The sequence below is a fragment of the Xiphophorus couchianus genome, chromosome 9 (genome assembly GCF_001444195.1).
Source record: "Xiphophorus couchianus chromosome 9, X_couchianus-1.0, whole genome shotgun sequence".
NCBI classification, from domain to species: Eukaryota; Metazoa; Chordata; class Actinopteri; order Cyprinodontiformes; family Poeciliidae; genus Xiphophorus; species Xiphophorus couchianus.
Window position 1 is genome coordinate 2,223,476 of NC_040236.1, and position 216,899 is coordinate 2,440,374.

General features: G+C 39.6%; 5 protein-coding genes and 3 long non-coding RNA genes across 18 annotated transcripts; 2 read left to right on the top strand and 6 right to left on the bottom strand.

Annotated features, from left to right (window-relative positions):
* Positions 1–1,592: 1,592 nt before the first annotated feature.
* Positions 1,593–7,694, bottom strand: acbd4 (acyl-CoA binding domain containing 4). 2 transcript variants are annotated; one of them, XM_028027132.1, is made up of 11 exons: positions 7,444–7,694; positions 7,189–7,303; positions 6,305–6,425; positions 5,865–5,949; positions 5,365–5,485; positions 4,905–5,060; positions 3,699–3,796; positions 3,384–3,582; positions 2,857–3,068; positions 2,676–2,726; positions 1,593–2,253 (listed from the first exon to the last, which is right to left on the bottom strand). In XM_028027132.1, the coding sequence occupies exons 2-11, from the start codon at positions 7,277–7,279 to the stop codon at positions 2,125–2,127; spliced, it is 1,263 nt and encodes a 420-aa protein (XP_027882933.1). In that variant the 5' UTR covers positions 7,280–7,303; positions 7,444–7,694; the 3' UTR covers positions 1,593–2,124. The 2 variants fall into 2 exon arrangements, with proteins under 2 accessions (XP_027882933.1, XP_027882931.1); XM_028027130.1 differs by having other exon boundaries at positions 7,419–7,694.
* Positions 7,695–9,939: 2,245 nt separating this feature from the next.
* Positions 9,940–28,311, top strand: plcd3b (phospholipase C, delta 3b). Its single transcript, XM_028027120.1, has 15 exons — positions 9,940–10,174; positions 13,203–13,370; positions 16,524–16,752; positions 16,887–17,016; positions 17,087–17,312; positions 17,968–18,169; positions 20,047–20,191; positions 20,650–20,802; positions 21,007–21,141; positions 21,299–21,452; positions 21,554–21,670; positions 23,537–23,715; positions 25,134–25,269; positions 25,342–25,491; positions 26,291–28,311. Exons 1-15 carry the CDS (start codon positions 10,099–10,101, stop codon positions 26,377–26,379), a joined length of 2,289 nt encoding a protein of 762 aa, XP_027882921.1. The 5' UTR covers positions 9,940–10,098; the 3' UTR covers positions 26,380–28,311.
* chrm3b (cholinergic receptor, muscarinic 3b) lies at positions 22,291–34,947 on the bottom strand. 2 transcript variants are annotated; one of them, XM_028027123.1, is made up of 4 exons: positions 34,828–34,947; positions 31,393–31,688; positions 25,551–31,045; positions 22,291–22,911 (listed from the first exon to the last, which is right to left on the bottom strand). In XM_028027123.1, exons 1-3 carry the CDS (start codon positions 34,885–34,887, stop codon positions 29,890–29,892), a joined length of 1,512 nt encoding a protein of 503 aa, XP_027882924.1. In that variant the 5' UTR covers positions 34,888–34,947; the 3' UTR covers positions 22,291–22,911; positions 25,551–29,889. The 2 variants fall into 2 exon arrangements, with proteins under 2 accessions (XP_027882924.1, XP_027882922.1); XM_028027121.1 differs by having other exon boundaries at positions 22,291–22,899; positions 25,539–31,045.
* Positions 34,948–35,128: 181 nt separating this feature from the next.
* On the bottom strand, positions 35,129–37,128 carry LOC114150614 (uncharacterized). Its single transcript, XR_003596790.1, has 3 exons — positions 37,042–37,128; positions 36,495–36,672; positions 35,129–35,194 (listed from the first exon to the last, which is right to left on the bottom strand). It is a non-coding gene; the product is annotated as an uncharacterized LOC114150614 (long non-coding RNA).
* A 3,068-nt stretch (positions 37,129–40,196) lies between these two features.
* ryr2a (ryanodine receptor 2a (cardiac)) lies at positions 40,197–188,791 on the bottom strand. Of its 8 annotated transcripts, none has more exons than XM_028027112.1 (115): positions 188,613–188,791; positions 161,866–161,985; positions 161,288–161,392; positions 158,848–158,922; positions 156,976–157,054; positions 153,239–153,351; positions 152,501–152,600; positions 149,276–149,372; positions 148,576–148,650; positions 146,481–146,637; positions 146,233–146,397; positions 144,794–144,915; positions 142,646–142,829; positions 140,814–140,949; positions 140,626–140,721; positions 139,785–139,903; positions 139,403–139,536; positions 138,891–139,132; positions 137,225–137,417; positions 136,696–136,900; positions 136,488–136,592; positions 136,108–136,211; positions 135,491–135,574; positions 134,610–134,769; positions 131,988–132,135; positions 129,603–129,706; positions 127,511–127,615; positions 125,769–125,943; positions 121,294–121,502; positions 118,343–118,513; positions 117,862–118,007; positions 117,599–117,713; positions 116,980–117,140; positions 115,315–115,474; positions 114,736–114,822; positions 113,789–113,920; positions 112,794–112,888; positions 112,526–112,701; positions 109,201–109,853; positions 108,084–108,284; positions 107,524–107,629; positions 107,301–107,438; positions 106,698–106,825; positions 105,164–105,309; positions 103,150–103,264; positions 102,912–103,044; positions 102,122–102,225; positions 99,850–99,985; positions 99,579–99,765; positions 99,181–99,289; positions 98,969–99,089; positions 98,621–98,790; positions 97,316–97,536; positions 97,081–97,171; positions 96,646–96,786; positions 94,988–95,151; positions 94,775–94,853; positions 93,784–93,873; positions 93,455–93,592; positions 92,873–92,950; positions 92,629–92,704; positions 92,120–92,243; positions 91,313–91,428; positions 90,767–90,831; positions 90,065–90,186; positions 89,829–89,878; positions 87,686–87,746; positions 86,727–86,965; positions 86,562–86,643; positions 85,755–85,885; positions 84,845–84,972; positions 83,169–83,361; positions 82,826–82,908; positions 80,591–80,748; positions 80,334–80,421; positions 79,693–79,785; positions 79,353–79,523; positions 78,369–78,428; positions 78,061–78,195; positions 77,844–77,956; positions 76,787–76,883; positions 76,536–76,642; positions 74,518–74,569; positions 74,349–74,396; positions 74,144–74,243; positions 73,189–73,268; positions 71,418–71,494; positions 69,964–70,037; positions 67,021–67,038; positions 61,385–61,465; positions 60,510–60,598; positions 59,978–60,106; positions 59,571–59,675; positions 59,257–59,338; positions 58,748–58,906; positions 58,452–58,606; positions 56,888–57,103; positions 56,521–56,793; positions 55,499–55,705; positions 55,100–55,405; positions 52,986–53,050; positions 52,720–52,870; positions 52,406–52,492; positions 51,468–51,737; positions 51,004–51,134; positions 50,841–50,883; positions 50,624–50,757; positions 49,945–50,005; positions 48,458–48,604; positions 47,927–48,061; positions 45,860–46,016; positions 44,503–44,567; positions 44,214–44,314; positions 43,507–43,558; positions 40,197–43,301 (listed from the first exon to the last, which is right to left on the bottom strand). In XM_028027112.1, the coding sequence occupies exons 1-115, from the start codon at positions 188,658–188,660 to the stop codon at positions 43,206–43,208; spliced, it is 14,889 nt and encodes a 4,962-aa protein (XP_027882913.1). In that variant the 5' UTR covers positions 188,661–188,791; the 3' UTR covers positions 40,197–43,205. The 8 variants fall into 8 exon arrangements, with proteins under 8 accessions (XP_027882913.1, XP_027882908.1, XP_027882907.1 ...); XM_028027107.1 differs by having other exon boundaries at positions 76,757–76,883; XM_028027106.1 differs by having other exon boundaries at positions 76,757–76,883; positions 99,181–99,292.
* LOC114150613 (uncharacterized) lies at positions 122,420–122,810 on the bottom strand. The gene is made up of 3 exons (XR_003596789.1): positions 122,784–122,810; positions 122,585–122,727; positions 122,420–122,530 (listed from the first exon to the last, which is right to left on the bottom strand). It is a non-coding gene; the product is annotated as an uncharacterized LOC114150613 (long non-coding RNA).
* Positions 179,586–180,199, top strand: LOC114150611 (uncharacterized). Its single transcript, XR_003596787.1, has 2 exons — positions 179,586–179,744; positions 179,823–180,199. It is a non-coding gene; the product is annotated as an uncharacterized LOC114150611 (long non-coding RNA).
* Positions 188,792–191,503: 2,712 nt separating the features above from the next.
* mtr (5-methyltetrahydrofolate-homocysteine methyltransferase) lies at positions 191,504–216,522 on the bottom strand. Of its 2 annotated transcripts, XM_028027116.1 has the most exons (33): positions 216,346–216,521; positions 214,950–215,161; positions 214,756–214,845; positions 213,370–213,439; positions 213,188–213,280; positions 212,866–212,972; positions 212,619–212,678; positions 211,994–212,088; positions 211,808–211,908; positions 211,482–211,543; positions 210,204–210,271; positions 210,042–210,121; positions 209,068–209,180; positions 208,823–208,963; positions 208,084–208,269; positions 206,758–206,937; positions 206,134–206,250; positions 204,996–205,136; positions 204,800–204,889; positions 204,501–204,653; positions 202,267–202,374; positions 200,966–201,066; positions 200,060–200,127; positions 198,874–198,994; positions 198,688–198,769; positions 197,646–197,744; positions 197,428–197,503; positions 197,151–197,306; positions 196,340–196,539; positions 196,009–196,209; positions 195,627–195,819; positions 194,119–194,231; positions 191,504–192,280 (listed from the first exon to the last, which is right to left on the bottom strand). In XM_028027116.1, exons 1-33 carry the CDS (start codon positions 216,392–216,394, stop codon positions 192,191–192,193), a joined length of 3,816 nt encoding a protein of 1,271 aa, XP_027882917.1. In that variant the 5' UTR covers positions 216,395–216,521; the 3' UTR covers positions 191,504–192,190. The 2 variants fall into 2 exon arrangements, with proteins under 2 accessions (XP_027882917.1, XP_027882918.1); XM_028027117.1 differs by lacking the exons at positions 191,504–192,280; positions 194,119–194,231 and having other exon boundaries at positions 195,794–195,902; positions 195,949–196,209; positions 216,346–216,522.
* Between the last annotated feature and the right edge of the window lie 377 nt (positions 216,523–216,899).

Genomic DNA, 216,899 nt, shown 5'->3' on the forward strand with positions numbered 1-216,899 from the left:
GTCTTCGATGGCTTGTCTTTGCTTGCACTCTGCTCCCACAAAGTTGGTACCAGTATTGGACTGCAGCTCTTGTACTTGGCCTCGCATGGCAATGAAACGTCGTAAGGTGTTAATGAAAGAGTCGGTGTCACGAGATGAAGCGACCTCTATATGTACAACTCTGATTGCCAAACATGAAGATAATATATCTCTTTACAAGACTTCTCCCATGCTTCACTTCAAATGGACCAAAGTAGCCCAACACCAACAAAAATAAAGGGGATTTTCTCAGGGATTGCTCTGCTTTCAGGCAAGTCAGCCATTTGGAGCCATGAAGCCGTCTGCAGATCACACACTTCACCATGATCTTTCTAATCAATGCATCAGCACCAGGAATCCAATATTTCTGATGCAACTTTGAGAGTATGTGGTTCCTACCACCATGACCCACTCCCTTATGGACGTATTGAAGAATAACACCAGCAAAGTAAAGATCTTTAGCAACAATGATAGGATGTTTAGAATCTTCAGACATGACAGCCCTGCTGAGACGCCCTCCAACACATCATCCATCAGAACAGGATTTAACTTGTATATGTGACTGCTTCATTTCACATTCTCTCACTTTTGGAGGCAGGTGATTTTGTCAGCATATCTCTCCCTCTGACAGAACTTGATTATCTGCATCTCAGCATCCTCAATCTCTCCCACTGGAAGAAAGCCAGTTGGGAGCTCAACCCTTTGATGAGCACCTTCAGACTGGGTTGTTTTACATGCAGACTGAAAATGTGTCTTCTTTCTTTTGTGATGCAAGAGCAATGTTTTGAATCTCAAATCCAACCCATCATCCTGACTAGTCCAGGATGAAGCATGATGAATTAAAAGAGCCAAAGGATGATCATCATCTTGTGCAAGCGAAACACAAACAGAAGCAGACACTTTGACTTCAGGGTTTTCATGTGGAAGTTCCTGTAAGTTCTCTGGGTTTACAGGCCAATCTGTCTCTGGCTGTGTCAGGAATGCAGGACCAGATAACCCTGTTGTGTCATGTAGAAAAGGCTCTGCCTTCATACCTCTGGAGGCAAGGTCTGCGGGGTTATGTGTTGTATTCACGTATCTCCACTGGGAGGTGCCAGAAGCCCTGAGACACTGTTCACCACAAAAACACGGAGCCTGTTTAGACAGTAAATAAGTTTGAACCTACAATGCAGACCTCATAATCTTCAAATTTTCCTTTTTGCACTTCTGTCACTGAGATAAAGCTGTTTGGACCCTCTCAGTTGCAATTCTCATTAAATACAATATTTTGACGTGATTTTAATTTCAAACCACTAGAACTGTTCCTTCCACCCTCAGCATGGTTTGGTCTCCCTGCTGTCCTCTGGGGAAAAAAAATCCAGCAGCTTCAAATGCAGAACAACCAGATTCCACAACAGTTTCATCCCTCATGCCATAACAATTCTAAACTCCCATTAATTCAATCTTTTATTATATATATTTACATTGATAATTTTCTTATTTCTTATTTATTTATTTTTATTGGAGTCTTGGAACAAAACTTGTTTCAATTTGTACATTTATAAATGTACAACTGAATGACAATAAACTCCATCTATATCTTTAAGCATTCAAAGGTGTTTAGACAGTAAATAAGGTTGAACATAGAGAATATGAGAATCTTCAAATTTTCCTTTTTGCACGACTGTCCCTGAGATAAAGCCGTTTTGATCTTCTCAGTTGCAACTCTCATTTAATACAATATTTTCCACATCATTCTAGTTTCACATCATTACAGTTGTTCTTTTTCAGCATTCTGAGGTGAGATTTAGACAATAAATAAGGTTGAATAAAGAATACAGATAAAAAAAACAACTAAATGTATGTCTGCACTCACTCAAACTTTGTACAGAGGCATGAAAGAATTGTTCATCATGCTGAATAATAATGGGAAAGTTATTTATTTAAAACTTTCCTAACCAATTAATCGACTTCAATTAAAGCTAGTAATTTGTTACACCAGGACTAAAAGTCTGTAGATTAGCTTAGGTCGAACTTCCTCCTTAGAGTTATTGACAGGAACTTTAATCACACACCCCACCGGTGAACATGGGGAGCATGTCCATCCGGTGGCGCTGTCAGTGCTCCTCATGAAGATGTGCGACTTCTCTGGTGGGCCTTCCTGAGCAGGTAGACCAGACCTTGTGTAACAAACGGCCACAGCATGAACAGTAGAACTGTCTGACACGACACATCAAATGGCCACCATGTCTCCTCCTGGGAAAAGCATAAACAACAAATCACTGCAGATCACCAAACAGTGTTTTCTATCGGACACAGGTAGCAGCAACTGTAAATGCAGCTAACACAAACCAGAATGATATTCAACAGAACTTACATTTTCATTTGTTGTGCCAGAAGGAGCAACTATATATTTTTTTGATTTTTGTGGGCTATGAATAACTGTAATAATTGCTAGCAGCAACCATTAGTAAAACACAAGTTTTACTAATGGTTTACCTGAGTGTTTATTGATTGTAACAGATTTGTTTGCATTTTTACGTTTGTTTCTCTGCAGGCAGCAGAGCTGCTCACCTGGCTTTCTGACTCAGTTAAATCAAGACAAAAGCAAACCTTCAAAACTAGGCTTTATGGACCAGTACCATCCAACATCACCTATCAGAACATTAGCTCCTCACCTGCTGTGAAGCTGCATCTGCACACTGCAGGCATGGTCTCCAGTCTGAGCCCTTAGTGGGTCACACACACAAACCAGCAATCACTTCAGAACATTGAAGAAGCATTTGTCAAAAGGCACGCAACATCAAACGGAATGAAATGAAGCCTTAGACATGATTCTGCATCAGCACACAAACTTACATGGGTGGCAGCGAGCCTCTCCACCACCTCCAGTCTGTCCATCACACTCCTCATGTCCTCTCTGAGCCTGCGTAGAGCCAGGATTATCTGTTGCTGCAGGTGTGTCTCGTGCATCCTCTCTGCTCCACCCTCTGAGCCGTCCCCACCTCCGCGTCCTGCCCCCCCACCACCACCAGGGGCCATCCGCCTTGGGCTTCCCTGTGGAACACCACCTGTGGATCATACAGAGTTAGATGAATGCTGAAATAACTACCAGACAACAATATAACCTTGTCATTAAGCTACACTGCTGGTTTGTAAACTGAGCCCCAGACAACCTCATTAGGTATTCATGTTTTGGGGAGTCCAGCAGAAAAGACTGGAGTGTGTAACAAAATATTTGGCAACATGATGAAAGATGATGAAATATTTGCAAATATTGAAGCAACATCTCAAGACATCAACCATGAAGGGGAAGTTAAGGCTTAAGTGGTTTAAATAAGTTTAAATCAGATAATAATTAGTATTATCAAACAGTAACAGCCTACGTTCTCTCCAGCCGTGGTGGGAACCTTCCCGCCCGTTGTGCCAACCTCTCCGGGGCTGACCCGCACATTTCTCATCCTCTGCTCCTTCTCCGCCTTGACCGGCGCCGACCTGCCTTCCCTCCAGGTGAGTTCCCTGGCCAGGAGAGGACTGTGGGTAAATGCTGCTGTTGTGAAAGCCGTTTGACTTGACAAGTGGAATCTGTAATAAATAGGAAACTTTTACATTTTACTTCATGAATATCATATCTTTATGTGCATTTTAATTGTTGGGACATGTCTCGCTGTGCTGTGGAGCTGATGATGGTACCACCATACCTTGATGTTGCTCAGTTGTTCCACTGAATCCACAGAGTCACAGAAGATTTCACTCTCTGAGTCGCTGGTCAAGACCAAACCCTCAGATGTCCCAGAGTCTGCAACAGTTCAACTCAGTTCATTTAGATGAACTAATGTCCTTTCAAGGCACCTTGAAAGACAAACAGATCTGTTGTGTAGGTAGAAATATATAATCAAATAAATTCAGTCAAATCCTCCTGAGCATACATGTGGTGACAATGGAAAGGAATAACTTTCTTTTAAAGGTACTGCGCAGAAGTCTTCAACTCCAGGTGTCCTGCAGCTTTTAGATGAGTCATGTAATCAGGTCATCAGCAGGACTCTGGACAACTTGACTGAACACTGACAAGGTCACTGACATGATGCCACCTGCCAGTCCACCCAGTGGGTTTGTCAGCAATTTGTCAATGTATTTATAAAGCACTTTAAAAACACCCATCAACTTGTCCCAAAGTAAACATCCCTCACCTGGAGGAATTGAATCTCTGACAAAGTTGTCAGGGTTTATCATTACAAATATGCTGCAGTCATAGAGGTGAGGTAAAAATAATCAGAAAAAATTATTAAAAGTTGTCAGTGAGGAACATCTAGTTAAGACACGCTTTACCAGAGAATTTAGAGCACAGAATAAAGTTTATACTATTAACAAAACTCTTAACAGTCTGGGAAAATGTCAAAGATAAATAAATGCCTGCAGCCAACCTCATGATCATCTGAATACAACAGTGATCAACAGTATAATGACAACATGTTCGTCTGTATGAAGGTTTTTGTCATCATTACATCGTATGTTTAGTGGTTAACTCAAAGATTAATGTGTCAAGCAGAGACCAAAACAATAAATATGAGTTGTGGCTACATAATGGTGGTTTCTGTGTAAAGCAGTAAAATGGTCCTGCTACCAACAGAGTTTAGCTTCCACGGTTTGGCTTAGTTTTTAACGTGTGTCCTGTGTTGTTCATGTGAGATTTGCTGAACTTACAGCTTTTGATGAAACATTTCTTCTATTGATGATGTCGTAATGTGAACAAGGATGTTTCCACAAAAACACAAGCTGTCTTTAAAAGACATCTAACATTTGTTCACTCGGAAGCTTGTGTGACAATTAATTCAACATCAAAATCCCACAGACAGAAACATGACAGCTGGAGACGACCTTCCCATCATGCCTTAGTCCTGCTGTACCTTTAGGAACGCTGTTGGTAAGCAGGTGGGCTTCGTCAGCCATGTTCAGCTCCGGCTCTGGATCAGAGTTCTCTAAACACTCCTGAGGTGGCTCCTGCTCCTCACCTTGAAGCTTCACGTCTGCTGAACCGTCAACCTGCTGCCTGCCTTTAGGACCTGAATGAGATGCAAACATGTAGAAAACAACGGCAGAAGATATGTGGTCATATACAGCTGGCTAGAGTTCTCAGACTTTTAACTAACAGTATACATGTCAGAGAGCTATGATCAGTCACCTTATTGTTCCAATAATCTCTATTCATCTCTAACAATTAGAGACACAGCTGGAACATAAAACCAACAACTGTTCATTAGAGAGAATTCGTTCTTCCTGTGCTCCCTTCAGGTCTGGAAGATAAGAATCCCACCAAAATTCTTCTCAAAACCCACACCCCAGCTGATGAAGTGTATACCAACCCACCTTCAACAAGTGTGAGCAGTGAAGCTGGAGGCAGCGGCATGTCGTCAATGACCCTGTAGAGAGGCTCGAAGTGGTGGAAGAATGACGCTGTTCTCTCATCCATGGGCATGGTGTGGATGACCTGCACACATCCAGGACACACTCTGCTCAGGGTCTCCTGCTCTCCTCAAAACACATCAAGTTATCCATTTCAAAACAAATAGAACAAATTCACAATGGTTGTGACAGCAACTATAAAAAGAATGATAGAAAATGTGAACATTTGTTTCTTTGTAGAAAGCAGTGTAAAATATCAGTAAGATGGAATCTGGAGGAATTTTGCTTAAAAGGACAAAAGAGCCTATCTAAGGCAACAACATGTGTCATCACTAACAGCTGATAGAACATCATAGAAGAGGCGTCCAGTAATGCAACTCTAGAGAAGGACCAGCTTCAGAGAGGTGGACAGGAAATTACAGCAGAGATCAGTGGAACCTGACATGGAAAAATGCTGACTGTACCTCTCGTGCCACTTTCTTCATCTCTTCCACATATGCTGCCATGGCGGTCTCCTGACTCATCGCCCCCAGGCGGCTCCACGCATCCCTGAAACGAGCCCACAGGAGGAAGTGTTTAAAAATACTGGTGCTGAACTCTTCATTACCAGAATCCCACAGCCAAAATATTGGACAAATTCTGTTGGGTGAACTGGAGTTGAAGAACCTAAAGGACCCAAGAAAAGCCGTCTGTTGAAAAGCTGCCACCTCCAGCAATGCATTGATAATTATGAGCAAGACTTTATGTGCTTGTACGATAAGATAAGATAAATAGATAAACCATGATACTATACTACCATGTATTGGACCCAAGCAGTTGTTTGGTATTGTTCCTTGATTTAATTCAAACACCAGAGATGCTAATGGAATTTGCCTAAATATTCTGGATAAAATGGCACACTGACCACTTGTAGCGACCCACTGGGTCCCAGAAGCCAGGCCGAGGCATTGTACATGGTCCACACACTGCCTGCTTGTACAGACTGTAGAAACGCAGCATCACCTCATAAGAAGGTCTGTAGGAACCTGCAGATCAACAGATTTGTCATACATAATAACATAATGGAAATGCATAAAGGAAAACAATTAAAATGTATTTCCATTGTTTAATTAATTCCCCATCTAAAGCAACAATTTTAATTCAGTTCATTTACACAGCAGTAATTCTTCCAATGTCATAGTTCTTAGTCATATCAGGGTTTCCATTGGTGTATTATAAGCCTGGCAGGCCACCAGGCTTTACTTGTGCCCCCATCAGGCTAAGCATTGCTTATTTATTTAAGTCTTTTTAAAATGTTTGCATTTAAAAAAATAATAATATAGTTTGTGTTCAGGTATTAATCTTCCAATAACACATAATTATCAAGTGATATTTTCAAACTTCCTGTCAACTTTAAACATTTTTTTAACTCAAAAACATGGCAGGCTTCTGGAGTGCCCAAGCACCCAACCACCGGGCTTAGCAAGTTTTCTGGGGGAAAAATTGCATATACAGAAAACTATAATCCAGCCAACCAAATAATATTAGATTTTTTGTTTGACAGGTTCAAACATTCCAATTTCACAATTCGGGCCATGTAATGTCATACCATGGATATTCTTACCTATTTAGTTTGATTTCTGGTGTTATGCTCAACCCAAAAATGTGCTTTTGTTTCTCTCCCAAAGTTTGTAAATTGATACTATATTCAACTGGTGTTTCATAATTACAAATGATCAATTCAGGACTGTATTATCTGATAAGATTGCACTATTGAAACTAAAACTCCAGGAGGGGAACCGTTTTTACTGTTTTTGGGGAGTTTGTGGATGACATCCACGGCAGCTTGAAAGCGCCTCTGATGATCCACTGCAGGCTCTGCCATGGCCAAGACAGGCATGATCCCAGCTCAGGCTAACAGGAGCTGGTGGGGGAGGACAGACAGACAGGACAACAGCATCTCACACTGATACCTGGACACAGCACAGAGAGCTCACTGTGGGCAGTATCATGTTACTGAATATCTGAGCAACACTGACCGCATACACTACACTCAGCTGGGACCTTTCAGCCGGGACTCTCCCTGTCCGGTGTGGTGCAGCTTAGCGTCGTTAGCTTGCACTTCGTCTTATCTCTGGAACTCTCCTTCTGGTCTCATTTCCTCCGCCAGCAGCCACCCGGCCTCCGCAGAGACACACAGATGTCTTCAGCTTAGAAAAGTGTCAGAGTTTCAATGTTCGTCCTGGAGACAGACTTGCTGAGATCAGGTTAACGTCAACGTCACACAATACTTCCGTGTCAGATCACGTGACAAGCGTACCACCGGCACAACCACGGTCACGTTGATTTTTAAAGCTACAGTAGGCAGAAATGATGTCTGGAGTTCTGCCTTGATTCTTTCATGTAAGACTTGCTGGGATTGACAGTCCAACGCTCATGAGAAAGGTTAAGGTTGTTAAAGGCATAATGGAGAAGCATTGTTGGGTTGATGTGCTCAAGGTGCAGTATCGGAACGAGCAGGAGCTTCTTAGAGACAGAGGTCTAGTTTCAAGGCGTCACAATACAAAATGAAATTAATTTTCAGATGATTGATAAACACCAATTTTGTGAGACAGAATGGACGTTAGAAAGAAGTACACCCCTCCCTTTTCTTTCTTTAATTGAAAACTTCTGTTTTCAATTAAAGCAGAATTAAAGCAATTCTGCTTTTAAAATTTAAATTTGATTTTTTAAAAATTATTGTAAAAACTATTTTAAAAATAGAAATTATTTTTAAGCTGCGCTTCTATACAGACTGAGGGAGGATTAAACTGTAGTCACAGCAGTTCGCCACTAGTGGGCGTATGAACAGTGAGCACTCCTGACTGAAATTCCGCACAGTAACGGCGCTCACTGGCGTTCTTGTCTGTTAACAGTTGTCAGCAATAAAAGAACCTACGAAATTACACAGATTAATTAATTTGTAACAACTGAAGATAACATTGTTGCTTAGCTGCTATAAAACAGCACCATGTGCCTGGAAAATACCCAATACTGCCCTTTAAATCCAAAGGTAGAAAATAGAAATTCCTTTCAGTTCTTGACCCGTAAACCTAAATGGGAACAACTGGAAACAAAAGAATTTTCTAAAGGAAAGACCCATTCTCAAGAAAATGTTTTGAATTTTTAAATGAATGACCAATGAGGATTCAGCCAAACATCTAGTTGTTCTCTATTGCCAGTGTACCATAACATGCATCCACGTAAATCTCTAACAATAATGACTCTCCCATTTATTTCAGTAATTCCATTTATTCCTAATAGTGTATCAGTATGTTTCTGTATGTATTTTGTACATACAGCATTTGCTGTATTGTAATGACAATAGGATCCACCCACACACCAAGTGGCTGAGCAGAATGTGAGTGGTGGGGAACCAATACCAATCAGGCTTAATCATAACATATATTTAATCATAACAACAACATATTTATGAGCGGCATGTTTATAGATATAACAAATACTAAAGTAAGAAATTTGCTCCAAAAATGAATCAATCTTCTCCAGTCTCCCCCATAGTGTTTTCATGTAATCAGAACGCAACAGACATAAAATATTGGAAATTAATGTCCTATTACATATACGCATAATATTTTGTGTTGCTTTTTATTTATAAATGTGCTCCTTTAAATAACAACAGTTTGAGACCAATGTGTTCTCATTTGTGATGAGCAGAAATTTGCTCATCAAAAAGTAAGTAAAGTAAAATTGTAATGAGGTACTTGTTACTTTTAATATTAGTAGCTGTATTTGTATTTTTTATAAATTAATTTAGCATCACTGTTATTTCTTTGGAACAAATTAGTTATTGTTTTCTGCACTTTCGCTTGAATTAAAAATTCACTGTCCCGCGGTGTTTTCCCGTTTTTTATTTTAAAGTCTATGAATGATAAGCGATTTATTACTCATCCTGTGCAAACCACCTGTGTAAAATGCCCCAGTCCATAAATCAAACACACCAATCCGATCAGGATTCACCGTTTTCTAGAGAAAAACGCGCGTACTATAATAATTTAACACCAGTGAAATCTCCGGTTATAAGTTAATAAGCAGATGTTTTGGAGTTGTGCTGTGTTGTTTTAATTGAGCAAAATAACATAAAGCACAACTAGATACTCTCCTTTTGCTTTTAATTTTAATTGTCTAATTTTGTAATAATCAGACAGGCGCTAAACATAGCGGAGAGCAGTCTGAAGGCTGCTGATGAAAACTACGAGCTCCGGGAGGAGAGAGAGAGAGAGAGAGGCTCCAGCAGCATGGACAGTTCAGAAACAATTGGGAATAAGACAAAAAGCTATTTCTAAACAAATTAAGTCGTGTTTGAAATTCCCTACAGAACTGTTGTGACTCGAAGTGCAGCCGTTCTGAATGAGGCTTTATTGCAGCCGTTCTCCCGGTGCTGCGTACCGGCTCAAAATCTTTTATCGGTTTGCTCAGAAAAAGAAAACTGGGCAACGTTCAACAGCGTACTATAGTTCCCCCCGTTTTATTTTGAAAATCTGCTGAGGAGGACTTAGTCGGCTCTGACGTCAGATGGATGCCAGTGACATCATTCTGAAGAAGTGGGGCTCTCAGACCCCTGAGCAGGTTAAAATGCTGAGGAGCGGCCAGCGGAGCGCCGACTCGCCGTCTTCCACCCTGCGGCTCACATAGACGGAGCGGCCGGAGCTTCTGCGCATCATGCTGGGCGCCAAACACAAGAAGAACCGGGCCGGGACGTCCGAACCAAAGGCCATCGATCCCCTGAGGAATCTGGGTGAGTGTTTTCCTCTTTTGGCCCAGACAATCTCAGAGCGCTTGGCAGAACCTGGAACCGTCATGTCGTCTCTTTCGTTTGAGACTCAAAGGATCAATCACAGCGCTGTGCTGTAGTCATCCTGAAGGCTGCAGATTCTCAGCAGGGAAACCGTCCAGGACCGACCAATGTTCCGTTCAACTGGAGCAGAAGGGATTACTGCTGGGCTGAGGCGCTCTGAATCCAGAAACACTGGTAGGAGAGGAGGCAGCTGGAGCTTTCAAACAACAGCAGCATGTTTTTAGTCATTTCATATTAATTACTACATATTTCCAAAATGTTGCACATGAACATTAACTTAGTTGCTGTTTTTAACTACAGCTTAGTACAAATATATTAGTATTGAAAAAACGTATATACAATTATGTCTTTATGGCCAAGTTTGGCCATTTCAGTTAAATTCAATTCAGTTTATTTATATAGCGCTAATTCACAACAATGTCCTCTGAAGGCATTTTATAAAAATATTTCAATTCAATAATACATTCATTCCAACTGACCCTTTATTAAACTGTACATTACACTTGATTAATTATTGAAAGTAGATTAAAACGTTTCTTTCTAAGCTAACCCAGCAGATTGCATGGAGTCATTCACTCCTCCAGGACCAGCATGTGAGTTATTGCAGCACTAAAACTGTCAGAGACTCACTTTGTTCCCAAATGTGGAAAACGCTACACAATGAAGTTTCTCTAATCTCCTGTCAGATCTTTGCATATTTTTCCTTTTGACAAATTTTTCCTATTTGAAGTATGACTCCTCTGTTGTTGTCCACTCTGCTGGATCGTTGCTTCTTTGAACGCGTTCTACTGCTGTGAGCAAAAAGGTTTGTTGGCAGAATTTGTACTGCCAGGTTTGAAGAGGTCATTAAATGAAGCACACAGTGTTTAATAATGTGATGGTACACTGCGGGCTTAATGCCTGCATTTTATGGGTTATTTTTAAATTTCCTACTTCCACCGACCATTTAAATATATTCAGAGGAGCTTCACCTGCATGCGAAGCGAGATTAATTTTCCAGTGTTCATGAACTGCACTGATTATTACCATGTGTGTCTGAGTCTGATATTACTGGGCTGTTGCTGAAGGTTCAGCAAACTTCATGCAGTCTTCAGCATCAGAGGAAGCATTGATCTTCAGCTCTGTTCAGTGAAGTGATGATTCATCTACTTATTTGTTTGAACACTTTCAGACTAAACCACTGACACTCTATGTGTAATTGGAGTGAGTGCACATTACATCTCATGCATGCCTAACTACAGTCTGTGTGGGTAGTGCACAGGATCTTTTAACATGTTGCTGTTTGTGTGTTCAGACATCTGAGTTCTTTCCTGCTAATCTGTTCCAAGATAGTCAGAGTAGTAATAATCCTTCGGACTGGCAGCAGAGAATTAGGTCCTGGATCAGTCCTCATCTGAATCCTGGCACCAGAATTAGAGCTGTATTTACTCAGAGGCTGGAACGATGGGACCCTGACACTGACCAGGGAATTAAGACTTAAATCCCATTGTCTGCTGTTGCACCCTCTCTTCTGTTCTTACTATTATCCATTTTTCCTAGGATAATCAATAGTATTACATTGAAAAATACAGAGTAAGATCTGCACAATATTGTATTAGAATCATTATTGCAAGTGGCATATGTCTTCTCACTCTGCTTATTGATAATATTGGGGATGCTCTGATTGCAGTTTTCTGGCCAATCGCTGATCACTGATCTTTTAAAAAGCCTGACATGCCAATTCAGATTTTGGAGAACACTGATTTTCTTTTCTGAAATGTTGCTAACGAAGTCCCTGGGTTACCAACAGTGTAATGACTATTGTGAACTGCAAACATGCAGACATGACCTGGTGGGTCTGTAATTCAGACTCTCAAAGCAGAGCACTAGAGGACTGTGGCTGACTTTTAGATCTTTACTGAGGATGATAAGATCGGTGTAAGTAAGATCATAGATCTCCCAAAATTAAGAAAATCTGCATTGATTTATCATCTGTCCAATGTATCGATGCACCTCTATATCAAGCAGTGAGAGGTGATGGTGGAGGGAGGTCTGTGTGTCTTTCTTGACGCCGAGTAGGACCAGAATACATATATATTATAATGACTTGTGATGGTAAAATATTTAAAAATAGAAAATATAGCATTATTTTATCATGCTGATGCCCCCAAATGAAGTAAGGCAGAGGTGCCGAGTAAATTTGTAGATTTTTTTTTCACAATACGTTATATTGGATATTTTTAATACCAAAAATTACAATTACTAACTGGCACAGGATCGAGAACAATATCAATTAAGTAGACATACTTTAAATAAAATACTTTTACAGTGACATAACACAACAAGAAAAAGACAAAAAGCATGGGGTACGAGTAATCATTAAGGGTTAAATACAATTATATAGGAATCAGAGATACAGTGAGGGACAGATTGTATCACTATTGTTCATAAATACTGTCAAGCCCAGTTCAAGTACAGGAAGGTTAGTCAATCCAGTGTGCAGGTAAGTTTTGCATATATCTTAAAAATTGTTGCCGTATTTTATAAAAGGTTTTCTGCCCTGCATCCAATAGCTTATTTACTCTAAGATCACACAGCTATTGATTTCACAAAGCCATATTTTAATTAGAAGTGGGGCATCAGATTTCCATTTTGTTGTAATAGATTTCTTAGCAACTGCCAAAATATGGTTGTTACAACCTTCTTTAACAGCTTTGGTAAAATTTTACTTTACAGTTTGTTGTTAGAGGTTGTTAAAGTTACAGTGTTCAGTACTGTTAATTGCTTGCTGTCTGTTTTGCATGGTCAGATCAGATGTAGGAAGTGCCTTGCTAAGTAACAGAGGATAGCAGTCTGCAGCTATCAACAGGATCTCTACACTGATTCTCATGAGATTCACTACCATACACTCTCTGGCAATAACCAGATGTCCACACCAAACTCAGGTTGGGATCATATGTCTTTCTTCCTGTGTCCTTGTTCTTCCCAGGGATTCAGGATGATGAAGATGTGAAGCAGATGTTGCAGGGTTCCAGCATGGTGAAGGTTCGATCAGCTCGCTGGCAAAAACAACGAACCTTGAAGCTTCTGGATGATGGTGTGACTGTCTGGTGTCAATCCCAGAAGACATCCAGCCGGGCCAAGGAGCAACAATCCTGTGAGTTCGTTTCTCTCTTGCACATCTAGACAAAGTTCTTACAGGAAGGTACATGACATACTGTAGCAAAGACACAGAAAACCCCGAGCTATTTTCATGATCTGAAGAATATTTTTTCAGTACAGTCAGTATTTTCTTGGTCTTATTTTTTCAGTTCTTCCTTGGTGGAATCCAGGCTAGATCCATTATGACAGTACACACAGTGTTTCACTGTTAACTCTGCAGCAGGGTTGATTCATTTCATTCAACAACAGTGTAGAAAAAAAAGCTCTAATTTTCAGCATTAAATCTACAACTGATGAGTTTGTTACAGCAGCTACATTTTAGAACTCATACAGTCTCTACAAAGGAACCAGGGATGTCTAACATGGAAATATCAATGTTCCTTCTTTTGACCAGGGCAACAGAAGGCAGCAGAGAGAAAGGAAAGTTTTGGTTGGGTTTAAAATAAGGATGCACAATAAATCAGCATCTACATCGGTATCGTCCATTGTTAGTCAGCTTTTCATATTTGTATCGGTCCAATTAATAAGACTGGACTGTTTGTGTGTTGGGAGTCGGGGGGGGAGCCATTGTTGAGGTGTTTAACCAAAGCAGAAAATCAATGTGTGTGGTTGCTTTAACACTGTGTCCAAAGTGTAGGGAAATATATATAATATTGGTAAATATTAGTTAACAAAAGAAATAATATTGTTTATCGATAGGGCTGCACAGTTGCTACAGTTGGTAACTCTGTTGCCTTGCAGCAAGAAGGTTCCCGACCCGGGGTCTTTCTGCATGGAGTTAGCATGTTCTCCTTGTGCATGGTGGGTTCTCTCCAGGTACTCCGGCTTCCTTCCACAGTCCAAAACTATAACTGTTAGGTTAACTGGTCTTTCTAAATTCTCCTTAGGGGTATGTGTGCGTGTGGGTGTGTGTGTGTGTGTGTGTGTGCATGATTGTTCGTCCTGTCTGTCTCTGTGTTGTCCTGAGATGGACTGGTGACCTGTCCAGGGTGACCCCGCCTCTTGGCTGTTGACCACTGATAGTCACCAGCACCCCTGCTGACCCCACTAGGCAGAAGGTGTAAGATAAAAGATGGATGTCAGCCCACATCCCTAGTTTAACACTCGCTGTTCCAGTCAAACAGTTTCACAGCATTTGCAGAGTGCAGGTCCAGTCTGGGATGAAGGAGACACCTGGACCTTCAGGTTCTCTGGTGACAGCTAAAAACATGTATTTTTAAATTTGTTCTATATCAAAGTCTCTTGTTTTCTATGCCTTGTTGGCTCTTGTGAACCGCTAATTGATTTTATACCTTTAACAAAGGTTTACTGACTTGTTTTTGTTTTTCTTGAAAATCATGAAACAGCATATGCTGAGTCGTGTTTTGCTGCAGTTGTAGACATTTTCTAGCTCCAGTTCTTGTTGAGACCTTGTTTAAGTTTCGGGAGCCATGCCTGTAGGACATAGCACTTGCTGCTGGGTGTGTTCTGTAAAACATCAGTACAGTGTGTCTATTTTGGTTGGTCTTAAATGCTAGTTGCTGCATTCGGAGTACCCAGTCCCTGCTGCACCATCTAAGGGGAGCCTACCTTGATTACAGAGTTGGAGCTTATTTTAAGATGCTCGCCTATCCTGTTGCAGTTCAAACATTTAGATTATAGAACACTGGAAGCTGGGAGGGTCTGTGGTTTGATGCCATATCATTACCAGAAGATTTTACCCTTTTTTAACTTGACAAGTAAAGCAGGTCTTCTGAGATGTGACCTCTGAGCTCTGGGACCCCCAGGGCCTATGGGGTTTTCTTGAATGTTGTAGATTGTCCAATTTTAAGTCAGAACCTTTCGATTGATCCTAATTGATTTAATCACACAAAAACCACTCAGATTGTCGCTTATGTTTGTGAAAAAAAAAGTTTGCAGATGCCAGTGATCAACATGTGGACAACACACAGTGAGAACCTATCATTCATGTTCTGTATGTAATTAGTGCCACTTAGTTTAGATCCCAGGGGCTGGCTGTAGCGCAGCTGGGTGGCCCAACTCCTTAGCTCCTCGCCCCTCTGGCTTTCAGTCAAGTAGAATCAAAGGTTGAAATTAGAAACCCCAGCTCAGTTGGAGACCGCCTGAGCACATTTAAGGAGCATGGTTGTCTTCTTGTTTAATTTGGAAGAGTTTAAAGGACAAGTTTGGCTTTTATAGGAGACTTTACCGGAGTTCTCACAGCAGTCTGACAGTGAAGCTGTGTCAGTTTGGAAGAATAGAAGACGAATTTTACTAAAGAGCCGAACTGACGGCTACTCACAACCGGACCTGTTTAGAGGAAAGCTTTGTCATCTAAAAAACTCTGTCAGCTCTGATTCAGAGTATAAACCTTTTATTCATGATCAGAAAGTGTAGCTTTAAAGGCCTATTTTGATGAGAAGTGACCTTTGACCCTTTGATTAGGCATCTGTTGATTGTTGCTGCAGAGGTTACAGGGCATCTGGTTATCCATGCTTACTGGACACCACTTTTCTGTTTGTCAGAGCTGAAGGTGTTTTCTGAACAGTCTGGTATGTTTGCAACTGAAGTTACTGATACACTGCAGAAACACAAAATCTTACCAAGTATTTTTATAGTTTCTAGTGCAAATATCTTAGTAGAAGGAAATAAGACAAAACTAACTTACAAGCTAGTTTTAAGTCAATCGTTTCTTAATATTAATGAAAAGGTACTAGTTACATTGGCATATTATTTCACTTATAACATGCTAAAATGTTTAAAAGCAAAATTAAGAGCTAATGTGCCAGTGTGATGTTGTATCTATTTTATTTGCAATCAAGGATTTTTTACTGTGCATATACATCTATAACAGAGCTATGTACCTAGAATAGATTGACAGTGGTGCAGTGCAATCAGAAAGTTGTAGATTTGATTCCGCCTCCTCCCTGCCACACGCCTCTGGGCAAGGAACTTAACGGCAAGTTGTGTGCATGTATGTGAGTTAGACTAGGTAAACTTGCTCTGCTGTAAAGCACTTCCATAGGTCCCACTTTGTTTCAAAAATCTGTTTTTACTTCTTCTCCTGAAGCAAGCCACAGATTTTCTGCTCTTGGACTAAATATCTCCTGATAAAAGATTCTCCATTCTCCTTATTCTTGTTCCTCCACTCTGCCTTTCCATCCCATAGTCTCTGTCATGGAAGTAGAGTGTGTTCGTGAAGGCTGCCAGTCAGAAACCCTGCGGCGGATGGCAGACTCAGTGCCAGAGGGTCGATGTTTGACGGTGGTCTTCAAAGGACCTCGGAAGAGCCTGGATCTCCTGTGCAGCAGTCAGGAGGAGGCCCAGCATTGGGTCCGAGGCATCCGCACTCTGCAGGAGAGAGTGGACAACATGACCCACAAAGAGAAACTTGACCAATATCCTTCAACTGCTCAGCTCAAAACTTCCAACACAAACATCAGAGCTAAGCTGTTTTCCATGTTTCTTGTCTATATTAAATCAAGTATAAGTGGAAATGCAGCAGCTGCCTCCTTAACCATGTTTGTGTCACTTGGATCCATGCTTATCTCAGTCGAGCTGATCAGAACCGTGATGACAAGATGAGCTATGAGGAGGTGCAGACGCTGCTGCGGATGATCAATGTTGACCTTAGTGATCAGTACGCTCGCAGCCTCTTCCAGGTAGAGCCGCCACAGCTGTGACCGTCTGTTGGTCCACAACACTTACAGCCTGGCTCTGTCTGACCCACAGAAATGTGATCGGTCTGCTGATGGACGTCTAGACCATGAGGAGATCGAAGTGTTCTGCAAGGAGTTGCTACGGCGACCAGAGCTGGATGCTGTCTTCATTCGTTACTCTGCCAACAGCTGTGTCCTTTCCACTGTGGACCTGAGGGACTTCCTGAGGGAGCAGGGGGAGGATGCCTCCCTGACACACTCTCAGAGCCTCATCCTCACCTACGAACTCAATGAGTGGGGTGTGCAAACTTATTAATTAGGAACTACTATGTTCAAACATTTACAGTTGAAACCAGAGTCAAAAACAGTTAATTCTTTCTGCCTGACATAAACATTTTCTGTTTTTATTTAGGCTAAGATGACATTGCCTTCAGGCTAAATGTGAAAATGACATGTTAAGACTAAAGCATGGAAGTTGAAGCTTGAGTCAGCCCGGTGGACAATGATACAAAGCATAGCATCAATTATTGACACTTAGCTTAAGATAACCAAAGTCCATGCTAAGGAGTGATCATAACGAAACCACAATCCTCAGTTGTGGTTTTGTTCTATTACTTGTGCTTTCAGAGCTGAAAGCACAACTCATACCAGTCACACTCAGGAAATACTAGTAAGTCAACCTTTAAGCTGGAAAAAATATTATTGTATTTAAGAAGCTTAAATAATTTACTTCATCTTTATTGACCCAAAACAGGAAATGTTTAGTCGGATTTTGTCTTTTTAGACAGAGCATCTTTATATCTGGGTTCAGCTGTGATTAAACTACCCTCCTAATGAACATCTTACTGACAGTATTTACCCTCAGGAAGAGACAGGGGTACTATGATTGTTTATGTCTGATTGTTTACTGAATTTATTTAATCATATCTTATTTGTACCATTTACCTTCTGCAGCTCAGAGAAACCAGTTCATGACCCCTAATGGTTTCACCATTTACATGCTGTCTAAGGAGAACTGTGTGTTTAACCCCGAACACCTAAGAGTTTACCAAGATATGAACCAGCCGCTGTCACATTACTTCATCTCCTCATCACACAACACCTACCTCACCAAGGACCAGCTGACCGGGGACAGCAGCACAGAGTCGTACATACGGTGAGCAGCATCCTGTAAGACATCACCACAGTTAAAAGGAGAACTGAAAACCTGGACAATGAGTCTAATTTGCTCATGTTCTGTCTCATCGACGTCTCATAATCCTTCATGCCAGGTGGCAGAGCAGTTTATAAATGATGTTGGGACTTGAAAAAACTACTCCAGTGAAGTTTTGTGAGAAGGAATAAAAAACATTTCAGAGAGGTAACAGGATGAACGGGCTTCAGCCAGTGAGAGGACGGAATTGGGCAAATCACTAATAATAAATGCATACAATGCTTTTCTAGTACTAGTACCCAATCACTCTCACTTATTGACACATGCATGTGCAGATTGGTTGGCAATTTTGGGTTAGGTGTCTTACCCAGGGGCATTTTAACATGAAAAGCTAGAATTGATTTTGTTGGCTTTACACAGTTTGTGTTAGTTACTTTTAGGCTGTAAATTTTGGTACTTGCTGCCCAAAGAGAAAAGATGGGATTTATAGCTCTTTGAAGTGAGCCGGTTCTAGTGGATTCGTTTCATTTAAAAGAACCCATTTTAATGATTATTTGTTTGCAAGAATCCAGCATTAAGTAAGATAAAGATCCACTAACTATTACAAACAATTTGGAGAGAGTAGTAAACCTATATGCTAGTTTTAGAGACATGGTTTGTTCTCAGGAAACCAGAGTATCCTGAGAACAAACCAATGCAGACTAGAGCAACCCCAGGTTTGAAACAGGAACCTTTGGGCTACAGGATGACAATCAGTCAAGTTTATTTGTATAGCACATTTCAGCAACAAGGCAGTTCAAAGTGCTTTACATCATAAAAACACAAAAATGAAATAATAAAAAACACCATGGAGTCAATAATTGAGAAACCAGAAACAAACATTAAATGTTGATGAGTTCAGTCGTCAAACTCCTCAATACACAGTAAATGTTGGTTAATGTTCCAGTGACCGTGAATCAAAGGAAACTCGAGACAAGTGAGATTTCAGTCTGGATTTAAAGGAACTCTGTGTTTCAGCTGTTTTGCAGTTTTCTGGAAGCTGTTCCAGATTTGTGGTGCATAGAAGCTGAATGCTGCTTCTCATGTTTGGCTCTTGTTCTGGATGCAGAGCAGAACCAGAACCAGAAGACCTGAGAGTTGACCTGGAAGGTTGATACAACAACAGTAGATGTTTATTGCATTGTGGTGCTAAGCCATTCAGTGATTTATAAACTAACAAATACATTTCAAAGTGCATTTTCTGATCTACAGGGAGCCAGTGGAAGGACTTTAGAACTGGGTGATGTGATCGATCTTCCTGGTTTTAGTGAGAACGTGAGCAGCAGCGTTCTGGATCATCTGCAGCTGGAGGATTGATTTTTTAGGCAGACTTATGAAGACATTGTTGCAGTGTTCAATTTCAAATCTTAACTTAAGCTATTAACATATTGGTATAAAGATCAGTCTTTTGTGTTGTTGCAACATTTAAGCATTTCCTTAAATAAAATTATTTAACTTAAAACATTTTTACAAATGGGTGAATACATTTGTGAATACAAAACCAGAAATAGATATGGCTTTGTAATCTGGCATGATATTTTTGTTTTTGTTTTGTTTTTTAAACAAAAATACAATGGATTTAAATGTTAGCCAGAGGATTTAATTGTTAATATCATAATTTGACCCTTCATCCCCTGTTAGTTTTCTTATATCAAAACTTTAAAACAGAATAGATTTCATGTACAAGATCCACGTCTGATAGTCTTTCTCTAAGAATATTAGTGAAGTTGCAGTTGAAAATAAAAACACTCTTTGTTGTCTCAATATCTCAGTATTAAGATTCACAGGAATTGGTATTTATATAAAATTTCTGAATGTGCCCTCTGTGATGTGTCTGTCAGAGCTCTGAGTCATGGCTGTCGCTGTGTGGAGCTGGACTGTTGGGATGGAGACGGAGGAGAACCCGTCATCTATCACGGTCACACGCTCACATCCAAAGTGCCCTTTGTGGAGGTGATCAAGACCATCAACGAGTACGCCTTTAAGGTGAGGACCTCGACATCCATCCATATCTCAAGCCCCTGCTCTCCATCCATTACACTACTGCCATGTATTCTCCATAGATACACAGAATCTATAGGCAAAATAAATAGAGTAGATGGACAAAAACAGTTTCTGTCCAAGAGCTGTTGTTGCCCTGAACACTGCTAATTCATCCTGATCATCATGTTCTGAATGTCTCTGTTGTTTCTCTGTGTTTTTACTGTATATTTTTAGATTTATTTAAATGTAATTATTTATTTATTTGCACTGCCTTCAAGAGTTGCTATTCTTTACATTTTGTTGTGCTTTCAAAGACAATAAAATAATTCTGATTGTAAAATAAAGCAGTCTTTATTTAACTTATTTAAAAGATAAGTTTCTAAAATATTTATTTAATATACAAATAAATATTTGCTGACCTTTGACCTGTTGAGGCAGTTCTGACTGTTGGGCTCCCCCAGGCATCTCCCTACCCTCTGATCCTGTCTCTGGAGAATCACTGCTCCGTGGAGCAGCAGGCTGTGATGGCTCGACACCTCAAAGCCATCCTGGGGGACAAGCTGCTCCTGAAGCCCCTCCCTGGGCTGAAATCAACTTCTTTGCCAAGTCCAGAGGTAGATAATGTAACTGAACAGAAGCTTATTTCATTTGTGTTAAAGGTCAGAAGTTGTACAGAGTGACATTTGTACTTTCTTGAAGTCCAAAAAGATTGAAAATTAATTTGTTGACTTCTAATAGCAAAGTTAAAGGGAAGAATATTTCTTTTCTGAAGGCCACTGCTGTTGAAAGTTGATGTGGAATGTTGGTTGGATGTGCAGGATCTGAAGGGTAAAATCCTGGTGAAGGGTAAGAAGGAGAAGGTGGTGGAAGAATATCCGTCCAGTTCTTCAGACTTGGACTCATCAGAAGAGGAAGGCAGCTATGGCAAGTCCTCTGGAAAGAAAGACAAGAAGGTGGTATAGCACCAGCGGTTCCCCTTCAGTAGACTTTGACTCTGATTTGGTCACAGACTTTGGCATTTTACTTATTAAATGACTTATTTATTTACTTATTAAAAGATAAATTAAGAGTGAGCATTTTTAATAATGTGATAAATGTTTGTGGCCCCAGCCAGGAGTATCCAAGTTGAGTCCGGAGCTGTCAGAGCTGGTGGTGTACACTCGCAGTGTTCCCTTTAAAAGTTTTGAACATGCTGCCAAAAATCCGCCAACTGACATGTGTTCATTCTCTGAGAGTGAAGCCCTCAGGCTCAGCAAGGACTCAGGTAGGATTTCTGTTCAAAACCTCCAGTCCTTGAGGACAAGAGTTTTGAGACCACTGAGCAAAGAGTGTCAACTAAGAGTGTTCCTTGTCCTGCTGCTGCAGGGATGCATTTTGTACGTCTCAACTGTCACCAGATCAGCAGGATCTACCCATCAGGCCAGCGCTTTCAGTCGTCCAACTACAACCCTCAGGAGATGTGGAACACTGGCTGTCAAATTGGTAAGAGCAGCACACCAGGAATCCTGGAGCAAACATCTGGCCAGATGGTTTAGTTTCCACTGGCCCAATATGATTGGTCAGAAAAGATCTCTGCAAACAATCTTCATAGATATGTGCTCCTAGATTGCAATTAGGATGGTAAGCAATTTAGCAAAAATGAAAGAAAGTTGTCAAACGTTTTATGTAAGAAACACAATATATAATATATATTTGTTAAAACATGACCAGAAAAATTTGCATTTCTGGTGAAGATGAGGTGTGAATGCTGCAAGTTGAACAATATGAGGTGTTGTTTAATTTATATTTAACATTGTATTTTCATACATTTATGCTAGGGTTGCCCAAGTCTAGTTTTCCAGACCTATCACTCTGCAACTTTAGATGCGTTCCTTCTCTAACACACCTGGATCATTGACTCATTCATAGGCCTCTACAGAACTGAGTTGCTGCTAATGAGGGAAGTCAACTCTTTGTCTGGGGTATGTTTTAGCAGGGACACATCTAAAAGTTGCAGTCTGGAGGACTGCACTTGGGCATTCCTGATTTATACCGTCAATGTGGCCCATTGAGGGTGGCCAATATGCTGAAGTGGCCCTTGGTGAAATTGAGTTTGACACCCCTGCACTAGCATGTAAGCCAACAATAGACATAATTTAGTATGATGTCTAACAATAGCACATTAGGTGTCAGGTATCAATAACTGGATGATTCATAGAAACAAGTTCAACTGGAAATAAAATATCACCTGTACAACACAAATGATATTAGGTATTGTAGTTCTCAATTGTGCCACAGGACGGAGCTAAAAGAACGCCTACTCCATGTATTATACTTACAACATCCTATATAAAGAAGTCTATGAAACTACCCTTTAAAACTGATCACTATTGTCCAATTGTTGGAACAGCAGTAGAAGTGCTAGACAAAAAAATGACTGCTGTTTCTTTTAAAAAATCTGCCTAATTTTCCATTAGTCGTAAGAAATTCTCCAAACAATCTGATGAAGTATACAACTGTAACAATGGTTACATTAACTGTCATTCTTACCTTTAAAGACCTGCCTGCTGATCATGGATTTCACTATTCTCACAAGAGCTATAAATAAACAGACGTGTGTGTGAGAGAGAGTCCAGCTGCATGAGGGGCAGACACTATCAGAGGTTTTTCGTAGGGGTTTAAAGCAGCAATTGATGCCTATGAACGAGTCTCAATACACTATATCACCAAACCTATTTGCTCATCTGCCTTGACTCACATATGAGCTTAAGTCACATCCCTTTCCTAATCCATAGCGTTCAATATGACGTTGGTCCACCTTTGCAGCTAGAACAGTTTCAGCTCTTCTGGGAAGGCTGTCCAGAAGCTTTAGGAGTGTGTTTAAGGGGATTTTTTGCCATTCTTCCAGAAGCACATTTGTGAGGTCACATACTGATAACTGATTGATTGACAACACTTGAACTCTATCAAGTGGTCCCCGAACTTGATAGAGTTCCCAATGCGCTTCACACTACATTCAGTCATTCCACCCACCCATTCACACACTGACGGTGGTCCTCTAATCGTTATGCTGGACCATTATGCAGCGGCAAGGCGGGGGAAGTGGCTTCCCAAGGACACAACAACAGAAATGGACAGAGTGGAGATTGACGTGCTAAATTTTCTCTCTCTCCCTCTCTCACTCACTTTCTCTCCCACTTTTTCTTTCTCTCTCTCTCTGACTTAAAGAAATGCACCTGCCCATTGGGAAAATGCCTGGTAGTTCAATCTAATCTAGCAGAGTAATGAATGTGTTCCTCAATAATCATGTTGTCTCACAACTCACCCCCTAGTGGACAACTCTTGACTCTGCTGTGATGTGTCCTCTAGTTGCTCTGAATTTCCAGACGTCCGGTGAGCCGATGGATCTAAATCAAGGCCGGTTTTTGCAGAATGGTCTTTGTGGGTTTGTCCTAAAGCCCCCTTTCATGAGACAGCCTAGCACCTCCTTCAATCCGGAGAATGTTGGAGGTGGTCCGGCCCACAGACCCCTGCTGCTCACTGTTCGGGTAAGATGGACCATTATTATTTCATGAACAAATGTAAAAACAGAACTGTAAGCTTTAGCATTTTTATTCTGCTGATGATAATGTGATACACCATAAAGTGGGAGAATTCAATTATCACTTGGTGATAGTCCAGAAAATCTGTTTAAGAAAATATACGCCACCACACAGAAATTAATAGTATTGCAACTAATTACATATATGGGTTTTAAAAAAAAAAAAAGAGAAAAAAAAAAAGGGTAACGAAGGTTCGGGCAACGTCTCACCAGGAGACCGGAATTGAGGAGCCCCGCCCCTCGCTCTTCAGACAGAGTTTGGGGAAGAAGACGGTGGTTGTCCTTTTTTTCTCTCACTGACTGTTCGTCATTACAGGTCAGTAGTGTGAAGCTGGTGAGGGCTGCCCCCCGTTAAAAATGTGGAGTAACAATGTATATTTGGATATGATTTGTAATTTGATTGATAGATGTGCTGAAACATTGAAAATAAATAAAGAAAAAAAAGGATTTGTTAGGATCGCAGTTAGCTACATTTTAGCTACAACGGTCGCATAACGGCCGTTCTGAAGATCGCTACATGTATCTTTTTTAGCTCCGTTCCACTCCCCGATTAAACATTGGTACCCTGAGATACATTGTGTTGTTTTATCTGTTAAAAAGGAGTTATTATTATTATTATTATGATTATTGTTATTATTATTATTATTACTATAGACTTTACTTTTTCTCCCTTGCGATGTAATCAATTAAACTGTAGTTTATTCAGTCGGACAGTAGTTATTGAAAACACATTAGAGTGAGCTTAAGGTTTTGTCCATTATTACATCTCCCTCTTGCAGTATTCAACATAATTAATCCTCTTATTTGAGAAATGGGTTTTTTAATGTATATCGCTGCACTCTGGATTGATTGGTGAGAGTTGATACCTTTTTTTACACAGGTGAAGGCTGTGTGTGTTTTTTGTAGCAGAAGAAAGGACACAGGAATGTGATTGTTCTAGGAAATGTTAATAATTTCATAATTTCAATAATTTGTAATAAAGACAGAGTTTGGGGAAGAAAAAAAAAACGGAAAAACAAAACATCATTTGTTATATTCGTCACTATAAGTAGAGACGAGTAACAATAAGTTTATTTAAATGCAGCAGCTTTCTGTGGTGTACTTTGTTTTTCTACTCAGATTTTCCATTTTGAATGCAGAACCTGACTAGATAATTTTTTTTCTGTCCTGATTCATAAAGCTCTAGCTTTGGATGAGGAATAACTTTCTTTTTACCATCATTGCAAATATTTATGTTGGCTAGGACACTTGTAATTCAGAGGAGTTTTCTGATTTAATAAATATAAAATTATTTTAAAAGTAATGAGGTCTAGATGACCAATTCCATTCTTCACTAGTATCTTCTCTGTTGTTTTGGTGCTGAAGGTTATTTCAGCTCAGCAGCTACCTAAACCGGAGTGGGACAAACCCAGCTCCATAGTGGACCCTCAGGTGTTGGTGGAGATCCATGGAGTTCCCATTGACAACATTAAGAAGAAAACTCATCATGTGGACAACAATGGTATCAACAGTGAATGAGAGTGTCCAACTGCAGGGACACGCTACATGTTTGACTGACTGTTGTTGGTTTTAGGCTTCAACCCACGCTGGGACTGTACGTTTAACTTCACCGTTCACGTACCTGACCTGGCTCTGGTCCGCTTCGTAGTGGAGGATCATGACTATACCTCTAGTAATGACTTCTTGGGGCAGTTTACACTACCTTTCACCAGTCTTCGCACAGGTGTGTGTGTGTGTGTGTGTGTGCACATGTACACTATATCGCCAAACCTATTTGCTCACCTGCCTTGACTCACATATGAGCTTAAGTCACATCCCGTTCCTAATCCATAGAGTTCAATATGACGTTGGTCCAACTTTGTAGCTAGAACAGTTTCAACTCTTCTGTCAAGGCTGTTGTCAAGCTGAGTGTGTTTAGGGGGATCTTTGACCATTCTTCCAGAAGCACATTTGTGAGGTCAGATACTGATGTTGGATGAGAAGGTCTGACTTTTCACTCTCTGCTCTAATTCATCCCACAGGTGTTCTGTAGGGTTGAGGTCAGGACTCTGTGCAGTCCAGTCAGGTTCATCCACACCAGACTCTCCATCCATGTCTTCATGGACCTTACTTTGTGCTCTGGTTCACAGTCATGTTGGAAGAGAAAGGGGCCACCTCCAAACTTTACCACTGCATACAACACTTTGTGTTGCACATGGTGATGTATGGCTTAGATGCAGATGCTCCACCATGGAAACCCATGGTGGAGCATCCTGTCAGTTCCACACTGGAATTCACTGAGCTCCTGAGAGCAAGCCATTCTTTCACATGTTTGTAAAAACAGTCTGCATGCCGAGGTGCTTCAGTTTATACACCTGTGGCCATGAAAGTGATTGGAACACCTGATCCTAATAATTTTGATGGGTGAGCAAATAATTTTGGCAATACAATGTAGTTTAAAATGGAGGCTTGAAGCAAAGACGTGCTAAGGGTTCGTAGGTTTGTGAGCTTAGCTGTATCTTGACTGTGTCTCTTGTCTGCAGGTTATCGCCATGTGCGCCTGCTGAAGCTGGACGGCTCCAGCCTCTCTCCTGCCTCTCTCTTCATCCATGTTAAAATCACTCCTGCCTAATCATCAACTGAACCTTCAACTCAATCATAGGTCAAGCCATTAGCTGAGCACGACCTCTTCACCCTATTGGAAGTGGGAGACTTGATATTTGTGCCTGGATATAATTACAGGATCAGGATCCTGACTGTCTCTTGTGAATAATCCAGGTGGATCCTGTTTATGGGCATTTCTGTTGGGTCAGTTGATTTCTGTTGACACTACGTTGGAAGGTTTTAAAGAAGCACGTGTTCAAATGAATGCCTGTAAAGATCACATTCACTGTGGTTGGTGGATACTTGAAGGCAGATATATCTCATATGATTTTTGTTTACACTGTTTTATTCCATAAGACATTGATCCAGTCTACATGTTTTGAAATATGAAGTATTTTTATCTAATCTCAATAAGACTTGAAAATTGTTTACTGTGTTAATTTAATAACACCAACTTTTCTGGAGTAGATATTTATCTAAAACTATAAGTTATCTTTTTTCTAATGGCTCTAGATGAGTTTTATTTGGCTGACTTGTTTGGCTGTGAAGGTTGCAGACCTCTGATCTAAATGAACCTAGGATCAATGTCAGGTTTTCTTCTTTCTAACCTTGTGTCCAATCATATTTTATTCACTCATTCTTGAAGTTGATTAACTTGATTTATTTTCTTCAGGTTTGTTTTCTGCCTAAAATATTTTCATTTAGCCCTAAAGTGGTTATGCTTTATTTATTTGCAGTTAATCCTGTTTGATTTTCCCTTGAAATTCTTCTTGTAGAAATGAGCAGCATGCCACTTGGCTGCTAGCACTTTATCCTGGCGAACTAGTGTTTTTTTCTATCAGACATGGAAGTTATCACAGGCTATTGTGCTAATGTTATGTGTATTTTGTGCTTATTCATGTTTTATACATAAGACGTACTATGAATATATCTGTTCTTTAAGTCATGTGATTTAAAGAAGGTGATGGAAGAAACATCGTTTGGTCTGCTGTAAACGTGCGTGTGAATGTTTCAACAAACTTTCTGTCTTATGAATCCTGTCCTTCGTTGTCAATAATTTTGTTTGACCATTTCTGTGTTTGATTACACAGAATGAAAGACATTCACACATAATGAATGAGTTGATCAGATCTTTGCCCTTGTTTTTTTTGGCAGATTTTTCCTTTGAGAACAAGACTTTCCATTCATGTTGGAGATTGGTCACATTTGGTATTTTTTTGGGTTTTCTTAAGATCCTTTAAAATATTTTCATTGGCTACTTTCTCACTTGTTTTGAAGCGAAGACCTTACCAAGTTTTAGAGGAACAATTTATATTTTTGATTGTTTTAAACTTTGCAACTCTGACAGAAATGGTCAAGAGGAAAGGCTCCTAAAGCATCACCTGCATGTCTTTTGGAACGTTTTAGAAAAACTGTTTTTATCAGTATCTAGTGTTTTACCAGTAGACTTCCAGAAATACATTTCCCATTTCTGTCAGAAGTTACTCTGTTGGATGAAGAAAACTTGTATTTTAGCACCAGCAAGGTTATACCAAAAATGACAATAGCTAAGTTTTAACTGGTAATCTGAAGAAAAACAAATTAACTTTCTGAAAACCTAAAGACTTACTGAACACTGTTTTATAGCACATTACAAGAAATATTGACTCATTGTAAGTAAATAGGAGAACTACTTGGATCACTGTAAACAGGAACACTGTAATCTATAAAAGACAAAAGTAAGATGGAATAAAACAAGCTGTAATTTATTGCTGTGTGTAATATTTGATATTAGATCAGTTACTTCTGTTCCTCCACAGACCTTTGTCCACAAAGATCAGTAAGTCATCGCTGCTACAGCTTACACTTTTAAGCAGCTGTTTGTTTATACCCTCTAGAATGTCAGAATTTACACAGTTAATGTAGATAACAACAAATAAGCATGAGTACAAATAAAGCAAGATCATGAACCTTTGTTAACCCCTAAGAAATCTTTAATCACAGCAAAGCTCTGATCTGATCACACACATTACAGGGTCTACAAGCAACTTGTCTATGGTGAAACACGAAACCAAAAACCAAACCGTCTGAGCTGCTGGTTGGCAGCTTATGAACATTGCCTTATGATGCAACATGAAACAAATCTGATGTCATTTCCTGTAAATGTAAGAAAAATGTTTTCACTGTTAAAATTATAGTTTGACTAAAAATTAAATTATTGCATTGCTTTCTGCATAGCAATAACTAGCAAATAGCAAAAGTCAATAGCAAATGGTCCCATTATAAGTAACTGAGAAACAACTGTATAATGAGTTAAAAAAAGAATTTAGAAGTTTAAAAAAAATATTCTGATTGATTTTTAAATAAAGAAATTACTACATTTCAGTACAAGTGTGACTACTGATATTCATGATATCTTACGGATGTTTTCCTCAGCATTCATGGACTTCAGGTTCTTGGTGTGTATATGTGGTGTGTGTGTGACAGAGCTGTGCTGGATCTGATAACAGATGATGAGGCAGCTCTGGCTCTAGTTTTTAAAGCTCTCTGCGGTGCAGCCAGCTCTCCAGATGCAGTCTTCAGTCATTCTGCCCTGATTCACCTGGTGAGGAGGCACAGACAGGATCCTCACTCTTCTGTCAAATCTCATTTTTCTCTCTTCATCTGTCCTCCAATGTGTGATGTCATCTCCTGTAGGTCATTCTGTCCCAAATCATCTTATTTGTTTATTAAGGTAAATTAGGAAAGGTTGTTACTGTTTAAAATCTTAAAAACAAACAAAATGATTTTAAAATGAACTCTAAAATACACGGGCAGCCAGTGGAGAGAAGCCTGGACCAGGGTAATGTGTTCTCTCTTACATGCTCCTGTTAAAAGACAGGCAGCAGCATTTTGCCTCAGCTGCAGACATGTACTGTAAGTGAGGACTGGCTGACTTTGTGGTGGAGGGCTTACAGTAATCCAGTCATGATGAAATGAAGGTATGGATTACTGTTTATTTGAAAGAAGAGATTTTGTCTTTGCTATTTTCTGTAAATAATAAAAACTAGACTTGACTGTGGCTTTTATGTGATTATTGAGTGCAAAATCACTGTCCATCTTAAAACCTCCACAATGTTGCCAAATATAGAAATTATTTTGACTAAATCTTAATATGTTTATAAAAATGAAAACAAAAAATATGAATACAAGTGTAAGCAAGGTCTATCCTGTCAAGTTCAAATATAATTTACTAAATCTATATTTAAAAGGTATTATTTCCCACTGATATTTGAACACACATGTATATTATTTATTTGCACTGCTTTTGAGAGTTGCTATTTTTAAAATGTTGTGCTGTCTTGTACAGTGATAATAAAGGAATTGTGATTCTGATGCAGGGCTACAGTCAATACATCGAGCATATCCTTCCCAACAAGGTGTGGTAAAACCCATAAACTAAACAAGTTTAGGTAGTAAATAAAGAAACAGGTGAGTGTTCTTTCCACAGAGGGATAATTAATGACACCTAAACCTAAAGAAAATATCTCCACCCAATGGATCAATCTGGTATTACAATCTATCTAGGCTCCTTTCGGGAGCCAACAGCCTGCCTTTGATTAAAATTGGGCTTTTTCCTGTTTTGATTCCACTGGCATATTAATATATCCCTAAAGGTTGTCCGGAAGGTCTTGTTACACAGAGCGTAGCACATGGGGTTCACTGTGCTGTTAACATAACACAGCCAGTACCCCAGAGCCCACAGAGATTCTGGAATACAGTCCTGACAGAAAGTGTTGACCAACACCATGATGTTGTACGGCAGCCACGTGGTTATGAATGCAAACAGAATAGCGCTCAGAGTTCTTGCTGCTTTCTTTTCATTTGCTTTCTTTTCATTTGCCTTTTTTTCATTTTTGCGCTTATTGATCTCTATTTTTGCTTTAGTGGCAAAGCGTTTGGCAAGCACAGCATCTCTGGTTGCCTTAGCAACTGACTGGTCAAGAGAAGATGAGGGAGTAAGTCCATCTGAACCTTTCTGAACTTTGACGCTTTCATAATGTTGGCTGTTCTTGTTCATCTCTGAAGCAGCAGCCATGTCCCCGTTAACGCTGCTGCGCTCGGCCTCCTCTACTGTACTTGTTGTTGTGTTGCAAGATCTGTTTGATGCAGGAAAACGAGTCCAGAAGGCTGAGAATTGAAAACATAGCGTTCTACAGCACTTTTGGTTTTCCACTCCTGGTGAGGTGGAATTATTGTTCCTGTTTCTCTCTGGAGAAGACAAACAGATTTCACTACTGCTGGCGCTTTGGGAGCTGATCTGGCGCAGCATGATTGATGACATCCTCTGGCTGCCAACTGCATCTTTTCCACCGCCATTGTCCAGGTTCTGAGCCTGGCTCGGGTTGGTGCCTGACCCAGATCCCTTGAGACCTTGTATATCTTTAGCTCTCTTCTCTGTCTCCTGGTAGATCTTCCAAAACAAAATGGCCATGATACTCACTGGTAAGTAGAACGCAGCAATAGCAGTGCAGAAGGTAATTATGGGCTCGGACAAGAACTGGATATAGCACTCATTTGGCTGGACCGTGCGCTCACCCACAATGTACTGCCAGAACAGTATGGCTGGGGCCCAGAGAATGAAAGAGATGGACCAGGCTAGTCCAATCATGGTCATGGCTCGCTTGGTTGTTCGTTTGGCCCGATAGGTCAAAGGTCTGGTCACAGAAAAATACCTGGGGAGACAGAAAGTAATAAACAGAGACTGTAACTTGTTTGTTCTTTGCAGTACGATATATAACAAACCACAAAGTTCCAGTGGTGCTTTTTTGTCACAGGCAACTGGAGTGTTGCTGCCTCCACTTGGTATTTAGAATATTTATATTTCTGTGTGCGTCTTTCTTTTGATTTCTTGCATTTTTATTGGTTTGAGAATGACAAGAGAGTCTTGCCCAAACAGCAATAATAGCAGAACTGTCACATTGTTCATATTTACATAGAAGTATATAAAAAAATTAAATGCAAAAGACAAAACCATACAGTCATTTAGAAGAAAATTGTAAGTTAAAATACTTTCAGCTACCTGTCAAAGCTGATGACGAGCAGGTTCATGACGGAGGCGTTACTGGCCACATAGTCTATCGCAAGCCACAAGTCACAAACCACCGGCCCAAGAGCCCACTGGCCCATGATGATGTAGGTAGTATAGAGATTCATTGACAAAGTGCCGATAGTCAGGTCAGCGAAGGCCAGACTGAGCAGGTAGTAGTTGTTAACCGTCTTCAGACTCTTATTTACCTTGAAGGACACTAAAACCAGGATGTTGCCAACAACAGTGACGAAAGAAAGGGATCCGGTGAGGAAGACGATGATGATGACCTGGGAATGAAGAGGAGATGTAACCGAATAAAGTAATAAGTAGTCAGATTTAGGTGCACTCCCAAAATATACGCTATATTTAAAATTGTTATGCAAATTGGATTTAAGTGTCATAAAGATGACATTTTTTGTTGTGCTATTAAATTTATAGATGGTATTGTGTGTCAGGGCTCTTTGAATCACTATAATTAATTTCAGAGAGCTCAGTTGATTAGTTTGTCTGGTGAGCTCAATTAAAGGAAATCTACTTAAGAAGGATGTTCCACATTATTACCAGGCCACAGGTTTCAAGCAATATGGGAAACAGAAAGGATCTCTCTGCTGGAAAATCATCAGATAGTGTAGTGGCGTATGACAAGGTATGAAAACATTAGATATTTAACAACTGAAGTGTTATCGTACTGTGAAGAGATTTGTGGCTGATTCAAAACAAAGATGGGTTTGTACAGATAAAGGCAGAATAAGGAAGGTTTCTGTTAGACAAATTCATCGGATTAAGAGAGCAGCTGTTAAAATGCCATTACAAAGCAGCAAACAGTTATTTGAAGCTGCTGATGCCTCTAGAACCTCAAGGTGGAGGATCCTCCAGAGGCTTGTGGTGTATGAACCTACTATTCGGCCACCCCTAAACAGAGCTCACAAGCAGAAACGGTCTCAGTGGACCCAGCTGTACATGAAGATTCATTTTTAGACAGACTTGTTCACTGATGACTGCTGTGCAACCCTGGATGGTCCAGATGGACGCAGTAGTGGATTGGTGATGGATGGCCACCACATCCCAACACGTCTGTGACATCAGCAAGGAGGTGGTGGAGTCATTGTTTGGGCCGAAATCATGGGGAGAGAGAGAGAGAGCTGGTTGACCCCTTCAGAGTCCCTGAGGGTGTGAAAATGACCTCAGCAAAGTATATGGACTTTCTGATTGATCACCTTCTTTTATGGTTCAAAAAGAAGAGCTGTACCTTCCTTAGCAAAATCATCTTCATGCATGACAATGCACCATCTCATGCTGCAAGGAATACCACTGCTATGGGCATAAAAGGGGAGAAACTCATGTGTGGTCACCATCCTCCTCTGACCTCAACCATATTGAGAACCTTTGGAGTTTCCTCAAGCTTCAGAAGATCTGAGTGTGGGATGTAGTTCATATCAAAACAGCAGCTCTGGGAAGGTATTCTGACATCCTGCCAAGAAATTCTAGCAGAAACTTTCCACAAACTCACAAGTTCAATAGATGCAAAAATTGTGCTGTGATATCAAAAAGGGCTCCTATGTTAACATGGAACTTGGTCTGTTAAGATGTTTGTGATTGAAATAGCTTTCGTAGTACATGTGACCACTTAATGCTGCACATTCAAAGAATGACCGTTTTGCAGTTTTTTATAATCCATAAAATGTTTAGAAAATCTGCTGTGCATAATAATTTGGAACAGTACATTTTGAATTTTTTATTTTTGAAAAAAATACTGTTCTCATGGGGAGCTTTGTTCAGTAAAATTTGATTTATACTGTAATAGTTCATGACTTGAAAATTATACTGACCATCATTTGCATTGACCATTTAAGAAAATCTGAGAAAATATCACTTGCATAATAATTTGGAACACGGTGTAGTCCGGTGGCCCTGACTCCTGTAATTAGGAAGTGCTTTGAGAGACTAGTTCTGCAGCACATCACAGACCATACGCTCCAACACTACGACTCTCACCAGTTCATATCATGCTAAGAGATCCACAGAGGACGTTGCTTTTTATTGACTACAGTTCAGCCTTCAACACAATAACCCCGGACAGACTCATCACTGAACCGGTCACTCTGGGTGTTCTTCCTCTCACATGTGTGGATAAAGGACTTCCTCACCAACTGACCCCAGACTGAGACTTGGCTCCTCACAGGGCTGTGTACTGCCACCTACTCTATTGCCTCCATCCCCAAGATGTCAGTCCAGCCCACAACAACAACAACCACTGCATCGTCAGTTTTGCTGATAACACCACAGTGGTCAGACTCATCTCACAAGGTGATGAGGCAGCCTACAGGAAGTCCTGAAGCTGGCAGCCTTATGTTCAGAGAACAACCTCACTCTGAACACTAAGAAAACCAATGAGGTCATCATGGACTTCAGGAAGCTGAATACCGACCCAGCTCCTCTCTACATTAACAGCAAGTGTGGAGAGGATCCACACCTACAGGTTTCTTGGGGTCCTCATCTGTGCAGATTACTGCAAACATCACAGCAGTTATCAAGAAGGCTCAGAAGTGGCGACACCTTATCAGAGTCTCAGGAAGCACAAGCTAAACTCCAAGCTGCTGTTGACCTTCTGTTGAGCCTGCTGACAAACAGCATATGGAACAGCAGCTGTACTGTTACAAACAGGGTGAGGCTGTAGAGTAACATTGACTGACCTCCTGCTGCCTCAGCAGAGCTGAGACCATCACCAAGGATAGCCCCCACCCTGGCTTCATCCTGTTTGACCTGCTGCCCTCTGGGAGGCGCTACAGAGGCATTCAATAAAAAACAAACAGACTCAAAACCAGCTTCTTCCCAAAAGCATTTAACACCCTGAAGCCCAACACACTAATTATATAGTGGTCATATGTATATTTGTGTATATGTGTATCCATATATATGTGTATATATTGTTGTAACTATGTATTTCTTTCTTTGCACTGTTTTTGGAGTTGACTTTAATCTTATTGTACATGTGTACAGATACAAACAATAAATTCTAATTAAAAACAAAATCCTGCTATTTCTCTTTTGCTTTATAAAAAAGGTCAAAATCCCAGAGTTTCAAAGGACTGTCAGCAGTGTTAGTGTGTCTCACTCCCATCATGTTTAATTGGAAACAAATCAAATCTTGAATGTTTTCTGCAGATAAACATAAGAATTTTCTCTTGACTTTGTAGTTTCTCATTTATGGAAAAAGAAGAAGCTTCTGTCAAAGTCATGTTGGTATTATGTTTAAAAGAATGATGGAATTATTACAAATTTGTAGATATCAAGTTAAAAGAATCCATTTTCATGTCATTTTATTGATCCTTTACCAATGACGAATTAAACTGTTATTATGGAAAATATGTTGAATAAAAGTGTCAAAAAACCGAGTTGAAAGTAAAGTTTTTATCCATGTGTTACCTGCCACACAGTGTGACCTCCCAGTGGATCAAATTCCTCTTCAGGCAGCTGGAAGGTCATGTTAAGAGCGGACTCAGAATTGTTTCCTCCTTTTCTTGACAAAATACTAATGTTATGCAAATTCCAGTATCTGGACCATTGCTGGAAAGAGCCACCTGAAAATGTACAGTTATAAAGCATTTTAAACATCTGTTATATCCTAATTCAATCTGCAGAGTAAATGTGCACAAACTAAAGGTTATGTGCATTTCTACTTGTGGCTCTTTGTTAGATTGAGGTGTAATTTGGTCTCATACCAGAAGGTTTATCAGGAAAGAAGTGGGCCGGATCAGACCCAGAAGTCAGATTCATTGTGGTTAATGACCATCTGGAAAAACAAAAGCACAACAAAAGACAAAATGTAGTTTAAATGGTGACAGTTGACTGTCAGAGTTCTTGCTTTACTTCTGTCCAGCATGGCAAGATTTCAAGTATTTCTAATTGTTTTCTTGGAATTGATTCATGATTTTGATATATTTTCAAGGTTAGACAGGCTAGATACATATTTAATATATACAGTAAGGTTATATGGTTGAAGTAGCCTTAGATAGTAGATTTATGCAGGAAAAGTTTAAACTTTTGGCACCTACTAGAGCACAGAGGATACTGGAATAAAATATTTATATTTTTAGCAAGCAGTGACAGAACTATGCTGAATATTTGCAGGGAGCCTTAATCAGGTGGAAGTGACTGCTGAAATAGAAAACAACTGGACTTCCTTTCTTGTTTCTTGGAAACATTTGAAGGAATCTTGATGCATCAGCATCAGAACGAAAGGAATGATGGAAAACATTACCTTAGAGAGCCTTTTGTTAATCCGTTTTAAATATGCTTATACTTATTATTTATCTAATTTGTCTCCAAGAGAACCTTTACAGGTGAAACTGATTCAGATTTGGCCAGTGTTTAACCCAAACGATTTTGGATCCAAGCAGGTAAAACATGCAGAATCTGAAGACAAAGACAGCAAGAGATCTACACAACACAAACAATATATTTCAGTTTGTTTTCTATCCTTGTGATCCAATGTTTTGCTGATTCTGGCATAGATTAGCATAGCCTGTAAAGAATACGTGACATTACTAATACAGGCTGTACTAATTAAAGCCAAAATCATCACATATTCCCAGAGCCTTTCTTCAGTCAATGACTTTAGGTGTATGTACAGTACTAAAAAAGAGGGAAAAAAATATTTTTTAATTATTACACTGGTCCACTGACATAAAAGAGCACACCTTTAACTGCAGTCATATTCTACAGTCATCTCTGAAAACAGCTGCTGAAATAAATGAGTGAATTTTGTGTCATTTCCATGCATGGAGCTTTATGAAATGTTGGTGTTAGTGACCAGCCTGAACAAACCTGAAGTGATCCAAAAAATGACAGTTTCTCAATGAAATGTTGCTTTTTATAAGAAACCTGGCAAATGTGTTAATTTATCAAAACCTCATTCATATACTGTGAAGATGAAAATCAACACCTTAAGAGATAAATCATATTTCATGTTTTCACTTTAAAATGAAGATAATCTCTATCCACGTAAACTATATGAAATATTTACCTTTATAAACAGGTTAAAAGAAAACGCTTTAGTGCAAAGTTGAAAGTCTTTAAAAGTGCAATCTTACTTGCCAGTCAGCTGTAGCTCCAAGTGTTCAGTGGAACATCCTGCAGAGAAGCTTTGCTCCACCAGAGCAGCATTCAGCTTTCAGACAGTCCATTGGCTGTATAGTGCAGGAACTCTGAGCTCCGCCTCTGACAAAAACTCTAGTGTGTCTGCAGAGGAGCGTCTCTGGCACAAGATCACTGTAGTTAACACAAGTATAGAATAGAAAGGGTTAATGCCGTGGATAGGTTAAGTACATAGCAAAAAGTATGTATACAGCTTGATTTTATATACATAATAAAGTATATACATGCTTTATTTTATATATTTTATTATGTTACAAGCACAGACTTTAATGTAGTTTATTAGGATTTAACATGATAAAAACAGAATGTGGGGCATGACTCTGAAGTGGAAGGCAAATGATGTATGGTTAAAGAACTTTCACTAATAATTTGAAAAGTGTGGCATGCATTAATATTCAGCCCCCTTTACTCTGATACTAAATTCCAGTTCAAGTAGGAAGTAACTTTGGACATCTTTGGACTGCGCTCCGTCTGATCCCTCACCTAGGAATCTTCAGCGATAGATAACCTTCCCAGGTGCCTGGGACTCCTGAAAATGAAAATGTAGCTCCATCACTCAAAGTAAAAGATAAAAATATAATAATAATAAACAAAGCTGCGAGGTTTCTCTATATATATACACTGCTCAAAAAAAATAAAGGGAACACTCAAATAACACATCCTAGATCTGAATGAAAGAAATATTCTCATTGAATACTTTGTTCTGTACAAAGTTGAATGTGCTGACAACAAAATCACACAAAAATCATCAATGAAAATCAAATTTATTAACCAATGGAGGCCTGGATTTGGAGCCACACACAAAATTAAAGTGAAATAACACTACACGCTGATCCAACTTTAATGTAATGTCCTTAAAACAAGTCAAAATGAGGCTCAGTATTGTGTGTGGCCTCCACGTGCCTGTATGACCTCCTTACAACGCCTGGGCATGCTCCTGATGAGGTGGCGGATGGTCCCCTGAGGGATCTCCTCCCAGACCTGGACTAAAGCATCCGTCAACTCCTGGACAGTTTGTGGTGCAACGTGACGTTGGTGGATGGAGCGAGACATGATGTCCCAGATGTGCTCAATCGGATTCAGGTCTGGGGAACGGGCTGGCCAGTCCATAGCTTCAATGCCTTCATCTTGCAGGAACTGCTGACACTCCAGCCACATGAGGTCTAGCATTGTCCTGCATTAGGAGGAACCCAGGGCCAACCGCACCAGCATATGGTCTCACAAGGGGTCTGAGGATCTCATCTCGGTACCTAATGGCAGTCAGGCTACCTCTGGTGAGCACATGGAGGGCTGTGCGGCCCTCCAAAGAAATGCCACCCCACACCATTACTGACCCACTGCCAAACCGGTCATGCTGAAGGATGTTGCAGGCAGCAGACCGCTCTCCACGGCGTCTCCAGACTCTGTCACGTCTGTCACATGTGCTCAGTGTGAACCTGCTTTCATCTGTGAAGAGCACAAGGCGCCAGTGGCGAATTTGCCAATCCTGGTGTTCTCTGGCAAATGCCAAGCGTCCTGCACGGTGTTGGGCTGTGAACACAACCCCCATCTGTGGACGTCGGGCCCTCATACCATCCTCATGGAGTCGGTTTCTAACCGTTTGTGCAGACACATGCACATTTGTGGCCTGCTGGAGGTCATTTTGCAGGGCTCTGGCAGTGCTCCTCCTGTTCCTTCTTGCACAAAGGCGGAGGTAGCGGTCCTGCTGCTGGGTTGTTGCCCTCCTACGGCCTCCTCCACGTCTCCTGGTGTACTGGCCTGTCTCCTGGTAGCGCCTCCAGCCTCTGGACACTACGCTGACAGACACAGCAAACCTTCTTGCCACAGCTCGCATTGATGTGCCATCCTGGATGAGCTGCCCTACCTGAGCCACTTGTGTGGTTTGTGGAGTCCGTCTCATGCTACCACGAGTGTGAAAGCACCACCAACATTCAAAACTGACCAAAACATCAGCCAGACAGCATAGGTACTGAGAAGTGGTCTGTGGTCCCAACTGCAGAACCACTCCTTTATTGAGTGTGTCTTGCTAATTGCCAATAATTTCCACCTGTTGTCTATTCCATTTGCACAACAGCAGGTGAAATTAATTGTCAATCAGTGTTGCTTCCTAAGTGGACAGTTTGATTTCACAGAAGTTTGATTTACTTGGAGTTATATTGTGTTGTTTAAGTGTTCCCTTTATTTTTTTGAGCAGTGTATATGCCACCAGCTGTGGAACTGAAAGGTTGGTGCATCAAACAATTAAATGAATGTATTTTAGTTGATGTCTCCTTTTTGGCAGTGAACCAAGACGGTTAATATGAGAAGTGTACAACATCAATCATCATGTCTTTGGTCATAACTGAAAAGTCCATGAATAAAAACATATTTTTTTTGCCAGCAACTTCTCTGACACGGAGGGGAAGCTTTCCTTCCTCATCAAGCATCAGTTGATCGACTGGAATTTTACTGCTTTGAGAAATACCTGTTTTGTTTGTTTGCTCGCTCATGGAAACACAAAGACTTTTTTACAGTTTTTTCTTTTTTTTTTACATTTCACCCTCCTACTGGGGATTATTTCAATTTTGTCTTCAATGTCATTATGGAATTTATGCCAGCTCTACTCTTTTGGCTGATTATGTCTGAGTGCAAACAAAACATCTGACAACCGAGACATCTGTTCCTCAGAGAAAGAGACAAGTCAGAGCCTTTGTGTTTTCTTAGATAGCATCACATAGTTATAGTCTTTGTGTTTGTTTTGTTAGCTAACTCAGCAGGTTGGTGGCATTGTTTCTTTGCTTTCAGATAACATTGAGTTTTGTTTGGATCTTTAAATTTAACCCTTATTAATTTTATTTTCTTTCAGGGTGTATAAGGTTTCTGGATATCTCATATATTGTTTGTGATATCTCTGGTGTACATTATATAATTGAAAAAGTACATGCTTACTAAGGAGGGACACTATTATATGAATTTACATCTGAAGATGCTGATGTTTGCTCATTTTTAGTAAAAAGATTCCATACATATAGGCTTATTAACAAGACATTTATTTCCATCGTGGTTATGTGGTATTTGTTCGGTCATGTGACAGTGATGATGATGATGAAGGATTCTGCAGTGTTTCGTTGAAGCAGAGAAGAAGTATCAGCTGTGTGGTCGTTTTCTCTCTAATGCCTCAGTGATTCTTAGGCTGCCATTTTACTCACCTTTACATTCACTGAGGGTCTGAAGCTCAACGGGATCCTTTTCCTCAAGCAAACACTTTCACTGATACAGCACCAAGTTTTCTTTTGTTGAATTCAGGATTAAAGTCCTGAATTCCTCTGTCAAGATTAAACAAAGCCCAGTTTAAATATGTGTAGTAATAAGTAAAGAAAAAATAGGTAAGGATATAAAGTTGCTACTGATCAGCAGTAAGTTCTCAAGGTTTTATAGTCACCATCAAAGTTGTTTTATCGTGAAAAGCATTTCAAACTGCCTTGTTGCTGCAATACTACATATAAATAAACTCGATGTGACTGGTGGCAGGGAGTCTTTAAGAATCTATGCTTTACAAAATGTCTAGAAGTGTGGAAGTAAAAACAAGTTAGCTTCTGTAGTTACTCTGATTGTGTGTGTAAGAGTTTTTCAGTAGTTTCATTGAAAGCTGTCAATAGTGCATGTGGGAGCATTTTATTACAAAGTTTTCCCATTTAATGTGAGGACCATTGTTTTCACACTCAGCTTAGTTTCACTTTGTAAATGTCCCAATCTGCAGACAGAATGGAAAGTACAATCCATCAGCAAATGCATGAATTATAAATATGCAACAGCTCACAAATGTATAAATAAAGATTTATTTTCCAGACCATGCAATTTCATTTACCCAATCCCTCTTTTACATTTCCCTTGGTCAAAAGTAGCAATAATTTATTCAAAAGGTCTACATAATGCACTACTGAAAGGCAAACTAAACATGCCTCCTCATGGTAAATATTGAAAATGTTTACGTTCACATGATCCAAATACTACAAACTGTATTCATGGCATCATTCAGTCTGAGGCGGTACTGCAGGAGTAGAAAAAAAGGCATGACATCAGCGTGGCATGACAACATGGAAACACACACACACACAGGTTGGCTGCCAATGTGACTGCCACTTTCACCCTTTTTGCTGGTCAGTTAGCAAGGCTAACTATGCATGCAATGTCACTAACCTAAATGTAACCAGTAAACATGGCTCTTCATGGAACAACTCCATCTCCAGTCCTCTAGTGGGCTGTACAATGAAGCAACTTCAACATATGAACCAAAAGACTAAAAATGATTCCATTATCATTTTGAGATCAGACAGAGCTTATAGAAAGACAGATCTAGCAGAAGCTAGCAAACACTACTTCAAAGCTGAAGTTACTTCACTGGATCCATCCTTGATTGTTGGAAACCCGGCCCCTGAGGATTCCCATCTTCTCTTTAATACCTAAACATTTTTCACCCTAAACGTAAACATGGTAGGTGTTCAGACAGCGCACTGTTCCTGACAGGGGCAGACCATAGTGCATTTGGTTTGATGAGGAGAAGAAAACCACCATGACCTGTTCAGTGCAAAGTTACCAGCTTGATTGTTTTCAGTCAAGACAGAAAAAGGACCAATTACTTCCTTCTATGTGCTTCATCTTTAAGGCAAAGTAACATTCAAACAAATTAACATAGAATAAATGAATAAATACATGCATTTATTTAACTGAAATAAACTTTCGCAACAACGTATTGTCCTATCTTTGTTTGCCATTAACAATATACAGTACAGACCCTCCAGTACATTCAATGAAGAGGTATTGCTTGAACCAAATCATCATTAAAGATTTCTCTTATAAATTGCATATAGTATGGAAAAGATACACGGTGAAATAAGATGCTGTCTCTTTAAGGGATGCAATGTGACAAAATACTTGACATCTAGATGTACAGAAAACCTAAAACTAAACTTCTTAAATAATCCTAATGAAAAGTTTTATGCAATTTATAGTTGACCTTAAATTGTCTCGGGTTCATTAGACTGCCAAAGTTTCCATGCAATGACTTTATTTCTAAACATTTTTTGAAAAGAATAACATATTTTGCTGTATTTTATAAGAGCATTTCTAAGCATAAAAACAGAAGAATAATTGCTGGATGGGTTTTGTTTCTTTGGAGCGACCTCTGAAACAACACAGCTCAGATCTAAAACTCATTTGATATTCTATTGCTGTTATTCTATTCTGATTTGAATGAAGGTCCAGATCTTAAAACAGAGGGACATATGGAAGGTGTTCCTGTTAGTAGCTAAAGGGACTGCTTTGTTTGGAGGGATGCATCGCTGGATGCTTGAACAGTGAAGATGGTCGGCCCCGGCTCCTGAGCTTCCTGTTACACGGCCTTTCAGGAGACGCTGTCCTGCTGTGACGCCTTTACTACAACAAACCATCAATATTGTCAGTAACATCAATTCTTTCTCAGAAAACCAGATAATCATTAGCATCAGGTCTGCTCTTAGGTTATCAACCAGATAGGCCAAAAATAAACTGTATTTATAAAGGTGACCAAAAGGAATTCATTTGGTTGTTTGCGTGAAAATATATAAATACCGAAACCAGCATCAGCTGAATTTTAAAAACTGATTGATCCTTGATCCTCTGTCAAAAAGCAAAATAAACATTCCTTATCATGGTATTGTGATGCATTCAGTAACACTAGACTGCACTCTGACTTTAATCCAACACAACAATCATGTCCTCTGACATGAATTTTTCTCCACTGCGTAACAAAAAGAACTGAAGTTTAGAAGCCTCCCAATAAAATCAAATCTGAATGCTGCCCCAGCAGCAGGTGGCACCTGTTTGTTATAGGCTGGATGAATGAATATACAGTATATATATATACATGTATATATGTATGTATATATGTATATATGTATGTGGGACTCTCAAATCAGATCAACATTTATAAGTACTGTCCCATTGGGACAGCTTATTGTGTGAATGAGGAGAAGTCAGCATTTAAGCACAGGCTGAGAATGAACAAACATCTGCAAACTTCATCAACCAGAAAGCTCTGCTTTCATCAGCAGCACCCAGTTTCTCCTCAGACTGCACTGTGCTTCAATGAAGCGTTCACTCTCTCAGATGTGCAACACAGTCATCACATCAACATGGCGGCTGCTGCTTTGTTCTGCTGGACATGAATGAATGAGAAAGTGAATTGTGTTGTGTTTTTACCTCCTGGATCTACAGCTAACATGAACATGTGGAACAGTTTTTTGCCCCGAATGGCTTTCAGGCTTTTTCGCGTCCTTTTAGTTTTCTTTGCTCTATTTTTTGCATGTTACCGTGTCCTGTATGTAGAATAAAGTGAAACAAACAACAACAACAACAAAAAAAGATCACTTGAGATAGAAATCTTGACATGCCATCAGTCACATATGGTACATATTATAATCTTATATTGTTTATGTACAAGAAGCATTCAAACAAAGTGGGCTGAAGGTTAAGTCAGAGTTAACAGGCTGACTGTCTAAATAAGGATGGCTTGAGGAAGGGAAGAACATCTGGATCCGCTTGGACTGACAAGTGGAACAGAGAGGACAGAGTTGTTAGGCTGCTTCTCGGAGAGCAAACAGAGGGCCACGATGAAGGACAGGCTGAGCTCAGTTGAGTTGATCCTCATACTGTTTCCGGAAACAGTCACCAGCAGGAAAAAACTCCCAGCAGCGCTCCTGGTACATCTTCCATACATAAGACTCCTTCAAGAGAAGCAGACAGCATGAGAAGGATTGCATCTAATTTTAGGACTTTAAAAGGGCAAGATGTAAGAAAAAAAGAATGTTATTAGAAAATATCCACCATGAAACATGTCGGTGCCTACGTGGAATGAACTGCATCGTAAATACTGAGAACAAAATGTCCCTCAGAATGAAAGAAAAGCTGAGTGGAGAGGAGTTGCTTTACCTGGCCTGTGTGCTCAGTTTCATCTTTGTTTATCAGATACATCAAAAAGAATCTGAAACACACATTTATTACATGTAAGTACAGATGATGGAACGAACTGTGTACAGAAATAATGAAGTTCATGAGAAAAACCATCACTTCAAACTTAAGGGGGGATGTTACGAAAAACCAATTTCCATCATGTTATGATGTTATTCCTTCATCAAAAACGTACCTGAATTAATACTTTGATTCTTTCATGCATGATTGAGAAATCCTCAAATCAAACCTCACTAGCAAAAGCCTGTTTAGCTAGTGAGGTATTTTTTATATTTTGATTCCAAATTCAGCTTACTGATTGGAGGACCAGCCATATAAAAACTCTACAGAGTTTAACATCAACCACTGTCTCTGAACATAATGAGATTTACAGATTTTAAATTCCACAGGAAGAAAGAACATGTAGGAGTCACTATCTGACCTTGCTAAAGGTCACCATCACAATAGAATGAGAACATGTTGGTTTTCACATTTCTTTACTAAATGTAAAACCTTTTGACATATTAGCACTCATATAAAAATAATCCTAGTAATAACTGCTACAGTGCCTTGCCCACTGAAACTTTGGCAAAGTGCAAGGCATCAGTTCAGCTGAAGGTTCCCAAGTAGCAGCTGCTACAACCAACTGGAACAACCAACAATAGCACAGAGGAACCTCTTATACTCACAAGTAGTTGGCTAAGTTGTGCTCTTGTAGTGTGTGAGTTTCAAACCCATGTGGTACTGTGTCAAAATACTCATTTCCTATTCCACAGATAAAACATTTGGTCTGCAAGAAAACAAAGACAAAGGTAATAAGTTCTCTCCAACAATTTCTGATCTTCATCTCTGACATCTGCTAGCTGTTAAACTAAAATTTGCTTCTGAATATCAAATAAATAATGAAGCTGGTAGAATGGTGGAAAATGTGCTGGTGGCGCAGAGACAAATGTGTTTCTGGTGACTGTGTGTCTTCACCTCCATGTCTTCTTTGACTTGTTCCTGCTGGTCTCTCAGTTCACCAAAAGCATCAATGATCAAGCCTAGAGTTGGAAAAGAAAAATCAGAATTACCCAGGCCAGTCAGCTATGCAGCACAATTGCAGCAGCACATTTTGACTTGCTCCTCAATACCTCTGCAGCATTACAAGTTGCAAAGTCCTGTACCATATCAGGTTAAGAAGACATCGCACATGCTCAGAAGCTTACTCAGTGAAGTAACTTAAGTAGTACGGCCATTTTTATGAAGGTATTTTTGGTGCAATATGATGAATCCTTTTCTCAACAGTGACTGCTGGCTGAGGTTTGTGGGGGACAGAATGGTGAATTCCACTTCCTCACCATTTGCATTCGGCCCAGTCAGCAGACCTGGGTGGACCCCATATAGGTCTGCCTATGTACTGCAAACCCATGTAGGGGTTTCCCCAAATCTATCTGGTTTGCCCAGTTAGAATTTGGAAACCCATGTGGGACCCATATCGTTGCCCACCTAGGTATGCTGGATGGGTATTGGCTCTAAATAACACATGCGTCATCTGAATTGCACCAAACTCGATGTCACTGACCTCTGTTGACCTCTAAAGAGGCAAATATTGGAATTTTACTCCAGTGCGCCCCCTAGATGATTCAGACAGTTATATTTCTCTGATACATCATCTGATCTGTACCAGATTTTTTGTGCATTATCACAGAGCACTGTTGCACACATTGATGTGGACATCCCTGTTGCCCCGCCCACTCAGAGAAGTCCCTGAACATTATTGGGCGACTCCTCCTGTTTCACCCATGTATGACAGCACTGAAACCATATCCACTAGCTGCTGATCTCCACACATGATGTGTATCAAACCTTACAGAAAGTCCTCACCAATCCACCACATACAGGATAACAATACTAGAACTCCTGTCTGGAAGGTTGGATTTTGGCCAAACTTTTAAGACTTGCTGATGGACTCGTACTGAACTGGACAGAAGGCTATTTGGAAGATTCGCCAAATGTGCCGACTAGTGGACAGGCATGGGATTGGTGAGAAAATGATGACAGAGGCGTTTTCTCGCCGCCATGACGTGGCGCTGAGCTGGAAGGGCCATGTGAGGCTACTTGTAGGTTTAATTTGGAGTCACGTTCCACAAAAAAAATCTGCAAATTGGACAGTGAAAGTTTTCGTGCTTTCTTATCTTTGTCAGTATGTGTTGAGCTTTCTTTCACCAAATTATAAGTTATTATGTTCATGTTCAGTTTTTCTCTTACTTTTGACCTCAGAGGAGACAGTGCAGTGGTACCATCATTCTGAGGCATTTTATCCATAGGAGCATATATTTGCTGCGTCCCTCACCCTGTATGATGGCCAGCAGGATTACAATGACAAAGAAGAAGAATGTGATGTCAAAGATGATCCGGTAGATCTCGTACTCATCGCCTGCAGGATCCTCAATTTGGTCGCCAATCCCTCCGCCTGCTCGAACGCCCACATACATGTGAAACATGTAACACTGGGCAAGAAATGGAGAGGAAGAAAGTGAAAGAAATGTGCTTTTTTTCTAAAATTGTTTTAGCTGTTTTGATCTGTTTTGATATTTAATCTGTAATATTAACTCTCTTCTGACTTTCAAAGCACAATTGAAAACTCCTCTGTTGAAGTTAGCCTTCTCACTTTACTTTTATAGTGGTTTTGTGTTTTATTGCTATCTTTTACTGTTTAGTTTGTGTTTTCAATGTTGTAAACTGTCCTTGGGTATTTGATCAAGAAGCGCCACATATTGGTTTTCATTCTTTAAAGGCAAAATGTACATTAATTAGCAGTATTTCAATTCATCACTGTAGTTAGGTGCAGACATACAATAAACAAAAGAAACAAGTTTTTGATTTTAATAAAAGGCCAACATTAGTAACTGGCTGACAAAAATGGGACAGAAACAATTATTTGTCAGTCACTTCTGATAAATATTTAAAAGGAAAAACATGTAATAAAATAGGAATTTAAGTGACAACATCTTTGCAAAGTAAGCTAGGAAACACAGGCTTTATTTAGGAATGTCGTACCAAAAGTTAAACTAACAGAACACAAAAAGTATAGTAAAATGAGTAAATATGAAGTATAGTGGTGCATAAGTAGATGCCAAAAATGTACAGATGACTTGTGAAAGGGTCTTAATTAAAGAGTTATATGTCATAGTACAGGAAAGAAACTGAAAATATCTTCGAACCACAATGAAGAGATGAAATGGAAAATAGGGAAGAAGAAGAAAACAGAGCCATTTTCCTCCAAGCACACGGGAAAAAGAAACAGAACAGGAAGAAAATGATCACTTCACTCCACTAAATAAACTCTGAAACCTGAGGCAAGTGACTCATGACTACATATAGACTTCCTCTTGTTCATCCCTCTAAGCTCCACAGCTCTTGTCACGTTATTGCGGTTTAATGCCGGCAGAGCTGCCACTATTGGCTCCTTAATAGGAGACCAGTTGCTTCATCAACTGCTATGGGTGGGTGACTAAAACGGATTAGTGTGTGTGTCCCAAAACGTCTGGGTGACACAAGGTTCTTCCTAACTGCAGAAACACAAACAGGCAGATTCCTTTTTATAGTGATCTCTTAAACATGGCAGAGAACAGACAGTTACTGTCTATATGTTCATAGATACTCATTAAAATACATAATTCTTGGGCTTTTATAATCAGAGGACACAATAGCGTAGCAGATTACCAGCTGCAGAACCAAGCATGCCTGGTTCCAGGCCTGAACGCTCTGACCCCTGCTTCTCCCACCATAAATGGAGGCCAATGATCCTGTTAAGACAGGCGGTAAGATACTGACTGGTTTCAGTTCCACAGCGGTTCATTGATGAATCAGGCAGAAAGCCAGACATCATTAAACTTTGTTCCACCAGCTTGATTTTCTACAAGATTACATTAACATATTTGACTTTCAGCACAAGTTCAGACATGACTTAAGGCCATTGGTGCATTCAATCAAAACCTACGTTTTATTGAAATACGTTCAGACCTACTTCATATTTCATTATGCATTTGTAGTTTGGAGAAGTAGTAACTGAAGTGTTTTTAGATACACTGTATCATGCCAAACATTTTTGTATTTGCATTATTACTGTATATTTGCACCATTATCCTGCAAATCTATTACATGTTCACTAAGGTTATAGTAGCCTACACACTTTTTCCTCTTTTAGACTAAGTCATGGTCACAACCATCTTTTGACATTATGTTCTTAAAAAGAAAACTTCCATTACTTTAGATTTTCTAACTGATTCACTCCAGCATGAAATACAGGAATTCACTTAGATGTCAAAGCAAATGTAAAAATGACTGCAGTTGCTTGTTTTTATTCAAACTCATAACAAATACAACCAATGAAAGTGGAGATATTTATCATACTCACTGTCAACATGTCATCACACTTCATGTCTGGAAGTTCTCCATCTTCACTTTTGTTGTAAAACTTTCTAAAGAAGTTGAAGGCAACCACTGTGTAAAGGTAAACCACCACAGCTAACAGACCGACAGTAAGCACAAGCTGGAAGACAAGAAGGATGAAAACACTACTAAATGACCCTGATGGCCATCAGGATCAGAACATTTATAATTCCATGATATGGAGATTTTCATTACTGATCAACTCTAACTGAGCTGGAACGTCTGTGCTGAATTCCTGCATCCGTTTGCAAACATATTCATCAGCACCCTGGTATAATGTAGAAAAATTCAATTTCATTGTGCTCAATCCTTCACACTTTTTAAAGAGGCTAATATAAGTCGACTTTTATTTTAAGTAATAAAAGTCGAAGTCGAAGGTCATTATCCATAGCTGTGTGGATACTGACTGCAGGGACTCCTAGAATGACTTCTAGGGGCCTTTTAGCCTTTATATTAACAAACGTGTTACACACACAAAAACACGCAACCTGCTTACCTGTTTGCCATTATGTGTGACTGAAGAGAGGATGGTCCGCAGGGTCTTGAAGCCCATAGCAATGTCCAGCAGATGGGCAGCAAAGAAGAAGTTGTTATAGTGACCCAGGATGGACATGGTCATGTACCAGGCCAGATACAGGAAGGACTGCAACGAGGGGACAACACCAAGATTACGGACCGATGCAGGAACCACACTTATGTCATGATATAGTATTTATAAACAATATGAAAGGGGTTTTGGATAAAAAGTTTTGGAATTAAAGTTATGCTTATTCTTGCACTTTCCTATGGGTTTCAAACATTAGAACTAACCTCAGTTAAAATGTTTAATATATATGTGAAAATAGATTAATTTCTTCTTCAGGCATGTCCTGTGTTACAAAACGTTTTGCTTAGTAATGCTAAGCAAAATGGAAATGAAAAAGGCCAATTTCTGTCAAAAATGTAGTGCTTAAATTAAGTATAATTATTCTTAAACCTTGATAAGTGTGTGGATAATGTCTGAAAATATCTGATTGCATTGAACTAACTATATACTTAACAAAAATATACAAAAATATGTTATGTCAAATATTGTTGCCATATGGAGTTCACAACTGTAACTCATTTAACTGTAACTGCATTTGCTGACATTTTATTGTACAAAAGTAACATTTCTCTTGATTTATGTATAATTTTTAATCCAACTTGCTGCCAGTGAGCATTTCTCAGTGAGTTGTTTTTTTACGCTGTACATGGGTGATGCATGTCCAGTGGGTGATCAGACGAAATGAGCAACAGTTGGATAATCCTTGGACTGGGGACAATAAAAGGCCACCCAAAAATGTCAAATTTTGTCACAAGTCATAATTCCTCAGATGTCGCAAGTTATGCCAGAGCATGCCATTGGCAGGTTGGATGCAGGGATGTCCACCAGAGCAGTAGCTGCACTGCTCAATGTCCATTACTGGTCCACAGGCTGTTTAAGAGTTGGTTTCCAACAGACTGGCACTAGTGTAAATCGACCTCATCCTCGTCGGCCACATGTGACCATTCCAGCACAAGATTGCCACATCCGGCTCGTCCATCTGTGAGATTGGCTAAGACCAGCGACACACATAGCTTATGAGACTGTTGATCTGCACAACAGTCACATCACTCTTCAGACTGTCCTTAACCGCCTACGGGAAGCCAACTGGGTCAAAATCAAATTCCTCAGCCTGACCCCTATCATGTTCAAAAGACTGTCAATCCGCTACAAATGAATGTTATCAATGCTGATATGAAGATCAGCAATTACTGAAAATATAGTTTGAGTTTCTCTATATATTGCGTAACCTAAATGTTCATAAAACTCATATTTTACATGGGGCGTTTATATTTTTGTTCAGTGTATTCCTGGATATTAAAACACATCTAATATTGTGAAAAGCATCTGAAAACCCACACTGGGTTTTAAATGTTTAGACGCTGTCTCTTTGTGCACATGGCTGCTGGAATACTTACATTATCAGTAAAAACAACCCCAAGCTTCCAGATCTGATACTTCACATCGATGGAGTTGAGCCTGTTAGGAGGCAAGACAAGGTTGGCTGTTCTTCATATCCATAAGCAATAATCAAACATTTAATGTATTAAAATGTGAAATCTATGGGTGATACTGTGCTTGAATCTCTCACTAGTGGCTTCAGTATGTACCATTTTGAGGAAGATAGTGAGGGAATGTGTTTCTTCTGTTTTTTTTTTCTGTAACATTCAAAAGTTCAATAAAGAAATTGATGGAAACAAATGTAAATCAATGGACTGATGCCAATAACCTTTTTGACCTTTTTCCTTAAAGTGTCTGTAAAGCCACTGAGTTTTCAAACATGGCTTCTAGTTTATTCAAAACTCCAAATCAAGACATCCCAGGTTATTATGTAATATTAGAATGACCTTGACATGCCACCATTTTACATGAGTAGGAATTTTAAAAAATCAATTATATTACAATCAGTCCAAATGACAGAAAGTACATCTCCCTGTTTAAAGAATGTTGAATTGTAGAGTAATTGGTTTGCTGTAAGCAAAAAAAACTTGAAGCCTCCAGACTACATCATGTTAATTATTCATCAATATTTAGCTTTCATTCTCTTGCTCTTAAAATGACACACACACCCACACACAGTTGGAGTAACACACTTACACAGCGGCCAGTGAACTGTCTTTCCTGGGTTTTCTTTTCTTGTGAGCATCACTGAAATCCAGAGCAGCCTTGTCCAACCCCAGCAGCTCACTGATGCGGTCATGGCCATAAAACTCCCCGTACTTATCCATCACCTGCACAAGGTAAAAGACTGTATGAAAAAATGTCCAAAATTAATTCAGTTAAACTTCCCATCTTCGTGAACTCCTTTGCCTACCTTCCTCTTGACAAACTTATCCCAGTAGTTGTTGGGGAAGGATCTGAAAGGACAAAGTTTTTATGGAAGTGAAGAGAAGTGTAAGTGGTAAAAAATAGAAAAAGATGGGTGCATATTAACAGATATTTTCTGGTTCCTTTTGGTCCTGTTCTGATCCACTCACTGTGTGTTGATCACAAGTCTGTCCCACTGTCCTTTAATGTCGTCCTCAGATGGTTGCTCGGTGATGTAAAGACCATCAAATTCAAGCTTCCTGGCCACTTCCTTTTCACGTTTGAAGATTACCAGTGGAACCTACATGAGTCGCACACAGCAATACAGGACGGCCATGTTCAAATTACTGAAATATCACTAAATGACTCGATGCAATCTGCTGGGTTTCCTTACATAGAAACATTTTAAACTACTTTGAGTAATTAACTGAGCATACTGTATTGTTTGATAACTAGGATCAGTTAGAATCTGTGTGATTGAGTTGGAATGATGTTTTTGTAAATTGCCTGGAGATGACATTGCTTGTGAACTGGTGCTATAGAAATAAACTGACTTGAAATATACTGTTAACATGAGGAAACCCAAACCAAACAAGGCTTTTTTTTGCTTTGTTTTGTAATTTGTCAATCTTACCTTCAGACAGTAGTATCCGATGATGCAGAAGAAAGAAATGACAGTATGGAGAACAGCCAGGATCCGCAACATGGGCTCCATGTATCCGCTGCTTTCCTCCAGAACAAAACGCACTGAGACCGGCTTCAGAGGCTCGCCCGTCTCATCCGATACCCGCTCGTTCGATTCCAGCCTTTCTCCAAGCAGTGGATCCCACTGGACACTGCTGTCTGCATGGCTGCTGGTGTGAACAGCTTCCTTCTCTTCCACCAGGGATGAAGAAGTAGAAACCTGGCAGGAACAAGTTAACCAGCTTTTCTCAAAACAAAGCAACAACAAAAAAAGACAAAAAAGAGAAAGAGAATACTGTTTCCTTTTCAGGAGCGCTCTACAAGAAAACCATATGTTTTTTAATTGCTCTATGCAATTAAAGAACATATGGTTTTCAATCTAATAACTGCTTCAAACAACAGTCTACTTAGATAGTTTACATGTGGATAACAAAGTACTAAACCTAACCCAACAGTTTTGTGTAGTAATGCTGCCTTTTAAAGCATTCTGTAACACTGATACTCTTTAGTTTTGGCCTGATTTTCTGACCTCTGACCCATGACCCAGGCTTCTATCCATGTCAGATGTTTGCAGATCATTTATTATAACCCTCAACTATTCAAAGCCTTTTTAACATAAACAATTGTTTCCAGTATTCCAGTTGCCACAATCTGATGTGGCAACTGGAATAGAGGGCTAAAAGCCTGACGGTGTGTGTGTGTGAGGGTGTGTGTGTGCATGGTCCCCAGTGTTATTTTTGGGTTAGGTTTATAACTGAGGTGTGAACTGAGTTAGCGTTAGACTGGAGAAATCAATGATAAATGAATGGAAGTCAATGCAAAGTCATTGTGAAGATACATGTTGGTGTGTGTGTGTGTGTGTTCCTCCCATACCCAGTTCCCTGTTACCTTATAGAATAGAAGTATAAAATTAATTGCAAATGCAACAAACAGGGCCAGCATCCTCATGTTGTAGAAGTTTCTGGCAAAGTAGTTCTGTAGGAACGACAGGAAGACAACGGCAGATTGTTGATTCTGGAACAGATTTCTAACAAGCTTCACATCAACTCATCTACTAACTGAATGAAAACATTCTAGTCCCTACACGAAAGTATTTCTGCTTTCATCAGAAGACCAGGACGGGATGGGACGGGACAGAACAGGATGGGACAGGATGGGACAGAACAGAACAGAACAGGATGGGACAGAAGTGTTGGTGATACCAGCAGTTTCCTCTGGTAGGCCAGGATTTTCTTCAGGACGGCCGACTCCTGCAGGTCTGGTTCATCAGACTTTGAGTTGTGATGCTTTCTCACTTTTGATTTCATCTTCTCATTCTTCACTTGTTTCTCTTGTTTCACCACATGTTCCTCTCTAAAATCATGAAACAGTGCTTAAGGCTTTATGCTGTGTCTCCATATTGATCTATTTCTCTCGTTTTTGCCCTCCCTAAAGTTATTCTTATGATGGAATAAAGACTTTTACTTACTCTGACATTTTTTCAGGTTCAGCTTCTGGTATTTCTTCCTTCTTTTCAGAGGGACCACTCTTTGACTAAAGCAGAAAACATGATTAGAAAATATGCATAGTAGTTGTTATTCTGCATGAGTCTAGACCATAGGTGGGCAACTCCAGGCCCCAGGGCCGGCCTCCTGCAACTTTTAGATGCGTCTCTACTTCAACACACCTGAGTCAAATAATGAGGTCATTAGCAGGACTCTGGAGAACTTGACTGCACTTAGGAGGTGATTCAGTTGTTGGATTCAAGTGTGTTGGACCAGGGAGACATCTAAGAGTTGCAGGACACCGGCACTCGAGGACCAGGATTTCCCACTCCTGGTCTGGACCTACATAACTCAATCATACAAGGTCTTACAAAAGTGTTCACACCCCTTTATATTTTCCTACATTTGTCATGTTGAATCCACAGCATGTTATTTGTTCTTTATTAGCACAACAACATATCTCAGTGAATAAATGTATGGTTTTAATTTTATTAAACAAAAATTGGAAATGCGTGATTAAGTTCTAGAAGAACATCCCAAACTTTGAATGTCTCTCAGAGCTCTGTTCTGATGGACCTCTCTCCATGGTGAGAGGCCCACAGCGGCTCTGGAGGAGCTGCAGTGAACCACGGCTCAGGTGGCACAATCACACAAATCAGGCTTTTATGAAATAGTGGAACAAAGAAACAATGAAACGTAAAGTCCGGTTTGCCTGTTACCTTCAGAAAATAAGGTCAGACAAGAACAAAATTAAACTTTTTAGCATACGTACAAAATGATACAGTTGAACCTGAAATTATTCATACCCCAGGCAGATTTAGATATGAAGTTATCTTTTAATTTGACCAACATGTTTCCTCTGACCAGAGGGGATATTAACGTTTCAGAGTGACCCAAACTCTGAGACATGTGAATTTCAGAGTGTGAACCTGATAGAAGAGGTTCCCTGTTACCTACTCTATAAGGTAATAGGGAACCTTATAGAACCCCCAGAATCTGCCAAAGAATCTATGGAAAGAGTGAAAGATTAGGGTGATGAGCAGGAGGCCATCACTCTAAACTGTCTGGTCAAAATACCAGAGGAAAAATGGGAAAAGCTGGTCAGAAAGAGTAAGGAGGGTTTGATCATTGCAAGTCCAACAATTATTTTGAAGGATTTTAGTAGATCATTTTGAGAATAAAAGAGAATGAAAACAGACAAATTAACTTAATTTCTCAGGACATTAACTCTGAACGCTCAGATCCAACCATTCCTAGATTCGAATGATTTAGACAGAATATTCTCTGGATGCCTCCCCAAAAGTCTTACAACTGAAACTACAGTGAGAACTGATTCTAGAAAGTCTGCTGAATACAGGTGCCTGCCACACTTTTCAGATAAAAATTTAAAAAACAAGATGCATAATTTTTCTTTTCTGATTACACTTCTACCTCAGCACAAATATTTTCTTTATTTTACATGATCGCAGGCTTTGTCAGATGCTTCAACGCAATCAGGATTTTATAACAGAGGAGTGTCAGCCTCATTGTTTTCACTCTGTCACTACTAAAGTAAGGCATAAGGTTCCTGGAGCACCATTTTGATTTTATGGATGCTGAATAAAGAAGTGCAGTGAGTTTTACACAAAAAAAGAATACTTTGAAGGGGAAACTAAAAAAAACCACACACACATTGAGATGATAATGACATGGTTAAGTGATTGTAGTTTCACACGTAGGCTAAACGAATCATTTCTAGCCCGTATTTCAGACTCTTTTAGCTTTAGGGTGACAAATACATTAAAATATGGGAAAGACAGCAGTGGTTCTAGCAATTCAGCCATTATAAAATACAGTTTATAAGAGTGAAGACAGCAAGAGATAATAAGTCAGCTATAAATGACATAATGAATATATCTTTTAAATTAATCTAGACAAAGAGTGATAAATGAACAAGAAGTAGTTGATGTTTGGAGTATTGAATTTAGTTCAGAAGGTTTAGATGCTGAACTATAAACATGAACCGATTGATACCTGAGCTTAGAACAAGTTCATGGTGATCCCTGCACAGATGAATATACATAATGAATAAACCCAAAGTAGAAAATGTTTCATTCACCTGGTGTCTTTGTCTTAGTTCTGGCTGTGGAGCAGGAGGAGGAGCTGAGGGGGGCACTGGGGAGCTGAGGAGCTCTGTGAGGGTAGCGTTGGGGTTATGGGGGGTGATTTTGTACTGTCCCCCCTCTCTTCTCAAGTCAAGACCAAAAATGTCTGACAGCAGCTCAGTTTCACTGGTATTAACTGCTAGGTCAGCCAGGTCCTCCTTCGGGGAGCTACGCTCAGACAGCCTCTTCTCCCTCTCATCTCCTTCACCGCGGACCTCGTCCTGGGTGGGGTCAGGCATGGTGGCCAGCAGTTCTGACACCTGTGGATGGAGACATTTCTTTATGAATAGCTGATGCAGAATCTAAATAGTTCTTTCTTCAACCATTTTTACATCTATTTTTAAATAAATAACCTTGACAGCTTTGGCTCCCTCTACTAAATTCCCTCCCATGAAGGTATTGTAGAAGATTCTGCAAAATCCTCGAGCCACACTGAAGGTCACATGAAGGAGACCCAGCAGCACTGACCAGTAGAAAGACACCAGAGTGGTCACCAGGTCTTTCAGTGTCATGTTCTTGATCTTCTTCATTTGTTTCTTTAGACTCTTCATTGACAACACCTGAAGCAAAGAACAAAGCCAAAGCTCAGGTCACCGAACACTCTGCTGCACATCACTGTGCCCTTCGAGGTGGACTCTGATCTGAACCTTCAGAGCCACATGAAGACTGTTACAAAGCCAGGCTTCTATCACCAGAAGAATATTTCATTAGAGAAACAAAACCAAACATGGAGAAGCAGCCTTCAGCTTCTATATACCAAACTTCCAGAAAACTGCAGCAGAAACACCGAGTTCCTCTAGAACAGTGCTTCTCAGTTCCAGTCCTCAGGCCTCCCTGCTCTGTATGTTTTAGATGTGACTCTATTCCAGAAAAGCCCATTTAAATGATTGCATGGCCTCTTCTGCAGCCATTAAGCAGGACCAGAATTGAGAAATAGACTAAAATTCAACCTGGGTAGGATTGCTTTTGAACCATAATAAATGAAACATTGACCAACATTTGATGTGTATTGATAATTTTGATGATGACACCCAACAAAATACTGTTTATTAATTGCTTCATAATTCATTATCATATTATGTTTTTGTGATATAAAGCATTTGGAACGGTCCTGTAGCAAGTTGCGTTGCATCTTCCAGCAGACAGACAACACTGCTTTCACCGTCTCAGGTTTAGTTTACATGTTTTGTCCAGGTAAAGATTAGAATCATTTTTTAAATTGGTCATGCATAAAAATAATATTTACCGTACATAAGACTGCATTTTTTCCATTACGAAGACTTCATATATGCAAAGTTTGGGAGAATCAATATATATTTGTATACAAGTATGTACATGTTAATAAATTGGCAGTGAAGGAAATGTGTGCTCCCACCTTTATGAGCAACATGACGTTATAACGAAGGGCGATTAAAGCCAAGCGCACAGTAGACACAGAGAAGAAGCCCATGTCAGGGTTTTCCTCGTCACATTTCTCTCGCTCACTCTCTTCTTTCACAGCTGAGCGCTCGCCAGCATCGGACATCTGCGCTGCTAGCTGCATTTCAAAGATGGTGTCCTCACAGAAATTCACAAACAGCTCCATCTTCTCTTTCTCTCCACCTTCATTCACCACATCGAAAATGAACTGGCGTTTTGATTCTTTAACCTGCACACACAGGAGGGATGTTTGGAGAAGGTTTCAGGGTTAACAGACAGATCTCTGATCATCTGAAGTGATGGACTGCTAAAAGTATTTTCACCTGAGGTTTCTCCCATTGTGTCCGACTGGACTCACTGATTTCAAAGTAAACCCGCTCAATGCGCTTGGCGCTGCCCATGATCTCAATCCGGCCCAGATATGGCTGGAAGTAGTTGAGGACGCTCTCGGCCAGCTCCAGGAAGGTCTGCAGGCGGGTGTCATGAGGCATGTGCTCGGACAGATTTGTCAACAAAACTGCCACATTGAAGCCAATGTCCTGAGTAACAAAGTGAAGAGTAAATAGGAAATCAAACCTTTATTGCTTTTAAGGATGTTAGGCATAATGGATAATGATGGAACCAAAAACATTAACTTAACTTAAAAGTTTGAGAAAACTAAATGATCCAACCCTTGTTATTTAAATAATCCTTGGGTGTGTGACGTCTGCCTGAAATCCAGACACACACCATTCTGGTGAAAACCAGCTCCTTGTTCTACGCTATTTGTTTCACCTAGAGGGTCTGAGCTCTCAGATGTTGAGAAACGATTGCTTCCTGCAGTCCTAGACTCTGCTGAAGTTTGAAATTTTACCCAGTAGCTAACGTTTGTCCATGACATATGTAATGCACCAGTTCTGTGGAGTTTACTGAACATTACCTGCACTGTGATCAATCATCACGGACTGAACAGCTTCTTCCTCCGCTGCCATTGTTGAAACTACAGGCAGACTGCAATTCTAAAACGGAGGAGAAACTCAACATCATCGTTCACAACTTCTCCTTCTGTCCACTGATTGACCTGGCAGAAAGTTTAGCTCCAGAAATCCAAGTCAAAGGGAGAAATCCCAGATGGAACACTGAGGCAAGATCGAGTGGAATGTGTAGGCAATTGCCAGATTAGGCAAAAACGGTTAAGTTGTTTTTTTTTTTGCCCTTGGGGTTATTATGGACAGTTTGATAAGTTATTTCAATAGCTGATTGATTTGCACAATGTTTCTCCAAATATAGCTTCCTTCTCTTTGAATTGAATTCAGTTCCATCCATCCATCTCTCTGGAAGCTAGTGGTCATTGGGTTAGGGGTGGAGTACACCCTGACAGGTCGTTACTCCATCACAGGGCAACACAGAGTTCATGGGTGCATGAACAAGTCCACTATTTAGACAGAATAATCAACAGTCAATTTTTAGACTGTGGGAAAGAGCTGGAGCACCCAGAGAGAACCAACATGGAGGACATGCTAAGTCCATGCAGAAAGACATGGAATTCAGACCCAGGACGTCTGCAACACTCCAACCTTCAATTCAGTTCAGTTTATTTGTATAGCAGCAATTTACATCATATCAAGGCACTTTACAAAAAAAAAAGAAAGAAAAAATCAATGTTTTGTTTGTTTCTTGAGGTTACAATAATTCTGTCAACTGTAAATGTGTTGGAAAAAATGTTTCTTTGAACCAACTTAAAAAACACCAATTATTATTCTAATTTGTTACAGCTAATTTTAATAGTTTTGCTCAAGCTATAATTCTGATATGATTTTCAGTCAAATCATATCAGAGTACGTTTTTTAAGTTGGTTCAAAGAAAAAAATTTTCAATGTACATCCACTGCTCTGTGTTCTGACTCACCTTGGCTGGTTCATGAAAACGCATCACAAACTCCTCATAGTCCAGAAGTTCATTCTCATCAGTCTCAGCACAGGAGAGGAGGAAGTCTGTTTCAGACTGGGTGTAGTGTTTGTGGCTCTCCATGGCTTTATGGAAATCCCTTTTGGAGATGACACCTGTAGGTTCATACATTTGTTAATCACAAACTATTTCCACCATGCAAAATACCCTATATGCAAAAAATGTCAAACCAGCACATTTCTCATTAGGGCTCATTAATAACTTGTTCAACACAAAAAGTATTCAGAGCGTTTTGCCTTTTCCATCGGGGTCGTATTCCTTGAAACCATCAGAGGAGGTCAGGTCTTTCAGTTTCAGGAACATGTCAAAGAACTTGAGGATCATCTCCACGTTGTTGGACGATTCCACCAACATATCAACCATTTGTTTGCCAATTGTGCCATTTACTACATTACCTGTGGGGGTGACAGTGAATATTTTTAGACAGGATTTAACAACCATTAGTAGACACAGCTTACCTCAACACAACTAATGTATGCTTCTGCTGTTTCTATCTATAACATAGATCTAGACTAAAAACCCACCTGTTTAGCTTTTGAAACATCAGACATGAAACATTAACCAACATTCTGACGATGGTACTTGACAAAATGTAATGCTTCAATTGTTGACTGTGTGTTCTATGACTTTGTATTTTTGTGTTTTTACTTTGACCTGCCTTGCTACTGAAATGTGCTATACAAATAAACTTAATTAATTGATCAATCTACAATAAATCATACATTTGCTATGAACATAACTATACCTTCTAGCATAGAGAGCAACATAACCACCATGTCTTTCTGCAGATCCATCAGCTCTTTCAGTAACTCAATCTGACTGGAGTCCTGAGAGGAAAGAGAAGGAACCATGTTTGATCAGTCTGGAACCAGTATTTACCCACTTATACTAGTCTAATTAAAAGAAGGTACAAATTGTTATTTAAATGCTTAATCTCACACATGCACAGCAAAGAAATGCAGACTTTCAATCTACTCAATTAACTAATAACTAACCAAAACATGAAATGGGTGACTTTGTGAGACCTGTCAGTTTCTACCCAAGTTGTTTTCCACAAACCTGAGATAATTTCATCTGCATGTGAGCAAAGACATGCAGGAAGCCAACCACAGCATCCCACAAGCGACTGTGTGCCAAACTCTGTTGGTTGCCTGTGCACGGTCCCTACAAAAACAAACTCAGTCAGTTTCACTGTACAGGGCGATGTGTCACCCTGCACAAACAATGATGCAAAACTATTTTTTCAAACAAGAAAACAATAAATGACACTGCATGACGTGAGGGGAAGATAAGAAGCTTTTCATTAGGAATACATGTACCGCAACATACAGGAGAAGTTCATTTTTGGATCTGATTAAGGGAAGACTGGTTATCCGCCTCGTGGAACTTGTTAGTAGCTATTTTTAAAATAAAGGGATTTTTAGTAGAAATGAAGAACTTTCTTTCTATCTGCTGAATTCTCTTACCTGGATATACTCTGTAAGCGTGTTGAACACCTGTTTGGCCACATTGATTGCCTTGGAGAAATTCCTCTGGCCCTGCTCGTCAATAACATCCTTCCCAGAATAATACCAGTAAAAGTCACTGATAGACTCCTGAGGAGGAAGAATGGGAAATTAAAGTTTTTCAGTAAAATTACAAGCTTGGAATTTTACTGAATAAACAAACAACCAAATGCAAATTATAGATTAGGATAATTCCTTCTATGCCATGTCTGCATTATTCAGCAGTTTACTTTTGGAGTCTTCAGCCAAAAAATCATTTATTTTTGTCATTCTGTTACTAACTGATCAACTTGTTCCAAAAGATTTTTTTTCAATCAAATTAACTGCTTTGTATGAAACTGGTTACTTAGGATTGTTTGTTGGCAAAATATGGAGGATGTCACAGTGTCCATATAACCAACAGGGTTTTTTTTTCTTTCAAGCTTCTATGAGGAAATCTGCTTCAGAGTAAAATTGGATTTTTGTCATTTTGCTGTGAAGAGAAAAAACTAACCTGGACTCTGAGTAAGTAGTCAACAGTAGAGATGATGATGTTGACGGTTGTATTGTTCCCAGTTTGTGTCCTCAAGTAGTTCTGGAAATCTGAAACAAGATGAAGCAAAAGCAAGAATATATAAAGTTGAAAGAGAAAAAGCAGAACAAGATGTTTCAGATGCTTCATACAGAGTCTTTTAAATGTTTTCACCCCCCTGGATGTTTTAAACGTTATTGCTTTTACCAATCACCGGCTTCAGAGACCATTTATTCTCCAACTGGACGATGAGCCGACACGTCCAGCTGAAGATGCACACAAATGGTCTAAAGACACCAAGGTGGATGTTCAGAAGTGGCCCTGTCAAAGACCAGACCACCTGAGAGAGCTGGAACAGTTTAGCAGGAATAATGGAGGAAAACTGCAACATTCAGAAGAGCAGCCTGACTGAGACCAAAACACACACACTCCCTGCGAAGGGAACCGGAGGTGAAAATACCAAATACTGACTTGAAGGGGGTGAATAGTTATGCATTCACTTTATTTATTTAAATAATTTTTATTTAATTGTCATTATTTTGTAGAAACATAGCTTTCACTTTAAATTTTTTTTGTAAATTGTTCCAAAAAAAGCCAAGTGATTGTGATTGATTTATAAAAGCAAAAAAAAAAAAAAAGAGTGAAACATCCAAGAGGGTGAATACTTTTCATATAAGAATCAATTGATTGATAGATCAGATTTATCTTCCTCCCTTCTAAGCTAGAAAAAAAAACCTAATTTTAACAAAACAGAACCACTTTATATTATTTGTATTGTAAGTCAGAGCCATGGAGCTTAATTCACAGCCTGCTTCACGTTTCTCTATAAATTAATAACCAATAAGAGAGCTTAGTACCTGAGTTGTGTCCTTCGCAAAGCAGCTGAAGGAAGCGGAAAAGGTCACAGGTGAACTCATCATCCTGCATGACCTTCTCACCTGGCCAAAGAGAAGAAACAAACACACGCACACACGCACCCACACACCCAGGCACGCACACATGCAGGCACACATAAGCACAATCACAGACAAGTGTATGCACAAACATTTCAACAACACAAGCAGGAGCAAACATAAAAGCACACACACATTCATATACACAGACACACACAGAAATCAGAGAAAGGACAACAGGAGCAGACAACGTGAGAAACAACAGGACAGACAGGAAGATGGAGAGTGAGGATATGTTAAAAGAGAGATGCTAATGTAAGGATATCACCAGTGCTTTCTTTACTAGTGTCAATGATACTCCATTCTTATCTAACACAAACACACAGACACACTGTTGGATTAAAGGTGGGCAGCCAAGCACTTGGCACAAAACTCAAGTGTAGTCTATATAGTGCAGCATTTTACAGTCAGATTGGGACTTTGACTGGTTTTTATCATTTGGTTGAAAGAGTTTGAAGTTCACTGCTTGTAGATTCTATAAACCACTGAGGAAAATGAAGCTGGCTACTCTGACTGTGTAAAAATACTGCTCTAAGCCATGAAATGGGCAAAGAAAGGGTGAAAGACCAGAGACCATGTGATAAAACAAAACATGAACAGAAACATTAACAGAACACATTCATACAAAGTGACCAGAAACAGAACTGGCCTAGAGGAGAGAATCAGTCTGGAACAGGACTGAAAGTGTTCTCTGGCAAACGAGCAGATTCCACTTTTTTATGCATAGAGCAGTCCTACCAGGATGTCACATGCTGTATGTTGGGACTGGAAGGGGGAGGGCTGTGGATGGAGGCTATAGATTACACCTTGAAATCCTTAAGACTGAAAAAAAGTGTTATCAAATATGAGCCTATTGAAAAACATGGGTAGCTGTTTCAGATGAACAACATAGAGAAATGTTTACTCACATTTTTCTAGCACATTTCTCCTTCTGGCACTAGACAAGCACATTTGTTAAGGTTGTATTTACCCAGAATGCCCTGCACTGTAGTCCACTTCCTGCTTTTGGGGTGGTCTCTGGTCTGCTTAGCGTTTACATAAGCATTCCAACTGAACTCAAGTTTATTTCAACTGAACTGAGTCCTAGGTTTGTAGGCGAAACAGAGTTCAGTTCTTTGGTCTGCATCAAAGTTTGAATACATTCACACCTCCCAAACAAACTGGACCTTCTGGACAGACAGACTGGTGTTGGACGAAAGCGGTGGTGGACTAAAGTGGACCAAACAGGACTGGTCTGAATGCACCCTCAGTCAGAGTCCATAGTTTCAGACAGAACATTTGTCTGAACAGAACCTACAATACTCAGTTAGGTGAAACACTGTGTGGACTACAATACTCACCACAACAATATGAGAGTGATGAGGTCACACAAAGGACGATGCAGGTATTACTGCAGCAGCTGCTTCTATAGGTTCATTCATCTCATATATAATGGTGGTTTACAGACATAATGGGGTCTTTACTGGAGAATGTGCGGTCTCTGACTTATACCTATACTGGTTTTGGAGACGGGAAAAATGGCAATGCAGAATTGAGGTCACACTGCATAATGATACCTATAAGATTATGATAAATTTCTCACCATCACATTCTTGTCCCTGGATGATCACCAGGGAGACATGGACCAGAGATCAACACAATGTGATGAGTTGTGAGGATGCCAGGCTGCTTGCTGCAAGTGGTGACAAGTACTCTGCATTGACCAATTATGGTTGAATGTGGGAATGTAGAGGCAGGACCTTATGCATGTCCATATTCCAACTGTTATATATATTATTAATCGGGGGGCGGAGCATCCTGGACAGACTGGGAGGTGCAGTGGGTCAAATTTAAGCCTCTTCATAGTCAGATTATTACAGATATTTACTTTGAATTGACTGGTATTCAACCTGGGTAAATTATATGGACTTAAAGAAGATTTAAGTCATTTCAATTTGTGTGTTATTCTTTAAATTGGCCTGAAGCACTTAGTGAGAATATTTTGTACTTTCGGTCTTATTCCAAACAATATTAAACCAGATGGAGAGTTTGCATTGTTCAGAGTAAAATTGTTTACTTTATTCTTTAAAAAAAGGTCTTATTTCACAGGTGCTTTAAAAATGTTTCATACACCAACAACTAAAAAAAAAAAGTTCTTTAAACAATAACTTAAGCAATCTAAACATATACACAACATATTACATTAACCTTTTTTTAAATCAGCCGTTATCTAATCAGGAAAAATCTTGAGCAAGGCTTGAAAAGAAATGGAAAAGAAATGCATGTGGTCAGAATAGGTTATTTTTTTGCAGAAAAACTTTCAAATGAATCATTTCACAAACAAACAGCAAATACAGACTACAGCAAACAGCTTAGCCATCAAAAACAACAAAGTAGAAAAGCCAGAGTCCAATCTCCTCTTGGAAACAGTGTGGCCACAATCAGCCGATCTGAGGTCGCCATTAGAGATGGGGAGGAAGAAACATTTGACTTCTTAAAATGGATGAAAGGTGGCAGATGATAGATGAGAAGGGCTGCAACTACTGACTTTGGTTTAGAGTTGATAAAATAAAATGTAAACATTTTACAGCCCCTAAATTAGATATAACACATTTTATTGTGTAGACCATTTTGGGCTGTCCTAACCCATTTCAGTCTGGAATGGCTCATTTTGTCAGCCTATTAACAACAATGGTTAGAAGACATGCAGGTTCCTGTGGAGCACAAAGCTGCAAAGCTCAACAGTAGCAAAATCTACAACCTCTAAAAAGCCTTTGAGTGGACATCAACTCATCCATCTACTGTACTAAGGCAAAGTATTTACTTACATATACTATATTCCCAAAACTATTTGCTCACCCATCCAAATGCTCACAATCAGGTGTTCCAATCTCTTCCATGGCCACAGGTGTATAAACTGAAGCACCTCAGCATGCAGACTGTTTATACAAACATGTGAAAGAATGGCTCGCTCTCAGGAGCTCAGTGAATTCCAGTGTGGGACTGACAGGATGCCACCTGTGCAACAAATCCAGTGGTGACATTTCCTCGCTCCTAAATGTTCCACAGTCAACTGTGAGACTCATATTCTAAGAAAATGGAAGTGTTTGGGAACGACAGCAACTCAGCCACGAAGTGGTGGGGAACATAAACTGATGGAGCAATACAAAACGTCGAATGAAGTGGTGCAAAGAACGTCGCCTCTGGACTCTAGAGCAGTGGAGGCGTGTCCATCAGATTGCCAGAGGGAGAACAAGTCTGGGTTTGTAGGTTGCCAAGACAACGGTACTTGTCTGACTGCATTGTGCCAAGTGTAAAGTTTGGTGGAGGGAAGATTATGGTGTGGGATTATTTTTCAGCAACTGGGCTTGGCTCCTTAGTTCCAGTGAAAGGAACTCTGAGTGCTTCAACATACCAAGACATTTTGGACATTTCCATGATCCCAACTTTGTGGGAACAGTTTGGAGCTGACCCCTTTATCTTCCAACATGACTGTGAACCAGAGCACAAAGTAAGGTCCATGAAGACATGGATGGAGAGTCTGGTGTGGATGAACCTGACTGGACTGCACAGAGTCCTGACCTCTGTCAGGTCGAGGTCTATTGGGTTGATCTCAACCTGATAGAACACCTTTGGGATGAATTAGACTGAAGACTGAGAGTCAGACCTTTTCGTCCAACATCAGTATCTGACCTTACAAATGCGCTTCTGGAAGAATGGTCAAAAATCCCCCTAAACATACCCCTAAAGCTTGAGAACAGCCTTGACAGAAGAGTTGAAACTGTTCTAGCTACAAAGTTGGACCAACGTCATATTGAACCCTATGGATTAGGAACGGGATGTGACTTAAGCTCATATGCGAGTCAAGGCAGGTGAGCAAATAGGTTTGGCGATATAGTGCATTTCTGCCTTTTTTGTATCTTCTATGTTTGAGATAAATTCCAGTTTTTAAGTAATGATTTCATTCATCAAAAGAAAAAAAGCTATCCAAAGCAACCTTGACCTATGGAAAAAAATAATTGCTCCAACTGCAAACAGTTTTCTGCAACTCCAATTTGAGAAAAACTTGCTTATTCACAGATTTTGTCATAGAGCATTTCTAACATATTGTAAAGAAAATACGACTCCAGAAGCTGAAATATCTAGGCTAAATTTAAGTCCGGATTTGACCATGACACTACAAAACATGCACTTTATTTATTTGAGCCAGTAAAAGGTGAACTTGATGCTGTGCTTTGCTTCATCCTTCTGCTGTGTAACCAAAGTGTACTTTAGGTGAAGGTCAAGAACTGATCAGTAGACATTCTCTTTCACATTTTTGGATGACTTTCCCAAAGCAGCTCTCCATCACTCACTCTCTGATGGAGGCCATATTTGCCACATCTCAATCATCAACACTGGCATCACCTGAGGCCTGCAGAGCTTTAGATGTTTTGTTCTGTGTTACCTCATGAAAAGGCCGTTGTTGTACTCTAGAAGTTTTAGTGACTGGCCAAATCATCCCAAAGCTTTGGAAATGGGTAGTTCTTCTTTCCAGCCCAATATAATATCAATGAGTCTGTTTCCGACAGAGACACCATGTGTTCCTTTTTACATTTTTTAGTCCAACTCGTGTTGCTTGACAGGTTCTGTTGAGGTGATTTCTGCATTGTGCAGGTCTGGCAGTAATCAGGTCTGAAATATCTCAGTGCAACAAAACAAGCAATCTGTACAGGGGCAAATACTTTTTACTGCACTGTAGTTTGCAAATCTAAATTGTTTTTAAAACCCTATAAAAAACAGAAAAGAGTTTTGCACTGTTTTTTAAAAATGTTTGTTTGCTCTTATTTATGCTATCTAACACTAAGGGTATGTTGTTGCTATGAGAGATTTTTTTGATAAAAAATGTTTTTAACATTCAGAGTGATGCATTCACCAAAAGAGAAACATCCCTCAAACACTCATGTAGCTGAATATTGTGGCACGGTAAACTGCAGCTTTAACTAATCTGTGATGGATGTTTAAACTCGCTCAGATGTGTTTCATTGCAGCCCAAGTGAGTGAGTCAGAAAATGACTGAGAGGCTGAGAACACAAAAGGGACTGTTCACTTCACAACAAACAACAGCACAATAACCATCTTCCTTACTAAGACAAAACAACCAACTGATTCAAGGTTGACTGGAGGACTGAGAGGAAGTAGGTGGTAAATGTGGGTAGGACAGGTTCAGTACTTGTATTAGTTGTTTTCAAAATGTGCCAGATACTGTGCAGATCCTGAGGGGGCTATGGCGAGATGCCAACGCTTCCACCACTTGTTCCATGTCCAGATTTGAAAATTTTATTGAAGAATTTGGTGTTTATTTGCCGTTTTAAAAAAAGCAAGAGTAAAACCAGCCCAGGAGTAAACTGTGAGGAACTAACAACAGAGGGATTGGGATGGTGACAGTCAGGCAAAAAGTAACTGGAAACACAGATGTCTGCACTCAGGACCTGGACAGAACTGACACAACCAAACCAGCCAGGGTGAAGGAGAGAGAAAGACCAACCAACACACAAGAAAATGGCAGAAGGCATAATTACCACGCTCATGAGTGATGACTGAGGTAGGGAGGAAAGTGCAGTAAACAAAAATGAGAAAAGGAAAACAGAGGGAAAAAAGAGAGAGAAAGAAAGTAAGACACAAATAAAGAAACAAAGCTTACATATAGGGAAAAGAACTTTGAAAAGTTGCGTGTTTTTGTTTGGTCAATTAAAATGTGCAAAGCATGAGAGTTCAAATAAAAAAACATGGTTCCTGTTTTATTTAGGATCTCTTGGAAAGCATCCTTGATTACACCCTTGGTTAATGGTAGATTATTAATTTGAAATCTTTTGAGAGTTGAATTTATAACTATCAACAGTGGATATCTGTCTGCTCTTACTGTGTAATTTGGCAGCAATGTTAAAGCAAAGTTAGTTCCAGTAAACTGTGGGTTCTTTGTCTAAAAAGATAAAACTGCAAGGACATTTCAAAAATTCTTTAAACAGTGCAAAATCCACCTTTAAAAAGTTAGAAACATCAAGGATTGTCTTATGGCATCTAACAGTATAAATTAGTAAATTAAGAACAAATACAGAATATTGCATAAAGGCAGCAAGATAGATAATAAAACTTTGTGATCTTCCCCTACAGACCAAAAATTCAGAAAAATCAATTTTTATTTTATTCTAAAACTGAATAAATATTTCACTATTAATTCTCCTACTGCTAATAATTTTATTAAACTTGTTTTAAAAAACACACCCAACAACAATGTTTACAACACACACATATATATCAATACATGTGACAGGACTTGATTACAAAATGTTTAGAAGAAGTGCTTTTAAAAAGGCCAACATGGTGTCGGCATCATTCCTGCTCATCATTTGAAGGACTGACCGACATGTTTCTTCTGACTGGTAGTAATATAATAAACCTCATAGGAGCTAAAAATGAGGGTGAGAGCAACAATGCCTTCCAACCAAAAGACTTTGATCTCATCACACAAGATGGATGGTTGAGATGTTAAAAAGTTGCTAGCAAATATAAAAAAGAAAACCTCTTGGTTAAATGGAAATAATCCCAAATCTAAATCTGCCAGGGGAATGAAGAATCATTGTGACAGCAGCTGCTGAGTCCTTGATTTTTTTAGTAAAGAAGGAATCCAGGCTGTTTTGGATGGAAACACATCAAACAGTGGGCAGTAAGATTTCTGTCATGTTAAAACTTTGGTCTCACATATCGTCATAGAAACAGTCTTAGAAAACCTTCAGCCAGTGCTGCATTTGCATTACAGGGTTAGTTCCATAAAAGTCTGATTGTCTACTGGCCAAAGTGGGAAATGGTCCAAAACAATCATCATCCCATTCGAAACACCTGCTGCAAAATAAAAAAATATAAAAAATATCCAGAAAATTTAATTAAAAAAAACTTGAATTGAAACTATTTTTATATTGCATTTTTCACACTGCTTTATCTTTTTGTTGGATACCTCCTCTGTCCTAATGTGGCCAAAATGTTCTGTGTTTTAGGGTCACGGAAACCTAAACCTCTGTACCTAACCATCATTCAAATAACAATTAGAGATGTTAGAAGATGTTGTGTTGGCCCCACTCTGCCCAGCTTGAACAAGACAGCTGACTTTCAAGGTGAAGATGCTTTAAGGTATTCACTGCAGGTCGGAAACTTCCTGGTCAAAACTTTGTTATACAAACCTGCTTCCTTAAAAATAGAAGTATTGCAAAAACTGTAAAGGATCTGGACTCATAAAATTAAAGTAAAAAAAAAAAAAAAAAAATTAAATAAAGATCAATTGAATTGCCACACAATAATGAGTATGCACTGAATTTAATTCACTTTAAAGTCATTTCCAATCTTTGCTTCCTGCTCAAGTTATACAACCCACAGCCTGAAAGCAGATGAAAGGGGGAACAGGAACATTAAAACAGGAATTAAAACATGAGAAAATTATTTGGGATTGGCAAAGCACTGATGCAGATAGAGTTCTACATTCTGTGGAAATGTCAGTCAGTAACACTCTATGTAAAGGCAAGTTCCATCCTGATGTAGAAAGAATCTTAAAACACAGAGAAATAAATGGAAAACTTACAGCTGAATGCATAAAACATAAATGTATGTTAGGAATTCAGATTAATTCTTACAAACAAAATTGAAAGAACTGTTCTGAATGTTTCTGCTGTAGATTCTTTACTGAAATGATTCATTTTAATTCAAAATAATCTGATGAGCACAATGACAAAATGAACATATGAACAATTAATCTTGTTCATGCTATTAGAATAGAAAACATTTGTCCTTTTTCTAGGAACTTCTATCTGAAAACACCATGTAGAAGTAAAACTATAATTGCTTCACTTTTATAATGTGACTAAAACTGGAAAATCATAAAAATAGATTCTTGTTGCTTGTTCATGTAAGGGGGAAAGATGTTGCTGTGCTTCATAAAGCAGTGTTACAAATTCTTAGTACAACATCCATGATGTTGTTCACATGCTTAAAATGATTAGAATTTTGATATTTAAATTTGATAATTTCTTGATACAATAGGCAATTCTTAAGGTTTATCCAGACAATTCTACATGATAAAGATATTAACATATTCATTCATTTGTCCAAAAGCAGCAGAAGGCTTGAAAGAAAAATGATGTGATAAATTCATCACAATTATCAAATTCAAAAATAAGGTGGTTTGACAAGGAAAATAAATTTTATGAACTGCATAGGAAAGTGATAATGAGTATGTTCATCTGCATCACGGCATCAAGGTGGTGGAAACAGGAAAACAAGCCAGGCTGTGTCATATGGGAAGAGCTAAATGGACATTTTCCTGTCTGTCCCTGGAACGGACAGGGCATTTTATATCAGAATTCAAAAATCATTCAATTTATTACCAGATGGGGAAAAGGAAAAGTCTGTAAAGATGACTTCTGTTGGTTTATAACCCCAAACAGTCATTGTTGTGTAAACACAGGAGTGCTTACCTGATCCCTCCTCTGTCACCATGCCCAGCCCCTCTGCTTTGTTCTGCCTCTCAAATGCATTCAGATCCAGAACACTAAAAGAACGGAACAGACCTGTGAGTCTTCCAGCGCTGATAAATCACAGAGCTTTTGGACAACAGAAACTTCTTTACATTCATTTTCCAGTCATGATGCAAGACAAACACCAGTAAAAACCACAGAAGTGATACTGCTTGTAAACTCTGAACAAAGAAACACCATGGTGTTTATGAAATTAGTGTCTCCATCCAGCTGGTCAGCAGAGGAAGCGTGAAGAGCTCTAGATTCTCCTGGTTGACGCTGCATCGACTTTGGAAACCCAGTGGACCAGAACCAGCAAAGCACGACTGACTGAAAACTTCAGCTGCATTCTGGTCCCCTCCCTTGATTTCCAAGTTCAATGGCCAAGAAAAGGCTTTTGGACTGCGGAGCAATTGATTTTTATTTCTCCTTCGCCCAGATAAGATGCTTCTAATGTTGTCTCTGGTTCAGGAGTGTCTTGACACGGGGACTGAAACATGTAGCTCATGTGTAAAGGACATACAGTGGAGTGGAAACGTGTCTGCACCCTTTTTGATTTCTTTTTTTTTTGCATGTTTGACTCACTTCAGTGTTTTAGAACAGTAAACCAATTTAAGTATTAGTCAGATAACACAAGAAAACACAAAGTACAATTTTTAAATGAAGGTTTTTAAAATTAAGGGAAAAAATCCAAACCTACATGACCCTGTGTAAAACAAGTGATTGACCCTCTGTTCCAACATTGTTTGTTTCTCTTTTACTGACCAAAGGCAGAGGAGGCGACCAAAAACTGCCCACTATGGGAACTATGCTAACAGTATCAGATTGTTCAGCTCTCATAACAATAGAATCAGAGGACTAATTGGATTGTAGACATGTAGCTAGAGAAATATGGGATTAATAAAGAATTTTATTCAAGTGCTTCCAGAGCTATTACTATTGTTTTAGTTAATAATTATAAAAGACAAACTCTTGTAAAGTTCAAAATGACTTGATGGACATCTGCCCAGAAAAAAAACCCTGATATGACAGAACTTACTAACTTACGTGCATGGAGACTTTAAGCCTTTTTTATATCAGAGAGTGATCTTTCTGCAAGAGAACATGCATTCTCTTCAGGTTTGGACTAGACCAGACCAGTCATGTCAGGTGATTCTGGAAAATTACTGGGGAAAGACTGATTGATCACTTCAAAACTGAAAAACTCCCAATGTGACCCAAGTCACTGACGTGCACCTAAACTAATGAACTTAATTCACTCAAACTGCCAAAATATTTGACTCTATTAAAGGTAAACCCCATTCCCAGCCAAAAAAACATGTTTTTAAAACATTTGGGTCTATTACCAGAGCAGTGTTGCCATAAAAACATGATAAATCATCAAATCTTCAATGAGAAAGAAGTTGCACACTTGCCTGCAGGACTGCATTAGACCAGCCAGACTTTGGAAGAAGCCCACATCCTTCTTTTCCTTTAGATAATCCAACATTTTCTGTCAAAGAAAAGCTCTGTTAGATCTCAGAAAATCTTATAACTAAAACAGACAGATGATGGACACAGTCACAAAAATGTGGAACAGACCCACTCTTACTGGCCCTTTTCAGATACATTATAATCAATTTATACTATTGATTTGGATATAAATTTTACACATTCCAAGTTTCTGTTTGTGTTGTACAGACATGAATAGAGGCAGATATGTCTCTCCTATAGTTGGTTCTTATAAGCATGAGCTTCCCACTGTAGTTAATTAACTCTTAATTAACTAGTTAATTAACTGTCGCAGTGGCAGTGGCCAAATTATTTCCTGAACACAGACAAAGGAGAAGACTGAAAATCGATTCAAATCGTGATGTTGGGTTTCCTTTGGCGGTGCTCTGACAATTTTAAAATTAATAACATTTTTACAATTCCCAAATTACATATGGCTAAATTAATCCAGTAATTTACATCTCAAAAGGACAAAAAGTCAAAGATGAATACTTTTTTATTGACTGTACTAAAAAAAACCCAAAAAACCCAGACAACCCTCTTCTTGAGTCCGCATCTGGATCTCACAATTATCTCGAACTAAACCATATTGTAGTTTCATGCAGCATCAGTGGGATTTATCCATTTCTGTACACACTGACCAGATTACTATTAACAAGACAAGCTCATAGCAATGTAAGTCTACTAATTGGTGCTAACCTAGCCTCTATGGAAAGCAAGCACTTTCCTGACAGTATAGAGTTTTTGTTTAGTGAGGCGATACTTGCTGAAAAAAATGTTGACAACCAGCCTCCCTAATCCTGGAGAGGGTTGGAAAAAATGACTCTTCATAATAAGTCAGACAATATTTAGTAACAGGAAGGAAACAAATGGGAAGATTTCAGTGCTGTATCTGTCATGCTATTGGAGAATCTGATTCTAGGTAAGGGACAGATGGGGATACATAACATGTTTATCTTTCTGACTTGTTTACAGTGGATCGTCACCTATTTGTTGTTCAATATTTTCAGAATCAGCTATTAATAGATTCTGTGAAGCCTAACTCCAAATTATTTGCAGATACCTGGTGCAACACTACTTAGTTGACAATCTAGGTGCACCATTCATTTTCCTTGGTGCTGATTTGCTGCATCACCAAAAGAAGAGATATGGCTGACTTTGGATGTTAGCTTCCATGGTTGTGAAGAGACTGTTTCCAGGGTATTTATGGTGTTTGAACTAATAAAATGGCAGGTATAAGTGTTTTAGATGGGGCCTTAAGATTCTTGTCAAGTATTTCAGCTATTTGAAGGCAGTTGGGGACTTCAACCCCCACAAAAACCAGGAGTCATTTTGTATATATTTTATCTCAGTCTTCTTAAACCTCCAGTTGGTCGTGGCAGATGACCGCTTGTACTGAGCCAGGTTCTGGTTCTGCTGGGGTTTACTTCTTGTTAAAGGGGAGTTTTTCCTGCCCACTGTCTCTACATGCATGCATGGTATTGCTGTAAAGTCAGCCATGCAAAGCAAGTGATTGTCTCTACATGCTGGTCCAGGAGGAGTGAGTGCTGCAAGTCAATGACTCAATTCAATCTGTTGGGTTTCCTCAGATAGAAACTTTTTAAACTTTGAATAATTAATTCAGCATACTGTATTGATTGGTAATTAGGATCAAATGGAATGTATGTATGCATAGGTCTACACATTAGTAGTTACCTGTTGTACAGTTGAGTTTCCTCCATTGAGAATGGCTATACCCAGTTTCAGAGTGGATGCAACCATAGGGCCCATAACACCTAGATCCCATACAAAACATGCCCATTAGTTTGCATACACTTATTTTCCATTAGGAATTATTCAACTATAGTAAATGAGTAGAGTAAAAGCCACGTGGTTGTCACAAAGTCAATTATGACTAAATATTTCTATATACCATATGTAAGAAATATGCAGAAAAGGATGAAAGGGGAAAAACAAGGGTTTTCTGCCCCCTTTTATATGAGTATTTCTTATTCAGGGCCCAAACATACAGACATATTTAAATCCATCCATTTCCCAAAATGCTTATCACCATGTCATGACAGTTTATGAGACAGATAATCAGTGAAAAGATTGCTCTCCTCCATCTTCTCCCTGTGTTGCCTGCCATCGCTGTCTTAAGAATCTTAGCGCTCTGTCTTAGTGCCATCAGTCAAACTTGTTGCGCAATGTATATCCTATTGGCAGTTGTAGCACAGATCAAGAGGGAAGAGGAAGGATGAGCAGCGCCACATGATATTGTGACTGATGGTGCTAAGACCCGCCTCCTGGCTCTGATTGGTTGTTTCTAAATAACACTGGGTTAAGGCAGAGAGCTCAATGTTTTTCACAGATTACCATGTCATATCATCCTGTCATGACATGGTGACAGCTTCATCATATCATGACATGTATGTATATATATATATATATATATATTTTAGAAAAGGTAACACACTGCAGTTTTAAGGTTGGGATGAGAACTACAAAAAGTTTGTTTACAGAATAATCACAATCTTTTATGATTTTTTCAGTATTCAGACAGTTCCATATCATGAGTGTTTTAATCACTGATAGTCTGGAAAGGGCAGCTTGTCTTTCTTATGGTTATTCTCACTCACCGTTATTTGGGGACCTTCTATGTGAAGCTCACCTTTGCTGGCACTGATGGTTTGAAGGACCATCTCTGCAGCTCCACGGTCGTGCAGTCGGGCCTGCTGATACAGCAGCTTTTGCTTCTCCATCTCCTTCTCCTATTTCAATCAAGCAGGACAGTTTTCTGGTGAGAGCTAGGATATTCAAATGTTCCTGAATTACCCAAGGACAGCGAAGGGCACAATTAGTGAGTGATCACCTACTTCAAAGCTTTTAACTTCTCCTTCTTCATCCTCTTCATCGTGACAACTCTGGGAGAAGGGAGTGTTATAGAGACAGGTGACAAAGGCCAAGTTAAATTACCAATATAAAATTTCTCATAAAAGAACCGAAATTAAGTGTGGATTCAGGATTACAGCTTCTGTCAGATACCTTAGCCATGATGTCAGCATACGCCATGTAAAGGTTATCTTCATCCAGCTTACTGCAACATATAACACACACACACACACACACACACACACACGCACACACACACGCACACACGCACACACACACACACGTGCAGAGAGAACAGAATGATGTCACTGAGAAAACAGACCAGTGAACAGTTTTTATTTGCCAAACAGGTCAGGGTTTCTTTTTGAGAAAACCTTGTGTGTAAGAGGTTGAAAGTTGCTTAACTGACCTTATAAACATTAAATAATTTTTTGTGTAACAATTTTTTTATTTATTTTCAAAATCAGAATGAAAACAACACAGAGTTGGTGTGGATAGAATACAAACTGATGTGTGATTAGCTTAAAAGAAAAACACTTACTGAACACTTACTTGTAAGACATTGTAGAATCTCAAACTAAAACCTTTAGTTATGGTAAACTTGATAAGAATTTTTTCTATTAGCCCTGGAAGTGTGCAGGGGTCCTGCAACACCCTAATATCAGATGTTACAAAGTGATAAATTTGAAGGTAGTCATAGAAATCCTTGGATCGGAGGCCAAATTTATTTTGAAGCTGGGCAAAGGTCATCAATATGTTATTATTACCAAATACATCTTCTATTGTTTTGATACCTTTTTTGTGCCAGTTTCCAAATACTGCTGAATTCACCCCTGGGAGGAAGTCTTTACTGTTGATAATTGGTGTATCATAGGTAAGAGAATCCTTCCTACCAATATAATTGTTCATATCTTGCCAACTTTTCACTGTATTTTGCAGAATCGGATTATCCTCCCTCTTCAAATGGGATTTCTTCATGCTTCTAAGTTCTCCTAATAAATTACAGGGACTACATGCCCACTTCTCGAAAGGTGCTTCCTGGCCTTTAAAATAATTGTGAAGCCACTCATTAATGATTTTGCCATGACAAGTATAGTTATAATGTCTAATGTTAGCGAAGGACTTTTCAGCTGCAAAGTTCTCATACAGAATCCCCTTCAATCTCTTTAGCTATCTTCTTAGAAATACAGAGTGGTAGCAACTGCATTGGGTAAAGTAATCTTGGCAGGATGTTCATCTTTGAGACTTATTCTCTCCCTCTCCATGAAACTGGCAGATTCATCCATCTTGTAAAATCTCTTTTAGTTTCTTTTTGTACTTTAGCCATTTTAGTTCTCAGCAGTCCCCAGACATTAGGCTTAATATCAATCCCTAGATATTCAAATCCTGAATCAGATCAAGAAAAAGGGGAGACAGATGGATAGGAGGTTTCATCAGTAAAGCCAATTGACATTGCTCACAATTTATCCAAGTTAATTTTTCAGCCTGACAGTGAACCAAAATTCTTTATAATAGACATTAACACTGGTAAGGATGTTTCTGGGTTTAAGATGAAGAGAAGTACATCATAAGCATATAAAACAAAGGGTCTCTTTCTCAGGTAGATCTTTACAATTATAATTCTAAAGAGCTAGAGGCGTTAATTAGCACACAGGCCTTAAGAGAAAGGTATATAATAAGTTTAACAAAGTTTATAAAGGCCTCTCCTAATCCAAATTTCTCCAAGACCTCAAATAAACAAGGTCACTCTACACAATAGAGTCTCTGTGTCTAATAATAAGCCCTTGTGTCTTCTTTACTGTAGAATACTGAATGATGTTAAGTAATTTTCTCATGTTTGTAAGATGTTCTATTTTTAACAAAGCCTTTTCTGTTCTGTAGAGTGTTTATTACCTTTAGAATTTCTTCTGTCCCAATGTGGCCCCGATAAGGATGGAAGATGAATTTTATCAAGAAAATCTGGTATGGCTTCATTAGGAGAGACAAACTCTGAGGTGTAAAGTTTTTTGAAGAAGTTTGTCAGACTAAACCACCAAAACAAACCATTTTTTAATGAATTCTAAAACCTAATATTTTTTTTCAAGCAGCACAGTTGGATTGGTTTAAAACAAAAACAAAAATATCTAATAATGTTTGATTTAGTAAAAAGGCTATATGAATTTTAAACCCACCATTTCTCGGTGAGGGCTGTTCTGCTGAAGAGCTGGATAAGTTGATGGAGCGGATCGATGTGTTTTATGCCCTCCTCTTCTTCAGATGGCTCTCGTTCACCTGCTTTCTGTAATCAGACAATTTTACACACATTGGACAAACTACTGAGTAAAGTCTAGATTTATGATTCAAAACAGTTTTTTCAAGTGTGACTTTTTTGTTGGGATAAAAATATTCCTACTTGCTTAACTTTGAATGCACAATATCTTACAGCAAGGTCCTCGATGAGTTTGTCTTCAAAATAATGCTCTTCTGCCTCGATCCAAGACTTCTCATAGCCTTGCAAGAACAAGTTCACAGCTCTGTGCCTAGTTTAAAGACAAAAAAGTACTTTTATTCTGAGAACAAGTTAATGTTTCTAAAATATGTGTCATGTGTACAATAAATTCCATCCATTTGTCCATCTATTTCTATCTAAAAAGAAGCAATAATAAGAAGCGTCCATCAGGATCTTGAGTTGTTTCGGGTTTGTTTCTTATTTCTGTGTTTCTTAGTTTATATTCTTTGATTAGATCAGCAGTGTTTCTGTTTTTCTTTGCTTCAGTCCTTTCATCAGGTTATTCTAGTATTATTATGTTTGTTATGTTTAGTGTTTCATTTGTGTTAGATTCATTTTCTAGTCTGCAGTGCAGATCAGCTTTGTTTCTGTTTTACCCTTGTTCAGTCCTTTAGTTACTTTAGTTTTATTAGGTTCTTCATGTCTAGTTCTTTGTTAGCGTTAGATTCATATCCTATCCTAGATACCCAGATTATGCACTCTCCCTCGCCCCCTGTCCCATTCTCTCTCTCTCTCTCTCTCTTCAGCCTGCCTTCTGCTCTCTCCCCTCAGACCTGCAACCTGTTTCTAATCAGCCATCTGGCTCCTGTTCAGTAATCAACCTCCCCAGTATATACAACTCATTCTGTTTCTCCTTGCTGGTTCCTCCTGTTATATCCCGTTTACTTCCCTGTTGTTACCCTGTTTGCTTTTGTTCCTGTTTTTGACCTGCTCTGGCTCCCTGCATTCCCTGTGATTTTTGTAAATACTGTTCATCATCTTCATTAAGCTTTTATCATCTACTTGCTCCCTCTGCATCTCTGCATTTGGGTCCGACTCAGCCACAACACACTGTGACAGCATCATGCCTTTATTTTAGTAAGAATAGTTAAATCTTGTTCAGTTAATGCTGAACGTATCCAGGGTGTGCAGGAAGGTTATTTTCTGCAGTGGTGGGCTTTTGTTTCTTCCAATTGTCCCCATTTGATGAGTGGGACAGTGCAGATCATACCTCGGCAGGTTATAGAGGGGTGCCATCCTGAAACAAGCAACTACAGCTCGCTTCCTTTGCTTGGACAGCAGTTTGTGCCATACAGCTTTCTTGCTGCGCTGAGGATGCTCTACCTGAAACACAAAGAGGCGGACTCAGTATCAAACAACCACCAATACTTATTGTTATACAGAAGGGTTAGAATGTGTTTAGAAGCATGTAGTCCTATTATTAAGACCTGGTCTAGGTGGAAGAGGACATGAGCAATGTCCAGGACTCTTTTCACAGTCTTTTCTGGGTCAGATGTGTCCTCATAGTGGTAGGGCAGGTCTCTGTACAAAGCCATCTGCCAGCGAATTGCTGGATCCTCCAGCTGCACAAGTTACACATAGAAAGAGCACTTCCATTGGAAAATCACTCAAATTGTAAAATACACATGCACACACTTGATACCATATAGGAAAAGACAAAATGTTAATTTCAACAGATTTTCTTTTAACAATCTAATGACAATTTGTTACAATGGCAAAAGAAAATCATTTTTACCTTCCCTTGTAAATGGAGATTGTTCCTGATGATCTCTCGAACCTCATCCTCTGTGTCTTTCTGTTGACAAACAAACATTTTTTCCATTTTTATCCAAAACTAGCCTTGTACACAGTCTCTCAGACTAACCACACAGCTATGACGGGAAACTAGCAGCATTTTGGATCCCCCAAAATATAGAAGCAAGATATAAGGAATGTGAATGGAAACTCTTCATATTGTATTTTAAGGTAGATTTTTCCTATGAAAGAGAAGTGTGTTTGTTTAAATGTATTGGGACTTTAGCAAAAGAAATGCAACAATATAAAGAGACATTTCAGTTTCTAACTGTTAACTACAAACATGGATTTTTGTCTCATTTTGGTACAATTAAGGGTGCACCGATTGCAGCTTTCTGGCTGATTGCCAATTACAGATTATCAATCTTTTAAAAAGCTTACACCAATTTTTTTGTCTGAAATGCTGCTCAATATAGCAAGAAAGTTGTTGAGTTGGCAACAGTGGGGTCACTATTGTTAATTGTAAACATGCAGACATAACTTGAATCCCCGGCCTGTCAGTCAAACCTTTCTTTTTTCTGAGCAAAAGAGGACAGTGGTTGATTCTTAGACATTTGCCAAGCTAGATAAGATCGGTGGATAAGATCGGCTTCATATGTAAAAATCGGCCGATCACCGATCCCCCAAAATTGAGAAAATTGGCACTGATAAATCGGTTCACCCCTAGGTACAATCCATGTAGTCTGTTTGAAGTGAAAATGCAGCAGTTGAAAAGAAATCCCAAATCACAGGTGCGTGGGAATCTGTGATTTGGAATCTGTGATGTGAAGTTCACATGTGATTTTCATGGGATTTTTTTGTAAGGGTGCAGAGCAGCTTTGAAAGTTACCTGACCCAATCTCCCTGAACCAGCCTCTCAGGTTCAGCTTATTGTGAACTATTCAAACTACGTGCATCTGTGTGTCTGTCTGTGCCATCCTGCTACCTGTGTGAATCGGTTCTTAGCCAGGGCGATGAGCTCCTGTTCTCCTGGAGCACAGATGTTCAGTCCCACAGGCAGCAGGCGTTTTAGCGTGGCCACGATCAAACTGGTCTGAGTTGAGTATCGATCACCCTTCCTCTTCATTTTCTTCCTCTCCTGGTCTGAAACTATACCCTGAAGCCCAATCAAATGAAAAGGGATACATATGCTTTCTTTAACATACGTCCAAATTATCTTAATAAGACAGTACTTATTAACATAGATTATTATTCATTTGATATTACACTTTTTGTCAGTAATTGTTTGCCGCTTTATTCCTTTTGAACGTGTCTGTGTGTTGTACCTTTGACATCTTGCACTTGGTGTCGGAGATAAGGAATGACATGTTGTTGATTTCATTCTGGACCACGAAATTCTGCTCTTCTCTCTTGAAGTTCTACAGATAGATGACAAAACAACTCGGAGTCACACTGATGTACTGCATTCTCTGAACCGTGTCTCACTGAACCACCACTGCCTTTGAGATGATAGAACAGTAAGAAAGCCGGAGTCCTCCAGTTGAATCACTGTTGAGTTCATGCACTCCTGACCAGGTTCATTACATACAGCCACATCCAGATATTCATATTAGTACAAATAAAATATGTGTTATTAGGAGATCACGGTGTTAATAATGCATCATTTGCATGTACTTGCATTGGCAGTTCTTACACAAATGGCATACTTTACAAGCCCCTCCTTCTGCTGCCAAACCAACCAATTAAAATGAGACAATCAGACTCTACATTTAACTGAATATTTGTATTTTTTATCAGGTGCTGGTGCATCCTCCTTCTACCATATGGCCCACATCTAAAACCTACACTGTGCTCTTGTGACCACTTGGTTACTGAAATTGCTGCAGTGTGCTAGTTATTAATATTAAAATGTCTGTCACTGTGTTTAAAAAAATACAAAGTTACTCTGGAAAAGTAAGGTTCTTACATGAGACTTGGCCCAAAATATGAAAACTTCAGCCACCATTCTGAACAGCTCTTCTGCCTCTGGGTTGGACTCTTTTAGCCATCTTCCTCTGTAGTACAGATTTATACATCAGGCATCTCAGTGACATGCTTCACTCCATTAAGTATTTAGCTTTAAAGTAGCAGTTACTTCCACTCGGTCATAGATCAGTTGGTGAAACAAACACACATTGGATGCAAGGACACACATTTCCACAGTGTTACACAACAACACTGTACCTGTTGTAGTCCACAAATCGTATGAGCAGGGGGTAGAAGGCATACAGGTCTCTGACCAGTATGGTAAACTGATCCATGATGAGGAGCTCTGTCTCAGACATCTCACCTCTCCCTTCAGCCCTGCTCTGCTCCTCATCCATCAGAACCACTGCAGCTTTCTACAGAACACAGGAACAGATGGTGCAGTCTTACACAGAGACAGAGTGTTTACAGTGTGTTTCAGTATCAATATCCAACAGAAGTTTAAAAAAACCCTGCAGCATGATTCAACAGTCTACTGGAAAAGTTCATTTCTAGCAGACAGAGGTTCTCTTTGAAAGTCACATCTGTCCATCTTTTCTTTTTATTGCTTCCTTAATTAGAACTGTGAGCTTCTCATCAAATAAGATGAGGATGGATAAAGATAAAGTCATGTTCACATGTTCAGTTCTCTGTTGCTGCTCACTCACTATCATCTAACTCAATGCGGTTTTGATGTATAACAGCTGTCATCCTTGTATTAAGATTCTAATAAATGTTTTAGTAAGTCTTAGTGTTGATGGTTATTTACACTTCATACCAAAACAATTCACAGCAAGGAAAACAAAAAGGTTCAAATCAAACATCTGGAGCAAAATTTTTAATTTTTTAATATGAAGGCTCTTTAGTTTAAGTTTAGACTTTTTTATGTAAGTAAGTGTACTATGAACATTTTACAGTAACGTCTTCTATTATAGTTGGCTTTCATCTGTATATCAGTAAGACTGGAAAAAATGAGAAAAAGAAAATTTAAAACTTTAGCGATTACTGTCATGTTCCGTGATTTTCCTGTGTATTTATTTCGAGTTTCTGAGTTTCCATGTTGTCCTGTCTTCCCTTTGATTGTCCCCAGGTGTTTCTCGTCCCCGTAATTACCTCCTGTGTATTTAGTGTCACCTGTGTGTCTGTGTCTTTGTCGGGTCCTCATCTCATTGTGGCGTCTGTCTATGTGTGCACCAGTCCGTCGTTCCAGTTGCTACCTGAGTTGAGCCCTGGCTTCTGCTCATCAGTGCTGCCTGGTGTTATTTGGACTGTTTATTTTCTGGATTGATTATCATTAAATCCATCATTTGCACGTCAACCTGGGTCTCAGCATCTGCCTCACCTCCTCACCACACCACTTTTTGACAATTAGAGAGTTTAAGCTTCCTTCAATTTAAATATTTATTTTGCTAAACTTCCTTTTACTGTATGTAATGCTGGGTAATTCATTCAATTTATAATAGGTTTTCATTTTAACACTGAAGGATAATAAAAAACTAATTGTTGAAAACATTTTTGTTTTATTTTGACACATTGTGTAAGTATGGTGTGATTTAGTAATGTCTCCCAATGGATGCTGGAATGTTAAAGTGTGTCTGACACATTAAACTATTGTGTTTTCATTCTGTGTACACAAAAACGTTTAGAAGAAATATTTCCAACATCCATCCATCCATAGCTATTTTTGTAGTAACAGCGCAAAATTGTATCGTAATCAGGATAAATCAAACCATAAACAACTAAGGCTGAATACACAGAAATGGAGGAAGTTGTGAGGATTTCAGAGATTTGAGGGATTTATCTGCAGTTTTGGGGGAAGTAACTGGATGTAGTGATGGCAAAGAGGGAGCTGGTTCTACTGAAGGACTGCAACCAGATTTATTTGAGCCACAAAGTTCAGGAAGCAACGATGACTCCAAGGTTTCTGGGGAGGAAGGATCTGACAGTGAAGAATTGAAGTTGGACATCTGTCACCTCTAAATCACTGAATGTTCAAATAATCTAGTCAAAGGCGAAACTGTATTTATGGTATTCTGTGAAAAATATTTATAATTAAAGTTTTCATGTTCACAGAATGAAAGCACAGTAGTTCATTTTTTAAAATCATATAAGTGGTTTTGACACTTGAACATTTTTAGCGTTTGAAGATGAAAGAGAAGAAGCGACATACTGTCAGGTATGAATCGACAAAATATTCCATGGTAGACAGAACCATTTGGTGCCTGAAACATCTTCATTTTTTCTAACAGCCTTATTCGGAATGACTGGTGAAAGCTGGGTTCTACCTTTTTTTCAGTGGCCAGTCTGCAATTTCATCATGTCAATAAGTTTTCCTTTTTTTCCCCAACATAGTGACTCTGTTTTGTTGCCAGTGGCAACGGAACCTTTACTTTGTAAATGGGCTTTGTAGCACATCACCAGAGCACAAAACAACAAGGTGAAAAAGAGATTTACCTTTCTGAGTTTATCCATAAGTGGCAGGAAGTGTGTCTGTAATAGTTGGACTTTAGCTTTGCTGATGATTGGCTGGGAAAAGACTTGAGGACAGGTATAGAGAAAGACATTTGCAAGTAAGCATAAAATAAAAAGTACATCAATTCAAAGACATCTGCTACCTGTTACCTGTGAGGCCTTTAAATTGGTCAGAACAGAGTTAAAGGTAGCTATATGTGTCTTAACTTGACTGATTTACCTCTGCAGTAAAATATAACCATAAGGCGAAAGTTGTAGGGAATAAGAATCTACAGTCCATTTAAATATACTGTCTCTGCTTCAAGCATTGTTTGTGCTGATTTACCAGCCAGTCTTTTCATCCAGGCCCCCTCGTCGATTCCCAGGTTGTTGTAGATGATTTTCAGAATGTTTCCCAGCAGTGTATTCATGTGCTCCGAGGCAACAGATGTGCAGCAGCTGTCGTCCTCATCAGGATTGCTTTCTGGTCCATGCTCCCACCAGTGTGACATATAGCTGCACAACATGGGCAACACTACCTACATGAAAAGGACAATCACATACTGATGCTTTATCGGGCCATAGACAATGTCTGGCCCATTACAAGAAAGTCTGGCCCGTTACAAAGTCGGCCTTCTATCACCCGAAGAACACTTCCAGGATTAAAGGACTAATGTCTCAGCAAGATCTAGAGAAACTCATCCATGCACTTATGCGTCATGATGTGTATTGATGATTTTGATGATCATCAGTACACATGGTTGATGTGTATCGATGATCACTTGACATTTTGGCACTTGATAAAATGTAATGTTTGTTATTGGCTTTTCAATTGGTGACTGTATGATGTTTTATTTTATCATGTTATTTTTGTATGTTTATGATGTAAAACACTTTGAACTGCCTTGTTGCTGATACATTCATTGATTCAGATATGTTTGAACCTGCCTGTCCCTATGCTGCAATAACACCTAAATATCTCCACTGTAAAACAATAAAGGATGTTTCTATTGTATTCAGCTGTTTTTGGGGCAGACTAAGAGCACTAAGACTGTCCTCCACTGGGGCCTGATGTGTCTTGCCCACTGACATATCTGCAAAGTGACTGAGATTCAAGGAGTGGGGATTTGAACCGACCACTCAGTGGTTATGGGAAAACGCCTACTTCCTGAACTACTGCGGTCCCACACATAATGCATAACCTCACCAGGTAGCAACTTGGGATATTCCCCTTGGGATCACTTTGGTCATTGTTGCTAGAGTCTGTGTTAGCCTCTGAGATAAGGGCAAAAAGCTTTTTTTCTGTGAAGCATGTTCTCTCCTAGGTTTCTCTGGAATTATTGTTTACTGTCTGCATCTTTTGTAGAATAAAGCCAGCAGTGCAGGATGACAGGAAAAGTCTGGAGTGAGCAGAATGTATAAGATCTGTGTTGGAAGTCTCTACATACTATTTTTCTCAAAACAATATTGCTGAACCAACAGTGCGGCAATTATTTTGTTAGTCCAGGAAATGCTTCAAATGTAAATCCTCTTTCACCTTCTTGTTTTTCCTTTTTGGAAATGATTTCTGAGACTTCCCAGTGTTAATTACTGATTGGTTGTCCAAACTTGTGTCAGCATCACCTCACTATCCAACTGAGTCGATGTATAGATCTGCCTACCTTGTTAGGAAAGTCAGGGGTGTAACAGAGGCAACATAAGCTCATCCTCAGAACACATGGAGACAACAGACAGGCAGGGGAGAGGTGTCCAGGTCCAATCCAAACCTACCATCCTGCTGCATTCACATGCACCCCAACTCTAACACACCAGAATGATCGCCTGAATTCCCTCATCTGCAGTCAATCAGTTTCCTGAGGCCTGCTAACAAGCTATTCATTTTATTCAGGAGAAGGGATGCATCTGACGTTTGCAGGGTAGTACCTCTCTGGACTGAGCTACCAAGAAATGGAAACATGATTCACCCTGAGGAAGCGGACCTTCTTGATGATAATGAGTAAAGTTGAAAAATGAGTGTTTCACCTCCATTACATGAGGCATCTGAGTATACTTCATGCCAGACTCAGCCAGCTCCATGATCTCTTCCAGAGACTTTTCAAGGTTTGGAACCAAACGACACACCTCTCCAACTGGCCCTGGCAGACCCAAAGCTGAGAGCAGAAAAGTATAACAATGTGTCACAAAGTGATGCAGAAATCTAATACAGAGAAACAAAGTCTGGGTTTTTCTCTTGTTTGGTTTTGTGGTGGTCACTGTAGCCTCTGAGTTGTGTTGCCTGTTCCATTAATTAGCCTTGTTGTTGTTATTAAGGCTCGTCATACTATCAGGGGCCCCAGGCACAGTAGCTAACAGGCCTCCATGTAGCTGTCCTGGGTTTGTTTTTCCTTTCCCTCTAGTGGCACAAATAAAAATGTTCCACCAGTGACTTCATAATGCCCTTCCAGAACATGCACTCTCTGCCTTGTTTAGTTTGATCTTTGTTGGGTTTTTGATGTGGATTTCTACAGTTTCCCAATCTGCCAGCAGTCTTGCTTACATTAATTCTGACAGACAGAAGGGTGAAATTAGCTGATGTCATTTGTGATACTGTGTAAGTCTCTCTCCACTGCTCGTGGCCACTCAATTATAATCCAGAAGAATCTACAGAATGTAAGTTATAGATTAAACTATGTTGCTTTGCCAGCAGTAAGATGTACATCACTAAGTAAAATGTTTATTTCTGATTTATGTTGGTACTTTTACAACAAAAAGATGCTGTTATACCTTCCATCCTCATCATATTGTTAAATGTTTAATTCCCAGTTTATAAAGGTCTTCAATAAACCAAGTTGGGTGGTGATTTTATGTAAAATAAAAGATGTATAAAAGATGTTGAGTTGAATTGATTTGACTGTTGTCATTAAATAAGGCTGCTGAATGTGAAGCAGAGTACCTGTTCTGTCTTTGCTTGCTTTGTTGTTGTAAATGGAGAAGCTGTTAAACTTGTTGAGCTGTGGCTCCAGGAAGGCGACAGGGAAGGCTGCTGAGAAGGCAGCTAAACACTTTCCTAAAGCTGGCCGCTGTCTGATGTGCATGGAAACAGGAGAGGAAGCGGTGAAGTTAGATCATGTGACAGAGGGTAAATAAAGAGGATATATGAGAAGATTGTAACAAAGTATTTGAGTTGACTAAAGCTAACTACTGACCCTGTATCTGAGGTAATTCATTAGCACAACTAGAGGCAGAGGAGGTACATCCCAGCCAGCCCAGCCAGGCAGAGGCAGGACGACGTGTCAGGGCGGGGCTGGGACCCTTCCCTCATTTACTAAATAAGCCAAAGCAAACTGGATACCTATGGCTACATCTTTTGTCAAAGGTAACAGATGAAGTACCACAGCTACAACATTAAATGGATCATAACAACTGAGACTTTCTCAGAGGCTGTTAAACTGTTGCTATACCAAAGCAACAAATATCTTCTAGATGTTTGACTGCAAAGTGAAGATCACAAGCAGCAATGAGCCACCCATTGAGGCACTTCTGTACTTTACTTGTCACCAATGATCCTACTTGCATGATGTATCATACAAGAAATGCATTATACTAAGACAAAGCTTGACTTTCATATTTTTGCAGAACAAGGGATATTGTGCTTTCAGAATGTTTGTCTATGAACAAGGACACAAAATAATGTGTGGGATATATCACTAAATGTAAGCTGATTATTAATGGAGGCTGAGAAGTGTAGGATATTCAGTACCTCTCCACATAGATACTTTTGTTGGTTCCCAGGAAGTAGAGACTATTCAGTATTCTGTAGCAGGACACCTGGACTTCATCCACTGGAACATGAGAGACAAGCATTTTGGAAACATGAACATTCTGCTTGGAGAACAAATATAGTCAAACTCATGTAGTTACGCACACATGAGGTCCTCTCCAAACATGTTCTGCCCGATGTGCTCAAACAGGGAGGAGAGCACCGGCAGCAGGGCGAAGGTGGTGTAGTTGATGATCTGAGTGACGCCACGTGGTTGTTCTCTGGAGTGGGTGAACTGGCCCAGCTTCAGGTTCTCCTGAGTTTTCTCCAAATCTTCTGCCACACTATCAAAGTAGGACCGCAGAGCTGCCTTCACTGACTCCAGCCCAGTCTTCATTACTGTCCTGAGAGAAATAGGTTTGGTGTTATTGCCATGGTCAGAAAAACCATGACTTGGGGATCTGAAGCTCATGTTACTAATTTACATTTGAGACTGTCTGAGAGCTGACAGTCTCAAACTATTCAAACTACATGTGTTCACATTTACTTTCTTTGTTAGGATACACAGACCCAATTAATTGATAATACTATTGAAAAGTTCATTTATTTCACCAAATGAAACTTTTCCCTTAATGATGACTGTCTGCTAACAGCTAATGAAAACATGACAGTTTCAGGTTTGAAACATTACAGACATTACAGTCTACATGTTTAATGTAGACTGTAATTAGAATAATACATCAGATCAATAAAAAACTACTTAAAAACCAGGAATATGGGCTTAATGAAAACTGTGTTTATTAACTGCTTAAAAGTTGTTTTCAAAAGGTACTTTTAATCCGACAAACAAGACATGTGTTCTACTGCATGTGTCAAACTCAAGGTCCAGGGCCCAAATGTGGCCCACCATAAGTTTTTATATGGCCCTCTTGGCTTTACTGGAAAACATAAGTAGGACCTTCAAGATAACAGTTGTGTACTTTATAATTAATATTATTATATTAATCAAAGTCGTTTTTGCTGTACACTGCCAAATTATATCAATGTGAAATATGCAAAGACAGCTGTTTATTAATTTATTAATATTTTTGCAAGTTTTTTTTTTTAACAAAAAACAACAGTACCTCGCATCTAGGCTCTGTCCTAGTATCTGCAGACAGTTGACGATTGACGTTGCATTGTTCCCTGCAAAGCAGAAACCACATGATGAGCTAAATACCAGAACCACAGTCTGTCAGTAGGGGTCGCTGTCACCATCTTCTAGCTAATTTAGGACACAGACCTTAAAACTGCTCTGATGGGTTTTTACCATGGGTACAGTGGATGGTTTAATAAAACACACACACAACAGAAAGCATGCATATAAACACAGATGTCCTTAGATGCAAAGCTATAAAGCGACTAAGGACATCTTTGAAATGAAGTGACGTTGAAATTCTACAGATGAGAGTAAAGATGATGTAGTGGGATAGTGGGGAAGTGCTTTTCCACAGTCTGGGTGAAAAACAGTAAAAGCCTTGTAAATTCTATTTTGTATTTATATATTGGGTTTGGGGATGTACTTGTTTTTTGGGGTTTTCTAAACATACTTTTGTATTTTAGTGTTTTCTAACTAAAGATGCAAAGGTATCTGGTGTGGTTTTAGATTCTACTATTATTATTATTATTATTATCCCAGAACTAACAGACAGTGTACTTTATATTTTACTTGAACTGTGAGTGTGGAGTGATGGCAGCATGGGCAGCTGACACACTGAACAGAAAGTAGATTGAATATGTTAGTGTCTGGATAATTGGGGAAATGCTAGAAAGAATAAAAACACTTCGGCAAGCAGATCTGACTGTATGCTTATGCTCATCTGTATGAACATGGTAAAGATATTACCATATCAGTAGTGCTCTGCAAGATGAACCTTTAAATTGATTTTTTTTATAATTAAAGCTGTACAGTTTAACTATTGTAACTAACTAAATATGTTTTACATTCTCACACACCTCCTTACGAAAACCATTGAGTATCTTAGAGAGGTCCGGCATGAATCAGCCTCTGTTTGGATGTGCAAGAGACGAAGTGGAAAGCATTTATGCCACTGCATGAGTAGCTGGGACAGATTTGGCTCTAAATGAAATTTTTTTCCTCAAGGCTAACAAATAGAAAAGAGAAGAAGGATTTTGCCAACAAGTAAGAAAAGTTTATGGCACGTCTGCTGGCTGCAGTGGAATAATCAGAGTTGGTCAAGAAAAGGAAAATAGTCATCCTACACCAGGGCACTCAGAATGAAATACTTGCACAAGCTGTACCATTCAGGAGCCACATAAATATAAAAAAATACCAAAATGTCAGAATACACAGAATAACAGTGTCTGGTCTACATGAACTCAGATGTGCAGAATCTGCATGTAAAACACATGAGCATCATGACTGGACAATAGGAGTATCACCTGGACTGGAGTATCACCACTGACAGTCTGACAAACACTGTTCACCACCAGCATCCTCATAACAGTCTACAGAGCAGTGGTGGTCAGTATCCTGATCTAGTGCCTCTAAGCAAGGCACTGTAGCCGGAATAAGCAGCCGAGACAGCCCACCCTGTCAGAGGTCTGATGGGGTTGTTGCTTCCAGCCTTAGTGGCCTTTAGCACCATAAGAGAGACCTCTCCATATACAGTATATGGGTGCTAATATTGATATGGCCAATGACCCCTAGAGATTCCAAAGGTTTTGCACAAAAGTATGAAAATTAAATGTTAGCCACATGGTAAATTTAAAAAAAGAGTTCAATAATTTCCAGTATGATGATTCATATTTTTGAAGGGCTATTTGATTTACATAGATATCATAATCTATTTAGTTTCAGCTGAAGGTGTTTTTTTATTACCTTTTAATTTAATGCTTTTGATTGTGTTTTATTTTGGATGTATAAAATTTATTCCAGCTCTAGTTTTAAACGTTCTTTACAAAAGGCTATTGGTCTTTGAGAGGGCAAACTTGCATTATTCTGTCATGATCAATATATTGCTTGAAGATGGTCTCAAAACAATAATATTGTCATGTATAGCAATAGTTACAGGAACAATTTACGATTCAGTAAACTGTGTTGTCGCCTAATATGTGGATGATTCCTGCTTTGTTCTAACTGAGCAGGTTTAGAAGGTGATGGCATGCCAAGAAAAACAGCAACACACCAGTTCCATCAAACCAAAAGAAGATTGTTGGCAAAACAGTAACAGAAGCATTTTAGAGCAAGGGATCAAGCAGCCTTACCGAACAAGGATATCCTATGTCTGACAAGAACTCCAAGTTTGCAAAAAAGACTGAAAAGATTCACAAAATTGGGATGAGAAAGTTGAATTAGTAAAAGGAAGACTATAAAGATAAGATGTGGCGATGCAGACTGGAGGTACAGACGATCATTTACAAGATGCTGCGAGACTTTCCTCAGTGTGAAACATACTTCTGCTCCAACACACTCTGAAGCTAGCTGGGTTTGTGGTTCTCACCTGGTCACCATCTCCTTCTCCTTATTTGAGGCATGGCCTCCACTGCTGATTGCATGAATGGCTGTGGACAGGAAGTACAGCCTGTGGTTTTTAAAGTACTGATCCACCAACGGCAAAACAACCTGGTGGTAAAATGATGCACAGACAGTGTAAATACATTTATTAATCAAACAAGAACATTACTCGGGTGGGTTAGGGTTTGGAGGATCTTTTTGTTCCTCCCCTGTTCTAAACCCCCAGGTTTTCTCATCATTTTAAACATAATTACAGATTGTTGCTATTTTTCCCAAACAGTTAGCTCAAATGATGACCAGAAGTGCTCAAACACACTGCTTTTGATCACGTCATACATTTTCTCTCCAAATCCACCTTTCTAAAATATTCAGCAATAAAGACATGATGAGCAGATGTTTAACTTAGACTGAAAACTCACTGTGGTATTTACCAGCAAGAAGGCAGGTTGAAATAAAGGAATTTCTGCACATTCCAAGAGAAATGACTTACAACTCAAACTTCTCTTTGAAATGCATCTGACAATTATTTTACATTTAATAATTCCATTTGATAATTGGTCAATAATTGATAATTCATCAACTGACAGATTTCTTGTGGGGATGAGATCAGGACTTTCTGAAACACAGTAAAGTGTAAAAATACTATAAAAATCATAACTGAATGAGAACAAACTAAAAGAAGTGTGACCTTTCCAAAGAACTTTATTTGCTGTTCATGAGGAATCTTTCCTCCTTTCAGCTTTGCTCCCACATCTGAAAGACAAAAAGAACAGAAACAAACTGTGAGATCTGCATACATTTACATGCATTAAACACTTTCCTGAATTTGTCAATTTAGAGAAGGTAATGAGAACTCTTTAGAAAAACTCATCTCTCATTTGTCCAGTACGTTGGATATAGAAATAATTTTAGTTTTTAAAAAAATATACTTTCAGCCTGATTTATTGTTAAACACTGAAGAATAATGCTTATGTTTACAGTGCATATGGCCTTCTGGTTTCAACTGTATAACACAGAGCTAGTATGTTAGTTAATATCAATAATCAAACAATCACTTAAACAGGGAGTTATTTCTAATGTATTGTATATTTTTAGAAATTAAGCCCGTCTCTCTTGACAACAATGTCCAGGACTGTAGCTGTAGCAGTTCAGCTGCATAACATGGTTCAGACTGTCATTTCATGATATGGGTCATGTGATATTTCATAAGTAGGCAACAACTGAAGAATCATACCAAACTCCATCATATGCTGATGAGCCTGGTCTACATATGTGATGAGCTTCTGGAGGAAGGTGTAGGCAAACCTCTTCTCAATTGCTGGAGTATCCAGCTCTGGAGACTTCTTTCCTCTGAAACAGAAGATTCAAACAGTCCAGCATGTCTCTTCTATTTCAGCCAGAGCTATGAGGTAGAGCATGCATTGACCCAACAGTGACACATTCTAAAGCAAAATAACATCTAAATAACAAATGTCAGCTGAAGTGTCAGTATGTAGCAGTTTCAGACAACTGAAGTTCCAATAATCCAGCTTTTCCTGAATTGTCTCAAAAAACAACAAAAGCAGAAAATTTTCTCAGAACTCCAAAAGATTACTATTTCAAAACCTTGTATATTAAGTGTAAGATTTAATGTATTACCTTAACGTGGGGCTGTTTGACGTGCTCCTGACCTAGTTGATCTACAAATGATCCTGAAGTTCTAAGCTGAATTAGAACCTCTTTGAAACATTTTCTGTTGCACAAAGCGGGACCTGTTCTCATCAATCCATTCTCCATATTTTCTTTGGCTAGTTAAACTTGCAGTTCATCACTAGTGAGATGAAAGCAACAAAGGCTATGTATGGCAGTCTGTCCTTAACAGTTTAAGAAGCTGAGATGGTTTTCCAGCAAACAGCACAGCAAAATGTATTATTAGACTATGCAAGTACACCAAAGATGCAGCAAAGATTATTTTTTCTGAAAAAGATTCAATCTATATAGATATGGTTATACTTCACTGAGCTTCTAATCAGTTTACAAGGAAGAATGGATGTGCTGCTACCTGGATACGATGTAACCGTTGATCTGGAGAAACTTGAGAATGTCTTGAGCTTTTTCTCGGTCCTTGGATTTCTCTTTGGCAGTCAGAGTGTCATAGGGAACTAGAAGAGGATGTCTTCCTCCACCTGAAGATATCAATGAGCGAACACACAGAAAACCCTAAACCATTTCATCTAAAGCAGCAAAATAAAAAACACAAAGAGAACTAAGTTTTTATGCAAATTATTCATTGCACCTTCTTGACAGTCTGACAAGATCTGGGGGCAAAAAAACGAGGAGGATGTCTTTCTAAAAACAGCAGAGCTTTACTTTGGGGGAGGCGTTCTCTCACTACTCTAAGTAACTGACTCTTATTTGTTTGGCTGTGGTGGAATATAAAAAAAAATCTAAAATGAATATTGCATTGACAGTTATGCATAATATTTAGGAAGGTAAATGAATGTCAGACTAAAATAACAGAAGGCATCATATGAACATCAGGAGGTCTTGCTGTGTTGTGCTGCCTGTTACCTTTAGCTTCTAGCTCCATTTTCTTTTGTCTTGCCCAGATATTATGATAATTTTCAGCAAGCAGCTCAGCCATAGACTGGAAAAACAAAATGATTATCATGTGTGGTTGCTTTACACTGCAAATACCAGTGAATCTTGTAACATTTATTTTTAATTTAAGACACAGGTTTAAGCCCTGTGACTACATGTGATACGTTTATTGTAGCTTTGTACTTTGAGGGTTTATTTAGAAAAACATATTTACCTGCATATCTCTGGACAGTGTAACATTGCTCATGTCAACAGGCCTTGGGCTGAAAGCTGGAGCTCCTTCAAAAGACAGCTGTGAACATTAGGAGCAGAAGGTCACAAACCACACTAACTAACCTCACTCTGCAGAATCTTCTGACCACAGAACCTTCTGGTCAGAAGTTTCTCTTCATGGGCAATAATGTAATCGTACTGTCAGGCTTTTAATGATTTAAAGTACATCATGGGCCATGTGCAGAAATGATACACAAAAAAACTGTAGCACATTATTTTGCTCACTACTGGGCTTGAACAAAAATGAATGCTGTGTGTAATCCATGCAAAGGTTTTGCAGTCGACAATCATCAAATAACATTAAGGTTATTTAACTCAAGCAGGTTTGAACCAAATGGTTTATCATGATTTGATTTTTTTATTGTTTGAACTTAAACAATGGTGCTGCACAGACTTTGACCTTCATTGACTCATACAGTGTTTTTTCTGACCTTTGTGATCATCTACATAATCATCACTCCCATTCACACACTGTCCGGGTTAGCATGTTTTAATGAATGAATGACTTGCTCCACTAGGCTACCTGGCTGGCCATTGATATCCGTCTGGATTTGTTGTGGAGGGTGGCAGTGTCTCCCTCTCTGTTTCTGTCGATGCTCCAGCCCCACGACAGCATCGTCTTCAGAGATTCTCTGACAGACCAGCAGTACGCCTCCTTGTCCTGCAAGGTTACAGGCTAGCTATAGATCACAGCTTAAACTAACCAAATATCAAAAAACTAAAAATACTTGACAAAGTTTTATAACAGCTTAAGGATAAAAGGAATGTGAAACTGAAATGTGATGTTTTTGTACAGTTGCTTTAGATTCACAGTAAAGACATGATTGGTTTGAGATGGAAAGCGAGCAGCACCTTCTCAGACAGAGCTTTGTATGGCTTCAGAAGGGGATGGGTCTTACTGCTCTCACACAGGTGTTCTTCATATGTCCAGCCATGGGAAAACTGAAAAACAAGAAGTCATTCTAGAATAGAATATTGATTTGTTGGTAATATTACTGATGGTAGACAAAATAATAAATAAGTGAATCAAACTTATTGGTATTTTACAACAACTCTCTGTTCATGACCCTGATTTTGTATTTCTCTGTTGCCATGTCTGCAGATACATGAGCTCAGCCAGGCGGTGGACTTGTTGGGGGATTTCTCACCTGAAGCAGAGGATCTGCACAGCTCTGATGATTTAGCATTCTCTATTTACAATCAACTGTACTCAGCCTGAAAGCTCTGACCTTTTCTCTCGGCCACAAAAGTGCACCACCTCTCTTTGGTCTCCTAAAAGCAGTAAACATCTCACTTGTGCTGAGCCCCATCCTGCACCTCAGTGTCAATGCTTTACAAACACACAGCCTTGGTGTTGTGGTGGGGGAGACTCCACCCTGTCTATGACACCACCACATTCATTCCTGTTCTTGTTGTTGAGAAACAATCTACAACGTTTCTGAAACCAAGGCGACTGAAAACAATGAACCTAAAAGATGAAGACATTGCATGTGTTTCTGTTGGTTCCTGTAAATCAGGACTGAAAACATGTTCCTATTCTGCACTTTTTGATTAAACAATCTGACTAATAAAGTGCTTCCACATTTGTTTCTTTAATGGCTTTAATAACATGTTTTTCTTTTCTTTTATGGTTTGCTATTTTCAGTCTGTCTTTCCTGTATGATACTTTGGATTCCCTTGGGTATAAGTGATGCTGTGTAAATAACATTTTTAATAAAGTGCACAGTTTTGGTATGACAGTGTGTATGAACTGTTAGCTGTTTTAGTGAAAGAAAAAGTATATAGTTCAAATAAATAGATAAAATCTAACTTTAGGACATATTGAGACTTCTTGTCTTCTCACCTTCTCTATGCACCACCTCTCATGGTTATGCTCGGCATATCTGGTTATAAAATAGTCCAGCTTTTCAGGAACAGTTACACTAAAGAGAAAAACAGGATGTATAAACAACAGTTTGTCAGTCAGCAGACATTCAGCAGAAGTGATGCTACATGTTTCATTTCTGAGAGCACTGTAAATGCAGCAGCACATAGTAGCTGGAGTCTTGTTACATACTTAGTGGTGTCTGCAGGTTGTGGGTTGAAGTTTCCCTCTGAATCCATGGAGGACTGTTTCTCCATCAGGGCCATGTAGTTGGACTCCATGTAGTCTGGAGGAAGAGCGCCAGCCACCGCGCTCAGACACGGCAGTGCCAGCTTAAACAGCTCCTGGTCATAACGCTGCATCGTTAAAACACAGGAACACAGATGTTCTTCAGGTTTGGATTCAGCTCTTCACAGATGCAGTCCATCCCAGGCTGCGGCTACCACTTCATACAGCTTATATAAATGACATTGTTGATGTTTTATTTACAGATGAGGTTTGTCGCTGGGATTCCTTAGTTAGTATATATATATATATATATATATATATATATATATATATATATATACATATATACAGTTAAAGGAAACCTAGTCAGTTGCTTTGAATCATTGATCTTGAAGCATTTCCTCATCCTAAGCAACCACATGAAGACAATGAGTCAAATTCAAGTTTATTTCTATTGCACATTTAAAACAGTAGCTGACCAAGATCCTGCACAATGTGTAATATCTCCACTAACTCAGACAATTCAAGATACACTCACCGGCCACTTTATTAGGTACACTTGTCCAACTGCTTCTTAACACAAATGTTGAATCAGCCAATCACATGGCAGCAACTGAATGCATTTAGACATGTAGACATGGCCAGGACGATCTGCTGCAGTTCAAACTGAGCTCAAAATGAGGAAGAAAAGTGATTTAAGTGGCATGGTTGTTGCTAGACAGGCTGGATTGCGTATTTCAGAAACTGCTGATCTACTGGGATTTTCACACATAACCATCTATAGGGTTTACAGAGAATGGTCTGAAAAAGAGAAAATACCCAGTGAGCGGATAGAGAACCTTTGGGATGTGGTTGAACAGGAGAATTTCATCATGGATGTGCAGCTGACAAATCCGCAGCCACTGCTCAATGCTATCATGTCAATATGGACCAGACTCTCTGAGGAATGTTTCCAGTACCTTGTTGAATTTATGCCACGAAGGGGTAAGGCAGTTCTGAAGGCAAAAGGGAACCAACCTGGTAGCAAGGTGTACCTAATAAAGTGGCCGGTGAGTGTAAACTAGAGTAAATGAGCAGCCATCTGTTCCACCTGGCTAGAGGAACCTCTGGTAATGGAGAGGTTTTTGGAAAGAAGAAGGAGCACACATTGTTATTGAGAGCAGCTAAACACAGAATCATTTCCTTTGGCTCACATGAAGCAAAATACACAGCTACTCACCTTTTTCACACACATATACATATACTCAAAAAAATAAATGAGATAAAACAATAACAAAAATGTCAGCTTCCTTGCATCTTGGTTAGTTTCAATGTTGTCATAGAAACTTACTTAACTATTTTGGAAAACTTAAATAATCACCAATGGTTTTTTTTACAATGCGCAAATTACATTAAATTTATGTATAGTTTGAGCCACATAAAACAGTAAAGCACATTTTCATACCTTGCAGCCTGTCACATGTTGAGTCAAAGAAAACTGTTCCAATAAATACAGTGGTTTTGATATAGCCTCCAAAACAAGAGTCTACAAAACAGTTCTTACCACGTAATACAATCAAAACAAACTACAAAACAGCTGCTTTGGTGAGGCAACAAGAACAAAAGGAAATGTCAGGCCTCACCTTGCAGGACAGAGCATCAAATATTCCCCAGAACAGTTTCCTGGAGAGGTGAAGCTCTTCATCTGAAGCCACTCCAAAGCTGCCCCAGCCTCCGGACAGGCAGTAATACTTCCAGCAGCGCTCATAGTGATTGGTCAGCAGCTGGAAAAGTAACGCGCTTCATAAGCGAACAGCACACCTTCACCCTATCCTTGAATGCAACTTCAATAACCTGGTGGTGTTTGTTTTAAACAAAGAGGCAATGAGGTGGACCTGAATTTTCTGCCAAAGTGGCTTAACTATGGAAACTATAGAAAATCAAATATACTTCGTCTTTTCTTCTAACCATATGACATCATAGTAGTAAAACTACATTAATGTCATAAACAGTGGTTTATTCCATCTCCATATTTCTTCTGGGGATGGAGTAAGGATGAGAAAAGAGAGGCTTGTCACCTTCAGAGGCATCTTGGTGTGTTCATTCAGCAGGGGAACGTCGAACACCAGCCTCCTCAGCAGGTGCTGCATCATTGAAGGCCTCAGCTTACTGCATTACATCAGGGAGACACAGAAAGTGGCCATTTATTCTCACACTTATACGTTTTTAGGAAATGTCTCTTTAAAACCTGACAAACGTAAGAAAGATGGCTTCAACTATAGAGCCAGTGTAAGACTGAACTTATTAGCTTACCCACAAACAGCCAGCAGACACTCCTCTATAGCGTCCCTCTGAGCTTTGGTAAGGCAGCAGCCTTTGGACAGCCGGTACACCGTGTGGAGGAGGGAGTCGATCAGAGAGGCAAACGGCTCGGTCCCCGCAAACAGAGGAGCACATTTGGTCAGGAGGGGAAGCACCGCTGTACACAGGTACCTGTTGAGGGCCAGGGCCATATCTGTGGCACTGAGGGCAGCCTGGAACAGGAGGACAGTGCCAACACAGTCAGTGGTGCAACATTAAAAAAAAAAAAAAAGTCTACATCAACTGTACATCTGACGACCAAATGCACCATTATTCAAAGTTAATATCAAATATTTCAACAATTTATTTCAACTGTAAAAAACAACTAAAATCTTATGGAGGCTGCAGCACTGCAGTGTCAATGAGTTTTTTTACTTAGTATTTGGGTTAGGATTCTTTTCCACTCAAAGCTGATTCATCCAAAGCAAACAGAAGGCAGTCGGAGTTCATCTCATGGTTGTTCAAAACATTCCAACACCTTAATAGTCAGTCTGAGAAAATACCTCCTCTCTACACTGAATAAAATGTGATGGCTGAAACTTCCTTTCAGCCATCACTGAAAGATGAGAGGTGAAACATCATTAAAAAGTTAGAAGGAAACATTCAGTTTTCTGTTTAACTGCATAGACTTTGATCTTTAAGCCCACCATCTGCATCTGCTATCTGCAAAGGAACTCCAAATTATTTGTGGAAAATTTGCCTATTTGCAGATTTGTAAGAAAATGCAGCTTGGGCAGCTGGAATAGCTGTGCACAATGGCACTTGACATGCTGTTGGCAGCCAACCAATGAGCAGCATTCATTTTTCTCAACACTGACTGGAAAGCAGAGACAAGAAAAACTATGGATACTAGCTTCTACTGTAGAGGTGAAACTGTTTCTGCTGCGTATATTAATGAAAATTAATGTTTATCAGTGTATATTAAGGTATATTTGGTGTGTGAATTGTTAAGATTTTCAGTTAAAAATGTTTTTGAGTCGGTCCCACATATTGATGTGCAGATGTGGTCTAACAACTTTATTGCATACATCATTTATGTACAGTAAAAAACAGTTTAGGACCCAGCACTGACCCTTGTGATGCTTCACAGGTCACCTCCAGTAAATCAGAACTCAATATTTATTTGTTCATATTGATGTCTTTGATTCAGGTAACTTTTTATTAAAGAAGTCCCTCTTACAGCATATTACTCCAATATATGTAAAGGTAATAGGTTGACCAGCATCAGAGGGGAGGTCGGAGGGAGAGATGACTTACAGTGTCCAGAGAGGCAGCAGCTCTGAGATCTGGCAGGAATCCAACCTCAAGAAGGTGGAGGAGGAAATTCTGGTCTTCTATACCATAGACCCGGTCCAGGAAAAGGACCATGGCTGCTTTATGGTCTGGACAGAAACCTGCTGACATGTCTGGCTCCACAACTATCCCATCTGAGAGAGCACAGGAACACAAAAGGTCATGTCTAAAAACATTTTGAAATACTTTAAAAACATGCTTCAAATGTGAGCTCAATAATACAGAGCAACCGCAGGCCAAGTAGAGTTTGCTCATCTTCATTTATGCTAGTTATGGTTCCTGCTGTCTGATATGAGCTGAGGCTGGATCTACCTTTAGCCAGGTTGGGCATGGAGAAGGGGATGCTGATGACTCCCACCAGGTCGTCGATGGGAATCAGGGACCTTAAAATGGCTCTGATGCGGAGAGCTTCACCTTTACCAGCATGGATCAGCTGATATAAAACAGGCAGTAGGTTAAAGAAATGAAATCATCTGGGTTTTAGTCTGACATGTTTAATATTCTGTCATGTTTAAAGCACTCACATGCATCTCTGGAGCACAGCGACCCAGCAGATCAATAAGTGCAGAGTAGAAGGTCATAATGGCATTGCCCATGTGGATGGTATCATCCTCCTCTTCATCCAGCATGTCACTGCTGCACAGCAGTATCACACCATTTACTCTTCATCTCAGTAGTAGCTTAATGATACTTTGATTTATAGCAATAACATAACAGGTGTTATGCAAGCATGAGGACACCTCTAGACACAAACAGGTAAAAAGTAAAAGTTTTTCTGTTTGAATCCAGTTGTGTCATTTTCATTAGATTTCATGTTAAAGCACGTTAGTGTAACTACCAGAGAGAAGGTGCATGCTGCATTAACGCCCAACAACTTTCTGTGATGATTATTAACATAAGACATGAATGCATATTGTCTTACAGTGTTCTGCTGCTCTCAGACACCGGAGACGGCCCGTCTCTGCAAAGATCCTGAGAGATTCTGATGGCTTCCTCCATTGCTGCAAGCAAGCCATCACCGCCTTCACCTCGAAGAGCGGGGCCAAAACATTCAGGCCGGCGAATAAGAAGCCTCACCACAACGTTGGCGTTCTCTTCCACGCTCTCCCCTGCACACGTCACAAGCACAGAGTTACAAAGAACTTATCAATGACAAATAAAGCTGCCTGTAATGAAAATGTTTCCGCCTTCACCATTGCAGAAGACAGCAAAACGCAGAAAGTCCAGGTAGCGCTCCCCCTCCACTGGGTTCCAGCCGATGTCTGGGTATCCTTTATGCACCAGCATTACACAGCTCTGCAGCCCACAGCCAGCCAGATACTGCACCACCTGCAGGGCAATCACACACTGCTCAGCTATACAGTCAATAAAGCTGAGCACATAACTAATATAACTAATAGAACCTGAAATAAACTGGCATCAGGGACAGAGAATATTCCAAACGCTAACAATAATATAACTTTTAAAACCAAAAGCAATTGAGAAATTCTGTGCATGCAAAAGTGTGTACACAAGGTTAGGTCTCAAAATATGCTACTATTCACTGACAATACAGTGGAAAAAATGGCTACATGATATTTTTCATGTTCATATTCTATCTGAATTGTTCTGCCCCTTAGTGTGAAGTAGAAAAACAATGAAAATATCGTTTTATGTAAGGTTTGAAACTACAACTTTTTAAGTGTCACCATCAATTTTGTTTCATTGCAGTTCAAGTATAAAGTGTTAACATTAAAGTCATTAAACACAGCTGCATAGTGAAAGAAAATGCATCCATGCAGCAATGAAACAACATCTTCTAAAATCCCATGATAGGTATTTTCTTGACCTACATAAAAAGAACCACAGACGTCACTTAGCTGTTCAACTCAGCTCTCTTGAAAGAGGAGAAGACACAGTAACCCTGGCATTTCTGCCAGCCTGGCCTCCGCCAGCTGTTCAGTTCACCATGCATTCTGACACTCTGCTGCAGAGTTTGTTTTTTTATTAGCAGGGGAAAGGAGTGAATAGAATGTGGGAGAGTGAGCTTAACATAAGGGGGGGCTATCCTGATAACAAGGAAGGGGGAACACAGAATTAAATTCTACACACAGTTTTACAACTAAGGAGTATCTCAGGAAGATCTCCTAAAGAAGATTAAGACACCACCTGCAAAAACATGCTTGAGGTTAAAGAAAGCTTAGTTATGACTAACACACAGTTTAACAAATTCCTCCTGTCTGGAGTGAGAACACTAGACCTTTAAATGAAAAACAACTAGTAATATAAAACTACTAACGTAAGAAAGATAACAAACATGATAATTTTGACATCCCACCACAGATGACAGGAGTGTCTCTGGTGTCTTTTACCACATTGCTATTCCAATTCCAGTACAAAAATGGCTATAAAACTTCCACATTTTTTCAAAGATTCATTCTTGATGATGATAGTTGTGAGCCAGGATCTACTGGGCTGAAGTAGTTCTGAAGAACCTCTGACTGAAGATCAGTGCCGACTGCTCCACTAGTTTTCTACTGAAAAACTAGTGGAACTCCACTACTAGTGGAGTAGTTTTCTACTGAAAACTAGTGGAGTGGAATAGAATAGTAATAGCTAGTTTTCCAAAGCAGCTGCTCAGCTAGTGGAGTTATTAGTGGACTAATAACTCCACTAATTAGTGGAGTTATTAAAAACAACATAATAGTTTTCCACTCCACTAGTGGACTGGAAAACTATTATGTTGCTGCCATTTCTTTATCTGCTCTGGATTCATGAATCACTTTGCAATAATTACATAAATTAACTCTCTTTGCTCCTTTATCATCTTTTATTTATTTATTTATTGCATAATTTTAGCTGCTTTGGTACAAATGGTGTCAAATTTGTCCAGGACATATTTTTTCTGTCAAACTCAGTTTAAGCTAAAATCAGAGCCATCTATTTGTTGGAAGTTGCCTTTGTGCATTTGACTTGGATTCAGAATACATTTATTTAAATACACTATTGAAAACTGGTTTCAGGTTTTATTATGTTTTATTCCTTCCTGTTAAAACACCTTTAAAATTTTACTTTTCCTTATTTTCTACAAATTGAAGATATTTGTCATGTTTTACAAATCAACTAGTCACAGAAAAAATATCATCTGTTTATTTTTTCTTGAGAAACTGTAGTTGCTAAAAACTGACTGAAAAGGTTAAAGTGCATTGTGGCAGGTAAATATATTTATATTCCAAACGGTTGATGATGCCTCAGTAGATTTCTGGTTTCTGTTACTGAATGAATCTCATTTTATTCCAGTGGGAGCGCCCAGTGGTGGACTGACAGGGCTTTGGGAAAGCTGTAGGATTTTTAGTTGGGAGATAAATTTGGTTAAAGTAAAATCAGTTTTACTTGAATCGGTTAGGGACAGGTACTTCACAGCCATGACATATTGGACTTATTGTAGATGGAGGATGCTTATATGAGTGCATTTGTAAAAATCACCTTTTCCAGCTCTGGTTCTCTTAGAGCCAGAGCCAGTTCATTGTTATCCATGACTGATGCTGCAGCCACGTCCAGAGGAGTGGATCCACGCATGGAAGGAGAGGCTGAGAGAAAAGAGGAGAGATGGGGAACAGAAGAACGGAGAGCAGGATAACCATCAGATAAAGAAAGAACACGTTTACATTTTGTTTTTAACATTTTCCTTCTGAACATGTCAGAGCTGAAATGTATTGTAGCAGTCATTGGCCTCACCATGCTTCCCCATGACCCTTGATCTGCAGTGATCTTTTAAGCAAACTTGTTTCGCCTTTCATGTAAAGGTACAAAAATCTATCTGATTTAGTTAAGCCATCTGGTAGATGATGTTCTATGACCATTTTATCCTAAATAATTTTCTCCTGTGTTGTTCTTAGCCAGAGAATGTTTTATTGTAGTTTTTTTTCCTTTTAGGTAAGTTTGTTTTCTTGCTTCTAGATAGAAGGAGAAGTTTTGTTAAATGGGCGGGGCAAAGTCTTCCCTCCAAAACTTCATACCGTTGCAGTTTTGGTTGCTATTGGTCTATTTGTACTTACCAGTGAAATTACTGAAAACTAAAGTCCATCTATCAATTTTCTTACACCTTATCCCTAGTGGGGTCATGAGGGGTGCTGGTGTTTATCTCCAGTGGTTAATGGGCAACAGGGGGGTCACCCTGGACAGGTCACCAGTCCATCGCAGGAAAGCCTAAAGTAACTTTCTATAGTCCATTTACAGTTACCTGTTAGCTAACCTGATTAACTCTTCTACTTACCAAGGCCTACGCTGCTGTTCTCCAGCAGGTAGCTCAGATGGTCAAACATGGCCTTCTGGTTCTGGCGACTGATTCGGCAGAAGTAGCACAGAAACCGACAACAGTTGGCCACCATTTTAGGGAAGGTGATTTCCTGTAAACATATTTAACCACAAACAAAAGTGTGTGTATAAAAAAACACTTCCTACTTACGAATATGTACATTTATTTGCTTATTGAGGCTTTGCAGCCTGCCTACCTTGGAGTCTCCTCCACTGAGAACGTTAACCATGACCTCCATGACCGTCTCATGCATGCCCAGAGCCCTCATCAGGTTGGGATGCTGGTAGAACACCTTGTTGTTCATGATATCACTGCAGAGAAAGGAAACATCTTCAATGCCAAACTTCTCATAGTTCTGGACACTGAGTAAGCACTTTCTTTAAAATTCATTCTTGCCTCTGCACAGCAACTGTCTTTTTTGCTTTTATTTTTAAAGCTTTAATTAATCTGGCCAATGAGACTGACATAAAGATGTCTTTCCCTTTAGTGAGCTGGAAAGGCAGCAGCATGTCTTAGTGGAATAACTGGACAGAACAAACAAAGAATACCAAAGGCAATTTTGCATTTTAGGAGTGACCTGATATTATACTGGGCTGATATTATACTGGGCAAAAACTGTGTTAAATTTGTTCTAATTCTCCTTAGCTGTGCTGGGTCCTTGCTGTGAATGAGTTCTATTTATAGTTGGCTTTATGTTTAGGCTGGTTGTCCTGAAGCTCCTCTCCGGTCTCAAGTCTTTTTCAAACAGGTTTTTTTTTCTTCCAACATTGTCCTGTATTCGTCTCCATCCATCTTCCCATCAACTCTCACCATCCTCCCTGTCCCTGCTGAAGAGAAGCAACCCAGAGCATGATGCTGCCACCACCATATTTGTCAGTGGGGATAGTGTGTTCAGAGTGATGTTCAGTGTTAGTTCTCCATGTTTTGCACTTTGATCAGAAAGTTTCATTTTGTTCTGGTCTGACCAAACCTCCTTCTTCCACACGTTTGCCGTGTCCAACATGGCTTCTGGAAAACTGCAAACAGGATTTTTATGGTTTTCGTTTAACAACGACTTTCTTCTTACCACTCTTCCATAAAACCACATTAGTGAAGATGACTAATAGTTTTCCTGTGGACAGATTGGATGTTTATCTCTGCATCTGGTCCAGAATCACCATGAGCCTCTTGGCTGCATCTCTGATCAGTACTCTCCTTGTTCAGACTGGAAGTTTAACTGGTGTAGCCTCGTCTTGTAGGTTTAAAGTTGTGTCGGACTCTTTCCTTTTCCAGATGCTTGATTGAACAGAGCTCTGTGAGATGTCTAAAGCTTGGTAAATCTTTTTCTAGCCTAAACCTGCTTTAAACTCCTTCACAGTTTTCTCCTGACCTGTCTGCTGTTTTCCTTGGACTTCATGATACCGTTTGCTCTCTAATATTCTCTGAACCTCTGAGGCGTCACAGAGCAGCTGGATTTGTTCAGAAATTAGATTACATACAGGTGGTATATGTTTAGTCATTAGCAGTCATGAGGCAACTTCTGAAGGAAATTGGTTGTGCTGAATATTTTCACATACCCCACCTTTCAGTTTTTATTTCTAAAGATTTTTTTAAATTATGTCTAATTTTCTAACTACTTTTGAAAATTAAAATGCTTGGATTATATTTTCATTGCACAGTTCCAGAGTCAATACTGCACTTCAAGCTGTTGGTCTGTTTCTACCAGTTTGGCAGATAAGACAGAGAATTATACCTTTATCAGTCCTTTGCAAAACACTTCAAACTCAGTCAGATTCAATAGAGTGTCTGAAAATCAGTTTTCAAATTATGTTGCGGATTTCAAGTTGGATTTAGGTGTGGGCTTTGACATGAATATGCTTTGATCTCATAAATTGCATCATTGTATTTGTATTTGTAGAGTTATCACGCAGCTGGAAGATGATTTTCCACTACACTCTCTAGTCAACATAGATGCTTTTCTTCCGGGAATGTTTTCAATTTAACTCCAAACATTTCCCCATTGACTCTGGTCAGCAGGGCCGGCCCAAGGCATAAGCAAACTAAGTAGCCGTATAGGGCCACATGGAGGCTTGGGCTGGCCCTGCTGGTCAGCTTCCTTGCATCTGCTAAATAAATGTTCTGCTAATAATGCTGTCAACATGTTTCCCAGGGGCAAAGTCTCAAAGTCATTCCAGGTCAAAGTTCAGAGTCTGACAGCAACATGGCCTCACCCAAGCCCTCTGATCATCAGCTTCTCCTCCTCTCTGCCCATCCGGACGCTCAGCAGAGAGCGGATCTGACCCAGGGCAGCTAGCAGGTTGATGGTGTCCTCTATGGATACGGAGTTGATAGTGTAGGCTTTAGGAAGAGCTCGAACCTGAACAGGCACACAGACACAGTGCGCACATGTAACAGATGTGCAGACCACACACACATCACATCCACATAGACATGAATACGTGGAATCCTCTTTGAACACTGAGTCCTATGTTATGTCGCTGCCATCTTGGATGTGGCAGTAGAGTGATCCATAATTCATATGCTGCGTAGGTTTGTTTCAACTGTTTTACAGAACAAACTGGATCCACTGGCATTATCTTTCACAGGTAAGAATGAAAAAACATTTTTACAAGTGTCCATAATAACATAATTTTAACAGCAGAATTAATCAGTTTTATTTTAAGAAAATGTTTGCTCCTACACAAACAATTCTTTGTGTTGATATATGCTTGCATAATTTTGTTCCTTCAGTTTTTATGGATTTTAAGTGAAATATCTCAATCTTAATATTAGGGTACCAAGACAGTTTATGTAATGAAATAAAAATAATTTACAGTAAAATACTTAAAAATTAAAAGGAAATAATGTTTTTGTCTTCAAAAACATTATTATATATGAAATTTGTCATTTCATATATTGAAATGACAAATTTAAAAATATGAATGGGAGATTGCATTTGATACAGTCACTTGTATCAAATGTAAACATGGTGCTCTTTATTCAGAAACCCCCAAAACAATTAAATAATCACATCAAAAAGATAGAATCATTGTCTTTAGTGCTTACTTTGATTTCCACATATGTTAGTGTGTGTGAGAGAATGTGTCAGTGTCAGGCATCAACTTAAAATACTTTATAGAACGCCGCTTTATGAAGTTCGGTCCATTTACCTGCATTAGCTTTCTGGCAGATCTACAACATTCAATATGGAGGACGCTGTGACGTATCGCAGTAACTGACCAGCTCAATGAGGCATCTTCATTTTTATGTAACTGGCACATTGGTTGCTAAGGATACACTACAACCAGTTGCTGTTTATTGACCAGCTATCATATTTATAAACTCAATTTATCTTAGTTTTTACGTTAGTTATCATTGATGTGTAAGAATTAGCAGCATTAAGTAAGCTGTAAGGCAATAATATTTATGGACAACATTATATGCACAAGACAATTCAAAGGGCTTTGCAGAAAGGTCAAAAATATTTTTAAAAGAGCTTAAAAACAAACAAATTAAACAAGATAAAACAAAGGAAATATAAGGGAAAACTTAACTACTTAAGTTAAAAAAATAAATAAAAAGCTGTGGTTTTCTTATGTTTCTAAATGACTGTTGTGTTAAAACTGCTGTTTCTCCAGAAATACTTGAAGTTTCATTTATAGATATTGGCATAGACATAATGCTTCCTTATTGTTAACATGTACCTCGTCAGGACTTTTTCTAACTTTCTACCAGTATTTAGTAAAAGAAGACTGACAGACACACCTGTCCTCCAATGCCATCATACTGGCGGTGCAGAAGGACAAACATGGCTCTCACTAGCTCTGGATCCTCTATAACCGACTCCTGAGCCCAGCGGACCATCGTATCAGAGATAAGCTGCTGTAAGGTACCTGTGGAAAGAGAAAAAATGGAACTGAACAGAAGTAAATGAGGCTGATGGCAAAACATAATGTCAAACTTTTATACTTTTGTATATGCTGTATTTCCAACTTTACAAAGATGTACTAACGGTACGCACCAACAGGTAAGATGAAACCGAATTAATAATTCTTGTATGTTAACCTGTGAGCTATGGTGCTTGCATGGTTTTGTCAAAATTAAGTTCATTTCAAAAGTGTAAATCTCCTTAGTGATGATATAAACCATGAGGAAGAAAAAGTCTTGATCAGAGAGGACCAAAACTGAACTGTTTGCCTTCCAAGCAAATCCCTGCATGTGGTGGAAAAGCCGAACACAGGGTTGAGGTTTTCGGGTGCACCCTAAAATACCAACCCTGTGGTCAAATACGGAGGTGGCCACGTCATGCCATGGCGGGAACACTGTACCAGGCTCTGTATTTACTGATCTGTCTACATTAGACCTTACTGGGCTTCCTGTCCTTTTTTTCCTTGGGCAGGCTGCCCATCTTCTTCTTCAGGTAGGACACCTTCTCCACCAGCGACATGAGACGACCTCGAATGGTGAAGTCACTGTCCCCATCTATTCCTCTCTCTTCGTCCAGCTCTACACAGGATCCACACAATCCAACTATTAGTTGCAGTTCATTAGTATGAAAATGTTTTGTTTGTTAGGAGGGTGTGAGACAGACCACAGTGTCTCATCAGATCTTCATGGAAGTCCAGTAGCTGCTCCCGGATATATTCCGGACAGGGACATTCCTGCTTGTCATCCTTGAAGTTCAGCAGCATGTTGATCTTGGAAAATAATACAAAAGTATGATAACTGTTCTCATAAACATAAACCAGTTTATGGTACTTTACATTCATTCAATATGAAACAAAATGAAGGTTTGGATTTCTGTGCTCGGAAAATTTTACTCAGATCTTAATCAAAATCTGTCCAGACATCCTGTCTGTTTTTTAAGTTTCCCTTTGCACTTGGCTTCTTTTAAACTAAGTATTATTTCGAGTTTGGAGCATGCCACCAGCAGATTGTCAGAAAAGTTAGTCTGAAGGTTGAAACTAACAATTCTTTGAAATGAAGGATGATGTCTCTTTTCAGGCTGGGATTCTTTCCTCAATCTTCATTGGACAAATTTCAAGTGATGTTGATGAGGCCTACTAGTTTTTCTAGGATCATTTTCAGATTTCCCTCTTCTCCAACTTTAAGACCACAATGCGTGACATGTTGCCATGGTGATTTTCCTACCTGTTCCTGTGGGGGAGATCTGAACTCTTTGGTTTTCTTGGCAGTGAGTGCAGCAGACATGTTCAGAGCCAGCATCACTTCATTGTAGCGAAAGCGCTGGTTGTCTTGGAGACAAGCAACAAAGTCATCAGAGAAGGCCACCACCGCCTCGATACGATGGCGCACCTGGCAGTCACACAGGTACTGCAACACATGGCACATCTACACACAAAAGCACCCACCCGCACACGCACACACACCCACCCAAATGGACAACAGTCAGTACCATCTACAGACATTCTATGTTTGAAAGTGATTTTATAGTCCAAGGCTCACTGCCCTGCGTGTTTTAGGTGTTTTCCTGCTTCAGTGAGCCTGGAAAAAACAGACACCTGCTCTACACTTTGCTGTTAATCACACAGAGTTGCAAAGGAAGTTCCTGTAATCTGGTTCTTTCACTCATCACCAGTTTGGAACTTTCATTTCATAGTTACCACCAGAAGATGGATGATTACAAAAGTCTGGGAATCTGTTCCAGCGGCTTAACCACTGAAAGAAGTCACTATGTTTAATAACCACAGAGTTAAACACTATATTGTGTGTATTTTGAAGTACAGTGGATGAAACAAAGTATAATGAGTCATATAGGTGCATAAGTAAATGAATAAATTAAATTGATTATCATTGTATCCTTCGCATGATCATGAAGCATATACCAGCTGTACAGAGACTACGCAGCAGTAAACATGATATAATGAGCTTTTATGTTCTTCATGTTTAATGCTAGTGCTAAAAATGTTAAACCCAACTTTAATATTTCATACTTTTATGTTCTTAATAGAGAATTTGGTAACAAGAGGAACTTGATCAAAAAAATTAAAAAGTTGCTCTTGTTGAAAACGCTGAAATAAACGTTTTAAACTAATTTTTCATAGCCTGAATTTTTTTTTTTTTGTAATACAGGAAGGATCTGAAAGAATAAGCTCCATGTGCAAGTAGAAACAGAAATGCTGTAAGTAATCGTTATAATTCTTTTCAACAAGATCATCTTGGTCTTTTTTTGTTTTTTTTGTTGTACTTATGTTAGGTATAACCACTCGCTCAGCAGCACTGAACAGGACAAACTGACTGTGGTCACCTGCAGTTTAACGGGCTCTGGCAGCTTCATCTGCAGCAGCCCCTCCTTTGGCAGGTTCCTCCCTCCATCCTCTCCTCTTCCGGCTGTTTCCACGTTCTTCAGCATCTCCAGTTCTCTGGGAAGCTCTTCCTGCTCGTCTCTTGGTTCAGAGAACACAGATGGTTCAATGAGTTGGAGAATGTTCTTCAGATCTCCATTTTGGAAAATTCCCATGATGAGCATGGTGTAGACCAGCTTGATAAGAGGAACGAATAGCAACTCTGTGCTTCCCCCTACTGGATCCCGAACATGCATGCTTCCCTCCCGCACTGCCTCTGTCAGCATCTCGATAGTTTTCACTTTTAAAATATCTAAAGGGAACTCGGGGCTGTACTGGAAACAACTTCCTGGTCCACTGTTTCCGTTGTCATGGCATGAGGACTCAGTCACACGTATAAAGCTTGGACAGGAGAAGTGCATTCGGGGTCTCAGGGATGTGCTGAGTCCGATGCCTGGCAGGCCATGCTTCTTCAGGTCGTCTGGAAACAGTGTGATGCTTTTTGTTTCATGTGTCATGGGCACAATGTACTCATTATTCATCATAAGCCGAGCTGTTGCATAGCTCCTCAGGTGGATGTCGATGAGGAGGTCATAGTAGCCTGCACGAAGCAAACCTGCAGAGAAACGCACCAGATTCTGTTCACCTCAATTATCACCATTACACACTGTCATCAAAATAACAGGTCATGCTTTTAGTGATTCACTGATTTAGAAACCAATCAGGACAGGTCTAAGGACCTTTTCTTGTTTTAATTTCTGATTGTGTCGGAAGAATCTTCCTGAAACAAGCAACAAAGATATTGTCTGAATTCACAGTTGCATACAAGCGTCTTCAGACACAATCATGACTACCACTGAAAATGTTATGGCAGACATTATTCCAAAATTGATTATCTGTGTGGATGGTAAGATCTTTTTCCCATTTAGTGATCGGAATTTGAGGTGCATTATTGGTTGAAGATATTAGTTTATATAGTTTTGAGAGTGTTTTTGGAGACTTTGCGATTTTATTGATGCTATTGAGTAGGTTTGATTGCCCTAGGTGAAAGTTATTGATGTCTATTTTTGATTTGATGGCTTGCTTTAATTGATTATATTGAAGAAACTGTTTCCTGTCAATGTTGTATTTATTAATGAGCTGTTGCAATGTTAGGAAGTTATGACCATCAAAGATGTGGTGGAGGTATGTGATGCCTTTTTCCTTCCATTTAGTTCCAGACGGGTGATTTATTTGCAGTGAAATCTGGATTATTTCATATGGGCATTTGAGTTGTGGATGAGAATATGGAGTTTTTTATTTTATTGATTTTCATTTTCAATAAAATGAAAATGAAAATCATTCATTTTAATTTTCATGAAAATGAAAACCACACCAACCACACCAAAATAGTTGATACAATATAAAATAATCCATAGGACACACCTCACACAGCACAGGATGCACGTCATGGGATTTACAGAATCAGACATTTGCACACACTGTACACTTAATGCAACTGACGACCACCTCCACACATTCCGGCTCTGTCCACCAATACAAAACTTCTGGAAAGAAACAATCACCGAACTGTCTCAAATCTCTGGCCACAACATCCCACCGTCCCCCTCTGTCTGCTTACTTGGTAATCTAGATAAACTGAACATAAACTCCAAATAGACCCACACCCCACTGCTTGTGGCCCTGACTATCGCCAAGAAAACAATACTGCTTAACTGGAAAAATAGGAAAAAAATCAGTGCCTCATAATGACTAGACCTAGTTACACAAAAGATATCAATGGAGCAACAATCAGCAATACATAAAAACCAACTTGAATATTTCAATAAAATATATTCCACATTTCCACGTGACATTTCATGGTTGGTGAATTAATGCCATGGCGGAGGCAAGGACCAGGGGAAAGGAGGGAATTGAGAGAGACAAATAATAGGACTTGTAGTGTTTCATCCTTATCCTTTATTTATTATTTGTTCTGGCCTATCCTTTTATTTACTTATTGCCTCCTTTTATTCTTTCCTCCCTTAAACAAGTTTTTTCAAAATATTTGTGATGATAGATTAATTAGAGAATAGAAAAATAATTCAAATTAGAAAATAACTGCCAAGATCAAAAGAAAAAAGCATATCCTAACTCACATATTTAATTTTTGTTGTGACACCAATTGACTATGTTGTGTGTTTTGTTTTGAATGTACCCTTTTTAATGTATACCTACATGTTTGCTTGTTAGTTTATGTTTGTTTTGCTTGTCTGTTCCCCATTTGGTTATTTGATTTCTATTGAGGTTATTCGTTCTATTAAAAAAAAACAAAAAACATAAAAACAAAATAAAAACAATCATGAGTACCGTTACTGTGTTGTGTGAACTTTGACCTGAACATGACTGTTTTTTTAACACAGACATTAAAATAAGCTCTCTCGTTCCAGCCATCTGTTTGGAAGTGAACAGATGATGTAGTGTCTGTGTGTAAGCTGTAGCACACTTATGTTTGAGAGAACTAATTGTTCACCAAATGATGACTTATCAGAGAGAAGCCGTGTTAAATGTTCAGAATGGATTCAGCTTTAGGATGCTGTTTTAAGTAGAGCCGGGGCTTTAATGTGCTAAGATGAATGTAATGAATAACTCAAAGTTAACGGGTTAAACATTTTAACACACTTAATCACATTTTCTAATAGAAGCGGTATCCACGAAAAGCGGTGATGGACCACGGCCCACTGGGGGATCAATTCTACTTCTAAACCGATCTGATTGGGCATTGGAGAAGACTATTGTTATGTTCAAGATGTGCTAAAAGCAGTTAGCCTATCAGCAAAGCTATTCACACTGATGATAGCAAGGACTGAATGGCTGGAATAACACTTTGCACCAATTTGACAGTTAAAGAATCTTTAGAACAGATTAATAATAAATATCTCTGAGGTCATATTTTCTGTTCAATAACGTAGGAGCAAAAAGGATTTTTTAAATTCGAAAATGTTGCTTTTTTTGTTGATATATGGTTTTTGACTTACTGCTATTAATTGCATGAAGTGTAATTAATCCGCTAGCCCCTCCTCTAGTATTAATATGGTGTCCAGCTTTCAGAAAGGTTCACCAAATTGTGTTTTACTTCCAAGATAAATAATGTCGATTCTCAGCCAACATCTAGAAAAACTGCAAACATGTAGGGTGGTAGTGAATCTCATATTGTGTGAAATGTTGCTCAAAGGCAGCACTGAGGCATAAGAAGGGCAGCAGACAACTTCCAGGCGCAGACTGTCTGCTACGTGCTGTGTGTGTTACCTGGCATGTACTTGTTCTCTATAGCCTGTAGGAGCTGGGCCTCATCGATGTGAGAGCATAGAGCATGAGCCACTCTATTGTTCCCCAAGGCGCAGATTGCGGAGTACAGTCTGAGTGTGTGGTAGTGAAACTTTAATAAGTCCTTCTGCTCTGACAGCTCCAGGATATCCACCGACCTGGGAGGCAAACACAATTCACCTGCATCAGCACTGACAGACTGGGACTGGACTGACATCCCAGTGTGGCTCTCTAGATAAGGGCTATCCACCTGTTCTCCTCAGGTATGTGGAGAGACATGAACTGCAGGGGATCGCTACACTGGACCTGCCAGCCATGTCGATCATTCACTCTGGAAGCTGAAACCTAGACAAACAAGACAAAACTATTCAAGCTTGACATTGTGAATTAAAAGGAAGTCAAACAAAACATCTCAGATTGTAGGTGTTGCCTTTTTAATAAACACCTGAAAAAGCAAACACCAAACAGTCCTGTCAAATTCTGCCAAGTCCAACACAGGACAAGCCCCCCCGCTGCTGTGATTGTGTAGAACAATCACAGAAGGGAGCCAGGCACTCCTACATCATCAAGTCCAGGAAAACTCAGGTCAGCCAAATGTACTCAACAACCAGTCAAACAGTCAGGACCCTGGGGCCCCAAAGCAGCATGGGACCCTGAGCTGGAACCTCAGGAGCCATCAGTTTGTAACATCTCTTCACTTATGGGATGTCTGTTCCAAAAAGGTCAGAATCATTGACTGACTGTAAACATGGTTTAGTGACTGAATTATCCATCCATCCGGAGGGACTGTCCTGTCTCACAGGCAGAGCCCAGTCACCCTACAGAGAATCTCAGCCTCTTTTTGTTTGCGTCGTTCTATTGGCTCCTCTGTAGGATCTACAGCAGGTTTGAAAACTTGGTATTAATTATATTTAATTTTTTCTTAAGCAAACTGTTCAGCTCAAAGTAAAACCATAGCTATAACTTTTGGTATAAAAAGTCAAAGAATCAAATTGTGTCAGAGCAATTCGATTTCTTTCCTTCAATAACTTTATTTTTTTTATGCCAATGGTAACTGTGGTAGATATTATTTCAGATACAAAAGAAGAAAACCAAGAAATCAAAATGACATATTCTGAGAATGAAAACCTTCTCAAATACAGCTTAATTTATTGTAAAATATATACAGATTACATTAGAATTTAGCATATTATTTCAAAAATCTGATCTGACAAAAAATCTGCAAGGGCCATCTCCTCGACATACCTTGAGGAAGTGATTGGGAACACGGCTCCATAACACTGGAGTGAGAAACTGGACATGGAGGCGCGGGGGACACTGGGGAGCTGGGTTCTTCCTCTCACTTTTAAACAAACCAGCTGACAGAGGCATCACATTCTGCCACGACACACACATAAAGTGGGACAACTGCATTAACACATCACACCTTCATCTTGAACAAAAAAAAAGTTCTGTTATGTTTCCTGGGCAATGCTGATGTACTGTATATGAAGAAAAAAATTCTATACTTTTATCAGAATTAGAGGTTTTGTCATTAGTCACCATTTTCTAAAGTAACAATATTTTCTAAAAACAACTATTTCAACCAACAAGCACAAAAAACTAGAATGTTTTGACTTTTATTTACTGGTTGATCCAACCACAAAGATCCAGATGCAGTTACATTCAAAATGGATCAGTGCTAATAAACCAGAAGTTATACACTTCATACTTTCTAAATTATGCTCTGTGGGAGAAAAAGTTCAAAATGATGCATGTTTAACAGAAAAGCGTTTGTGTCACCAAGTTTTATATTCAGGAGGGTTTAACCTCTGTGTCACCCTTTACAGTCACTACATTTTAGCTGATTTTTCTGTGCATCATCACTAACCCAAAGACAGGCAAGAAAAAAAAGAAAAAAAATTATTAAAAGTTTGCCGGCAAAAAAACAGACACATTTCTTCCTTCCACCTCCTTAGGAAGTCTTTCTGCTAAAGTGACACTCCTGACAAGATTCTCTGGTCTAATGAGACAAAGACTGAACTCTGTGCCAGGAGTCACGTTTAGATGAAGTTTCACCATCCTTACAGTTAAACATGGTGGTGGCAGCATCATGATAAGGGGATGTTTCGCAACAGCAAGACAATTAATACACTCCTAAAAGTTGAAAAGGATTCATCCTGCAGATTGTGCCCATGTGGATTCCCACATACCTTAATCCGGCCAAGTTCAAACTGGAAGACGTTGGGACTGGTGGCCTTGGCAAAAACAGCTGGAAACAGTTTTGTACTGGGCTCCACCTGTTAACAGAGGACAAAGCTTTCCTGACCATTCAGGTTCTAGAGCATTCAAACCGGCACATTGTCTGCCTTTTTTTTATTGTTATTTATTTATACACACATCCACACGTACTACAAAAAATTATGATAAAAGTGAAAACAATCCTCAACCTCTATTTGTTGAAGGTGAATTCCTGTCCTTTGACATGAAGTGGTTGTGAATTTTCAAGGCGTCAAATTGCAAAGTCAATTTTATTTTAAGTTGTTTTTTATATGCAGCATTTTTATAAACAACTGAAGGTAACACAATTACCTGATTGTGCTATAAAATGGCAATATGTGACTGTAAAAGACATAACATTGCCTCCGACATGTAGCGTGTTGCTAACCAACATGTGTGTTCACTATACAGTAAAAAGACAGCCAATGCCACTAAAATAACTTTTTGATGTGGAAAAAATTTGAAAAAGTGCAGACACATTTGGTTGAAGGAACTGTGGTTGCAGTGTGTACCTGGTAATACATGCTGAGCTCTTTCCCATTGGCTGTGAAGGACAGCAGACCGTTTGTTGTGTCCACCAGGCAGCCGATCTCCAGGCCGTTATTGTTCCTGCCCTGTCCTGGGCTGCTGCTTTCTCCAGCCCACATCATGTAGCAGTTACTGCGTTTTATGCTGCAGGACATTTAGTAGGACAGAAATTTTTAGATTAACATCAGGATTAAACCCCCCGCCACCAACAATCCGAAACAGACAAATGTATAGAGGAACTAAAATTCTAGTTCTTCTTATTTCTGAATGACTTAAGTGTATTCATTATCACTAAATGAACAAAACACAGAACACATTTTTATACAAATATTGAAACACATCCTAGCTGTACACAACATCCAGCTGTTGGGAAAGATAGAAGATTATAAACACTGAGACTGAGTAGAGCCTGACTGAGGACCAGAGATTAGTCATTCATCAAGTAGTCTCTAAAATATTAATTTCATTATTTTTTGTTATTACAATAATGACACAAAAATTATAAGCAACACAAGCTTTCAAACATAATTCTTACAAAGCTTAAAGGAAATCTATGAAAACTCCTTATAGCCGGTTTTAAAATAAATGTTAAAATACAACTTTTAAGGCTCATGTTTTCTCTCTTTAAAACATTACTTACATGTGGGTCAGAAGCATTAAAACCATGAGACAAACTATTTATAATGAGATCAGAAGACCAGCCTATGCAGTCATTGACTCTTTTCTTGCTGTGTTCTGATGAAAAGACCATGGATGGAGAATCTAGGTGCTTCAGCCAAAATATCTAGGCTCACATGCTGAATATAAACAGCTGTAAACACACACCTGAGAAACCAGTGTAGAGACCAACCTGGTATCCCATATGCAGGTTATTAGTTGTCAATGACAATTCCTCATCCTGGGACTTTGCATGTCCCCTTTCCATTCTCTGCACATTAAACTAAACAACTAAACAGTGTAAACTAAACTAAACCAGTGTAAACATGCAAAAAGCCAACAAAGCCAATAGCTGAGGAAAATTTAAATAAAAAACTTTCATAGATATGTATATTCTAGACATCATAAACTATAAAACGGATAGAACTCTTATAGGTTGTTATCTATATTGTATTCTCATATATTGTGTGCTCCTAAAAGAGCAGCTCAAAACATTACAATATCATAAAAAGATAAATGTATTTTTTCTTTCAGTTCAGAAAATAAAACTTTAATAATATAGATTCATTAGAGATTCATTATTTTAAGCCTTTAGTTCTTGTAGTTTTGATGTTCAAGACTTATAGGCAGTAAAAACTTTAGTTTCCCCAAAAATCTAAGTATTTGTTACAACTAGGTCATAATTAGTTGAGTGGAAGGAAAAAGTGTGAGAGGTAAACAGCAACAAGATTGTAAAAAAATCCATTCAAGAATTTGGGCAGGCTTCACAAGGAAAAATATAAGTTTGAAATATTTTAAGCTGCATATTTAAATTTGTATAACATGAGTTTAACTTTCTGAAACAACATGTAAATATTAAACTTTTTTAATGATTTCCATGCACAGTGCTTGTATGACATATTTAGACTTGATAAAACGTATATAGATGAGGTGGTGTTATTAGAGACAGGAGAACAGAGCTACTTTTACAACAAATCTGTGACTTTACTAACCTCTCATGAACCTTTCCTTTCTCATCTCCCAGGGTAACGGTGACAGTTCGGACTTTGCTCAGCTCAAAGCTTGGGTCATACTGATGAAAGTCAGAGGTAACCCAGCCGACCCACACACTGCTGGGCTCCTGACCAGGGAAGATCCGCACTGAGTAGTAGTACTGCACAGGCAGAGAGGCTCAGTCAGCTCAGCTTTACCTACTGTCATTTAACAGCCTCAAAACAACAATCCACAACAGACCACACTGATCACTGAAGTCATCTCAGTTATGTAACTGGGATTAAATCACTGTCTTCTTGGGTCATTGCTGCAGTATTTGAGTCACAGTTGCAGCAGTGTGCCTGTGTGGATTTTTTGGCATATGAGAAGGATAATTATGAGGCAGGATGTTCCTGTCCAAAAGATCTGAGGAAGCTGGGCTCATCTAGTGATCAAAGTGTGTGCTACTGTCTTAAAATGTAAAGTGGGAACATTGCTATTCTATGGTATTGCATCTAGCAGATATGCAGTAGAGCTATGGGGTAGCTATTTGGAGCGTTCTTGCAGTGTGTACATCTCTGATTGCATTTGAATCATAAGGCCATTGCTGATAGGAAGAAGCAGGTCTGGTCGTCTTACAGTAGAAGCTTGCATTAGGACTTCATAGCCCTCTCTGTCGTCGACCGCCACTTCCTCTGATAGGCGAGCAGATGATGGACAGCTGTTGTCTGGCTTGTTTTTCTTCAGTGTGAACCTGACAAATCACATCACTGGCTTCAGTTTCCATTTCATTCCTCACACAAAGACAGGAACAAAGTTCCTGTCTCTAAAATGAGTCCGATTAAAATTGTAAAATTTTAATCATCTGAAGGATAATAACATTTGAAGACAAGGCAGGCTACCGTTGCTTTAGCTTGGAAGGCTTCTCCTGGGTGTAGTCTTTGTGGTTGTTGAATTCATCTCTGTCATGTCCACTGGGACCATTGGGACCATGAGATGACTTCAACAAGACTTCAAAGTCTGACACAGTTTCAAAATCCTCCAGCTCCTACAGAGAGAGAGAGACAACAGATCAGGGCTGGTTGAAATTAGACGCAGAACCAGTTTACAGGAATAATATAAATATTGTCTATTGATGGTGAGGTGAAATGTCCAATACCAATAGTTCTTCATAGAGCTGTTTAAACTAAATTTATGATGTGTTCCTTTATCAGAGTTGGGAATTTTGCAAAAAAGAAGCTAATGCATAAGGCAAATTTACATGTTAAGCAAAATATTGTTAGTTGATGATCAATGATGATGTAGAACAACTATGATGAGTCATGATGGCAGCAGGTCTTGATCGGTGGAAGGCAAGGCTGATCTAATGGTCGTATCTGTTACCCTCTTCGGTGAGAACAGGCTGCCATAAGACGGGGATCTGGATTCAGCGCACTCTATAGGCATGCTCAGCCTGTAGAAAGTGATGTCATTGTAACTGTTCTGGGAACCAAATGACCTCTGGGTGACCTTAAGGCAGGGACACGACTCCACTGTTCCATCCATCCTGGTCACCTGGAACACAAAAGTTTATGCTGAAAACAGCTTGGAATTATCTTTGCAAAGTTAATTCAACAGTTTCAATATTTATTTGCATTGAAAACACTTTACAACTTATGTGTTCACACTTCAGCCTGATATTTTTTGCTGTGGCCGTTCACACTTCCAAATATATGCAACCTGTATGTCAGCGTTTCCCAACCCTGGTCCTCAAGGCACACTGCCCTGCATGTTTTAGGCATTTTCTTGCTTCAGTTCAGCTGATTTCAATTGATGACTGATTAACAGGCGTTTGTTGAACGGCAATCAGTTGAATCAGGCACAATAAAGCAGGGAAACCTCTAAAACATGTAGGACAGTGTGTGTTCTGCAGTGTGAATGGGCAAACGACCTGAAAGTGTCCCGCATGCGCAGTAGAGGGCGCAATAACATCAATGTGCTCAGTGTTTTCCCAACCGCCAGAAAAAGAAGTGCTTAGTGTTTGCAGAAGTAAGCATGGATGCTAACGGTGGAGCATAGCTAACACATTTGAAGTTGTTGTCCAACCGGAGCAGCATATTAAAAACTTAATCCTCATTATAGTCCTTCATGGTTGTTGTGTTTCTTCCCGCTTATGCGTATCAGGATGCTTAGAGTGAATTAGAATGAATGCGACCTGCACATTAGGTTTGAATCGGATACATATCGGATATCCAAGTGGCCTGGGTCAAATTCAGAAAGAATCCGACCTGTGTTGTTCAGACAGTCATGAAAAGATCAGGTACAGGTCCCGTTACGTCAAAACAAATTTAATTGGGTCACTTGAGGCTGCAGTGTGAACGCTCCCCACTTTGAACTTAAGATGAAGAACATCCCCATGAGATGGAGATGTTCTTCATCTTATAAAGATGCACTTATGTTGAACATCTTCAACATAAGACAAAGAACATCCTATGCTTAACTCCCCACGTCAAACATAAGATGAAGAACATCCCACGTTGAACACAAAATGTTCAACATCTTGAAGATATTCTTCACCATATGAAGACACTCCTACGTTGGACATCTTCAGCACAAGAATTTGTTTAACATAAGATGTTCAACTTATGTTGAACTATCAGAGGAAGTGGCGATCGACGATTCCATGTAGGACAATATGTGCAAACATACAATGTAGGACCTGTTGGGCAGTGAAACGTCTACTCATGGCATCAGCAAGGAACAACTAGGGGTACTCAGATTCAGCAGACCTTCATGTCCTCTATACCTAATTTGTTTTCATTATGTTTGATACAGTTTTCTGTTGTGTTTGGGAACTTGTGTGATGTGCGGGATTAGCTCCTGGTTGATCATGCAGGTGCAGGTCAAATGCAAGTTCAATTTGTATATCAATCCAGTTTCTTTGATATGTGTGTATATGTGTGTGTGGGGGGAGGGGTGGTGGGGGTGTGTGTGGGGGTGTATTAGAGAGAGTTTCTGTGTGGGCTTTGAACTCTTTTTCTGGTGTTTAAATGGTTTTACAATTCACAGGTCCAAAATGACCCATAAGACAATCCTTTTACCCTAGTGGTGTACAGCCCACATGGAAATATAAACAAAGACAAAGTATTACTTTTTCTAATGACGGGGTCAATTTCGAAAAAGTCATACAATTTTAAGTCGGAAAAAGATGGTTTAGGGTATTTTTTCTACAGCTAAACATGCTAGCATGTTTAGCTGTAGAAAAAATACCCATCTAGCAGCTAGTGGGTCACTTTTGACCCGCAAGACAACACAAGGGTTAAAATAAAATGACTTCACATTAAGGGTTAGGGTTAGGTTTAAGGTTTAAGCCAATGACCCGAGGTGGGGGTGGGTTAGGGTTTGTGAAATGATTTTATTATGTGGCCTTAGGCTTCAATTCAGGAATAGTACCCAGCCCACCAGCACACAAAGTGTTGATGCAGATGGACACTTTTTATAACTTTCTAAATGTAAATCTTAGTAGAAAGTGTTGGGTACAAAACAATCTTTTTTTCATTAAATATATTTTGTTTAATATTAACTGTGCAGAAAATATTGCAACAAACATGAAAAAACATGAATTCTGAAGCAGACATGGCTGCATCCACTCATAAAAGTTGATAGTACAGCATGAATTTCCAGAAAAAGAGTGACACAAAGCCTGAAATAAGGAAATTGTATCTTCCCTTTAATTAAACAAACGTGAGAATTTAAGTACTTCAGGTTTTCAATTGTGTACAAATTGTTTATTTAAATAGTTGAGTATTTTCTTTCATTTAAATATTGCATGTTTGTTAATTGGTAAACAGATAAAACAAGTTTTAATTGCGTAAAATAAAAAGTTGTACTTTTGAATTCATTATATTAGTCTGCTAGACAAAAGATTTGGACATCAAACTCAGTGGACCACAGCTTATCAAGTACAGTAGGAAAAATAAGTATTGTACATGTCAGTGTCTTAGTCTAAATTTTTTTGCGTCATTTAAAAAAAATCCCAGACGGTCTAGTACAAAAATATATTCTGTTAATGTCACCCCTGGCACACACATGAGGTTCACAAACACCGATGTAGAATGTTTGTTGTGTAAAGTCCAAGGCTAAGAAATCCTGATTCTTTTTGGCTATTAAACGACTACCCTTCCTCCACCTACAGCCACAAGACTTAACACAACATTTAGCAATCGGCAAAACTGGGTCAGCAGGATTCCTAAAAACATCAAACTACGGCTGATGTTCAAAGCCCAAACAAAAGTATTGTTTGGTAACCACTTGATTGTCCTGTCTACAATATCACAGTGTGTAGCTCTGCTTACCTCAATGTGTTGGTGGTTGGGGGGAACAGGCACAAACTGAGGCAGCCTCTTGCTGAGCCACATGGTTACATCTCGGTTCATATTGACGGCGAATGGCTCATAGCCTTCCTGCAGGCCACAGATGGTGAAGTACTTCAGAGTGCTGACATCTTTACCAAAATCCATCCTCCCAACCTGACACATTCCCAGACTGCAGACTGGGATGAAGCCTGGGACAGACATAAGCACTAAAGTTACCCATGGTGCCCATTTTATTTTGTAATACCACAAACGGTTTGATCTGTCAAACTCAGTAAGATGTTGTCTTCACTGCATCAAAAAAAACAGATTTACACAGAAACTACAGAGAGGTTTATGACCTGTTAAACAGGTTAAATATCTGGACTTCTGGGTCCGTATTCTCAAAGATTGCCTAAGTCCTCTCGGAGAGCTCCCAACTTAGCCTAAACATTCCTGGCAAGGAGTCCCAGCTTCAGAATGATCCAGTCAGTAGCTCTGTCTTTCTGTTTGTGTGGTTGAAGCAATTGCTAGTTGTGATGCTGTCTTCTAGGAACTGTGACTGGTTGATATGCAAAACAAAATAATACCTAAAAGAAACAAACACGTCGCCGGCAGGTCATTGATACAAATTAACTGATCAAAGACTGAATGAATGACATTACATGTATATGAATGAGATACACATACTTGTCTGAGAGAGAAGTTTCATGGAAAAGACAGGGCATAATTTTGCAGATGGCATCATGAATCCGTGGATTCCAGACTGAGCAACTTTGGCAAAATGTGTAATTTGAGAAAGGACAGAATAAGACAAGCATTCACCATTTTTAATAGTGTCATGTTCCGTGTTTTTCTGTGTGTTTATTTCGAGTTTTCTGTGTCTCTGTGCCTCCGTGTTGTCCTGTTCGCCCCTCAATTACCCCCAGGTGTTTCTCATTCCCTGATTACCCCCTGTGTATTTAGTATCACCTGTGTGTCTGTGTCTTTGTCAGGTCCTTGTCTCATTTGGCTTGGTTGTATGTGTCGTCTCCATCGTCTAGTCCTTCTAGTCCGACCACCGCCGTACCCGAGCCCGATTCAGCCGGCGCACCTGCCAGCTTTCCCGAGCCTCATGCCCGCGCTCTAGAGACTGCTCCAAGCCGACAGGCGGTCCCAGTTAGTGGGTTCTCGGCCCCACCTGACTCCCCCAGAGTTCCTCCAGAGCCCCCTAGTTCCGTCCCTCCTCCCGAGACCCCGCCTCCTAGTGCTCCTCCCGAGACCCCACCTCCTAGTGCTCCTCCCGAGACCCCACCTCTCAGTGCTCCTCCCGAGACCCCGCCTCTCAGTGTTCGTCGTCGCCTCAGGGCAGCACCAGAGACTCGTAGTCGCCGCCTCAGGGCGGTCCCAGAGACTCTTCGTCGCCACCTCCAGCACCGCGGGCGACCGCCGGACCACCTCCGGACCACCTCCGTGGTTCCTGCCTCCAGTGCCGCGGGCGACCGCCGGACCACCTCCGTGGATCCCGCCTCCTTTGCCTCCGCCCACCTTGTGGGTAGTTTTTTGTTGTTTTGGACTCTGGCCCCCCGTCCAGCACCCCTCTGCCCACCCTTGTTGTGTTTTTGTTTTTGGGTGTCTGGTAGCTGTCCTTGAGGGTGGGGGTACTGTCATGTTCTGTGTTTTTCTGTGTGTTTATTTCGAGTTTTCTGTGTCTCTGTGCCTCCGTGTTGTCCTGTTCTCCCCTCGATTACCCCCAGGTGTTTCTCATTCCCTGATTACCCCCTGTGTATTTAATGTCACCTTTGTGTCTTTGTCGGGTCCTCGTCTCATTTGGCTTGGTTGTATGTGTCGTCTCTGTCGTCTAGTCCTTCGTGTAACTGGTTGCTACCGGCGTCGAGCCCTGGCTTCCGCTCGGCCGTGCTGCCCGGTGTTTGTGGACTGTTTTGGGATTTTTATTCATTAACTCCTCATTATTCATCTAACCTGGTTCCATCGCGTCTCCCTCACCACACATCCACACCGCAGTTCATGACAAATAGTATTTTGTCATCGCCAAATCTAATGAATAGTGTGACCTGTGCCTTAAGAGAAAGATTTCCTATGATGTTCTGACTATCTGTGCTACCTAGTCAAATTCTCCTACCGTAGCGCATCTAGACATCTATGTCTATCAGTCGGTGCTACCTTTCGAAAATATAGCACAGACACATCAGTGGTCATAGGAGCTCTTTAGTTTAAGGCACAGGTCAGCTGCTTGTTAGATCCAGTGATGAGAAAATACTATGAAAAATTGCTTGTCCTATTGTCTAAAGAACACTATAGGACTGTTCATGGCTAATTACAATCTCTAAAGCTCACTGTCATTGGTTGATAATTCCCCTGTAACACTGTCACCTATTGGTCGTGCCAATGTTGCTCAGTGTGGGATCTACGCATGTGCAATGCATCTCCAAATTATGTCCAGCCTCTTCCATGACACCTCTCACACAGACGAGTGCGAGCCTCTCATACACATACGTACATGTACACCCATTCATTCAGTCTAGTATTAGTTCACACGCACATACATTTCTGACTTCTCATTCAGTCAAGTATGTCTGTATGCTTTAAATGGTATGTAGGCGTGTATGTGTGATATTTTAATAGTGTATATGAGCAGTTTTAAGTGTGTGTGTGTGTGTGAGTCCGTAGTAGTGTGAGAAAAATTGTACATGTCCGATATTTTAATAATCTATATGGGCTAATTTAGTCTTCTAAGTGTGTATGTATGAGTCTATAGAAGTGTGTATGAGAGAAAACATGTCCCACCGCAGTACCTATTTCTCCTACTTCACAAAATTACCAATTACAGTGCATCAAATATTTGAAATAAATAATATATACACAAATTATACAACTCTGGTTCCAGAAAAGAAAAAGGGAAATAAAGCTTTAGTATTTGGATGCATATAGCATTTAGTCTAATTACTTTCGAACACAGAAGAAAAGCACAACTATCAAAAACTAACTTTTTCTAAATGTTCATCAGAAAAACATAATTAAATATTTTGAAATCAAATTAATATTCTGACAAAGATAACCAGAGTAATTAAAAAGGCAGTTTCTAAATGGTGATTGTATTTATCAAGAGAAAAAAACCTATCTAAACCGACCTGACCCTTTGTGAAAATTCAAAAAATTCAAAATTCAAAAATACTTTATTGATCCCAAAAGGAAATGAAATAAAAGGTTACCCCTGTCCCCCCTTATTAAACCATGGATAAATGTGATTAACAGCATTTTTTGACAGAATTTTTCTAAATCACACCACGGAAGGATTACAATCAGACCTGTGGATCAAGAAATCACTTAAACAGAACTTGTTTGAAAACATGACATAAGCTAACCTAATTCAAAGTCATATTACAAAGGCCTTTCTAAGTCTTTGGGACTCCAATAAATGACCATTGTCCACATTGTCCAGGCCAGTCATCCACAATTGACATGTCGCCGGCTCCGCCCCCATGTGGAAGTAGAGCAATATATATATGACATTGTCTAGATTAAAGCACCATTCAAGACAAACAGGATATCTAGGTATAGTTTTCTTTATTGAGGTGTGTTTATTTATTTGCCTAGTTAACTGGTACAGGGCTTGATTTGACTATCAGTAAGTGTCGTTATGGCAAAAAAATGGGATGTTTACTACCTGTTACCTTTTTGCTCACTAACATGGTAGCTCCGTCCATCGGTTTCATTCAACGGGACATGAGGTGGGCTGCAGGCCGTGATCCATTTCTTGTGTTATTCCAGACTCCTTTTTGGTTTTGGAAATGTAATAAACTGTATTCCGCCCTCTAAATGTTCTGGGTAACGGCTGTCGGGATTGTACATTCCTCACCGACAGCTTAGACCAGGGGTGGGCAATCCTGGTCCTCGAGGGCCGGTCTCCTGCAACTTTTAGATGTATCTCTACTTCAACACACCTGAGTCAAATAATGAGGTCATTAACAGGACTCTGGAGAACTTGACTGCACTTAGGAGGCAATTCAACTATTGGATTCAAGTGTGTTGGACCAGGGAGACAGTCAAGAGTTGCAGGACACCGGCCCTCGAGGACCAGGATTGCCCACCCCTGGCTTAGACCATGATTATTTATTATTTTCTTCAAAATCTCTCTGACCGCAGCAAGTTTGCTATGATGAACACTGTCAATATTGTGAGGTCAGTTCCACTTGATAAGGGGTGTGTACTTGTGACACCGATTGGTCAGTTGCTGACAAATGCCCTGGAATAATTGGGGGAGGATTACTCTACGTCAAATATGGGGGTGGAGCCGGCATCATGTCTATTACTTAAAGTGCATATGGACAACTCATTCAGGAAGTCACAGTACTATGCATATTACATCAGAAACCTGGCCACTAAGAGACATCAAACCAAAGTTAGTTTTAAACCACTGTGTCTTTCTGTCACAATGGAAATGAATTAGATTCAGTGTTAGCTTCAAGCACATTTACCTTCAGCAACTTCAAAATCCTTGAAGGCCAGCTCAGATCCAGAATCATCCAGCAGCACTTCTCCATTCATAGTGAACATCATTGTGTGCTCGTTCAGATCCACCATGCAGCCCACTACATCACCAGTCTGCCAGGCACGGCCAAAGTGCTCATTGCCCTGATGCCAGCGCTGGACCTGCAAAACACACAAATACACACACATATCAGTGCTTTCTAGGAAGGTCTGTGATTGGACAGCCCTCCATCCAGCCATTGTCTAAAACCGCTTGCAAGATCACCGGGTGAATGGTACCTATCCAGTGGTCATTGAGCAACAGCTGGAGTACAACCTGGACCAGTTGGTAGTCCATCACTGAGTGACACAGAGACAGACAGGACTAACAGCCATCCACATTTACACAATTATACATAATTGCCTATCATCAACATCAGGTGATGTGATGATAATGAGGTGCTACCTCTGATACCTTCCAGCCTCATGGTCAGAAATATTACAATCAAGACACCAAGGACCATCTCTAAATGCATTCCAGGGGCTAGAACAATGGTCTGAAAGCCTATCTGAAACCTCAAGGAAAAGATAACCGGAGAAATAAATGGAGATTGTAATGTCATCTGTTTATATCAATCTGAGTTCATTAAAATTGAATTCTGCCTTCTTGTGTAGGTTTGTCGAAACAGTGTTGGACTCTGTAATGTTTTCTGGTCTCCCTGATTGGACCAGTGGTGATTAACACCACATGCCGTCATTCAACTGCTGATTCCAACTGATGCAATAATTAGTCCTTCAAAAAGTGACAAACTAGGGTACCAGACCAGGAACCAGAGTTATAAGTTAGCACAACTCTGGTATTTTTGGACTGGTTCACACTTATCACCCACTCAGACAGCACTTCAAAAGATCAAAAACCAACTGAAGAGAAGTAGATAAAATATAAATAGTATGTCAACTGAAGAAAACAATAAAACAAGAAAATATAATTTATTGAACAAAGGGTCATTCTGCAAAGACTGTATGTTTGTGACAGGATAAATGTGACTGGTGTAGTTATCAGGGTCCTCTCCTTTGGAGCCAGCTCCCAGTTTTAGCTCAAGAGTCAGACACTATGTCTACTTTGAAGACTGGGCTTAAAACCTTTCTTTTTGACAAAGCGTATAGTTAGAGTGCTTAAATTATCCTAGACTACATCTGAAGCTGTGCCATGACTGGCGTAGGCTGTTGAAGGACATTTTAACAATTTTTCCTCACTCTGCTATTTAATCTTCAAAAAAATTGAGATACCTGCCTGAAGGAGCTGCGATTGGCAGTGCTCCTGCTATCAGTAACTTCATGTTCTCTTTCAACACATGATACACTTGACCTGTCTTTATGTGTTTAATGCCTATCTCTCTCCTGGGGAACGCTATTGAGAAAGTTGTAAAGATATTACAAGACACAGGGCTGGAAGTCAAAGATGAACTGAGTGCAAAGATAAGTTCCTTGTTCACAGATTTTCTGCTGAAGGAATAGGTACTGAGCTGAAGAACGTTAGCACAGTGAAAACATGGCCTACTCACTACAGTAAAAGAGCTTGGATTTTTTAGGCTTCTGTAGGTACTACACTAGGTTCTTTAAGGGGTTTTCCCTGGTCCCCAAGTTTCGGCACACTGTAAAAAGAAATTAGTTGAACCAGCTTAATTCAACTGCTTCAATTGGTAAATAATTCAATTTCCATCCATCCATCCATCCATCCATCCATCACCTTAAAACCATCGAAGACAAAGGCCTGGTCATCAGATCCCAGCTCCTGGTCTGGTAGACAGCCTGGCCTTGCCCAGCCCACCCTCATTTCTCCAGCTGTCAGTACCTAAAGAAACCAGCAGGAACAATCTAGGAATGCAGTGCAGAAGAAGTGAAGCTCAAGTCACAGGTCTTGGTCACATCTGTCACCATGGGCGTAGGTTTGGGTATGGACGGTCGTGACTTGTCACGACCAATATTCAAGGGATATAAAATAGTCCCGACCAATTTTTGCCATATTACTTAAAAAAAAAAAAAAAACATATGTATTTTTTAACAAAAACAAAATAAATAAACGAAAATCTACATTGATTAGTTTAATATTTCAATATACTACGCAGTGGTAGCATTCATTTTAAAATTCGCTGTTATGAACTATGACGACCCATGCCGCTATTGGCTCACAGAACGTGGATCTACGTTCTTTGATTAGCTGCAACAGGCGGCGGCCAGCTGGCCACACGCGGAACGGAAGCTTGGTCCATGGTGCTGACAGTGAACGCGTCTTCTTCTGAGTTTGACATTTATTATGAGTCTCCGAGACCATGTCGCCACCAAAAAAGAAAAGGACGACAGACATTAGAAGTTATTTCGCTACCTCGGCTGTAAGTACAGTGAGTGGACCCATAAGTTAGATATCTATCACACAACGCATTTGTTGTAAACTCCGGTGTTTAGTAAGGTCAGCACTGATGTGAGGTAGAATAGGTCTGTTAATTATGTAATATTTTTTCACATAGGATGTTCAGACAGCAGAGCAAGCAATTTTATGAATCTTTTTTCCTCTTAAATGCATAATATCTCAACAATTGGATCTTTTTCCTGAAGTGCAAGAAGTCATTTTTTGTTCTTATCTGCAATTGTGTTTGTTGTATAATCAGTAGATCCAGAGGATATTTCTTTTGATCTTACTTGTAATGTTTGCTGAATTTTGAAAAGGAAAAAGTAAAGTGTTCTTGAACTGATCTGCTGAGTATGACTGTATCTGGTTGTATACACAAGATGTATGATCTGGTTATGGTTGGGGGGAGGGCGCTATAAGCCAATGTGGTGCCCCCCCACCCCCCTACTGGTCAAAAATGGTCGGGGGGGGAGGGGTCAGTAAGTTGTAAGGTCCCACCAAAACTTAGACCAAACCTACGCCCTTGTCTGTCACTAACATGCATTCTAGATGATTGGGCGGTAAATACAGGTCTAAAAGCATTGTATCCATGTTACTTTGTGGGCTGCACACAATCCGTCCTGAGAGTCATTGAGGGACCCCCACTGACCCGAAGTGACTCCCCTCAACCAGAACATTACTATGAGGACTCTTGTTAGAAACTAAAAACAAATGTGTAAACAACTGCGAAACAATTAATCTAAACTAATTATACAGTCCTGTGGATATTTGTTTGTTTGGCCCGTGAGTGAATTTATCTCTGAAATGCAGTTAGATGTTTTTTTTTGTGCTGATTGATCAAGCTGTGATTACATGTTACATTGTCATTTCTACACAGTGCAATGTACCTTGACTACTGAAGTTGTTCCAGCGAACTGTCGGTTGCTCTACTGTGGTGTTTAATGATTCCAAGTGAAGGAGCTACATGGTTTATTTCCTCGTAAAGCACAAAGCTAAGATTCAGTTACTCTGTACAGATTAGATGAACAGATATCAGGGACAAATTTTGCTTGTGGTGCTGATGCACAGATTAGTTATGATGCCCATTAAACCAAGACTGAACAGGGCTATAATGCCCTCTGTTTGAACTCAGAAATCAGAATTTCCTTTTTTCCAAGATTAAAAGTTCAATTTCACTGTCCTCAAAATGGGCCTTTATGACATGGAACCTTAATATCTATAATTTCAAAATTCCTAATTGCTTTGATTCTAATTATATAGTAAATATGCCCACAAGCATTAAGTTACTTTACTAAAATAAGGATTTAGCACAACTTAGGACACCACCTGATTATCAGAAATAATAGCCAAATACTCAGTTTCAGTTATTGGTTATTAAAAGATTCACCATCAATATAATTTCTGTGTTGATTATTCTATCATTCTCTCTTACCTCCAGCTCAAAGTACCACTTCCCAGTGTTAACGCAGTAGGTCTTCTCTGCTCTGAAAATGCGAAATCTCTCTGCAGACACATTGCTGACGTCAGACTGAGCAGCTGCAGAGTTAGAAAAGGAAGGAGGTACACTGAATAAGAAGGCAATTAAACAACCAGTCTCATAACTACACGATGGTGGAACAAAGTTCAGGTTAAATATTCTATACAAAATACAGTGGAAGTTACCAATGAGAAAACTAATTGGGTTCTGATTGATGTGACTGCTGACTGAACAGGTAAGGAACAAGGATGATCTAAGCCTGGCTGTTAGCCTTGTCTGGAGCACACTAGCTGCACAAGATAAATCACCTTGGAAACTCATGTGCTATTGCTTTTGTGAAACCGAACCAAGGCTTAACCGAATTAAGCCAGGATATCTGGAAAATCCCATCTTAATTCACTGTCCTGTTTTTGTGAAACATGCTTGTGTAAGCTGGATGATGCTGAACCAGGGCTGGCAATCCTGGTCCTCAAAGGCCAGTATCCTGCAACTCTTAGACATCTCCCTGGTCCAACACACTTCAATGAAATAGCTCAGGGGTGTCGAACTCATTTTCATTTTGGACCAAATCAAGATCATGAATGCTCTTAATAGGCCAATTGTGCCAGAATATATTGATAAAACCTGTTCACAAACTGTTAAAATATCAATCAATTCTTAAAAATAAATAATATTATAGGACATTTTTTCAGTCCCTCCAGGATTTTGTGTTTGTGGTGCTAATTTGGAAATATTTGCAATATTTGGGCTTATTTATAACGGTAAATGCGACTTTTTAGTATTTTGTTGTACAAATCATGGACTGCAATCTGATTAATCAATTAAGGCAAAGGCAGCTGTTCAGTACAAGTAAGAAAGTTTTTGAGCAAAATCTGCAATAAACTCCAAATTATGCCTTAGTGCAGAAATTTGCTGATTTTGTGTGAATTTCCACAATAACTCAAGAAACTGGAGGGAATGATTGATATAATTTGAGAGAGATAAATCTTTATTGTCATTGTCACAAGGACAACGAAATTCAAAAGGTGCCATCAGTCGGTGCACATGCCCAAAAACAAAAAATAACTGTCTCACAATTCACACACAATGCAAGAATCAACAAACAACTGGCAAAAAAAATAAACAAAAAAACCCAAAAACCAATAAATAAGAACACCACATTCTCACATACATCATTTATGATGATTAATGGTTGTTTTTGATTGCATTTAGTTTTGTTATTGCTATCGGGTAGAAACTGTCTCTGAGACGATTGGTTCTGGTTCTGATTGCTCTGTATCTTCTGCCTGAAGGCAGCAGTGTGAACAGAGAAGGTCCGGGGTGAGAAGTGTCCTTTGTGATGTGTTGTGCTTTTCTTAGACAGCGGTCACTGTGCAGGTCCTCCAGTGAGAGGAGAGGGCAGCCAATGATTTTTTGGGCTGTATTCACAACCCTTTGGAGAGCTTTCCTTTGAGCCGTAGTGCTGCTGTTATACGATATGCAGATACAGTAGGTCAGTATGCTCTCTATGGAGCACTTGTAGAAGGACACCAGCAGCTTCTCCTTGATGTTGGCAGTTGGCAGTAAGCAGATAAAAACTGCATTGATTTGATAGATAATATAATATTTAAGCACACTTGGTGTTTAGTCAAGAATCTAGAGAGCCACATTAAAAGTTATGGCGGGCCGGATTTGGCCCCTGGGCCTTGAGTTTGACACGTGAAATAACTGAATAACCTCCTAAGTGCAGTTCTGCTAATGACCTCATTATTCGACTCAGGTTGGTTGAAGCAGAGATACATCTAAAAGCTGCAGCACACCGGCCCTGGAGGCCTGGAGTTACCCACTCCTGTCCTGAACACTAACATTTGCCTATTTTCTGTTGTAAAAACCATTTTGAGATGTTCTATAGGTTTTACTTCTACTATATGAACAGTTCACATTAACTTGAATGACCAGTATGGAATTCTTCCTTTGCACTGTGACAACTTCTTAGGACATGATTAGATTTTTATTAAAGATTCTATTTCAACTTGACAGTGTTCTTTTCACTTTAAATATTAACCATCTTGAAATTTTGTCATTTTTGGGAAGGTTATACATTATGCCAAATATAAATGAGCAACTTTCACTGCAACCTTTTGGGAAAAATGCTGTAAAATCAGTCATTTTAGGCTGAAACAATCACACAAAAAACATTGTAACATCCCGGAGGGACTAGACTACCATATTGTGTTATATACAATATTTTTCCCTCTGATATGCTATACTTCTGATTAAGTTTGAAATTTATTTTGCTTTAAAATGTTTTTACTGAAAATATTGAGCTTGAAAACATTTAGCATCAGCTGGGAATTGTACCATGATCCTGGTCTGGAGCTTCTAGGTTGTATCCATAGCCCAATAAAGTCCTAACAGCCTCTCTCAGACTGTCTTTATTAGACTTTTTGGTTCTCTCATCAAGCAGCATGTATGGAACAAGGCGAGGGTTTCTTCGGTTCTTCACATCCTGACAAGGAAGAAAAGTTAAGACAGTCAACTATAACAAATTCTGTTATGTTTTTACAACACTTTAGTGCAATGGCAGCTAATTATAAAACATTGTTCCTCTCAAGTGAGTCAGTCACCCGAGAGAGAAAACTGCTGACTCACAGCAGAGGTTTTCAATGTGTGAGACATCCCTCCCAAAGGAGGGGCTGGAGTGGATTAGTTTCTGAGGAGAATCAGTAAACAGAGCTGAAGAAATATTACATTAGTCATCAAAGGGATAAATCAAACATTCCAGATGCAATGTAAGAGCTTATAGATCCATCGGATTCAGGGGAGTTTGAATGTAAAGGTAAAAAAGTCAACAAAGTATGAACAGACTCAAAATTTTACCACGATTGGCTTTGTTGAGAAAAAGGTGTTGACAATATGTTAATGGCCTGAAAATGCATATGGTAAAAAGAAAAAACAACTAGAAGGTTGGTGATTAGGCTCATTCGACTTCCATATTTACTCATCGAGTACAGAGGCATGTGACTATGTCTCTACTGGTGAATAATGTTTAAAATGTTCCTCCGTGTTCCAGGTGTCCAACCCTAAAACAATACTTTATTTAAGATATTTCAGTGCAGGGTTGGTTTTCACACTCCTAGTTATTTCCTTCACTGGTTGTCACCTGATGCTGTAGAAAGCCCAGTTCTGCTGCTGGAGGAATCCTGACTCACTGCACAGCTGGCACCACAGTTTGGACTCCTCACACTCTCATTCTCCACTCAAATTTGATAGTATTAACAGCATTGTTTCTGCTCTAACATGTTTCAGATGTATTTTTATAAAAATGTGAAAAAAAAAAAAAAAGGTAATGGACATCAGATCTAATGTTTATCCAAGCTCTTCTACTTTTCAGGATGGGGCTCAGTGAGTGAGTCATTTCCTTCTTTGATTAGAAAGATGAACCACTCATTTCAGATCTTTATTCCTGTTTCTTTCATTTCAGAATTATTTAAGAGCTGTTCTTTCGAGCAGATTTAGCAAACATTATTTATGGATTTGTGTCAGTATTTTTTGAAAACTGAAATGTGTTTTTTATCAGTCTGGACAGATTATCAATTTCCCTCCCGCAAGTTAGTTGATCGAAGCAGCCAGATGTCTTACTAAACCTATTGAAACACACTCATATCACCTGTGTTATGTGCTTTCCTCTGGCTCCTACTAGAGTTTGATTTAAACTAATCTATTAATAAATGGCCCAGCTATTTAAGTCATCTTTTTACCAAAAACATTTAGCCTTCAATCCCACCAGCCAGAATCTCTCTGTTGTTCCTCACGCAAAGTGAAAATCTACATTTAGGAGTCTGTTGCTCTTAGACTCTGGAGCTGTTTTCCATTGCGGCTTCACTTTACTGACTTTACACTTTAGAAAACCTGTTAAAAACCATCTTGTTCTACAAGGCTTCTAAAGTGTCCCTGACACAATAAAAACACTTACATGATATAGAAGGAAGAACTATTGTGTTCCCATTCTGTGTATACAAAAGTTTTGATGATAAATATTTCTCACAGAATACTCTAAATGCAGTTTTGCTGTTTTTGTATGTAACTGGGTCGTTGTGAGGATCTGCAGATTTGGAGGAAGAGGTTAGATGGAGAGATGCAGAAGAGGGAGCTGGTTCTACTGAAGGACTGCAGCCAGATTTATTTGAGCCAAATAGTTCAGGAAGCAACGATGACTCCGAGGTTCTGGGGAGGAAGAGTCAGACGGTGAAAGGTTGGAGCAGGACGTCTGTCGCCTCCAAATCACTGAATGGTGATAAACAGATTTATGTTATACTCATAAATCTGTTTATCACCATTCAGTGATTTTATCTTTAATCCTAGTTTAACTCAAATAATCCAGTTACTTAAAAGGAACTGCTTCAAGTTCTGTGTGTGTTCCAACAAATTAATATTCTGATCATGGAATTCAATAACCAGCCTTCCTGTTCCTCCCTTTTCCACATTTTGAGTTTGATTTTTCTACTTCTGATAACTGTATAATATTTCTTCGCTATAATCTTGTACTGCATAGAGGGATCATCAGTTAGCATCAGGCTAAATCAGCAGCCTCGGACGCAGACAACATGCAGACACAGACACGGACTCTTGCTCAGCAGACACCTTGGAGTCATCGTTGCTTCTTCATTGAACCATCTGGCTCAAATAAATCTGGCTTCAGTCCTTCAGTAGAACCAGCTTCATCATCACTACGTCCAGCTTCTTCATCCAAAACTGCAGATAAATCGCTCAAATCTTCTCTGCATTTATAGTATTCTGTGGGAAATATTTATTATTAAAAGCTTTTGAACGGAAGCACAATAGTTTGTCTTTTTATATCATGTAAGTGGTTTTATCATGTCAAAGCCTTATTGTGTTTTTTCATGTTTGACACGTTATCATTTTTTCTATATATAGCTGAAATGGGCAGAGAAGGCCCAACTCCACAAGTTGGTCTCTCACCTGTTGGATTCCATATGTCCAGCCCTGACGGATTCGGTCTCTTGCCCAAACATTGTGGGCATTTTCAGCCAGCTTGTCCACCATTGCTTCCTGTGTGGGAGTCAGCTTGATGTGACCCAGGTCCAGAGGAGCAGGTTTGTAGCCACTGGACAACTCATACCTGCACAGATTGGGTTGGAGGACAACACTGTCAGACAAAGCTGCTTGGTAACAAAAGAGCCTGAGGTATTTTTTTATTCTGAATAATGTGGAACATTACTGTTGATCTGATCCTCTAAGTGTTCAGCTGGTTTGTTTGATCACATGAAACTAGAATGATCAGATGTTCCTTTGGCTGTATGTCAGTATGCTCACTCCATTTTCCCTTCCCCCCCCATTCGTTGCACTACTGGCTCAGAGTTTAACTGTGTTACTCTCCTATTTAGCATTTAAAAGAGCAACTGCTGCCATTAACTCATGATATTTTCTTAAACATAAGAATCACCCTAGGCCTAATACATCTCGTTTGTTTCTGTCTCTATTCAGGCCCTCAGCAGAAGCTGACCTCTAATCAGCCGTGAGTTCTGCTGGAAGTTCCTTCCTGTTTAAAGGGATTTGTTACGTGTCAGTACATGCTCAGTCTGACAGACTGCTGCAAACTCAGTGACTCAACATGGTCTGGGTTTCCTTGGAGAGAAAAACGTTTCACCAATTAGCATAATAAAGCACACCTGACAGCATTTTATAAGATATTTCTACATTGATAAAACTTGAATGTATGTAATTGACTGAATCGGTTTGTCTTGTAAAGTGCATTGTGAGGACATTTGTTGTGAATTGATAAATACAGTAAATGAACTGAACTGCTTTTCAGCTACTGTCAAACTGTGGGTATGACTCACGTTGGTGATAGTTTCATGCTCTTTACTTTTTCAACAGCATGTTCATCTGCTAATCCAACATGGCATCCCAAAGCAAGTAAGGTTCTGCAACACAGAATTGAAATCAATAAAACTTTTCAAGTGGACCTTTTACTTTCCTGAGGTATAAATATGACACAGACAATTGTTTAGGAAATTCATTGGAAAGTGAAAGACCATCCAATGAATTCATTTCTTGCTTTGATTATCACAAAGCAGGAAATTAATACAACACTTACATTTATAAATGAACATGTTTACTACCAGAGGCATAATTAAAATGTTTAGAACAACTGGAAGTGGAACTAAAGGCTTCAGAAGACCTCAGTTTATTTTGCAACCACACACAATGAGAAGGATGATAAGGTGCTAAAAAACCTTGAAAGTAAGACATTTGTAGAAAAGAGTGGTAACTTACACTTACCATAAAAACATTTTTTATAAGCCTTTAAGCACATCTTTACCAGGATAAACTAAACACATGCAAGTATTCTCAGCAGTATTTCCACTGAAGGTTTATCTAGAAGTGCACTGTCCCTGTCAGAACTGGATGTCACTCATAGATATTTCAATTAAAGCAACGTCTGCAGCTGCATTACTTCAGAGTCTCCAGAGACATTTGCAGGTTGTAACTTCGTTCCTGTTCAGGAAGCTTTGAAAACTCCACTAAGCAGGGGTGCTGCCGCTTGTTATCGTCTCGCACCTGCAATTCACACAAAAATGAACAAAACATCACGTATTACATCTGTTCTCACAGCCATGACTCTAGCAGCATTTTAGCATTTATGTAAAAAGGAACAAGAAATGAATGTATGTACGTACACACACATTTATTAATTGTGTGTACATTTAATAAATGTACACACAATACATTTATTAAATGTGTGTGTGAAAAATTTTACCCTTGGCCATTAAACCTGCCTTCCCACCCATCTTAACCACAGAACTGACTGAATAAGACTCATGTTTCCATACTCACCACACCGTACGTCCAGCCCAGTTCGATCTTGTTCATCACCCACAGTTCATGGATGTTTTCTGCAAGTTTCTCCCTGATTCTCTCCAAGTGAGATGGCAGAACAATCTAAGCAGACATACACACACACACACAGGGGGCTGGGCCATCAGCTTTCAGTCACTTCATTGATTAGGTGTAACAAGGCTTTAAAGCATTACTTTGTCACTACCTGGCTGGTGTCCACAGGGGTGGGTGTGAATGCGGCCTGGCTCAGAGTGACAGTGGGTCCCAGCAGGTCTCTGGCTACAGTCTGGTCCTGGCTGGCCTCCAGTTTGAGTTTCTCCCTGGGCAACACTGCCTCAAAGCAGGGGGCGTAGCCTGAAGGGGGGAGGAATTTGAACTCTCCATGACGCCCCCCGAGGAGAAAACGCACCCTGCAGGGTCATGGGTGACAGGAGGGACGTTTACAAGCTTGAAGGAAATTGTGTGGAATCATGAAATTTAACTTATAACAACTTATAATAATTTAAAGTAATGAAGCTCAGCTTTAAATTCCTGAGCTTGTATAACACAGTACTTGTTGAAGTGGAAGTTGAATGTAGTTTTGAAGTATAAAATCGGACTGATGTTATATCTAAGTCTTTCACAGAAACCATGACTGTCTACCTTTTCACACTCAGTGACATATTATGCAGTGGCCACATACTGATTGTGTTAGATTGTAATACTGTGAAAAGAATTTCCATTTAAACACTAACTTGACCCCCGCAGAGAAACTGGCCACAGGAAAGAAAAGGCCCTCTGAGTTGAAGTTCTCAAACATGCCCTGAACAGGCTGGCCATTGATCCTGAAGGAGATGCTGGGAATGCTCAGGTCCAGGCAGCAGCTCACCACATCTTCTGAACGCAGCAGGTGCTGATTGGGCGATGTAACAGTCCGCGCAATGCAGCCTGCACAGGATCGGTGGAGAGACAAATTCAGTTCACATTAGGTCAAAAGTCTGATCTGGATCAAATAAAACGAGCTCTGCCTCAGCTGGCTGGGACATACAAACATAGATTTGTGATATTTAAAAGTGCTGCTGGAGCTCATCACCTCAGAGCTCCACTGTGTGGCTCATCTACTTCACCACTGCATTTACTAAAACTCTGTACATCCACTGACACCACACATCTCCATGACAACTCCATACCTGTCCATTTCTAGACAGGTATGGAGTTGTCATCCAGACCAACTGCGCTCTCCATCTCTTCTCCTTTCTTTCTGTCTGTTTTCTCAGTCATTACCTCCTCAAAGTTCTCCTTTAATTTTCTTACCACAGTTTTCTCATTTATTGCCACATCCACCTGCTCTACATCCCCTCCAGCTCTTTCCCTCTGCCCAGCCAATCAGTGCAGATCCTTTTCACTTACTGTCTAATCTTACAGAGCTCAGCAGAAGTCTTCCCCTTTGCTGTTGCTACAGCTCTTTTTCCTAGGCATCTCTTCTCACAGAAGCCAAGTCTACTTCCTTCATCTTTTTGACTATTCCACCACATTTCTTTGTTACCTTCTTCCTCTGAATACATTCAACACCTTTTCATTTCACCACCAACTTTCTATTTAGGCCTGAAGTTACACCACATACATTCCTACCAGTTTCTCTCACCACCTTAGCTGTCCTTTCCCAGTTCTCTGATAGCCATTCACTAACTTGTCCTTGAACTTTCTCGAACACTTCTCCTTCAGCTTACGTCTCTGCCTGTACTCTTTTTCTCCTCTTTGTTTCCATCTTATTTTAATCCACTACTGTCCTATGTTGCTTTACTACACTCCCCAGTACTACTACAGTACAATTTTATAATCTCAGAGACTCTAACCCTCTCCTAAACACTCGTCACAAATTGTTCTTTCCGTCTCCATTCCTCTTTCTGAGTGTGATAACACAGTTTGATGCAGCCTCAGAGGTTCCTGCTCTCCTTTGGCTTTCCTTCCTTCCATTTGGTCTCCATGTTTATTTTTTCTCCCTATCAAATCTGCAAGCTCTCTGTCTCACCTGTCATTGTCTCCACTCTAACCTCTATAATGCTACCTTTCATCTGGTCTTGTTGCCCCTGAACGTGCTTTCCTTCTCATCATTTATCAGCACAGTATGCTGTTTATTAGAATTCTATTATCTCTTGTTTTTTCAAAAAAAATAATCAAAGTTTTTGTCACATTGTCCATCTGAGCCTCTCTTTAAGGTCAAACTAGATATAAAAAAATAAAGAAATAAAGCTAAAAGATGATTATTTTTTATTTCTTGCTTGCCTTTACTTTTGGTTAGGTGGTTTAGTGTATGAACATATTTACAAATCACTGTACATGGTTACAATTTTGAAGAACAACAATAATCAACAATGTTTTTCTCATGCTGCATGAACAGTGTATGATCACAATGCTTACCTGACCACAGGTGAAGTCCATCGAAGCCGTAGGAGTAGAGATCATCGCCCACCCCGTTGCCTCCCCAGCCCTCCCCTCCACTGGGGTACGGCGCATAGCCACTGGTGTTGGCCCAGCCAACCCTGAGGTGAGTGGGTTCTGACGTGACAAATGGCACCGTCTGATCCACAATAAGTTCATAGTACCATTTTCTGTACTGGGCAGAGCCATCACTGACACCCAGGAAGATGTTTGGGCGCATACTGTTGAGAGAAATAAAGCAGACAGGAAGATTAGAAAACATAAAGACAACAATGACATGAGGAAGAGTACTGACAGTACAACTGGATTTGTTTCTTTAACCTCCACAAAAACAAAAATGTCAAAAATGTTTCAGTTCACTGTAGTCAGTTCAATTTTCCAGTCAGACAAGCATTAATTGTATATGTGTGTGTGTGTGTGTGTGTGTGTGTGTGTGTGTGTGTGTGTGTGTGTGTGTGTGTGTGTGTGTGTGTGTGTGTGTGTGTGTATACCTGCTTACGTGGTTGGTGAGGCGGGTCTGCAGCAGCAGATCTCTTCCTGGCAGCAGGTTATCACAGATCAGGTGCTGGTTGGAGCGCACCGCCACGCCATTACAGACACACAGTGAACACAACACGTCTAGGACCTGGTCACCAACAGACCAACAGACTGTAGATTAGCTCTCCTTTCTTCCCCAAGCTGTATCAGTACATTTAAGTCACTTCAGGGCATTTATCTGAGTTTTCATTATAAACATTTTAAACACATTTTTGTCATTTGAACTTAGCCTAAGTCTGTCTAACTAAGCACTATATGGGCTTCCAATATGGCTGCACATGTGAAACTTTAGGAATTTGATTATGTCAATTATAACATTTTATAGTGGTGAGCTACCTTATGGTTGCGTCCATGCTTGTCCAGAAGAGAAATGATAGATTTGATGTGTCCTTCTTTGATTATGTTTAGGGCTTCTGGGCTTTCCACCAGCACACAATGAAGCACCTCCAAGATACCTAGTGAAAAGAATCAAATAATCAGTCATTAAAATCTCAGGAATTGCTGAGACAGGAAAAAGTCCACAAAATGAGGCAATCTAGTGACAGGTTTGTTGGTTTCACAACACAAACACACTTGGAAACATGTCGTTTCCAAATCACAGTTCCCTGATTTGTATACATTTAAAACCTTCTGGTTTCACTACGAGCAAAACGTCATCTCTTGCCTTCCTCCATCTTTACTCTTCAAAAATTGTCCAGTGAAGTTTTGGAAACTTTAGATATAATCAACACTTCTTAGTTTTCTTGTTTTTTCAGTATTTCTCAGAGCTTTATTTTGGTTTTTGACCTGAGTAAAACATTTTTGTTAGGTGAGTTTGGTGTTCACTTCTATAAGCAAGTCAGAGAGTCCTGCCCCCCCCCCACCCCTACTGTGAAGCACAGCACGAGCAGCAGACTGATTTTAGATTCCGGGGTATTGATGACTTTTTTTGGACAACTGACTTCCAAACATCAAGGGTTTCTACAACAAGATTTTAAAATAGCTTTCTGCAGCAAATGCTTAATTAAGTTGGACTCTGAAATGTATCATTTTATCTTAATATTTTTATCTTAATAACTGAGTCTTGTTGTTCCATGTTGTGAAATCCTCACAAAGCATCAAGCCCATTTCTTTTTCTCCTAGATCAAATTTTTGTCCTCACGTCCTCCATGTCTTGCTGAAGTTCAAGCTGCTGTACCTGAAGAAGCTTCCAGTCGCTCCAGTCTGCTTATCAGCCAATCGAGAGAGCCGGAAAACTGAGCACAGTTTTTCCTGTTTCCCCGGATCAATGCAGCTTGAAACAATAAAGGAAGGTGGATTAGACAAGATATCAGCAGAGGCTGCAGGTGTGTAAAACTTGTCCACATTTGTATATACTGTGTGTACCCAGCAGTTGATACAAAGAGTTCAGGATGGAGCTCCAGGCCTCTGCAGCCTCCCTTCCAACCACCTCAGCAAAGTGAGCTGCGCTGCTGTACACATGGAGACGATCAATACACTCCAGCACCAGGCTGATCATCCCCTACACAAACACAAGGAGTTCAGTTTTCTCTTCTTCACTAAGGGCACCAGACAGTGCTTATGGCTGTGCTACTCTGTAGCAACAGATTGTTTTCTTCATAATGATGAGATGTAGATTTTCCATTTTATTTTCTGCTTCCTGGATTTTAATATAATAATCAGAGTTTTATTATTTTATTATTTTGCTGGGGCTAAAGGCAGCAAGACCCAAACACAGTAGTGTATTGTTATTATTCTGCTGTGGTGAAGAAAGAGCTGAGCAAAAAAGGGAAGCTCCGGTTTCATTTCCGTTCAGAGCATCACCTGAACAAAAGTATAAGATCCCTCTTGGGATGCTGTGGTGGCACAGGGGTAAAGCACTATGGCAAGCCGTTTTGAAATAAAATCAGTTTCATCTGACTCTCCGTAATTATATTCTAGATATCTCAAAATGCAGTTTGACTAGACAAAACTACATTTTGACTCTCCGTAATGATCATTTAAAATATCTGCATTTACATTCTGGGTTAGTAGGAATAATAAATCAAGATATCTTCAATTACATTTTGACGAGTCAAAATTCCTTTTAAGATATCTCAAATGACGTCAGCGGATTTATCATTTGATGGGACACATATCTGTAATTACAACTTTTGATGTTTTGAATGTAATTATGACTAGTCAAAATTATATTTGTATATTTTTCTGAATGAAGAATTGTGTGTAAACCCCTTAGTGCTGCTACTGAGCTGTCCAAACAGTTACCTGCTCAATTTAAGGTTTTCCGCACAAAATTGTCAGAAAATGCCACAATGTAGAAAGAGCTCAGCAGTGTGGAATCTGTGGAGAACCTATGCACTTAAAGACTGTTTCATAAATCTGCAAAGGATTTCCTGTTTATTCACTTCCAACAAACACAATGCACTCAAAAACAGTTTCATACTACATTCAGCCATTCACTCATTAGCTGATGTTGGTAAGCTACATTGAAGCCACAGCTGTCCCAGTGCAGACTGACAGGATACACACAGTGAGCATCACTGGGTCCTCTGGCCACCACCAGAGGACCAGTTGGGCGAAGTGTCTTGCCCAACGACACAACTGGAGCAGACAGAACAAGAATTTGAACCAGCAATCTGCCAGTTACCTCTGCCTCCCGAGTTACTGTCACTGAGGTGAAAAATTATGGCTAACCCCCAGGGATGCCAGCGCTGCTCTTTTATGCCTGAAACAATTATCAAGAAACTCTTGAGAGTAGCATCAACAGCCAGTATCCATTCCTCTTGCTACCTTCAGCTGTATCAGCAGTTGAAAGTGATCAGCCACAGGCCATTTAATAGCAGGGCTGCCAAAGTTTTCTCTAAACTGGAGACAGACAGAATGGGTGGACTGGGGCTGACCAAGACCCCAGAGGTGGTGAGATCAGTGTATGTATCCTGCAGATTTGGTGTGCCCTACTGCAGCCACAACATTTTCAACACATCAAGCTGAGATCTTAGAGAGATCTCCTCCCCCTCTCCTCTAGGGGGAGCAGGACGAAGCATGGTCATGTGATGGTCATATGGTTAAATTTGTCAGGCCAAAGTCACCAAGAGAAAACTGATATCATGATCCAACCAAAGGTCTATTTGGTCTGGCTTTGCTCTGAGTGAGAAATTCTGTAATACACACACACACTCGAGCACACCCACACGCACACACCTAGAGTTGCTTCCTACCTCCTCTTGGAAGAGGTTCTGTCTGTTTTTTAGAGCTCTCAGTCGGTTCTGCTTGTCTTCATGGTCCAGGTGATCCTCAGGTGGTTGGAAGTAGCCAATCAGATCTTGTAGACTGAGACTGACTGAGTCTATTGGAAGATCTAAAGTAGAACTTTTTCCTTTTTCTCTCACTGTGTCCAGACCTCTGCAGATTCCATAGAACAGAATGACTTTAATGAAATCAGTCCAATATACAGTTCTGGTTATAGAATAAACTGTAAAGCTTGTGTGTGTAAAACACAAGTAAGTAATTCATGGGAACCGCCTTGGACTTAAAATAACTGATTTAACAGGTTTTTTTAGTTTGCAAAGTTAGCAGCCATCTTCATAAATATAATTGTATCATGTATATACGTCCTCTTGCATGTATATTCAGGTCAAATAGAATTAGATTTTTGATTATAGAGATTTAAAATGTGTCATACCGGTCTGCTTTTTACCAGGTTCTAAAATGATTCAAAGCTAACCTCAAACAAACAGCCCAGATTCTGCCAAATGAAAAGATTAAGCCAAAGTACACAAAAAAGCCTAGAACTTAAAGGATACATACTCATGGCTTCACAGTCGGTTTGCACTTTAACAGTGCTATCTTTCTTTGTTTTTAATGTTCTTGTCCTTTTCTCCTCTCGAAAGCATTTAATCTTTTAGCAGTTTTGTTTTTCTGCTCCTCCAGGTTTTCACCACTGACCTGTGTTCCTCTTAGGAATGAGGGTCTTGGCAATATGACTTGCTCTATCCTACATTAGGGCAGCCTCTCTGCCTGCAGTGTATCTATCCTGAGTTTTAAACTTTATGTGACAGGTTATTGCTCCAGTAATTGTCAAGGCTAATCTCCTCCTCAGATATGTTTATCTACAGAACTGCAGAGTGGCTTCAGAAAACAGTCTGCTGTCTCAGACACAAACACTGGTGCTCAAGTGATTAAATCTCTTTATCTGTCTTCGTGTGCAGTAAATGGGTTCAACTCAGGGGTTAAGAGGTTCCTGCTAATGCAGTATTTCAGTATCCTGAGCAGAATGACTGACACACTGTTGGGACACACTTTCATCAGTAGATGAAGAGACATGTTACCTTTGGAGTTTTGCAAGTTTGTGCACATATTTACTACTTCCTAATACCGTCACATTGATTATGTTCCTGTACTTCATATCATTTGTTTACATCTCTTTGTGTCTGAATGGATTATGGTCTGAACTCAAGTTTTCTTGTATTCATCAGGATTTTCTTGTCACACAATCTTTTGGAGAAGAAAAAGGCTGCTTCTATGTCAGGCTAAAATCTAGCTCTGATGTGCTTATCAAATAAATTATGATCAAATAAATCAAGCTATTGTGCCCTTATACCTCTAGGAGGAGACATTCCCTCTTAAATTAGGGGATACTGCACACAACACTCTAAAGAACCCAGTGTATTCTGTAAACATCAACAGTCCCCATTAAACCACATCTTCAACCATGTCTCATCTGCTTATCTTAGTTCACATTTCAAATTGCTGATTCATTCTCTACCAATTTCCTGTCTGATCTGCTGCAAATAAAGGCCACTAGTCCAGAAAAACTTTCAATAAAAGAAGAGCAACCTAACATGATTTAAATCTACTTTTTAGTAAAAGTTGACTGTAAAGACTGTAATGTATTCTTGTAGAAGAATCTACTCTGAACTGCTGGGGCTGTGCATGTAAAACACTACCTGAAGGCACACCTCCAAAACAATTTTCATCCCACAACAAAACACCAGAGAAGACGGGCAGATATTTTCTGACTTCAGCAGAAGTGAGGTGCTCCAGTAACAATGAAGGCATCTTTATCACTGGCCCCAAAGAAAAGTGTGGCAAACTCCTTTTTATGTCAGTCAGTGACAGGGTCTGTAAACCTTCCCTAATCTCTGTTATAAAGCAGTGAAATAGTTTTGTATAATTTGTGTAAGATAAAATGACCATCCTTTGTAAGCTCCTACCTTATCAATGAAAATGTGTGAGATGATGCTTAGAAGATGCACTTGCTCCAGTCTTGTTTTACTCAAACTGTCAGTGCTCTGTTGTGACATCTCTCTTTATGTGCATCTCTAGTAAATAAAGTTGTGAAGGTGAAAGTGTGTAGCAGAACACACCTGATGAAAATGTTGAAGAGAAAGACGGTACTGCGGATGACCCTGGCAGTCCGGCTCTCCTCATGTTGTGACCGAGACAGAGTGAGCCCATCGTCCATGTGACCTTCATGGTGCATGATGGCCTAAAAAAAACCAAAAAAAAACACAAAACCAACAAAATCCCCCAGAAAATGCTGAATCACTCTCTGATCATCACTGTGAATGAACTGGGATTTTTAAAAAGATGTATAGTGTCAAAACAATATCCTGCAAGTCTATGTTTGTTGAAGCACTATGAACTGACGGCATTAGCAACATAGAACCTTTTGATGGCTGAAAGGTCTTATGGTGGATTTTCATCTTAACTGGTTTTGAGATAGGCTACACCAAAGAAACTGCCAATTTTACAGTTAACAGGTCTTAATCTCTGAATGGTCAGTTACAAACTAAAATTCAGAAAAAATATTGAGACTCAATTTTATATTTTGGGTGTCAGTGAAGAGTTTAAAATGAGATTAGATGAAGCATACAGGGTGCCTGTTTGTTCAGGTTGGCACAAAGGAGACTAATTTGTCAGCAGATAAGAAGTTGCTCTGTTGGAACTTCCTGAAACAAAATGTAGAGTTATGGAACATGCTGGATTTGGAAATGTTCACAGTTTAGTACCAGCTCTACAGGGAATGACACACAGAAACGTCTGTTAGCTCTGTAACAATGCCAACTGCACTACATCTGCAAACAGTGTTAATGATTCAAATAGATAATACATGGAGCTAAATGGAGATGAAATTGTAAACAATGTAAACATTTGGTCTTTGTTATAAAATGTAAGTGTAACTGCAAAGCTGTGTAACAAACACTACTCTCTCTCTCTACACACAGTGTAACATTTGCCTCAGATGTTAAAGTAGCTCAATAAATATGATGAAAAGGCTTATGTTTAACTGCAATAAAAAAAACTCAGTGATTCAAAAATCTAACAGTAAATCAGAACTTTTTCCTCTGATATAAACTTAGATACCAAAAAAACAAGGAAAATCTTGTAATGTATTCTTTTAAACAGTTTGTGCATTACAAATATTTATTGCATAGGAGTAAATGAGATATTCTGTAATTCCTGTGGTTGGCTTTCATTTGTCTCTGTCCCAAAACCAGGAGGGTTTGGATAGAGAGAGTTCTGTAACTGTGGGCTCTTGATGATATGCCATTGTTTTATATCACAACAGTTTATTATTAAGTAAGATTATTTTAAAATTTAGTCAGGAAGAAAAAAGCAAGTATTTTGTTTTTATTGTAAAAGTTAGTGACTTAACAACCTGACAAAATGTTATTGAATTGTGTATCTCCAGTTGAAATCTCTGGCACTGTTGGTTTCTTACAGTTATACAGTGGGCTTGAAGCCAGAAAGGTCTGCTGAAAACTCATTAAAGATTAAATGAATCAAATGTATAGTATAATACCTTTCTCTGTACTCCACCCATGCGCGCACACTTTGCATCAATAGTTTGGTATGTAAGCCACAGGGAGGTGTTGACATGTTGAATATAGCACACAGAGTCACCATACTTAATGTCTGGTGTGCCCATCCCATCCACCTCCTTCCTCACTCCAGGGTCCAGCTTTTCCTGATGGGCAGCAGAGAACAAAAACACAGTCAGGTTGTCACTTGTATTCATTGGCACTGTGGTGATCGTCACTAAGGATTTACCTTGGACAACCTGAAGCAGAAGGCAGTGGACCTCACATCGGCTTTCTCTTTGTCCATCAGAAGAAGAGACTTATCTTCAGTCAGACTCAGATATTTCCCTGTAGTCACATGTCTGAGTCTGAAAGGCTGACCCCAACGGATATGACTCCCACTCCACCTGGAAAAACACAAGAGCAAACACAGCTTTCAACACCCGCAGTTCTGATGCAGCACTTTTGTCAAAATAAATCTACATCTAGAAAATGACAACAATTTTTTCTCCGAAGAGTTTTTGCAGCACTAATGGCTTGTATTTTTTTTGCGACAGTAGGCAGACAGGAAAGTGGCGAGGACATGTGGCAAAGGTCGCCAAGACCGGGAGTCAAACCCGCGACGTCCGAATCGAGGACTAAGGCCTCCAAACATGGGGCGTGCTAACCCCTGGCACCACCACAGCACGCCCCAAAATGACAACAATTAAGCAAATATTAAACATAACTTTCATTAAGCTTATTTATTATATTTCTGGATTAAAAATATGTTTTAATTGGTCTGAGGTAGCATTCTAATTTTTAATATTATGCTTCATCACATAGAAGCTGAAAATAATTAAAACCAACAGAAATGAAGGCTGGAAAACATCAGTCAGAGTGGAATAAATCTGTATAATGTGTTTCTGTTTGTAATGGAGTTACTGGAATCAATTAACTTTTCAATAATATTCTAAAAGATATAATTTTATAAATATTATACATAGAAATAGAATATAATCAAGATGGTACAAATAGGTCCGCCCTGCAGGCACTTATTCACAGCAAGTAATTATTCAATTACCGGTAGATCTAAACAGTGTAAATAAAATGTGGAAAAAAAACTTCAATGTTTATCAGCTCGTATCATGTTAATATGAGTTCAGTTTTCACATTCCAATCAGTGCAATCAGCCATGATTAAATACAGAAATGATTCTGTATTTGTCATGTCAGAAAGATGTGCTGTGCTTCAGTCAGCACTGGCTACTTTTGTCTAAGAAAGACTTTGAGAGTCCACTAAGAGCATTGGTCAGACTGTGTTTTTGCTAAGCACCAAAATACATTAAAGATCAACTTTCCAGACCTATCAGGTCTTCTGGTTCTGGTTCTGCTGTGCATTCCCAGAACCAGGACCAAACCTGGAGAAGCAGCATTCAGCTTCTATGCACCACAAATCTGGAACAAACTTCCAGAAAACTGCAAAACTCACTTAAATCTAAACTAAAACCCCACCTGCTTAGAGCTGCTTTTGATTAATAATAACTGAAACATTGAACGATATATTTAGTGTTTATTATTCTGAATGATTTTGATTATGGAATTCGACAAAATTTATTGTTCACTGCTCATTTCATAATTGCTTATTGTGCTATGTTTTTATCATGTGTAGCACCTTGAACTGTTTTGTTACTGATATGGTTTATACAAATAAACTTGACATGACTTTAGTTCTTTAAGGAAATATATAGTAGCTTTAACATTCATCCCAGTGAGATCGTGCTGGTGACTGGTAAGGTGAACCCAAGTGTAAATGGATTCTATTTTGCTGCATTTTACTGAATTATTGATGCAAGTCTCCACTAAGTTTTGTAAAAATTTATATTATAGCAAAACATTTCTTCAGTTTTATCTGCTACACAAAATAATTTTCATAGTTTCTTTACCATCACTGAAAAATGGAATACAACACAGTGTGGTCAAAGTGTTGCATACATAGTAGACAGTCTGAAACATGGCAACCATGCATGGTAATGGTCTGCAATCCTTTCAAAACACAAGCTGTGACAGTGCTAGTCCTTAGCAACCATCACAGCCATTTAAAGGCTTGTGACGCACACAGTTTGAGTAAAATGTGTTATATTTTTAACTTGTACTCTGACACTCTGCAGCCAGCAGTACAGTGAGCGCTACCAGTTCATTACTCAGCAGCAGGAGCTGAAAACTTCTTGACAGACACAGAACACAATAACTCATGTGATCAAGTGTGTCTGTCAGTGTGTAGGAGTGTGGTTATGTATAGCAGTGATCTCATGTTAACGGAGCAGTTTGCTGTGGATATCAGCCCAATGAACACGTTGTGCTTACATGACGCGCAGCGTCTCCAGTCTCCACAGGGACCTAGCATGACTCGAAACTGCTCCTCCTTCATAGTGCACTGACCTGGAGAGAAAATGAAGCCATTACACCAAACCACAAACACTTCCTCTGACATTCAAACAATTCTTGGGCAGTTTTACTTTTGTGCTGAGTACAGTAATATCTAGATGCACCTGGACGACTCAGAATCACAGACACTAAGCTGCTGTCAGTGAGGGGGAGTACACAGACACTTTCAGCAGTGCTGTTAAATAATATGGCTGCAGCCAGTGGGAACATCTTCAAACCATAAAGGAGCTCACTCTCTGACTTTCTGTCACAGTGGAGAACTCAGCGTTTCTGCCAGAAGCAGTTCTGCCACAGCTACACACTCATAGTCTCATCTGCAGGGTGACAACCCAGAATACAAAAATTAATAGCTTTAAAACTTTAAAACTCCTTCATAACACTGACAACCTAAGAAAATATAGGTTAAGTAAGATGCTCCACCTAGCATCTTATTAGCTTATTAAAGCTAAAATAATAGTAAGATCTTGTTAGCATCTTGACCAAGAGAAAATAGAATTTATGTTCAGTGTATCTTCAGTGGACAAGAGCATTTTAGTTTTTTTTAAACAAGAGACAATAAAGAGAGAAGACTCTAAAATCGGAACTTTTTCAAATCCTTTTTAATATCAGTCAACATCACCTTCTTTGTTCCTCTCCATGTTCTCCAGATGGAACAGTCAGACATTCATCCATATGTCCATGGAGGAGCCGCAGAACATCCCCTCCTATTAGGAAACCTACAGACAACAGAGTAAAACTGGCAACAATAGGAAATAACAATAGAACATGAAGAGGATAAAGACGGAATAAGACGGAAGAAAAGACAGAATGGATTGTATAATGTAACGCTACTAATAGGAGTACAGAAACAGTAATAAAAACTATATGGTTGACCTACAGCTTTTTTGTTAGTATTTTTGCTGAGCATGAAGGTGCCAAGATGTGGCTGAAAGAGAACTTAAAGAAGTGGAGTAATTATAGAATAATGACTGGTAAACTCAGGCAACTCGTTCTCAGTTACTCCTTGCTGGTTCCTCATGTTAAATCCTGATTAGAACAGGTGTTCTGTTTATCTGTGCTACCCGTAAATCTGTCCTACCTTGTGGTAATGCGCACATCGATGCTACGTCACATATTGCTTACTCAGCAGATTTATTATACATACGTCCTACCTGTGGAAGTATCGTTTCATGTGTTTTATTTCATCGAATATTATAGTAAGCTTTATTTAATTTGTTTTATACTTGGCTTTCATTAAGCTGCTATATTGCTTCATGTTTTTAGTTTACATGACAGCAGCTTGTAAATATATTTATGGCTTTAGTTTGCCATCTGCAATGTCCTTACTATTATAAACAAGTCATTGTTTGGCGGTTAATCAGGACAAAATACGTTGATTTTTGGGCTATTTTGTCCCTATATTTTAAAAATATTTTAGTTTATTACACTCTTTTTATTATTAAACCTTTCTAAATAGATGTTGATAGCAATACTGTATGGGATTGAATCTGTGTAATATTAGTGTATATTAATCATATCCCATCATTTCAGTGACCTGCGCAGCTCGGTGGACACATTGTGGCTGCGCTGCATCTGATAACAGACATACAACGTATTAATGTGCAAAAAAAGAGTTGCTGTGATCTGTTGTCTGTTTAATTTAATTCCAATAAAAACCTGTTTCCCCTGTCTGATACTGTTTTATTCTTACAAACACCTCTGTATTTAAAATATTTTTTAACAGGTAGGATATTCTAGTAAAAGAATTAGTGCATACATCTATAGCTTTTCATTTTAAACGAGTAGAATATTCAGATGAAGGAAGTGATCTTCTTGTGGTTTCGTCATGTATATAAATTGTTCCAATGCTAAGCTAAGCATAACTCCTAAGCTTCCACTTCAGTCCCGTCACTCAAATAATGTTATCCAATATATTTAACATCAACACAACCCGCTGTAGTTTTCCATTTGTAAACATGATGGACGCATAGCACTGACAGATAGACTTAGCTATCTATCCGTGCTAAGGCAGGAAAATCTGACGAGGTAGTACTGGTAGTCGGAACACCAGCAGTACCGGATTTCTTGCACAAGCAATTTAGCACTCCTTATTTGGAATCTCTTAATAAAGGGCCCAAAGTACTTTACAGATGTTAATAACAGGAGAGACAAAATCCCTAGAAACAAGCCCATAAAACTATTATCAAACTAAGTAAACAAACAAACAAAAAAGCAACAACTAATAAGTATCTTCATAATAATCATTTGTGGCCTTGGTTGTGAGCTGGTTAACGAGTAAAATTCATAAAATTTAGCAAGTTAAAAAACTTCAAATGACATGATTTACCTGATGTATGTGAAAATTAAAGTCACAAAAGATAATAATTCTGCTATACTTAATATGAACAGCATAGACAAAAGGATGAAAGTAAAAGTGAGAAACTGAAATGAGGCATAACTGTCAAATGAAAATGCTTGAACTACGTGTACCAGAAGAACCTTTTCTTCCTTCTCTGATTAAAAATGCTAAGCTAAGGTTTGAAAGAGAAGCTTCAATAAGAGCAGCAGGTTCATTTGTGTCAATGTAAGTTTCTGTTAAAAACATACAATTAATATTCTGATCTATAATAATTTCATGATTTTATTTTATTTATTTTTTTTATTTTGATTTAAATAAAAGAGTCTGAAAGTGATTTGACTTTCACCATAACCATCAAGGTTTTCTGAGACAGTTTTTAGGTTTGGATTTATAGATCTTATAAATCTAATACCCATCACATATACTTGGCTTATGTGATGGGTATTTTTCAATTAGTTTAAGGTTACAACAACGGAAACATAACACTTGTCACAAGACGAGGCTGCAGGCCTAGCAAAGCGTGTACTGTTCAAGCAGAACTGTGATGATGGTGACACGGACAGATGAACATCAATCCTGGTTGGAGCGGCTGGTTGGATGATATATTTTTTGTCTGTTTGCAGTAACGCTGTAACACAATACTCAAGTAAGCTGTTGGAGGATAAAAAGTGGCTGCCAGCACAACTAAGGTAAAGTTCATATGCCAGCTGTAGTAGCAGTACGCCCCAGCTGCAGTTACTCGTTATCTCTGCCTAACATAGATGTGATCCAGTGCTGGCCCAGTTTGGTATTGATGTAAACATTGGGTCTGCCTCCCAACTGGTACAACTCAGTTTTTGCCATGGCTTCCCAGACTCTGGCCTGTCTGTACGCAGGCTATCAACAGGCTTGATGTCAGCTATGAGCCCTTTTCTCTTGTCCTCAGACAGCCTGATTCCTTCAGCTCTGCTTCAGCTTCAGGTTTGATCTTAGCTTGGAAGCCGCTTGATAGAATCCAGGGAACAGTTGCAGACAAACACCAGAGGCAACCAGAGGGAGAAGTGAAATCCCCTTGACCTTAATGGTGATTTGAGCTTTGATATAATTTTTTAATCTACTTGAATTTGTCCTGGATTAGAGTAAATCTTTTCTTCTACACACTGAAAGGTTTTGTGACAGAGTGATGTTATTGTAAAGTGCCTGGAGAGCTCTGACTGCTAGTCAGGAGGCTTTAAGTACCCAGTTCAAGTATCTTGAATAAAATTATTAAGGATATTTAAGACCCTGGATAAAAAATTGAATAAGACTAAAAATCAATCACAAGTAAGGCCAATTTCTACAAGTTATATGTAGGAATAATTTGTCCAAATGGAGTAAAATTTTACAACAGTTAAAAGTCAAAGTCATCTTTCATTACGTTCCAGCTGAAGAAGCTTAGAAGTTAATTTGCTGATAGGACCAGACAGTAACAAACAAGCAGGAAGGAAAATGAATCCAGAAGGGAAAAGTAACTGTTCAATGACGTACCTTGTGCTACTTCACTGCCAGAACAGATGGGAGCCACACTCCATAGTGTCTGCTGAAAGGCTGCATCTACCTGCAGGCTGCCATTCCCATAGGACAGATGCTACAAGAAACATGATAAGTTAAATTACACAGGCAGAGATATTTCTATGATGATATCAGCACACAGACAAGAGATTTCCTGCAGGTAGACTGGGGAACTTGAGTTCACCACTGGCATTATGAGTGAGTCTGTTTGTCTGTCAGCACAAACTCACTGACTTAAAGAAAGATGTACATATTCATTAATTTCATAAACTTAGTAATTCTGGTTTAAGACTAATCAGCGCCAGCTCAAACTGTTTAACTTTGCGTAAACAGTTAAGTAAACATCAGAAGTAGTCAATTTTCTGTTTACATCAACCTGATAAGGCTGAGTGATGACAAATCACTGATGCTGATAGATGCAAACCTGGAACTTTGAGCCTCCAAGCTGCGATCAAATCCAACACGCTTTACCAACTGTATGAGATTGTTCAGAAAATATTGGACAAACCCAACATGTCTGCTGTTAAACCTTAGTATACACTGACATATAAACAGTAGGTCAATATATGCATTATAGATCATGATGAGCTGCTGGAGCAAAGGCAGAAGTTGAGTATAAAAAGAGAACAAGATTTATTTGAAAGTCAAGGAAGGAAAAGAGAGAGATGAGAGCCTGGTGCTGCTCCCACGTTCTCCCACAGACCAACAACTGACCAGATATCTTTCAGAGGAGACGCTGACCAGGATGAGATCATCTCCCACTCTAACCTTCTCTCCCTCTGAACGCTGCTTTGATGCTGGATGGATGGTCCACCAGCATGCCTCACCTACACACACACGCCCATGCGCACACACACACACACGCACCCCGACTGTAAAACAGGGGATATGGAACATGGTTAATGTTTTCTTGTATTTTACTACATACCACATGTGATAAAAAGATTCACTGTGCTGGAAATCAGCTCAGAGCTCTCCCTCTATCCAACAGCCAAACATTTGTATTTTTAAAAATCTCCTTGTGCAACCATTAGTAGAACAGAAACAGGAAATGTGGGAGTGGCTTGATAAGATGAATTAAATGAAAATAACAGGATTGTGCTATTTTCTGCAAGAGGCAGCGCAGGGCTAATGCTAACATCTTTCCATCCTCTTGGTCAACAGTCACTCAGGATGACCAAGGTCAGCACCTGCAAGCAAAGTGTGAAAAGCAGCAGCAGGTCCAGCATGTTCATGCAAAAACCAGCTACCCTGTTGGTGAATCTGCAGAGGAAGTGACTGGAGTGACTGGCTGCTTTTGTTACTCAAAGTCAATACTGTAAGAACTACTTAAACTGCAACAAATTGTAGCTAAATATTTAAATTAGATTTCTTTTGTTTAGTGCAGTACAAAAGTACAAAGTTTTAAAGGTTCACTTAGAAAAGAAGCTCAAAGAAAGATAAGCTGTGTTGATGTGATGTTAGCAAAGCTAGCTGTACAGAGACACATAGGCATTTGTGATGAAAATAAAGTCACTCACTGGTTGAATTATTGTGCGGAGGTGTTGACTAACGTGTCGTATATATGGGACAACACTGTGTCCAAAAGTCTGCAATATAGTGATGTGACATTCACGAACATGGGCGCTGTCAGGAATCTTGGGCCCCATGACAAAAAATTAAATTGGCCCCCCCCACGCAGCTGCTGTTACAATTTTTTGAGTCTATCTGACCTATCAAAAGGGTCACAATTTTAAAGGCTTGCAACTGTCTTGCTTTGGTCCAATACTGATAACTATACTGATAACTAGCACAATATTTACTGCTCATGAATTTTACATGGAACAGTCCACATACAGTTTGCAAGTAGGTTGCTTAAATTTTTTCTATTAGTTTTAGATAACTGAAATGTCTCTCCCCATGAGCAACAGTCATTGGCAACATGCAAAATATACAAGAAGCCTTCTCAAAAAATGCTATGTAGTTGCATTTTATTCAAGCTGCAGTATATAACTTTAATTAAAAATATGTTTTCTCCATATTTGTTAAATATGGAGAAAACAAACAAACTGGCACCATGTAGTATCAGTTTGTTATGAGACAGATAATATGTGAAAACAATCAATCTCCTCCATCTCCTCCACGTGAACTACTATTACTGGCTGAAGTAATGCAACGTTCCGGCCAAAACAACCAATCAGAACTAGTAGGACGGTCTTAGCGCTGTCAATCAACCTCATTCACTCACTGCTAAATGTGCTAATGGTGGAGAAACAACTTATCATTACAGGAAAAATGTTTATGTGCTGTCATTGGTAGCTATGCTAACTAGAATGAGCATTCACAATACGCTGTTGGCTGCAGCATAGGGATGAGATGAACATGAGATTGTGATTGACAGCAGTAAAACCCTGCTGTCTCTGATTAGCTGTTTCTAGATAGCACTGGGAGAAAGCAGAGGAAATAGATTATTCACAGATTATCTCTCCTGTCAGATTATTCCTTCATGTCACAATATAATATCAGTTTTAACAAATATGTAAAAAAACCTTTTTTTTATAAAAGTTGCATACTGCAGCTTTATTTTCACTTAGAGGACGGGTTAGGAGGGACGTGGGTTAGAGCTGCTGCTGACTGATTCATCTGTTGTTAAGTGGTAAAAGATACAGAGACCAGTTCAATATATGAATATGTTGGTAATTTCTTTCCTTAATTCATTAAATGTTAGTGAAATGGAGGCAAACAGTCTGTAGCTAAGCTAACTATGCTGAATGGTTGATAATCTCACACAGTCTAACCACCTCGGAGAAAAACTGGGTTTTTACCCTTTTCTCCCTCTGTCTCTCTATTTTTTGAAAACCTAACTTTATTATTTTTATTAGCAGCATAGTCACAACCACAGTCGTTCTTGTCTTCAACTGACTGCTGCTGAACATTGTCACCGTCAAGCTAAGCAGGAATGAACCATTTCATGCAGATCCAGGGGTGTTCAGGGCAAATGTTTGCTTTTTGGTTTGGGAGGGCTAACATTTAATTTTTACTGCTAAAAACTATTTTAGAAAACACAATATAATTAATTTTGTAATTGACAGGGCCCCCTTTTTTTCATTTCTATGAAAAAAAAAATTGCGGAAGGCCGCCTGTTGGTCAGGGGCCCTTGGAATTGTCATAACTTCCCACTCTATACAGCGCCCCTGTTCACGAACAATCTGAGACTTCTGAACTTCTCTTTACTAAGAAGTTAGGACTGGAGCCTCACTGAGAGCTGTTCTTTGTTCTTGTAATGCTCTGCGTACACTGCAGTTGCTATCATAATTTTATTTAATTATATACGTTGATATTTATTTAATTAGCGAATAAATAAAACACAAGAACAAAAGAGCACGCAGAGCATACACATTGCTCGTTGATTGTTTTCGTTCAAATTGGTAGCTGTAATGTCTGCCATACTCACCCTCTTTCCCACTGCATGTGTGTCATGCAGTGGGAAAGAGGGTGAGTACAGTCATGCTGGGCGCCTTGTGCTTGGTTACTTCTTGCTTGTTGCTCTTTGGTCAGTGTTCATAGTTGACCATTGTTTACCTTCAGGGCATTGCCTCAATTGCTATGTTTAATAGTGCAGGCAGTGGTGATTTCTGACATGAATGATATGGGCAAATGCCCAGGGCATTATCTTTTAGAATAGGAGAACAAAGAGTTTGTTCTGCTTTTAATGCTGGTTAAATTTATTTCAGCTCTAAGTATTTTTATGGGAATGTGAATCTTTCAGATCAATTTGATTAGCAATTTTGATCATATTTCACATTTTGTTTCATGTAGCGCGGGGTGCTGTTCTTGGTCTTGACTTGGTCTCGGACCCTAAAAGTCTTGGTCTTGTCTCGGTCTCGGGTTAGGTTGTCTTGACTACAACACTGCCATGAGGGAAAGCCTGATTTGATACAGCATAGGTATTCAAAAGTACCACTTAGATTTTTGTATTAAGTTTGTGCCTTAGACAAAAGAGAAGAGCAGGTTTTATAAACGGACAGTGAAGGGCCTGGCGAATCTACAACATTCTACTTTTATTAATAAAACATAATTAAAACTGTCATGTCAGTGATTTTTTTCCACTCCAGCTATAAAGCTGGAGTGGAAAAATAAGTATAATTATTGGAAATAAGTATAATTATTTATACTTATATGAAAGAGAACCAAATTTGATGATCTCAGGGTTAGTGAGAAACTCTAACTTTCTCACTCAGAATTCTCACTTCTGGCAACCTTTTTGTATACATTTTTCAAATTTAGGGTAGGGTTAGGGTTAGGGTAAGGGGTTAGTTTTATAATGTGACATTATAAAACTGTCACATCAGTGATAACAATGGAAATGTCAGATTGCCTGACACGACAACTGAAAAGTCTAAATCATCAATGATACTGTCTTAAGACAACTTGTATCTATCCATACATCCATCCATACATCCATCCATCACCTGTCGTTTCCTCCTGCAGTCCCACGTCAAAAGCCAGTTTGTCTGTAGACGACCGTGAGGTGGACAGACAGCACAAGAACTAGAATGAGGAACACAAAGCAAAACAAGTTTCACCAAATAGGAGCCCACAATAATCACAATATACATACTGTATTACAACAACCAATAAAAACACTTAAAGACCTGTTTTGATTTGTGTTTGGGATTATTATCCTGTTGGATCTCAAAATTGTGTCCCAGTTTCAGCCAGTTTCACTGTTGAACTAAAGTGAAGTTCAACATTTTTAATGTAGTCCTGCCACCACCATCATTAATATTTTCTAAACTTTAAAGGCATAACATTTTTCAATGCAAATATACACTCACCGGTCAGTTTAACCTTAACGCAAGTGTTGAATCTACTGATCAAATGGCAGCAACTGAATGCATTTAGACATGTAGACATGGCCAGGATGATCTGCTGCAGTTCAAACTGAGCATCAGAATGAGGAAGAAAAGTGATTTAAGTGACTTTGGACATGGCATGGTTGTTGCTAGACGGACTGGTCTGAGTATTTCAGAAACTGTTGATCTACTGGGATTTTCACACATAACCATCTTTAGAGTTTACAGAGAATGGTCTGAAAAAGAGAAAATATCCGGTGAGCGGAAGTTCAGGGGACACAAATGCCTTGTTGATGCCAGAGATCAGAGGAAAACAACCAGTCTGATTAGAGCTGATAGAATGGCGACAGTAACTCAAATATTCACTTGTTACAACCGAGGTATGCAGAAGAGCGTCTCTGAACATGTTGAACCTTGAGGTGGACGGGCTACAGCAGCAGAAGACCACATCAGGTGTTACTCCTGTCAGCTAAGAACAGGAAACTGAGGCTACAATTCACACAAGCTCACAACAAACATGGACAATAGAAGACTGAAAAAATGTTGCCTGGTCTGATGAGTCTCAATTTCTGCTGCGACATTCGGATGGTAGAGTCAGAATTTGGCGTCAACAACATGAAATCATGGATCCATCCTGCCTTGTATCAACGGTTCAGACTGGTTGTGGTGCAATGGTGTGGAGGATTTTTTCCTGGCACACTTTGGGCCCATTAGTACCAACTGAGCATCGTATCAATACCACAGTCTACCTGAGTCTTGTTGCTGACCATGTCCATCCCTTTATGACCACAGTGTCTGATGGCTACTTCCAGCAGGATAATGTGCCATGTCATAAAGCACCAATCATCTCAGACTGGTTTCTTGAACATGACAATAAGTTCACTGAACTCGAATGGCCTCCACAGTCACCAGATCTCAGTCCAATAGAGAACCTTTGGGATGTGGTGGAACGGGAGAATTTCATCATGGATGTGCAGCTGACAAATCCGCAGCAACTGCTCAATGCTATCATGTCAATATGGACCAGACTCTCTGAGGAATGTTTCCAGTACCTTGTTGAATCACAAAGGGAATCTGAAGGCAAAAGGCGGTCCAACCTGGTACCAGCAAGGTGTACCTAATAGTTAATGTACTTCTTGTCATTGTCAACAAATAGCTCAGTCTTTGTCTTATTTGACATTCTCAGAACAGTTCACTTGTTCATAGAGGCAGCTGATCATTTTGGTAGCAGTGGCTTATCTGCTTTTAGACTACACTCCCAAAACAATCAGCAAGGCTGGTCCTGGAATGATGACACAGCCTTTATTAAGCTTTCTCGAATGAAAGAGAGAAATATAAAAGAAGAGACAATGAAAAAAATTGTTTAAAGATGACTGGCTCAGTTCTCTGAAGCTCCTTCAGGCGCTTAACACTGATGACTCTAATCTGAATTGAGTCTGCTTCTCCTACTTGAGGCAGTTCTTGTTGCTTTGCTGTGGTTTCACTAACCATTCCGCTGTAGGAGTGTCGTAGTAAAACAGCGTGTCCATACAGCAGAGTGCGATGTCCACCACCCTGGGCCGCCTGCGAGACACACAGGCAGACACACAAATAACAGATAAAAGTGTGCAGAACATCACCGTTGTTCATGCAAACTATACATGCAGAGAACCTTCAGGTTTCACTTCAGAAAGCTTAATAGAGTGCAAAATCCCTGATAACACGGGAAAGGTGTAAGACATCAAAAAATTCCGAAATTCAAAATTTTTGCAATATCACCCTAACAAGTTGATGTGAGCTGATGAAACAAGCACTCAGGGTTCAAATCAGACCGTTATCAGTATGGCTGATAATGGCTTCATAATCAGCAGTTAATTACATTTTCTGCACTGCTGCAGAGGATTTCTGGTCTGGAGCAGCAAATTATGCAAATTGATTTGATTATTACCGTAAATGTGAATATTTAGGTAAGAATTCTAAGTTAAAGTAGAATATTTACAAGACATTTTGACCTTTTTCTTTTCCAGATATTGTCTTAGATATTCTTGTCACACAGTTCTTTAATAAGAGGAAATCTTTTATCAATAAATGAAGGTGGTTTGATCAACATCAAGTATCACTTTTGGTTCAAAACAAAAGGAATTACCTGCAAAATCCAGGAACCAAAGCATTTTATTATTATTCTAAAGTATTATTTTAAAAACACCAGGTTCTGTCTCTGAAACTTACATGTCATTTAAGGCAAAAAAAAAAAAGAAAGAATGATTTTTCTAGATAATGGGATGCTAGTTTTTGGTAGCTACTGTGTAAAGTAAAAATATTTCCATCACCTTCCTCAGTATCTTTTTATACAGCAGTAATATTATTTTATCTAATCTTATCTAACTTTGATCAATTCCGATATGTCAGAGCCTCCAGAATGAAAGGATTCAGATGAAGGAGAGCTGACGCTCAATGTAACAGACCTGCAGTTTTATAAATATTTTATTTTTATAACATTTGACAATCTGAACAGAGCCTTGCAAAAAATATGTCCACATATGTTCAAAGTTATAACGGTACACCATGTACCAGCCCTTTCAGTTCAGCACTAAGTGCAGGGAACAAACGTGGCGTGTTTTAAAGCTGAACACAAGCAGAATGTTTGTTCTTTATGAAGCTGATTGTTCTCTAATGTTCTCTTTCAAACTTTAGAGCCTTTCACAACACAACGGGATTATATTGAGATTATCTTAAATACTTTGGTTACTAATTTGGTCACTTTTAAAATAAATTGATTATTAAGGGTAAAGATGCTGAAAAACTGTATAGCATTATCTTTCTACTTCACAGAATTGTGATAGCTATTGGTCTGTCTAAAAACAAAATCCAAATAATATACAGTTAAGTTAATGGCTATAAAATGACAAAATAGGAAAAATTTAAAGGGTGTAAATAAATTTGCAAAGCACTGTAAAGTCAATACTATAAAGGTATTTATATGAAGGTCCTATAAAAACATCGTCATTTTTAAAGAAAATAATTAACAACACTGGTTCTGAAAATTTCACTGAAGATTTTACTTTTAAGCTCAAAACTAGAAAAATATCTTTTATGATTTACCACTCTAATAGTATAGATGAAGCCTACCTGTGTATAATTTACCAGCCACATGATCTGAATGAATAGCTGTTGACAAGTTAGAATCTGTAAGACTACTAGTCACTACTAAGTTCTTACATTAGTACTAAATAAATATTCAAGTATCCATCCATCCATCCATCCATTTTCTGTTCACCCTTGTCCCTAATGGGGTCGGGAGGGTTGCTGGTACCCATCTCCAGCTACGTTCCGGGCGAGAGGCGGGGTACACCCTGGACAGGTCGCCAGTCTGTCGCAGGGCAACACAGAGACATACAGGACAAACAACCATGCACACACACACTCACACCTAGGGAGAATTTAGAGAAACCAATTGACCTGACAGTCATGTTATTGGACTATGGGAGGAAGCCGGAGTACCCGGAGAGAACCCACGCATGCACAGGAAGAACATGAAAACTCCATGCAGAAAGACCCCGGCTGGGAATCGAACCCAGGACCTTCTTGCTGCAAGGCAACAGTGCTACCAACTGCGCCACTGTGCAGTATATTCAAGTATATATATATTTTTTAAAATAGATTTTGTAATTAATTTGAATCAAAATAATAATTATAAAAACAACAAGAAATGCCCATTCATCCATTTATCATCCTATTTCAAACATGTACAGAGCTCTGCAGTATGTCTCCGTTAAGCTCCATTAAAACAGCAGTTTGCCAAATTACACATGAACTAATGAACATCAACAGTCTATTTTTCAATGAAAAAGGCATAAAGGTCAGAAAAAAAGAGTGAAAAAACAAAGTGATCAGAAAGCAGAATGATCATCCATGTTCATCCCTGGAACATGGATGTGGTTTCACTCACCCCTTCAGCCTTCTCCTCTGTGCTGGCCAGCATCTCCTGAAGGGCTCGGACAGATAGGGACTGCTCCAGCACAAAGGTACAGATGGAAAGATCTGGAGGAACATTCTGGAAGTAGAAAGACACAGCTTGGAGGGCTGATGTTGGCTGAGAAGCTCAGAGGATGGTCAGCAGTTCAGTGTGTATTATTTTAGAAAAAAATCCAAAGTCTTGAAATAGATCATCAGGAAGTGAAGGACTGTTCATATCCTTCAAGTCTACAATGTTCCAGTCAACCATTTACATACATCTATTAGAGACAGTGACATGGCCAAATGGAGACTTTCTGAAATATCTGGAGCAGTCTATGATGTCCAGCCGCAAACATTACAACTCACCACTCTCACAAATTGTACATTGATCCTCATTAGACCTTCAGGACTCCAGATCCAGAGCCAATGAACAGTTGAAATATTTCAGTTTGCAATAAACCAAAAGCATGTTTCACTTCTTGAACTGAGATAACCTACTTTTTTGTTGATGTATTTTCTTGTGTGCCTGCAACAAATTACATACAGAAATAAGTAAAGTATGATCAGTACCTTGGAGTTGGAGATGGACTCCAGGAAGCAGAGTCTGTTTCCAAAGCCTTCAGCTGCCAGGCAGAGCTTCTGCTGCTCTTTTTGAATTGTAGCTGAGCATTGTAGAACCACTTCATCATCCTGAACAAAAGAAAAACAACAACATGGATAGCAATTAATAACAAAGACTGGACTGGAGCAAGTCCGGTCCGGTGCAGTCCGACCTGACCCGGTCCGGTCTGGCCTTGCTGTTGCTCGGCTCTGGCACTGCTGAGCAGAGCATCGCCTTGAAAACAGGAGGGGATTGTTATGTCAAAACGTGCAAATCTGTATGCGTCATTATTTACTTGTGACACAGCAATGAACAACACAGAGCTTCTCACCCGTCCGTCACCTCAGGAAGTTGAGGTCAAACTTCAGCTCAACATGGGACCAGGCAACAGGGCAGCTGTGGTGGAATCCATCATAGAATTACAACCCCAGCTCTTTCTCGGCATAAAGCAGCAACAGGCTAGAGGAGAGAACGAGCAGTCGCTGGAAGAATATTCATCTCTGTACATTCATCTGTATATCACTGTACATTGATTGGTTGAGGCCAATCAACCAATCAATGGCTGATTTCGAATCATTCTGGGTTCCAGAGAGTGAGGTGGAACAGGGCCATAAGGGCTGATGCAAAGAAGCTGAACCTGGTTTGAACCCAGCCCAGGTCGGGCTGGACTGCAAAAAGGGGCAACAGCAAAAATAATAACAAAAAAAGCAAAAGCTGAGTGCTGTCAGGTCCCTGATAGATTCCCTCTATCTTGCTGCCAAAGCCACACACAGATTCACCCCGGTGTACAATGAGCCTCAGTAGGTCCATGTGACTATGGTAATCCTCTTAGCAGCCTGATAGTAACAGCACTACAACATGTTCTGGATCCCAGTGTGACAATCAATTTAAAGCAGGTCTACTCTCATATCACAAACTAATTCTGCTCAGTCAGGGGTGGAGGCAGGAACCTGTGCTTGTTGCTCGAGAGGGATGCCGCTACACATCAACAGGATCACACCTCTGTAACCTTCACTGATGTGACTGCTAGAGATACCAATAAAATAATTATCAGAAAATCATAAAGTGTTTATTAGGTGGGAGCAGAATCCAACTGCTGCTGTATCATTTCAGTCGTTTTAGTGCTGCTGTTCTCTGAGTGAAACTCATCTGAAAGATTTCTCTAGAAAAACCCAGAACAGAACAAATATCCTCATCCTCATGTCAGGATCCCAATCTGTGTTAGTAATCCTGTTTGTGGGACGGTTCTGTTAGCCAATTTCAGAACTGATCCATTTGATTCACTGAGCAGGACCAGTGTGAATATAAATGAAAAAATGGACAGTACCAGCAAATGCTGCACAACTGAGTTGTGTATATCCAGTATTAACGTTATGAAACATGTGAATGTAATTCACTTCACAGGAGAAATTATAGACAAATGCAGTTTCAGATTGTCTTTAAAACTGTCAGAGCTTCATCTTAACAGTTGTCAAAGAATTTCATTTCCCTGCACTCAGAGGAGGCAGGATTAACGGAGGGCTGCAGGCAAATGCTCTCTTGCATAATATTGTTTCTCTGGAAGCATCCTACTGAACACTGACAAAAGAATCACATAAAACAGTTTTCCTGTATAAAAATATGAATATTAAAAACGTAATGCATAGGGTGAAGTATTCTTGACCAAATACGTGCATAAATGTACATCAAATATGTTTCAGATAACAATATAAACTGTTGCATGATTAAATACATCTAAATGTTACATAAAACGTATTTGATACGATCTATTTATTGCAGCTTACAGGATGACATGACAGAGTCCAGTTAAAACTACACAGATTTTTTTTTTTTAACAAAGCTCCAATTAATCTCTGACCTTGATTATTATTGCTATATATTCATATATGATATTGGAGACATTAACAGGAAATACTATGTCTATTTTATCAAATTAGTGTACACACTGAAACGCTATTAGAACTACAGAGACATCATTGTTGAGAGATGCTTCATCACCACACAAAACACACACCTGAGCCCAGATCTCTCTGGATACCTGTTCAAGGTGTGTAAACCTTTACATAATCCATCTAACCTATTGCTGTTCCTCCTCCCTCTCTCTTCCTCTCTCTATTTTGCTCCCACTCACTCAACTCTTGCTCTCTCACCAAAGGGCTGCCTCGTTCGCCCACTCACTGCAGTGCTCAAGCTTTACATCAGAATAAGTCCTTTGTGTGCATGTGCTTGAAAGAGTAGCGTACCATGAAGCTACTGTAGGACTGCCTTTCAAATCCACACACATTTCTTTGAAAGCATCCATATTTATTACATTCATATGTCCCATCGTGTCCTCCTGGTTCAGATGGAATGCCCTGAGTAAATCAGTGGTGGGTTTACTGGGATGCTCCGGCTGCTGGCGTCAGCAGGAACAGCTAGAGTCATATTTCAGATGCAATACTTTTTTTTTTAAGTGTGTTTAAATAATGAAGTGAAAGTGTTGCAGTGTGTTTAAGAACACTTAAAACATCTATTAGAAACCAAAACACAACAGAAAATCAATATTAAAATGGTAATTATGTTTATGCATCTGGCAGAGGCTTTTATCCAAAGCAACTTACAAATGATCCATTTATTTCCAGATTTATTCATTCATTTCAGGATTATTTTTATTTTATTGTTTTTTATTATTATTTTGTAATGGTGATTTATTTTGACACTTTGTAAAGTTACTTTAAGACTTTATCATTTCAATTTTTTTATTCTGTTTTGGTCAGGCTCTTTTTATTTAAATTGCAACAAACTCCCAAATCAACTTTTTTTGCTTCAAATAATACAAGTATGACTCCAATCACTATAATAATAGCACTGTTCAGTTGATTACACAATATTTTATCCAGTCATATTCTTGTCAGACATCAAATTACTGTAACTGTCTCCTGGCTGGATTTTGGAAGGAACTTGTGGCCATTCAGAGTTTTGTCTACGTTAATAAAAGCATGAATAGACTTCACTATAGAAGGGTTCGCAGACTTAACTAACTTCTAGAAACTGCTCTGCAGGATTAGTATACAGCCAATTCAAACATTCTCTAACCATTAATACATCTAACACATGTTGGTAAAGTACATTTATTCAAGAATTTACAGACATATACACACAGTATATAGAATAGTTCATTTATAAGTTATTGAGCATGAATAAACACTGGGTAATAATCATTTTTATTATGAGTAAAATAATAAATGTGTTCATTTATAGCTTATAAAGTATAAATCATCCTTATTTAATGATATTTTCGAGATTAATTAACTATTTATTAAAGGTTAAATGGGGCTAAATAAGATGTAGTTATTAAGAAGTGCTACCAAGACTACTATTTATTAATTAGATATTCATAAGAATATTTATGAAGCGGCTCTCTATATCCCATCACGTCAGAAAACAATGCTAATTGAAGATTTAACAACAAATCTGCACATTCAGCTGTGTAGTGTGAGCATTAATCAGGATGGCGGGTTCAAACAGAAGAGTTGGGTCCTGGTGAATCACTCAGTTTGTCTCTGGAAGCAGCTGACAGAACCAGTGGTTAGTACAAACCCCAGTATCATTTACTAAGGCCAATCTAAGTAGAAAAGTGGAAACAACTAAATGTAATAGAAACATTGGAATTATAATATTCTGCCCGAATTCATGCTCTGTTTAAATGATCTAAGTGTGTGGGCAGAGGGAATACCATCACACACACAACCATGTAGGGCTTGTCGGAGGCTGTTGTAATGCTGTAATGACACTTTGGCCTGGCAGATGCAATCCCTCCGCCCACACCCACACACAAGACACTGAGAGGCTGCTGCTACGTCTCCATGACTATCATTAAGTGGAATCGTGCTTTAGTGACATTTATGAAGGCTGACACAAACAAAAAGTTTTCCCTGCTTGAAGATGTCTAGTGCCTGTCAGCAGGAGATTGCATTCCTGCCTTCTATGGAGAGAGAGAGGAGCTGACGGAGGGAACCTCTGAATGACATCACCCACTGAGGGAAAGCTAGCAGCTCAGATCCTCATGTACAAATTTCACATTTCACATAGATGTCTGAGTTTAGAAACCACCTGCAAAAGTGTTTGATTCTACTAAAGATTTAGTGGATAAAACATTTCTTCATGTCCATGTACGAATCATTTAAACACTAAATCTAATTTTGTATAAGATACAAACAGGCAAAAAACAGGATAAAAGGATAGAAGTAAAAAAAAAAATTAAAAGAAAAGTTGTCAACATAGCAACATTTTTGGTTTCCAAACTGTTTAGTCCTGAAAAAGGGGAATATTTTTAGGAAGCAATTTATATTCAATACATGAATCTATGTTGCACCCATCGGTCCTATGGGGTCTGGACAGGGTTGGGGGGGAATGGTTGTTAGGGCTAGGTTAGGCTGAACCCAGTCAGATTCTTAGATACAAATTAGTAAAATCCATCCATCCATCCATTTTCCGTTCACCCTTGTCCCTAATGGGGTCGGGAGGGTTGCTGGTGCCTATCTCCAGCTACATTCCGGGCGAGAGGCGGGGTACACCCCGGACAGGTCGCCAGTCTGTCGCAGGGGTAAAATCATTAGTAAAAAGTGTAATTATAAAATGAAAGGCAGCCTTGTCATCCATCACTGTTTGCGGATGTTTGTGTGTCAGATTTATGGGTGTGTCAGAAACACAATACAACAATTCTGCAGCTCCAAGCTTCATCCTTGAAGGCGGTGCCCAGTCCTCCCAGGAGTTTTGCACAGGTAAATGGTTGCTACGGGAGATTTAAAAAAATTGTCAAACATGCATGAAAGAATCAAGGCAACACTCCAGGTATGTTTTTGATGAGGGAATAATATGATGTAAAGCTCAAAAAAGTTGATTTTACAATATACTTTCTCTTTAAATACTAGGGGGGCTTGATTGCTGGATAGAATCCCCTGGTCAAGAGGCAGAGCAGAGTAAAACAATCTTGTTTTCCTTCTTGGTGCCAGGAATTTTTAGTTTAGAGAAATTCCTGGTGTCTTATAAGACAATTTATAAGTCATAAGTGACTTATAAGTTATAAGACAACTTATAAGTCATAAGTTGTCTTATAAATCTGTAAAACAACTTAGGTAAACTCTAAGGGATTAGTTGGGTGTTATTTAAAACAAAGGACATGAACAAAGGGAGTCTGACAATTTTGTTGGCAAGTTATGTGTTTGTTTCCAAATAATGTTCCATTATGTTCTCATTATTCACCACTTGTCATTTTCCTGGTTTGTGGCTATAAAAGGCAGTACTGTGTATTACCTAGACAGAACAACCTGATTCTTACAGAGCTCTGTTTTATTTGTTTACTTATTGCTCCTAGATGTGATCTTTTAATAACGTACAAAGTCTAATTTAAAAAAAAAAAAGATCCTTGGAAAAACTGACTCAAATGACAAAGACATTTTAAATTCCACCGACAACATTTCTGAGCATCCCAGAGGAATCTCTGTAGCCTTCATCACACTATTAGAGCACAGGATTTGCTTCATGCCTACAGAGACTTTGTGCTTTGCATGTGAGATTTCATAATGCAGTGAGTGACCACCACCAGTTTGAGCTCCAAAAGTGTTCAAATTAAACCACAGGACAAAGAAAAGAAAATCACTCGCCCTGATATTCACTAGTCAATGAAATCCAGAGTTTTGAGAGAACACCCTTCTTTTGCTCAGAATTCCAGCAATTCAATCTTAAATAAAAAAAAAATGTTAATCCTTCTTTTTAAGTGTTTAAAATGACGCAGTTGTTTAATTTTCTAGATTATCTGACAGCAGTGTGGATTTTTGCTGAAGCTTTTTGTTGCTTGAAGCACATGACATCATGTCAGTGTCCCAATGAACTGGTTTCAGACTGCCAAGTAGTGCAGCTACAACCCCCTCAGGCTGTAAAGAAAACAGTCCTAAGTTTATTCACACCTGTGTTCAGCTCTATTTGATTTCACTGGATCACTCTGGATGCATGTTAGTGCAAGGACCAAATAAACAGATGGCCCTCGTTTTATAACTTTAAAACATGGTAGAGATCCGCAGCAAAAAGTATTGATTATATTTGGAATGCCATGTAGATCACATCAACAGGCCAATAAGCATGCAACAGTCATAAACATGCATTGAAGTTTGTTGACTTTCTCCTAATCACCCGTCTTTCCATTAGTAATCAAAACGGTGTAGAATTTGTATAATGAAATATCTGAAAATTAAACAGACAAAAATCTAAGTAACAGTTGGTTTTACTTGCTCTTTCTTGTAACTTACGGTAACATGATGAGTTTTATATTTATTTTTGGTAATTATTTCAATTTAGCTTAAACTTGTTTTGGGGGTGTGCCATGGTGGCGGAGGGGTTAGCGCGACCCACATTCAGATCCAACTTAGCCTCGACGAGGCTGTCGCGGGTTCGACTCCTGGACCCGAAGACATTTACCGCATGTCTCCCCTCTCTCCTTCCCCCTTTCCTGTCAGCCTACTTTGAAAAAGGGACACTAGAGCCCACAAAAAGACCCCTTGCGGGGCAATTAAAAAAGAGAAAAACTTGTTTTGGACGCATCAGTAAAAATTGGTTCTTTGTTAGGATTATTATTAAATTTATATCACATTAACACTGAATTAGTAATGGTTCTTTTTCTCAATAAATCAACATTTAAGTTCTGCCAGCCTCCTGCTCAGCTGACCACAGTCTGACCACTCTAACGGTTCCCTGTGGGGTTGGAAGGATTAAGTGAACAGTTTATGCCAACATTTCTATGACACCAGAAATACATCAAATAAACACTCATATGCAGGCCTGGGATCCAGCCACATGTCTCTGTAATTACATTGGCAAACTACTGCTGGCCTTACTGAGCCAGACTCATGTTGGATCTGGTAATCAGGAGTGAATGGAGGAATGGAGGGGTGAGACAAGAAGCAGCCTGTTGTTGTTTAAATGGCATCTATGTGGGATTTAAGTCAAATCACTGAGATCAGAGTTGAACAACCATAGCATCTTTGACTGTTCAGCGAGATTAGTAATCCTTTATGAAGCCCTGATCAATAGCAACAGGAAATGAGGTATCAATACATTTATTGACATCATGCAATTGAAACCCATCAATCTATTCTGAACCTTAACCCATTTGCTTAAAAGGTTTACCTAAAATACAATTAAATTCATTTTTATATGAAGATCCTAATGTTGTAAGTTGCTGTAGGACTCTCCAGCATCTAACTGGCAAACCCAAAGCAGAGGGGCAGTTGTACAATATGCAAGTTCTCAAGTTCTTACTTCAAGAAAATATAGTAAAATAAGAAGTAAAAACTTTTGATGCTTTCATTTTCATATTCACTAAAAAACAAGACCACAGTCATCCCCAGTAGCAGAAGCTGTGTATTTGGAACCTTTACAATGTCATTCCATTCTGATGGACGGTCTACCTGCTTCTCATGTGATTTGAGTTCATTGACCATTGACATGCAAAAGAGAGATTGATACACAGTTTACACTTAGCACTCACTCACAACACCAAAACCCAAGAGTTACATTCCACCCATATTTACTATTGCTGTGTGTCTTCCCCTCTGACTACAATGATTCCATGACTGCTAAGATGTTGAAAGAGTTTAAGAACTTTTAACAAACAACCAAGACCAAAAACAGAGTTAGTCAATTTAATTCTTGTCAAGTCTACCCTGAAAATTTTCCATCAAAGATAATGACTGAAGAAAGAATGCTGGTGTTCATGCATTCAAGTTTTAAAATGTCAGTTTGGTCTGATAGATGCAAAAGGAAACTGAAGGAATCATACAATACATACAAGTTCTTTCTTTCCCTTTTCCCATCAAATGACTTTTTTCAGACAACAGCCATCTAGTAATCAGAATCAGGGATATGCCATTTGCTTGCTTCTTGACATATTACAAAACATAATCAATAAGGTAGCAGCTGAAATTTAACACGGCATATTTCCAGCAAGCAATCATCAATCAAGCAGAACTCTGTAGCTTGTTGCAGCTCAACTTTGCTTCGTTAGTGATGGATGATTGAGAAATGCAGGAGCATTTACTACTCAGTTCAAACAAAGAGCTTTGCACTGTGATAAACTTATCAAAACATTATTATACATTCAAACTTCACAGAGGAAAACAGTGCTAACAACTGCCCCACTGGGCAGCCTTCCATCCACCTCTAGATTCCCACAACACTTTATGTGAACAACAATTTTGCTCAACACTATTTTTCTTCAGACAGATTTAGGTTAAAAGTATAGTTTGTTTGTTTTTTTACCAACATGTTTTTCTTCTGATTGAGAATAATATTCACACACTTTGAAGTGTGTTAATGCACACCATAGAAATAAAGTCTGGTGTAATAATGGGAACTTTGAGTTCTGAGGCTGTTTCTGCTCCTCTTACTGTCATATATGGGACATCTTATGAAGTTGGACTTTCCAGACTTCTCTGATGTCTTTGAAAGGCCAAAGGCAGCCTCTGGGACCGCTGCAGCATACAGCAGTGCAGCAGGAGCCTGTAAGCATACGTTGGTTCTATGCCATAGGTAGGTCTTCCAGAAATAGGTTGCCTGAGCAGCAGTAGTCCACATCAACAATGATGAATGAGATGCTGCACAGAGCCCATTATTCAAACTCTCTGAAAGTAGTGCTCTTCCTCTCTCACAAACACGCACACGCTCACCTGCACAACTCATGGTATATGGGTTGCTGCTATAACTGTTAAGGGGTCACAGCAGTGGGGAAAAACTTTATCCTACTTTTTTGTGTTTTTCAAAGCAGGACATGAAAATCTGCACTCCTTTTAGTGGAACAAACTCCTGGAGACCATTTCATTTTATCTAAGCTGGTTTTTAGTACTTTATCTGGCTTACTGGATTTTCAACCTGGCACACTAACACAAAGAAAAATCTGCAATTAGAAAGTTTATTTTATACAAATGAAATAAGATTTTGGTGCTCGGACCCCGGCAGCCTTGCCTTGCAGCGATAAGGTCTTGACTTTGAGTCCCAGTTTGGGAGTATGGATGTTCTCCCTGAACGTGTGCGAGTTCTCTCCAGGTACTCTGGTTTCCTCCCACAGTTCAAAAACATGGTTGAATTTAGAGGACAATCTCTCTAAATTGTCACCAGTCTGACCCTGGACAGGTCAGACTGGTGACCTGTCCAGGGTGACCCTGCCTCTCACCCGATGACCTCTGGAGATAGGCACCAGCACCCCACTAGGGATAGGCATGTATGGGTTTACTTTCTCTTAAAACAGCTGATAAAGAAGTCCCTGCATGAGGTTAGGTCAGGAGGGCAGGGTGTTTCTGCATGGAGATTGCATGTTCTCCTCACCATCTGTGGATTCTCTCTGCCACAGGTAAGAAACATGACTGTGCAGGTTGTTGGTGTCTCTAAATGACCCTGCACTGACCAGTGGGTCTTGATAATGGCTGGATGGATATATTCCATAACTTCTAATATATCTGTTTAATAGATCATTCCGAGTTTAAATGCCCAGACAAATAAAAGGCTGCATATCACAAAGCTGCATATCACAAATTGTGCATGTGTATCCTAGTCCAGTGTTCCCACAAGTCCCCTTCAGTCCTCATCAGTCCCACTCCACTCAGACTGCACTCTGTTCTCTACATTCTTCTCATTAGATTTTTCTTCCTCATTTCTAGATTTGTTCTCAAGTTCTTGCTTGTTCATCTACTGCACACTTGAATGGTCTCGTATGAACATTCGTTTACATAAGAGCACTGCAGTGAGAAGCAGAGAAAGTGCTGTTCTCTTCTGCCATCTTACTTTCCTTTTTTCCCCACATCTGTTGCAGTTTCTCTTTCTCTCCTTGATGCACAACAAGCACCCCACATGTAATCTGAATGTTATCATTAAGCAGAGCAAGCTGACAATTATCTGGATTCCTATCAAATGTCTTCCTTCAACTTGTCTTGTTTCACATTGGTGAGGAAAGGTTCATGTTCTCCAAAGCCTGAGGAGCACTTTACATTAAAAACCAGCAGCAAGGGAATGATAAGACCAATATGTATTCAGATTAACAAGAGTCCTGATGGCAGGGTGCCAGCAGATCCTTTATGGCACAGGTGTCAAACTCCAGTGTCCTGCCGCTGTCCTGCAACTTTTAGATGTGCCTCTGCTTCACCACTGCTGCTGAATAGAATAATTAGCAAGGCTCTGGAAAACGTATCTACACAAGGAGGAGGTAATTAAGCCACTTCATTCCAGTGTTTTGTACCTGTGGAACATCTAAAAACTGCAGGACAGCGGCCCTTGAGGACTGGAGTTTGACACCACTTGTCAAGAAAATCCGAGCTCATCCCACTTCCCCATGCTGGAGATTTAAGTTTAACAGTAATAATAAATAAAGTTATCTTTAAAATGAATCACTCAAGTGATATCAAGGCCCAACAGTAGACTTAAGTGTCAATAAAATAAATCTGGTTGTGTGTGTTGTTTTTGTCTCATGCAAACTTTGCTTTAATTCTACTTTTTTCTATCTAATCATAAGAAATCATAGTCAGTCAGAGAGATTCATGAAACAAGAAAAGCAGGTTTCCTGGAAAAAGAGGAAGTTTCCAGCCTGCAGATTTATAAAAATAGTTGAGACTATTTTAAAGCATGAAAGTTTTAAAAAATTAAATCTAAACACTTATAAGAAAAACAAGCAAATGTAACTTTGGTATCAAATAATTAGAATAATAGATTATTCCTGGTTTCTTTTCAGAAAACATCTGTAATAACTCACATTAAGATTATAATAAGAATAATTAATAAGTTATGGTTATAAAATTATAAATGAATGCTAAATCAGAGAAGCTAAAGAAAATAAATGTGATATAAATGTGATTTTGACATTGAACTTGAAATGGTGTAAAAGGTTATAAAACTGCAATTAAACATCACTGATATGTTGGAGGTAGATGGTAGGTGAAAGGTGACAGGAAGGGAAAAAGGGGAACTAACAGGAGAGCAGAGATGATCAGCACCTTATATGGAAACAGGAGGTTGAGCAACCCTGAGACATTGGCACAGACATCATGACATGATGTCTCTTAAGACAGTGATGGATATGAGATCATCTGTCTAAGCAGACAGCCAATGAAAACGCACCAAAAGGGTGGATAAACCCTATAAAAGGTGGGTGCAAAAGAGGAACCTTTTGTTGGATCCTCCGGGCAGCTTCGAGCCAAGATCGAGATGGACAAAGAACTCTGCAGCTGAAGAAGAGCCGGGGCCACAGAGCCGAAGACTGTCCTGCACATGGAGACCAACCCGTCAGGCCCACAATCTGTGGCTTCGAATCGCACTTCTCTCATCGGCTGGGTTCTGACCCCAAAGACAAAGATGAAGACAAAGACAGGGAAGAAGAACTGGTGCCTTTTTTCCTGCCAGCACCAAGTCCTGTGTGACCTCACCATCCATGCGGAGAAGAAGTTCATCGGACCTACAGAGATCCCTGCCTTCGTCGATCAACTTCCTCCTCCTGCTGCCACACCTTCTTCGTCGTCGTGCCAGGTCTGGGGTTCGAGGCGCCAAACTCCGTCCGTCTCGCTCTAAGGTTCCTTTTTTAGTTCTCAGTATCAGCAGTAGGGAAAGATAGACTAGATGACTGATTTTACTTATTTGATTATTTCTGCTACTGAATTAAGCTGTACTGACCCTTGCAAAAATGCCTTACTAATAAAATATTTAGCATAAAGAAAATCTAAAGATGTTGTGGACATTCAGTTAATGATTCACCTTAAAGTTCTTTGATGGTTGTAAAATAGCTGTGATGTTTGATTCTGGAGAGGAAGAGGTGGAAAATGTTTTTAGGTTGCTGGTAGCCCATATTTAAAACATCATCCTTGGGACTCGCCCGAGTTACTAAAACCTACCTGGTTCAATAACAAATGCAAGTTGTAAAATAGAGAACGAGCGACCGTTAACAGGTGTGTTCTGTGAAACTAGTTGGCTGTAGGCTGCTCAGTCTGGCTAATTCACAGGGGGAAGAAGGGTGGGACACCTGGATGTAGGCCGTCAGATAACCAGGCGAATCGTTTCTCGAAACCAGCTTAAACAGAGTTTACTTCAGTTCTGGACAGGGTAAATCCCAGCAGATTTAGGAAACTCAACGGACCCGTTAGACGGAGAGCTGGTAGCACATCTCCCCTGTCAGAAGAGGAAGTACGAGAGTGAGAGAGTAGAGACGGAAAGGAGGGGGGGGGGTGTTGCGCAACAACACACTGCTTTATGGCAACAGAAGATGGATGCAATGTGGGATTATAAACGGATACAGGAGAAACTGATCGCAGTGTTTTCATGCCTGACGGTCCAGAACACTCAGTTCTATTGGGATCAAAATTACAACATTTGTTCCAGTTCCAGCTGCTGTGGTTCTCTTCCACACTACACTGTCAAACTAACAAAACTTGTTTACCTCCATCATCGCTAAACAACTTCCTTCTTTATAAAATTTAAACAGTGGAGTGGTGTAAGATTTTAGTGGTTAAAATAGAGTGGTCCTGCTTGCGCTAGAGTTGTGCATTTGTTTTAGTTGTATTTACCCAGAATTCCTGGGTTGCAGTCCACTTCCTGCTTTAGGAGTGGACCGCAGCCAAGTCGGTCTGTTTGGATTTACATATGATTTTTTTTAATTAAATTTTGCATACATAAATTTTCCATACATGAACATACCTAAATTAACATAACAGATCAAATCCCCACCCATCCCTTACCCGGCACATCATAAAACACTTACACCGTCAAGACAACATGGCAAAAACATCACAAATTGATCCAAACCTTTCCACAAGCATATACAAAAAAAAAAAAAAAAAAAAGGACAGTTATACAGGGTATTAAGCAGTGACAGGTCTGAAATAGACACTTTTTCATTGAAGGAATTTTAGTACAGGGTCCCATATTTTCTCAAACACACTGACTTTATCTTCGTTGTGATATCTCAGTCTTTCCAGATGCAGAGTATTTGCTAGTTCTCCCAACCACAAATCAAATGTGGGCACGAAGTCCTTTTTCCAAAATCTCAAAATCAACCTTTTAGCAATCACCGTACCAAACAAAACCACCATTTTCTCATTTTTAGTGGCTGGTCGCAAAGCACTGGAGACCCCGATGATGGCAATAAGAGGTTCTGGATCCCATTTTTTCCCAAAAGCTGTTGAAAAAAAATTTAAAATTTTCTTCCAGAATGAGTGAAGCTGAACACATGACCAGAAGGAGTGTGTCAAGTTACCAATAGCAGTCCGACAACGATTACAAATTGGAGACACACTAGTAAAGAAAGTGCTCAGTTTCTCCCTCGAATAATGGAGCCTATGTATAGTTTTGAACTGTATGAGATTGTGTCTGGCGTTGACAGAACATTCTTGTATACTTTTCAAACCCTCCTCCCACAGTTCTTCAGATAGCTGTTGCCCTAACTCATCCTCCCATGCCTTCTTAATCCTGGTTGTATCTACACGCATACCATTAAAGATCTTATAAAAGTGTGACACTGCCCCCCGATTGACAGGATCAAATTTATTTATTTCCTCCAGGGTATCATGTTTCATTAAAGTTCCAACATCCGATACATTTTTCCTAACAAAGTCCCGAACCTGCAGATACCGGAAAAAACTTGATGGAGGAAGATTATACTCGGAACATAACTGTGCAAAAGATGCAAAAGTTCCACTAATATATAGGTCACCAATCACACTGATGCCCTTCATTCTCCACGCCCGAAAGACGGCGTCACTGAGACCTGGTGCAAAGGAGTGATTTTCACAGATCGGAGTGTCAAAGTAAACCTCTGGAGCTTCTATAAATGTTTGTATCTGTTTCCAGATTCTGATAGTATTGCCAATGACAAAACTATTGGTATAGAGTGTTTTACTGACTTTAATGGGGCTGTTAAGGAGGGCGGTTAGAGACGAATTATAACAGTGCAGACGCTCTAAAGATAACCAGGTAGGACAGGTCACATCAGATGAGAGTGGGCCCTTCCTCCACCATGCCAGGATGTATAAATGGCAAGCCCAGTAATAATGATTGAAGTCTGGTAGGGAGAACCCACCCTCCATTCCTGGTTTACATAAGTGTTTTTTGGAAATTCTGATTCTTTTATAGCCCCAAATAAAAGGAATAATAATAGAATCTAATTGTCTGAAGTAGGATACACCAATAAAACATGGGACAGATTGAAATAAATGAAGAAATCGAGGTAACACCACCATTTTAATGGCGTTAATCCTCCCGGCCATAGATAGTGGGAGAGTTTTCCAGAAATCGATATTCTGCTTGAGTTGAAGAATTTTACTCTGCCAGTTCAGCCGTAAAAGATGTTCTGGTTTTTTTGTTACCAACACACCCAAATATGTAAAGGAATCATAAGCTATCTTAAATGATGTGGACCTCAAATATGCCAAATCAGCCTCTGTGGTAAGCGGCATTAGTTCACTTTTGTCCCAATTAATAGAAAAACCAGAGAAACTGCCGAAACTGTTGATCATCTTCAAAAGAGGAGACAGCGATTTCCGTGGGTTAGAGACATACAAAAGTATATCGTCAGCATACAGCAAAATATGATGCTTACAATTAAACATCTCAATAGGGGAAATTAAAGGGTTCTGCCTAATGCTAGCGGCCAGAGGTTCAATAATGACTGAGAAGAGAAATGGGGAGAGGGGGCAGCCTTGACGTGTACCACGATGAATAGCAAAGGGACAGGAGATATTCTGATTAGTAATGACGGAAGCAGTTGGGTGTGAATAAATTATTTCAATCCATTCTGTAAACAAGGGTCCAAAACCAAATTTTTTGAGAACAAACATCATATAAGGCCATTCTACTTGATCAAATGCACGTTGTGCATCTAGCAAAATAACAATGGAATCATTTGAATGATTTGAATATAATATATTGAAAAGACGCCGCAGGTTAAAAAACATATGCCTACCTGGCATAAAGCCAGTCTGATCCGGATGGACGATTAAACCTATATGTTCTTTGAGTCTATTGGCTAGAATTTTCCCAAGAATTTTGGTTTCTAGAGGCAACAACGAAATTGGGCGGTAGGATGAAACAACCTCTGGATCACGACCAGGTTTAGGAATGAGCGAAATATTGGCTCTGTATAAAGTGGGGGGCAGTTTTGACACTTGCCTAGAATGGTTTAACATACGCAAAAGTAGAGGCGATAATTTGGAACTGAATATTTTGAAGAAGTCAACACTAAAGCTGTCAGGACCAGGCGCTTTATTGTTGGGAAGTGTAGAGATAACAGATTCAATTTCCTGTAAAGTTATGTTGGCTTCCAGAGCTTCAACTGAATCTGATGGCAGTTTTGGCAAATTCAAATTTTCAAAAAATCTTTCCAGATTTTCAATGTCCAATATTCCGTGTGACTGATAAACACTAGCGTAGAAGTCTGTAAAGCAGTTGTTGATTTTATCCGGATTCGTGAGTAAAGTTCCATCTTCAAGCTTAATACGATGTATGGCTCTAGAGGCCTGTGAATGTTTAAGCTGACGGGCTAAAAGCTTATGAGGTTTATCACCTAACTCAAAGTATTTTTGTTTGACTTGTCCCAGTAATTTAGAAACCTTTCTCGACATAATAGAGTTATATTCATATCGCAGAGCTGTTATTTTATTCAAGGTATCTGGACACTGCTTTAATTTATATGAGTTTTCTAAGCTGGTCAACAGGCCTTCTATTTTATCCAACCTTATCTTGGACTCTTTACTTTTTGCCGCCTCGAACGAAATTATACATCCCCTTATAACCGCCTTCATTGCTTTCCAAAGCATCGAATCATCTACATCCCCCCTGTCATTGGCACTCAGGTATGACTTAATTTCTTTTGAAATATAGGAACAAAATTCCTTATCTTTCAACAGAGTGTTATTTAAGAGCCAGTTCCACCCTCCCTTTTTAAAATCTAATTTAAGGTTCAGCAACACAGGAGCATGATCTGATATGTGAATATTGTGATATTTGCAGCTTGATACTGCTGCTAGCAACCTAGAGTCCAATAAGAAGCAATCAATCCTAGAGTAGGACTTATGTACTGCTGAAAAGTATGAATAATCTCTCCCAGTAGGATATAGCAGTCTCCAAATGTCGACCATATTGTGGGATTGTAATAGACTTTTGAGGGAATCGCCACTCTTGAATGAATTAGACTGAGGGCGTTGTCTATCTAAAACTGGGTCCAGGATTAGGTTTAAATCCCCACCAATAATTATATTAGAGCCAAGGATTTACATATGATTTTGACCTGCACCAGATTCACTTCAACCGAACTATGACCTACTGTAGGTCTCTAGGCAGACCAGAGTAAATTTTTTTGGTCTGCATCAGAGTTCTATTGCCCATTCACACCTTCCCTAACAAACCAGACATTCTGGACAAATGAACTAGAGTTGGATTAAAGTGGACTTAACAGAGCCGATGTGGCTGCAGCCTGAAACTGAGGCGGAGTCATTGTCCATGCAGTACGCCTGTTATGTACTGAACCACCTCAAAAATTACAACAGGACCAAAATCACTTATTTCTTCACAGATTACATTACACTGTCAGTGAAATGTCCTAATTTCTGAGAAGAGGTATTACAGTAATCAGCTATGCTGCACACTCACTATGCATTTAGAAACATGTCCAACATGAACCTTATTCAACTGAGAAAAAAAAAAGATTGAAGTACACATACTGCACAAATTATAGGGCTAACCCTTTATTCCAACACCTGTTACATTTCTGAGGTAGCTTGTCAGGTTCTGGTTAAGATGTTTTCTAGAATACTGTATTCAAACTGTTTATAAGCATGTGTAGAAAAGCATAAGCCTTCACCTCAAAAGGTCACCTTCAAAGCTTGTTTCAGTTGAAAGCATTCAGTCCCACAGAAACACACACAGACATATCCCATCATGCTTCTTGCTTCTTCTGAGCCATTTGTTTCTTTATTTCTCATGTCAAACTGACTTCATTGTTATGCTTGCCTTATTCTGTTTTATTTGATCAAAAAAATAAATAAATTACACTTATCAAAACTACCTTAAATTATATCATTTTATCTCTTTTCTCTAAAAGAGAAAATAATACAAAGGATTGTATACAAAGAATACAATTCGTTCTATTCTTCATCAAATATTATACACTTATACTGTTAACTGAGTCATCTTCTCATTTGCTCAAAAGCAAACTTGTGCATCCATTAATTGAAATTGGCTCAAATTAAACGGTTCTAAAGAAAGAGTGACCCATTTACTATCTTTGTTTCTGAGAAGAAACTAAATGGCTTATCTACAATAAAAAGGTTAAACAAGCCTTTCTTTAAACAAGAGCATTGTTTCAATTTTCTCCAAAATCATATTAGTTTGTTTGCTACCCTTTGTTGAGCAGGTAAAAACACAAAATATCACATTCTTGTTGGGCCCTAGCAGCAAAGCAAAGTGCTGCAGAGGTTTATTAATTCATGTCCTAAATTGCATACGGAGGTGGCCATTTTGGATCAAACTTCAACAAAGTCCTCCTCGGGATTTTGACCTTTCTGCTTCATTTTCAGCCACTAGGCAGCTAATAATAAACTGCCATCGACGATGCATTAAAAGATTTCTACAAAGCTGGAAGGTCTGTTTTTGCTTCTGAAGAATTAGAGCATATGACTACTCATTGCATTATAAATGTTGGGTTCTGCAGGGAGTGGTTTCCTTCTCCTTCACAGGGTGGCAGGCTGATGGGATCCAGCTGTTGCTCATCACCACCAATCTGCAAGGTCCTTAAAGGGGAGCGGCTTCCCAGAGTCAGATGCCAGATGGTTCCGCTTCTACAGTGGTACTCTCTAGCTGTCAGTGCTGTATTCCCAGTGTCCTCTTTGTTCTGACTCCTTTTCATCTGCTCCTTCCTCTACAGTGAACCCGAGCTGAATACTCTCTGAACTGGACCCACCTGAAGAATCGGATCCTAGCTGCTCTGTTTGGCCTTGCACCTGGGTGCGTCACGCCCGCCACTCAGCTGCTGCCTGTCCGCCCTCAATCGCCTGCTGGAACTTCCCCCATCTGGAAAACCACCACACCTACTGTTGGACCCCATGTACTCTCCTCTGCTTACCTACCCACAGACCGCAAGTCACCATCAGGTTACTCCATCATTCCCTTCATTACTTCCCACTTTAACCGCTCGCCCTTTGCAGTTCCTCCGCTGGCCCGGTTCCTCCCTGCTGTCGCAGATTGACGCCCCTCCACACACTCTCCAGCACATTCAGTTACTAAATAAATCTGTTAAAACTGTTTGGGTGTCCGTAGTTGTTGCTTGCCTTAACAGTCCTAGAAACCTCGCATTATGACAATAAAGAGCTTTCACCTCATAAGATCCTCGACAGCTGACAGCAGTAAGCTAAATATACATTCTCAGGCTGTTTTTAAACCATGAACAGCAAAGAAGAAAGGGAAAAAAATGCTGCTTCCATCTAGAAAACAGCTAAATTGTGAGAAACAAAGGAGCAGAACTTGACCCAGTATCACACATGCTGCCCGAGCGTCTAACTCCTGCACCTGAAATCCATCACATGTGACAAACAAACGTCATCAGTAATTCCAGACACTGTTTGCTTTGCTACTTCTGATTCAAAGTAAACATTAGGACTATCATAACATAACATTTCAAACTTCACACCTATAATACACTTATGTAAAAATAATTATTATGCAATATAATTTTGCTGAGACTTTCAACTCTGGTGCTTCTAAATAAAAGACTGAACCTGAAGTCACTGTTTTCTGTCATGTTGACTATGACATGCTGGCGCATTCAGGAAATGAGGAGGATGTTGTGGAACATCAGGTCACATCACAGGTGGTCTCAGCACCGTCAGTTACCCTCTGTTCATCCACACATACTCTCTGCTACACTGCTGTTAGCATAGCCTATTGTGAATGCCAGGGCTAGTTAGCATCGTCACTAATGACTGAAACGATTTTCTTGTAGCAGTGAGTTTTTCTCTGCCAGTAACACATTCAGAAGTGAGTACATAAAATTGATTGACAGCGCTAACACCCGCCTCCTGCCTCTCATTGGCTGTTTTTGGAGCAGTGCATCAGGGAGGAGATTGAGCTTTTCACAGATTATCTGTCTCAAACTCTCACAACATGACAGCTTTACCAAATATGTAAAAAACATATATTTTCAAAAGTTACATACTGCAGCTTTAACTGGCAGAGCTTGGAATGAAATTAAAAAGAAGTATCTCACTTAACGGAGAAACCCTTCTCATTACAATGAGATGCAAAACTAGATAAAATGAGAAAACTGAAAAACGTCATTAAAACCAAACTATCTTCTCCTTTAAATAAGAAAGGTGGCAACAACAAAACAGCAACAAGTGCAATGTCTAACCAGCTTTAAGTGGGACTTCCCATCGAAAGTCTGGATCAAAATCTCAGAGCTGCAAACCATGTACCGTCGGCGACAACTTTTAAAAAACACATCTGTTTAGAAAAAGAATGCCAAAAACTCTAATCTACTGACACAAAAATCATTCTAGCTGCAGTTCCTACATCCAGTATCCATCTCTAAAATGACATTAGTAAATGGACAATTATATGTGCTAAATCCTAATGATGTGAAAATAGAGCATAGAAAAAGAGAAAAGTCAAACAGAGAGCTACATGGCTGCTTGCAAGCTAATCAGTCCATGCAAGGCTATTTATGCTACCGTTGGTAACATAGTCCAAGAGCTGATAAGTCACTGACTTTCTCAAATAGACATGAAACATTTCTAAATGTCCAGCAAAGACCATATCAATAATTTAGCATTTGTGTGTCTGTCTGCACACAAAAGAATGCTGTATTCCAAGAAGTTTAGAAGATTTTTCATTTAATTTAGCGTCAGTTCACTAATAAAATATTGTCTTAAGGCTCTTTACAAAAAAAGTTAATTAGTCGTATAGACAAATACAAAGTTAATAGATTCCTTCCAAATTGTTCCAACTAGTCAAACAATTGGTTAATTTTTTTATTTTTTCTAAGAAAACCCAGCAGAATGCATGTAGTCATTGACTAGCAGCATTAACTCCTACAGTCTACCTTCACATCTAGATAGACTTTTCCAAGCATAAACCATATACAAAATAACGGAAATTAAATCTTCCAATTAGAGGACAACTACTCAAGCCAGTCGCCATGCATGGTGTAAAGACTTGACAGAGACATGGTCAGGGACATGATCCTGCTACTTTGTCTCAGTGAAATGCATAACATGTACAGCATCCAAGACCTCAAGAAGAATCATTAAAAAAAATATTTTTGACCACAAAAACGAGCAAGAAAAGTTTTTAAAATGGATGTAACAGAGTTACCCCAACACGTTGCCATGTTGTGTGCATCTAACCTCACAGAACACGCTTATTATTCCTTGTTCATATGCTCACTTCTGACATTTGATCAGTCACAGAAGTACTAATATGTATGGAACAAATCTAAGAATGAAAGCTTACTTTTGCCCTTTGTGTTTAATGCAGTCTTTGAAGTCTGGCAGCAGAGTTTTGATCATACTCAGAAGTGGACTGGACTCAGTACACTAGAGGATTAGAGGCAGAGTGTCCTTTTATTTGACCTGAGGTGGTTCTCCATTGGAATTCTTTGAGCAGTCTGCCAAAACAGACATTTCCCTGCAACACAGATAAATAAATAAAGATGACCACACTGCTGTTGCCATGCTGTTTGCTTTGTGCTGAGCCATCAGCAGTTACCAGTAACCGTGTATTGATCTACATTCAAAGTGCACTTAGCAGGAGTGCTGGAGAATTAGAGAGAGAGCAAAGCAGAGGAAGATGAAAGACAGTGGAGGAAAAGGAGGAGGACAGTAAGGGGACAAACAAAAAGCGTGGCTGTAAATTAACAGTCGTCGTTAAAAACTATGCATTTAATATGCTAATTTGCAATGTTTCTAATTGACCACTCAAAGTACAGAGAAAAAGACAAGAAAACAAGATAAACATGATGGTCAGATGGAAACAGCTGCGTAAAGATAAAAAGGTCGAGCTGGTAAAAATAAATGAAAAAGACTTCTGTTTAAAGCAATCATAATAAAAAGATGAGTTAAAGTCTAACTCAGTTAATGAGTGTGATCATTAAAACTTCACCTGTCACTAAGATCATGTGACAAAATCAAAATTTTGTTCATCATCTAATTTAATGGCATGAAGATGCATGTTGTGTGATGTGATGCAAGATGGATGCATGTTCATACAGATCATATTCAATGTTTTAAATCTCAGGTATTACTACGAACTCTTGTTTTTTATTAATTATTATTAGTTTTCTTTAATCTCACACCATGATGGCTTTGTCATCATTACGTAACCTAACTGAACAACACGTTAGTTTATTGTTTTTTCTATCAACTCTGAATAGGAGATGTTATTGTTAGAGGTGCATAAATGAATGAGTTTATGTCCATCCAATCTAACAGTCAGCTTTTTTTCTGATGCATTTTCATCAGAAAAATTAACTGCTCCTTTAGGCTCAGTCTTAAACTTTGATAAGCAACTTTAGGAGAAGACAATATAATACCGAGTACGGTACTTTGAGTACAAGAGGGGCAAAAGCACCAGCAAGACCAAAAGGCTCAACAAATTTTGTTTGGTCTTTTTTTTTTTTTTGTTAAAATCTGTATCTGTTATGGAACAACCTGGAAATCTTCCACCTCTGATAGAATACATCAACCAATATTAAAACACACACGCCCACGCCCGCGCACGCACACACACACGCACTGCTAATTGTCCAAGCCTCTAATTAAAATATTAAAGACAGTTTGAACATTTCAACTCCCCAATCATTTCAGGTTTATTTCAACAAAACAGCAAAATTCTGTCCTACTGTACAGCTGCGTCTACCACTGTTAGTGTTTCCCCTGTTGTGCATAATTAACAACCACTGAATACAGGAAGACTCACAACATATAATTACAATGCAGAAAATGAATGATTAGCAATGTAACACATCAGTAACAAAAATACAAACATTAAGATAGACGGAGGTGGAGTTTATTATTACATGAAACAGGAAATGTTTAGTCTGATTTATTGAACATCAATCAAAGCTATTCAGGTTTGCTTTGTCTGCTTCAAAAATATTTTTACTGGCAACAAGAATTAAAAATGTCATTAATTTGTCATGCATGTATGGCATTGTAGTCTTGTTCTGCAGAAATAGACAATAAGGTATAACTTTTATATGTAATTGTTTCCATGATTCTAAATGTTAATGTTACTAGTGACAGTAAAAGGTGATTACAACATCTGTGTGTTGTAATCACCTTACAGAGTCTGAACTCCATGCATTACTTTCTTCTGTTATCTCCAAGACAGGGTATGCAAAACCCTCCTAATCTTTTTAAGGCTAGTCCCTTACTGGCAACCACAACATCTGCACTGTGTTGACTTTTTTGTTAACAAAAAAACAAAACACATATTTCCCCGTTTTCACACCATGAGAAATGATAGCTTGCTAGAGGCGTGGACTACCGTTTGTTTGTGACGGATGTAATGCACCAGTTCGACGCTATGAAGCTTATTAGAAGTTTCCTGTGCTGTAAACAAATCTACTCCAGTGCAAAGAAAGATGAGTCAATCCAATCGCGGCAGCTGTTAATGTTCATTCAATATTTTGGAAGTGTGACCAACATGGACTGAACAGTTTCTCTGACTTCCTCCGCTGCCATTGCTAAAACTACATGCAGACTACAGTTCTAAAACGGAGCAGAAAATTGACGTCATTGTTTATGATTTCTTCTGTTCACCGATTGACCCGGTCCAAAAAAAAAAAGGAGAAAAAAATGACCAGAGAAATCCACTTCAATGGAAGAAATCCCAGATGGAACAGTGAAGGGAGATGAGAGTCGAGCGGAATTGCATAGAAAGGCAATGACCAGGTTGCTATATATAGCTTCACTTATTGTTTTATGGAAAGCTAAATGTGTGCAACTTTACACACAGAGCCACATAGAGATTCAGTGCATTCCTTATTATTTACTGAGTCAATGTTTAAGAACAGAAAAGACATTATTCCCTCTCATAACTCTGACAGCATCTGAGTCTTTGTTCATACTCTACCAATATCCTCCTTATTATCTCGTCAGCTTTCCTGTTGCTTTCGCTTTGAGGTGCTTTAGATTCTCATACTGAAGAACTTTTGTCCTGTGGAGGACTAATGCAATGACCTGAATTTCATCACTTCAACTCTTTTTATTTAAATTTTGCTATCTCCCGACTTTCCCTGCATCTTCTGTTTAGCTGTTCACCCAGTCAATTCAGCTTCCAACCTACATCAAATCCAAGGCAAAAACAAAAGCTGGAGAAACATTAAACTGCCGTCATTGATCTCATATGCAGGAACTCAGGAATCAGATCAGCTAACAGGTTTTGCCAGAAGATCTGCACTCACACTGCAGCCATGGCACAGAGGCTACCCCATGCTGAGGAGGCAACTCATGGCCTGCTGAGAACCAGTCTGCATAGTAACCAAGAATCCCACCATTTATGCAGAAGCTCTGTCATCAACTTACACTTAATTTCCTGTAATGAGGATATGCAGCAGCAGCTAGAAGAACACAAAGACGGAACAAGGCGGTGCAGTAACTGTATGACAAATAAAAATAAATGTGTATTCAGACAACTTCCATTATTAGAGAAAGTGAAGAAACCAGAAAAAGTAAAGCTAAACTACTAAAACTACCAAAGAGATGAGGCAGATATTAGGCAAAACAACTTATTTATGCTGCACTACTCACAGACAAGGCAACGCGACACGCTTTACAGAACATCACAGGGAAAACAGAAAAACTTAAAATTAAATAAAAATTATACAGGCCTTAAAATACTCAAACAAGTGTTGTTAGTTCATCTCAATATTAACTGTTGCACTGGTGTGCTTCTGCTAAATATTGTTTGATTTTATTTTTTATTTTTAGTAAGAACATCTGACCAGATGGAATTACCCAGAAAGAAAAAAATCATAAGCTTTGTATTTTTATATGCAAACTGCATAAAGCTAAATCTATTGGCATTGTTCAAGGATAATGCAAAAGTGCCAAATATTCTTGGAGTCATCATTCATCTGTTAAATATTAGGGTGCACTGACCGCAATTATCTGGCAGATCTTCAAAAAGCCTAACGTGTCCATTTCCACTTTGTCCGATACCCTATAGTTTTTATAACTGTGTTATGAGGCCACAATGCTCCTTCAATGTTCCAATCTGTTGTTGGACTACAACAATTCAGAAATACTCAACAATATTCATGAAACAATACAAACTTGTTTTATCTGCACACAAGATAAACTTATATAAATGAAGTTTAGATGTGACCTGGGGTCCTCATGGGAACAGTGGCTGTTTTTCAGATAAGATCTCTGGAAAAGATCAGTTTCACATCCAAGTATTGGCAGATCTCTGATCACACAAAATTAAGAAAATCAGGGAAAGCAGAAAAATGACATCATAGCACAGTAGTTCTGCTCGACTGGTCTCAGAGCCAAAACCACAGAGCGATCCCGCCTACTCACTGTGAAGACAGTGAATACAGGTTTTCCTGTGAAACATGAGTCCAAGTCATTTCTAAATCATTACTATTTTTTAATAGTAATGTCTGTAAGACTGGATGTTTTGTTGTGCATGTCTAAAATAATAAAAAGAAAAAGCAAATGCCAAGATGCACGCCATTGGCTAGCATTTGTAAAGGAGCCGATCCTTTTATTTACCTTGCTGCTGATTGGCTGTACCCTCCAAAAGCAGAGGGCATGAACACTAGCTGTGGTAGTGCTAAGACAGTCTGCACTGTGCAGATTAAGGTATATTTGATTTTTAAACTGTTAAAATAGAAACAGTTTAAGTAAGTCAGGTAAGTGCTGTTGTCCTCCCAATCACTACCATCTTGTAACGCCACTAACAGCTGACTGTGAAGTAGGGGTGCACTGATTTATTGGTGACGATCTCCTTAATTTTGATCACAGAGATCAGTGATTGGCCGATTTTTACATGTGAAGAAGATCTTATTCACCAATCTCATCTACCTCAGGAAAGGTCTAACAATCAGCCACTGTTTTCTGCTCTCCCAAGAGAGACGTTTGACTGATAGACTAGACCACCAGGTCATGTTTAAAGTTAATAGTGACCCCATTGATGCCAACTCAGCAATTTTCTTGATGTATTGGGCAACATTTCAGAGAGAGAAAAAATTGGTATTGGCCAAAATTGGAATCAGTAGGGTAGGCTTAAAAATAGGTAAATAAATAAATAAATAAAAATTGGTACTCAGTAATCGGCCAGAACGCTGCAATCGCTGCACTTCTATCCCTTCTGTGAAGAAGTAGTGAAGAAATGAACCCACTGAATGTATTGAACAGATTGGATTCTATTATGGTACCAGGCTGGAAGTATTGCAGAAGCAGTCTGTCTGACTCTCAGTTGTGGACATGGAAGGGAACGGAACAACTAAATGTCCTCAAACTTCTAGTCCTATGAGTTTGTGATGGGGAAATTAACTCACCTCTACAGATTTGGTAGATTTAAATTTATGTGTGCAGAGATTTGTAATGATCAACAGTTCACTTTTTCATAAATATATTAGTGTAAAGTTGAATCTTTCCATTTTCTCTGGCTATTCAGTTTGATGCTTGTTCTTCACATTATGTGAAGCTGGATGGAAGCTACACACATACATATGGCCAGCTGCCAACTGCGGGAATGGAAACTCTCAAACTCAGACTGGAGCAGAACACACAGGACTGCAGAGTTATGGGTGATTGTTAGTGTCTGATGTTTGTGTTAGTCTCTAAAACACATCATTCACTGTACAAATAGTCAAGTGACTCAGTGGAAATGCATGTGGTGCAGTGCAGCCTTAAAAATCAACACATGTATTAATCCCAGAATTTCCCACCAATAATCTTGTTCTGGAGATTTTCGAGCATCAACGCCACTGCAGTCAGTCAGCTCCCGTTTCATCAGCTGCTAACGGCCTCGTAAAAAGAACAAAAAGTGTCTTTGTGACAAATCTGCCATGCATATCTTGACAGAGAAGCAGACAAGTTCACAATAAACTGCATATCGGCTTACATAAGAAGTCTTAGAACATTTTGTATGTTTGCCAGTGGCTTCCCTTAAAAAGCCCGTAGTCATAGGAGCAGTGGCTTCACGTGACGATTCACGTGTGGCATGCTGTAAAGCAACAGCTCCTGTCTCTTGACATGCAGCCCATCAGCTGATTTCACTTGATTTCACCTGACTGCAGGAAACAAGCCGAGCATCGTCCAAACTCAGTGAAGTGAGGCAGCTGCAGCAGGCTGCACCGCACTGCACCGCACCATCCCGCCCAGTACACCAGTACATACACACACCACCACAGACAGGCTGGATCTTCCTCAAAACTCCACTTTGGAACAATGGTACTACCGCTAGCTACACTATACACCTTCACTATCATTCACCATCCTTCTTCCTTTCTTTTCCTCCATCATGATATTCCCGCATCTCTTCCCTCCTCCTGTCAGCAGGATGCGGACTCCCACACCAATGGCTTGTATGAAGCGGGGCTGTCATCTTAATGCGGTAAACTCCCTACCATCCACCCCGCACCGCACACAGACGCAGTGAACACCCAGCCAACAGCCGCCTGCGGAGGGACCTGAAGCAGACTTACTGTTCGCAGGAACTGGATCTCATCCTCTCCTTCTCCCAGGTCAGCCATGGTGAGCTGTCTCCCGGATTGAGCCTGCAGAGTGGGATCCAGGCTGGGGAACGGGAATGATGCTGCGGCTGAGGCGCTGAGAGCCGGAGCGGAGGAGGTCCCAGCTCATTGGATGGCGCGCGCCAGGCGGAGGAGGAGCAGCCCAGGTGTGAGCGAGCTTGTGCGCGTGCGCTTTATTGAACAGCCTGCGCTCTCTGCCGGAGGACGTGGGAAGAGCTCATATATATATATATAGGCAACATATTAAATAAAGAAAAGAAACATTACAAAAATACCAATTCTATATATGTTCAGAAATATATTTGTCATGATGTGTACTAGTGGACCCAAAAGCAGCAGGCAAGACTTAAAGTTCTGTGTATTTAATGAAAAAAATGAAAACAAGGAACCAACTTACAAAAAATCCAAAGAACCAAGAAAATCCAAAAACAGGGCAAAACAGAAGACAGGAGGAGGTCCAAGTGAACCAGGGAATAGTGATGTGATGAACTGGGAACTACTGACAGAAACTGAGAGGCTTAATACAGGGAGGTTGAGTGTGAGAACAAAAGACCAGGATTGATGAGCTAAATGAAAAGTAGAGCAGGACTCAGCTGAGGGTAGAGGAAGAGGAGAAGCTGGGAAGATACACAGTGGAAGAAGAGAAAAGGAAAACACAAGGGAGAAGGGAAAGAAAACACTAAGACTAAACAAACATGATAAACTAGAAAGAGACAAAGACAGGAGGGAACTATGAAAGAACCACACAGAAACAAGGCTGATCAAACTATAAAAAGAACTAAGGAACACAGAACTAGAATAAGTAGGACTAAACAAAGAAATAACGGAACTAGAATCTCTAAAGAATGATAGACATAAACTCAGATGTAAAAGAATAACAACCTAGAAAAACAAGATTGCTAGAAACAATACGAGACTGAAATAAAGAAATAAATGAGAAAGATTTAACAAGAAATCAGTAGCAACTAATAATCAATAAGAGTAAAACAAAAAGGTGAACTAAGAAATAACTGATTAATAAAAAGAGGAACAGCAAAAACATAGAACACAAAACCAAACCCAGAGTCTTGAACACAATTTACAAAGACTGGTGTTACTTCACATGGCCAGATTCTAAATTTTCCAAAAGGTTCCTGATGAAACAGTTGGCATGACTGGCTTCCATCAAGAGTTTCCATTAGAGGCATTTGCTTGTCTGGAGCTCCAAATGTCCATTTTGTATTCCTTTAGATGGAGAAAAAAAAAGAGCCATCCAACTTCCTACACAGTCTTGTGTAAAACATACAGTTTCAGTGGTTCATGAGGCCCACTGAGGCCCAGTGCATTGCAAAAGATTCAAAACATTTTTTTCAAAGCAGAGCTGCTCTAAATGTTTGCCAGAAACATAACCGTCTGTCATGTTTGTGCTTTTTGGATGCAGCAGTGTGCAGGTCTGTTCTGTTCAGGTTCTGTTTTACAGGCTGTTTTGATAATCAGGCAAACATTATTACTCAGTCATGATTGTAAAATCAACATGAAAAATCAGTTCTTACAAATTTGCTCCTGCATTTCCTCGCATTGTGTAGGCATACAGTTGATGGGCTCTAAGTTTCAGACGACGGCCTGCAGTGACACGGCACTTTCTATCATAATGTGATGTCATCACAAAAGCAGAAGTCTGTGTCCATCTTAATCTGGAGTTTTAAGAATGGAAATGACAACATTATCTTAATGAAGTTGAAATGGTTCAGGCTGAAATTGTTGGCTGAAAATAAGACATAATGTGGGGGGAAAACCCCATCCTGCTTAACAAATTTTAAATTCTAAGTTACTCAAGTTCTGGACATTTGAGTAGAAAATCAACTTTGAACCTGTTTGAATAGTAGCTGAGTTTTATCTGTAGGTCCACAAAAAACTAGAGGGAACTATGAAAGAACCACACAGAAACAAGGCTGATCAAACTATAAAAAGAATCCTGTAAATGGCTTCAGTCGTTCAGCATGGGAGACAGGTCCACTATTTTTTCATTTTGACTCATTCAGCTCTATTAAGAAATTTATTAGTCGAACATCTGAAATGATCGACAAATTGTCATAGATCAAATGTAGATTCTTTAAAGCACATTTACTGTAAAATGAAGTTTTACTGCTGTCTGGCATTTTAAACCCAGTTCAACCTGAATTTAAAGTTTTCTAGAAGCAGCAAAATAAACCCTTTTCATTTCTGGGAGGGTATGAATTCAGAAGTCATTATTGAGAATAAATTTGTTTTAAAACAAAACATAAAGTGGGGAAACAACAGACAAACTATAACTGCATGATATCAAGACAGTAAAGAATCTGAGAACACCATCCAGTTGAGTGAAGGAACATTCCTTATCCTGGGAGCTATCAGATGATTAACTGTGCATCATAAAGCAGAATCCCCGCTTTACCCAACATACACGCTCAAACATCTGAGATGTGAATCAGTGAGGTTACTGAGAGGCAGCAAAGTTAACCTCTGGACCTCAGAGCAGAGCTGCTTCAGCTGGTCTTTCTTGGCAGGTAGTTAGTGGAGAGCGAGACGGTGTCCTCCTGTTGAACATTAGCTGGAAAGCTAACATTCCAGAATGTTAAGCTAACAACTTGTTCTAGAACAACTAGAACAAGTTGTTCTAGAACAACTAGAACAAGTTGTTCTAGTTGTTCTAAACAACTAGAAGTTAGTTTAGAACCTAGTTTAGTACAAATTCTCCTAATTTCTAAAAAAAACTCTTTTGCATAAATGATTTTTTACTTACATCCTTTAGATGTCAGAACTGAAATAGTTTCATCTTTATTTACTCCAAGCTGCTCACTTACAAACATTCAAACACACTATCAGACAATAGAAACATGTTCATTCATCAGAAACATAAAATCAAGACTACCTTCTGAATGTATATTCAAAATTAAAAGTAAAAACTGACATCAACAATAATTTTGGGTATCATTAATAAATGTGGTGTAGCAATGTTGTGTTGAAGCTTAAGGTCTGCACCTGTAGAGTCTCCAGGAACAGAATTACCAGTTTGATCATATCAGAAGATTATTAATAAAAAATAAAAGCAATAAAATATCCCACATTCTTTTATGTTCTGAACAGCTGCATGGCTTACAAATGAAATACTTATTGATTTTTAAGGACCTCTCTGTTGCAGCAGCAGCAGCAGCCCCATTCTGTGCTGAGATCCCTGATGATGTGTGACAGTACACTGCAGCCTCCAAGGCACCACTCTGATTATTCTAACAAAATAGTCATTGTGAAAACATAAACAAATGAAATAAAACTGACTGATGGTTAACATGAAATTTTCATTTCAAGTACAAATTCTAAACCAACTCTAAAACATGAATAGTACGAAAAACCAGCCAATCTGAATGTGGCAGACTGGTCAGTGATGGTCCTCAACACTCTGAAATGTTCCCATTCAAAGTCAAACACTGAGGCATTGGGGGTAATAAATGCAGCAGCGTGTGGTACCACTGCCAGAGAGCATGGAGCAGCCTCTGCTGGAATGATGATCCACGCTACGCCTGCTGTTCATAGCCAAGGATGGGAGCCAACCATCTCTCCACCTCCTCTGTACTCATCCCCTTCCTCTTGCCGTAGTCCTCCACCTGCACACAATGAACGTCAGTCTGGATGTTGCTCTGGGTCTCAGGTTTAAGTAGTCATCTTGTGATTTTCCCAGGGTTTCTAGTGAACTGTTTGTATTGTTAGCAAAGATCAACTGATGTAAAACATTCAGAATCAGAATCATTTACTGGATGTTATATGAGGAGCAGTGGCAGAACCCAACTGTTGATCTAACCAGCAGGCCACTAAGAAATAGGTGCTAAATTTACTTTGTGCTAACATTAACATTTAGCCTGGCTACAAAACACTTTGGATAAACAGCAGCTGATATGAATATTTCAGCTGATAGGGAAGCTGCACAGGTCAGAGGTTCAGCTGGAAGAGGATCCAGCTAGCTCCACCACATCTCCTCCTGAGAGGTTCTCTTCAGATCCATGATGGTACCACAGCAGAGTTCTGTCAGCATCAGCATGAAAGGCGAGCCAGTGATTTACAGAGAAATGCAGTCTGACAGGCGGAGCAGCAAAGAAGCAAGTTCTGCCAAAGGAAAACATCAACTCATCGACCTGAGCTGAAAATCTGCAGAAAGTACAAGGAAGATACTGCAAGTTAAAGGCCTTGTTAATGTTGGGATACAGAAGGGAACCTATGTGTGATCATGATTCCTTAGTGGCACCAACCGAGAAACATCATGATGTGATTGGTTAAGTTGGCTTCCAGTGATAAAGTAAAGAACCTCAGTGTTATTTTTGACCACAACATGTTATTAAATCCCATATTAGACAGATTCTACAATTTCCTTCTTAATCTACAGATTATTGCGATGCTAAAAACTAGTCTGTGCATTTAGTACTTCAAGGCTGGACTACTGTAATTCTTTACAGTAGATTACAACTGTAATTACAAACTGTAATTTGTGGAAGTCCACAAATTACAGTTAGAAATCTTCAGCTGATCCAAAATGCTGCACAGAGTTCTGATGAAAATTAAAAACAGAGATCATTTTAGCTTCTCTTCGTTGGCTCCCTGTTAAACCCAGGATAGAATTTAAGACTCTCCTCACATATAAAACCCTTAATAATTACCTCCATCATACAGAGATCTGATTGGTCCACATGTCCCTAACGGACTGCAGGTTTACTGCTGGTTCCTTGAGGTTCTAACAGTAGAACAGGAGGCAGATCCTTAGTTATCAGGCTCCTCTCCTGAGGAACCAGGTCCCAGTTTTATCTGTCTATAAGGCAGACACTCTGTCTACTTCTAAGATGAAGCTTAAAACTTTATTTTGTAATGAAGCTTATAGTTGGAGTTTCTTTGGTTAAACTGCTGGAGGAGATAATTACCACCAGCCTACTCTTCATTACATATTGTCCACAATTATTGCTGCTGTTTACTTTATGTTCTCTTTCTGTCCTGGCCTAGGGTTTAGCAGTGACACCTTCCTGGAGGGGGATATAAGCTGAGCAATTGTTGCCAATAGCTTCCTCTTCCCATTAACCCTTTCCTTTTCTTTCCAATAGAAAGTACTCCTGGATCACTGCTCCTGTGTTGTTCTGTCTGCTGCCGGTTTAGATGGCTGCTCACACTGGGATGGTTCTGGTGAAGGGAGATGTTCTTGTCCAATGCCACTACAAGTTCATCCAGAAGAAGGGACAGAAAATGTTTGCCCAACTGATATAGAAAACCAAATTGGTTGCATTATTTTATAACTAAAATTGAAATGAAAAGTATGTAATTATCTCTGAAAAACCTAATGTAACTGCATCAAGTTGCCTAATTGAATCTGTAAATAAATTGGATCAGTTTGTCTCTAAAGTGTCTTGAAACTGAATCTGTGGTGAATCAGTGCTGCATGAATGAATTCAATTATGATGAGAACCTGTTCCTTGGTGATTTTTCCCACAGCGAAGTACGAAGCCTGAGGGTGTGAGAAGTAAAGTCCAGAGACCGAGGCAGCTGGTGTCATGGCCAGAGACTCTGTCAGGTCAATTCCTACACACAGACACACACAAACACACGCACACACACACACACAGACACCACACACAAAGCCAAAATGAACAGGTGATACCTTACATAGATCTTAACACCAAACTGAGTTACAGAGAGAGCACCACATGTCACATCCAGTCACACCAGAGCCGTTCATGGTTCTTAATCTTGTTGTAATGTTCCTTTACAACAAGAAAGGTTCATTACAACCATTCTTGTTGTAATGTAATACAACAAGAGCGAGGTGACAATAGTAGCTATTGTCAGTAGTTGACAATACTAGAGCTCCCCCTGGTGGTGCCAACAGAAAGTTTTATTATGTTCCAATGATCAGATCTGTCTGTCTGTTAATAACAGTTATTAACTGGTATTATTATTTTTTTTTCCATTTTTTTCTCCAAAGAGTTTTTGCGGCGCTAGTGGCTCGTATTTTTTCTACAGTAAGCAGACAGGAAAGAGGGTGAGGAGAGGGAAGAAGACATGCGGCAAAGGTCGTCAGGACCAGGAGTTGAACCCGCGACGTCTGCGTCGAGGACTAAGGCCTCCAAACGTGGGGCGTGCTAACCCCCTGCGCCACCACAGCATGCCCCGATTAGCATGCCCTGGTATTATTATTACCAGTTAGTAACTGGTAATACCAGGTAATACTGGTAGTACCAGTTATTACCAGGTACAGGTAATAACTGTACCTGGAGTGCTGAATACTTTTTAAACGTTGTCTTCTATGTTTTTTGTGTTGCTACTTGTTCATTTTAAAATCACAGTAGAACTTTCGAACAGAGGAGTTTTCTAAATCTGAGGAGACGATTATTTTAATCTGTCAAGATGATTCAGTTAGTCCAGCTGGGATTGCAGATGGGGTGTGATTATACACACAACAAACCAGGTGGCCTATGCATCAGACTTCCATCTGAATAAGCAGATCATGTTTAATATATGAATATAAATATTTGAGGGCTTATAAATTGTCTTGGCTGTACAAGTAAAGACTTGGAGGAACAAGCTAGCATCCCCACCAAGCTACCATTTACTTACAGTCAAATAATCCATGAAATACTACTTTCTTAAGAAATGTTTACAATATTGGTGCCAAATCATATGTTTATATCCGCTCAAGAAGGAAATTTGACAGAACTTAAACAACCAAAATGAACCTTTATTAATCATGAAACACGAGGAATATTCAGACAGTCTGGTTGGCGTTCATCACAGCATCTAAACATCACCCTTCTAATGAGTAGATACTGTCAAAAACAACTTTGAGTTTTGGAGTGTTTGTTAATAGTATTTTGCAATGCTGACTTACACACAGTTTCAAACAGGATTTTTGGAGAAGAGAGCAGATATAAAAGGATGAAACTCTGTGAGAACCTAGATGTGTTTTGTTGCTCTCACCTGTCTCCTCCAGAACAGCAGCCAGCCTCCACATGGTGAGTTTCTCCGTGTGGTCGGGCTGGTTGGGGTATCCGGCTGCAGGCCTGATTCCTTGGTAGCGGACTCTGTGCAGGTCTGAGGCCTGCAGAGCCTCGTCAGAGCTGTAGCCCCACAGCTCCTTACGCACACGCACATGGAGCTCCTCAGCAAATGCCTGGGGCAGAGGCAGCAGACACAACATCATCTCCAGTTTTACTTTTCTTTATTATCTAACAGTACCATAAGACATATATATATATATATATATATATATATATATATATATATATATATATATATTTATTGTGAATTATTAACATGTTCACAATTTTATGGTGTTAAGGTTTCATCCTGCATACATCACCTCAGCGAGGCGATCAGCCAGAGCTTTGACCATGATGCTGTTGTAGTCGTCTCCCTGGGTCTGGAACCGCTGACTGAGCTCCTCTGCTCCAAATACACCTACTGCAAACAGCCCAATGTAGTCAGGAACGCCGCTGTCCACAGGAGCCACAAAATCAGAAACACACAGGAAGGGCTCTGAGCTGGAGCTGTCTTTCTCCGCCTGCAGAATACACACACATTCCCTTACTGCTAATGCTACCTCATGCCCCGCCCTTACACTCCCAGAGAAAGAGTCGAGCTGTGAGGTGCCACATCAAGAAAGTTGATGAACTCCAGATAAAGACTCTCACCTGCTGCCGTAAGCCATGAAATGTGGCGACTGGCTTCGTGTCTCTGTGAACTGTGACATCATCTTTATACACGTTGATGTCATCACCCATACTCTGAGCTCGCCAGAAGCCCACCAGGCCCCGCCCCTTCAGACCGCTGCTGTCGATCATCTGATGGAGCAGTAACTGGGCGTCATGGAAGACTCTGCGAGCCTCCGCACCTATAGCACAACATCAGTCAGTTATTCAGACTTACAGCCTGATCACACATACTGGTGATGTAACCATGTTCTGTGGTTGAGTGTAAAGAATGCAGAGGAGTTCTAAATATTCAAATGTACAACATTCGAGAGCAAAACAAAAGCACAAAGTTTTAAAAACCATGAAGCAATAAAACAAAACAAGGACAGAAAAGGCAGAGCCTGAAGACCCTTCTGCTGTCGTTATTGGTTGATTGAGAACATTAAGAATTCTCAATCAATTACTCTTGTGACATTGGAAAAGAAAAGATGAATCACAAACAGCTGCACATTAGTAGTCTAATGGTATGTTGAAAGTGCTACACCAAGGCTCATGCTTGTTAAAAAACATCTCCTAAATGCAAACATCTCTTATATACAGTAGTATCACACCTGCAACCCGCTGACTACAGAAGAACTAGTGCTAATCCTTGTTTAGCACTTCTTTGTTTTTTTGTGCAAGAAGTGGTAGAAGAAGCCCAGAGAGCTTTCCTCTCAACACCAACCTGCTGTTGAGAAGGAAACAAATGGATGGATGGCAGGTGTTGGCAGAAGCAGGACAGCAGTCTGAAAACGCAAAGAGAAGCTCATACCAACAGTTTTGTCATTGAAGATCTTGGGGTATCCTCTGTTGGGGTATTTCCCTCTAAGCTGCCACACATCAAAGAAGGGTTTCCAGTCGATGAAGTGCAGCAGACTGTTCAGATCGTAACTATCAAACACACGAGTTCCCAAGAACTGAGGGCGCACTGCAACACAAAGACAACCAGACACACTGAACATGCTCACTATCAGCTCTGTTAGTGCTGAGACAGTCATTAAACAGATTTATGTTCTTAGTTTGAAATTCACCGATCTGCGCTGACTTACCTGGCCGAGGCTCAGAGAACCAGTCGACATGCAAAGCCTTCTGTCTGGCCTCAGACAGAGAAAGATACCGACGGTCCTAGAGACAACACAGGGAGGAAGGACAGCATTTCACTTCTCTGCATGTTCTACATTCCAAGGAGCCACCTGTTTGTTCTTAATGGGGAAAAGGGATTCCTGGAACCAGAGAAGCCCTCTTCTCCACTAATACCAACTCTCACCTTCAGGGAGTCGTAGTGCTCCTGTCTGACCTCCTCATACTCCTCCTTCACATCCTCCCAATATTCCTCCCTCATATCCTCATCTAGCAGCTGGGAGCACTGAGACACAGACACAGAACTGGGTGAACACCAGTAGACTCAAACCAAACCAAAAAAACCATGTCCCACCACTACAAAAAAATAACATGTGAGCTCCAAATAAATTCAGCACCATAAAGGATCATAAATATAATTTGGTCCAAATGCAGTTCAGTAGCAGCTGTGGAAATGATTCAATTTGCAAGGAACTTTCACCTCTAGAATGGACACTAGTGGATACTTCTAGTGGGAAAAGTCAATTTTCACTCTGTTAAACATTCACACACTCATGTCCAGGACAGTTTATGTATTACCTGACAATGTTTGCAACAGAAGCTTTGCTATTTATAAAAATTAATTTCAAAATGAATTAATAGGGCATATTTTGCCATGCCTACATTACTACTTTTTTCTGATTGCCTCATGTTACTGTTCTTGTTTTTTTTTAATCTTTATTACTGTGCTGCATCATTGAGTGTCATGAAAAGTGTCTTATAAATAAAATGTGTTAGTATTATTACTTGAGTAGAGGTGGTTATATTTACAGATTAATAAGCTAATATCTATTTGGTCACTTGGGGATATTTTGACAGTGAACAGAACATTTGATTCTATCCACTGAGATCTTTAAATGTGACAAAAGAAAAAAACAATCATGGTTTTGATGTCTTACTCTGTCCTGAAACAATAATATGTCCTATCCCTGTACACACTATTTTATAACAGAGCAGAAGCAACACACACACTTCAGCTACATGGCAGGATTTTGATGGTAAGGTTTCCAGACATGCACTTTGCTACTTTCTGTAGGATCTATGTAAAAAATGTTTTATGTACACAAACATAAAAAGAAAGATAAGTCACTGTGACAACAGTTCTAATGAGCCAAATGAGACACTGATACATGCAAAGATGGACCTGCACCAGACCTGCACCATCCCTCAGCTGAGGATAAATGACTTACCACCACCACACTCCTGGAGGCGTCAAGGACATGAACTACAGGAGAACTGTAGCAGGGTGCAATCTTCACGGCAGTGTGTGTCCTACACAACAAACAGCACTGAAACACTCCACTTTGGGTCATTACAATATTTAAACCACAGTTTTCTTTAAAAATATATCCTGTGTCAGTGCATAGTTAAGTTACTTTGATGTAGTAGCTCCTCCAATCAGCAAAGGCGTTGTCATTCCAAGTCTCTCCATTTCTTTCGCCACATAAATCATCTCCTCTAGAGAGGGAGTGATGAGGCCTGACAAACCAATGACATCTGCTCCAAACAAACAAACATCTATCAGCACGCAGTATAACAGAAATAGCATAAATAAATACATCACTGGCTCAAAGTCATAACAGAAAAAAAGAGACTAAAAGTAGTACATTGAGAAGCAAACAACATCAAAACTCTCCAGAGCAAATTAAAAGTAAGACAACATCCTCCCAATATTCCTCCCTCATGTCCTCATCTAGCATGGTTGTCAAGAGAATGCTGTCTGACAACCATATTTATAAAGCAATGGTCTAGTAGCTTGTTACATACAATAATCATCTACAGTTAATTCAGATTTGACATATTTTCTGTGCCAAATCACAACAAATGTAATCTTAAAGTACCACAATTTATCACATAGACATTCAGAGTCAGTCCACATTTATCTGATTTAATACAGTCTGATTAGGACTGGACAATGTGACAAAGTCTTAGAAGCAACATCAGCCTATATCAATAACTGTCAATATCAATAATTATTACTGATATATTTTTTTGTTTTACATATCTGAAATATTACCAAACTGGTGACATGACCTGTCCTGTTTTATCCACAGTTTTAACTTCAAATCATTGTTTTTTTTTATTTTTAGGCAACAATGAAGCACAGTGGCAAAACTTAAAACTGCTGCTGAGCAAGTTATTCCACAGGTTGTTGCTAGGCAACCAAAGAGAGAGTTAGTTGATTGCACCAACCTTTCTTAGCAAAAGCCTTTCCTCTGTCTATAGTCAGCTGGGAGTGAACCCACCAGAGCACAGGAAACAACCCCTTGGTTCTGCCATTTGGGAGCTCCTTTTCCACCCAGACGGGGGTCTGCTACACCCCACTGACATCCTGCTAACCCTCTCATCCATTTTAAGTGAAAGTGTGAGCAGTGCAAGAGTCACATGACATTTAAATATGTCCAGTTTAATTTAACTTTCAACATTTTGCCAGTGTTCCTAACATTTACCAGGGAATGTGTTTTTATAGCCATTCTCTATTCCCCAATTCTATATAGTTCTGCTGTAAACAATATCTCCAGGTACCCAGCAACCTTTGCCATAGGCACGCCTTAATCATACCAGCTTTCTGTGTTACGGCCTCTCTGAGAATACGATCACAGGTCACCATGACACCCAGGTCGATCACCCTGCAACAGAGCAAACACAAGCTGGTCAGTTCTCCAGAAGCACTCAGTCATAGCTTTACCGTAGATACAGCTTGATGTATCTCATTCCAGAGGGAGGGAAAAATCAGTGTTAGAAAAACTCTCTGGCCTTAAATTTCATGGCAGGGTCAGAAGGTCAAATCCCAAAGGCTCAGTCAACAGATTCCAAAGAGCATCAGTTCTTCTAAAGACCCCCCATGTCAGCAAATTTCTTGTGTAGCAACAAGAAATGGACACTGCTTCAGTAAAAAGCAACAGGACTTTTCTTGTTTCAGAAAGACGCTTTGTCTCTCATCCAAAAGGCTTCTCTGTAACGTCTTCAGCATTTAGTTAGCATTAAAGCATTTAGTATTATTGTGCCATGGATGGCTGAGAATCTTCACCATAGACTTTTGTTTTACAGACAATATTGTGAACTCCTATTTATTCCTTACTAATTATTTAAATCTTTTTCTGGTTGGTTTCCAAAAGTAATCCCTCATTCAATTAATTCCATCAAACACTGGCAAATAGAGACAGATCGGAATGTTGACTTGTGACTTTGTGTCACTAAGCACAAAAATCTCTCTAGATTCTGTAAATGGAGAAATTAAAGAAACCTTTCCAATGAGCTGCTAACCGCCAGGTCTGATTGAAGTTGTTTTTCAGGTCAGTAGTGAGTGTGGATGTGAAAGAGAATGTGTGAATGGATTAATATTAACAAGTAAGGTAAAGTTGACAATATGGAACAAAAAAAACCAGAAGAAAATTTAAAATGGTTACTTTAAAAAGAACAAACAAACAAAAAAAAAACAGCAGCAGAGATTGAAAGTGAATTTACCTAAAGTTGTTACAACCCAGGACCACGCCCACAATGTTCTTGCCGATATCATGAACGTCTCCTTTTACTGTAGCCAGAACTATGGTGCCTTGATAGGGATCCTGCAGACAGAGGAATGGATCAGACTTTCTAGGGACTTCTAGGTCCCATTTCTAGGGAATAAAGAGTCTGTTTTCAACTTCACGTGCTTAGGCTTTCTTTCTGAACACACTGTTCAACATGTGAGATTTGGTGTACTAGTTTCAGACAACTGAAAATATGAAGGGTGTGTGGTCTAGACATGGTGCTGATGTATGCAGATATAGAAATTATGTGAGTTTTAAAATAGAGACAATGATGAAAGGAAATCAGGAACACTTCTGCAGAACTTTACCCACATGTGACCTTGGCTACAGTTGCAATGTTTAGGTGATTCACACAGCTGTTACAAACTCATTGCATCTCTGAATAGCGCTGTTTATGTTATATTCCATATGCATATGATCTAGTGGTAGTAAAAGCAACAAAGAAGCTAGTATGCTCTGGACTTAAGACCAAATACACACACACATATTCATGACATGCTTTTATTAAACTAATTAAAACTTAATTCACACTTTACCTCTAAACATTACCCCTGACCAAAAGCAAGGAGCCCATCATATTAGGACTGGGCTTTGGTCCTAATATGATGACTCTGGTCTGGACATATTACAATATTCAGGTCCAATGGTAACAATGACATCAGCAGTCACTCTTTGATACATCAAATGAATCTCTCTTGAGTGTAGCACATAGACTGTTTCCAGACCTGTTCCTGTTTCATATTTGTAAGTTATAAGTTATGAAACTTCTCCAGGAGCTGTTAAAATTATATGAAGGCACAGAATCAGCCCAGTACAGGTTCACATTCCCAGGTGAGAAAGACTCACCTGGTATAAAGTTAATTTTTAGGTGCTTGAATTACACCTAAGATAAAATTAGGGTTAGGGTTAGGAATAGACTAGTATCGGTTAGGGTAACTTAGATAAATCTTTATTGTCATTGTCACAAGAACAACGAAATTTAACTGGTAGGGTTAGCTAATTTGCACTGCAGCTGTGAATTAGCTTTACTAGCACTTGGTACAGCATATTAAATGGTGACATTTACATTGGAGTTGTACATTATTCCTTTTTAAATAAAGTTTGTTATTGTTATATGATGTGTTTGCTGGGAACCACCTTACTCTATCCCACAGGGTGAAAAACACCAATTTTCTCACAATAAAAAGTTTGTGTACAATTTGAATGTTTTTTTTATGTTAAAACAATGCTCCTGACCGTCTCCTCTGCTGATCCTGATGCTGCCATCATCTCCTCTCTCTCCTTCTCCATGAAGGGAATCAGAAAACCGACTGCCTTCTTCATGACACGAGCCGACTTGATTACCTAGAAATACAACGAGTAATTCAGTTTGGGGCAACTGTTGATTTTACAACATTAATAACAGCACAGAAGTATTATCAAATTGTCAATTTAGTTCTACTTAATAGCCTGCTGACTGATGCTACCACACTGTAAGACTAACTCAGGAAATAAGTCACTTATTTTAATCTCATGTCAAAACTACACAGTGAAAGCACATCTGTTGCTGTCTGCTCACATCTGCAGGGTGCTAACTAAAACTTCCATGTGATTGGTTGATTCACCATCTGTGAAGGATTTGAACAGCTGCTTGTACCTAATATAGTGGTCGGTGACAACAGTACTTGGTGAGAATCAGTACGGACAGATGAGTTCTGGTCCTCACCAACAGTCTTTAGATTCAACAACAATATGTTGTCATGGCAACGATTCTCATTGGGCAAATGTTCAACTATGAACAATTATTATACATTGTTGTCTGCATATTAAACTGCGTTACTCGGAGCTCTACTTGTGGCTGGGTCTTTAAACCAGCAGGACATTTGGAGCCAGACATGGAAATGTCGTTTTATAGTTTCAACCTCAGAACTGTTTACATCAGTGGTTCCCAACCCTTATATCACCGCAGACCGATCAAGGCTTGGTAATTTTACTGCAGCCCGCAGTTGGGGGGGGTGTCACAAGGCACGATTTCCAACTTTTTGCCCAATTTTCCCCTTACGACAATCTTCGAACATTCCGAGTTTGAAGATTGTCGCTGGCGATAATTGTAACCGATCATCCTGCCTGTGTGGTGTGTTACGTAGAACTTGGGGACCGCTCTGATCTAAAATTGGGCATATTCAACATGTTGGATTGTCTTGGCCCAGCGTGTGGGGTTTTCTCTGACTGGGAGCGAGAACGCAGCCTGTTGAATGTGACAGGTAGCCAATCAGAAAGTGCAGTGACGTAAGCACGGAGGGGAATCCCAAACAGCTGACATGGCGCAACTAAGAGTCCAGTGGGACAAGGAACATCAACAGAAATGATGAGAGGAACTGGAGCATAACTGGTATCGCACTTGATAAACCCGGTAACTTTTCATCTTTCATTAACCTGACATAAGTTCTAACGATAAGGCTTCAATCAGTCAGGGCTTGACGCTGACACTAGCTCGCTTAAAATGAGTCCACAAACTATCACTATTGCCTCTACATCGTTATCCGTGTTTGTTTATTCTAAATTCACGTATGTTGATGGTTTTACGGAATTTTCTTCTGGAATCAGGATGTTCCTGAGTGGAATCGGTTCTTGTGCGGTGTGTTGCTCCGGCCGTGTGGCTGGACACATGAACCGATCGAACCTGTTGTACTTTTATCGGCTCGTGTCGTGTGTGGTCACAGAAGTTTGGAAAAATCGGCCGACAATTCTTAAATCGTGCCGTGAGAACCAGACTTAAGACTCACAAGCTCCACTCCTCTCATCTCGGCCACTGCCCTAATGCTTTCTCACTCTGGTCGCTATGGCAACATTTACACCTTGAAAATAAGATACAGATGTGCCACAAAAACAAACATTTTACTTTCATGAAAATTTTAACTCATGATAACGACTAATCAATAGGAGCCCTGAGCTTGTTTCTCTACAACGAGACGGTTCCATCTGAGAGTGATGAGAGACAATGACACCCGAAGTGTTGCTTATGCACAGGGTGCCTGGTAAGCAGTTTGAAGCTTAATTCCCTCATTAGCGAGCCGGTCACCTTAACATGCAAACAGGGCTTGGAATGTGGGAATAACCTACCGGGATAAATCCATTCTCCTCTCTTCTCTGGGCCATTTCCCTTCACAAAGAAACGTTCCAAAGACATCCGATCTGTTTCTTACTCATTTTGTTGCTTGTGGCTCAATGTTGGCACGCAACACGTAACCGAGAGAATCTGGTTAAAGGACTTTCAAAATAAAAGCTCCTCCAGACTTAGATAATACATAAAACTGAGATATTTAATTATTTCTTGTGCGGCCGGTACCAATTGGTCCACGGACCGGTACCGGTTGGGGTCGACTGGTTTACATTACTGTACATTACGTTAATGGCATGACTAGAATGAATGGCATACAGACGACATGAGGAAAACTGAAACACTGAGTGTAGGTGAATAACAAGGGTACCTGTGGCAGAAACATCTTCCCAGCTCCAAACAAGTCCCCCACCACCTTCATGCCGTTCATCAGGGGCCCCTCGATGATGTGAAGGGGTCTCCTGTAGCGCTCCACCTGAGCCCGGCACTCCTCCACATCCTCCACCACATACTTCTCTATGCCCTGACAGGAACATAGACAATAGTGTGTGGAATACATTTTTACACTTTCACCTAAGCATAACACACTTTGGGCCAAGTGGAAACACCCACACACACACGCACACACCCCTACACACAGTGTCTGCTACAGCCTGTGAATGTTTTTACCTTGATGAGAGCATATTCCAGCCTTTCTTCTACACATGCTTTCCTCCATTCGTCTGTCTGAACCACCTTCTTCCCTCCTTTCCCTTTATTCTGTTAATGAGAGGCAGACTTGTGTCAGTCCAAGCAAAGCAGCAACAACATCCACAGAAGAACCAGCAACAGCCTGCAGGACTGATGGTTGCCAGGTTTCCTCTACCTGAGCGTAGGCCAGCAGCTTTTCTGTAGCGTCAGCATCTCTGTTCCAGATGAGGCTCTCACACAGCAACAGCAGCTTCTTATCAATGTCATCATAAACAGGAAGGTTCCCGGCATTTACAATGCCCATATCCATCCCATCCTATACAGGAAATGACATCAACTCATTTAAATCTCACTAGAGTTTCATGTGTTCAGCAAAATGCCTGAAACAGAACGTAAAGAAGAAGGGGGGAGGCAGAGCGAAGACTCCCAGAGAACAAACGCCTCGCCGTCAACATTTCATGAACCCTGTAGTACCACAACAAGACAGAGGAGCTATTGTCTCTGGGCAGTCAATGTAACTGTAAAATGTTATGAATTTTTATGTATTTATAAATATTAAAAATCCTGTTTTACTCTTATTTTCAAATAGACAAATACTGATGGAACGGCCATCCTTCCTGGACAAAAACACAAAAGAACAAGAACTAAAATTTTTCAACAGAACAGAGATATAGAATATTCAAAACAACATAAATTCTATTTTTCTTATCTGAACTAAAATGAACTATTTTCCAGGGCGTGGCAGTGGTAAAGTGTGTGACCCACAGACAGAGGCCTCAGTCACAGGTTCAAATCCTGACCTGTTGACCTTTGCCACATGTCTTCCTCCTATCTCAGAACCCACTCTCCTGTCAGTGTATTGTTAAATAAAGGCCACAAGCGACAAAAGTCATTTAAGATAAAAAAAAGAAAGATATTATTGTCAGTATCCAAAATTTGCTATTTATTTTAGATGTTTTTACACTTTTCTTTTTTTGTTAGGTTCAACCTGTTCTGCACAGCTAATCTGGCTGAGATTAGATCTCACAGACTGTTATTTTCCACATGGACTTTTTTCAACAGTCACTAAGAACAGATCAGTTGTTACACAGAAGATGTAAGAATACTTCAGTAGAAATGAGCCTCCTGACCTGGAGGAGCAGTGAAATTGAACTGAATTTGAATCTTCCTGCTATGACATCATAATATCACCATAACAACAAGTTGTGCCTCTGTCATCGTTAGGTGTGATGGCAATTCACAACAACTGATTAGATCAGATAGAAAGGCAGCTGTGTCTGGGTATGTGGATGTAACACTGTAACCATAGTTACCTTGATGGCATGATAGAGAAATGCTCCATGCATAGCTTCTCTAATAGCCTCCATACCCCTGAAGGAGAAGGAGAGGTTGGACAAGCCTCCACTGACCCTGGCTCCTGGTAGGGTCTCCTAATCACAAACAGACAGCTTTTCATTAGAGCGTCTCCTCATTACCCATAATGCTCTTAGTTAGTAGAAATGTGATTATACCACTAGAAACGAGCTGCCAACCAGCTCCATGTTTACATCCTGAGCCCTTTAAAACTCATCTTTTCCCAGATGCCATCTTGAGGGCATTTCCAATCCCAGGAGAGATTGCTGTTTGAATCTATGCATAAGTGTGTGAGAAATGGCTAAAGTATTGTGAAGCCACAAGGGGATAAGGTTGCACACATTACTGCAAATGTATCATTGTCAAAATATCAATATCGCAGAGAAGTGTAAATAAATCCAGGCTGCTGAACCCAATAGCAGCCAGGATAGTTTTGCACTCTGCTGTTTTTTCTAAAATCACCAAGTTAAACTGCTATATGCCAGAGCTAAAGTCAGCCAGAGGTCTGTATACAGAAAGCTGCTGTATGGACCAGAGGGGCACAACCCGACCGCAGATCTTTTGTCTTAGATTGATCTTGTTACCTTGATAAGCTTAGTGGCCCTGATGAAGTTCACAGCGTAGTCACTGTGTTCCTCCATGCCAGTGCCAATGGTGAGGATGTTGGGGTCAAAGATGATGTCGTTAGGATCAAAGCCGACCTTACTGACCAGCAGGTTGTAGGCCCGGGTGCAGATCTCCACCTTCCGCTCCGTGTCTGTGGCCTGAAGTCGCAGCACATTCATTAGCAACTGCACACCACCAGCAGTTACTGATTACTGCTCAAACCTATCGTCCAATGAAAAAATGTCACCTTTCAATATCAATGCTATGATGGCACAGTATATGTCTGACAAAGAGAACACAGTGTATTCAGCAGGAGGGAAGCTGTCCATTTTAATCCCAATGAAGAGGACTTCTACTTCAGTTAGAATAGAAGCTAGAAAGGCAGCTGTAGGATGTAGGATGTAGCAACATCCTACATGTCCTGCATGAAGTTGGATTGACTAATTAAAGGTTTCTCTTCTGATTATGAAAAATTGAACAACAAAATCAGTTTGCTTTGATTGATTTGTTGTGGAGACATTCACTTCCTGTTGTTGCTCCAAGTACAGATCAATAAAACTCCACAGATGCCTCGGCCATCTCTGACTGATACATTTTGTCTGATTGTGTCCACAGAACTGTAACAACTACTTCCTGTCGTTTTCTTCTCCCTGCATCAGTGACAACGTCAACATGGTTGTTGATCATATTATTTGTGTAATGCAAAAAAAGTGTTTCCATTGCACTCTAGCAAAGTAAATCAATTTTGATACAGTCAAAAAAAAAAAAAACACCTCATTCTGGCAAGATTTTTTTAATTGCTTAAAGTGTTTTCTTTAAGCTAAAGGGCAATTTTATGGTCAATAGAAACAGCTCAGGATGGCTTTATTTCCTGACAGAACTTTTCTCTGTATTGTTGCTCCTTATTTGTGGCTTCGTTAGGAATGTAGGTTCTATTTTCTGGTAGACGCATTCCATAGACCGCTGAAGAGGTGCGATATTACATAACTTAGGTAATTAAAATCAGTGTTTTACACCGGAACTGTCTGACTACAGTAACACTTCGACTTGCACTGAACTTAGCTACGTCTGCACTGTTGGACCAGAAGGCAACTGTGGCAGAGATTATAAAGCAAAACACTCAAACTGTGATCATGTAAGGAAGATCATAAAATGTTTGCACTAGTAATTGTTGCTGTGTGGGAACTGCAATCATAGACACACTAAATCATCCATAACCATGATATGTTGACATATAATTTTATGATTGTAATATTTCTGTAGACACTATGTGTGTGTGTGTTGGCTGAATACTTTGGCCTCACCTGTCCCTCCTCATCAAAGGCCATGACCACCACAGCAGCTCCATAGCGCTTCACAGTGGCAGCTCTGAGCAGGAAGTCCTGCTCCCCCTCCTTCAGGCTGATGCTGTTCACCACGCACTTGCCCTGACAGCACTTCAGCCCAGCCTCAATCACTGAGAAGTTGGATGAGTCGATGCACAGAGGAACCTGCAGGACCAAAAGCAAGACTTCTAGAAGCATGAGGGGCTTATAAAATATGGAGCAAGGTTATTCAGTTCCTCATTAAACAGGTAGGATGGTTCTGAAAGTGTAAATAAACAAATGTCTGACATATGATCAGCAAGTGAAACAGATCAGCTCTATACCTTCCCTTCAACTCAGAACACCCAACAATAAGGCACAGTAATGATGGTTATTCTACATGCCAGGCTCACTTATGGGCATCTGATGAGTTAGATTCTGTATTCCACTGTTCTTAAAAACAGAATTCTGCTAAACATGGAAAAAATTAGAAAAAAAATGAATTCATTTGGGGCGTGCCATGGTGGCATAGGGGATAGCGCGACCCATGTTTGGAGGCCTTGAGTCCTCGACGCGGCCGGGTTCGACTCCCGGACCCGACGATATTCGCCGCATGTCTTCCCCCCTCTCCATCCCCCTTTCCTGTCAGCCTACTTTCATATAAAGGACACTAGAGCCCACAAAAGACCCCTGGAGGGGTAAAAAAAACAAAGAACATGAATTTATTTGACTGTCTTACCCGTGCAATATCAGGCTCAGAGGCTACAAAGTTACAAAAGCGAGCCATGGCAGCCGGACCGTCCAGCATGCCCTCATCCATGTTGATGTCCAGGACCTGGGCTCCCATCTCCACCTGGGCCTTGGCAATGCTCAGAGCTTCCTGAAGACAAAACACAGAAGAACACACTGACAAAAAACCTGTCTCTTGAGGTGGAACAGTGGTGATTTTATTACAATCTAAGAAATAATAACTATAATAATAACCTCATATTGTCCAGCCATGATCAGTTTGGCAAACTTGCGTGACCCAGCCACGTTGCAGCGCTCGCCAATGTTCACAAAGTTGGTGTATGGGCCAATCCGAAAGGGCTCCAAACCTGCAAATTACAAACATTTTCTTTCCAACAAGCCAGGAACTTATCAAGCATTATAGAATTATGATAAACATATGGAGGAAACTTTAGTTTTCTGTAACAACACAGATTGAGCCTGGAAGAAAGCTTCAAATAATGCCTGAGAGTCTCCGACTGCAGTAACAGATTTATTATAGAACAAATCTGTGGGACAAACTGTCTGCAGAAAGCAAAGAGAGCAGATCTATTGTTGCCTTTCAGAGAATAATAAAATATAATTTTCTTTCAATGTATAATGAAGTATATTCATTCAGTATAGTGCAGAATCCTTACAAAGATCAGGTTTTTTTTCTTTGTTATCATTTGTACATTGCTTGCTTTGTGTTTAATGATGTGTTAGTATGGATGGCTGACTGATGCTTGTGGTGCAGTAGATTGACTTTTGGGAGAAGGTGTAGATATACAAGACATTGCTTTCTTTAGACTACTTTTCATCCAGAGCTTTTGCTTGTGCCAACATGTGACATGTTCATTTTAAACTGTAAATTAAATACTGTAAATAAGCAAGTTAAAAAATAAAAGCTTCACTTCCCTATGAGGCTGAATCTAGTCAGACTGTCTCACATCTGGACAAGTCTCGTAAAGAAAAGAATTTTTAAAAGAAATCTGAAGAGCTAGAGGAAAGAATCATTACATCTCGTCTTTCACCCTCCCTTCAACAAGAGATGAGAGACTTTGTACTGGCAGAGATCCCACTGAACCCTTCCATAACCTCAACTTAGTTTTTATTTATATTGTGAACCTATAAGACCTAAAACTGAATCAGTTATCAGGCATATCATCAAAAATTCTCTGAGTAAGCGATGATCCTAGAAACATTTATACCTGAGAGAAGCAAATAGTCTTTAAAGGTATCAGTAGCAGGAACTCTTGGCTGGCACTGCTTAACTGCCTCGGCTATGGCTCTGTGTGAGGAGGAAGAAGAAGCATCATGTAAACATGGGCGATCAGACAAACACTGAGCTGTCGAAGAAAAACCACACTGACCTGATGTGTGACGGGGTGGTCCCACAGCATCCCCCCACTATGTTCACCAGTCCATCCACTGCAAACTCCTGTGAGAGACATGACACTTGAGCAGCATTCAGGCAGTCAGTGGTAGTGCAACATCACACTGATTTTTTTTTTTTTTTACATTTAAACCTAAAATTGGAAGTTTGTGTTAAACTAAGGCATGTGACAGATAAAGTCTCAAAACTCCACAGAAACAGAAAATATCTATTATCTTTCTGGAGCATTTTATCAAGCTGAAGTAGTTCAGTAATCCTGAAACAATCCACTCACCATCACCAGAGTTATTCATGTTAGCCACGGAGCCTCTGACTATGGAATGCATGCAGACAACTGAACCTAGCTTGTCTCTATGATGATGATGTCATCATCCTTTTAAAATGAAGATTTGCCAGAAATATAAAAACACTTGTATGAGCAAAGTCTGATTTATTACTCAAATAGCACTAAATGACAGATGGCTGACAACATCAATAACTTATCACATAATTATCAAAATGAATATATTGCCTAAATTCTGGCGCTATGTTGTCACTACCTCATCCTTAGAAAATCTTTTCCGTTTTAATAAAGTTAACATGGAATTTAAATAAATCTAGTTGGACACTCAGAATGCTTCACAGCCTTAGAAAGGAAACTGCTCAACAGAAACTCCTCCAGGCTTTAGGACTTTTGATCAGTGATATGGGCTGTATAGGCAGTTGCTCATAGCGGCATCAGAAAGGGGTGGAGCACCCAACAACTAGAAAATAACCATTCCTGCAAGAACCACAACTCTGCACATATTTATATGTCAAGCTTGCAAAGTTAGGCATAGCAATTAATCATGATTAATCCCAACACCAGAGTGAGATTAATACAATAAAAAAAAATTCTATTAATAATACTACAGAAAAAAACAAGAGGACATGCTATTCAAGTCAATGTGGGTAGACCTTTGCAAGTCGGGAAATGGCTATAAGGAAATAGCTTCTAGCCTGAACTTGAATAGCTCTATAGTAGAGGCAAACTATTCTTAAAGTACAAGTGGAACTGTGATGAAAGGGGCTGCAGCAGGACCCACCTCACTGAGCGGGATGGGAAGAGAGGTTGGAAAATCTTCTGTTTACCTGAACTACAACAAAACATGGCGTCTTGTGCTAACAGTTAACACAGCAATCATATATTTTAAGGCTGAGCTGCACATCTTTATCAGGGTGCGAATGATTGTGGCAACTGCTTCTTTTAAACATCAGTGTGGAAATTGAACAGGACCTGCAGACTGGAGGCTGTAACTTGAGGTGTTTCATCATATCCTCCAAATGTGTTGGGAAGCCCTAACAAAAAAAAAGAACACAAAGTGTTATTTAGATTACCCCTGACCTCATCAATAAATGGACTGGGTGGTCCAACAGACGAGGCAACAGGAAGTAGAGCACAGGTCAAAGCTGCAAGTCCTTTAATGAAAAGTAAACAGTTTAGATTGATCGCAGAGAACCTGTCGGCATCTCACTGAAGCCTTCAGTTATTCAATTACCAGCATTGTATCTGAAGATAGGTTACCATGCCGACACTATGGACTAGATGTTGTTGTGGGTTACCTGCATTAGGATAACAGATGATGAAAGCTGTTGTGCTTTTCCCAATCGCCTCAATAAATGGCCTCATTTCTGTTGCCCCCAACGCACAGTTCAGACCAATACTGCAACACAGAGAGGCAAACATCTGACTCCTGTCTGTGTTCATCCCACATCACCTTATGTTGATTCTCCAACAGGTCAACTCACCACAGCGGCTTCACATGGGACACACTGACTATGAATGCCTCGCCCGTCTGACCGGACAGCGTCCGGCCGCTCCGGTCCACAATGGTTCCTGAGATCTGGACCATCCCAAAAACACCTCACAATGTAGTCATGACAACATACCTTACGTCATAGGTCCTGTACTGTACCATAAAATACTGCAACCTTTAAGAGTAAATTACTTTAGGAGTCATTTTTCCAAGTAATCTCCTGGAACTCTATCAAGTAATTGATGCTACACATAAATGTTCTGTTTGGTCATCAGTGGTGATTCAAATTACATTGTTCACCTGTAGGTTAATTACTAATCTGGAGCTGTCAGATGCACTGGAAAATACCCATTTCTATTTTGTGCCTAAATCTGATTTAACAAATGCAAAAGTTCCTGTCAGCCGTCTTAGCAGAAATACAAACATTTCTACCTCAGTTTTATTATTTTTATCTGCAGCAGCAAATTTAAAAAATGCAATGATGCAGATAAACTGAAATAAGAGCATCACTTCTGTAGATACACATAAATAACATGTTTGACAGGTTTCACAGATTCAAAAGGTTTCCATGTGGAAACTTCAGTTATGATCATAAGAGTATAGTGAAAATGACGTACAAATATGGGCTTCCTTTCATAGGACTTTTCAAAGAGAAGGTCGATGGCAAACAGAGCAGCCTGAGGACAGACAGGAAGACAGCATCGTGAAACTACAGTAAGAAAAACTGTATGAGTAACAAATACCACACATTACAGCATCTGCAGAGGATTAATCACTGAAGCTGTATAATAATTTATGTATGTTTAAGTTGTTTATAACAAATTAGACACCTTGTAGCCAGGACTTAAGCCGAAGAAATGTTACCTTGGAGTTGGCCGTGTCAAAGATGGTCTCCACCAGAAGGATGTCTGCTCCGCCGTCCAGCAGACCTCGAGCCTGCTCTGTGTAAGCCGCCACCAGCTCATCAAACGCTGGAGTCACAAAACCAAACAGCAGTAAGGACAACAGCTACAGAGGCAAACATTCTGCTTCTGGTTCAGTTCCCTGTTGTGGCCTTTGGGAGGTGAGGTTATTCTTCAGCGTAGTCATGGTAACCTGGTATCCCATCTCACCGGTCTCCTTGTACAGTGACTCAGGTTGAGGTCAGTCTGATGTAGGCAGATTTACACTAAAGCTAAATTCTTACTTATGTTCCTGAAATCCGGTTTCTCCACAGACGGCGACACGGAGAGGGTTTTATTGGTGGGGCCCAGCGCTCCGGCCACATAGCGTTTCCTACCTGAGGACACACAAGGTCATGTTAATCCCATGAGAAACCCCTGTGCTGATGTATGACCATCACTGCAGCAGACAGGAGGTTCAGCTAACCAGACTGTTTGGTGACATCATCGGCTGCCTTCCTGGCCAGCTCTGCTGATGCCCTGTTGAGGCGATAGGCCTGCACAACAAACACACAGTTACCCTCTGAAGGAACAACATGACCCACATTAAACTCATCTAATACAGAATAAATGACTAAAGTGACAGCTACATTAGCCACATGTTCCACATGCTTCCATATGCTCATGTCGCACACACCTAACAGATGGCATGGAGAAGTTCAAGTGGTAGCACATTGTCTTCAGTTAGCTTTAATTATGAATTAGTCGACATTTAAGAAGAACAATTCCAGAGTCCAGACAGGAAAACATGCTCCAGTTGTTCTGGTATGTTTAAACCAGACAAAAAAGCACACTGACTGGTGATGAATGGTGTCCATGTTCTTATCCTGGCCACATTTCAACACATAACATGGATTTCTTTATTCTTCTTTCACATCTTCAATTCAGTTTATTTATATGCTGCCAATTCACAACACGTCATCTGAAGGCACTTTACAGAAACATAAACCCAGTTGATCTTCGTTCAAACAGTGCTTTAAATTCAGTTTATTATTCAGGTTGGTTATAAGGTTTCTATGTAAGGAAACCCAGCAGATTGCATGGAGTCATAGACTCCTGGGTGAACACGCAGTAACAATTGCTTGGATTACGACCTTGACTTTACAGAAATCCCTCATACCAAACAAGTAGGTAAGTAAGAAGTTAACGGCAGTAGTAGCTCCTTAATGTAAACTTTTTTCCATAATAAAGCAGAGTATATATTAAAAGAATTCAACAAGATCATTATTACTTCACAACGATCAAGAAATAATATTGCTTGTAATGCTTCACTCCACTTCACTCCACTTCCAGGGGACATATGTGGCAATTGGACAGATTTTTTGTGGCCCCAACTGCAGCTCAACAATGCTATAAAGTTGTTTATTAAACTTTGAATTTTTAATCAGTGTGAAATTATTACTGACATCATTTCCTTACAACAAATGATGTTAATTAGAACTGAGAATATTTGTCTTTTTGCAAATACACTTTTATAATAAATAGAACCATGTCAATCCAGACTTTTACTTAAAAACCAACGTTGCTGCGTCCAAACCAGCTTTTATTTAATTTATTGAATGAGACGTAAGTGACACACTAAGTAGAGAAGTTATCAACTTAAAACTGACTGAAGTTGTGCAGAATGAAAGCAAGAAAAGAGCTTTTAGCCATCAGGAGCAAGCTCACAGGTCAGCTCTGATAAGTTCTGGTATGCAGAAACAGATCCTGGAGAATTTCTCAGAATGAGCCCATCAGTGGTTAATCAGTGAACTCTCGTCTCTCTGTGTGCATGACCTTTGTGCTGGCAGCAGGAGCTGTGTGCTGCTCATACCAGCTGTTCCAGTCCATAATCAGCCTGGGCGATGGATGTGCTGCTGAACGTGTTGGTCTCAATGATGTCAGCTCCGGCCTGCAGGTACTCCTGGAAACACACCATGGACAACACTGCAGCACTTTGGTCTAGTCAAAGAAGCCACATGTCCAGCATCAGACAGGACAACATCTAGATCCATCTGCATGGATTACCTTGTGTATGTTATAAATGATGGCTGGCTGTGTGATGCTCAGGAGGTCATTGTTGCCCTTCAGAGGTAGAGGATGCTCTTTAAACTCTTCTCCCCTGAAATCTTCCTCCTCCAGCTTCTCTTGTTGGATCATCGTTCCCATTGCACCATCTAGGACCACAATCCTTTGCTGCAGCAAAACTCGCAGCTCTGACTCCACTGCAGAGCTGCAGCCTGGACAGAAAAACACAAGCAGTACTCTGCATTAAACGCTGGCTCGGCTCAGCTCGTCCTAAACCACAGTTAGAGCTGAACCACAGATCAGCGTCCACAGTTCTAAAGAAGATCCATGAATGACCAGGAGTTCCTGAAACTCTGGAAATCTGAATGGATAGAACAACACTTTGCACCGATTTGGTGGTTGAAGAACAGATTAAAAATAAATATCTTTAAGGGACGATGGTGGATTGTTCAATTTAGGGCTCTGTCCGTCTCTCTCGTTGTGTGGTAAGACTCTTCACCCGCTAAGCCTGCTGGTGGTGGTGCATGGCAGCTATGGTTACTATCCATAGCTTGCCATCATCAGTGTGTGAATGTGTGTGTGAGTGACTGTAGTACCTCTGGGCTTGATAAAGCGCTATATACTAGAACAGTCCATTTACTATTTGAGCTCATATGTCTATTCAATAATTTAGCAGGAAAAAGTGTTAAACTTTTTTTTGTCAATATATGGTTTCAGTTAAAATACAATTAATTTAGTTTAGTCGCATTGTAGTTTATTATTGTGTTTTAACAATTACCAGAATTAAAGATTTTAGAATAATAATGAAAGAAAAAACATTAAGGCTATGTTAAGAAGTATCACACCCCTCAGTTCTGGAGTGCAGTGGTGCCATTAATTATTATTTTTAATGAAATGTTATCAATAATAGAAACAGAACATAGATTACTCTCAAAATAAAGCATACGTTACAATACATATCTCAATTAATTATAGGAGAAATGAAAGAAATGAAGGAGACATGGAAGCCACATCATCAAGAATAATAAAACAAATTTAGAAAAATCAAAAAATCAGTGTCGATGTGAGAAATAAGATATGATAAAACTTTATTGTCCGTCAAGGAGGAAATTTTCCTTCGGATCTCCAACTTCTTGTCTATACCAACTGCAACAAAACAGTTCATTTTAAAACATGCAGCACAGTAAACAAACCCTGAGTATGAATATTTAACCCGATTCTAATTTGACCTAAGCGCAGCCACGAGTCGGTCAACCTGTGTGTTCTGCTGGGCTGCAGACCTGAATGTTAACATGTGGTTCCAGATGATCTGTCAACTGCAAAGCAGTTGCATCACATCAGAGTTTAGCTCCAAGCTAACAGAGAACCATGTGACAGTGCCGGGTGGAGGACCTACCTGCTCCCGCAGCTGCACAGAGCTGATATCGGACATTTGTCGGAGCCATTTGAAGCCAAGCAAGCCGTGAGAACAGCCCAGCTATCCTGAACACCCGGCGGATAATTATGTTCCTTCAAACTTTTCCTACGGAGACTACTGGAAGGGTCAACCATGGCTTCCTGTCACAGTCCTTCAAAATAAAAGCAGGAACTATTTGACTTAAGACAACTTCCGGGATATGAGTGTGATTTATTTGGCATCACACTGTTTATACCAAAGAAAATCAATCTGGTCCCTTGACGGTGAAAACTTTTATTTTTAATTTTTAAAAAAGAGGGTTTTCTAAATAATCACTTCATTTTAATGGGGAAAATATTTTATTCACCAAATTTTACAAAATGAAAAGCAATTGCAATTCAGTTGTACATTCCATGAATTTGCTGAACAATGAATCAGAAAGTACATTTTCAGTTAGAAATTATTCAGGGGGGTTTTAACCAACCCCTGTAACTCCCTTATTTATATTATATACAGTATATACACCTAGACTGGTTCCACTTGTGTGATTCCTA

Coding starts and splice junctions, on each gene's coding strand:
- plcd3b (XM_028027120.1), top strand. CDS start 10,099: ATGCTGGGCGCCAAACACAAGAAGAACCGGGCCGGGACGTCCGAACCA. Junction 20,192..20,649: donor TCAACGAGTACGCCTTTAAG/GTGAGGACCTCG, acceptor GGGCTCCCCCAG/GCATCTCCCTACCCTCTGAT. Junction 25,270..25,341: donor TCATCATGTGGACAACAATG/GTATCAACAGTG, acceptor TGTTGGTTTTAG/GCTTCAACCCACGCTGGGAC.
- chrm3b (XM_028027123.1), bottom strand. CDS start 34,887: ATGACCTTCCAGCTGCCTGAAGAGGAATTTGATCCACTGGGAGGTCAC. Junction 31,689..34,827: donor GAGGTCACACTGTGTGGCAG/GTAACACATGGA, acceptor CTTCATTCCCAG/GTCATCATCATCGTCTTCCT. Junction 31,046..31,392: donor CTCGTCATCAGCTTTGACAG/GTAGCTGAAAGT, acceptor CTGTCTCCCCAG/GTATTTTTCTGTGACCAGAC.
- ryr2a (XM_028027106.1), bottom strand. CDS start 188,660: ATGGCTGACCTGGGAGAAGGAGAGGATGAGATCCAGTTCCTGCGAACA. Junction 86,644..86,726: donor GTTTGGAGAGGACCTCATGT/GTGCGTAACTAC, acceptor CTCATGTTCCAG/TGGATGAAGTCCAGGTGTCC. Junction 50,006..50,623: donor GACAGTTCACTGGCCGCTGT/GTAAGTGTGTTA, acceptor GCCTCCTAACAG/GCTCAACTCCATCGATGTGA.
- mtr (XM_028027116.1), bottom strand. CDS start 216,394: ATGGCTCCGACAAATGTCCGATATCAGCTCTGTGCAGCTGCGGGAGCA. Junction 213,281..213,369: donor TGATGTCACCAAACAGTCTG/GTTAGCTGAACC, acceptor GTGTGTCCTCAG/GTAGGAAACGCTATGTGGCC. Junction 196,540..197,150: donor CTTCAATGACAAAACTGTTG/GTATGAGCTTCT, acceptor GTTGTGCTATAG/GTGCGGAGGCTCGCAGAGTC.
- acbd4 (XM_028027132.1), bottom strand. CDS start 7,279: ATGCCTGTCTTGGCCATGGCAGAGCCTGCAGTGGATCATCAGAGGCGC. Junction 6,426..7,188: donor CCACAAACTCCCCAAAAACA/GTAAAAACGGTT, acceptor GTTGATCTGCAG/GTTCCTACAGACCTTCTTAT. Junction 2,727..2,856: donor AGAGGCTCGCTGCCACCCAT/GTAAGTTTGTGT, acceptor TGACCCACTAAG/GGCTCAGACTGGAGACCATG.